Here is a 226,675-nt window from a genome sequence, read left to right on the forward strand (position 1 = left end):
AGACACCCAGGAGGGCCGGTCTTTTGAGAGAGAGCTGCTAAATAAAACTTTTTTTGGAAAGCTCGAAGACATACGTGTCGTTATATATTGTCTAATAAAGAACTTTGGGAATAGGACTCGCTAAATATTTTAACCGGCGAGGTAGGTACCAGGGAATAATCACACGGCTTGGTAGATGCGTCTTGGTTCACTCGTCTCTTCTAGTCCCTCAGATTGGTATTCGGTTCATCGTCTCTTCATCATAGATTTGGCCTGAGTAGGGGCGCTAAAATAAAGTTCTTCATAGAACCAGAGGTTCAACCAGGGACTTATTTAGGCTTTTAGAATCAGCCAAGCACGAGTATTATCACACAAACATGAAGACAATCAAAACCCAATTTACTGTTAATTAAGTTATATTTATTACTTACTACATCTTCTTCATTCGGTATGAAACTTTATATTAAAACTAACACGTGAACTAGGAGTAGAACAAACTCCATTATCAAGTAATAATTAGCGAGAATTGTACTCGCTCTAAACTAAGAAGTTGTGTTCAAATCTTGACGCACACGGAGAGTTTATGGAGAGATGTTAACCATCTGAGTGAATGCCACAGACTACAATTCATTCTCAGTTTGCGTCGTACACAAGACATTCGTTCACAAAAGACCATTGTGACGTTTAACGATAGTCTAATCGAAATGATACGAGAGAGTGATCTCACTCGAGGTGAATGACACCATAATTTTGAATAAATAAATAAATTAAAATAGAAGGCACGGGCTATAAAATAATATATCGCCACAACATACGCCCTCCCTAAAAGTTTTGGCGCCTGACAAAAGTAAATTTATTGAACACCAAATTTGTTCTACTTTCCAGTTCATAATTGAATTGCAAATTTCATTTATGTTTATACAATCATTGACTGTCTCTGATACAATTCAGAACGTTTTTATAATTCATTGATTATTAAACAAAATTTTATGAAGGTAAATCCATGCGATATAAATCCTCTTATCCTCGTAAGTGTATCCTCGTTGTATCGTTCGTCATCCTTGTTACGAAATGCAATTCATCAATGCCTTGTCGTATCTGCATCTGTGGAACTCCTGATACCGAATTGACCCGAAAATTTACATGTTAAGGCCTAATTTTCAGGTAATTTCGGTTTCACGGAAAAAGTCAAGACTACATTGTATTTACATTACACAAACATTCCCTTACATACCCTTTCACGTACTTAGGCAAAACTCTTCTCCGGGGTTCCAAAATGATTACATCGAGATGGGAATGTTTCTTTTGAGGATTTTCTCTGACTGATTTCCTTCAATATCGCAATACATTGTAACACGCTGAAGTACATATCGCGAAATACAATAATATACCTTACTTTAATTGAATCAAAAATAAAATGATGGTGGCATCAACATTACAATTCTACATTTCTTAATTTCTTAAATGTATCATTACCTACAAACAATTTGTTCCAATAATGTACAAATCCACAACATACGCGCCAACCAAATATACCTTCGGGTTCATTGTCATTATAATTCAAAATACATTATTTTGTGATAATCCAATTCCACACAATTACAAATAGTACAATTGTGACAAACTTTCAAATTACAATTCAAAATTAATGCAACATATAACTTTCTACATTTATCAAATGCCAAATATATTTGTTTTCATTTTGACGTCCTTTGACTTTTATATTAGTCATTCATAAATTTGTAAATGCACAAAAATCTTTATAAGTATTCTTTGATAATTACAAATCACATAATAATTATTATGCCTCATTTCACATTTGTCAAGACATCCATTTTTTTTTTTACACAGCCTTTTGATCGAGTTGCTTACAACTGATCTAACAATGATACTGATTCCATAGTCTGGCCTTTACAGTTTACCAGTAATTTTGACAGGGTTGGTCTTCAGAGACTCAAGAGCAGCTGCGTTCAAGTTTGTCTCTGGTTCCCAAGTGTTTCTTGATTTTGGAAAATCCCGCCACTTTATGAGATATTCTAGACGCCCATTTCTATAGCGTCCTCTGATAATATGCTCAATTACGTATTCAGGAGTTTTATCCTGAACTGGTGGCAGACCTGGAATGATTGGAACCTTTGTTTTCTCAGATTCTTGTGTGGCCAAAAGAGGAAGAAAAGAGTCCTCAGGACAATCGTCCGGAACAAGTCCTGGAATTGGATCTCTTTGTTCTAAATCTGTTGGTTCAGTATCATTGTTTGGTCGGACATACCTATCATATGCAAATTTCATACGATTGACGTGAATTGGTGTAGTAATCAATTTGTTGTTTTCTAGATTACGTACACGGAAATTGACTGGACCTGTTTGTTCAACAAGCAGGTATGGACCCGACCAGAATTTCTGAAGTTTGCGTGAAAGTCCTTGCTGCAATGCAGGAATATATACCCATACTGAGTCTCCAACTTGATAAGGAACTTCCGTTGCACTCTCATCAAAACGTTCTTTCATCTTGTTTTGATTTTGCTCTGCGTGACGTTGTGAAATCTTCCTTACAATTTCTAATTGAGAGATTAGATGATGAATGTGCTCTCTAAGATTCTGTTCTGCATAATTGCAGTCTGACGTGAGCGTTACATCTAAAGGAAGTCTCGCTTCTCTACCATACAAAAGAAAGAACGGACTGAATCCAACGGAGTTTTCAGCAGGAGTTGTACGGTACGCAAACTGTATGGCTGTGATATATTGATCCCAATCAGTATGGAATTCATTTACATAGTGTGAAATGGTGTCTAAAATTACAGCATTGTACCGCTCTTGTATCGCGTTGCATTGTGGGTGATAACTTGAGGTATTCAATTTCTGTGTTCGCATGATTCGACACACTTCCAAAACGATCTTGCTTAGAAAATTTGTTCCTCTATCGCTTAATAACGTTTCTGGACAACCGTGGACACATATGACATTATCGAAAAATGCTCTTGCTATTGTTGAAGCATTTGTTACTTTCAAGGGTACCAAAATGGGCCACCTGGTGCAGTGATCCGTAAAGCAAAGAACATAACGGTTGCCAGAGGTTGTAATTGGTAAAGGTCCTAAAATATCAACACTAACGCGTTGGAAAGCACCTGGTACTTTCATGATTTGCATTGGGGCGATAACTTTGTGCCTATGCGTTTTGCGTTGAGAACAGGATATGCAAGATCTAACCCAGTTATCTACATCACGATACATCCCTTTCCAGAAGTACCGCTGACGAATTTTGCTGTAAGTTCTTTGAAATCCAAAATGTGCAGCTAACACGTGATCATGGCAGTTGTTCAGAACTGTATCAACAAAAGTGATTGGAACATACAACTGATAAGTATTCCTTTCTGGCATGTGCCTCTTTGCTGGAGTATGCCAAATGTGATATAATAATCCTTCATGGACATAATATTGATCAGCCTGCAACAACAGATTTCTAGCTTTAAGAGCATCATCTGGCAATTGATCGTGCTCTAGAAAATTCAACATAGAACTAGCAAAAGTATCGGTCAGCAGTGCTTCTTTAAACCCTTGTAAATTGATTTCAGCTGGAAGAGTCGGTACATCTTTGTTTTCCACCTTTTGTCATTCCCAACACGTTTACCATATTGATAACGTATATTTTTGACAACATTCACTTCAGGTTTTGTGTCACTTCTAACATCACTAGCTACATTGTCATCAGGCAGCTCAGACAAGACGTCCTCCGAAATCTTGTCTAAGTCTGAACCTATCCATACATTGTTTAATTCTTCAGAATTTTGTGAATCAGACTTACAATGGTTACAATCGACACAAGTGTTTAGAGATTCATAGTTTAACCTACTAAGTGCATCAGCGTTACCATTATTGCGTCCCCTGACATGTACTACATCAAATGTATATGCTTGAAGTTTAATTGCCCACCTAGCTAAATGACCAATTGTTTGTTTCTTGCTGAAAAGCCATTTCAGTGCACAATGATCTGTGACTACTGTAAATTTTACACCATGTTGTAGATATGGGGCATATTTTTGACTCCTTCAACAACTGCCAAGGCCTCTAATTCTGTGGTCGTGTAATTCTTCTCACCTTTGTGCAAAGCTCTACCACCATAAGATATGACTCGTTCTTTTCCATCTTGATTCTGAGCCAAAATGAATCCTAAGCCTACCCCACTGGCATCGGTTTGTAAAATGAATTCCGTGCCATCAAATCTAGGATAGGCCAAAATTGGTGGTTCTTGCAACTTTTGTTTGAGTGTTTCAAAAGCAGTTTTGCACTTTTCATCCCAAACGAAGTGCACTTCTTTTCGTGTTAAATTGGTGAGGGTTCTGCAATCTTACAAAAATCTTTGATGTATTTTCTGTAGTACCCTACAAAACCCAAAAATGACCTGACCTCAGAGACCTTGGTAGGTGGGGGATACTCCTTTACAATTTTGACTTTGTCAGGATCTGTCGCAACACCATTTTCACTCACTATATGACCTAAGTATTTCACTTCTTTCTGACCAAATGAACATTTCTTTGGCTGTAGTTTCAGACCAGCTTGACGAAAACGGTCAAACACTTGTTTTAGATGACATAAATGCTCAGAAAATGAATTACTGAAAATAATGACGTCATCAAGATAACATAGAACAAACTGCCAGTTAAGACCTCTCAAAACTTCTTGCATAGCGCGTTGAAATGTCGCTGGAGCGTTATGAAGGCCAAATGGCATTCTTTGGAATTCAAATAGACCATCTTGTGTCACAAAAGCAGTGAGCGGTTTTGAACTCTCTTCTAAGCCTATTTGCCAATAACCTGAAGCAAGGTCTAAAGTTGAGAAGTATTTGGGTTTGGCAGCGCCTAAGCTATCTAGTGCGTCGTTAATGTTTGGCAAAGGAAAATTGTCACGTGGACAAATATCATTCAATTTCTTGAAATTTATCGCAAATCTATAAGAACCTGGAGAACCAGCCTTGGGTACCATACATACAGGAAAACACCATGGACTAGTTGACTCTTTAATAATTCCTTGATCTAACATTTCATTGACTTGTTTCTTGATTTCCGCTTGAATATGTGGAGTATATCTATATGGTCGAGATCTAATTGGTGGATGTCCATTTGTTTTTATTTCATGTTTTACACCAGAATAATCTCCATGCGGACCTCCTTCCACTTTAAATATATCAATGTATTCGTTGAACAAATTAGTAATTTCTGACATTTCTGAAGATGACAAATGATCAGTGTTTACAGATACTTTAGAAAGTACTCTTGAAGTCTAGGATCCTCATCCTTACTATCAATTGGCGATGAGTGAATTTCATTGACAAATTCTTCCTTCAAGTTAGGAAATGGAACTATTTTCTCAGATTCAATCAGTGTAAAAGTGCCTAATTTAGTCCTAGGATACAAAATGATCGGTTCATCAGTTGTATTCATTACAACTAAATGAGCACATTGATCAATTACACTTGACACCGTATTGGCAACTAAAATTCCCAGGGCAGTAACACGCCTACCACCTTGACAGAGACCAATGGTTTGTACTGGTAGCCTATTGTTTATCTTTGCACAAACTACAGACTGAGTGTGAGGAGGAATTTCTTGTTTCTCTAGCACTCTAATCTGACTACGCTTTTTGAGCTTCAACTTACTATCACCACAATCAATAATGGCACAATGTTTCTTCAAAAACTTCTTGCCTAAAATGATACAAGAACTAAGATTGCGTGCAATATTCAAAGGCACCGGAAAAAGTACACCATTGACAGATATGACCAAAACAATAAATCCTGTTACCTCTAAATCACTACCATTTGCTACTCGAGCAGATTTAATACGAGGTTTTTGTATCATATGATGAACAGAATGCAGATTTGAATACAACCAATCATGGTTTATCAAATTAATTGAAGCACCTGTGTCAACCAAACATTCAACTGGATTACAATTTATGGAAGCCGAAATGGTATTTGAATCAGACAAATTAATTTCAACAAATAAATCGGAATTGTTCATATCACTCTGTCCATAAGGTGGTAAAGGGCTATGTCCTCCCTGTTTGTCACAATTGGCAAATACATGTTCATTCTTACGACTATACTCACTCCCACCTGCATGTTTTTGAACATGTTTGTTTCTCTTACGATCCCTCGCAGATGGGTACATTAGTTTAAAGGTTTACCGTCAATTCCCTGTTTTGCATAACATTTTCTCCACCCATGGCCTATACGTCCACATCTATAACATGTTATGTTTCGTTTGGTAGACCTATTGATGGGCACATGATCTTGGTTTGAGTTTGCAAAGAAAACCTTTTTACTATCTTTGTCACTTTCTAACTTCCCCAGTCTAGTACTTATATTAGAAAGCATGCTTGCTACAGAATCCAATGTTACATTTACTTCATCCACTGAATTACTAGAGTTTTCTATAGTTTTAGTACTAGAAGCGTCACTTTCAGCGGTTTGCTGCACTGCGATACCTAATCGTGCCGCGTCTAAGGCATTACGGAATGTCTTAGGTTCTTTGGAAAACACAAATACACGCAAAGGAGGCAATAGACCTCTGACAAAATTGACATTTGCTCGGAATCTGTTTTACCAACTTGTCTGCACCAGCGCATAACATCTGACGCGTATACGTCCAAAGTTTCATTGGTGAGTTGTTTACGCGACAGCAATTTTGATTCAATTCCCCAACGCCACGAATCACCCTCAAAATTCTCCTTAAGAAGAGCCTTAATCTTATCAACCGTATCCTTGTCGCTTTCGGGTATTGACTCAAGAAAGACGCTAGCATTGCCCTCAATTTTAATTGTCAGAGCCAATGCTGCTTTTGGCGCAGTATAATCTCGAAGTGCAGCATAATTTGAAAATTTGGTAATAAAAGAATCTAAATCATCTTCAGGATCTCCTGAATATTTGATTTTTAAATCGTACATGTCGTATTTAGTAGCCATGTTTAAATCAAAATCTAATATTTCATCATCAGAACTACTATCAGATGTATTAGAAATTTCTTCAGAGCTATCATTCAACTTTTCTTCTAATTTAATTTCATCATCGCCAGAAGCCATGGATGTTTACAAAATTTAAATCCATCTCAATATTTGTCATCAAAATAAGTTGATAAATTGACTCGCTTTAACAAAGCAAAATTATTTAGAATATTTTCAAAATCAACTTATTACTTTACATCAACAAAGTTTTGCAAATAACCTATATACAAATTTCCACTATCTATTTACATACCATTAATTCACTGACCAAATAATTCATATTAGCAATCATAGGCAACTACAAACATGATGACCATCAATGAACCCGGTTGACTGACAAAGAAAGCCAATTCAATTGAATGAGTAAATGTGCGCGAATTTTAAATACATGCCACGCCACAGTTTATGACGGCTGAATAAACAATCAGACACAATACAAAGCCAAGCTTACAAGGACTGACTAAAGAAAGCAAGCTTCAATTCAATGAATACAATTGTACACTCCATTGATTACACATTAAAGCAAACCCGTCACATACACAGCTGGTATCGATTGGCAGCCAACGCCCATGTCTAGCGCAAAATTACTCAACTCGCCAAATTTTGAAATGAAATAGGCCTACTACGTGCCTAGACTATAGATAAACACACAATATATGTTGATGCCACCAAAAATAAAACTTACCACCATCATATTAACTTACCAAAATAAAATTTGAAACAAAAATGGTAAGGGTAGCCCGTAGCATCACTCAGAAACTCCGCTGACGTCTTCGGCCGGCGATGAACAAGATGTATTAATATATAATATTGGGTAAAAATTGTCTCTTGTAAGTGTGATCTTTAAAATAACATTGATATAAAAATATCAAAACGCCTTGGCTTTCTCCACCATTTCTAATAAAGAACTTTGGGAATAGGACTCGCTAAATATTTTAACCGGCGAGGTAGGTACCAGGGAATAATCACACGGCTTGGTAGATGCGTCTTGGTTCACTCGTCTCTTCTAGTCCCTCAGATTGGTATTCGGTTCATCGTCTCTTCATCATAGATTTGGCCTGAGTCGGGGCGCTAAAATAAAGTTCTTCATAGAACCAGAGGTTCAACCAGGGACTTATTTAGGCTTTTAGAATCAGCCAAGCACGAGTATTATCACACAAACATGAAGACAATCAAAACCCAATTTACTGTTAATTAAGTTATATTTATTACTTACTACATCTTCTTCATTCGGTATGAAACTTTATATTAAAACTAACACGTGAACTAGGAGTAGAACAAACTCCATTATCAAGTAATAATTAGCGAGAATTGTACTCGCTCTAAACTAAGAAGTTGTGTTCAAATCTTGACGCACACGGAGAGTTTATGGAGAGATGTTAACCATCTGAGTGAATGCCACAGACTACAATTCATTCTCAGTTTGCGTCGTACACAAGACATTCGTTCACAAAAGACCATTGTGACGTTTAACGATAGTCTAATCGAAATGATACGAGAGAGTGATCTCACTCGAGGTGAATGACACCATAATTTTGAATAAATAAATTAATTAAAATAGAAGGCACGGGCTATAAAATAATATATCGCCACAACAATTGTATGATGCAACTGTAATTTTTTTCGTCTGTGCCCCCGAAATTTTATTTTGCCCCCCTGACCAAAAAAGCTGGCTACGCCCCTGACCCCTGCGTTGAACATGTGATAGCTCGATTTCTTGAAGACAGAACCTGGTATTCAGGGGTACCAAATTCATTGACCTTGAATTTACAGTGTTACATGATGTTGCTATTTTATAAAGAACAACTTTTGAATTTTGATTAACTTACTTACAGATAGGGCATAATATATTTTGAAAGAAACGTAACGTAACTTGCTAACGGATCCAGGGAAATGAGGGGTTTTTTTTGGTGGGGAAGTAAAAGGTAAACCTATCATAGGCTGCCTTAGAAAATGATTTTCCTGATAGAAGGTATGAAAATACCAAAATGAACTTTCTCGATCATCCCATACCCCATATGAGAAATTGCAAGATTGCATTCTTTCAACTTTTATTTTAATCTATCTTGAGTAGATAGCAAGCTTCTCAAAGTTTGATAAAAGATATGAAAATACTAAAATAAACTTTTCCTGGTCACACATTCCCACCCCCCCTCAAACACCCCCTACCTCACACGCACATTTCCCCTCACTCCAATAGACCATTTCTTCGGTTCTAATTCACGGAAAATGTAGGAAACGGATTATGTTAATATCAGTAGGCTACACTGTAAATTGGCCAGAACACATGGAACGTGTTCATTAATGTAACAGTTTTTTTTAACACATGACATACTGCAGTTACTGTCCGTTTTCCTATACACAATACACAGTGCTCTCACCATTGACGTGTGACCTCAACAAATGATGTATGTTGGGAGAATGGACACTTGCCTAGTTAACATCACTGTGTGAAAAATAACCAGCCAATATTTTATTTATTCTCCAAAACTTCTAGCAAATATATTTCTCTAACATGACCTAAAATTACAGCTAGGTTAGATGTTCAGAAATGGTCGCACTTTTGTAAAATATGAGTGAGGGCAAGGCATAGCTAGCCAACTCCCCGTGTTAATTGAATGGAGATTTGACCGAAAATATTGGTATCGGACCGCTCACTTCTGAAGGATGCCACAAAAAACGGTAAAAGCTACATTTAAATTATTCTAAATAGGTTCTAGAAAATAAAGTTTTGTAACATGTCCTAAATTTTTAGCTAATTTAGATGTTTGGAGAGGTCGTACTTTTGTGTTTTAGGAAGGATATGTAAACGACAGATAACACCAAAAATATGCAAAAATTATTTCCAAACTGTGTTAAGTCAACAATCATTATGTTGCTCATTTTGAAGAATGCTGGTTAACAAAAAGCAGTCTTTGTGTCATTTCGTGAACAATGGTACACATACCATTGTTTCCTTTCGTTTCCTTTATAATCGGTTACCCAACTGAAGCTGTAATACCAGCTTTATTGCGATGTCGCACATTGAAAACAGACACTTGTACACAACCAGAGAAGATCTGATTTAATCAGTTGAGCTGCTTCAATGAGTGTTATCTTGGTTTAATAGCTTTTAATGGGGTTTAAGTCCTGCAAAGGTCGAAATGAATTCTACTGTAGACATGACTGCATCATGACACGTGTTCAACTTATTGAGAGAACACTAGTGTGAACACCTGAGACGTGTTCATAAGATACAGTTGAACACATGACACATGTGTAATAAGTGTAATAATTTCAGAACATCAGTGTTCAAACTATATACAAGAACACCAGTGTTCAAATGAAACAAAGGAAGACATAAGGAAATAAAGAACACGTGTCAAGTGTTCAAAAGGTGTTACATATGTGTTCTTAGTTTTGAAAATGTTGTCTTATTTATTTAAATCAAATATTAATGTAACATTGTTTCCTTTTTTGTGATAGTGCTAGGTATAGGAGACACTATTTAAGGCAAATTTTTAACACACCGGTGTTCTTGTAGTTTGAACACTGATGTTCTGAAATATTTTAGAACACTTATTACACATGTGTCATGTTCAACTGTATCTTATGAACATGTCTCGGGTGTTCACACTAGTGTTCTCTAAACAAGTTGAACACGTGTCATGTGTTAAAAAACCGTTACATTAATGAACGCGTTCCATGTGTTCTGGCTAATTTACAGTGTATGTGTTGCTGGTACGTTTGATTTCCTGATCATTGTATATGCAGTTAAATATCCCTATTTTTGATCAATTTTGCTCTTCCTAAACATTGAAATGCTGCCACATTTTACGTATAATTTTTGGGTTTTTGCCTCAAAACTGGGGGCAAGAAAAATATTTGGGGAAAATGCCCCCTTGCCCCCTGTAGCGCCGACACTGCATCTATGAAGTTTCTCCATAAATTTTCTAATCGGTGCGATTGTGTATACCTTTGAAAAGCGTATCATAAAACAGGTTTCCTTCGGACAATTCTGTTTTACTTCGAACACAGGCCTATTATATTAAATGAGATACTAGTATTCAGAATATCTTAATAGTATTTTTGTCTTGATCAAAATTAATAGTTTGCAATGAATGCAATATTTCAAGGAGACTGAATCAAGGGGTTTCCCCTTCTTCAGACAATGCTGTTTTACTTGGAATCATATCAAATGAGATGCTATTACTATATATATATATCTTAATAAGGTACCTGACAATGTACATCTGACAAAAAGCACATCAAATTGCAATTCGTCCTATATCATAAACTGAACTTAAGTCCAGCACTTTAAGGGTATACGATGTATTGTTGTCGAATCAGCCAAAAAAAAAGTAGGCCTAGTTCATAACATCTTGCGAATGGTAGTGAGCTTTGGCAAAAATTGCATTGCTCAATTCATAGCGAGCGTGTAGAAGAATTCAAAATAACACAGTGGTTCTTGAGTTAGGGCCTATGTTGTAAAGAGGGCTGAATCAACAACACTTTTGTAAAACGTACATAATTCATTAACAACAATAAATTAAGCAAGTTTTCAAAGTATATGATTTGTAGAATGAACTTTTGCAAAATACCAAAGTGTTATTTTTCATTAATATATTGATTCAGAGAATGAAAATCGATATTTTTTTTGGCTGCTGCGACCAACAATACCTGGTACGGTATACCCTTAACCCTTTTGAATGATACGTTTTAGATCGATAAACTTGATACAAGTGAAGGGTACACTTCCAGGAATATTTCTAGGAGAATTAAGCTAGGGGGTACTACACCCCTGGTCAATTTTGTGTCTATTTTTGCATTTTTCTCAAAAATTTATAGCGCATTGGTGACAAGTAAGATATGTATATTATAGGGCAAGGACTACAACTACTGCACTGAAAATTCAGCAACTCAAGGCAAGTAGTTATTGATTTATTGATCAAATATTGGTTTTCCTCATTTTTGAGTGTAACTCCACAACTGTTGTCTGTGCTGAAATAAAATTACCAGTGCAGTAATTGTAGTCCTTGGCCCTATAATATACATATCTTACTTGTCACCAATGCGCTATAATTTTTGAGAAAAATGCAAAAAATAGGCAAAAAAATTGGGCAGGGGTGTAGTACCCCCTTAAGAAAGTGTCTTTGAAGACATATTGCTATCACTCATCTGTCAATTTAATTTGAATATTTGCATAACTAATTAATTCGCAAAACCTATTTAACTATGCAAATTATATGTCTTAATTAATATAATTGGTAAACTAAGTAGGCCTACGTCCTAAAAGAAAAATAGGAATACTTAAATTACCTTTCAACAAATTATTGGCAAACAAATAATAAATTTTCTGTCTAATTAACTCATTAACAGTTGATAACTTGAAAATTAAAATAATTATCAGTACATGTAGAATTCCAACATAAAAAAAAATTAAATTATCGACATTGGAAGTGTGCAATGCATTGTGGGACAGTTTTTGCAGTTTTGGGACACTTTGTCCTTTGACGTATTGGGAAAATTCAGAAATATTGGGTTTTTGTATGTATACAATATATAATCTAAAATGTTTTACAATAATTGAAACAAAAATAAAAAATATTGTTATTTTATAAATTAATTATTTAAGTATTTTTAATGATAACATTATGACAATAAGAAGTAAATTAAAAATAAGTAAATTAAAAATAATTACGTCAATTTCCCCGATATGTCAGAGGTCAAAGTGTCCCAAAACTGCTCTCAAAAGCCGGAAGTTAGAATGGCGATTGGGCTTATTACCTGGCAATAATGAATGGGAAAGAGTGATTTTGGGAGGTTTGTGGTATGCATTTACATAGCTGTTTAAAAATATGTCAACAATCAATCAGAACACAATTACTTAGAACACAAAAAGATTAGAGCATAAAGTTTGAATTTTATACACTATTAATTATGAAATTTAAGTCTTGAAATACTTATTTTACCTATTTTTCGGTAAGTAAAATAAAACTTGGGATAGGCCCTATACCTTCCTGTTGCGTCTTTGTTCAGGACAAAATCTGCCAATGTCATAATTCATGCCAAATGTTGTGTTTTCGAGCACCTCAAGGTGGGTTTATTTGGTCATTGGTTGAAATTTCAAAGGCTGAAAATTGTCTATAGATAATTTGCTTATTTTCTCGTGTTTTTTCACGGAATCTGCGGCCCATATATCTCTCTTTTCGATATCACGCAACGTATACCGGTGCTGCGTGCAAAACCACATACTTTTGCAAAATATGATATTTTGCATATGCAAAATTACATACTTTCCAAAAGTATGTAGTTTTGCATTATGCAAAACTACATACTTCGGCAAAATATGTAGTTTTGCATATGCAAAATATCATACTTTACGGTCACTATGAAAAAATACAAGTTTTGCTGGGAAACCCCGTGCAGTTCGTGTTTGTGAATAAGGGCGCATGTCACAATGATTGGTAACTTATATTTTAAAAGGCAAAATATAGCGGACTGTGTATGTAACAAATGAATTAGCAATATCTGTATCTGTCTCCACAATCCTAAAGTATTAGGCTACATATAATATAAATTATTCTTTGAAAGTAGAGAATATTAGAACAGTGACCATATGGATCCATTCTGCCCCTAAAGCGAACAACACATAGGGCCTACGGCCTTGACCTGCGGTTGTCTAAATTCTGAGGGATTTGCATGCTGGTCATGTATAGAAGATAACTTAACAGAGTAGCTCAGAGTGACCTTCAGCTTCTCCGTGTTTGGTCAGACCAGGAAAGTTGAAAAAGAAGGAGGGAGAACGGAATTATATCCTTGAGATAATCCCGTAGGTAATCCTGTCGCACCTATTCATAGTCCTTTATTCTCAAGTAGTTACACATCTACTTGAAAGTAGCCTTTGATGTGATGTGTGTTGCCGACTACAGTTGATTAATTTTCACTCCAGAATTGAAACCATATCTAATGTTTCTATAGAGAATCCCTTGAAAGTATGACACGTGTGTGTTAAGTATGTGATGTTGCTCTGAAGGGATGCCACGTGGATACTATAAGAAAGAAATGTAGTTTTGTAAAGATTCCAAAAAAATCCGCCCATTTTGGAACATATATTAATTATTTAGGAGAGTGTTTTAGGATTTTGTTAGAAAAGGGATGATTTTTGATCATCTATATTTTATTGTTTTATGTATTTTCCTGTCATTTCCTGCAAACCTAATAAAGATATTTTGATAATTGAAAATAGGCTGTATCATAAATCGTAGAGGTTGAAAGCGTAACCAAGCGTGCAAAATTTTTATTTGCCATGGAACTTCGGTCATATTTTATTTGAAATAAACTGGATGTTAGGATCTGCATGCATGGTATGCATAGTATTGATGGTATACAGACACTGACCTTTCCCTAAAACTAGTAAGCAGCAACTTGTGTATCACACCCGTTACGTCATGGGTTCGAACCCTTTTGTTGTATTTTATTGTTAAACCTAAATAGCGTGATTGCTTTTGAATGAGCGGCAACACACATATTTTGTTTGAGGATAGCTGGATCTATCTCCTTTCTTTACATCTTCTCTGGTCAGACCTACCGTATAGGCGTAGGCTACATGGGGTGTATCCTGCATAAATTAGTGTTCTTGTTCAAACCTGAGACTATACCTCAGGTTCAAACACATGTTTCACACTTAAGTGTAGCCTACGCTGCATGAATGTATGTTTCTGTTTTCAGGGATGATTATAATGTCTAATAAATGATGAGAGACATTAATTTGGTGGTATGCACCCTTACAACACACATCGCGCGGTGTTTCTTTATGCAAAATAAAAGTTATGCAAAACATCATACTTTGTTCTTCTTTGTTAGTATGTAGATATGAATGCTATACCGGTTAACCATGTTAACCGAGAATTAATCACTTCATTGGGTTTACTGTGACAGTGGAGTAAGGGGTGTTACAGACTTCAAGTTCAAGTATTCGACTATTCGATTTAACATAATCTTCTAAATCTATTCCAGTGGCGGTGGAAGCGTTGAATTTAGGGACGGGGCGAGCATTGTGAAATTGTGGGCTAGTGTGCGCGAAGTTCGCAATATTGTGCAATTTTACCCTATTTGGGCTTTAACCACGGTGTTTTTGGTACTAAAAAGGCAAATGCATTGGACAATTATTGCTTCTTCTGTTATGATTTTTAGGGGCGTTCAAATGACCTAAAAAGTTCAGGTCTTTTGGCAAATGTATATCTTTAATACGAAAGGTCAAAAATGTTCATATGATTGCATGTAGTCTTTTCCTCCTATCTATATCAGATATACACACATGTTAAGGGGGTACTACACCCCTGGCCAATTTTTTGCCTATTTTTGCATTCTTCTCAAAAATTATAGCGCATTGGTGGTAAGTAAGATATGTATATTATTGGGGCAATGACTACAACTACTGCACTGAAAATTCAGCAACTCAAGGCAAGTAGTTATTGATTTATTGAACAAATATTGGTTTTCCCTCGTTTTTGACTGTAACTCCACAACTGTTGTTTGTGCTGAAATAAAATTTCCAGTGCAGTAGTTGCAGTCCTTGCCCCTATAATATACACATCTTACTTGTCACCAATGCGCTATAATTTTTGAGGAAAATGCAACAATAGGCACAAAATTTGACAGGGGTGTAGTACCCCCTTAAGTATACAGGGTGTCCCAGAAAAAATTACCGAGTGAATAAAATTGAACGTAAGTCGAGAAGTAGATATCAGAATCATAAAATTTAAAATGTAGCGCATAGCCTATTTTATTGTGCATCACGTCCGAAAATTGTATATGATTCGGTTGACTGGTTGCGATGAAATTTACGATTACATAATGCGTGCATCAATGTAGTTCATTCCAAGTTTGATCACAGGCGCTTTTTTCATACTCGCTCACCGTTTCCTAAAGGTTGTGTATCTCATTAAATTAATCCACATTATCTATTTTATAATCCGACGGTGTTATGTTATTCATGCTTTCACTGAAGATGAATAACAGTTTGCCCGAGAAAACTTTCTGCAATTTCTGAGATTTCTGCAATTGGAAGCCTTCCAACTTTAATACTTTAGGTTGTGCAATATATTTTAACTTTCTAAAGAATATTTGAGCAAGTGCTTACAGTTTACGTGAGATTTTTGATACCATGCAAGATTAATGTTGAAGTTTAAAAAAAATTAAACTTTGCATTACAATTTCTACGACATATTCCGAAAACTTAAATGTGTGTGAGAAATCTTTTTAAGCCAGCTGGAATTCTTTTAAGCAATAATTCTTTATGCAACATTTTTATCAACATTAAACGAAAAAATATATTTACAATTACCGAGTATCATCTTACATGCAAGCCTTCATTTTCAATATCGTACAGGTTTTCAAATTTGAACAAAAACTAATTAAATGCTTTACAAGAAACAGATTGTTTAAAAAGAACGAAAATGATTTCACAGAACAAAACATGAAGCCCGTTGACAGTTAACCACTATAGTCTGCACTGTGTTGAATGATCTTTCTTTCAAACTTGGAATGAAGTGAATTGACGTATGCGTTATGTAATCGCTCATTTCTTCGCGATCAGTCAATCGATTCCAATACAATTGCCGTATAGGATGCAGAATAAGATGGACTACACGCTGATGTTTAGATTTTTGGATTCTGATGTCTATTTCGCGACTTACGTCCAAGTTTATTCGCCCGGTAATTTTTTCTGGGACACCCTGACATGTACATTATCATTAGATTTATAAAGTTTACTTCGAGGACTGTTTTAAAATGCCAAAACTGTATATTAATTTGCCATAAGATTTATATTAGGCTATATCACGAATTAAAAAAAAAATCAAAATGATTTTATATCTGAAGGACATTCTACCGGACATGTATACCTGATTTGCTCAAAGGTGGGTGACCGAGCCCTTAAGTGGGACAACATAATGAACTATTGCCTCTTTAGAAAGAAAGAAGGAAAGGATAGAAAGAAGGATAGAAAGAAAGAAAGAAAGAAAGAAAGAAAGAAAGAAAGAAAGAAAGAAAGAAAGAAAGAAAGAAAGAGAAAGAAAGAAAGAAAGAAAGAAAGAAAGAAAGAAAGAAAGAAAGAAAGAAAGAAAGAAAGGAAGGAAGGAAGGAAGGAAGGAAGGAAGGAAGGAAGAAAGAAAGAAAGAAAGAAAGAAAGAAAGAAAGAAAGAAAGAAAGAAAGAAAGAAAGAAAGAAAGGGAAGAAGGGAAGAAAGGAAGAAAGGATGAAAGGAAAGGATGAAAGGAAAGGATGAAAGGAAAGAGATGAAAGGAAAGAGATGAAAGGAAAGAGATGAAAGGAAAGAGATGAAAGGAAAGAGATGAAAGGAAAGAGATGAAAGGAAAGAGATGAAAGGAAAGAGATGAAAGGAAAGAGATGAAAGGAAAGAGATGAAAGGAAAGAGATGAAAGGAAAGAGATGAAAGGAAAGAGATGAAAGGAAAGAGATGAAAGGAAAGAGATGAAAGGAAAGAGATGAAAGGAAAGAGATGAAAGGAAAGAGATGAAAGGAAAGAGATGAAAGGAAAGAGATGAAAGGAAAGAGATGAAAGGAAAGAGATGAAAGGAAAGAGATGAAAAGAAAGAGATGAAAAGAAAAGAAAATGAAAAGAAAAGAGTGAATTTATGAATGAATTAATTATAGGCCCTACTTTGATTGAATCAATGAATTGACGCAATGAATTAAATCAATCAATTTAATCAATCAATTTAATCAATCAATTAATTAAATGAATTAATCAATTTATTTAATATTAAATTACCCCCCCCCAAGATGATAAGATCCACGGCTGCGCCAGCGATTTGCAGAATAGGCCTTATTATATATGTCATATGCATACCGTTTATCTTTATTATTGTAAATTTAATAAAGTTAATTGGGCAATCAGCATTAAAATAAACAATCTTAATTTGCAGCATTTTTGTAAGTGTAAAATACTATGGTAGGAACAAACGATTTGTATATTAATTTAGATATTAATACATGATATTTTTAAATACGATTTGGTTTGTCAAAATAATTAAAAAGTGAATTTGGTAAAAATACCAATGTTGTATTATATTATTTGAAGCATATTTTTTCCATTGATATTTTCACTTCGGAGGGTAAATCAATGCTATTAATGAGTAAAAATCCAGGTCTTTTCCCATTTTATTCAATTGCTTTTTCATCAAAACTAGTCTCGGCTTCCACATGTGTTCAGCATTTGGGACTTTCCCCAATATCCATTTTCCGGCTCGCTCGATGTATTTGCTTAAAATATAAGCTCTACACCAACATCACTAAACGTTGTTTATCTCTACGCGTATCAGTACGTAATATAACCAGATGCACTGATCGAGCATTCTGTGTAAGCGATTCCCGTTAAAGATGACGTCATTTAGAGCACCGGGGATTCCCCTATTTAGCAACAGTCGCGTACCCAGTTTGTCCGCTGACCGCAAAATACACATTATAATTCGTACGTGCACAAACGTCACGGTGACAAAGAGCGTTCTTGCTATGAGGCTAATGACATAAATCAATAGCATTGTGTAGGGTTGGGGATTCCCCTACTGTGCTATTACACGTCGCAATATTGTATAGCATGGAAAAGTCCCTTTTACATGAATACGCTCGAGAGTGAATGTCCTTTGCATTATTCAGCAAAATATTTCTGTTTTAGGGAGAAAGTAGGGTAATTTTCTCTTCAATTAATGCTTGTGATTTTACTAAACAAACTGCGCCGTTTCGGTAGCATATCAAAGTTCATCGGGAAAGCCGCATAATACCATATTGGGGAAAGACGGGGACATTTTATGACACGATCTTCCCGTTTTTTTTACGTCATTTCTTATGAATGGATGGTGGAGCTAGTTTTGTTACAGGTCATTCTGTGCGTATCAATGGTAGTGAATGCAATATTTATCATTCCAGTCTAGTATGTAGTCTACGAATCATTGTCGATATCAAAGGTAAGTACACGATATTATAGTAAGCTTATATAGAGTGTAATCATGGTATAAATGTGCAGTATATTTAAATGCTATTATTCAGTATTATGATTGAGAAATGCACATGCACGATGGACACGATCTATTTGGGAAGTAAATACATTATTTTTCCTGTGTAGGCCTACTCCATGCATTATGATCCTAGTACTGTAATAGCATCACTCTTAAATAAAGGGGTCTTCGGCTTCATGTTCTCCCGGGGGTGGGGTTGGGTTAAGGGGGTACTTAATTGGATTATTTTTCGACGGGGGTGTGCGGCTCGAGCTACCGAACCCGGATTTGAGCTTGAAAATAGTAAATTAAAGCAACATGTTTTTCACACATAGGCCTATAGCACGGAAAATTTAAGGGAGACTCATTATGGATTTTTTCTTCAAAACATAGACCCATGTATTAAGGCCCTTATTTATAGTTCTATATAGGAACCTTTTTGGGTGCTTGTATATAAAGAACCCTAACTGTTTCCTGAGGGTGCTCATTGCGAAAAAAAAGGTTGTAAGTTCATCTTTTCTCTAAGAGTGTAAATTTGAATTCCACCTCCTCTTATTGTAATCGGATACATACAGTTTTGTAAAAAAAAAGTGATACAATAAAAAATAGATTGTTGGAAACATTTCTGTAAAACAATATTTTCGATAATATTTCATCATAAACGATGTATTTTCAACTGATTTTCTCACCAGTGCATGTGTAAATTGGCAAAATATATAGATACATGTCCACTGTAAAAACAATTTCGAATTTCTATAAATGTTTAGGTCTTCTTGGGAAAAAAATGTGAACCTTCAATACGAAAGGTCAACATTTTTAAATGATCGCCGGTTTTTCCAGCTACGCACTTTAAGTATACATATCATTAGATTAATGAAGTTTACTTCGAGGACTGTTAAATATAAAAAATATCAAATTTTAATAATTTGCCATAAAATATGTAGGCCCTATTATATCGCGAATTTAAAAAAAAAATCAAAATTATTTGATCATGTTGATATCATCAGGACATTCCTCGTATTGAGAATGCAATTCGACATTTCTGATGTGCTCTCATGTCCCAGAAAATAATACTGTGCAAACGTTGCTATCCGAGCCCTTAATGAAGTGTTTAAATATTCAAAAGAGTTTATATATTTTTAATTAGCACGTATTTTTATACGTGCTTTTGCAGTGTATGTATGCCAACCAAATGAAACACATTTGAAATAATCTCTTTCACACTGATTTGGGAAAATTATTATCTTCAAAGTGAAAACTATCAGTTCTTAACAAGAATGGACTGTTCCATTTAATAAGATCCATGCTACCCCTGTGGAAAAGTTTGGACATATCTTTCACAGAGGGCGTATTTTTTTTCAAATGGAATGAACACATTAGGCGGGTATTGAACTGAAGGCCTATAGATAATAACATCACTGCTCTTCTCCATCTGACTCATTAGCTCAGTTGGTAGAGCATCGGTCCGGTGATCCGAAGGTCCCAGGTTCAAATCCTGGATGGTCAGTGACATTTTTTTCACTGGCTGTCATATATGTGGAGACTTGTGTTAAAAACCTTTCTCACATTAGGCAGCTCTATTTGAATTTTATACACCACATGAGAAAGATGGAAGATTCAGGTTGAATCTTTCTCGATTTTCAATATTATATAGAGTTGATTAATGTGCTATTTCCAATATTGGTGGCTCTGAAAAGAGCCGTTCACTGAAAACTGCCCCTTGTCAACAGAGAACAAGCAAACCCTGCCTATCTGCTAATGTAAAAGGTTTGGTGGCTCTGAAAAGAGCCGTTCACTGAAGACTGCCCCTTGTCAACAGAGAACATGCAAACCCTGCCTATCTGCTAATGTAAAAGGTTTGGTGGCTCTGAAAAGAGCCGTTCACTGAAGACTGCCCCTTGTCAACAGAGAACAAGCAAACCCTGCCTGTCTTCTAATGTAAAAGGTTTGGTGGCTCTGAAAAGAGCCGTTCACTGAAGACTGCCCCTTGCCAACAGAACAAACAGACCTCGCCTATCTGCTGACAAATGCAGAGAGTTTGCAACAAAGTATGTTGCCATGTACCGTACCTCTTTGTGTGATTATTAAATAAATAGGCTTCCCCTTGCCTATGACTACGAGGTCGGCCATCATCGACTGACGTCAGATGATCATTGACTCTTTGACAATTTTCCATTTGAAATTCATACTCCCCCTGTGGAAGATATTTCCAAACCGTCCGCATGGGGTGTGTGGGATTTAAATGGATCAGCCCAATGAATGGACAGAGGCAACGGATCCGGAAATAATGTGTATAAAACAGAAAATGAAAGTTTTGAATGCAATGGGACATTGTGTTTGTCCCATGCACGTTTTTATCAGTACCGGTGTGATTAAAAAATATTGGCCTATATAGCCGCGCCCAACGCACTGAAGGGTCTATTGTTCTATTGTTTCCGATTTGAGCGCTGACATATTGGAAAATGTTGCCAATCAATATTCATGAAGTCGTGCGATCAACACCTACAGCTGTTCAATTGGGCGACTTTATTGTCAGGTGCTTTTATTCATACATTGGGCGTATTGAGCTGCATCGGTTGATCCGCAATTATATTTAATATAGTATTATAGGCCTACAAGTATGATTTGCTTTGCTTTATTGATTGATTCAGAAATAGTATGGCTATATGCTTCAGCAAATATATCACATTTGAGGTCCAGGGTAGACTCCTATATACACGATGCTCATGTAAAATACCATGGTAGGCCTATACATAACAAAACACGATGTGGACCGCGGCTAATGTTTTTAAAAAATACTACAGTAGGAGTGATGTCATAATTACTTCAAATCCTTATAATTATGTAGATCTATTGGCAAACAATGTAGACAACTTACTTGTGTAGATTCTTATATCCGCCATACAGAGCGCACACTTTGCCTATGCTGCTGAACTGTCCGTAGCGAAATGGTAGAGCAAAGCGTGTTCACCGAGTATAATCAAATGAGCGCCCAAACCAATTTGGGCGCTGCAATAGGTTTTTATTCTAGGTGAACCTCTGTTTTGTGTGCATGCGACAACTCACGCACACCCTTGGGATGGACTAGTACAAAAGGTACCTCTCGTACGCATAGGCGCTTTTACGTGACTTTCGTTTCATCACTTATTGACAGTAGCTTGCCTATTATAGCGTTAATACGCTGGTCAGGTCAGTTACCGATTTAATGGCGGAAGCCCTTTATCTCGAACAAAAGGTACCTCTCGATGAATAGCGTGTCGGGAACTCCAATTGGCACAAAGGAACAATAAGCGTTACGTAATCTATTTCTTCTCCTTCCTATATAAACTCCTTGGCCGCGCCCGTTAACATGGTTAAAGGTGAGTGACCAGGTTGTGGTCCGCATGTAACACATTGTGTTTTCTACCACACATTGAAGCCCATCATGCACCCAAACAAATTTTTAAAAACATTCTTATTCCAAGTTCATGCACTGAAGACTGCCCCAAAATTACTCCATTTAGCGATTTGGATTCTAGAAGCAAAATAATAAATTAGGTGGTGTATGACGTGCATTCCCTAAATTCAGTAAATTTTCATCGTCAACCGTGTAATTGAATGGGATTATTTTGAAATTTTAAAACGCTTGAAATGTCACAAACAAATAGGCCTATGTTGATAAATAATATAAATACAAGCTAAAACCGTTGGGGTTCGATAATGAACCCCACAAAACTAAAAAGTATATGGAAAATGCCATACGGCCGGGCGGTTTCACGGGTTGCCGGCTCGATCATGTCATCCGCCGCCTGTAATAAATTACATGATCAGTAGGCCTAGTGCCTCATAAAACATCAGTATTAATCTACCATAGGCGTAGATCCCGGGGTGATGGAGGATAAATCCCACCCAATACTTTGCCAGGGGAATGGTCCATACAATCACCCCCCCAATGTTGACCCCTGTTTGTGGGTTTCTAACCAAATTAACCTCATATTTGGCCATTTTAGCCCCCAAAGCCCAAATTTGTTCACGCTACGCGCGAATTTATTCCACTTTTGCACAATATTTTATCAGTTTAGCTTCAAAATGGCAAAAAGGTGACGGATTCACTATATTTCAAGAAATTTCTTCCAACCCCATCCCCCCAATGTCAAAAAGAAATCTACGCCACTGTAATCTACCATGCTTGTGTTCATGTACAGACCTATATTGTCTAAACAAAACATATTCCATGCATAAAGCTACTACTGTCATGGGGTTATGAGAAAATATGAGCGTTCACCTGATACCAAAATCTACATTTTGATGGGGGTAAAGTTGGGGATGAGGCTGTCAATCGGGTCAAGCACCTTTAAAGATGGATTGGAAAAAGTCTTCATAAAATGTGCATCACTATCAAATAGTAAAATGATCCTTATTGATACTACAGTACAAAGGAATATGCCAGTATATAAAAGCACAGTTTTTGTAAATCATGTTGCAAAGGTGAATAACATAATGGCGGTCTTTGTTTTCGTATAAAATGAAAATGCTTTGCCAGAATAGTAATTCCTTATATCTATAACTTTGAAGTGATAAAAACGGGTTCAATTATTTAGATACTTTTAGACTGTAGTCTAAATGTTCCATGGTCGTTTAGGTGCATGTGATTCGCAAAACGCATGCGCAAACGGGTTGAGCATGAGCATGATGAGAGGGGGAGTGGCTTTTCTGTTTAAAAAAAAAGAGGGCCGCAACTTGGATATATAGTCCCCGGGTATAGTCCATCACCTCTCAAGCTAATTTTGAATAACAATATTTTAAGGAAATCACATCTGAATTAATAGTCATGTGCTAATGGCTAAGTTGTGGCCGGGAGCTGTGGAGGCGTAGCCAGCCTGGACCGGGAATTGTTATTCAACATTTGAACGCGGATGCTCAACAAACATTTATCATAATACTTCTTGAACAACACCAGGAACAACGCTAAATCTATACTTAGAGTGGGTATGTTTGTTCGTGCAGAAGTTGGATGAACAGTTGTTATGAAATCATTCGTTTGATGTCTGAATGCGGAGAAGAAAAAACTTTGAAATACCTTTTACCGATAGGGTTCTGATTTGTCTGCCAAATGGAATAACTTTCACTTTTATGGATCTAGTCGTTGGTAGTGGGAGTGGTGTCACAGTGGACAGTGGTGATGCGACTTTAATTAATTTATGTACGCAATATGCCTTTGAAATTGTACATATAGCAGCAGCAGAATGCCTATAAAAGTTGATGAAATGCAGCATGTAAGATATGCAACTTAATATCTAAAAGTTCTTTTACGAGGGATTGTATAAAGTATAATGTGAGCTAAGTGGGAACGGAGTGGATGATATGAGTACTACTATGTTGCCTTAAAACTTCAGCATCAGTGGAACAGCTGAATGACTAGTGCACTTCAGTTCAAGTTCACAATCGCAAGGTAGCTGTATCAAAATGATTGTATTGATGGAATTATCATCATGTGGTATTTGATGTACATTGAATACCTGCCTCTTCTCAAAACATTAAAATGAGTTAGACTACGTGCAGAATTTATAGTGGCGCATACGGGTTCCGACTCACGTTCGGAAGGTTGGGGGTTCGAGCCCCAGCGGTTGCATATGGTGTCGTACTTATACAGAAGGCACTTATCATATATATCTGTTGTCTCTACCCACTTGCAAATGTATTGGTATAGTGCTGAGAAGGTAAAACAGACTCATTGATCGGATGGAGCGATGAACCCCACAACATAGACCTACATGTTAATACAGTGGAGGGGGGGTGGGGGTTATTAATGGAAAATAGTTGCACACGAAAGCCTGTGAGCAGCATTGCTTCTGCACGACTTGACCTATACCTCAAAGGCTCATGGCTTTAAGACTTGTTTTATTGCATTCAGTGTCAAGAAAAGTGGATCTAATGCTGAATTTGGATCCAGAAAACTGCCGGCAGTCTCGTTTTATGTACTATACAAGTCAACATGGTCAAGGAGTAAAGCTGTATTGTAAAAATTGTGTTTTATTCCGTTGGCATGATAAGGAGCTAAAGTAAATTGGTGCATAATAGATGTAAGACGAGATTGCCGAAACTGATAGGTACTATCATTTTGTCAGAGCTTGTATAGGCCTATGAATGACTATAGTGGTTGGTGTACTTGGTACCGGTATACGTTAACAGACGATAACACAACTTTTGTTTCTTTCTATTTGTTTTTCAGTTTATTCTTCCTCCCTTTGAGTTTGAGACACCGCCACGACGTGCTCCTTTCAGCGAATTGTACCACTCTCCACGTACATCTACAACTCCAACTACAGATTTTGTCACCAGATCGCTATACAATCAACGCTTTGTATCGCCGACACCATTGGCTGAATATTCGCCGCATCAAGTGGCCACACGTCCCTTATTTAGTATCGTCCATAACATTCCTCCCTTTCTCAGAAATCGCCGTCCCCAAATGCCAAGAGCACCGCATATAGATCTGCGTGGTTCAAATAGACTGAGCCCTGCGAACCCCACAAGCATGGCGGTCGAAACCCAACGTGCTTCGGTGACGTCGCCGATGAGACCCACGTGGGACCCACAAGATGATGTGAAAATGGAAGAAACAAAAGGCATGTCATTTTCAAAACGGACTGGAGCTTTCAAGCCACCTTTTAAACATCGTCGTTCACCACCGCCCCAGCATCCCAAAACTGTATCTGTTACCGTTATTAAACCTAGCACTTCAACTTATACAAAGGCAACCGAATCGGTGGCAAAATCAGAGAGGTCATCGAGTACGACCAGTCATTGCCAAGCCGTCTCGGAGAGAGTTACCAAGTCCAGTGAAGGTACGTTGTCTCTGTTGCTCCTGCTTTATCATGCTCCAGCCTCTTGATTTCAAATTCTTCATCTTCTTTACCTTCTTCTCCATCTTCTTTGCTTCTTCCTCGCGTCTGCTTTCTCATCTCGTTTTCTGTATCTTCTTCACTCTCTTCATTTGCATGCCGCCTTTATCATATCATGCTTATTATTCTTCCTCTTTCTTCGACGTATTTCTGTCTTTTCCCTACTTGTGTCTTTTTTGCATCTTCATCTTCTTCCCCCGGGGGGGGCACTCACATGTTAAGGTGGTACGGGTATGCCGCACACCCCTACCAAAATTTAAGTTGAGTGCCCCCCCGGGCTTCTTCCTCCTCTTTTGTCATCTTCGTTTAGGTTATTCAGTATTATAGTACAAGCATGTCAACTTTCTGTTTCTGCAGTCGAGTTATCACTACATGCTAAGCTCTTTTGACTAGTTTTAGGCCTATGTCCAGACAACCCTGGATTTAGCATAGGGCCAGATGGACATGGGGCCCGGGCGGGCCCATGCAGGACTCGATATATCCAGAGAGCCTAGTACACCTTAAATTCTGAGGGTCAAATTTTCCGAGTATTCACGACCAGTCAAATTAGCACTAACTCGGAAATCCGAGTTATGCTTGGGAGTCATTATACTCGGAAATTTGACATCGCAGAAATGAGCGTAACAAGTGATAGTATAGGCTATTGGGTCATTAGGTTTCTCGTGACATGGTGTATGGTTTTGCTATGGTCAATGTGTCAGAGAAATAAAAGTCCGACCGACCATTACTTAAAATCAGTGACGTGCCTGACGGGGAGTAGACTGGCCCCCAGTCTCGGTTCGGTTCCATCTCTGGATAATGTAAAAATAAATAATTACGTAATGCCCTATGAAAAAAAATGCCAACTCCCCCCCCCCCTTATTTTCTTCAATGCCAAAAACCCATTCCTCTTCATCCACAAATCGACGCCACTAATTACACCCACCACAGTCAACCATGCAGCAATATAGAAATATACTCGTATTATAAGTGAACGCGAAAGTCCATTGAGCGCTGATTCCGAGACTGGTCCAATCTGTTAGAGATCTCACTTCCAAATATTCGTTCAACGAAGCACGGTGATTCCGATGTCAATTACGAAAGCCCCGCCCCAGTTTCAATTCAAATATGGTAGCACAAAGCTATGCCGCGGGATGTGACGCAAGATCGGATGGGACACTTGTCAACAACTGAGAGGTATTGAGCTCAAGTGGCACGCGTCTGATAGACCCATGGTACGCGCAATAATAAAAGGCAACCACTCGACTCGGACTTTAGGCCTATTGTCCATATTGCGTACATTATCGCGTGCGGTTTGCAAATGTTTGCACATTATTTAGCTAGGGAAGCCTTTTCAAATATCCCCGCGCTGCCAAGCTGCGTTGATTGGTCGGATACAATATCGTTGTTTAGTCGCTTACACAAACGTTAATGTAGTGAAAACATGGACGTGGTATATAGAAAGATTGCGTGACTCCAAATCCGTAAAAGTGAACTTCCAGCAGTTTGTGGGAGCTGGAAGTCAAATTGCCTACAGACTGGGAGGGTCCGTGTATTGGGTTGATTTTTAATGCTATGTAATCTACATTACCAGTCGTTCTCCACGGACCCGAGGGAGGGTTTAGACGGGGAGGGGGGTAACAAGGGGCGAATCCCCTGAGAACCCCAAGTAAAAAAGAAATAGAAATATCCATTGCCCTTTGTATTCATGCGGTAAACACCTTAATTTGGGTATAAAATAGGCCTAGTATAAAAATGTACATTTTCGTGCGCTTGCACTTCAAATATGAACATTTTTGGCACATAATATAGGCCCTATCCCAGTAGAATTAGGCCGAACTAATCACTTGGCAGTTTTGTTCTTTTACCCTCCCCCCTCACAAAAAGTCCAGGCACGCCACTGCTTCAAGGTTCCGTCTTCACGTTGAATCTTGTGTAATGGGGTTTCCTGCGTTACCTGAAGGGGGTTTTAATCTCCATCTATATAGCATACGCAACTTAGGCGCCTATTTGGTTGAGCTCCCCTTTCATATGGTTACATACCACTAATTAGGCCTGGGTGATACATGAAAAGACTGCATTAAAATCGCTGAAATTGATCAAGTATATAGCCAAAAAAGTACTTTTTAGGGTTTGATGCTTCAAAATGGTATATTTTCTCTCATTATATGACATTTTTGTTGTAATAGTACCAAAATTCATACGCACGGCTTCAGTTTTCGCCAGCTGCCCATAGGGCTGGTACCTAATTCTGAGATGGGATTTGTGTACACTAAAGATTAGCTAAGATTATAGCCTTCTTCTATTGGTATGAATTTTTTTTTTACTTCTTGTGGTGGAAATGTTTTTGAAATCTGCTAATTCGATTTGCAAGGAAAAGAAGGTATGTTTTGCCGTTTCAACGAACGAAAACGATTGAGTATTGCCAAAGTTATGTTTGAATTAATTATGACTTAAAAAGTTATCATAGGTTAGGCCTACACATATAAACATAAACTTGTTCAGCAATCAGCATATCAAAAATATGACATGGTCAACAATTAGGGGAATGATCACTGGAACAAGGTCATATCAGTGGACTACTGAGCATAGCATGATGTTTGGTTGCCTGTGAGTGCATAATTGATGTTGATAACAGATCTAATAATGTTGTAGAATCAAAATCTTCATTATATGGACCACATTGAAGTCAAAGTAATTATCTATCCTATCCTGTATCGTTTTATGGATAACATTGACTCAAAATGTTATTGATGATATTATTGCTATCTTTAACATTAGTTTTGTCTTTTCAATGGGAAAAATCCGATGGAAAATAAAGTTTTTAGGGGTTAGCTATAATATTGAACAATATATCCCATATTTTGGCATGCACTTATAGAAAATAAATAAATTATTGTCTTACTTTATAAATTATAAATACTGTAAAATGACACATAACTAAAGTGAGGCCACTTTCTATTTTTTTTTTTTTTTTTATAAAATTACATTCAACAAAATGATTGAAGACTGAGAAAACAAACAATGCAGACTATATTTACAGAATGGAGTAGGTAAGATGCCATGTCCATAGCTTTGCAGGAGTTTCGGACTAACAATCAACACATTCAAAAAATACAGTTTAAAAGTGAAGATTGTAGTGAATGATCAGTCCTTTTATCATGTGCTTGCCACTATCTACTTTATAGTAAACTATACACTGCGAAATAATATAAAATCATTTTAAAATAAAATGTGCATGTAAGTTGAGTTTACATAGCGAATTAACTAACAACTGCAGTGTATTTTCTTGATTTTAATAATAAGCATGGGTAAAAAGCAGTAAAGACAAAAATACAGAACAATTTGGAGTAATGAATTAAGAGTTGACAGGAGTTATAGGAGTTAATGCTTTTTGCTGTTTCAGTGTGCATGTTCTCAGCATTGATGGTTTGGTGAACTGTCATGTAACATGGATGTAAGCGTGATCCTAAAAAATGCCTTTCATGGTGACCCAAACTATTTACAAGACCTCTTCTGCATTGAGGCTGGCCTTCCCTTTTAAAGGGAATTTTTATTAGTAAATTTTCGCCCTACCATATTGTAACTTTCAGCTTCGAGGGCGCACTGCCATTTTAAGATGTTTACGGTTCAGTGCGTTAAAACAAGAAAAGTATCAGGTCAACATATGTTGAGTTTTTGATCATTTGGCATCTAAATCATATAGTTTCACCTGATGGCATTTAACTGTGAGAGTTCTGAATATGAGAAAATTCACCCGAAATTAGCCATTTTCCCATTGAAACCCGTATAATACATAATTAGTGGTATTTAACCATATTGCCTAGTATTGAGCAAACCCTATGCGGTTTCAGGTATATACAAAATCCCGTACAAAATATCATATGGCCGTGCAAATATGACATTAATCAGATTGCAGTTACATTCGTTTCCCGACAAAACCCCTCATCAAAGATAGGGAAACTACCGGCTGATTGTCAACAAAAGATTCAATGATAAATAACCAGCAGACAATGATAATGCAGTTTTATCTTTGTTTGTTTTCAACACCACATACACGGGGATTTCCCGGTCACTGTACATGTTATATGGTGACCTTCTTCGTTGAACATACTTGTCATTCTATAAGGAACACGGGTATTGTTTAGTAAGGAAGTTGTCATTAGAAGTTCGTTCATCCGTATAGAGAAAATAAATGGTTCCTTTTTTTTCGGTCACCAGCAACACCCACACCAATAATATAGTTCATGTGCAAGGAAGTTGTATATGAGTGAATACATTACGAAATTTCATGGTGTTATGTAATTTATGAGTAAACTTACATGTATACAGGTTTATGTGCTCATTTAATATATTTCCTTCCAGGAATATCATGGCAGCAAAACAAAACATAATTTCTTGATTATAGTTTTCACAGCTTTCTCAGTCCTCAAATCCGCAGTGACAATTAACAAAACCAAAACCAGGGAATTGGATATTTTGTCCATCCCCTTTTGTCCTCTCTGTGTAGGATGCTGGCTATCGTGGTATTTTAGATTTATTAGGCGATTTTGAACAAATCGAAATCATTTAGCGTAGCATGAAAATTACAAAAATAAACTTCCAAGAGGACTCGCACTAACGACCTCCGCATTCGTTGATTTAATGCGAAATCCTTGGACGTCCACGACTGCATCTTGCAATTTTGGTTGTTTTTTTGGATTACATAAGGTAACACCTTGGACGGGTAAGGTTACATCTTGGATGTGACGTGTAAGCTTAGACGTCTAAGATCATCAGTACATCTTGGACGTGTAAGGTTAGGCGTAAGGTACTACATGTATAGGCGTATCATCTTAAGCGTCTTTAGAAGGTATCCGCTATCCATAGCTATCGGCCATCCATATTACTCCCCCATTTACGCCGCGGTAGTCGAGGTGTTACCACTGAGCACTGAGCTATATATGTGACCGTCTACGGCAAGCCACTGGGGTCATAACGTGCAGGTAGCTGCGCGCAGCTTATTTAATGGCTTGCCATAACCGTCGCGGGATCTACTGGCAGTTCACACATTTACAGAGGGGATTGCCCTGATTATGGTGATTCAATTCAATAGACTTGCAGGAACTGAATAATGAATTATCTACACCGAAATTATATTGGTTCCTTGCGGAAACACGCACAACGCAATGAAAGATAACATTCTGCCAATGATTCCTGGTCAGGAGCCCGGGGTCAGGAAGAACTTGCCGTGCATGGATTATAATTAAAGTGTCTTTTTTTTTTTTTGTTGTTGTTAATGTTGGTCATGTTGGTCTTAAATCCTGTAATTATGGAAACTTTTGGGCCTCATAACTGCTAAATTGTTGGTCTTGAGTGTATTTATTTATTTATTTATTTATTTATTTATTTATTTATTTATTTATTTATTTATTTATTTATTTATTTATTTATTATTTATTATTTATTTATTTGTTTATTGAATTTAGACCACCAAATTTACACCCAAAAGGGATTAAAAAGTGATCAATTTGGCAAAAAACAAATCATGAAAAAGCCCGATTTTCGCCTAAATTTCAAATATTTTTGGTGAAATTGATCAAAATTCTCTTCTCTTTGATGCAGGTTTCACGTCCCCATACCCGTCATCATCAACGCTCCCCGTAGATCCGACATACAGTTTACATGTCGCTGTAGAATGCCACCGAGCTACACAACAAGATGTTGATGGAGATACGTAAGTATTGATTGATTGATTGATTGATTGATTGATCGATCGATTAGTTGATTGATTTCATGAGTGATTGGTTGATCGATTTACATATTGATTGATGCATTGGAAAAACTGATGAATGGATGAATGAATGAATGAATGAATCATTGACTAAAATTGATTGATTAAATTGGGACTCTGCTGAAGCTGAATAGGCCACATGCACAAACCTAACCCGAACAGCTTCGAACCCGTGTGTATTTCCCCGTTTTTTTCCAAACTTTATAGCATTTTTAGCATATAGGCCTACCCATCATACTTTTTTTCAGCTGTTTTATTAATAATAAAAAAACATGCTCATAAAGTGACCCATTATAGAATAAGCCTATATCGTAAAATATTGTGTATGTCCCTTTAAAATAGATGAAGCTATGAGCAAGCATCATAAAACTTGAGGTGACACACATATAATATACTAGGGAAATTCCCGGAAAAGTCCCTCCTTATGATCTACATGTGATAAAGTGCACAGTGAGTAACAATATATAGAGCAGATGGTTGTCTACGATGTGAAAAGATATGTGATTTGTCTGTCTGCCTTGACACATAGGCCTAGTTGATCCTTCACTATATGGACCAGAATGGCCTCATCCCAATGGCATCGTTCAATAACCTCAATTAAACAATCATAGTGCAAATTTGACCTCAAGTTGCAGAGTATGAGTTTTTGTACCCACATTTTCAAAGGTCATTCAATGAATGTACAGTCTAGATGTATTGGGGTTAAAGAACTGTGCCCCTGATAGATGAGCATGTTGGGGATCCTAGTGAATTATTATTATTTAAAACCTGATATTTTCGTTTGTTAGTACGTTTGCTATCTGTTTTAGGAAAACCTTGTGAACGATTTTTTTCCTATTTACATTATTTTCAACAATTTCAAGTCTAGGCTAGGAGTAGGCCTAACCACAAGCGCACCGACATGAAAAAAATAAAAAACTTACTTGGGGGAGGGGGCTACTAATATAGCATAAAAATAACGTATGACAATCAGATAAAATTATTCAGTCCAGACAAACTCTACATGACCTTTGTCATATTAAATTTGACTTTTCCGCTGGAATGCTCACACAAGCTTAGATCCTGCTCGCTATACCCCAGAATAAAAATTATGTCCATATGCTTCATTTAGCACCGACAAAAAATATTGTATTTTGTTATTCTTTTTTACCAATGAACTTCCTGATTTTGTTTTTTACTTCCCTTATTTGTAATCATGGTGTTGCTATTTTAACTCTTTTTTTTACATTCTGCGCGTACTAATAACAAAAGGTGTCCACTGGTATCTTGGAGGCATTGTCTTTTTTAAAGACATTTCTTGTTTACATTCTGCGCGTGGTAACACGTGACAGTCTGCTGTCAACTAGCCCGGGGAATTCCCCTTAGGCCGTCTAGTGCGGATCGTCCGAGTGTCAGAGTGGCGGTACAAGTAAATAACACGATGTCCCGGGAAATCCCCTTCCATCTCTGATGTTTAAGGGGGCGCAACACTAAATAAGCGTCCCATAGGATAACGTGTGATTTTGGCCTACTTCGAGCGCCATTCCTGGCGTCCCTGCAATACTTGACAAAATAAATTTGGTATCAAATTAAAGCTCTGTTTCTGTAGATTCCAAAACTTTTGTCGGCATATATCGATGACCGTTGACTTTTTTCGCTATTTCGCGGTGCAAAAATATGGCCTAAAAATATACTAAATTCACCACTCACATTTCAAAATCGGAAGTTGTCTTCATCCGCCACAGAGAATTGCTTTTGAAATAAAATGTCCGGTTTTTTCTGCATGTTATCATTGAAGACACTTGTCGAATTTATATGAGCTGATATTGAGTGATTTAAAGTGAACATGTCGGTAGATATGGTCGCTACAATGTCATACTCACTATGGACTATCTTAGCCGAATTTCGTTCTTACATAAAATGCGTAGTGATTTAGTGTTGCGCCCCTTATAAGGATTTAAAAGTTTTCAAAATCCACATTTGTCACTTATTAATTAAATTAGAGAAAATTTGTAGCTCAACACCGAAAATTTCATGTCCCTGCGACATTTCGTTCAAGAGAAATGTTGTTTTAAAGATCAGTGCCGAAACGCGGAAAATCGCATATTTCGACTTTTCCTCCAATATGCGAGAGTTTGCACAAAACTCACTCAAACTAGTGACAGACAACAATTTAAGCACGTCTTTGAACCAAGTTTAATTTCTTTTCTAGATTATCTGTCTTGCCATTTTGTTTTGGAAAGCACTTGTTAATGAGTGTGAAGTACAAACACCCCCCCTGTTTCAGTAGTAACAATTATGGTCTTTTTGCATAGGCCTACTGAATATGCAGCAAAACGGCTTCATGCAGATTAACAATGCCTATCAACTTTAAAACCCATTTTTGAGCCTTTTTGAAGATTTTTGGATACAATTTCTAGACTTTGCAGGCGCCTGCTCGGCCAATAAAGCATTTTCCCCAATAATAATTCATCAGGGTGACTTTTCGTAATCCTTGTTTATCATCATGATTGAAATAGAACACATTTCATGACACGCATTTCTTATTTTACGCGAAGAATGTAAAAAGAACGCGTTCATAGCGACGGCCGTTACAAGGGGCGCAACACTAAATAAGCGTCCCATAGGATAACGTGTGATTTTGGCCTACTTCGAGCGCCATTCCTGGCGTCCCTGCAATACTTGACAAAATAAATTTGGTATCAAATTAAAGCTCTGTTTCTGTAGATTCCAAAACTTTTGTCGGCATATATCGATGACCGTTGACTTTTTCGCTATTTCGCGGTGCAAAAATATGGCCTAAAAATATACTAAATTCACCACTCACATTTCAAAATCGGAAGTTGTCTTCATCCGCCACAGAGAATTGCTTTTGAAATAAAATGTCCGGTTTTTTTGCATGTTATCATTGAAGACACTTGTCGAATTTATATGAGCTGATATTGAGTGATTTAAAGTGAACATGTCGGTAGATATGGTCGCTACAATGTCATACTCACTATGGACTATATTAGCCGAATTTCGTTCTTACATAAAATGCGTAGTGATTTAGTGTTGCGCCCCTTATAAGGATTTAAAAGTTTTCAAAATCCACATTTGTCACTTATTAATTAAATTAGAAAATTTGTAGCTCAACACCGAAAATTTCATGTCCCTGCGACATTTCGTTCAAGAGAAATGTTGTTTTAAAGATCAGTGCCGAAACGCGGAAAATCGCATATTTCGACTTTTCCTCCAATATGCGAGAGTTTGCACAAAACTCACTCAAACTAGTGACAGACAACAATTTAGGCTCGTCTTTGAACCAAGTGTAATTTCTTTTCTAGATTATCTGTCTTGCCATTTTGTTTTGGAAAGCACTTGTTAATGAGTGTGAAGTACAAACACCCCCCCCCCCCTGTTTCAGTAGTAACAATTATGGTCTTTTTGCATCTAGGCCTACTGAATATGCAGCAAAACGGCTTCATGCAGATTAACAATGCCTATCAACTTTAAAACCCATTTTGAGCCTTTTTGAAGATTTTTGGATACAATTTCTAGACTTTGCAGGCGCCTGCTCGGCCAATAAAGCATTTTCCCCAATAATAATTCATCAGGGTGACTTTTCGTAATCCTTGTTTATCATCATGATTGAAATAGAACACATTTCATGACGCGCATTTCTTATTTTACGCGAAGAATGTAAAAAGAACGCGTTCATAGCGACGGCCGTTACAAGGATTTAAAAGTTTTCAAAATCCACATTTGTCACTTATTAATTAAATTAGAGAAAATTTGTAGCTCAACACCGAAAATTTCATGTCCCTGCGACATTTCGTTCAAGAGAAATGTTGTTTTAAAGATCAGTGCCGAAACGCGGAAAATCGCATATTTCGACTTTTCCTCCAATATGCGAGAGTTTGCACAAAACTCACTCAAACTAGTGACAGACAACAATTTAAGCACGTCTTTGAACCAAGTTTAATTTCTTTTCTAGATTATCTGTCTTGCCATTTTGTTTTGGAAAGCACTTGTTAATGAGTGTGAAGTACAAACACCCCCCTGTTTCAGTAGTAACAATTATGGTCTTTTTGCATAGGCCTACTGAATATGCAGCAAAACGGCTTCATGCAGATTAACAATGCCTATCAACTTTAAAACCCATTTTTGAGCCTTTTTTTTTTTTTTTTTATACAATTTCTAGACTTTGCAGGCGCCTGCTCGGCCAATAAAGCATTTTCCCCAATAATAATTCATCAGGGTGACTTTTCGTAATCCTTGTTTATCATCATGATTGAAATAGAACACATTTCATGACACGCATTTCTTATTTTACGCGAAGAATGTAAAAAGAACGCGTTCATAGCGACGGCCGTTACAAGGGGGCGCAACACTAAATAAGCGTCCCATAGGATAACGTGTGATTTTGGCCTACTTCGAGCGCCATTCCTGGCGTCCCTGCAATACTTGACAAAATAAATTTGGTATCAAATTAAAGCTCTGTTTCTGTAGATTCCAAAACTTTTGTCGGCATATATCGATGACCGTTGACTTTTTCGCTATTTCGCGGTGCAAAAAATATGGCCTAAAAATATACTAAATTCACCACTCACATTTCAAAATCGGAAGTTGTCTTCATCCGCCACAGAGAATTGCTTTTGAAATAAAATGTCCGGTTTTTTCTGCATGTTATCATTGAAGACACTTGTCGAATTTATATGAGCTGATATTGAGTGATTTAAAGTGAACATGTCGGTAGATATGGTCGCTACAATGTCATACTCACTATGGACTATATTAGCCGAATTTCGTTCTTACATAAAATGCGTAGTGATTTAGTGTTGCGCCCCTTAAGCTATTTGATAACAAACGCGCTATACCTGGGAACAGCTGACATGTTTACAAAACAACGTACTCTTATCTTAACACCATAACCATAAAAAAATCATAAATTTTGTCCATAAAACTCTACATGCAGACTGACTGATGCAGAATGAATTTTACATGCTTCCTGAGAGTTAAAGGGGCATTTCGTGATCCACAGCCTTATCCCCCCACAAAACCCAAAAAAAAAGTTGAGATTTTTACACCACTGGATACCTCTGGCTACATAATGTTTATGTACCAAATATTTCTTGCAGATTAATTCGTTTAGAAAAAATATAGCCAAATTTGAATTTCGTTCTGGTGCACCAGAACGAAATTACAACACATTGTCTATGGAGCAGTGTAATACACATAATCATGCATAACTCGCAAACGCAAAATCGGAATCAACTGAAATTTTGGAAATAAGCTTTTTTCGTGGATATCTACTGAAAAATGTCATAAAAAGAGGATGCTAGGATCACGAAATCCTCCTTTAAATGAAGTAATGAACCAAAATGCCATTTACAAAATTTTAAAAAATTCTAAAAAGTTTAACTTGTCGCGCAAAAACTTAAAAAGATACTAGTCTATGCATGCATTCCCCTTTTGTACGTGAGGATTTAGGTCAATGTGTGTTCGTGTTTGGTGGCTGGCCAACAATGGTGGGTGGGGTGGGGTGGGTGTGTTTGCTCCTTGGAGTGTGTGGGGGATGTATTTGCGGGTCGCTAATATAATTATATAGGCCTAATATTTACGTATTGGACCTATTCGTGGCATTCCAAGATATGGAAAAACTGCGTTGCTGTGGTTTGTTCATTTTGTGGGCCATGGGGCTGAAAGAGGAAGAATGGTTGACCAGGCCAACTCTATATCCAGGGAGGTAGCCAACACGGTCAACACCTGTTTTACTCTACTCTACATAGGTCTACTCTACATGCAGACAGTCTGATGCAAAATGTAATTTTACATGCTTTCCGAGTTAAACGAAGTAATGAACCAATATGCAATTTTCAAAATTTTAAAAAATTCTAAAACGTTTAATGTCGCGCAAAAACTTAAAAAGATACTAGGCCTATATGCATGCATTCCCTTTTGTACGTGAGGGTTTACGTATGAGTGTTCGTGTTTGGTGGCTGGCCACCAATGGTGTGTGGGGGTGTGTTTGCTCCTTCGAGTGTGTGGGATGTATTTGCGGGTCGCTAATAATTATATAATATTTACGTATTGGGTCTATTCGTGGCATTCCAAGATATGGAAAAACTACGTTGCTGTGATTTGTTCATTTTGTGGGTCATGGGGCTGAAAGAGGAAGAATGGTTGACCAGGCCAACTCTATATCCAGGGAGGTAGCCATCATCTGTTTTTGTGCAATAACTATATTACCAGCAACTAAATGGTTTTTTTTTTAAATTTGTTTCCGTTAAGGGCTCATCCATCAGCATTTGTTTAATTGTTTGTTAGTTTATTTAACAAATTAAAATATTTATAGGGCCTATAATGTAAATGAACACTTAACTTTTAAGATAGCTTATGGTAATTCAATAATGTCTTCCTTACAGGCCGCTACATATCGCCATATCACAAGCAGACGAGATTGAACTCGGTCTTATTCATCATCTAATCTGCCTGGTGTCAATGTCAGGAAGATCCGTGGATATATATAACTACGTACAGCAAGTGAGTAGGCCTACATTCATATATAGGGCCCACATTACCAGCATTCCAAGTAGGGCCTACTTGGAGGCCGGTCGAGTGCAGATCCGTCGGAACACGCTTTTCAATACGGAATAAATGCTAACATCATCGTGACATCATCCAAGCAGCAAAGTTCATTTCCCATTGAAAAGTGTTATCCGACGGATCTGCAGTCGACTATTCTGCTTGTCAATGTAAATTTTGAAACATAAACTTCATCCATGGCGTTGTCTTTTTAAAAGACATTTCTTGTTTTCTTCCGTTATCAGGATAGTCCTACTTCTGTATTAAGGGAAAAATGCTAAATTTTAAAACAAAACAAAATATGCTATAAAACAATAGCGTATTTCATGGAAATCCGATCAAACAGAGCCAAATTCTTGGGACTTTTTATGTTGAAGCAGATGGCTAACATACAGAGCATATATTTAAGCTTAGACTTAGATTATGGGCTAACGGACTCATCCCATCAATTTGTTCAAACCTTTTTTTTTTTTCCAGACTCCGCTTCATATTGCCGTGATTACAGACAATGCCGATATTACCCGTATGCTCCTAGAGGCTGGTGCTAATCCAAATGAGACAGATAGAAATGGGTTGACTGCTGTTCACCACGCATGCGTCAATAATAGTATCGTCTGCTTGAAAACCATTCTGGGCAGGTCAAAGTTCACAGTGGATTTGAATGCCAGGAATTACAATGGTGCGTATGTTATTTAGCATTTCTCTATATTGAAAATAAGTAAATTAAGTAATTATCTTATTATTGTTAGCCTACTATTAAGAGTGTAAAGTGCAGATTATAACAAATATTTAATATATTAAATATTTAATGAAATGATCTCTTATAGAACATGATCGTTGATAGGTCAACTGGATTACGCTTTCTTTGTTATGAACCACTGATTGAAATTATCACAACACAAAGCCTATGGCATATTAAAATTTGGAACAGGTTTATGAGCCCAGGCTTGGAGCAGTAATGAGTAACCAATGGTTACTAACGTGCACTACGACAGCGAATTGTCCATAAAGCCCCCCCATACATGTTTTGTATATTTTACAAGAAAGCAGACGCCTATTGATAGATCATGCAGGAATGTAGGCCTATTTTTGACCAGCATTCCGCCTGTTTAGAATCAAGAATAAGCCCCCATGTTCTATTCGGATTAGTAAAGAACATTAGATATGGGATATGATATATTCTAGAGGATAGAATAGCCAGCATCCCCATCCATTATTATACCAACAATGTTGCATGTAACATCAGTATACAGCTGCAGGGAAGAAGCTCCTTTTTAACAATACGTCAAATAGAAACACAACCAGGTTTATAATCATGATAATCGGGTTTATAATCATGATAATCGAGTTTATCAAATGACAGATCAACGTTATTGCTGGTATTTTTTGTGAGACATGTCAAATATTTACAAAAGGCTATTTGTAATATTGTTTTCAGGGTTTGCACCATTGCATGCAACTGTCATGGATAACAACATGGAGATGACCAACTCATTACTTGCATCGGGAGCCAGCGTTGAAGTACAGGTAATAATAATTGTATAGAATTCTTATCAAACCATATCTTAAACATATTTAAAGAGGAAGCCCTGCCAGAGCGGTTCTTCTGGGTGAACCAAACCTGCCTGGTTATCAGATAAATCGGTGACAAAGTTATCTCTGAATTTGACAGGTGCTATATGTTTTAATGTTATTTCATCAACTAGCACCTGTCAAATTCAGAGAAACCCTTGTCACTGATTAATATGATAACAAGGCAGTTTTGTTTACCCCAGAAGAACTGCTCTTGCAGGGCTTCCACTTTAAAGAAATGCAGTTATTGTGAAAGTGCTATGTGCCTGCATAAGCTATCTCAACCTACCCTTTTATGTGCACATTTACTTCAGTATATAATATTCAGTGATCCTAAGCAAGGAACTGACCGTGGTATGGTGTAAACAGCATGACAAGGAAAGTTTCCAACAATCACCATTCCCTACCTTTTATATCTAGGATAGACTTAAATTTCTTAAAAGTAGGCCCTTTATACTTTAATGTTGGTTTCATTATGTCATGCCACTGAGGGCAGTGCTAGTGACGCATGGGCATTGCAGGCAAACGGAGACAATCAAGGCTTGTGATTGGCCAATACGTCATGCCGCAGCGGCAAGCGAGATGAAAGTATGACTGACAGGGACATAACGGTAACGTAGAACTATAACCGTAGCGGATGCAGGTGTCCCTCAAAACACACCTTCTTTGCCGGCACATCCCTTTTTAAAGGAATTTTTATTTGGCAACTGATGCCCATGACTGTGCCATCCGTATAGATCATAGTTTCCATGTGCTCGAAAAAGGACCCACGATGCGCGTGTTTTGACCTGTTTTCTAACCAAAGCATGTTGAGACTTTTCTCTCATTTCTAAAACGCGCCTTTAACAATCAATCTCTTCCACAGGATGCTAAAAATGGTTGGTCACCACTCTTCCACGCAGTCATCAATCAGAATCAACCCATGATAACGAGACTAATCGAAGCTGGAGCTGAAGTGAATGCACAATCATATTCTGGGAACACTGCCTTGCACGTGGCGACAGGAAGAGGCTACACAGATGTAGTGAGGCTGCTGATGCGATATGGGGCTGACATGAGCGTGAAGAACACTCATCGCGAATCACCTGGGATGATGTCCAATGATAACATGGTAAGAATTGAAATAATTATACCGTAAAACCTCGTCTACAAGCATATAGAGTGTTTTTGATGACAGCTTAATTAATCCAGACGCTCTTCATAAACCAAATCATAATATTATGGAGTTTGAGTAAATAAATTACCGAAACAAGCGTATACAAATAAGTATTATTATGTGACCAATTTATTGCATTGGCATTAATACTGCTGTTCCGTGTTAATTTAGCTTTCATCAAAAACACTCTATATATGTTTCTAGACGAGGTTTTACGGATTGCATTATGCTATGAAATCCACATTTTTGATCAATAACAAACTGGCATATTATTTTGTGAAACTTTATTGCTTTTTAAAGTTATCCAGTTAGTAGTATTATGTCCTTTTGGAGTATGGTGTAGCAATGAAGGATACTGTAGAATTTCATCTACAAACATACCTCTAAATGTGTGTTTTATTCACGAAAGAAACGAATGACAGACACCCACCACAAAAACATTAATTTGAAGTTTGAGAAACTATATTACAGATACAGACGGCTGTACAAACATGTATTATTTTGAGATCAATATATTGTAGACCTAATGTTTTTGTGGATGCCTGTCTTTCGTCTCTTTCGTCAAATCACTAATTTAATAGAGGCATATACATGCATGCTACTATTCTCAGTATACATTATGCTTGTAGACGGAATTCTACGGTATGTCATCGTTTGCCTCAATATTATATATTAAACCACATGTTATGAACCCGCGCTTATGAGATCTGCCCACTTGGGACCTGCAAATTAGGCCTGTACGTTGACTCCATTGAGTCAATAGTTATTCGTTAGCTGCTTTTCAGCTTACATTTAATCTAGCTGTAAATGTATCAAGAATATTATTATTATTACAATACGCTACATACTCCTTATGCAAATCGGTATTTTTCACCAAAGTTTTATATGAAAAAGGGGTTATAACTAATTAAATCATACTTATTACTATGGCCAAAACACATGTTACCAAGTGACAACATTTGATGCCAAATTGCCCCAGGTGTAGGTCACTTACTGGAAAGCTGGACTGAACAATGTCCATGATGATAATCTTACTCAATTGAATACTATATTGAAATGAAGCATGTTTATGTTTAAATCACCTATGTACACACTCTGATCAAAACTATTTCTTTATTTTCAGATCGCAAATATTCTCCATGGAAGTAGACCAGTACCTATACCAACAATGCAATATCATAATGCCCCACATATACGTGTACCAGTAAGGACCCGACGTGAGATCACAACACCGCATCCGCTATCTGAGTTAATGCATCAACGCCGACCATCATCTCGCAAATCTGGAAGCCAATTACCATTGTCGTTGGTCACGCACAGACGTGAGTCCCCACCAAGACCAAACGGACATTCTCGCTCATCTATCGGCCCAGGTCCTCTAGCGTATCCCCCTGGACATACCTATGATTTACCTTCACCAAAGAAATTAAAGATTGATGAGAGCAGGACAAGTGAAACGAAAGCTAGCAAGTCTCATCCTCGTAAAAGGGTTAAAACTGAAGAAGCTGTATCGAGTTGTCGTGTGTCGGTTATAGTAAATCCTAAGGAAGACAAGACAAGAACTGCGTCAGGCAGGGGAAAAACCTCACCAAAGAATGCCACGAGTTTCTCAGATGTTAAAACAAAGAGTTGTTTGTGAAGGAGACATGCACAACTTTATCTTGAAGCCACTGCCAGAGTTCGAACGTTCCTCAGGACCAGGAAAAGGGAACAAGACATCGGATGGGGACAAGAAGTTAAAATCTGAACAAATGCCTGTTTTGAAGCCTTCATCAACAGCAGCAACTGCAGCGGAGAAGGATCAAGGATCCTCAGCAAAACAAATGCCAACTTTAGAACTCTCATCATCATCATCATCATCAGAAGCATCGCCCGAGAGATCAGGGGCAGCAGTTGCACTACCACAGGATAGTAGAGAAGATGTTTCCTATGGAGACCCTCCGAGTCCTGTTCTTGAAATGTCAGACATTGAGGATGAAGACGAGCCTATGGATGAGGCAATTTCGTCTCCGAAAAGAGCGCACAAAACTGTTTATGATGATGTTAGCAGTGTTGAAGATGATAATGCTGACGATAAACAGCCGATGAAGAGATTACGTAAGGACAGTGACGATACAGACGGCACAACTAATGATAAGGAGGTAGACAGCTAACTGTAAATAAAATAAAAATTATTGTGCATAAGACATGTCAATACTGTTATGGCTATGGGCTGAAATCCATACACCCACCTGTGGAAGACGTGTCTTTAATCTTCCACACAGGGAGTGTCAGTTTCAAATGGGGTTACCTGAATGAATGGGTGACTCCGTTTGAAATTGACACTGTCTCTCTGTTTGAGATATTAAGGACATGTCTTCCATTGGGGGTATAGGAGTTTCAATTGGAATGAGCCAATATAATAGAGGACCATAGGATAGACCATAGTTAAAAAGCTGTGGCTTCTTTGGTTGAGTGATCAAATATTTTGTCGATAATTTCAAAAAAATTACTTACTGTATTCTGTAAAGTTTTTGTATAAAGTAACGTATAGGGAAGATGTAGTGACTGACAAAGGTTTCGTAGTCAGTTCCGGTCAGTGTAATGCCAGGCTTTTTCAAATATCTTCCATGTAGATCATGGGAGCACATTGCCAAAACATAATAATGATCATGAGAAATATAGTAGAAATCAAAGGTAGACATGTTAGAGTATAGGTTAAACTATATATAGAGAAGTAGAATGAGTAAAATGTGATCATGTAAAACAAGTGAAAAAGCTAGTTTATTTATTAGTCTTTTGTTTCTAATATCGCATTTAATACAATTATACTTAGCAGATATATAATATTGTCAATATCCACGAGGGGCGGATGAATTAAAGATGTCACAAATGACAATCCAAACTTTCTGCATCAGAAAACTTTAAACATTTTTGAAGTGAAGTAGACTAGTTAGTACACGTCAACAAAAGGGAGTTATAAGGAAATGCTGGCAAAGACTTTACAAAGAAATTGGACAATTTCTCGTTAAAATCCATATTATGCGCCCCCCCTATGGAATACATAACCTTAATCTCCCACGGGGGGGGTAGATATCAAATGGTGCAAACCACGCAGGTAACCCCATTTGAAATTCACACTCCTTTTGTGGATTAAGGTCGTGTCTAAATGATGTCCTCCATAGGATGTGTATGGATATCAACTGGATTAGCCCAATAACCGCTCTTAATCTATACATGGTGTCCCTGAAAGAACTATATCGTCGGGAACTGATTTTTGTGTGTGGTATTTTAACGCATAAACCAAACATAACTATATAACCGGTTGATTGAGGAATATATCAGCTATCGCATAGTACCTTTTGAATTTTGATAATTGACCTGTCCGAAATAGAAGAATTTTACGAAACTGCCTCATCATATGGAAAGGTTTCTATAATTTATACAAAAACGATTCTCTTATAAACCATCATGCGCACAGTTTCCACCTCGATACACCTGAGCACACGTTTTCCTTACACTACATGGTTGAGTGCATAGCAATGTGAGAGCTGTGGAGCTTCTAGCTGAAAAATGGGCCTCAAACGAAAGCTAAATCACTTTTAGTCACCAGGTCAACAGATAACGCAATTCAATGTTATAGCAATTTAAGACGAATGTGGTAAATCTGTTGAAAACTACCGGTACCTATCCAAACACATTTTTTGACCAAAATGTAGGTTTTAAAGGTCAAAACCCCAAGTGTTACTTACAATATTTGCCAATTTTTATGTCATTAAATGAAAAAACACACTTATTATTGTGCATACACTAGAGTCACTAGAATGAGGAATGTCCAATTCTCTTTAAATTGCAAATCTTGTGCAAAAAGTTACCATTTTCGCCTGTTTTGTCATACGGTTGTAAATTCAATGAACTATGACTTTGCTAAAAGAGCGCTTACAAATTGATTCAGTCCGTTCCACCATGTCCACGGAGTCCAAATATCTATCAATGAAAAGCGCATCATGCGTAGTGATTAGCACTCCGAATACAGGTCATCGATTGATCATGATTGATATTAATCCGTGGAAAGGTTTGAAAACGAGGGAGTTTTCGGGTGGTCATTGGTCAATTGTTAATGCAAAAAGTATATGAAAGCTGATTTATTCCTCAACCACACCAGTTATTTATTTAGTTATATGTTTATTTGCGTTAATTAAAATACCCAAACAATTAGTACATTTCCGACGATACAGTTCTTTGAGGGACACCCTGCAGGGGCGATGATATGTCGACTTTCCAGTTCTGACATCTCTAGGAGAGTTTGTACTAAATGTCGACTTACCAGTTCTGACATCTCTAGGAGAGTTTGTACTAAATGTCGTCTTACCAGTTCTGACATCTCTAGGAGAGTCTGTACTAAATGTCGACTTACCAGTTCTGACATCTATAGGAGAGTCTGTACTAAATGTCGACTTACCAGTTCTGACATCTCTAGGAGAGTTTGTACTAAATGTCGACTTGCCAGTTCTGACATCTCTAAGAGAGTCTGTACTAAATGTCGACTTACCAGTTCTGACATCTCTAGGAGAGTTTGTACTAAATGTCGACTTGCCAGTTCTGACATCTCTAAGAGAGTCTGTACTAAATGTCGACTTACCAGTTCTGACATCTCGAGGAGAGTCTGTACTAAATGTCGACTTACCAGTTCTGACATCTCTAGGAGAGTTTGTACTAAATGTCGACTTATGCGGAGCTTTCTAAGTGCCATCACTTGTTGTCATGTCAAGATAATTTAGGCGAGTTTGCATTAAACAAGTTAAACTCTGTGTCAACCTATAGCCTACCTATATTAAAACCGAAATATCAGTCCTTGCATGTTTCATGTTGATAACATATAGGCCTATAAAGTAGGCCTATTTTATAATAATACTGTATATAGATTTCATAGCATTCACTAATAGGCCTACTATACTGAATTGTGTAGTCCTAGATTATATTGAACTGTGAGTTACTAAAAATGTGAGTTCGTTGTGTGTCTGTTCCAGTCTCCACAGCAGCCAGTTTGGTTCCGCTCCCTCCACACAAACAGTCTGCCAATGATAACGAACTGGTTCTTTTTGATTGCTAACGGTTTTCTGACGACGTCATTCAGCTTGACTTCAAACAAGGCTTTCAATTGGTCGATCGGCTAGACGGCTACTTCATATTCATGAGCAAAGTTGACCCGGATCTTTTTTTGCATCGCTCGCCTGTGCGCTCGCCAGCTGACTGGGGTCAATCAAGTTCCCGTATGTACGGCTCTATGTGTACATATATGTAGCCAATCAGAAACGGCGTTATAAGTGGCCATTGGCAGACTGTTTGTGTGGAGGGAGCGTAACCAAACTGGCTGCGGAGGAGACTATGTTTGTTCACGTATAGGCCTAACGTGGGGGTGGGGTCGACTTTAAAAGTGACGGGGACCGTGCAGACACCAGTTCGAGTCTTTCGGTTAGAGATTTGGCACGAACGTCAGAAAGTCTAAGCTACCAGTAGGCCTATGTAGCTGGGAGGAAAAGCCGACGATCAATTGAAGATTTTGACCTTTCATATTGAACATGTTGAAGATATGGATTTTTCCCAAAAAGACCCAATTTGTTTTTGGTGTTCTGGGAAAAAAATTCATATCTTCAATACGGTACGAAAGGTCAAAATTTTCAATTGATCGTCGGCTTTTCATCCCACCTACATTAGATTTATAAAGTTTACTTATTTGGGTTTACCTAATTAATTATTAATGACCCGGACGTTGTTTACATCACTAGACGTCATAGAGCTTGTTACTCGTCCGATTCGAAACACGAAAAGCATTTTTGCACTTTTCTTTCCATTAATGTTATATCATGAAATACGGTACCATATAGCGGAGGTGTTAGTTTTTTATATAAGGAAAATATTCAGTTCGATGACCCCATGTTGATAATGGCTAGATATGCATTAGTTCTGGAAAGGGTCCGGCGGCGGGTCCGCCATTTTTTCCTTCAGATTTTGAGGTAATTTAGTAGACTTGCTTACCAGTCGTTTTCGTTATCCTAACTACAGATTGCATAATTGGAAAGTGAACTTCGACGTACGTGATGCGAAAAAGTCTTGCCGTACCTTTTCGCCAGCCCATAGGGCTGGTATCTAATTCTTAGATGGGATTTGTGTACACTAAAGATTAGCTATAAGATTATAGCCTTCTTCTATTGGTATGAATTTTTTTTTACTTCTTGTGGTGGAAATGTTTTTGATGTCTGCTAATTCGATTTGCAAGGAAAAGAAAGTATGTTTTGCCGTTTCAACGAACGAAAACGATTGAGTATTGCCAAAGTTATGTTTGAATTAATTATGACTTAAAAGTTATCATAGGTTAGGCCTACACATATAAACATAAACTTGTTCAGCAATCAGCATATCAAAAAAAAATGACATGGTCAACAATTAGTAATTAGCGGGGAATGGTCACTGGAACAAGGTCATATCAGTGGACTACTGAGCATAGCATGATGTTCGGTTGCCTGTGAGTGCATAATTGATATGTTGATAACAGATCTAATAATGTTGTAGAATCAAAATCTTCATTATATGGACCACATTGAAGTCAAAGTAATTATCTATCCTATCCTGTATCGTTTTATGGATAAAAATGACTCAAAATGTTATTGATGATATTATTGCTATCTTTAACATCAGTTTTGTCTTTTCAACGGAAAAATCCGATCAAAAATAAAGTTTTTAGGGGCTAGCTATAATATTGAACAATATATCCCATATTTTGACATGCACTTATAGAAAATAAATAAATTATTGTCTTACTTTATAAATTATAAATACTGTAAAATGACACATAACTAAAGTGAGGCCACTTTCTATCTTTTTTATTTGATTCATAAAATTAAAGGTCTGTCACACTACGACGGACTGGATCAACGTACATCACCGAATACAAAAATATTTTATCCGGTGGAAAAATCACCAGTCCGGCAGAAGATTCAGTGGGATTTTGGGTCCGATTGCCGTTCGTCGCTCTATGCGTTGTGGCCGCTAATAATCCTGCAGGCGTCTTATATCCGATCGTTCAACGTCCGACAAATGACCGGAGTTGGGGGTCCGATTCCCGTTCGTTTCTCTATGCGTTGTGGCCGCTAATAATCCTGCAGGCGTCTTATTTTCGATCGTTCAACGTCCGACAAATGACCGGATTTGGGGGTCAACGTCCGACCAATGTCCGGATTTGGGGTCCGATTCCCGTTCGTCTCTCTATGCGTTGTGGCCGCTAATAATCCTGCAGGCGTTTTATATTAAATCGTTCAACGTCCGACAAATGACCGGCGAATCCGTCGCATGTGGCACCAACAGGGACGTCCACCCTATCAGAAAAGTGGGGGAGGAGAGTGTGTTTGAGAGGGTTTTTGACCCCTTAGAGGCAGTGACATAGCAAGCACTTTTTCAGAGGGTGAACAAAGTGGGGAAAGACAACTTTTAAGGGGGTAAATTTTGACGAAAATGGTCAAATATTGGCTAATAAGTACAAAAGGGCTACAAATCTGATATATCAGGGCAACCAGCGTCCGGGGGCAATAGAGGTGAGAAATCTTTGGACAATGAAGGCCCAATTGAAGCCATTTGTCATTTTTGGATCAATTTTAGCACTATTATTGGGTAGTATTTTAGTTTGAAACAGCCGCAAATTGGTGAAACGAAAGCCTAATTGAAGCCATTAAAAAGTTTTCACCATTATTGTATAATATAAACAATTGTTTTAAAAATAACACGTGGATGTCCATAGCAGAAGCAAAAAGGAAGACTTGTCCATTTTTGAAAATGAAGGTCCAATTGAAGCCATTTGCATAGGGACTGTAGGGCCTATTTACATTATTAGGCCTAGGCCTATTGTGTATAAATTTAGTTTTAAAAATGGAAAATTTGGAAAATTGTTTTTAGTGCATCATTTTTACACTATTATTGCCTTAAACAAAAAAACAAAGAAGGCCCGATTTGAATTTGCAAAATTTAAAATGTTACACTGATCCACTGACAATTAGATATATAAGACTTCAGACTCGTAATTTCAGGTAAAGCATGCATGGATTGATATGTTAAAGTCAGGAATAGACCTATAAGTCCGTCTTAAATACTGACTTTGGTGACAAAATATCACGGGCCCTGCATATGGACTGGCCGGCAGTAATTTTCACAGGCTTTTGGGCCAAGGAACCACATTTAAGCACTGTCTATAATAATCACAGGCCTATAGGCCTACTTAGGCTTACTAGTACTACTATCATGGGCCTACTCAATAACGTATACAATTTAACCTTTTCCATGTTTTCTCTTCTTTTTTTTTCTTGTCAATCACTAAAACTGGTAGGAATTTGATATTGCGTCCTCTACCCTTCAGAAAGTGCCTCAACCGCCATATACTACTTACATGCATAGGCCTATATTACGTGCAATTTAACTTTTTCTCTTCTCTTCTCTCTTCAATTTTTCTCACTTTCTTTTCTTTTTTTCTCTCCTTTCCCCCTTTTTTCTACTTGTCAGTCACTAAAGTACTGGGGGAAATATGATATTGCGTCACACACACTTCAGAAAGTCCCCTCCCCCCATGATCGATGCACATGTTCGCCATAGGCCTACATCCGGCACAAGCGCCTGCGAAACCTTGCAAACACCCGCGGTATATAAACGAAAGAATAACGAACAAACCCAGGGTATATATACAGAACAGTACGAACACACATCGGACAACTTCCGAACATGTGTATTCGGCACACTCCGTTTCAAGTTTTGTGCATGCACAAAACTTGAAACGTATTGTCGACGGACTAAACAAACATCACCTAACACGAAACGCATTTGGCGGATAATAACAGGACATATGAAGAACATAAAACGAACATTGACGAACACTAACGGATTTGCTAAAATACCATCCGTTTCTTATACGGAATACCGATCCGGTGTAGTGTGACACTAAGACGGTCTAGGTCAACGTACATCACCGAATGCAAAAATATGCTATCCGGTGGTGAAGGCCTCACAGGAAACGTATTTGCAACGAACACGGGCCGAGTGCAACGAACAAAGAACGAACATGAACGAAAGGAGAGCGAACAAACTCCGGCAATATGCAGCACCATACGAACACACATCGGATAAATACCGAACATGTGTATTCGGTACACTCCGTTTCAAGTTTTGTGCATGCACAAACTTGCCGACGGACTTAACGAACAACACCTAACACGAAACGCATTTGGCGGATGATAGCAGGACATAAAAAGAACATAAACCGATCATTGACGAACAACAACGGATTTACTAAAATGCCATCCGTTTCTTGTACGGAAGACCTATTCGGTGTAGTGTGACAGACCTATTACATTCAACAAAATGATTGAAGACTGAGAAAACACACAATGCAGACTATTACAGAATGGAGTAGGTAAGATTGTCCATAGCTTTGCAGGAGTTCCGGACTAACAATCAACACATTCAAAAAATACAGTTTAAAAGTGAAGATTGTAGTGAATGATCAGTCCTTTATCATGTGCTTGCCACTATCTACTTTATAGTAAACTATACATTGCGAAATAATATAAAATCATTTTAAAATAAAATGTGCATGTAAGTTGAGTTTACATAGCGAATTAACTAACAACTGCAGTGTATTTCTTGATTTTAATAATAAGCATGGGTAAAAAGCAGTAAAGACAAAAATACAGAACAATTTGGAGTAATGAATTAAGAGTTGACAGGAGTTATAGGAGTTAATGTTTTTTGCTGTTTCAGTGTGCATGTTCTCACCATTGATGGTTTGGTGGACTGTCATGTAACATGGATGTAAGCGTGATCCTAAGAAATGCCTTTCACTGTGACCCAAACTATTTACAAGACCTCTTCTGCATTGAGGCTGGCCTTCCCTTTTAAAGGGAATTTTTATTTGATTCATGTACAGTATACATGTTTCAGCCGAGACGGTTACGTTTGCGGCCACGCAGCGGTATACAGATAAGCTCATCTAGGTTACTAAAGTAAAACATCTTTGGAAGGACATCAGTGGCGTAGATTTCTTTTTTGACATTGGGGGATGGAGTTGGAAAAATTCTTCAAGTAGGCCTATAGTTAATCCAGCACCTTTTGGCGACAGAATAAGTTTATGGTACAATTGCGCGCGAAACTTTTTTACTATTTTGAAGCTTAACTGATGAAATATGGTGTAAAAGTAGAATAAATGCGCGCGAAGCGAGCGAAAATTTGCACTTTTGGGGCTAAAATGGGCAAATATGGGGTTAATTTGGTCAGAAACCTATTATCAGGCGTCAATATGGGGAGGAACGATGATTGTATGGAGCCTCCCCCCTGGCAAAATATTGGGGATAAATCCCCACATCACCCGGGATCTACGCCTATGAAGGACATTCTTCGTATTCAGAATGCAATTGGATATGGCTGATGTGCTCTCATGTCCCACAATAAATACTGTCCAAACGTTCATACCCCACCCCTTAACACTGTAAGTATAATAGATCATGCATGGACGACTTTCTAGCTTCTGTCATCTCACGAGGGCACTCTACAAGTTCTACATTAACTAGTAACAAACGCACGGCGCATGCGCGAGCCGGGAAATTCAGTTTTGGTTTTGAAACGTAAACAAAGCCGAATATCAAAACGACTCCATGCAGAAAATCACTTCTTTTTATCAAAATAAGCAAAATTACAACAATTACTTCAGGGAATATAAACACCAAAGTCATATCTAGCACATATGTCAAAAAGAAGCTGAAAATTTATCAGGTAAGCGAGAAAGAGTCGAAATTTCCTCACATTTTCGGTCACAAATTTTTTCGAAAAAATTCATATTTTTTTAACCCAAACAATGGCTATAAAAAATTCCCGTACACCACCAATTTCATGAGTTTGGTCCTCAAAAATTAACTGAGTAATCCTCATAGTGTTTTCAAGTCAATTCCCCGGGAGACGGAAAAACGGACATATAGAAAAAAAGATATTTAATTTTATTTAATTTTATCCACAAATTGACACCTGAGTTAGGGCGTTGCAAACGTGCCATATATGTGTAGGGACCGAAGCTACAGCAAGCTTGAACTTCCCGGTTCGCGCATGCGCCGTGCGTTTGTTACTAGTTAAGTTCTACACACTCTATATGTTTCACTGTTAGGGTGTCGGATGCGATATCGTCATATTTTTACGTCGCCATTTGATTTAACACGTAAATCGTCACAAAATTAATATAATTATGTTATTCTAAGACCGTTGTAGTTCTTACGAACTCCATGTAAATATGATGGTTTCAATTTTTTAGATTGCTCAAATTAGGCCGGAAAAAACAAGTTTGTTTCATGTAGCGCGCGCATTTCGTTTTTGACGGCTTATTGCGCGCATTTGAATTTTTGTTCACTTACAAAGAAATAAAAAAGAAAAAAAACCGGAAAAATCGCAAAAAATAATATAAAACACTACTGGAGTAAACATTTACACATTACACAACAAACGAGCATAGTGAAAAACTGCTGCAGGTTGAAAGGGGGTCATACATATTCTTGCATATATATGAAGAAACCCACTGTAAATCCCGCCCATTCCAATTTGCAGCGAAAAGGGTATTTTTTTCCATTTCAAGACATGGATTAAAAAAAACCCCGTATAATTCGCATTACTTTTTGGACCTGCTACAGGGAACAAACATGTTTTTTTTGCCTTTAATATCATAACTTCTCAATCTTCGCTATAGTCACGTGATATAGCCTACAAATCATAGTCGCCTGTTGTAGACAGGGGGTTTCCGATTTCATAGTAGCCTATACGGGACGTGTAGGCCATACCCAGTATGTGTGCTTTCGGCAATGGAACGATCAGGCCCGTACGCAGGGGGTGCGGGTGCCCCCAAATGTGCAAAAGTATACAAAAAGGAAAAAAAAGGTCCAAATTTTTGAGGAAAAGTCTACTTTTTACAAAATCGCCCCCCCTTGGATAAAAAGGTCCACTTTTTCAAAATCAGCACCCCCCCAAATAATCCTGCGTACGGGCCTGGGAACGATGATGCCCTTCAAGTTTGCTAATCTCTTTCAAGTAGTTGTTAAAAAATCAAGACTCAGAAGCTAGAAGGGCCTCATTTGGAAGAAAAATAGACAGGCTAGCGGCCTACTCAAAACTCAATGGTTTGGGCACAGCCCCGCACAGTGACATCGCCCCGATATCTTCATGGTAGAAATCGCCATGGTAGGTTGAATCCACAGCCACCCATGGCCATTTTATTCGGACCTTATGAGATGCATAATTAGCGAAGTGACCTGACTATAAGGTGCGCTTCAGACTCCATATTGTACGTACAATATTGTATGTACAATATTTTTCGTGACGTCAAAAAGTATTGCACGTCCAATAAATATACGTGCCACGACGAGTTGAATCAGATTAAATAACGCGCTATATAATATAAAACCCTGACGGTTCATTGTTTGCTAAATCCAAGCGAGGTCACCCGAAAATCTATGCAAGAGAAATTTCTACTGCTGCTGATGAAAAATCCTGGAGTGCGTTTTGAGGTTTTTCTGCACTTTACCAGTAGGCCTAATAAATTCATTAAAAAATAAAAATAAAATAAACATTTAGATGGAATGTTTTTACTCACTGCTCATCTGATCCACTTTCCCAGGAAACTAAATACCGATATACTTAGTTTTATCCCTGACTTTCCAGACATAATTATGAGTAAACATCAAATTTAATGTTTACAAAACAATCAAATATATACACATTCGTTTGCATTTTGTACATTAATATTAATATTAATAATGTACGAACATTAAAAAAGGGGGCCTAAGAGTATGTTTATTTTAATCATATACTAATTCCGCTATGCCCAAACATATTTTATATATGAAATCGTGTAAAAACAGACCACTTGTAAATTGGAACCCCAAATTCCAATCAAAAATAAAAACAACTTTGTTGTCAAATACACTAGGCCTATACATTGTATTACAGGAATTTAATAGATGGTGCATTTTAATAAATAAATAGATTAATAGGTCTGTCACACTACGACGGACTGGATCAACGTACATCACCGAATACAAAAATATTTTATTCGGTGGAAAAATCACCAGTCCGGCAGAAGATTCGGTGGGATTTTGGGTCCGATTCCCGTTCGTCTCTCTATGCGTTGTGGCCGCTAATAATCCTGCAGGCGTCTTATATCCGATCGTTCAACGTCCGACAAATGACCGGATTTGGGGGTCCGATTCCCGTTCGTTTCTCTATGCGTTGTGGCCGCTAATAATCCTGTAGGCGTCTTATATTCGATCGTTCAACGTCCGACAAATGACCGGATTTGGGGTCAACGTCCGACAAATGTCCGGATTTGGGGTCCGATTCCCGTTCGTCTCTCTATGCGTTGTGGCCGCTAATAATCCTGCAGGCGTTTTATATTCAATCGTTCAACGTCCGACAAATGACCGGCGAATCCGTGGCATGTGGCACCAACAGGGACGTCCACCCTATCAGAAAAGTGGGGAGGAGAGGGTGTTTGAGAGGGTTTTTGACCCCTTAGAGGCAGTGACGTAGCAAGCACTTTTTCAGAGGGTGAACAAAGTGGGGAAAGACAACTTGTAAGGGGGAAAAGGGCTACAAATCTGATATATCAGGGCAAACAGCGTCCGGGGCAATAGAGGTGAGAAACCATCATTGAAGTCATTTGTCATTTTTTGGATCAATTTCAGCATTATTATTGGGTACTATTTTAGTTTGAATTCGTGAAACGAAAGCCTAATTGAAGTCATTGAAAAGTTGTCACCATTATTGTATAATATAAACAATTGTTTTAAAAATAACACGTGGATGTCCATAGCAGAAGTAAAAGGAAGACTTGTCCATTTTTCAAAATGAAGGTCCAATTGAAGACATTTGCATGGGGACTGTAGGGCCTATTTACATTATTAGGCCTGGGCCTATTGTGTAAAAATGTAGTTTTAAAAATGGAAAATTTGGAAAATTGTTTTTGGTGCATCATTTTTACACTATTATCAGTAATACATCTAAGTCCGTCTTAAATACTGATTTTGGTGACAAAATGTCACGGGCCCTACATATCGACGGGCTGGCAGTAATTTTCACAGGCTTTTGGGCCAAGGAACGACATTTAAGCACTGCCTATAATAATCACATGCCTATACTTAGACTTACTATATATTATCCTGGGCCTACTCAATAACATACAATTTAACCTTTTCCATGTTTTCTCTTCTTTTTTCTTTCTTGTCAATCACTAAAACTGGCAGGAATTTGATATTGCGTCCTCTACCCTTCAGAAAGTGCCCCTCCCTCAATACTACTTACATGCATAGGCCTACTAAATTACGTGCAATTTAACTTTTTCTCTTCTCTTCTCTCTTCAATTTTTCTCACTTTCTTTTTTTTTTTTTCTCTCCTTTCCCCTTTTTTCTACTTGTCAGTCACTAAAGTACTGGGGGTAATATGATATTGCGTCACACACCCTTCAGAAAATCCCCCCCAATGATTGATCCACATGTTCGCCATAGGCCTACATCCGGCACAAGCGCCTGCGAAACCTTGCAAACACCTGCGGTATATAAACGAAAGAATAACGAACAAGCCCAGGGTATATATACAGAACTGTACGAACACACATCGGACAACTTCCGAACATGTGTATTCGGCACACTCCGTTTCAAGTTTTGTGCATGCACAAAACTTGAAACGTATTCTCGACGGACTAAACAAACATCACCTAACACGAAACGCATTTGGCGGATAATAGCAGGACATATGAAGAACATAAAACGAACATTGACGAACACTAACGGATTTGCTAAAATGCCATCCGTTTCTTATACGGAAGACCGATCCGGTGTAGTGTGACACTAACACGGTCTGGGTCAACGTACATCACCGAATGCAAAAATATGCTATCCGGTGGTGAAGGCCTCACAGGAACGTATTTGCAACGAACACGGGCCGAGTGCAACGAATAAAGAACGAACATGAACGAAAGGAGAGCGAACAAACTCCGGCAATATGCAGCACCATACGAACACACATCGGATAAATACCGAACATGTGTATTCGGTACACTCCGTTTCAAGTTTTGTGCATGCCGACGGACTTAACGAACATCACCTAACACGAAACGCATTTGGCGGATGATAGCAGGACATAAAAAGAACATAAAACGATCATTGACGAACAACAACGGATTTACTAAAATACCATCCGTTTCTTGTACGGAAGACCTATTCGGTGTAGTGTGACAGAAGCATAACACGGATAACGGACGAGAAATATTTGGCAATACCGGATTTACCACAGAGCCAGTGGATAAAGAAATTAATTAAAATTAAAACAAATTAAATGAGAAAATGAAAGCAAGGACATTTGGTGAAGTATTGTTTTAGAATGCGAAGGAGTCCTAAATGTTACCCAGGCCCAGGACACTGATTAATGTAAATTCGACCCATAGTTATTTTGTCTACTTTTGCCAGCATTCAACCTGTTCAATGTAATTTATGCCTATTTTCAATAAAATTCCGAAATCTGACGTACGGTAGGCCTATCAACGTTGTATCGTGCACAAATTATGATTCGAGACTATTACATTTGACACGGTTGTATGGATTTCAAAAGATCGGTCCTATAATAGATATCGAATAGAGAATTACAGCAGGAGGCTTTGAGGATGCCGTAATCCTCTTGATAATCAACCAATCAGAGAGACATATTTCAGAAATATGTTCGTATAGTTGAAACTCTTTCAATATTTTAAGTAATCGCGTTTCACATTTAGCAGCACTTTGGCTTGCAATAAAGCCACGAAGGGACGGTAATGCTAATATACGATTTCAGTCAAATATTGATGCAAATATACGATTTCGGTCAACTATTTGGCTATTCTTTGCCCAAAATTATGAAATGTTTATTAGTAACAACTCTTAGGAGGGGTTTCGAGTAATTTTAACGAAATAATGAGGTAAAAAAAGAAAGCCCACTTACAATTTTGGACGCTTAACTGTGGTGTTTTGGACGCCTCTGACGAAAAAAAAAGTTTTCCATGCTGATTTGTTTTTGTAACGAGTATATCATTTCAAAAAGAAAGAAATAAAGGCGGATATTACTTTTAAAATCTCAACGCATTACTATTAATAGGCCTATAATTAATGAAAAAGTATAGAAGGCGTTGCATCCGGGTCTACAGGCCTATAAATAATACTTAAGAAACTGACTAAATCAATATATGACTAAATATAAATTAATCTCTAAATCAATTAATCAATCAGTAATCAATAAATAAATAAATAAATAAATAAACAAATAGAATAGGCCTAAATAAATGAACCTATAAATAAATAAATAAGAACTGAATGTGCCATTTATATTATTATTACAATTTTAATATTTTTTTATATTAATATCAGTATTAATATTATTAACTTTAAAGGTGCCCATTGATTATATAATAATTCAAGTACAGTTGAATACAAGAAGACATAAAAGATGTTCATCATTCCGTGCACGAACACTGAAATAAATTTACCACTCTTAGAAATTTGGCAACTCCGTATCAATTAAGCAACCAATGATTGTGGCAAAATATATATTTTGCCGGTACATACTTTTTATTGTACGTGCAATACTTTCTGACGTCACGAAAAATATTGTACATACAATATTGTACGTACAATACGGAGTCTGAAGCGCACTTAAGGCTACTGACAATAGACGGGGTAATTGATTTCTCGCTGTGTGAGTAAGCTTGTATACGACATTGCGGTCAATGGTTATACTGTCTCCACTTGAGTGAGTGCCGCTATATAGCCTGCTGCGCGCTGTAGTCCATACAGGACCAACGCAATATAAAATTAGAGTTTTGGTCAAATTTTGAGTTCAAAGCGCACGGCCAATTTTCAAAGCGCATGCTAACGACTATCATATCTGTTTAACACGGATTTTCAAGTGTCTGGACCACATCTGGTTTCTTGAGAAAAAATCATTTACGGGAGATATTCATCATTTTCTAACCCAGTATCCGAAGATTTTCGTCTGATATCAAAATCGTGCATAGCAATTCACGTGTATCGATCCCGTGTATTCATTTTAATGTCTCTGCTGCACCAAATAATTATTAGCCAGGCGATGTCGGTGTGCCCCGTACATTTGATTTTACCCAGCTAGCCCCCGGTTCAAAACGTCGTAATTGGAGTAATGCACATAGGTTACGATCCCCGGGTTACGATCCCGGGGTTAGGCCTATGATAAACAGGCACAGCGCACGAAAAAAGTCGAGTCTCGTATTCTATAGCATTAAAACACGGAGTTTACCTAAAATGAAAGATAAAAAGACTATATTTAGATACACGAAAGTCTGCGTTTTTGCTCTTTTGTGTGTCGGTGTTTTCAAATTATGTGGGATTTTACATGGTACTCGGTACATCTCATCGACAACAACCAGCAAGCGCAACATGAACCTGGTTCCCCTTCCCAACCTGCCTATAAACCAAAAACGGTAAGACTAAAATGTGTTATTTGTATGTTGTTGTTTTTCTCGAAAACGTATTTCCTTACAGGTAACATAATTATTAGATATAAACACAGTTCGGTTTAATGGTGATTCGGTAAAACATCGAGAGAAATAATTAGACTAGAAATTGTAAATATGTGTGCATGTGCATCGACTAAAAATTGTATGTGTGGGCATCTGTATGTATAGGCCTACCCAAGTTTCAAATGTGACTCATGAATGTAAGCATATGGTGCTGCTCAGAGATCGCTGACCTCCCATGCATGAATCAGTATATCCTCCATAGGATACATGTATTGTGTGTGTAAACATTTTTTAGGAGGAATGATATTTTGATATTAAAACTGATAAAAAGAGTAATTATGCTGACTGTGTTGGTCTTAGTTTATATATGGGTCTTTCTTAGGTCTTAGTTTTCAGGTCTTATATATAGTTTTTAGGTCTTAGTTTTCAGGTCTTAGGTCTTAGTTTTATAAGTCTTAGGTCTTAGTTTTATAAGTCTTAGATCTTTAGTTTTCAGGTCTTAGTTTTCAGTTTTCAGTCTTAGTTTTTAGGTCTTAGTTTTCAGGTCTTAGGTCTTAGTTTAAAAAGTTGATGTAAGTCGTTGCGTCAACTTTTTAGTAATGCTCAACTTATGAATTCAAGTTCAGGGAACTTAGAAAAATAAACAAGGTTCAAAGAACCAATTAGTTGAGTTATTGTAACTCAACATGTAAGTTGATGTAACTCGTTCATATTTTTTACTGGTACTTATTGTTTTGAGTTATTCCAATTTGGTACTTTGTTACTTAATTCACATAATTGGATCATTTTCTGCACAATTAGCAGTATTCAAATATTTATTTTTGTAATCAGTGCAAAATTTTGTATACTATAGCACACCTCCAGAAAATTATGCCAACCTAGGCTAGTTTCATTTTCTGAGTTGTAACAACTCAATAAAGTGCAAATGAGTGCGACCAACATAATGATATCGAGTCAGCGTTACTCAAAATTGTACGCGTTGGCATTACTCGGAAAGTTGACGCAACGACTTACATTAACTTACTGAGTAATGCCAACGAACAATTTCTATGAATGTAGGGCTATATTTGCCAACTTTGTCAGTTGCTGATTTGTTTAAGAAATGAAATGGCTCAACAATTTTACAGTCAAATCCTGAACTTTTTATATGACTAGTTCACCCGTTGCTGTGAGAGTTTACTGATAGCCATGCTATATGACCCCTTTTGACTTTTTGACATGTTCTCGTCATTCTTTTTACTACTTTTAAGCCCAATTGGGCATACTGACCCCATTTGATTTTCGCCCTCGAGTGACCTCGGTTTTGTTTTGTTCATGCTCCCGTGATATTAAAATGTAGCCCCTGGCTGACCTTTGACCTCGGATGACCTCGATTATATTTTTACATGTTCCCCACATATCGAAGATTCCACCCACCAAGTTTGAGCCTGATCGGACAAAAATGGAAATTTGACCCCTCCGTAATGACCTTTGACCTCGGCTGACCTCTATTTTATTTAGGGCATAGGCCTATATTTCCCTCATAACTAAGATCCCTCCCACCAAGTTTGAGCCCGATCGGACAAAATTTGAGATTTGAACTCTCCGTGATGATCTTTGACCTTGGTTGACCGCGATTTTATTTCGGGCATATATTCCCTCCTATCAAGGATTCCACCCACCAAGTTTGGGCCCGATCGGACAAAGTTTGAAATTTTGACCTTTGACCTTGACCTCCGATGACCTCGAAAACCATGCGGTCAACATGCTTTTTCCGATACCTATCCATATCCGAAATATCAGATCGATGCGTCTTAGCGCGGTGAAACGCATAGCCGGACAGACAGACATACAGACACAATGACCTTTGACCTCGGCTGACCGCGTTTTTTTTGAGGGCATACATTCCCCTCCTATCAAGGATTCCACCCACCAAGTTTGGGCCCGATCGGACAAAGTTTGAAATTTTGACCTTTGACCTTGACCTCCGATGACCTCGAAAACCATGCGGTCAACATGCTTTTTCCGATACCTATCCATATCCGAAATATCGGATCGATGCGTCTTAGCGCGGCGAAACGCATAGCCGGACAGACAGACACACAGACACACACACTTCGCTGGTTATTTTAGTATAGTAGATAGGTAGGCCAGGAATGTCAATTTCATAAATCTGTTCACCCCAAAATTTTGGGAGGTTCAAGGGTCTTGCAATAGTCATTGGAAGAGCTATTTCTGGAAATTTGATAGGTTTTCCCATTGAAAATTGGTTTCAGCCAACTGAAATAAAACAAAATTGGCTCTGTTATGCCAGGAAAAAAAAAAAAAACAATTAGATAGATTTGCAAACCAGAAAGCATTTAGTGTGAGAATCCGTTCACCCCAAGCCCATATCTTTTTTCGATTTAATAGGAGAGCAAGTTGAAGTGAAAACTGGGCTCAACTTTGAGTCCGAACTGCGAGTTATACCGTGCGTGCAAACTTTTACTTGAGCAAATGACAGAAAGTTTTTCATATGATTTGGTAATGCTACCAAGCCCTTGGCTTAGTTGTGACCCCGGTAGGCCATTGGTGGGAAATGCCTATGTTGATTAATCAAACTTGGTTTGTTTGACAACAAAATTAAAAATTAAATAGTCTTCTTGAGATTGTCGAAACAATAATTTGTTGGAAAATTATGACATGAAATTATTAAATGTTTTGGTTCTCGTCCAGAGAATTGTCATGAATTGATGAAGGAGGGCCCCCTCTCTATATGTAAAATTAGCATTTAATTGTTTAGTAGTTTCCTAGTTTCCAGTCTTTTCCAAGAGTGTTCGAGGAAAGGAGGAGGCCTTTTCCTTTTTTATGCGACAGAGGATAAACCCCTAGATTACCACAAAAAGCCTAGAAGTCTAGAAAGTTGACCTCAACGCGGTGGGTGCTTCCTGTGCTTTTGAATGGGACAGCAGTAACCTTGGCCAATTTTTAGACCAAAATTTTGGATTTTTCAGATTTTTTTCTTAGTTTGTGATAGCATAACAAGACTATCCGTTGATAGATTTTTATTTCCGTCGGTAAATATTTTCCCTGCTGTATAATAAATTAGCTAGGTAAGTTTTGAGTAACCTTGGTGAATATTATCAAAAAAGTGCCTATTCTTTTGTGTGTGTACGGTCCATCACCTGTCACTTGGTAGTCTTGTAACATATGTCTAATGGCGCTGGGCGCTGCCCATAGCCACTCGGTGAATTGTTTAATTCGAATTAATTAATTCGATATTATAGACTGCTTAAATTCGCTCGATCCGGATATCAAATTCATCACAGAGGGTGAAGATAACAGGACTCTGGCCTTCTTGGACACTCTAACAGTCATAAAACCGGACGGCTCACTCAATATCAAGATCTATCGCAAACCCACACATACAGACCAGTACTTGAACTTTTCTTCCAATCACCCTTTACAACACAAACTGGGAGTGATACACACGCTTTTTCATCGCGCAGAGTCAGTTATCAGATTCAGTCTACCGATCCGGTAGACTGGGATGAAGAGAAGTCGCACATCACTGAAGCCCTGTCTAAGTGTGGTTACCCCAAGTGGGCATTTGACAGGCTCAACAAACCTATAAGACCGCCAAAGGACAGTACGAACACCAACAAAGGACAAGTCGTTATCCCTTTATGTCAAAGGCATCTCCGATGCCTTAAAACGTATTTACAGCTCATACGGCATAAGAGTGTGTTTTAAAGCCAAGCGGACAAAACGGACAAAAAGGACGTCACGCGGGGTCCCGTATAATTCTTGCCAGGGTCAGACCACCCGGGGCCCCTGCTCGGTGAGCATAGGCGCCCTAGCTCCACCTCGTACGAGGTATCTCAGCACATAGGCTACACACGATAGAATCCCCAGGACATCACGTGGACCTATAGAGAAAGTGCAAATCCTCGACAGAGAACCACGGTACTTCGAAAGAGGAGTCAAAGAGGCCATTCACATCCGGGCCAATCAACCTTCTTTGAATAAGGCTAAAAAAAAAAAAATTGTTTGTTTGTCCTCGACCGCCCGCACCTATTTTTACGCCCGCGCCTACAACTTTTTTTTTTCTATTTTTTTTTTTTTTTTTAACATTTTCCCCAAAACTGTAAGTTAAAAACATCGATTTTGTTGGATTTTCTACCTTTCTACGACTTTTACGTCTTGATTTAGGCATTTTACGCAGACCATATCATACGTGTGGCCGCATGTCCAAACTCACTATACAAATCTATATTTCGTTGTGAACTTTGTACTCGGCGATCGTACTATTAAAAGAACTGAATTTATATCGTATAGCTAGCGTTGTTTGTGGACAAAAACGCAGGGTGAAAATGTGTAAATATACCGATTTTTCTCACAAGTTACAAAAAATGTACTAAATACATTGTATTAAAATATTTTTCATACATTTGAAATACATATTTGAATGATATATGTAATAGTTTTTGATTTTTAAATATTTTCACGTGGTGATTTATATTGTCTGCATAACAACGTTCAAGTGATGCAGTCCAAACATGGCGACCTACGCAGTTTGCGTATGTGTTTTGCGCGAAAGGAAAGTGATTGTAGATCGCCTTGTAAGTGCCCCTATATCCCTAAATTTACGGGAATTATTTAATAATGTAATGTCAGATGTTCCGGCTACTGCTGATGATCAATTTACCGGCCTGGAGATAGCGGTGGGGGAGAAAAGAAATGGACCGTGGAGTACTGTTTCTCCTACTGAAACAGTGGCTACCATTGCCGATTTGCAGTTCAAAATTTGTATGCTCTTAAAAAAAAAAAAAAAAAAAATCCGCCCGCCCGCACCAATTTTCAAATGGTTGTGGAGGACAAACAAACAATTTTTTTTTTTAGCCTAAGGTACAACTTAGCAAGAGTCTACGATCCAGTTCTGAGGTCACAGGTCAAGAGTCGTCAAATCGATCAACGAACTGGATCAGTCTGCTGAAGAAGGTTGTAGTATTAACAACCGAAAATTTCAGGTGAGCAACTTTATGTGTTGTGAACAAAAGTTCAATTCTTCATTTATAAAATAATGAAATATTTTGCAATTCTCTACTTTGGACGCGGGCGGGAAACAGGAACTATAAGAATCAATTGTAAAGGGCCTTATAGGCCCTACATGTATGTAAAGTTTTCCCACAGTATTCCAAAGTCTAAAAAAATGAAAAATCTATTAAAAGAAATCTGACAAATCCCAGAAATTGAGGAGGGAGGGGACGAGAACCAAAACATTCATTTTATACGCCCTTATCGGCTTATAAATGCTATATTGGATGTCTCTTGGTAATGCCGTAGGGAAAAATGGGGCTATTTTTGTCATAAAAATGTATTATTGTAACTTTTGATGTAGGATCATGGGGTATCAGCTCACGAGCAGATTCGCCAGGTCGGAGCAACTTTAAATTTGACCTGACCTTTGACCTCAGATGACCTTTGTGGTTTTATACTTCCGGAGTGTCGGGGATCATTATCCCCGAGTTACAACCCGATTGGAGCAACTTTACAAATTGCATTATGGGTAAACAACCACTTCACATTGCATTGTGGGTAGGCTTCAAAAATAATTTGCAGCAATGAATTCTGGGTAGACTTTATGGTACATGTATGTGTTACTTGAACTATTCTCTAGTGACTGCTGGAGGTATGTGTTACTTGAACTACCGGTACTGATCTTGGTTTGCTTGGTTTATTTGTGACAGACAAAGTTTGCCTGCTTATTGTATAGACGAATCCAAATCCACGCATTCCTACACCTGACTAGTATGGTTGGCTAAGCAGGTCATAACGTGTACTAATACGTGTATTCGAAATTTCGAATACGCGTAATGGAATAAACCAATCAGCGTTTAGATTCGAGAACGTGGGTTACAATTTCGACCTCGTGAGACTGCTCGCATGTGATATCAACGCAATTGGCACTTGTCCTCGTGCACTAATAACAAACTTCACTTAATAATCAAAAGGCTTATAGGCCTAATAAAGAATAAACTATAAGAAGCGGCAGAAGCATATGAATGAAGATTATTTTGAAACGGACCCGATTTAGTACTTACAAAGTATGATGTTTTGCATAACTTTTATTTTGCATAAAGAAACACCGCGCGATGTGTGTTGTAAGGGTGCATAACTACCAAATTACTGTCCCTCATCATTTATTAGACATTAGGATAATCATCCCTGAAAACAGAAACATACAGTCATGCAGCGTACACTTAAGTGTGAAACATGTGTTTGAACCTGAGGTATAGGCCTATACTAGTTTCAGGTTTGAACATACATGAACACTATGCAGGATACACCCCATGCAGCCTACGCCTATACGGTAGGTCTGACCAAACACGGAGAAGTTGAAGGTCACTCTGTATATTTATCTTAAGTTCTACCTGACCAGCATGCAAATCCCTCAGAATTTAGACAACCGCAGGTCAAGGCTGTGTATGTGTTGTTCGGCATCGGCCGCTTTAGGGGCAGGATCCTGGGGCAGGATACGGTCACTGTTCTAATATTCTCTACTTTCAAAGAATAATTCATATTATAATTTATATGTATAGCTTCAGCCTAATACTTTAGGATTCAGTGTGGAGACAGATATATACAGATATTGCTAATTCATTTGTTACATACACTATCCGCTGTTTAAAATGTATGTAGGCCTATTCCAGGACGGAATAAATGTATTCCACATAGAATAAAGTTGGTACTAAGAGTGGAGTGTATCCTATCTATTTTTTGCTACATCAGAAAATATTTTAACACGGAATAAATGCATTTTAATTCCCCCAAGAGAATTTTTGAAAAAGCATTTTGTATAAAGGAAGCCGATAGGCCTACATTTAACCCTTCTCCCCTAAAAAGGTATGAAAATACCAAAAACGACTTTATTCTCTGATCTTTTGGCATGTTCTGTTCATTCCCGTCTTTTTTCTTACAAAAAACGGCGTAATGTAGCACGGTGAGGATTAAAATTATCTCCGAATTTTTATCTGCAGTGAACGAGGTTGTTTACGTACCTCGATTTAAATACACGGGCTTTAAAATTTCCCTACCACGTTCTCGAAACTCAACGCTGATTGGTCTGTTCCATTGCGCGTATTCGAAATTTCGAATACACGTATTAATGAACGTTATGACCTGTTTAGCCAACCATAGACTCGCAGCCTTTAGTTGGGTACCCGTCGGCTACAATGCACCCAAAATGTGAAATGATTCGGCCTTGGCGGAAATTTTAAACTGCATTCCATCACCCGTTTTACAAGTTCCGCGAAAACACAGGTAGACAAAAGAATGATTAAAGTTTACAACACAATAGGCCCTACAGTTCCTTCGGCAAAACACACAGCTTCTACATGGTCTATTCGCTGTTGAAGTAGCATAATAATCGGATTAACTACACGCGGTATCAAACGCTACAAATGGATGTACTTGCGAACAAAAGGACTATGTATGAATAGATGCAACGGGATTACCTGCGGAATTATCTCTATTGTATTATTCTATTAACCCTCCTCGTCCTTGCATCTTCTCTAGGTGTTAGGCGGTTTTTATTTGCACAATTGGGCACTCAAAACACCAGGTTGGTGCTAGCGGCTACCCAAAGATGGCCGACCAAATCCTGACCATGACTTGGCTCGTTGGATTCGTCTATACGCTGGCGAAGTTACGTAATTAATCGGATTAATTACCATAGCAATAGGTGAAAACAATTTTGAACATATCGCGCTGCACTACAAGCAGGTTACACTCATCACCTGTGTATGTCTGCAATCATAGATTGGATACAATACTGGTCGTTGCAACGATGGTAATGTTAGGTGCAGGTGATCAGCATGATATGGTTCAATGCAGAGGTACCGCGTGAACGTATCAGTGCTGCGCGGTATATTCAAAAGTTGTTTTCACCTATTGCTATGGTAGTTAATCCGATTATTACGTAACTTCGCCAGCGTATAGATTTCATTTACTCAAACCATAGTCTCCTCCGCAGCCAATTTGGTTACGCTTCCTCAGCGGAACCAAACTGGCTGCTTTGGAGACTACTCAAACCACTGCTGTCTGAGGTGTGGAATATTACAAAGGTCCTTAAATAAATGCCTAGCTTCTTGGCAAATATTGACTCCAGAAGAGAATGAATGCTCTGTATACTCTTGGTAAATGTTTGCATTTAAAATATGTTATTGTTATGCAATGTAAAAACCTTTTTTTTTTTTGTGATTAGGGCGAATTTACCCCACCATATGGGCGAACCTGCCCTAATATGGGGCAAGTTCGCCACTTTGCAAAACTTTTTTTGTTTGCTATATCCTGTTGCTATTGTAAGGCCTATAGTTCTGGGATTGTGGTCGTATATAGCTAAGACATAGGGCTTTCACATGGGCTAATCAGATCATCCCTAACCTTAAAATTGACATCGCTAGGCTGGTCAGAAAAATATAGGGCGAACACCCCCTGCTCTCCCCTACAAAATATATCCGATTCCGTATAGTGCAAATAATATTATATCACTCATAGATAAATTCTAGACAGTTCATTGGTTGATTACCATTTGCCATTTTTACCATCACCCACTCCGTGTGATAGTCTTTATTATATCACTCATACATAAATTCTAGACAGTTCATTGGTTGATTACCATTTATCATTTTTACTATCACCCTCTCCGTGTGATGGTCTTTACCATCATGTGCTCTGCCGTAGTGCGCCTGCGCCAAGCCGTGCGCTGACTCTTGGACTCGCCGATTTAATTATGGGGTGGACCCCAAAATTTGAAGTATATCACGGCAAAACATGGTGTTATGTTGATGAAAAAATGTATTTCCTACCTTAAATAGTATTTTAGTAATAGAATTTATGCATGAGTGATATAAAACAAATATTAACTGTCTTAAATTCGTGTAATGGTCGAAATATAATCACTCGGTGAAAGATGTATTGTTCCATTCCACTCGCCGTTCCGGCTCGTGGAATGGAAGAATCCATCTTTCACCTCGTGATTATATTTCGACCATCACACTCATAGACAGTTAATATTTGCAGTTAGCAGCCTGCACAACCGATTCTTTTGTTTGGCAAGGCTCACTCAGTCATTTAATGAGGCAATACAAACGATCGAATTTGGTGTTGAAATGAGCTAAATTTTTAGTTACACCTTTTCGATGTAAAATTAATTTTCTCGGCCAAATGAAAAGCAATCATTTTCATTTTTTCAGTAAATGTCAGGAAAAATTGTAGTGCTTGATACTGTATTTTTTTTTCAAATTCTAGTGTTAAACTTAGGCGTGAAATTTAGTCATTTAGTGTAAGATTTTCGATTTTGATAGGCTTAAACTCTGTCCGCGAGCCTTTTTTGGATCAACCTTTTAGCTTTTCAAAGTAAGATAGTTCGCTAATGAAGGATTTTTCCCAACTTTCTAACGCACATCACCGTGAGCGATATATCATAGTTTTGTCAGAATTTGCGTTTTCATTTCACTATTTTAACTGCCGGCTGACCATTTTTCAAAATCAACGAGTGAAATCTAAGGCTAATACTAGCATTGTGGATCGATATCCCTGGGTTTAATAGGAATACCGGCATGGCTACAGTGTTGCTAGAACTTCAATATAGCAAAGAAATTCCCAGGCCTATAGCGCTCCTACTGATCATGTTTAACCAGAACACTCAATTGGGGATTTGGGCTACCAAATCGCTGGTCGGGCAATTTGCTTTCAATGGAAAATTGACCTGGATAAACAACAAAGGAAATATCGACTATTTCTGTTGGTTGCTCTCGAGATAAAAGTACTGAGTTAGACATTTTCTGAGTATGAAGGGAAAAGGGTAAAATAAAAACGGAAATTCTAACAAAACTATAATATATAGACCCACACGATGTGCTTTACAGAGGTGGGAAATATCTTTCTTTAGCAAACTATATTAGTTTGAGACGCTAAAAATGAATTCCGTAAAAAGCTCGCGTGCGAACTGAAGGCCTATAAAAATCAAAAATATCACACTAAAAGACACAATTTGATGCTTAATTTTAACACCAGGATTTGTAAAAAAATGTATATCAAGCACCAAGTTTTTAACTGACATTACTGAAGAAAAAAAAATATTGCTTTATATTTGACCGAGAAAATTAATTTCATAACAAAAAGGTGTATCTCTGAATTGTGCTGATTTTAACATGTATCGATCGACTTTCAGCGCGACTAAGCATTTCTAAAGAATCGGTTGTGCAGGCTGCTAACTGTTTGTATACTCTACAACATGTTCGTAATTGCAGAAATAAATAGTAATAATTATGTCCTTCATTAATTATATTCTCGTTCATTAATTAGTTAAACGAGTATCATGTGACCAGAAATAGTTTAACTATTTTGCAAAGCAGTCAAAATGCCGATTGGTGAGGTAATGGGGTACTATTGGAAGTACTATTACCCCTTGGAATAGTACTACTATTTCCCTCTCACATTGTCATCATCCCTATATCTTCGTGTCAAAAATTGCCGCGATAGTACGATGAATCCTCTCGTTTTTCAACAGCTACGCATGGCGATTTTGTTCGAGATAGGCCGAGCGACTCAGGCTAAGCATACATGAGATTCCACAGAACCTGATTTGTTGTCCGGTAAATCCAAGGTTTTATTTTTAATACACTATCTGGAAATTAAATACACTAATTAGCGGGGACCGGTATTTTACTGCATTTATAAGTAACGATTTTGAAATCAAAAGTTAAAATTGTGATATATTCAACTGTTTGAAAAACGAATTATATAAAGGAACCCGTGTAAGATCCAGGTGCTGTATCTATAATACAATGTACATTATCGACTTTCTTTATCTGCGTCAATAATAGAATATCGATTTCAATCGAATTGAATACATGTCTCCATTTTGAGTTTGTACTACAACAGTGAGCGATCAAGCGATCGATTTCTAGCCAATCAGATAGGCCTCCTTTTTCGCCCGTCGCTCACCAACGGAGTATTAAGTTTATTTATAACACTAGGTGTCGACACTGTGCCTCTGAGACGCAGATTATCGGATACTGCCGGACTTCTCTAAAGGTTGCTGTTTATGCAACCCATCCGTATACCAATTTGTCAAAAAAGCACCCAAATTACCTAATTGGGCGCTTTTACCCAAAGAGGGAGAACACCCCCTCCCAGCATGCACTATACTCACCCCCATGTCTCATAATTGCCCATGATATTTTAATACGGTATATCATGAACTTCTGCCATCTAAAGAGGGCTCTCTACACACTATTTGTTACACTGTTGGGGGTCTGATGCGATATTTTTACGTCGCTATTTTTGATTTAACACACGCGTATATTACTTATTAGGCCTAATCATGATCACAAAGCAAAATTACTATTATGTAGTTCTTACAAACTCCATGTAAATATGTTGGTTTTCAGTTATTATATGATAGGCCTAGATTAAGATAACTTATCGATCTACACTATATATCGTGTGATATAAAAAAAAATCATAGTCGCCTGTTGAAGACAGGGGGTATCCCTTATGGTTATATACGGGATATACCTAGATGCCCGTTCTTGGTACATGGTGAAAAATTTTGAGTATTTCCTAGTTTGTCATTGGTGGTATTTACCAATAAATGCCAATATTTCGCACCCGGTTAGTTGTACCAAACATTTAAATTTACTAGCATTCATAGTACTTGCAATTATGAAACATGATCTGCATCCATGGCGTTGTCTTTTTTAAAGACATTTCTTGTTTCAAATTCAGTGGGCACAGCCCCGTACATATATTATTTAGAATCCGACCCCGGTATAGCATAATTGGCATAAATGCATAATAAACAGACACAGCGCATACAACACGTCTTGTATTTTTTATAGTAGTCTACCTAAAATGAAAAATAAAATGACTACCCCATTAACGAAAGTCTGCGTTTTTGCTCTTTTGTGTGTCGGTGTTTTCGAATTATGTGGGATTTTACATGTTACTCAGTACATCTTATCGACAGCAACAAGGATGCGCAACATGAACCTGCTTAGACACCGACAACGGTAAGGCTAACATAGCTAAACGTACACCAGTTTAATTCATCATTCCCTAAATTAATCTCTCTGACCTGACCATGGAAAACTCATCATTCCTGTTCTGATTCAACAGCTCAGATATCCATGAGAAAACTGCAGGGCAGTCACTGGAGATGAGATGTGTTTCGTCATAGATTTTAAATGGTTTCATGCATGGAAATGTGTGAAAAAAAAAAAGAAGGAATGCAGCGCAGTCTAGGCTAAACGTGGCTTTTATATTTGTATGTTTTTTTCTCGAAAAGTATTTCCTCACAGGGGGTTTATCCCTCAGAATCTCGCACCCAGGCGCCCACTCAAGTATGATAGTGTACACATGCGTGAACATTATTTTTTTAACACCCCCTAAACGAGTTTTACCCTGCCACTACCAGTACCACAAAAAGTCTTGAAAAATCTATTTAAAAAATCTGACAAATCCCAGAAATCCCTTAGGGGGCTGGCATTTTCTTCGGAAGGGGGGGTCCCAAAAATACAGGGGGGGGTCATAGAATTTTCAGACCAAAAATAGGGGGTTATAATTTTTTAACACCCAAAATAGGGGGGTATAGAATTATTAAGGGCTGGTGACTCAAAATTTTCGCGCGCTGCGCGCGCATTCTTTAACCTCGTAACCATTACAATATATGCACAATTTTTACACGCTCCGCGCGCCTTCTTTACACTTACACTTAAATTTTAACGTGCTCCACACACTTTCTGCACTTTAAGTTTTGACGCGCTTCGCGCCTTAGTTCCAGCAATGAATAATTTTTCATTAGTCGGAAGGGGGGGGTCATAAAATTTTCGACCCGCGATAGGGGGGGTCGTAAAAAATTGACTCCAGTCACCGACATATTTGTGACCCCCCTTCAGAAGAAAATGCCAGCCCCCTTAGGCTTTATATATTGTAATGCTATTGGGTGTCTCCTGACAATGCCACAGGGACAAATGGAGCTATTTTTTTCTTAAAAATGTATTATTTTAACTTTGGATGTATCGGATCTTGGGGTATCAGCTCAGATTCACCACAAATACAATTCCCATAGCCTATACATTATGATGTAGGCCTATTTTGTGGTTTGGTGGCTGTTCTTCAGTATCGTTTGCACCGTTTTTCATTCCATACTCCGTTTCTATTTTGGCTATTGTGAATAGCGTTTGTTTCGTTCATAATTTATTATAATTATATTGTTGTGTATCTTGCATTAGGGACCGTTCACAAACACTTGTAAGGGGGGGCCTGATGCAAAAAAAAAATTATCGCGAACATTTTTCGGGGCCCCCCTTTACAGACCTCGAAAATTTCAGGGCCCCCCTTTTGACATGAAAATTATGGGTCAACCCCATAGAAAAGCATATAAACTCAATTTTTCCAGGAAAATTTGTGGTCATTTTTCAGGCCCCCCCTTAGGAGGGTCAAAAATTTCAGGCCCCCCTTTTGCATCAGGCCCCCCCTTACAAGTGTTTGTGAACGGTCCCTTATGTTGTATAGTAACCTATTCAATTCGGCCGCTTCACAGCGACGGTAAATTGTACAGTTATATATCGATAAAAATATATTATAACTAGAGCCACATCCTGGTGATAGTCTACTGATAGACCATAAATTAAGTTGGGGGAGGTGGACCCTTGACCTTTGACACAACTCCTGCTAAATGTTCCAAACTGTTCCTTGGTGATGAGCTTTGTTGATCAGAGCAACTTAAAATTAGACTTTGACTTGACCTTTGACCTGGGATGAACTTTACGGGTTTATACTCTCCGGGAGTCAGGGATTATTTTCCGCAAGTTACAGCCCAATTGGAACAACTTCAAATTTGACCTGATCTTTGACATCGGATGACCTTTGCGGTTTTAGACTCCCCGAGTGTTGAGGATGATCATTTTCCCCGAGTTACAGCCCAATTGGAGTAGCTTCAAATTTGACCTGACCTTTGACCTCGGATGACCTTTGCAGTTTGGTAGGGATTATTTTACCCGAGTTAAAGCCCGATCAGAGGAACTTTAAATTTGACCTGACCTTTGACCTTAGATGACCTTTGCGGTTTTATACTCCCGGAGTGTCTATCCCCGAGTTACAACCCGATTGGAGCAACTTTACAAATTGCATTATGGGTAAACAACCACTTCACATTGCATTATGGGTAGGCTTACACAACCACTTCCATACCCTTACCAACAGACAGAAATGACAAATAAACAACCACTTCACATTGCATTATGGGTAGGCTTACACAACCACTTCCATACCCTTACCAACAGACAGAAATGACAAATAAACAACCACTTCACATTGCATTATGGGTAGGCTTACACAACCACTTCCATACCCTTACCAACAGACAGAAATGACAAATCTGTACCATTTGCAGACCATTCGAATAAAGTTTGAAATTCAAATATAATGTGCAGCAATGAATTCTGGGTAGACATTACGGTGCATGCATGTGTTACTTGAACTCTTTCTCTAGTGACTGCCAGAGGTATGTTTCCTCTACTACTGCAGTTGAACACATGTGTTAGTAGTTTGACTCTCCTGACCTTATAACCCACTTAGCCATATTTCTGCCAAGAGATATCCACAGACCCACAGACAGACCGAGAGCTCTGTGTTAGTGGTTTGATGTGCACAAGAATCTACCACTTTTAAGCCCAGTTGGGCATACTGACCCCATATGACCTTTGCCCTCGAGTGATATTAACTGGTCAAGTGTAAGAGCTGATATTCCGAGCAGTGATTAATGATGTAAATCAAACAACAATCTGGGCATGCATAGGTGGGACCGGGAGGTGGGATGACTCATACAAAATGCTGGAAATGTATGAAATCCTTTCTGTAAAAAGCTGGGAATGTTTAAAGTAATGAGAAAAAAGATGGACATTTTAAATTTAAGTCCCAAGTATTTTGGTACTCTTTTCATGCTTTCATTTAAAGATTAACACCCTTTACCATGTTGACCAGGTCATGTATAATAATACGCTTTAAGACGAAGGCATAATGTTTCAGACATTGAAATAAGTAAGCATTTTAGTTGCATGGGGTTTTTTTTTTTTCAGGTTCAACAACAATGCCCGATTATTTAATGTAGAAACCGAGCGAGGCCACTTTCGACATTTTCACGTATATCAATTGATCTCAAATCACATCTACAAATCACATTTAATCCCAGGTATGCTCTTGATAAAATATGAGACGTGCCATCAGACTTGTGTGGAAACAGCACGTCTTTGAACTTCCACTTTAGAACTTTAAGGGAAGCAATATTTTCGGCAAGAGTGTCTAAATTGAAAAATCAGTTATTAACAATGGCAATAATTATCTCCAAACTGAAACCAAAGAAAATGTATTAACTGGTCAAGTGTAAGAGCTGATATTCCGAGCAGTGATTAATGATGTAAATCAAACAACAATCTGGCCATGCATAGGTGGGACCGAGAGGTGGGATGACTCATATAAAATGCTGGAAATGTATGAAACCTTTTATAACCTTTTGGGAATGTCGAAAACGTTTTGTGTTTGCTGGACCCTGACATACAAACCTTTTTTTGTAAATCGTGTGTTTGATGGGCCTTTACTTATCCATGTGTAACTTTCACGAGACTACAATGAATCCTTTCTGTAAAAAGCTGGGAATGTTTAAAATAATGAGAAAAAAGATGGACATTTTAAATTTAAGTCCCAAGTATTTTGGTACTCTTTTCATGCTTTCATTAAAAGATTAACACCCTTTACCATGTTGACCATATTATAATAATACGCGCTTTAAGGGCTGGGGTATGAACGTTTGGACAGTATTTATTTTGGGGCATCAGAGCACATCAGACATATCGAATTGCACTCTGAATACGAAGAATGTCATTCTGATATCAAATAATTTTGATTTTTGAAATTCGCAATTTAATACATTTATGGCAAATCATTAAAAATTGATATTTTTAATATTTAACAGTACTTGAAGTAAACTTTATAAATCTGATGATTTATACTTAAAGTGTATGTAGGTGGGATGAAAAGCCGACGATCAATTGAAAATTTTGACCTTTCGTATTGAAGATATGGATTTTTTCCCCAAAACACCAAAAAAAATTAGGTCTATTTGGGAAAAAATCCATATCTTCAATATGAAAGGTCAAAATTTTCAATTGACACTTTTCCTTCCTGCTACATACACTTTAAGAATATATCATTAGATTTATATAATTTACTTCGAGGACTGTTATATATCAAAAATTTGAAAATATCAAATTTTTATAATTTGTCATAAAATTTGTATTATATTGTGATTTTCAAAAAATGAAAATTATTTGATATCAGAAAGACATGCTTCGTATTCATAATGCAATTCGATAGGTCTGAGGTGCTCTCATGTCCCACAAAAAATACTGTCGAAACCCAATAAACGCTCATTTTAGATCCCTTAAGACGAAGGCATAAAAATGCATAAATGTTTCAGACATTGAAATAAGTAAGCATTTTAGTTGCATGGTTTTTTTTATTTACTCAGGTTCAACAACAATGCTCGATTATTTAATGTAGAAACCGAGCGAGGCCACTCTCGACATTTTCACGTATATCAATTCGTACCGTGTAAAATTAACTTTTCTGTGCACTCACACATCTCAAATCACATTTAATCCCAGGTATGCTCTTGGTAAAATATGAGACGTGCCATCAGACTTGTGTGGAAACAGCACGTCTTTGAACTTTAACTTTAGAACTTTAAGGGAAGCAATATTTTCGGCAAGAGTGTTTAAGTTGAAAAATCAGTTATTAACAATGGCAATAATTATCTCCAAACTGAAACTTATTAAAGAAAATATATGAACTGGTCAAGTGTAAAGGTCCGTTCATACTACTCATACTGCAGTTACTGTCCGTTTTCCTATACACAATACACAGTGCTCTCACCATTGACGCGTGACCTCCACAAAATAATGATGTATGTTGGGAGAATGGACACTTGCCTAGTTAACATCACTGTGTGAAAAATAACCAGCCAATATTTTATTTATTCTCCAAAACTTCTAGCAAATATATTTCTCTAACATGACCTAAAATTACAGCTAGGTTAGATGTTCAGAAATGGTCGCACTTTTGTAAAATATGAGTGAGGGCAAGGCATAGCTAGCCAACTCCCCGTGTTAATTGAATGGAGATTTGACCGAAAATATTGGTATCGGACCGCTCACTTCTGAAGGATGCCACAAAAAACGGTAAAAGCTACATTTAAATTATTCTAAATAGGTTCTAGAAAATAAAGTTTTGTAACATGTCCTAAATTTTTAGCTAATTTAGATGTTTGGAGAGGGTCGCACTTTTGTGTTTTAGGAAGGATATGTAAACGACAGATAACACCAAAAATATGAAGAAATTATTTCCAAGTCAACAATCATTATGTTGCTCATTTTGAAGAATGCTGGTTAACAAAAAGCAGGTCTTTGTCTCATTTCGTGAACAATGATACACATACCATTGTTTCCTTTCGTTTCCTTTATAATCGGTTACCCAACTGAAGCTATAATACCAGCATTATTGCGATGTCGCACATTGAAAACAGACACTCGTGCACAACCAGAGAAGATCTGATTTAATCAGTTGAGCTGCTTCAATGAGTGTTATCTTGGTTTAATAGCTTTTAATGGGGTTTAAGTCCTGCAAAGGTCGAGATGAATTCTACTGTAGACATGACTGCATCATGTACCGCATTTGCGATGCGTTGCTTTGCGATGCGGTGCGTTGCCGCACTGCATCGTACTGCAAGTACTGCATTGCGATATCGCAACAAAGTTAAATATATTTTAACTGGGAATTGCGACGAGTTGCGTCGAGTTGCGGCAAAAGTAATCGATATATCGGCATCGCAAAGCAACGCATCGCAAATGCGGTGGTAGTATGAACGAACCTTAAGAGCTGGTATTCCGTGCAGTGGTGTAAATCAAACAACAGCCTGGGGATGAGCTAACAAACAGAGGGTGTAGAATGGGCAAGTGGACTACGGGGTAGTCTAAATTCAAGATGGAATCCAAATGAAATGCACTAGAAAAACATAATACACCAATATATCACTGATATGCCTAAATAATTTATTTTGGTTCCTTTTGGTTTGTTAATATAACAATTAACGTTTTAACCCGAGTTTTTGGCATACACTGTGGTTGGAGGTACAAAACTACCATAATAATACTCATTTTAACAAAACAATAACTGCATTTTAAGTGCAGATCCAAGTTTGATGGCTTGGGAATCGCCCATATATTGTAAGTAGAGCTGCCAAAATTGGACAAAAGTGTTCTTACTAGGTTATCTTAGTAATACAATCTTCTTATAGATCACAATGCCTAATGTGAGCCAAAATTAACCCTAACCCTAGTCGCTTTCAGGCCATTTTTGTCCGATGGTCATATCTCCTAAAGTAAGTGTCATAGGAAGTTTATTTTTGTGGCTGTCTATATATTTCTGACACCAATACATTGATTAACACTATTATTCTGCTTTTTGGAGTTGACATAATTAGCATAATATTCCCTCTGTCTACCAAATGACCGACAAAATGGATCATTATGGATTTTCATTATAATAGACAAACGAGGAAATGAGGACCCACTCTGAAAGATGCATGTATATTCTGTAGGTCTCACAGGTATTTAGCTTTCATCTTCTTGTCTGGGGTACATGAAGATCGCGTAACATGAAGATCGCGTGTTATGCAGCTTTTGGATTGTGTCTCAATTGTTTCTGTTCAAGTTATCATTATTGCTTTGTTTGTATTATGCTTCTGTTCCCTTGTTCGTGGTGTCTGCCGTTGGTTTGTTGTCACTTGGGGAGTTTCAGAAATACTTTGGTGGGGGGGGGGGGGCGGGGAAAAAGGGAGGGAGGCCAAAAAGTGTTGGACCTTAAAAAGGGGGGACCAAAAAGTTTTAGGTGGTAGGAAAGGGGGGGCCAAAAAAGTTTTCTGCTTTAAAACCCAAAATTTTCGCGCGCTTCGCGCGCATTGACACCCTCCATATCACTTTTAACATGGACAAGTTTGGGTTTTCAGTGGTTATGTTTGAACAAATGATGGTACTTCAGTAGCGTGTCCAGGGGGGGCTTTGGGTGCTTAAGCCCCCGCACTTTGTTAAAAATCATGTAAAATCAGCCGTTTTTTGGCGATTTTAGCCATTAATCCCCCTGCATAAATCTGAAAAAGGGGCTGAGCCCCCGCAGGAAAAGATCCTGGACACGCCGGTGTACTTAGTGAACACATGATATATGTATTAATTAATATAACATTAAAGATGATCAGCAACATGCAACATCTGGGTTGGTCTAAGAAATACTGGCACTTTTTATCATAGAAATTTATATCTCTTCAAAGTAGGCTGCAAACATGATTATGTACCAATCTGATCAAAATACAACTAAATCAAGAAAATATTGCAAATAAATTGGATTTCTTTGCACGTAAACTGCACAGTTTAGTTTAATATTTCTCGTTGCAAAATTATTTTATACACATAGGCCCATGAATACCATAGGGCAGAGTGGGCACAGGCCCAGGTGCCACAGTCTTCGGGGGCCAAAACTGATACCTGTGTACATTTGCATGACCAAATTATCTCATACCGGTATTTGACCATTTTAGCTTTTTGCAAGAATTAGTTCCAATTTTAACAATATTTTACCATTCAAGCTTCAATATGGCCAAATTTTTTGCGCGGTTCGTGCGCATTTGTATCATAATAGCCACGGATCCAAATTATGCTGATGTGCCTATGAACCTAGCTCCAATTAAATCATCTATTTCATTTATCCCTGTATTAAAAATCAGATAAACACCCTGATTTGGGACGAATCTAAATTAAATTCCTTGTGCTTGTACTTCATGCGCAATTGTCCCACCGGGAATGTTTCAAACATTTGAGTCCCTCAATGACATGTGACCCAGATACCACACCACTGGAAACAACACGTGTGTTTGTTATACGATAATGGGGGGGGGGGGGGGGGGGGGCAAAAAAGTTTTGTCTGTCAAAAGAGGGGGTCAAAAAAGTTTAGCGGTCCATCGAGGGGGGGTCAAAAAAGTTTTTGCGCAAAAAATCTGAGGAAGACCAGCCCCCCTACCAAAGTATTAATGAACACTCCCTTGTTTCTACTCAGAAACAATTTTATGGCTTGTTGCGGGCACCCGTGCGGGGGACCAGTTAAGGTTTGGTGCATTGTATTTGATTAATGTTTTTACGTTTTGCTTTTTTCTGATGCATGCATCGCCCACTGGTTTTTGTTTTTGCTCGTAAGTTAAATTGTTATGGATATAATTGGTGTAAGCGCGAAAATGTTGAATGTCAGATCAAAGTCATCCGAGGTGAATTAAGTAATGTCAATCACAAATTACAGGTCATTTGAGGTGGACTAAGTTTATATTTGGATTGTCAGAACACCTTCCCCAATCAAACACATTTCTCTTGCATTTGATCATCTTCTACTCTTCCCTAGACAAATCATTATACCAAATCTACACACCATGGAATTCACCATATCACGTCCAAGTTCACATTGGGCGCCACATTCCTTTTTTAAAGGAATTTTTATTTCTGATGCATGCATCGCCCACTGGTTTTTGTTTTTGCTCGTCCTCGGATGGGTTTTTGCATGGGTCAGGAAAACGTGAACGTTTCCTCGCATAATCTTTTTCCAGTAGTGTATTTTAATTGTTAATATTACAATAATATATATGCTTGCCTTATATGTATGTTTTTGAATGCAAATGTATAGTTTAAGAAATATTATTCTATGGTATAACTTTTTAAGCAATGTTCTGATGTTATTACTAGTACTGCCTTGGTTATGTGTAGCATGTTGTATAATTTATTGTAGTTTATTACTTTTGTATTATATTGTTTTGAATTTATTTGTAATTTGAATTTTGCTGTTGTTTTAAAAACCTCTGTTTTTATAGCGCCTTGAGGCCGCTTTTGCATGCATTAGTGCGCTTTCAATAAATGTCTTTTATTATTTTTTTATTATTTACAACTTTACCACTTGAACTACCTCTCGGACCATACACATTCCGCAGTTTATCCTATAGGCCTATATCCTACTAATAATAATCATCTTGTTCTACTATTACCAACTTCCTGAATTATCTATATATTTATCTCCTTGAAGTATAAAACGTAGAGCTCGAGCAATCATGACAGAATAGCTTACTGCAAATGTCGGTGCCAGAAAAAAATCACTAAATACCTGTAAGAATCCAATTACTGCTTGATTGACACAACGCAGTGCGGACATTTTGCCATTTGCAGTATTGCTACTCTGTCATGATTGCTTGAGCTCGGTAATAGTAGAACAAGATAGGATATACTGCTGTGGGCCTATGTTTTGTATGGTCCAAGAGGATGTACAAGTGGTAAAGTTGTACCCCAGACCAGAAGATGAAAGCTAAACATCTGTGAGACCAACAGAATATACCTGCCTCTTTCAGAGTGGCTCCTTATTTCCTTATGTGTCTATTATAATGATCTATTTAAGGGCATCAATATTTTCGGCATAAATGCCGGGCAAAAATGTCTCAATTGGAAAATCAGTTATTAACAATGGCAATAATTATTTCCAAACTGAAACAAAAGAAACTAGTGGCAAATGGTGGTCATAGACCACAAACCTAGCTGGGCATGTTGGTGTTGTGGAGGTATCTGACCTCTGCAAAATGTCCCAAAAATGTTCCCCTGGTCATGAGGTTTGTTGTCACCGAGTTTGAGTTCCGTACTCCTTACAGATGTCCAGAAAATTCAATTTTAAGATTTGACCCCAGATGACCTTTGACCTGACCCCTGCAATATGTTCCAAAAATGTTCCACTGGTCATCAAATCTGTTGTCACCGAGTTTGAGCCTCGTACCCCTTACAGATGTCCAGAAAATACATTTCAAAGATTTGACCTCTGCATGACATTTGACCTGACCCCTGCAAATATTCCCCTGGTTATGAGATTTATTGTCACTGAGTTTGAGCACCATACACCTTACAGATATCCAGAAAATAAAATTATAAGATTTGACCTCTGCATGACCTTTGACCTGACCCCTGCAAAGTGTTCCAACATATTCCCCTGATCATTAAGTTTGTTGTCACCAAGTTTGAGCCCCATACCAAATCTTAGAATTGCGTGACAACAAACTTGATGACCAGGGGAAAATGTTTGGAACATTTTGCAGGGGTCAGGTCAAAGGTCATCTGGGGTCAAATCTTAGAATAGCATTTTCAGGACATCTGTAAGGAGTACGGACTCAAACTCGGTGACAACAAACTCATGACAGGGAAATATTTTGGGAACATTTTGCAGGGGTCAGATACCTCAACAACACCAACAAGCCCCAGCTAGGTTTGTGGTCTATGACCACCATTTGCCACTAGTTATTGTTATACAATTGTTCCCATTTTTCATTCCAACTCAGTGAATTCCTCAACTATTACAATCTCACGTAACCGAATTGATTTTACTTTGATTCCACCAAATCAAAAACAACCTTCAGTACGTGTTTGAAATCGGTAACCGAAAAATCAATAATCAACAGTGGAAACTTACATTGCATCATTAACGACGCTCGTAAAAAACACTTTCAAGGTCGAAACAAGAAAGCAATGTGAGCATGGATGTCAATTGCAATTATTATACTATTATGTTTTTAAATTTTCAATATTTCTACATCTAACAACAAAAAAGGTAACACTGTTCCAATTTCAATTTTAGTGACTTAAGGGCTGGGGTATGAGCGACCTTGAAGTTCCGGTATCTGGAGAGGGGAAGCAATGAGTTACCCCAAATCACAGCGGCAGGTAGTGACTGGGCCGCCGAGTGCTAATATATATTTATTTTGGAAGGTTCGTGTTTGTTTTAAATTTTGGGGCGTTTTTCCAAAATTTGATATTTTTTGTCATATTTCAAAAAAGCGACATGCCAAAGACAACTCTTTGGGCACATAGTTTGTTATTGTTATTGCAGTTCTTTTCCACATACCTACGTTAACATTCGATTGGGTGATTTACTAATATTATATATTTTATGACTGCAATTTGGCATTTTCAATGCGTTTTACACGTATCATGAAATTAACGCAAATATCTAGTCACGCTGCTTTTAAATTTTTACCTGATCGTCGGCTTTTGCAGGCAACAGAATGCAGATTGGCTCACGATAGATGTCGTATTCCTCTATGTGGTTCACTCATTGATAAAATGAGTTTGCATTCCTTGTAACAAGACACACATTGCCGTCTGGAAACCGGGTCTGGTACTGATTTTGGGACAGCCAATAGACTTCAGCGCCGTATCAAATCTCATAAAAACCACACGACTGACGACTGTGTTTATGTTTCCCGCACGAAAGCTTGTGTCTACATCTATTACTATACTTCTTTGGAAACGTTGACCTTTGACCATTCTTTGTATAACGCCCTGATATGACCTTGATATGTTCGCTTGATTGGGTACGTTATAGCATCCATTTCATTGAGGTGTTAGGACTTGGTCAGTATATAATACTTGCAGGGATACAATAGTTTAACATGGTGTGTGAGCATGGTGAAAGACTCATTATTGATTAGGCGCGGACATATTAAAGGCACAGGTCCTTTGCGTGTATAGCAGAAAATTATAATAGAATGTGCGAATAGAATGTTTGGAATTTTGCAACTAAAATACTAACTGCATTCTGCATTATGTATTTATTTATTTATTTAGGCCTATGCCTATTTATTTATTTACTGACTTATTTATTTATTTTATTTATTTGGTATATTAGTTAGTAGGCCTAGTTAGTAATATTCCATGATAGGCCTACGTCGGTTTATTATTGATTGTTGATAACTTGACAACTTGATTGATTGCTCGATTGATAGTCATTTCACATTATATTCCTAGTTTATAGGCCAATTTGAATAACATCGTACATTAGATAAATAGACCTATCAGTATTGATTTATTCTATTCAGCAATATCAAGGATTACTATCAAACTTCTCATAGCTGATTGTCAGTTGGCTCAGTGGTAACGCAGTAGGTTTTACAACACCGAGTTCCCGGGTTCGATTCCCACCTCTGCCTATTTTTTGCAAGGCTGAGAAAAAAATGAAATTTCTGGACTGCAAACTTATTTGGCGCGCGATCTGAGCTGGTCCTTTTCTGGTGGCTGTGTCTGTTACAGGCACACTCCCTCTGCATCCAAACCAGGTTCACGCTCATTACACCTCCCTTAAGTCCAGAGACCTCAGAGAATTGATTGATGCCTTAACCCAAGACAAGGAGATATGCAATTTGAGAAATACTTCCCAAGACACCTTCAAAGAGGCATTATAATGGAGTGCTCATCTGTATAAAGGTGAAATAAGGCTCCGAAGGTGACTGTGCTGGTGCTCTACCCACAGACCCTAGAAAAGAATTACTTCTCATGTACATGCCTAGTATTGGATGGTGGTTCTTGTGAAAAGGTGCTTTAAATGCTCTGCCAGCTAGCCACAGGCTTCAACAATAACTTGTTTGTACTAATTTTAATGCATTTTTCAAACTGATTCCAAATATGTCTGCCATTTTTGAATTTTGAAACTTGTCGTCTGCAGTCGACTCCCGAGTTAAAGGCCAATACAGCCAGGGGGGAATGGGGAAAATGACTCTTGCCCCCCCCTTTGCCCCCAGTAAAACCCAAAATAACGAAAATTTCCACTTTTTGCTGCAATTTTGTGCAAAATTTGTTGATTTTGCCCCACCTGAAATTCACTTTGCCCCCTCAATGCACCCCGAAAAAAAGTGTAAATTGCTATCATCAGTATCTACTGCTAGAATGCCGAATTTGACAACCTTTTCGTGCGATTAAGAACAAAATGGGAGTAATAAAAGTACAGACATACTTGTGTTAATTTTTGTCTTTATCAGATCGCTTTCCCATTTCCATTTGTCTACTTCCGTAGTACATCTATGTTCGAAAAATGCAAAAAAATCTGAAATTTGATGGTCTAAAGCCAATGTAAATTGTCCCATATATTCTGTGAGTCTTTGAGCACAGATTGAGAGCATCAAATTTGAAAGGAAACAAATAAAAGTCAGTAATTTTTTTGTGGGGGAGGGATTGTACGGTAATAAACAGAATATTGGAGAGTATGTATTCATGTTGTTATCAGGCATCTGATTGCAAGGGGGATCGTAATAAACTGAATAGCAGAGTAGGCCTAGCATGAGCATTAATGTTGTTTCCAGGCATCTGGACACATTACAGGGAGGGATAATAATAAACTGAATAGCAGAGTATTGAGCATTAATGTTCTTACAAGGTATCCAGACACATTACAGGGGAGGGATAGTAATAAACTGAATAGCAGAGTATTGAGCATTAATGTTCTTACAAGGTATCTGGACACATTATCATGATTTATATAGGGGAAGGATAGTAATAAACTGAATAGCAGAGTATAGCATAAGCATTGCTCTTGTTTCATACATATCCAGACACATTACTGGGGAGGGATAGTAATAAACTGAACAGCAGAGTATACAATGAACATTAATGTTGCCGAGGCATCCGGTCACATTACTTGCGCATCATCTCTTTGTACTCCTAAGATGAATATAAATAAATCACCAATATTTTGTGTGCATGTTTTTATAGTTTATGGAGATACAGTAATGTCTCAACATGTAACCTACACTATGCTTGACAAATTGGCCTACATCTATTCATCCATAATAATCTCATACCTCAAGTCACAGTTTCAGTATCCATATTTAGTATAAAGCGTGACATTTGACATAAAGTATTAAAGAGATGAGATTTTGGTATCCAAAGATGAAAGGTCATACCTGGAGTGTTGAAATCTGTATTAGTGTCATAGAACTGTGACTGTGGAGTTGAGCATATTCTACATTCATATACCTGTCTATAATCTGACATTATGAATCCATTCAATCAAGAAACATATCTCTTACCATCCAACCCGGCCCACTTTTCCGTTTTTTTTTCACCTTTTTTCTTCCTTTTAGTTTTAACAAACCGTGGTCCATCAAATCGACATGACATTTGGGTTGGACGACTGTTCATATGGTAACGTTTTTTTGTTATGGAGCTTTCAGCGGTCCGTGCCGAGTCGTGCGATCATGCCAGGGAGATGTTTACCAATGCTTGACCCAATTGCAACACAAATAAAAGGCTGCTATTTCTCATATATTTGCCTAGTTTCTTGCGAGACTTACATAGCTCTCACCCAGTTATAATGCTCTGTGTGCATGCTAGCCATAAGCTTAGTATCCAAGATACGAGATGTTTTCTCAAAATATCAAGAGATAATTAAGAACCACCGAACCAATACTAGGCTTGTTTGTACTCATTTTAATGCATTTTTCGTGCTGATTCCAAATATGGTCATGAAAATTTACAATTCTGAAATTTTTTAATTTTTTAATTTTTTTTAAATTTGTCGTCTGCAATCGACATCCGTGTGGAGAGGGCTAAACGTAATCAATTTGATGAGTTTGATGGCGTTTTTTTGTAATGTGGAACACAGTGCTATGGTCGATAATATGTTATCAAATTCAAGGTTGAGGACATGATGGCGTTTTTATCCTCTTCCCGATCTTTGGCAGTCCCCATCCATCTTTATGCACCCCCATGTTTATTTGCTAGGGTTGTCTATTGATTTCAAGCTTCGAGGGTATGCATGCCTGATTCTGGAACACACAGTTAGTAGCTGATCATTTTCTCCTTTCCTTGCACTTTTTTGTAACCATATGAACTTACAGCACTTCAAAACAGATCTGTTGGTTGATGGTTGAATTTCTCGGTTACGATAAGGAGGATTATTGGTTACCATGGTTACGAGAGGACTAAAACTGATGTGATGCGTAATATTGGGCAAAAAGTATGTCCTAGTTAAATGTGACAGAATTGTTGTTGGAGCTATTATATTATAGTGTATGGCAACAAATGTTAAGGTTAAATTTTAATGATATTAATTTTACACACTTTTATTATGCAAATTTATATATGGTCATTGTGTATTTACTTTGCAAGCTCTTTATTGGGCTTACATACTGATCATTCACTGCATTGGTTTTACATGTTTGGGTGATATTTAAAGCAATTCTCAAAGCAAAATTGTGATGCTTTATGTGCAACTCATATAAACCCATTCAGTGATCCCAGCAAATTTAAATTGTGTATAAATTGCCTAAAAGTGTGGGATAAGTCATTAAAACTGTCTTTAGGTATTTAAATAAAAACTTTGGTAAAAAAAAAGAGAAAAATAGCAGTATTGATTAAGTTGAAGCTGCATTCAAATAGATGAAGCTAAGAGAAATGATCAATTTATTAAAGTAAAATGTCTTATTTGTCTTTAATATGCTTTCAGCTTAAACAGGAAGCCCGCTTGGCCAGTTCACCCCAGAAGAACTGACTACTGTTACTTAATTGTAGGCCAATGTTAGCACATCTATGACATTAACATTTAAAGATGCCAAAATCTGAATTTTGATGAGTTTTATGATCCTCGGATGACCAAATCACGGAATAGGCCTTTACAGCTGAACATACTTTTAGTAACCAACTGAATGCCATTGCCAAGTATTCCTACCAAGTCTATCATTTGTCAACATAATGACAGATAGATAACCTTGTACACTTCAATTGCTTCATTGATCAAAATAAAAAGAAATATCATTTAATGCCAACAATTGAAAAATCCACCAAATGGGGTTTAGACACAATCACGTTTTAAAAATAAATTACTAAGTAATTCCTAGCTGTGTTATCGACCTTGAAGTTGCATAAAGTAGAACATACAACAGACAATAGCGGTTTTTGACAAAAGACTATTTTCGTTGAAGGGGGGAGGAGTATTCTGGCCTTGGTCTAATGGATAGGGAATTATGGTATAGGGAACAGCAGGTGAACTACAGGTTAATTTAATGTCTTCCCAGCATGCAATGCAACATTAGTGCACAATTTTTACATTCAAATGTACAGGATGAAAATGGTCATTTGGAGGTGACACTTTTCTCATCTGAATTGATATTATGTATTTGAATATAGTGACACCAAAAATTTTTATAAATTGTGTCATTTTCAAAACTTTCATATAAAAATGAGTTGAAACCAAAAAGTTTCGAGCATGATGTGTATGCATGCAAAATATGTTGCTGTGTACATGTACAACCTTGACCCATAACACAGCACGAGATGACCTCATATATATTGTAAGCTATTTCAAACCAGGACCAGGAGTTAAACGGCTCGTTGGTATCTGCCCAATGAGGTAGAAAGGATAGAGTGCCCTGCTCGCCGAATCTGTGAAGCCGGTTTGGGTCCCAGTTTGGGTGCTGTATAGATACACAAAGTTGAACAAATCATGTATTAAAAGGCATTAAATTTCCCAGTATACCAATGTTTTTATCAAAAAATTGCTGAATTATAAAGGCAAACACGCCTGAATCTGGTATTTCATCAGTGTTGCCACGCTAAACAACTCTACCACTTTACGAAATTTCGCCTTCAGTCGACGTTCCTGTAGCGCCCGCATGGCAACGGGCGAATGAACTAGATTTAGGAGCGTGCTTGCCTTTATTATTCAGCAATTTTTTGATAAAAAAATGGTACACAGTAAAGTTGAATATGCTAAAACAAGTAATTTATTTAATTTTATTAATCCATACATGCTAGAGTAAATTCAGTTCCCATTTTAGTTGTATTTGATGCTGATTTTGTTAGGTCCCTTCATTTCATATTTGGCTTATTCAGTGTGTGATTGTCAATGAAATGGCCTATGTTTTTCTACGTCATTGTATCTGCCATAGTTTGCAATGCATGATGGGATATTACCAGTCAACCTCTGCAGGTGACCTATTTACTATTTTGGGAAGTCTTTTGAACATTACACTGGTCTCACCTGTCACATAAATGTAGGTACTTTTTTCGTAGCCATTCTGATTTCACACACTTAATTGTCTGAGTTAAAGTGGCATAGCCAAGGGTACAGACTTTGGGGCCGGAATTTGTACTTTATGCACCAAACCCTCTATCTTTTTATCCAAATATCCCACAGAGTCGTGCGATATGTCAAACTTTTCCTCTGGTCATAAAGAACGAAAAAGTCAGCGGTCACATCTCTGTAGGATCATTGGATAATGAGATATAGTCACTTTTTGTACTTTGTGTACTTAACCCTCTATCTTTTTAACCAAATATCCCACAGAGTTGTGCGATATGTCAAACTTTTCCTCTGGTCATAAGGAACAAAAAAGTCAGTGGTCACATCTCTGTAGGATCATTGGTTAATGAGATATAGTCACTTTTTTGTACTTTATGCACCAAACCCTCTATCTTTTTAACCAAATATCCCACAGAGTCGTGCGATATGTCAAACTTTTCCTCTGGTCATAAAGAACAAAAAAGTTAGTGGTCACATCTCTGTAGGATCATTGGTAAATGAGATATAGTCACTTTTTTGTACTTTGTGTACTTAACAATCTATCTTTTTAACCAAATATCCCACAGAGTCGTGCGATATGTCAAACTTTTCCTCTGGTCATAAAGAACAAAAAGTCAGTGCTCACATCTCTGTAGGATCATTGGTTAATGAGATATAGCACTTTGTGCATTTAACCCTCTATCTTGTTAACCAAATATACCACAGAGTCGTGCGATATCTGATATGTCAAACTTTACCTCTAATACGTGAAGACGGCCTGATTGGCGCGAGGTTCATATCGGTGCGTATGCACCAAATATGTATCTTGTAAACCTTAATAAGTTTTGCCTTGCCTTGCTTCGTAATCCTGTTTGGGCTGGACAAAAATTTTTTTCCACTTTTCCCCAGTTTCCCTAGGTATTTCGTCTTTAAGCTTACTGATATACAGGGATTGAATACGAGTGTCACGGCCCTGGTTAGTGTGCATTCAAATCAGAGATCCCTGTTCAAGGCCATCTTACTTAGCCGTCGGAAATGATTGCAAATTACCCCGGGCAAATTACACATTTGTAATCATTTTGACCACAAAATATGATGTGAAAACACAGGTAAGCAATGAGAACAAGTCCTCAAACATTTGAAATTTGTAGCTTACTACAACCTGATGATGTACTCATCCCAGGCAAACCTTAGTTAACACATTTGCTAGTCAGCCAAATTCGCCGACAAAATGCAAATCAAGGGGGTGACACTAAATTCACGGTTGTTGTGTGACCCTTAAGGGTATCCGTAGGGAGAACACTTTGTTTTACGGCCAGGTCTGGCCAGGTGCATGTTTGTTCGCAGTCTACAGGTGTAACTAGGTTGTTGTATATTCTATAATTTTCCTGGTGTGTTAACTGTGATTACATCTAGACACCAGTTTATTTTTTATTTGAACGGGACCCTAATTTAATGAGAAAAACGCCGAAAAAGAGAGGCCCGGCAAAAGCCGATTTGCAGACAATTTTGTAGCTACAGACAGCTCGTATTCCATATAACAACTACGGAAACCAATCAGTGCCAGAAGTGTTGATTTATATTTCATCCACTTAGGTTTGGCTTAAGGGATCCAAAATGAGCGTTTATTGCGTTTCGACAGTATTTTTGTGGGACATGAGAGCACCTCAGACCTATCAATTGCATTCTGAATACGAAGCATGTCTTTCTGATATCAAATAATTTTCATTTTTGAAAATCACAATATAATACAAATTTTATGACAAATTATAAAAATTTGATATTTTCAAATTTTGATATATAACAGTCCTCGAAGTAAATTATATAAATCTAATGACATATTCTTAAAGTGTATGTAGCAGGGAGGAAAAGCCGACGGTCAATTGAAAATTTTGACCTTTCATATTGAAGATATGGATTTTTTTCCCAAAAAGACCTAATTTTTTTGGTGTTTTGGGGAAAAATCCATATCTTCAATACGAAAGGTCAAAATTTTCAATTGATCGTCGGCTTTTCATCCCACCTACATACACTTTAAGTATAAATCATCAGATATATAAAGTTTACTTCAAGTACTGTTAAATATCAAAAATATCAATTTTAATGATTTGCCATAAAATGTGTATTAAATTGCGAATTTCAAAAATCTAAATTATTTGATATCAGAATGACATTCTTCGTATTCAGAATGCAATTCATATGTCTGATGTGCTCTAATGTCCCACAATAAATACTGTCCAAACGTTCATACCCCAGCCCTTAACCCACTAAAAGGTAAAACTTTAAGGCTGATCATTTTAATTATAAATGTAGTGTGTGTGTAAAAGTATATTTCTCAAAATGGAGGAGAGCGCCTATGACTATTGTCCGTTCTGTCTACATGGTCTATGATAATTATTTTCTTACCGAAATATATTCACTTAACACAGACCACGGTTGTCAAACAAATGAGGGCAAACCGCGGGTCAAATCATTGAAAAGTCGCCCAATATTTTTTTTTTTTTTCTTTGGTTTCTATGAGATAAAAAAACTACCAGAAGTCGCGTAAGCCAATGTTGAAAAGTCATGCAATATTTTTCTTAACCATCAATTGGTGTCTATAGGACAGGGAATTGTCGCGAGGAAAATCTTCAAAACTCATCCTATTGACCTAGGCCTATTACATCGCGGGTTTGGCAACCCTGCAATATATACAGTTATATAACATCGCACCGCATTGTGAGGTGAACGAACTGAATGTTGACATTGTATTCAGGATTTAAAACAAGAACTGTCTTTAACCAGACAATGCGGTTGGTATAAAACATAGCGTGTGATATCATGATATCAACTTCAAAATCTAAAAACAAAAGTAAAGAAATAATTTAGGGCGAAATAAATAAACAGCGTACAGCAGGTGCTATCTTGTCAATAATGATAAGAGGAACATGAAAAATACCAGCAGAGAGCATGCACCCCAGTAAAGAGTTAAATAAAGCAAGGAAAAATCATAATGTGCAGAAGGCCTACTTTTCGGATGATATTCACAGAAACAAAAATAAAGAACTAAAGATCTAAAAACAAAAGTAAAGAAAATGAGGGCGAAATAAATAAACAGCGTACAGCATGTGATGACTTGTCAATAACGATAAGAGGAGCATGTACCTCAATAAAGAGTTTAAATAAAACAAGGAAAATCATAATGTGTAGAGGCCTACTATTCGGATGATATTCACTGAAACAGAAAAAAAGAAATAAGTTTAAAGAATTATATATTTTAAGATTAGATAATGAACAATCATACATAAAAATGTGACAGGTGTCTGATGATATTTATACACTTCGAGCAAAAAATAAAGAACTACTTAACACGCGACATAAATAAATAGCCATATTTTATGAAAATATGAATGTTGACATTGCGGACCAGGATTTGAAACAAGAACTGTTTTCAAAAAGAAAACGCGGTTGGTATAAAAACATAGCGTGTGCTATCATGATATAAACTTCAAAATCTAAAAACACAAGTAAAGAAATAATTTAGGGCGAAATAAATAAACAGCGTACAGCAGGTGCTATCTTGTCAATAATGATAAGAGGAACATGAACAAAGCCAGCAGAGAGCATGCACCCCAGTAAAGAGTTAAATAAAGCAAGGCAAAATCATAATGTGCAGGAGGCCTACTTAAAAATAAAGAACTACGTTAGTACGTTTAAAAAATTATATAATTTGAAATTAAATAATGCAAAATCATACATAAAAATGTGACATGTGTCTGATGATAATTATACACTTCGACCAAAAATTAAAAAAATACTTAACACGCGACATAAATAAACAGCCATCTATCAAGAATGACAAGAGGAACATGAAAAAAACCACCTAATATATGAGAGCATGCACCCCAATAAAGAATTGCTTTAAAATAAAACAATGAAAAATCATGACATGTGAAATGTATGTTGATACACTTATAAATAATACTCAAGGGTGAAATAAAAACACCTTATCTACCGATATTTCCACAGTTAAACATACTCAGTGATCACTTGTACTAAAACAAAAATAAAGAAATACTTCACAAATGATAAGAGGAACACATAAAAAATAAATAAGCGAGCATGTCCCAAAACAAATTAGTAAAAGATAAAATAATGATAAAACGTACAAGAAGGGCAAAATATTTGTCGCAAAAACTTATTAAATGCTCATTTGCTCTAAGATATTTAACGTTTGCAATTTACTCCTAGTTTATCATTTATTTATTATTTATCTAGGCTTATATATCTTTTATTTATTTATCTATTAATTTATCTATTTATCAATTTATTTCAATATCATTATTATTAAGTGCCTATTTGTAATGATATTTAAATCTATCAACATTATGCTTACGTCATCCAGGAGTTATTATCCCACTTGAAATCGCCATATAAACACAAATTAATAAAGAAATACCCAATGGGTGAAATAAAAAGCATGATCTATCTTTTCAAGAATGAAAAGAGGATATAAAAATATAACAGAGCATGTCCTATAAACATGATAAAGAATTATTTAAAATCGTACAAATGTGAAACATGTAATATGACATATACTTAAGGGATCTGGAATGAGCGTTTTGACAGTATTTTTGTGGGAAATGAGAGCACATCAGACATATCGAATTGCATTCTGAATACGAAGAATGTCTTTCTCATATCAAATAATTTTCTTTCTTTTTTTTTAATTCACGATATAATGCAAATTTTATGACAAATTATTAAAATTTGATATTTTTCAAATTTTTGATATATAACTGTGTAAACAGTCCTCGAAGTAAATTTTATAAATCTAATGACATATTCTTAAAGTGTATGTAGCTGGGAGGAAAAGCCGCCGATCAATTGAAAATGTTGACCTTTCATATTGAAGATATGGATTTTATTTCCCAAAAGACCTATTTTTTTTTTGGGGGAAATCCATATCTTCAATACGAAAGGTCAAAATTTTCAATAGATCGTCGGCCTTTCCTCCCAGCTACATATACTTAAAGAATGTATCATTAAATTTATAAAATTTACTTCGAGGACTGTTATATATCAAAAATATCAATTTTTAATGATTTGTCATAAAATGTGTATTACATTGCGAATTTCAAAAAATCAAAATTATTTGATATCAGGACATTCTTAGTATTCAGAATGCAATTCGATATGTCTGATATGCTCTAATGTCCCACAATAAATACTGTCCAAACGTTCATACCCCAGCCCTTAACATAAAACAAAATAAAACGGTCATGATAATATGACATTAAGGGCGAACACCACTAATGAAGCGTCTTGGTTGAAATGCACGTGAAAATTAATGTCTTTCTTTGCTCAATTTGAGGCCTTTTGGCTCTCACAGTTGCCTGATGTACCCCGTTACATTTTATTAAGAAACAAGGTAGTATAGTTTCTCTCCATTGATTTTGCAATAGCGTCTCCAGGAGGGGGCTCAGAGGGCTTTCAGATTTATGCGGTGGGGGGCTTAATGGCTAAAATCGCCAAAAACCGCCTGATTTTACATATCCCTCTAGCGTTGGTTGTCAGTAGATTGCAGTCACTCCTCATCAAGTGTTGACAAAGACAACAGTGGTTGTTGAAACGTACACAGTAAGTGCATTTTCTTGGATCAGATACTACGAACTCTGGTTTACTAGTTTACTCTACCGATCCTGATGAATTTGTTCAATCAATAACGATATCTGGGGGACCAATCACAAGCCAGATTCATTTAAAGATGCATTACATCATGACCAATTTTAGTTAGGCCAGAAATTGGCCTAACTCTCCATAGAATCCCGTGTTAAAAAGTTATCCGCAATCCAAAGTCAGTAGTCCACTTGGGAAGCTAACAAACAGAGGGCGTACGGTGACTGAAAAGATTAGATGTGAAAATCTATCAATTGTGCACAAATAATAATCAGAGTTTTAAGCTTAAATGCAATACCCAGAAGCACAATTGGCAAGTGGAGTACGGAGAAGTCTAGCTACACCCTGGAAGGGGAAAAACAGTATTTGAAACGAGGAAATGTGCAATATGACTTAATGTAATACATTAGAAAAGGCTTAAAAGGCAACTATTAGGCCCTGATTCATATTTAATCATCATTTAGGCCTGTAAATTAGATTGTCTGTGTAAATTTAGCAGGATCCGACTTTTAAGACGACTTTCAAAATGTGTTACATTTCAGAAACACCAAGCTGTTTGTGAGGTGGCGTTAGCTGTATGGGTTATAGGTTGAACTTTTTACAATATTTCTGGAAAAAAAATCCTGAAATCCATATATTAATTTTTACAATGGATGTCGTCATCTGACCTTCTGCTTGCAGAAAGGGAAGTTTTGAAGAACTGAGTTGTTTTCCCGGCCCCTGTCTGTACAGAAAGTCAGTGGGGGTTATTTACTGGTGTGCACCCTAAAAGGCCCTTGTCATAACCAATGGTGGCGGCATGATTTTTCCCGTGCATGAGGGTTTAGGGAAAATTAAATTATATGTCTAAACTTGAGGTTGCATGTGTAAAACATGGTCTTTTTAACGCATGTTTGGGGTATTGAAATGATATTTTTTGGCTTGCACAATCATGGTAAAGATCCATGTCATACATACGAGATTATAGGACATACAATACTTGGTAGGCCTAATGATAATGCGTAAACTTTGTACCTGTTAGGGAACTGAAATCAGACTGAAAACACAAACGTCATTCGAGGCTCTGTCTCACCAGTTGCATTTACAAGGCCCTTGTTATAACCAGTGGTGGCGGATGATTTTTTTTTGGGGGGGAGGGTCACACAAGGTTCTGAACAGAAACGTCACATACGGACCAACCCACACTACCGAGAACCGCGAATGCCGAGAACCGCGAAAGCCGAGAACCGCTCTAGTTCTATTAGCAACGCAAAATCTATGAAAAATTCAGCTGGTTTATTAGCTAGAAAGTGAGGCCAGTTATCGATCCGTTATAGCTCGTTATGAATAATTCATGTTCGACCCCTTGGATCATGTTAATTGAGTTTCGCAAATAACAACGTTGTTAGTTTTGCGAACTTTGCCAGTTCAATGAGAGTATCGCGCGCCCCCCATACATCTGGGCACAAACCAGGCGAAAACGATCCAGTTTAATGAAATGGCGGACGGGTATTCCCATCAGGCACCAGTGATATGTTTTTTCAAAGAAAGTCTACTAATTTGATATGAAATGACATTTTGCAATTTGCAAAGTCAAAATTAGGACTTGCTGGCAATAATATGAAGGAAATATGTGACAGAGGCAATGTGGGAAATACAAGTATTTAAGTAAGAGGTACAGGGCTCAAACTCGGTGACAACTCATGACCAGGAGTGAATTATGGAACATCTTGCAGGGGTCTGGTCAAAGGTCATCTGGGTCAAATCTTAGAATTGCATTTTCTGGACATCTGTGAGGAGTACAGGACTCAAAACTCGGTGACAACAAACCTCATGACAGGGGAACATTTTTGGAACATTTTGCAGGGGTCAGATACCTCCACAACACCAACATGCCCCAGCTAGGTTTGTGGTCTATGACCACCATTTGCCTCTAGTGTTACTTTAAATTCAACAAAATTCCAATTTTTTAGGCAAAAAGACTTCTAGAGATACCATCCTGCATGTCCATGTTCGATTTATGGTAATACAATTAACCAATTTTTAAATATCAATTTGTTTAGATTCACGGAAGCCATATTTTGTGCATTTTCGACAGTAACGAGTTAACGCCAATTTTGGTACAAATTTGTCAGTTTTGCCGAAGTTATTTATCCGGTTAACTAACGAATACCAAGGTTCATAGGCGAGCTAATAGCGCTATGTTATTTAATTACTTTTACTTACGATTATCATCATGATTCCGTTTGAGAACAAATATAATTCCTTATGGGTCTCCAACTTTGTCTTCAAGCTTCTTCACACGACAAGCCATGTGTTGCCAGGCAAGTCAAAAGCAAATTGGGACAAATCGGCACTAAATATGGCCCGTAACTACATCAATATATCACCCAAATGTCCATGTTATTTAGGGTACAACGTTAATGTAAATAAATTGTAATATACAATTTTAAAACAATGTTTAAAATGTTCTAACGTGCGTATGCGCGATTATTTCTCCGTTTGAGTTTTAATGTATATACCTGTAATGTATTGACAATCAATTCATAAGAAGCCCAAAGTTAATACCAACACTGCAGCGCTGGAAACACGGTCAATTCTGTGAAAGGATTTGTCATGAAGTCGTTCTGCTTGATTTATCAGGTCTATTAATGTGACAAAGGAACAGGTCTCTAGTTTGATTCCACAACCATTCAAACCGAGCTCATGTTTTATTGTATCATCGTGTATTAAAATCAGGAAGGCTATGTCCCGGGCTATGTCGTAAATGGACCGGAACAATATAACAATTATACTGTCACCTGTGTTGAAGGACGGTTCTAAGATACAGGGTGTTCCAGAATGATATACCGTGTTTGAAAACATTAATCAACATTGTATTTAATTTGAGTACGGTACGTGAAATACAATGGCATAAATGTCACCTACTTACTGTGTTACTTTCATTGCAAAAACTTCATTCGTTTTGGCGTGATATTGATATTCTTAAAACTGGATGTTTTGCACGTGTACAAATTGCATGTGTGTAACTTACAGCGCAAAGGCTTCATAAGCACAAGACATTGCTGCTTTATCACTATCGCATAGGCCTACTTTGCAATTATGTGTAGACATCATACAGTTGTCATAGGAGATACACCAAATTTGGCACAGATGTAGAGCTTGAAACACTGAATAATTCTTGATATTGGATTAAGTGACCTTTTCATGTGTTTTCAATATTACGAGGGCTCAGAGCAAGAACTAGCTATGTCCACAATTACATGTTACTCATTTCGGCAACAAATGGATGGTTAATTCTGCACTCCATAATAAATGCAAGTGACACCCTGTAGCTTAAGATGACAGCGAGACAGGTTTCAAGATCGATTTCACGACCAGCCATCCCGGGGGGGGGGCACTTCCATGACAGATATGCATCATGTGCCTCGGATAGACCCCTTTTTCAAACCGGCTTGTACCCAATGACCCCCTTTTTGTGTGTTATGGTCCTACCTATTACCTAATGACCCCCTTTAAAAAAATTCATGTACTCAATGACCCCCTTTTTCTATTTCCTGCTATACCCAATGACCCCTTTTAATTCCCAAATTTAGGTGGTATTTGTGTTCTCCTCCAGAAATAATGAGATTTTTCACATTTCCAAGGTGGCCAAGTTGTTTTTACGCAGTTTGGCACTTATTTATGTGTACTTAATGATACTCTTTTGGCAATCCTGTACTCAATGACTCCCATTTTACTTTTGTTACCCCAATGACCATCCTTTTTCAAAGTTTCATACCGAATGACCCCATTTTTATTCAGGTTGTGTACTGAATGACCCCATATTTTTGTAATTGTACATTTGACCTGAATGCCCCTACTTTTAACATGGCCGAGGCACATCCCTGCCATTTCAGATAGGGAGTGCCTCCCCCGGGCCAGCCATACCTATTACCTGTTTTATTGTTACCTTATGGAGGCCAGACTTTTATTTGAATGATAATGGCTCTGTCACGCCGTATTGAATACCCTCTGTACGGAATGTTACATCACAATTCAGTATAATTATTCAAGGTTGGTACGCGTGTCTGTCATCGACTTGACAACAGGCATACCCGGTACAAACATTTTGTAAATCGTGGAAAGTCGTATTTATGCAAAATGATCGAAAAATGATACTTTTAGGTGTTATTCTGTTAGTTTCTGTTTGGCAAATCATAAATGCGTACGTGTTTTGGTCAAAATGGCAATAATCTTACTTTTACCCCTACCAACCTGATATAGCTTTACACAACCCTTTACACAAAAGTATTCCAAAACTACAACATCATTATAGATGACCGGCCGGGGTGACCACCAGACTTGAATAAGCTAAACATAATTATGTTTCATCCTGGTGATAGTCTACTGATAGACCGTAAATTAAGTTGGGGGAGGTAGACCCTTGACCTTTGACACGATTCCTGCTAAATGTTCCAAACTGTTCCCTGGTGATGAGCTTTGTTGATCAGAGCAACTTAAAATTAGACTTTGACTTGACCTTTGACCTGGGATGACCTTTGCGGGTTTATACTCTCCGGGAGTCAGGGATTATTTTCCGCAAGTTACAGCCCAATTGGAACAACTTCAAATTTGACCTGATCTTTGACATCGGATGACCTTTGCGGTTTTAGACTCCCCGAGTGTTGAGGATGATCATTTTCCCCGAGTTACAGCCCAATTTGAGTAGCTTCAAATTTGACCTGACCTTTGACCTCGGATGACCTTTGCAGTTTGGTAGGGATTATTTTACCCGAGTTAAAGCCCGATCAGAGGAACTTTAAATTTGACCTGACCTTTGACCTTAGATGACCTTTGCGGTTTTATACTCCCGGAGTGTCTATCCCTGAGTTACAACCCGATTGGAGCAACTTTACAAATTGCATTATGGGTAAACAACCACTTCACATTGCATTATGGGTAGGCTTACACAACCACTTCCATAGTCAAAGTCAAGTCAAATGACAATTCTGTACCCATTTGCAGACCATTCGGACAGTTTGAAATTCAAAAATAATGTGCAGCAATGAATTCTGGGTAGACATTACGGTGCATGCATGTGTTACTTGAACTCTTTCTCTAGTGACTGCCAGAGGTATCATGTTTCCACTACTACTGCAGTTGAACATAGAAGTAAGTCCTGCATAAATAGTTTTCACTCTCCTGACCTTATAACCCACTTAGCCATAATAGAAGTAAGTCCTGCATAAATAGTTTTCACTCTCCTGACCTTATAACCCACTTAGCCATATTTCTGCCAACTCACTCCCCTAGAGTAAAGACAGAGATATGCACAGACCCACAGACAGACCGAGAGCTCTGTGTTAGTGGTTTGATGTGCACAAGAATCTCTGGATTATATGCCTATCATATACATAATCTATGGAATCGTGCTTGAATGAAACATAGAGCATAATTTATCGAAGATAATGATATATTAAAACTTATGTTTTATACTGTTATTTAATGTCTTCAGTTCTGAGAATAATTAAGAATATTAAAAATCACTATTATAATGTAGCTCCATGCTTTGAACCAAGTTTAAAGGTCCATTCAATGATTTGCTCATCCCAACGATCGAAAAAAATCATCAAAATTCAGATTTTGGTACTATTGTCATTTAACATAGGCTGCTAGTGGTTCAGCCGAAAGCTGTGTATTTAAGACAAAATACTTAGTAAGGCATTAACATGAATCTGTCATTTATATAGGCCCTACTGACAGTATAAATTAGCTACACGTATTTGAATGGACCTTTGTCAATAGGCCTATTGCTGCTTTCCTCATTTTTGCCATTTGTTTTTCATTTCAAGAATACCTAATGACAATTTTAATGACTTATTATTCTTCACTTTTAGACAATTTATAAACAATTTTCGCTGGGATCACTGAACGGGCATTTAACGATCCAGATCTGGGCGAGTTATTGATGATTTCATAGGGAATGAGTATATGATGAGTGTGATATTTAATAATACGATTTATGTATGCCTAGTTTGCCTACCATTATGCACAGTGCCGTCATGCTTTATAATGAATCCCCAGGGATGAACAATTATTGAACATCACAGTTACAGTCAGCAACCTGGACAACCGATTCTTTTGTTATGCAAGGCTCACTCAGTCATTTAATGAGGCAATACAAACGATCGAATTTGGTGTCGACTTGTCAAGATAATTATGTTGCCATCTAATGGCACTTAAAACGCGCCGTAGAAATGAGCTAAATTTTGAGTTACACCTTTTCAATGTAAAATTAATTTTCTCGGCCAAATGAAAAGCAATCATTTTCATTTTTTCAGTAAATGTCAGGAAAAACTGTAGTGCTTGATACTGTTTTTTTTTCCAAATCCTAGTGTTAAACTTAGGCGTGAAATTCAGTCATTTAGTGTAAGATTTTCGATTATGATAGGCTTAAACTCTGCCCTTTTTTTTATCAACCTTTTAGCTTTTCAAAGTAACATAGTTCGCTAATGAAGGATTTTTCCCAACTTTCTAACGCACATCACCGTGAGCGATATATCATAGTTTTGTCAGAATTTCCGTTTTGATTTCACCATTTTTTATTGCCGGCTGAAAATTTTTCAAAATCAACGCGTGAAATCTAAGGCTATACTAGCATTGTGGATCGATATCCCTAAGTTTAATATGGAGACCGACATGGCTACAGTGTTACCAGAACTTCAATATAGCAAAGAAATTCCCAGGCCTATAGCGCTCCTACTGATCATGTTAAGCACGATGAGGATCTTTCATCACGTGAGTGATTAATTATTTGATTTCATCATCACCGTGATCATCGGACCAATGTGTTGAAATTTGCCTCTCCTTTGCCAAACAATCTTACATGCAATTGGGCAATATTTTAAACAAACTTTAATTTACAAAACAAAAGTATTACGCTGTATGATCAAGCAAACTGTTTGGAACACACTTCCAAATAACCTTCGTAACGCCCCCAGAAAACCAATCTTTGTAAATTGATTGTTTTTATGTTTGTTTGTAAATTTCGTGCTTTACGCGCTTTGAGTTCCTCATCGGAAGAGATTGTGCCTTATAAGAACCATTCATATCATTGTTAAAGGGATCTAAAATGAGCGTTTATTGCGTTTCGACAGTATTTTTGTGGGACATGAGAGCACCTCAGACCTATCGAAAAATCCTGGCTACGCCACTGCCAATACTAGTAAAGAGTTCACTCAGCGCAGAGTGTTCCTGATTTTTTTTGTCGGGAGAAGGGCAAAAAAAAAAATGGCCAGTGAGCATTAGTTTGGCGCAATCCCAGCAAACACAAAACGTTTTCGACATCATTCGCAAAAGGGTATAAAATGTTGTCAGAAAACGTTTAAATGTCGGGTTATATAAAGGGTATAAAAACGTTTTAATAACATTCCAAAAACATTTTTGAAAAACGGTACAAAACATTGTAAACAGAATGTTATTTTTGGGTTGAAAAAATATTTTGCAAAAAATGTTTGCCCAAAATATTTGCAATACCGTTTTAAATACGTTTTTATGACCTTTATATAACCCGACATTTAAATGTTATTAAAACGCTTTTGAAGAAAACATTTTAAGAACATTTCTGTGTTTGCTGGGGAAAATATTTTAACATATGTTATTTAAGTGTTGACAAAATATTTGCCAAAAAATGTTTGCAAAAATAGTTTACAATAACATTTTTGAAAACATTTTAGAAATATTGTTGTAGTGTGTTTTCATACAAAACGTTTTAAAACGTTTTCATGACCTTTATATAACCCGACATTTTAATGTTATTAAAACGTTTTTACCTAAACCAAAAGCCAAAATATAACTTATTTAAAACGTTTTAAAAACGTTTTGTGTTTGCTGGGATGTTATGAGATATGTGCGGGTAGTACGGGAATATTCATTTCATTTCGTACTATTTGAAGTAAAAGTTGATGTATACTTGGTAAATTTCGCGCGAAGCGCGCGAAAATTTGCAATTTCACACTAATCGGGGTTTATAAGATTTGTGAGAGTTTAAACGGTAGGTACTAAAGAACAAGGAATATTTCCTTTTCTGTTTTTGCTTGATAGTCAAGCAAGCAAAATCCCAGATTAAGGTCCAGAATTAGTTTTAATATCATACCGGTAATAAATCTGACCTTAGGGAATAGGAAGCTAATAAGTTAGTACATGTACGCGTCAATTTTGACATTAGGTTGGGATGGGGTTGAAAAAATTCTAAAATCCAGGACATTTTGGCGAGAAAACAAGTTAATGGTACAAATTCGCGCTAAGCGCGCGAAAAATTTTGCCATTTTGAAACTAAACTGTCAAAACATGGTGCAAAAGGGGGATTTATCCCCCCATACGCCCCACCGGCTCTACGCCTATGCACCTTAGTCTGTTTTAGCCCAAAATTATTGAGAAACGAATGGTCCTTTGTATTGACATTTGGGCCCCCGGGAACACTTGATCTTGGATATAGGCCCTACAGGGCCATTTGCGCGGGCAAAATTTTACCGTATTTTGGCCCAAAACATGGTGTTTAGGTCTAAAACGGAAGATGCATATGGCAATTGGGGGGGGATGGGCCTGGGCCCATCTGGGTCCTGTAGCCCATAATATTTGACATTATGGGGCTCATGTACCCATAAAAGGTACTGTCCAAGTACTGGGTGTACCAACTCAGAACCATGAACTGTTATATTTGCTTTAAATTACTTTTTTTTAAAACATTTAGGCCCTGGGGCAGAGGTCCACAAATGTGATGCGATCAAGCAAAATCAGTCGGAACTCGGAAATATTGATTTTGAGATATAGCCAAACAAAGGCAGTATTTCCCTTTGTTTCCTTTTGTTTTGGAAATTCTTCAATTGCTCATATCTTTGGAACTGGTTGTTCAATTTCAATGGAGTTTTCTGCAAAATGCAGCTTTTCAAATGCTAATCACTATCCTATAAGAAACTGAAAATTTAATATTTCCGAGTTCCGACTGATTTTGCTTGATCGCATCACAAATGTTAAACTTAAAACAAAGGGCCAAGTGGGCCAATAATAGTTTACCTTTGGAGCTCATGTACCCATGAATAGTTATTGAGAAACGAATGGTCCTTTGTATTGACATTTGGGCCCCCGGGAACTCTTGATCTTGGATATCTGCTGGGCCAAAATTGGCAAAATTAATATCTAAGAGGAAAGACCTTTAAGCCTATATCACGGTCCACATACGGGGTCATTTGTAGCTTTAGAGTCAGCTAGCTTTGATGATACCCTTATATCTAACATTGGGGGCCCTGGGCCCATACTAGATGACCTACTTGTATTTTGAGAATGTATGCTCTAGGTACCAATTCGTAGTCCTGATTCTATAGAAATTGTATTCCCAAATTTTGAATTTGGCCCCTGGGGCCCTTGACCTTTGACCTATTGCTGGGTCCAAAACGGACAAAATGAAACTTTTCAAGAATCATAAATAGTTCAAGTTTATTTTAAGTTCAAGTTTATTTCATCATCATCATCAGTCGGCTGCGGAGCAGGCGACTACAAGCTTTCTCCAACTAATGCGATCTTGGGCAAGCGAAACAGTTTTGTTTGGCTGCAGCATCCCTTCAGTATCTCCCAGGAGGTGCTGGACATACTGTAAGTACAGTGTGCGCGGCCGTCCCGGTTTCCTCTTCCCATGTGGTGGAATATAAAGCGCATATTCTTTCACAGGCTCGCCATCTTCAAGACGCAGTATATGGCTGAGAAATTTGAGTTGATGAATCTTGACTCTGGCAACCAGTGGAGTGGTGTTGGTCAGGTTGTAGATGGTTTCGTTTGGAATCCGATCCACACGCTTGATGTTTAACATGACTCTGTAGCAAGATGTTGCAAATGCATTGATCTTGTTTTCCATGTCCTTGGTAATTACCCATGACTCGCACCCGTACAGAAAGACAGTAACACGTTGTCTGAAACAGCTTGATTTTTGTTTCGATTGGCAGGGACGGGCTTCTCCAAAGGCGTTCCAGTTTCCAGAAAGCTGCCCAGGCTGCTTTTCTTCTTTTAGGTCTCCAACACTAGAGCCCATCTTGGAACCCAAATACCTGAAGTCTGTGACATGGTTGATGGTACTACCATAGACTTGCTGGTTGGGCGTTACAGTTTGCAGTCATATATTCTGTCTTAGGTACGCTGATTACAAGGCCTAGATCTGCTGCTGCAGTTGCAGTCCTAGTAAGCTGTGACTGGGCCCGGTCTATGGAAGATTCCAGCAGGGCAATATCGTCAGCAAAATCCAGGTCATTCAGCATCTTGGCAGGATACCTGCTTGACCGACGTGGATAGGTAACAATTCCAGCGTCAATTCCAGAAGTTGATTTCATCAGAAGGTGGTCTACCAGGATAATAAACAGGAATTGTGCCAACACATCACCCTGAAGCACTCCAGTTGTTACTTGGAAAGGCTCCGAGATACTGCCATCTACCATAACGGCACTATTGGAGTCTTTGTAGAGCACCTGGATGGCATTGACGACAACCTTTGGTATTCCATAATGCCGCAGCACTGAAAACATGACGGACCTGTTGATGGAGTCGAAGGCTTTTTTGAAGTCCACAAAAGTGACTGTTAAGGGAAGTTGGTACTCCTTGAAGCCTTCCATGATCCTCCTCAAAATGTGTATTTGCTGAGCACAGCTGCGACCTGATCTAAAGCCAGCCTGGTTGCTTCTCAGTAAAGGATCAATGTGGGGTCGGATCCTGTTCAGAAGGATCTTGTTGTACACTTTTGCGGCAATGGACATAAGCGAAATACCACGGTAGTTTGTCATGAGAGAGAGGTCACCTTTCTTTGGTAGAGGAATGATTACATTCGTAACCCAATGACGTGGTGGTGTCAGCGTTGAGAATACTTCCATACAGAATTCGAGAATCATATCAATCATGCTATCCCCTCCTCCCTGAAGTGCTTCTGCAGTTATAGCACAGTCCAATCCTGCTGCCTTGTTGGTCTTCATGTCTGCTATTGCTTTGACTACTTCTTCACGAGTTGGGGGCTCAGTGATAATAGGAAGATCTTCAACAGCTGGTGCAGGAAGTTCTGAAGCTGCTGTGCCACTGTCGTTGTTAAGGAGTGAGCTAAAATATTCCTTCCATTCCTCAAGCAGTTCATGGTCACTGGTTGGAGCTGATCCATCTCTCTTTTGACTTTCACCCCTTTTCTTGAGTTCTTCCCAGAAAGCGAGTGTATAATTTTCCAGGTGGTGGTATAATTCCCCATCTCGTCGGCCAGCTTCAGGTCTTCCATCTGCTTATTGAGGGTAGCAAGCTCATCAGATTTATAGGAGTTGTTAAGGCTGGTGTTCAAGTTCCTCCATCTTTCTCTAGATTGACGAGACTTTGAAATGGAGTACCGCTTTTGGCCTCATCCCTTTCAAGTTTAAGTCTGATGGTTGCATCTGATACCCAACTTGGTAGTCCGCATGACTCTTGCTTTCCAATAACTTTCTCGGCAACTTCATGGACCGCTGTTTCGAAGGTCTCATACCTGTCAGAGATGGGTGTGGTGTCATCCATGCTCAAGACCTGGAATCTGTTTGATAGCTCCAGCTGAAATTCCTCCTTTGTATCAGGATCTTGCAACTTCTTCCAGTTGAATTTTGGTCTCTTGCAAGGTTTTCCTTTGCTTGTTCGCAGACTGGCAGCTAGACGGATGCTCACAATACGATGATCGGAGTCCACTTCTACTGAGTTGTATGCTCGACAGTTGCGGAGAGAATTTACCCACTTGCTGTTTATTAGTATGTGATCTAGCTGTGCATGGGTTGATCCAGCTGGGTGGGTCCAAGTCCAGAGACGGTTCCTGGGTTGCGGGAATCTCCTCTGGGCCGGTCTGAGATTGTACTCCTGGCAGGTGTTGACCAGACGCTCAACATTGTCATTTGTTGAATCATGGTAGCAATGTGGACCAATGACCCAAGGATGGGAAAGATGACTGTCTGTTCCTATTCTGGCATTAAAATCGCCGAGGATGAGATGGATGTTGTGTCTTTTCATACCATCCAGGTGGTCAGATAGAGATGAATAGAATTCCTCCTTGTCAGAAGATGTTGCGCACTCATTGGGTGCATATACAACAGTGATGCTGAGCTGAGGGTTGCCATGGAATGTTACAAATAGTATCCTCTCGGAAACAGCTTCAACACTCTTAAGACATCTGTGAATGTGCTTGGACATGACCAGACCAACTCCTCCGTGCCTTTGTTTGGTAGCAGAACTGAATGATAAAACCCAGTTCCTATCATCTGACCAAAGTTCATCGGTTGGGCTTGCTTGGTGTAATGAGACGATGTTCTTGAATTCCGGCAATGTCAATTCCTGCATCAGCACAGCCCATGAATAGCTGATGCATTTTCCCTTGTTGATTTACAGTACGGACATTAGAAAGTAGATATTACAAGAGGTTTGAAGGTAGACAGGCGACAATAATCAGGGCCAACAGTTCGTGATGGTGTGCCGAGTTCCCGCTGGTCCGTCATGAAGTCAACAGTAGACTGCCGCTCATCTACCCTCGGTATTTTCGAAGATTTGCTTGTAGTTTTCGTAATCATGAATTTTGCTGGGAATTATTTTGGTCCAGTCCCAGCAGCTTTACGGGTGATCATCCCTGTTTCAGCTTATTTCTGGACACACAGCAGCCGAGATCTACCAATATGTAGTAGTTCGCCCCTGATCTAGAACATGTTGGCCAGTGTTGGAAGGTTGACCAATGATGACATGTTCAACACCAGCCTAATGACCGTTGAGAAGTAAATCTTCCTCTTCCGCTCTTTGGCCCATGATGAAGATTTAGAGCCATTGGGATAGGCTACTCCAATATGGGCAAATTTGAGACTCTGAGCTGCCCAGTAATCAGAGTCCCCCTCTTGGCCTCGTTGATGTAGTCCAAAGGAGAGCGAAGCAATACGTTTGGCATCAACTTGGATGCAGGAGCTGCCGGAAGGTGTTGAAGTTCATTCACCAGACCGCCTTAGGGGCTCCACTCCGGATTTGTGTAAGGTTTACTCCCTAGCCTTTGCCTCTCCCGAGGCGCTCACAAGGCAGTGAGGTTCATCCACATTTCTACACAAAACTCTATGATTGGGACAGGAAGAAAGAAAAGATGAAGAGGAAGAGGTAAGAATAGACACAACACAAGCTGGCACCACACTAGCTTTTACCCGACAAAAGGAAATGGACGATGATGTATGTGGACAACCTTTTAGTCCACAGTCCGGATTTAATTGACGGCATCGCCCATTTCCTGATGCCCGTGTGGGGTTACGCTGTCACCTTCACACTGGGGATCTGTGTCCTGTACCGCCAGTGTGAAATGATTTATGTACCCATCAGTACTGGAATTCAGCGCCTTTACCCTAGTATGTGGAATAAGAAGTCCCATCCTCTACGAAACTTAGGACGGAAGCTCCAATCCAAAAACAACACCAGACAATAAAACAAGCTACCAAGCCAACTAATTTGGCTCACCTTTCCTAACCAGCTGTGTTGCGAAAGGAAGTTTCAAGGTAGAGAAGGTAGACAGATAGAAGGATGAAAAGTAGAAAAGGATGAAATATAGAGTAGTGTAGGTAGGAGCATCCAAAAGGGACAAAATATAGTACCCATTTGGAGAAAAACCAGCATAGATGGAAAGAATTGGCAAAAGTGCCAAAATGCTGGTAAAAGGTAATTTTCAGCTCCTCGACACTGGGATAAGGTGTCTTCCTTTTCTTTTATTTCACCATCATATCATTATTATATACAGTAACAAAAGGTCGAGAAAAACGATGGTAGGACAATCACAAGAGCAAAGCTCGAAAGACGTGATTGCCCTCAGTGACAAAAACAAAAAGACGCCTACAGACAACAGACAAGGACGGGGTAAAACACGGCAGACTGACAGGACTAGTGCAGACAGACAAAGACGTTGGCAATGGCAATGACATATAAAAAGGCAATTGAGAAATGTATAAGTGTCTTAACTATACAATTTAATGATAAATGGCATTTGTGAATACAATAAATTTATGAGTATAAAGAAATCAAGTAATCTTTATAACTGCGTTTAAAAGAATTAGGAGACAAGGCAATTTTGATATCATCGGGGATGGCATTCCAGAGCAATGGACCTTGCCTTCTAATGGTATTTCTAGCCAAATCATATTTGAATATTGCAGGACGAAACAAACTCGATGAACGAGTGGAATAATTGTGGATGGCCATATTTTTAACAAAATAATCACTGGCATGTTGTTAATACTGAAATTATACATAAATAAAGCTTTGATAAGTTTATGAATATCAAAAATATTCAAGGTATTTAGCTGAGAAAATAAAGGTGATGTGTGGGCCAGCCACGTAGAGTTGGTACATAACCTGATAATTCTCTTTTGTTTAAGAAAAATAGAGTTCAAATTACAATTGTTAGGATCTGCCCAAGTTATATTACAGTAGTTTAAATGAGGTAGAACTAATGTATTGTACAAGGTAAATAACGTATTACCCGAAAGAATATGCTTGAGCCGAAATAGGATTCCACTATACCTTGAAACAATATTGGTAACATAAGAATTATGATCATACCATGTCAGAGATTCATCAAGAATAACACCCAAAAATTTAGTACGAGTTACTTTAAGGGAAGGGGTATGAACGTTTGGACAGTATTTATTGTGGGACATTAGAGCACATCAGACATATCGAATTGCATTCTGAATACGAAGAATGTCCTTCTGATATCAAATAATTTTGATTTTTTGAAATTCGCAATGTAATACACATTTTATGGCAAATCATTAAAATTGATATTTTTGATATTTAACAGTACTTGAAATAAACTTTATAAATCTGATGATTTATACTTAAAGTGTATGTAGGTGGGATGAAAAGCCGACGATCAGTTGAAAATTTTGACCTTTCGTATTGAAGATATGGATTTTTTTCCAAAACACCAAAAAAAATAGGTCTTTTGGGGGAAAATCCATATCTTCAATATAAAAGGTCAAAATTTTCAATTGATCGTCGGCTTTTTCCTCCCAGCTACATACACTTTAAGAATATATCATTACATTTATAAAATTTATTTCGAGGACTGTTATATATCAAAAATTTGAAAAATATCAAATTTTAATAATTTGTCATAAAATTTGTATTATATCGTGAATTTCAAAAAATGAAAATTATTTGATATCAGAAAGACATGCTTCGTATTCAGAATGCAATTCGATACGTCTGAGGTGCTCTCATGTCCCACAAAAAATACTGTCGAAACGCCATAAACGCTCATTCTAGATCCCTTAATAAGTTCATTGCCATCAATAAATATATGTGTATTGTGATATGTGCGATTGCTATGACGGTTTTTAAACATAATATAATTCGTTTTTTGAACATTAAGGGACAACTTGTTAGCTTTGAACCAGACAGAAATATTAATTAATTCATTATTAACAGAACAGATAAGTTCATCAAGGTTCGGATTGGACATAATAGCATTTGTATCATCTGCATAAATAAAAAAAGACAAATCTTTCGAAGAATATACAATATCATTGAGGAAAATAATAAAAAGAAGGCGACCCAATACAGAACCTTGGGGAACACCGCAATGAACAGTACTTAAATGAGATTTACAATTATTGAACACAACATATTGTTTTCTGTTTGTAAGGTAACTCATGAACCACTCCAAGGCCTTTCCACGTACTCCATAATGGCGAAGTTTCTCAATGAGAATATCATGATTAATCGTATCGAAAGCCTTGGAGAGGTCCAGGAATATACCCAATGTATGGTGACCTTTATCAAGGTTAGAAACTATCATATTGTATGCCTCTAAGACAGCCATGTAGGATGAATAATTTGTTCTAAAACCAAATTGACTTTGATGAAGTAATGAATGATATGTTAGAAAATTATAAAGTCTCTTATGAATAATACGCTCAAATATCTTTGAAAACACAGGCAGGATTGAAATTGGGCGATAATTGTTACATAAATTGGAGTCGCCCGCTTTAAAAATAGGAACCACTTTAGCGAGCTTAAGCTCATCTGGAAAAATTCCAGTAGAAATGGACAAATTAAATATGTGAACCAACGGAGAAGCAATCAGGTGTTTAACAGATTTAACAATATCAGGTCTAATTTCATCATAGCCAGGACTAGCACCAGATCTAAGAGAAGCACAGATTTTGATAACTTCATTTGTATCCGTAGGTGTGAGAAATAGTGAATTCTGTGGAGAAGGAATTTTATTCAAAAATTGATCAAAAGGAACATGTGTAGAAGGAATATTTTTCGCCAGCGCATAGGGCGCTGGTACCTAATTCTGAGATGGGGTTTGTGTACACTAAAGATTAGCTAAGATTATAGCCTTCTTCTATTGGTATGAATTATTTTTTTTACTTCTCGTGGTGGAAATGTTTTTGAAGTCTGCTAATTCGATTTGCAAGGAAAAGAATGTATGTTTTGCCGTTTCAACGAACGAAAACGATTGAGTATTGCCAAAGTTATGTTTGAATTAATTATGACTTAAAAAGTTATCATAGGTTAGGCCTACACATATAAACATAAACTTGTTCAGCATATCAAAAAATGACATGGTCAAAGCGGGGAATGATCACGAGGTCATATCAGTGGACTACTGATAGCATGATGTTTGGTTGCCTGTGAGTGCATAATTGATATGTTGATAACAGATCTAATAATGTTGTGGAATCAAAATCTTCATTATATGGACCACATTGAAGTCAAAGTAATTATCTATCCTATCCTGTATCGTTTTATGGATAAAATTGACTCAAAATGTTATTGATGATAGTATTGCTATCTTTAACATCAGTTTTGTCTTTTCAACGGGAAAAATCCGATTGAAAATAAAGTTTTTAGGGGCTAGCTATAATATTGAACAATATATCCCATATTTTGACATGCACTTATAGAAAATAAATAAATTATTGTCTTACTTTATAAATGATAAATACTGTAAAATGACACATAACTAAAGTGAGGCCAATTTCTATCTTTTTTTTTTTTTTTTTAAAATTACATTCAACAAAATGATTGAAGACTGAGAAAACACACAATGCAGACTACAGAATGGAGTAGGTAAGATGCCATGTCCATAGCTTTGCAGGAGTTTCGGACTAACAATCAACACATTCAAAAATACAGTTTAAAAGTGAAGATTGTAGTGAATGATCAGTCCTTTATCATGTGCTTGCCACTATCTACTTTATAGTAAACTATACATTGCGAAATAATATAAAATTATTTTAAAATAAAATGTGCATGTAAGTTGAGTTAACATAGCGAATTAACTAACAACTGCAGTGTATTTCTTGATTTTTATAATAAGCATGGGTAAAAAGCAGTAAAGACAAAAATACAGAACAATTTGGAGTAATGAATTAAAGAGTTGACAGGAGTTATAGGAGTTAATGTGTTTTGCTGTTTCAGTGTGCATGTTCTCACCATTGATGGTTTGGTGAACTGTCATGTAACATGGATGTAAGCGTGATCCTAAAAATGCCTTTCACGGTGACCCAAACTATTTACAAGACCTCTTCTGCATTGACGCTGGCCTTCCCTTTTAAAGGGAATTTTTATAGCTAACTTAGGACCAATGTTGGTGAAGAAATCATTAAAACCATTGGCAATCATGCTAGGATCAGTTGTTGGAATGTTATTTATATTAAAACAATCTGGAAAAGGTTGCTTACGCTTCCTTCCTAAAAGATCATTTAAAATTTTCCAGGTTTGTTTGAGATTGTGCTTGTGTTCACTGAGTAGATTACAATAATACATTTTCTTAGAATTACGAATTAGACTGGTAAGAGTATTTCTATAATTTACTAGTAAACGCTTATTAGCATCTGTTGGAGAAGATTTGAATTTACGATACAGCTTGTCCTTACGTCTGATGGATGTTATTAGCAGTTGTGATCCATGGTTTATGAGGAATACGATTGTAACTTTGCTTCACTTGTTTATCCCTAATGGGAAAACAACGATTATAGACAGACAGACAGTTTATCAATAAATTCTGTTTATATTATCTATTTTTCCTTTTATATGATTTATGTTTTCCCTGGTGGTTTTGCCGGGGCTCTCTATGGCTTTCATGTTTTGTGGCCTTACTGTTTTAATTTTTCATACCCCTTTTGTTTAGTGTAATTTTTGTGTATTTTCGTGTTGACGTTGGTTTGTATGGCAAATTGTAATAAATGTTTCAAGAATATTGTTCATGAAAATGTTAAGATAACTTTTAAATACATGTACTGTAATTGTTTCTATCATAAAAGATGTGTTTATGGTAATACTCGTGTTAATAACTGGATGTGTTTTAGTTGTACCGGTAATTTATTTCCATTCAATCACATTCTTGATGATAATGAATTTAAATGTAATCTTTTTTATTTTAATAACTCCATTGAATATAATAAGCTGCTAAGTTTGAAACTGAATCCTTTCTTATATAATGATATCGTTGATAATGCTATGCCAAAGAATCTGTATAGATCCCCTTCGGACACGAAGGAAGATGGCTCGATCAAAAAAATATTTTTTATGCTTATTATAACTATTTTGGATAGTAATTTGTGAAAAACTAAAAAAAAATAATTACCACATCAATTATGCAAATTAGGGCATGTGTACAATTGTACACATTGTGACTAAGTGACGACGTTTACAATGATTTTTTGGATACAATTGTACACATTATGACTAAGTAATGGCAGTAAAACTTGGTAACATATGTGAAGCAACAAACTTGAACCCTTTGTTTCTTTTTTCTGTTGCCTTCATACGTCCGTATCTGTAGGCTCTTAACTCTCATTAATTTGGTATAAAATGCTAGTAAACAGTTCTTGTCTTTGGAGAGACCGAAAAAGACATCACACTTAATAAACTTGATTTCTGAGACTAATTTTGTTACTCCACTCTACACGATCCATTTTCGGGCCCATCAACGACCAGTTACTCTTAACTATCTCTGTAATAATAGGCCTACATAGTGGTTTTTCCAAAAAATGCATCCAGAGCAAATTATAAACTGAATGGAAGTATTGACAAAAGAGTTAAAAATAACTTATAATGATGTACAAAGTATACTAAATAACTCCTATATATTGATAAGATTAGTCACACTGTGTACAACTGAACACAATAAATTAGTCTTATATTTACAAGGTGAGACACGCTGTGTACAATTGTACACACCATTTAAAAAAAAAATTCTACACCACATATGTTTGAAGCATTTGATCAAAAATAGTGTTCCATGTTTTCTACAGGTCTTACACTAACCCCCTGACTAGAATTTAGCTTGTCCACAATGATATTTCATATAAAACTAGAGCGGTTCTCGGCTTTCGCGGTTCTCGGCATTCGCGGTTCTCGGTAGTGTGGGTTGGTCCGTATGTGACGTTTCTGTTCAGAACCTTGTGTGACCCTTCCCCCCCAGAAAAAAATCATCCGCCACCACTGGTTATAACAAGGGCCTTGTAAATGCAACTGGTGAGACAGAGCCTCGAATGACGTTTGTGTTTTCAGTCTGATTTCAGTTCCCTAACAGGTACAAAGTTTACGCATTATCATTAGGCCTACCAAGTATTGTATGTCCTATAATCTCGTATGTATGACATGGATCTTTACCATGATTGTGCAAGCCAAAAAAATATCATTTCAATACCCCAAACATGCGTTAAAAAAGACCATGTTTTACACATGCAACCTCAAGTTTAGACATATAATTTAATTTTCCCTAAACCCTCATGCACGGGAAAATCATGCCGCCACCATTGGTTATGACAAGGGCCTTTTAGGGTGCACACCAGTAAATAACCCCACTGACTTTCTGTACAGACAGGGGCCGGGAAAACAACTCAGTTCTTCAAAACTTCCCTTTCTGCAAGCAGAAGGTCAGATGACGACATCCATTGTAAAAATTAATATATGGATTTCAGGATTTTTTTCCAGAAATATTGTAAAAAGTTCAACCTATAACCCATACAGCTAACGCCACCTCACAAACAGCTTGGTGTTTCTGAAATGTAACACATTTTGAAAGTCGTCTTAAAAAGTCGGATCCTGCTAAATTTACACAGACAATCTAATTTACAGGCCTAAATGATGATTAAATATGAATCAGGGCCTAATAGTTGCCTTTTAAGCCTTTTCTAATGTATTACATTAAGTCATATTGCACATTTCCTCGTTTCAAATACTGTTTTTCCCCTTCCAGGGTGTAGCTAGACTTCTCCGTACTCCACTTGCCAATTGTGCTTCTGGGTATTGCATTTAAGCTTAAAACTCTGATTATTATTTGTGCACAATTGATAGATTTTCACATCTAATCTTTTCAGTCACCGTACGCCCTCTGTTTGTTAGCTTCCCAAGTGGACTACTGACTTTGGATTGCGGATAACTTTTTAACACGGGATTCTATGGAGAGTTAGGCCAATTTCTGGCCTAACTAAAATTGGTCATGATGTAATGCATCTTTAAATGAATCTGGCTTGTGATTGGTCCCCAGATATCGTTATTGATTGAACAAATTCATCAGGATCGGTAGAGTAAACTAGTAAACCAGAGTTCGTAGTATCTGATCCAAGAAAATGCACTTACTGTGTACGTTTCAACAACCACTGTTGTCTTTGTCAACACTTGATGAGGAGTGACTGCAATCTACTGACAACCAACGCTAGAGGGATATGTAAAATCAGGCGGTTTTTGGCGATTTTAGCCATTAAGCCCCCCCCCACCGCATAAATCTGAAAGCCCCTCTGAGCCCCCCTCCTGGAGACGCTATTGCAAAATCAATGGAGAGAAACTATACTACCTTGTTTCTTAATAAAATGTAACGGGGTACATCAGGCAACTGTGAGAGCCAAAAAGGCCTCAAATTGAGCAAAGAAAGACATTAATTTTCACGTGCATTTCAACCAAGACGCTTCATTAGTGGTGTTCGCCCTTAATGTCATATTATCATGACCGTTTTATTTTGTTTTATGTTAAGGGCTGGGGTATGAACGTTTGGACAGTATTTATTGTGGGACATTAGAGCATATCAGACATATCGAATTGCATTCTGAATACTAAGAATGTCCTGATATCAAATAATTTTGATTTTTTGAAATTCGCAATGTAATACACATTTTATGACAAATCATTAAAAATTGATATTTTGATATATAACAGTCCTCGAAGTAAATTTTATAAATTTAATGATACATTCTTTAAGTATATGTAGCTGGGAGGAAAGGCCGACGATCTATTGAAAATTTTGACCTTTCGTATTGAAGATATGGATTTCCCCCAAAAAAAAAATAGGTCTTTTGGGAAATAAAATCCATATCTTCAATATGAAAGGTCAAAATTTTCAATTGATCGGCGGCTTTTCCTCCCAGCTACATACACTTTAAGAATATGTCATTAGATTTATAAAATTTACTTCGAGGACTGTTTACACAGTTATATATCAAAAATGTTGAAAAATATCAAATTTTAATAATTTGTCATAAAATTTGCATTATATCGTGAATTTAAAAAAAAGAAAGAAAATTATTTGATATGAGAAAGACATTCTTCGTATTCAGAATGCAATTCGATATGTCTGATGTGCTCTCATTTCCCACAAAAAATACTGTCAAAACGCTCATTCCAGATCCCTTAAGTATATGTCATATTACATGTTTCACATTTGTACGATTTTAAATAATTCTTTATCATGTTTATAGGACATGCTCTGTTATATTTTTATATCCTCTTTTCATTCTTGAAAAGATAGATCATGCTTTTATTTCACCCATTGGGTATTTCTTTATTAATTTGTGTTTATATGGCGATTTCAAGTGGGATAATAACTCCTGGATGACGTAAGCATAATGTTGATAGATTTAAATATCATTATAAATAGGCACTTAATAATAATGATATTGAAATAAATTGATAAATAGATAAATTAATAGATAAATAAATAAAAGATATATAAGCCTAGATAAATAATAAATAAATGATAAACTAGGAGTAAATTGCAAACGTTAAATATCTTAGAGCAAATGAGCATTTAATAAGTTTTTGCGACAAATATTTTGCCCCTTCTTGTACGTTTTATCATTATTTTATCTTTTACTAATTTGTTTTGGGACATGCTCGCTTATTTATTTTTTATGTGTTCCTCTTATCATTTGTGAAGTATTTCTTTATTTTTGTTTTAGTACAAGTGATCACTGAGTATGTTTAACTGTGGAAATATCGGTAGATAAGGTGTTTTTATTTCACCCTTGAGTATTATTTATAAGTGTATCAACATACATTTCACATGTCATGATTTTTCATTGTTTTATTTTAAAGCAATTCTTTATTGGGGTGCATGCTCTCATATATTAGGTGGTTTTTTTCATGTTCCTCTTGTCATTCTTGATAGATGGCTGTTTATTTATGTCGCGTGTTAAGTATTTTTTTTAATTTTTGGTCGAAGTGTATAATTATCATCAGACACATGTCACATTTTTATGTATGATTTTGCATTATTTAATTTCAAATTATATATTTTTTAAACGTACTAACGTAGTTCTTTATTTTTAAGTAGGCCTCCTGCACATTATGATTTTGCCTTGCTTTATTTAACTCTTTACTGGGGTGCATGCTCTCTGCTGGCTTTGTTCATGTTCCTCTTATCATTATTGACAAGATAGCACCTGCTGTACGCTGTTTATTTATTTCGCCCTAAATTATTTCTTTACTTGTGTTTTTAGATTTTGAAGTTTATATCATGATAGCACACGCTATGTTTTTATACCAACCGCGTTTTCTTTTTGAAAACAGTTCTTGTTTCAAATCCTGGTCCGCAATGTCAACATTCATATTTTCATAAAATATGGCTATTTATTTATGTCGCGTGTTAAGTAGTTCTTTATTTTTTGCTCGAAGTGTATAAATATCATCAGACACCTGTCACATTTTTATGTATGATTGTTCATTATCTAATCTTAAAATATATAATTCTTTAAACTTATTTCTTTTTTTCTGTTTCAGTGAATATCATCCGAATAGTAGGCCTCTACACATTATGATTTTCCTTGTTTTATTTAAACTCTTTATTGAGGTACATGCTCCTCTTATCGTTATTGACAAGTCATCACATGCTGTACGCTGTTTATTTATTTCGCCCTCATTTTCTTTACTTTTGTTTTTAGATCTTTAGTTCTTTATTTTTGTTTCTGTGAATATCATCCGAAAAGTAGGCCTTCTGCACATTATGATTTTTCCTTGCTTTATTTAACTCTTTACTGGGGTGCATGCTCTCTGCTGGTATTTTTCATGTTCCTCTTATCATTATTGACAAGATAGCACCTGCTGTACGCTGTTTATTTATTTCGCCCTAAATTATTTCTTTACTTTTGTTTTTAGATTTTGAAGTTGATATCATGATATCACACGCTATGTTTTATACCAACCGCATTGTCTGGTTAAAGACAGTTCTTGTTTTAAATCCTGAATACAATGTCAACATTCAGTTCGTTCACCTCACAATGCGGTGCGATGTTATATAACTGTATATATTGCAGGGTTGCCAAACCCGCGATGTAATAGGCCTAGGTCAATAGGATGAGTTTTGAAGATTTTCCTCGCGACAATTCCCTGTCCTATAGACACCAATTGATGGTTAAGAAAAATATTGCATGACTTTTCAACATTGGCTTACGCGACTTCTGGTAGTTTTTTATCTCATAGAAACCAACGGTTGATAAAAAAAATATTGGGCGACTTTTCAATGATTTGACCCGCGGTTTGCCCTCATTTGTTTGACAACCGTGGTCTGTGTTAAGTGAATATATTTCGGTAAGAAAATAATTATCATAGACCATGTAGACAGAACGGACAATAGTCATAGGCGCTCTCCTCCATTTTGAGAAATATACTTTTACACACACACTACATTTATAATTAAAATGATCAGCTAAAGTTTTACCTTTTAGTGGGTTAAGGGCTGGGGTATGAACGTTTGGACAGTATTTATTTTGGGACATTAGAGCACATCAGACATATCGAATTGCATTCTGAATACGAAGAATGTCATTCTGATATCAAATAATTTAGATTTTTTGAAATTCGCAATTTAATACACATTTTATGGCAAATCATTAAAAATTGATATTTTTGATATTTAACAGTACTTGAAGTAAACTTTATATATCTGATGATTTATACTTAAAATGTATGTAGGTGGGATGAAAAGCCGACGATCAATTGAAAATTTTGACCTTTCGTATTGAAGATATGGATTTTTCCCCAAAACACCAAAAAAAATTAGGTCTTTTTGGGAAAAAATCCATATCTTCAATATGAAAGGTCAAAATTTTCAATTGACTGTCGGCTTTTCCTCCTGCTACATACACTTTAAGAATATGTCATTAGATTTATATAATTTACTTCGAGGACTGTTATATATCAAAAATTTGAAAAATATCAAATTTTATAATTTGTCATAAAATTTGTATTATATTGTGATTTTCAAAAATGAAAATTATTTGATATCAGAAAGACATGCTTCGTATTCAGAATGCAATTCGATAGGTCTGAGGTGCTCTCATGTCCCACAAAAAATACTGTCGAAACGCAATAAACGCTCATTTTGGATCCCTTAAGCCAAACCTAAGTGGATGAAATATAAATCAACACTTCTGGCACTGATTGGTTTCCGTAGTTGTTATATGGAATACGAGCTGTCTGTAGCTACAAAATTGTCTGCAAATCGGCTTTTGCCGGGCCTCTCTTTTCGGCGTTTTTCTCATTAAATTAGGGTCCCGTTCAAATAAAAAATAAACTGGTGTCTAGATGTAATCACAGTTAACACACCAGGAAAATTATAGAATATACAACAACCTAGTTACACCTGTAGACTGCGAACAAACATGCACCTGGCCAGACCTGGCCGTAAAACAAAGTGTTCTCCCTACGGATACCCTTAAGGGTCACACAATTAAAAAGGGAAAGTACATGTCTTGTGGCAACGTGCGGTAGTGGGTGATGCCCTCTTAGATTATGAAAAGTGACATTCAGTTAGACGAGGGCAATCTGCACTGGAGGATAGCATATGAATGCACAATTGTGCACATGGTGTTTATTTGCAGTAATAAGCTTCCCCTGGTATACAGGGAGCAATAGAAGTCCATGTGTACAATTGTACACAGTATGTACGAAGGGGTTAAACCCAACTGTGTTAACTCTTGTAACTATTACTTTGATAATTCACTGGGTATTGATGTTTCGTTTAGTGACATTTTTTCAATTTTACATTTAAATTCTCGTAGTTTTAACAAAAACCGTGACTACATAGAAATTTTCTTATCCAATTTGAAACACACTTTTCTGTAATTGCAATGTCAGAAACCTGGTTTAAGGAGGATCAATCTAATTTAATCGATATTCCCAATTATAATTTAATTAGTGTACCACGGAAAAACAGGAAAAGTGGTGGTGCTTCTTTGTATATTCACAATTCGCTTTCTTTTAAATTAAGAAAGGATCTTGATTTAAATCGATTCCAATTTGTTAATTCAGGTGATTTGTAAAAGAATGCATATTACGTTGAGTAAATGAACGACCATGAGTGGATCCAACAAAATTATATTTCAATGAAATAGAATCAGTAAATTGAAAAATAGGATAATGATCCGTGATGTCAGACACACATATACCAGACTTTCCAGATTTTCTTATCAAAGACATTAGTGAAGATATTATCAAGAATTGTGGCAGAATATGACGTAATCCTGGTGGGGCGATCTATAAGCGGAAACATATTATGATCAAAGAAACTTGTGAGGAAATTCTGAATTCTTGAATCAGTCTCGTGCTGTAAAAGGTCTAAGTTAAAATCACCCGAAATATAACAATGTTTGTTTTCATTTACAATAACATCAAGACAACGGCTTAAATCAGAGTTAAATAAATCAACATCAGTTCTATGAGCACGATAAACATTACCAATAATGATATTCTTACATTTTGAATTCAAAATTTCAATGAAGATAGACTCGGAGTGATCAATGATAATTCACTGGGTATTGATGTTTCGTTTAGTGACATTTTTTCAATTTTACATTTAAATTCTCGTAGTTTTAACAAAACCGTGACTACATAGAAATTTTCTTATCCAATTTGAAACACACTTTTCTGTAATTGCAATGTCAGAAACCTGGTTTAAGGAGGATCAATCTAATTTAATCGATATTCCCAATTATAATTTAATTAGTGTACCACGGAAAAACAGGAAAAGTGGTGGTGCTTCTTTGTATATTCACAATTCGCTTTCTTTTAAATTAAGAAAGGATCTTGATTTAAATCGATTCCAATTTGTTAATTCAGGTGATTTGTAAAAGAATGCATATTACGTTGAGTAAATGAACGACCATGAGTGGATCCAACAAAATTATATTTCAATGAAATAGAATCAGTAAATTGAAAAATAGGATAATGATCCGTGATGTCAGACACACATATACCAGACTTTCCAGATTTTCTTATCAAAGACATTAGTGAAGATATTATCAAGAATTGTGGCAGAATGTGACGTAATCCTGGTGGGGCGATCTATAAGCGGAAACATATTATGATCAAAGAAACTTGTGAGGAAATTCTGAATTCTTGAATCAGTCTCGTGCTGTAAAAGGTCTAAGTTAAAATCACCCGAAATATAACAATGTTTGTTTTCATTTACAATAACATCAAGACAACGGCTTAAATCAGAGTTAAATAAATCAACATCAGTTCTATGAGCACGATAAACATTACCAATAATGATATTCTTACATTTTGAATTCAAAATTTCAATGAAGATAGACTCGGAGTGATCAATGACATTAACAGGAGAGTCGTGCTGAACTAAATCAAGATCCTTTTTTAATTTAAAAGAAAGCGAATTGTGAATATACAAAGAAGCACCACCGCTTTTCCTGTTTTTCCGTGGTACACTAATTAAATTATAATTGGGAATATCGATTAAATTAGATTGATCCTCCTTCAACCAGGTTTCTGACATTGCAATTACAGAAAAAGTGTGTTTCAAATAGGATAAGAAAATTTCTATGTAGTCACGGTTTTTGTTAAAACTACGAGAATTTAAATGTAAAATTGAAAAACTGTCACTAAACGAAGCATCAATACCCAATGCAGTGAATTATCAAAGTAATAGTTACAAGAGTTAACACAGTTGGGTTTAAACAGATTCTTTGGCATAGCATTATCAACGATATCATTATATAAGAAAGGATTCAGTTTCAAACTTAGCAGCTTATTATATTCAATGGAGTTATTAAAATAAAAAAGATTAAATTTAAATTCATTATCATCAAGAATGTGATTGAATGGAAATAAATTACCGGTACAACTAAAACACATCCAGTTATTAACACGAGTATTACCATAAACACATCTTTTATGATAGAAACAATTACAGTATTTACAAGTTATCTTAACATTTTCATGAACAATATTCTTGAAACATTTATTACAATTTGCCATACAAAGCAACGTCAACACGAAAATACACAAAAATTACACTAAACAAAAGGGGTATGAAAAATTAAAACAGTAAGGCCACAAAACATGAAAGCCATAGAGAGCCCCGGAAAAACCACCAGGGAAAACATAAATCATATAAAAGGAAAAATAGATCCAGGGTGTATCAAAATGATTGATACCGACGACTTCTCATTTTTGCAGATTTGTTTAACTAAGTTTTGTACCAGTTTGGGGTTAATTACCTAGCTGGGGGGTTTACACCCCCCCAGCTAGGTATTGTAATCGGTCGGGTTCTTCCGCTGGCAACAAACCACTGTAATCTTCTCGTTTTCTTCCGCTGGCAACAAAGTTAGTACGAGGAACCCATACCGTCGTAGCTCTGCACAATAGGTAGATAGATAGGGCAGCACCAATACGAAAATGTCATACCGATAAATGATGTGTCTGTTTTGCCCGTTAGTTAGTACGAGGAACCCATACCATAGTAGCTCTGCACAATAGGTAGATAGATAGGGCAGCACCAATACGAAAATGTCATACCGATAAATGATGTGTCTGTTTCCTGTGAGTGAGGCTGAAGGTATGGATACACAGAGTTTGTTTATGTATTGAAACTGTGACAGAATATGAGAAGCAGTAAAGGCATATTTATATAGGGGCTTTGTAATAGGAATGTGATGTTTGATATGAACCAGGTGTGTTAAAGGCTCTACTTCACAGTAATTGTAGTGGAAATTTCTGGATTTAACATTGTGTTTACTATTTGAAGCCCGTGATTGGAAGTATTGCTTGCTTTGTATGTTTGGAAACAGTTGATTAAAGTGGCAGGTTTAAAATGTTCTTGTAGTGTTTTCTTGTCTCTTTCTTTGTAATGAAGGTGTTTTTGGGCTGATTAGTAATTGCAATGTTAGTACTAGTATAATTATATGAAACTATTGTTTTATACGTACATGTATATCTTAGAGTAGGCTATGTAGCTTATTTTGTTTGATTGAAAACATGTGACATTTAGTTTAATATTTGGTTCTCAGTTCCTGATTTGTGTGGTTTAAAAACATTAAGGGGTGGTGCAATAATTATGTGTACCCCGGGGTGAATTATAGGGGGGGCAAAGATTTTTTGGCAGGCCAAAGGGGGGGCAAACATTTTTGGCAGGTCGAAAGGGGGGGTCAAGCGATTTTTGGCAGGTCGAAAGGGGGGCAAGCAATTTTTGGCATAGATATTTTGGGCACCGTTTCTATATTACGCCCTAAAAAGGCGTAGGAAAACGTTACGAACACGTTCAAATATGCAAAATTTCCTGCTCGCTGCGCTCGCATTATATGTTAAGACAATTTAAGGTTTTAAATTCGGGTTCCCCAAAATCTTGCATGTGTAAGGGGGGGCAAAGATTTTTGGTACATCAAAAGGGGGGGAAAGGTTTTTGGCACATCGAAAGGGGGGCAAAGGTTTTTGGCACGGCCAAAGGGGGGGCAAGCGATTTTGGCAGACCATTTTGAGAATTCACCCCCAGGGTACACATAATTATTGCACCACCCCTAACAATATAGACTAGTGTTCGTGTATTTTACAATTTTATTAAACATGGTTATAACACAAAAATGGCTATGAAATGGACTAGGGTTAAACGGGGGGGCTTCCATGAAGGTGGGATATGAATTAATTTGTTTGGCCTATTTTGTTTGTTTGTTTAATATGAGGTTTGTGGAAATAGTATGAAAGCCTTTAAAACTGTAGTGATTGGAATAGCTACTTGGTAATTCGGTGCAGGAGAGCTAAGTCGGTGCAGGAGCACAGTGGTATCAGTTACATTTGATGTAGTATATACTATATATGTCTGTTTGAAAAGTGCAGGAGTACTTCCCTGGTGATACATTTAGGTAATTCGGTGCCGGAGCACTGTGGTATCACGTTACATTTGATATCTATATGTCACATATAATTAGGTAGGGGCTGCCGGCTGGTTTATAGTGTTTGTTAGTTGGAGTAATTGGTGCTTGATTTTTTGCAAACATGACCTGAATATGCGGGTTGTAAGAGCAATTTAAAATATCACTTTAATAATAGTTAGTGACATGTGCAGTGGTATTGACGTGTGCAAAGTAGTGGTGTTGCTATTTTCATTGTAGGGAACTTTAAGGTGTAGTTTCATTTTTTATAAGGTGAAATAAAATAAAAAACATGTTTATGTCCTGGCCCGGGTGTCCTGGTTTTTGAAAAAAAAGAGGAAGAGGTGACTTTTTATTTTTTATTTTTTACCTTAAAATTGGTGTGAATATACATAATTAGAGCTGTTTTAGCGTAGACAATAATGGCTGGAAAAAGGAGGAGGCCTCTTTTTTGTTTGTTGTTCTGAGAGGTATGGCCACTCTATTCTAAGTATCAGAAAAGCTTCCGAAAGTGTTTGTTGTATATAATAGGAAGGCTATAGAAAACATCTGTACTTTTTTAATATATACATATTGTTTGGAAAGTTATAACTGAATGAAAATAAAAATAAAATGAAATTGAAGAAATCTCAAGAAAGGAAGCGGAGGGACGTGTAACATTTTTATTTTTTATTTGGCCTAATGTATAGGAGGAGAACTTTACCTCCTTTTTATAAATGAAGTAGCCCTAGTATGAATCGAGGTGAAATTGGATAGCACCTGCATGGTGAACACCAGGTTGTGAAGATTTTCTTTTCAGAAGGTTATCGCCACGGCGTCACTACCAAGGACTTAGTAGACATCTGTGTGAGGACATATGAATTTGGATACTTGTATAGACTTTGACTTAGAATTTGTTGGAGTTTGTCATTTTGTTGTGGATTTCTTGTTTTATATATCAGTTTTAAGATTTTAAAGTGGATTGCGTTTGAAGGTAAGTAATACACTTGTATACATTGTACAATACATGGTATGTATTGTATAGCAGTCACCTGTCTCTCGTGATCACTGTCTTTTGTAATATTGGCATATGTGGCACAATATCCAAATGATATCGGACGAACTCTCTCCGATGAGCAGGGTTTAGAATTACTTAAAAATAAGTGAAGTTCCTTATTAAGGGATCTGGAATGAGCCGAAGGGTACGAGGAAATAATATCAATTTTCTGGAAGAATAGACACCCCTGTTTGAAATGCTTTGTCTTCTTCACAGTTGTTGTTCAAAACAGACTAGATGGAAAATATAATTCCTTTGGAAGTTAAACCCTCTGAAGAAGAATTTTTTTTTTAACTTGAACACTTAGAAAGTACAATCACTGATGCAGAATTTGAAAGGCAATATGAAGCATATTATGACTTGCCAACAGATAATGAGTTGCAGAGACAATTTGAAGAATTTGAAAGTCTAGCAACTGAAGAAGACGTTCAGGCAGATGTTGAAACTCAAACTAATGAAAGGGGCTTTCTAACTGAGGAAGAGTTGGATAGATTGGACAGAGCATATGAAGAACATTATTTGCCATATGTCTTTGATGGATATTACCCAGAACCAGTTTTTGATGATGGACCTTCTGTGCAACACCCTAGGGATATAGAGGAATAAGTAAGTTAGTGTTATTGTTTCTTTACTCTTGTTTGTTTATTTATTGATTGTTTGTTTATTTAGGATAGTCTCTTGAACACGGGTCGCCGCGCTGCGCATGTGCGCCTTTATGCTGTACAAGAAAATGTACGAAATTTAATATGGTAGGATAATAATCGGAGGGGTTTGCTATTGGGAATTTGGGCTATCGTATCGGTCGAGAGATATGAGACAAATGTTTTATTTTTTTTGCCTTTATAATTTTGCCGTACATGTATACACCTTATATCCCGTGGTCGCCCCTACCCCGGGGGCTGAAGAAAATTTTGCCGGCCCTTCTTTAACCGCCCGAAAAGGTTGACCCATTTTGGTTTGAAAAAGAAGAGCAAAAAAAAAAAAGAAAAAAAAGGATTTGAAGTGGTAGTGCCCTTGAAGTAATGTATACATACTGCAGTTACTGTCCGTCTTCCTATATAAACAATACACAGTGCTCTCACCATTGACGCGTGACCCCTACAAATGATGTACGTTGAAGAATGGGCACTTGCCTAGTTAACATCACTGTGTGAAAAATAACCAGCCAATATTTAACTTATTTTGTAAACTTCTAGCAAATATATTTCTCTAACATGACCTAACATTGCAGGTAGATTACATGTTTAGAAATAGTCGCACTTTTGTAAAATATGAATGAGGGCAAGGCATAGCTAGCCAACTCCCCGTGTTAATTGAATAGAGATTTGACCGAAAATATTGGTATCGAACCGCTCACTTCTGCACTGAAGGATGGCACCAAAAAAAGGTACAATTCTCTGGCAATATATAGTATGGCGATAAATAAGTGACAGTGAACATGAAATATTAGCGCCCATAAACCGAAGTTAGTAGAGGCCGTCACGGGACTGATTATTGATTATTGAAGTGTGTTATTAATAGATACACACGATGTAGGGAAAGGAAAAACCGGGCCACTTTTGGAGACCTCATAATCAATCATCATTATCATCATCATCATCATCATCATCATTATCGACATCATCATCATTATCAGTTTCTACATTTTTCTAAGCAACATAGGGCCTACCGTGTTAATAAGATATTTTTCTTGAAAGGCATGTAACTATATGTCTATAATTATTGTTTTGTACCTCGACGGTTTTAGAGTAAGATAATTTTGTTTTGACACCACATAATAAATTTAGAATTGTTTATGAAGATTTCATGATTATGGGCGCATGACACCAAATCACTGCGTGAAAGGTGTAATGGTGATGAGTTCAGTTAAAAGTATATGGCTACTGGAGACAATGTGGTGTCCTTAGGGACCATGTTTTCGTGAGGTTGGCATTTAATGAAAGATGCTAACCTATTAATGACTGAAATAGATATGAAATTATAGTACAAATCGATTTCACAAGAAAAGTAGGCCCTGTCCGAATTACTGCTAACGGAACACGTTTTAATGCTAGTTTTGGCGTTGAAATAGCGACGTCGCTTTTAACATTGTTTAACTTAAAAACTGAATCTGTAACTGAGTTCCCCGAAATTGAAGGTATACAGGATGACGTTAAAAAGTGAAAAAAATTTGTCACGCCTGGTAAAAACGCCGCTTAAAAAGTTGATTACTACGTGCTTTTCAATGGAGAAGTTATTTGCGGTTAACGCCCTTATGGGCGTAAACCACCAAATAACTTCTCCATTGAAAAGCACGTAGAAATCAACTTTTTTAAGCGGCGTTTTCTACCAGGCGTGACAATTTTTTTCACTTTTTAACGTCATCCCTGTATTAATTAAGGACTGAAATTTCATTTTAGCTTCACTTTTTGGGAACTTTACAGATTCAGTTTTTATTAAAAATGTTGAAAAGCGACGCCGCTATTTCAACGCCAAAACTAGCACTAAAACTTGTTCCGTTAGCAGTAATTCGGACAGGGCCTACTTTTCTTGTGAAATCGATTTCTATAATTTCACATCTATTTTAGTCATTAATAGGTTAGCATCTTTCATTTAAATCAGAACATGCCAACCTCACGAAGAACATGGTCCCTAAGGACACCACATTGTCTCCAGTAGCCATATACTTTTAACCGGATCTCATCACCATTGCACCTTTCGCGCAGTGATTTGGTGTCATGCGCCCTTGAACCGCACAAGAGGTTTGAATTTTTTTAAATTTTCTCTATTTTTGGAAACAATAAACCATTCTTAGAAAAAGTGTCACTTCTTTAATTCATACATTACACCAATCTCCTATAAGGGTTCTCTAAACAATTTTTGATACATTGAACAAACCCGCCATTTTGGGTACTTTTGAGCAATTATAGATATAAACAGTGTTTAAAGCAGGTTTGATCGATCTTTAAATACAATAATGACGTCATAATAGTTAAACTTTAACAACATTGAGTCAAATAACTTAAGTTGCACATTATATAAGCAAAATGCACAAAGGTTTCTGAACCAACCCCCCCCCCATGACAAGCAGCATCTCATTGCACGAGTATATGCCTAGGTCGGAAACGTTAGGGGTAGGGGTATAAAGACACGACACCTCCCCACCGTTGAGTGCTTATTTTCTCCCAATGTCTGATAATATTACAATATCTTTAATCAAAGAAACTCATCACAAACTTGGCTAATGAATTTCCTCCAGAGAATTGAAAACAGAAGCATTGCAAATAATATCGCCATATACCGACCAAATTTCGTTAAAATTGAGAGGAAAAAAGACACGTCCCCTTAAAACGCTATTGATAAGGCAGTTGGAGGTACTTGGATACCTTTGATGGGATAAATGTTTCCAAGAGTATCTTATAAACACATTTCATGTTATACATTTTTCAATTATTATACCATTTTCTTAAACAAAATTTTTAAAAGTTGAATGGTTATTCGATTTTAAGCTCAAAATGGTATATCTGAACAAACATGGCCGCCATTGCCAGCTTTGGTACCAAACCCTGTTTCCAGCGAATTTTCCAGAAATTTATACTCTAAAATCTTGTTTGAAAGCTTCATGATTATATAATAGAATATTCTTATTTCAAAATAAATCTGTTTCAGGGGAAATCTTTCTTTAATAACTTTAAATTCCAAATTTTATAGCTCATTCCACCATTTTTATAACATGCTTTCAACCGCACAAGAGGTTTGAATTTTTTTAAATTTTCTCTATTTTTGGAAACAATAAACCATTCTTAGAAAAAGTGTCACTTCTTTAATTCATACATTACACCAATCTCCTATAAGGGTTCTCTAAACAATTTTGATACATTGAAAAACCCGCCATTTTGGGTACTTTTGAGCAATTATAGATATAAACAGAGTTTAAAGCAGGTTTGATCGATCTTTAAATACAATAATGACGTCATAATAGTTAAACTTTAACAACATTGAGTCAAATAACTTAAGTTGCACATTATATAAGCAAAATGCACAAAGGTTTCTGAACCACCCCCAATGACAAGCATCATCTCATTGCACGAGTATATGCCTAGGTCGGAAACGTTAGGGGTAGGGGTATAAAGACACGACACCTCCCCACCGTTGAGTGCTTATTTTCTCCCAATGTCTGATAATATTACAATATCTTTAATCAAAGAAACTCATCACAAACTTGGCTAATGAATTTCCTCCAGAGAATTGAAAACAGAAGCATTGCAAATAATATCGCCATATACCGACCAAATTTCGTTAAAATTGAGAGGAAAAAAGACACGTCCCCTTAAAACGCTATTGATAAGGCAGTTGGAGGTATTTGGATACCTTTGATGGGATAAATGTTTCCAAGAGTATCTTATAAACACATTTCATGTTATACATTTTTCAATTATTATACCATTTTCTTAAACAAAAATTTTAAAAGTTGAATGGTTATTCGATTTTAAGCTCAAAATGGTATATCTGAACAAACATGGCCGCCATTGCCAGCTTTGGTACCAAACCCTGTTTCCAGCGAATTTTCCAGAAATTTATACTCTAAAATCTTGTTTGAAAGCTTCATGATTATATAATAGAATATTCTCATTTCAAAATAAATCAGTTTCAGGGGAAATCTTTCTTTAATAACTTTAAATTCCAAATTTTATAGCTCATTCCACCATTTTTATAACATGCTTTCAAGGACATAAACCACCAAATAACTTCTCCATTGAAAAGCACGTAGAAATCAAATTTTTTTAGCGGCGTTCTCTACCAGGCGTGACAATTTTTTTCACTTTTTAAAGTCATCCCTGTATTAATTAAGGACTGAAATTTCATTTTAGCTTCAATTTTGGGGAACTTTACAGATTCAGTTTTTTATTAAAAAATGTTGAAAAGCGACGCCGCTATTTCAACGCCAAAACTAGTATTAAAACTTGTTCCGTTAGCAGTAATTCGGACAGGCCTACTTTTCTTGTGAAATCGATTTGTATAATTTCATATCTATTTTAGTCATTAATAGGTTAGCATCTTTCATTTAAATCAGAACATGCCAACCTCACGAAGAACATGGTCCCTAAGGACACCACATTGTTTCCAGTAGCCTCATACTTTTAACCGGAACTCATCACCATTACACCTTTCGCGCAGTGATTTGGTGTCATGCGCCCATAATCATGAAATCTTCACAAACGATTCTAAATCTGTAGACATATGGAGAAACAACGGTCCAAATTAACCTAGTGACGTATAATTCAAAGAAGATTTGCATTTTTGTACCGCTCATAACAAAACAAAGAGTAGTCTACATACTTACAACATACGCACCAAAAACAAATGCTGCACCCATACCAACCAAATACCACAACCTCAAACACCTCAACAAACCCCAGCTAGGTTTATGGTCTATGACCATCATTTGCCTCTAGTTGCTTTAATATTTGAGAGTAAAGTAGTTTTATCTTTTCTAACAATTTTAGATCATTAAGATAGCACATTTCGTTCAGAAGTTACAGGATTCTAAAGGAAAGTAGGTGTATTTACACGCTGGATTAGTAGCGCACCATTTTCAAAGCTCTTTTTACTACAAAGACATTTTTAGTGAGAATGATATGTTGAAAATCTTGGAAATGTTTTATTTTTTCCTTGCCTATTTCTTCATTCATAATGTATATAAATGAACTAATCAATATTTATTGGTTGAGAGTAATGCTATTTAGGACGGTAATTTAAACTGTTATAAGATGCATTGAGATTACTAAGTGGATGGTGTGGCAGAATGGTTATAGACTGTACACAGTGTCTGTTAGGTTAGACCTGGTAAGAGTTATTGGAATGGCTCCACAGTATTCCACACTTCAGCATGGTTTCATTGAAAGCATGTAGGCATATATGGTTCAAGCAGTCATTGGCGTACGCAGGGGGGGGGGGTGTTACGGGTGTGAAACACCCCCCTTGGATCTGTCCAAAAAAATAAAATGGGGAAAAGGAAAGGAAAAGAAAGAGAGAGAGAGGGAGGGAGAGAGGGGGGGGGAGAGGGTGAGAGGGAGGGAGAGAGGGAGGGGGATGACAGGTGGGAGATGAGCAAGGCATAGGGGACATATTATCACAATAATATCATACATGTAGGCCAATGGATGCCTTACAACCCCCACACAAATTATCTCAGTGTGTTCATTGTTGATACATGTTAACACCTCCACACCCCCTCCCAGTCATCACATCCTGGCAACGTACGTACGTAAAGCTCTTAATTGTTAATTGACATGGATGTTTACACCAACACCCACCTCCCCACATCATCACACCCCACACCCCTACCCCAGCAACGTACTTAAAAGTATTATGTCAATCCTATCATCGATGCATCACGCTTACAAAACTGCATCTCTTACACCGCATTGCGCCATGTTATCAGCTGAAAACCGTTGGCAATTTTTTTTGTCAAAACATAGTGCAAGTAGGCCTACATATCGCAAGCTTATGTACTTCAGATGATTTTAGCTGATTTTCTTTGTAATCTAAATCTAATCGCTTTTCAAAAAAATATGTGAAAATAAAGCATATTTAGACAGTACTTTGCATTGAAATGGTGTAAAATTATGCACCAAATGGCTTCAAGTTCAATTGGACCTTCATTTTGCAAAATTTCTGAGGACAAACTTGTTCACGAAAGGCTTCATAGACCATCATTTCAGAAGTTTTAGGCTTTTTGAAACTAAAATTTTACACACTATAAATAGTGCCAAAATGGACCACCAAATCGCTTCAATTAGGTCTTCATTTTGCAAAAGTTTCTTACTTCTGAAGGGGGAACATCCCCGACACCCCCTACCATACCATATCGGATAAACAAGTGGCCATTTTTAAAAGTTGATTATTTTTTATCATCACACCCCCCTTGAAAAATTCCTGTGTACGCTACTGCAAGCAGTGTTGTTTAGTGTAACGTAAACTATGATTACAACGATCTTCGTTTAAATGGCAATAGCTTCCAGATGCATCAATCTATTATCTTCAGATTATTAGATCAATAAGTTAACTTATGCCCCTTTCTATTTATAGTACAAAAACTATATTAATTAGCAATATTATATTTTTGATATATTTTTGAAAATGTCACATATCCCGGTACCAATCATTTTGATACACCCTGTATATATATGCCCGTGCATGCAAGAGGACATTCTATTTATGCCAGTAGGCATGATTTATTGTGTGCTCCAGTTGTATTCGTTCATGATTGAGCATTGTTGAGTGAGCGGGTGATTCCTTTTCTCCTATTCACCATTGCTCCTTCTCCTGCTCGCTCTTCGCTCAGTTGTGAAAACGATATGTTCATGTCGTAATCTATTTCTTATTTTAGACTTCTAATCTCATTAATTTCTTTTTCCCATTTGATCTCTGATGCGTTGGATTGAACTTCAATTGAATTGTTTAATTTATTTAACTCATCCATTTATCATTTAGTTATTGGTTAATTAGTTGATTATTAATTAATTAATTAATTGATTGATTAATTAATTGATTAATTGATTACTTTATTTATTCATTTATCCAAATAATTTGATTTGTTATTTATTAATTTTCTGTTTATATTATCTATTTTTCCTTTTATATGATTTATGTTTTCCCTGGTGGTTATGCCGCGGCTCTCTATGGCTTTCATGTTTTGTGGCCTTACTGTTTTAATTTTTCATACCCCTTTTGTTTAGTGTAATTGTTGTGTATTTTCGTGTTGACGTTGGCTTGTATGGCAAATTGTAATAAATGTTTCAAGAATATTGTTCATGAAAATGTTAAGATAACTTGTAAATACTGTAATTGTTTCTATCATAAAAGATGTGTTTATGGTAATACTCGTGTTAATAACTGGATGTGTTTTAGTTGTACCGGTAATTTATTTCCATTCAATCACATTCTTGATGATAATGAATTTAAATGTAATCTTTTTTATTTTAATAACTCCATTGAATATAATAAGCTGCTAAGTTTGAAACTGAATCCTTTCTTATATAATGATATCGTTGATAATGCTATGCCAAAGAATCTGTTTAAACCCAACTGTGTTAACTCTTGTAAACTATTACTGTTGTTTATTGTTATATTTCGGGTGATTTTAACTTAGACCTTTTACAGCACGAGACTGATTCAAGAATTCAGAATTTCCTCACAATTAAGTTTACTTTGATTATAACATGTTTCCGCTTATAGATCGCCCCACCAGGATTACGTCACATTCTGCCACACTTCTTGATAATATCTTCACTAATGTCTTTGATAAGAAAATTTTAATTTTATGTGTGTCTGACATCACGGATCATTATCCTATTTTTCAATTTACTGATTCTATTTCATTGAAATATAATTTTGTTGGATCCACTCATGGTCGTTCATTTACTCAACGTAATATGCATTCTTTTACAAATCACCTGAATTAACAAATTGGAATCATGTTCTTAATGAGGAATCTGTTAGCCAAGCGTATAAGTTATTTTGAATAAATTCACCACACAAAATTGGGGTGAAATATTTGCAAAAGCTCCATTCTGATTGGTGATTAAAATGAAGATATCATGTAATTGACCAATCAGAGGCAATGTTAGATCGGCAGGTAGTGCTCATGGGGTTAAAACATCCGATAAATGAAAGAGTAACCCAGGTAATTGAGTAGAGCAAAGCACAACTATCAATATGCCTTTTGTTTGAAGCAAATCGGACATACGGTTTTCAAAATATGTCTATATATATTTATATTTTATTTGTATCTCATTGTTTTTATCAATAATCAATCAAGTTAATGAGCTAAAATGGCTGGAGAAGCTCATTAACATATAATTTTTGCTAACCCGACATTTTAACGTTTTTACCTAAACCAAAACCCAAAATATAACTTATTTAAAACGTTTTAATAACATTATGTTAAAATTATATTTGCACCCAGCAAACACAGAAATGTTCTTAAAAATGTTTTTTACAACACGTTTTAATAACATTTAAATGTCGGGTTGTATAAAGGTCGTGAAAACATTTTAAAAACGTTATTGTAAATATTTTGGGCAAACATTGTTTGCAAAATATTTTTTTAACTTCAAAATAACATTCTGATTAGAATGATTTGTACCAAGTTTTCAAAAATGTTTTTGGAATGTTATTAAAACGTTTTTATACCCTTTATATAACCCGACATTTAAATGTTTTCTGTAAAACATCTGTGTTTGGTGTGCAGTAAATTACCAACAAATGTTATTTATTTATTGTTATGAAAATGTTTTATACCATTAATATACCCTTTATATAACCCGACATTTAAACGTTTTCTGACAACCTTTTATAACCTTTTGCGAATGATGTCGAAAACGTTTTGTGTTTACTGGGTATCTTGTATTGAAATAATGGCAGCCAGGACTATTTATTTGCCTTTTTTCTAAGCATGTTTACTATTGGATTGAGCCATCACATGATTATAATAGGCTTTACTGATTGGTGGGTAAGGTCAATGCTATTGTTTACTTTGTGATAAGGCTGAGCATATTACTGCATATATGAAAAATGTACTGCATATTATTGATACAGGCGATTTACTCAATTACTTCCAACCATGAAATTTAGTGCCTGTTATTTACCCAGTAATGTTTGCTTATCTTAATTGGAACCCTAATAGTTATTGGGCCAAAGTTATTATCTGCATGGTATAATTAAATTTCAATAGGCCTATAGTGATAATGATTTGAAAGTTTGTATCTGCTGGAGAGTTATATAAGCCAGGGTCAGGATGTAGGTACCATTATGCCTCAAATCACTAATTCATTATAAGATCAGTACAGAGTAGGTTAGGTATGAAAATAGAAAGTTAGAACAAATTACTATACACCTGATCCGTGAACTGTGTCTTTTTGAAAGACTCTTCTTGTTGGAACCTGTAGTCATTTTGTATTAATTCACGTGCAAATCTATTCGATAATAGAGCTACTTCTTCTCTATTTTGTAATAGTTTCCTAGTTTTTTTCCGATTTCTAGTGACCAATTTTCCACTCGCCATACAAACTAAACATCGCTCGCTGCGAATCACCAAAAATTAAATTAATTTACATTCAAGTTTCAGCATCTTTACGATGTATTCGATTGTAGGACTGTTGTCGACAAGGCTGTTATCGACAATATTGTCGACAAAACAACTTTCTAGATCTCAATTATTTACCATGAAATAACTGCATCAGTTATTTGCAGATTATCGTTCCATTACAACTTGAACACTTACAAGAAACGCGCTCACTTTGCCATTATTTACCGGATGAGGATCCGAGTGCCGTGTATAGACGAATCCAACGAGCCAAGTCATGGTCAGGATTTGGTCGGCCATCTTTGGGTCCCCGCAACACCAAAAAGCCGCTTAAAAATCGATGTTAGATTCTTTTGTGTTGTAAACTGTCATCATTCTTTTGTCAACATGTAACACGGGTGATAGAATGCAGTTTAAAATACCCTCCAAGGCCGCATCATTTCACATTTTAGGTGAGATTGAGTTGACGGGGACCCAACTTTGGCAGCCATTGATGTATAGGAATGCGTGAAATTGGATTCGTCTATAGATATACTTTCGTCGCTGTTTTGGCATACTGTCGTATGACTATTTTTGGGCAAATTGAGATGGATTTTATGTAAAACCCATAAAATGTCATTCTGACATTTTGACAAACAGTCATATCATGATACGTTGCCATAGGCCATCGTGTAACTGCAGTTGCCTATTATTTTGACATACTGTCGTATCACATGACGTATCATTATTAATACATAGGTTGTCAAATTGTGCATTATTTTGGCGTACTGTCGTATGAGTTTGCAGATTAATTACTTCTAATTAGCGAATGAAAGTTTGTATTATGTTGAGAACAAAGACAGATATATTATTGATTATATTCTTTGATAATAATAAACATATTTTACTTTGGGGCTCTCCAATGGGTCTTCAAAAATTGGAAAAACTTAAAATGTGATTTTCTCAAAACTGCATTTTCGTCATACGACAGTTTGTCAAAACAGCGACGCTTTCTATTTTGGATGCGAATCCTGGGAGTTAACATTGACGCGCATTGATGTGGGTCCCGCTCTCGTTACTACCTACTATCAAACACAAGCTAAATGGACTTGGCATTCTCAAAACTGCATTTAAAAGGGGTAAACGAGCAGGTAGAAAAATCCAACGCCCTATACAAGTTGTGGTTGGAAATAGACCATCAGAAGTTTCACCCCGCCCAACACGCCCACCAGCAGTGCTTGCGCAAGTTTCATCAGCATCAAATCTGCCACCCACAAAAACTGAATCAAACACAACCAGCTTCCTCCTTCCAGGACTGTTTCTTACAAATGCCCGCTCATTAATGAATAAGTTTGATGAGCTGGAGATTTTGCTCAAACAAACAGATATCAACCCCATTGATATAGCAGTTGTCACTGAAACTTGGCAACCAGATAGAGTTGACAATGACTTTCTTGCAGTAGATGGTTTCAATCTGTTTACCACGACCAGAATTGAAAAACGCGGAGGTTGTGTTGCAGTTTACTCCAATGAAAACATTCCAGTGGAGACCTTACCTGACATCAATGTGCCCGACGAATTGGAATGCATTTGGCTTCGCGCCCGCCCCAACCGCCTACCTCGAGCTGTGTCTGCAATAGTTATCTGTGCTGTTTATATACCACCCGAGTCACCGTATCAAGACTTGCTGATTGAACATATTTTGACAACTCTAGATACTCTAAAGTCTCAGCACCCTGAATTGGGTATAGTCATTTTAGGTGATTTTAATAGGCTCAATATTAACCCGCTGTGCAGAGCCCATTCATTAAAACAAGTTGTTGATAAACCAACACGTAACAATGCTATCTTGGATTTGATCATTACAAACCTTCAGAAGTACTATGGTACTCCTATTGTGAGCTCTCCAATCGGTAAAAGTGACCACAACACTGTCTACTGGTCACCAGTAGGGTATAGTAAGAACGGTAAATCTCACAAAAGAACAGTTAGGCCATTACGTAAACAAAGTGTGCATGAGTTTGGAAGATGGATAACCAAACATTATTGGACTGAGGTTCTGAACGCGACATCTCCTGCTGATAAAGCGAATGCATTTTATGCTACTGTTCAGGAAGCAATTGATCTTCACTTCCCCTCTAAGGTTATCAAACTACATTCTGAGGATAAACCTTGGATCACCCTGAGATTAAGAACCTAATCAGGAAACGTCAGGTAGCTTTTGCAGAGAAGAAAATGTTTCTTTGGCGCTTTCTCCGCAATAAGGTTAGTCGTGCCATTGATCAAGCGAAGAAATTTTACTACAAAGATCGCATTCAGAACCTCAAGTCAAGTGATCCATCAGGCTGGCATAAGGGAATCCAACTAATAACCAACAAATGCCAGAAAAGGCCAATTATTTCAGTCCCTGGTGTCCAGCAAAATGATGAAAAAGCAATTGCAAGGGCTATAAATGATAATTTTGCCTCAGTCCCACAAAGTAGACCTCCAATCAACCCACAGGCGCTGCCTGCCTTCCTACCTGCAAGATTGCCACCTCAGATCCAGGTATGGGATATGTATAATGCTCTGAAAAAACTGAATGTTAAAAAAGCAGCAGGACCTGACGGTCTCCCTGGGAGGTTGATTAGAGAGTTTGCCTGTGAGTTTAGCATCCCAGTAACAGATAATATTCAACTCATCTTTAAAAGATGGAATGGTCCCCGAAGTTTGGAAAGATGCCACAATTGCCCCAATTCCAAAGGAAACCCCTGCTACAATCTCAAAACTAAGGCCAATCTCATTGACTTCCTTTTGGCAAAAGTATGTGAGGGGTTTGTTGCAAATTGGGTGCTTGATGATATTTCTAGTGCAATTGACCGCAACCAATATGGTAGTATCAAAGGGTCGTCTACTTCTCATTGTCTAATTGAAATTCTTGATGTTTTCTTCAAAGGTACAGACAAAGGAGGAACTGTAGGAACCCTAGTTGTGACGGACTTCTCCAAGGCATTTGATTGCATCGACCATACTTAAGCTATTCAGAGACTCTACGAGCTTGGTGTCAGAAGCGAGTTACTGCCGTGGATTATAAACTTCCTCACAGCTCGTCGTCAACGGGTGCAGTACCACTCTGCCCTGTCAGAATGGGAAACTCTCTCATGTGGTGTCCCACAGGGCACTAAGCTGGGCCCCATCACATTTCTTGGTGTGATCAACAATGCTTCTGAGGAGTCTCTGACTAAAAGCTTTAAGTATGTCGATGATCTCACCCTTGAGAGGTCCGTCCTGCTAAACAAGTCAGCCAGATTGGACCCGATGTTCAGGACTTGGATGCTTGGGCAAAAGACCATCATCTCAAGCTCAATCCGAGTAAGTGCAAGGTGATGCAGGTTTGTTTCATGAGGGAACCACCTGTCCCTCCTAGTCTTCACATTGCTGGGATTGAGCTTGAGGTGGTGTCTGAGACTAAGCTCCCCGGACTGACTGTCCAGTCCAATCTTGGCTGGCAGTCTCAGGTTAACAATATGGTATCAAAAAGCAGTCGAAGGTTGTACATGCTCTCACGTCTCAAACGCTTTGGTGTTCCAACTGGTGACCTAGTCTCTGTTTATATTGGTTATGTTCGCCCAACATGTGAGTATGCAGCCCCCGTCTGGCATGGTAGTATTACCAACGACCAGGCACATCAATTAGAGCGCATCCAAAAGAGGGCTTGCCGCATTATCCTTGGTGCTAATTACTCATCCTACACAGATTCCCTTGACCAGTTGGAACTCCAACCCTTGAATGATAGAAGACTACATCTCTGTACACAGTTTGCTCAAAAATGTGTCGAATCTGATAGGTACTCAGAATGGTTTCCACACAATATGAGGACCCACAATATGACCCTTAGACAGTGCAATAAGTATCAGGTCCCCAGAACCAAAACAAAAAGATATGGGAACAGCTCAATACCCTATCTCACTCATCTACTTAATTAGTGCATCTCATTATGTTCATATTCAGCTGGTGTGTTTTAATGATTTTATGACAGCATTTTTATCTTGATGTATTCAATTTGTTCCTTATAATTTGGCTGGTCCAGTTTAAATATGTGCAATATTTTGTTATGTTATTTATTAATTACTGCTTTATAAAATTTAATTCTTTTGAGCATCTGTGGTGTGTGGGGTGTGTGTATATGGAGGGCTGATAGTTTGGGTGTGGGTGTATGTAAAGTGTGTGTGGAGATATAGGGGTGTGTGCTCCTAAACGTAATACCTTATGGAGTCAGTTATGCGCTCTGCGTATGACTTATGGAGATAATTTCTCTTGTGGAGACACAAAATTGTGCTCCATAGGTGAAAATGTTATATTTGGCATGTGTGAGCTAATTTGAGTTAACTTGACAGTTTTTAATATTCAAGAAAATGTCTCCATAAATATCAATCTATGGATATTACACCATGTGTAATGTGTGTATAATGTGTGTTACAAACCTAAACATACTTTGCCTGGTGGGGGCGCCAAATTATGCAAATATCTACTTTACCTCTTAACCAATCATATTGGTTGTTTGATGTATGGCAGAGGGTCTCCACAAGGGAGACTAAGTGTGTGCATCATCATAACTTTTAACCAATCAGATCGTGTGTATGCTGTGTAAAGGGTCTCCACAAGGCACAACTTGTGGCACAAGTCTCCATGTGCAGCATCTTCACAGAATTTCCAGTCCCAACTCGAGGGGATTCCCACGGTAAGTTTAATGTTTCCATTAGTTTATCTGTATAGTTAGCACAAGGCATGCCTATTAAATAAATGTTTATAATGTTCTTATAAGTGACATGTATTGTTTTGTTGTAACAAAACAATTTTGGGTTATAAATAATATCATTTCATTGTGCAATGAATTTCGCATTGAACTTGAGTATGGTTCTTACAATGGTGACCACTGGGCACTACTGTATGATGAACTAGAAATTGCTTTTGTGCAATTTAATATAATACGCCGAAGATGGCCTTGCAACATATTCTACAACTAGGTAGGTTACTAGAAATTCATTTTGGTTGAGATTGGATACCAAAGTGGCCTAGGCCTGCTTGAAAAAAAGTAAGCTTATTTTTCGCATGTGCATTTGTGAATACTGCAAAGACCCAAAGCCATGGTAGGCCATGTGGCCTCCATTGTAGAGGTTGGGAAGTACCGTATTGTTCCTAATTAGCACCCAGTCTCTATTAACTTTTTTTCCTGACCAAAATGTTGGAAAATGCCAAACTGCAATGTCGTGTAACTGTAAGTAAGCTTACCTATCGGCAAATTTCCAGAAAATGACCTGGCGACCCGAAAATAAACATACAAGGAATGTCTATCCGGAAAACAAACTAGCAATAGTTCCAGCGATAGTTCATCATTTCGTGGTCATTTTTAAGCTTTACAACTTAGCAATTCTGTCAAGTTATTTGTTGAAAATATGACTCCATTAAATGCTCTTTTTCGAAAAATGCAATGCCCTTGGGTGCTTATTAAGAACACTACGGATTGTGCCGATTACTCACGGCGCGTCACATCACAGCACGTCACGTCATAGCGCCTCACGTCACGTTCACTATAGGCCTATCACGTCGCATCACATGAGTTTATTTTTGACTGCCCATAATTTTATTGCCACTTATTACAATCATTATTTACGAACAATTATAAAAACTTACTTTCGGCGGTGAAAACATCATACACCATACTTAATCCCCGGGACTTCATCGTGACATGAAACGTACCTGCTAGAAACTGCCGATACGTTATGTATGGAGAATGCTACCATTGAAATACACGTAAGAATTGCGATTTTCACAAGTCCGACGTTTTTGATAAGTATACTTTTTTTCAGCTACGAGTATGTGAACAGCGCCACTAGGTTTGAAATGTTACTATAGAGACTGTTACGTAGGATTGAAAATGCACTTGAACGCCCAATTTGTGTATTTCAATGGTGCACCTCTTTATACATGTATGTAGGCCTGTACATGCCACATAGTAGGCCCCTATTATATCTCAAACAAGCTTTTCTTTGCCTTGTTTAGGAATTATTGCCTGTCCAAAGCCTGAATGGTGTCTAGCTGAGATATATGGTACCGGGATATGGTATGGGTCGCCACAACAGAGAAAAGAGAAAAGCATATCTGAAGAAAAGAAGAGCTCGAATCAGACAAGCAAAACTTAATGTGAATAATAACCAAAACAAAAGTCAAATTCAAGTTGATAAACATGGAAGCCAAGTTGTTGAAGATGATGTAACTTTGACTTCTAGTGGAAACCACACCCCTTCATTTTTAACATCATCAGCAGCATCACTCGATTCACTCCCATCTTCATCATCAAGCAACCATTCAAATAGCACTAGACCAGTAACACGTGGGCAATTGTGTGTAAATGCTGCAAAATCAGTAGCGAATAGTCTATCCTCAACAGATGCTGCAATTCTAAGAGGGGAAATCCCCAAGAAAGTATTAAATGATGTGCTCGTTCGAAAATGGGATGAATATAAATTACTATACAGACAACTGGATCTGATTAAACAGAGACTGAATGTGATTGAATACGGAGATGCGAAAGGACAAATGCTCAACAAATTGAGAGTTGACATAAAACGGTAACCCTAAGGTGGGTAATATTCAAATCATCAAATGAGAGGCTATTTTACCAAATCTGAAAAGTACATGTAAGATGGGATCTTGTTGGCACACATTCTTATAAATATAAAATAATGACAATTATTTGGCTTTTGTGCATAATTTTTGCACCAGTTATTGGTAGCCCAGGTAACATGACCAGATGATGTCTTTGGATCAGCAGTGTTGCCATTGAGTGTCCTTGGTACTAGCGGTAATGTCTTTGGACAACAGGAGTAGTGTAGCATCAGTGTCCCTAGAAACAACATAGCAGAAATATCATTGTTATCTCTGTTACTCACTTTATATAGAGATCCCATTTTCAAAATTATTCAAATCACTTGAAAATGACTTGAAATTAGTTTTTGTTTTGTTTGTGTATTTTACCTTTTTTTTAGTGTGGACTATATATCATGTAGGAGCAAGCTAATATTCGGAGCTACATAGTATCCTTGGTTCTTTTGATGGACCCCCAGCAGCCAGTTGGATTGGTTCTTTGCAGTGATCTCCTTGAGGCCCAAATACTAACTAACATCTGTGATACACTTAATATACAGTACTGGATTAGCATTTATGAGGACATTTATTTCTTGTTCTTTTTTAAAGAAAGATTCTTTGCCTTTATCCGATACTTTATCTTCTGCCGAAACTTTAACTGTTCGCCAGTACCCCAACAATAAATGCTATTTATAGTAAAGGTAAGAATTTACAGAGTGAGGAAGTTTGGGAGAATATCTGTCATGTGTACAAAATTTTATCAGTGCACAAACCCTGAAACAAGACATTCCTGATAACAAAGAAGTATTTTTCATGTCCTAAACCTGATACAAGTACAGGATACCACCTTCAGGTATACTTGGATGTCACTCTTGATGACTCAGCCCAAACATTTTTAAAGAAACATGTAAGCAACTTAGTTACAACTACAAGAACAGTTGCAAGTCTGTAACTTGGCAAAATTAGAAGAATACTTGCATTTGGATGAACAAATACCAGTTTTGAATAGACTAGAGGTTTTTTTCGACAGAAAAGAAATTCAAGGATTTTTTTAATGAATGAAGGTGTCTACTGTCTATACATACAGCCACAAGAATAAAGCCTTATAGTGGCTGTGCAAGTCCTTGACTGAAGATGTTAAGAAATATTTCAAATTGTCTCTTATGCTGAAGAAAATCTTAGAACGGAATGTAAGTTTACAAGTGAGTGATGTACTTTGTGCAAATCTTACTTAACTACATTTTATGAGTGCCTCTTTAGCAACTTCAAGAATGTTAGTGTACTGGTACATCATCATGATTGCTTAAATATCAATACTTAATTACAAACATATACCCTAACTATATAGGGGGGCATGTCCTGTCAGTCTATCAATTATCAAATTTTGAAACAAATATTTGAACAGGGGTCGAACAAAGCGAACAATATTTTGGTTCTAAACAGTTAAACCATTATGTTCAATACCTTTTTGCAATCCCGCAAATCAGGTAGAAATAAAAAAAAATCTGTTTTAATATCGCTGACTGATCCTATATTCAGAGAAGAAATATCACAGTCTATTCATAATTTTAGTTCTTAGCAGTAGGCTATTCTGGTGCTGATCAATTATTATATGATTCTTACATTTATCTACATGTAAGTTATAAACAAATAAATTGGGTAATCAAGAAGATGTAGAAAACCACCTCTCCATGTGTGATGTTGAAGAAAATCTTCTAACTAATTGTACATTAAGAGTGAGTGGTACGTGTACTTCGTATTGATCTTACTTTTGTACAGTTCATAGTGAGTGCCACTTCAGCAGCTGCTATTGGAGAGTGTTATTCAGGTGAAGGTCTGCGCATTCTATACTGATGTAGGGTTGTAAAAATAATTTTTGATACATTCATACTAGATTATGCATTATATTGAGAATATGATATGTTTACAATGTTTTTAATTGTTAGATTTTTTAAAATTACATACATGCTGAGAATAGGCCGAATGTAGTTACAAGAGTGAAAACAGTGATATTTTTGCATTGCAATTATCATGAGAACAAACAGGATTAAGATACTTTCCGGGTTGCACACCCCAGGGTTCGGGATTGCAAAAAGGTATTGAACATAATGGTTTAACTGTTTAGAACCAAAATATTGTTCCCTTTGTCCGACCCCTGTTCAAATATTTGTTTCAAAATTTGATAATTGATAGACTGACAGGACATGCCCCCCTATATAGTTAGGGTATATGTTTGTAATTAAGTATTGATATTTAAGCAATCATGATGATGTACCAATTTATTTAGTGTCACCTTCGCGATACCATAGGTAAGGCAGACCGGATTGTACAAGGGAGAATTGATAAAACGATCGTCTAAAAAAAACCATGATAGGCCTATAGTTCCCTGGAGGGAAATGTAATTTGCTTGAGGCCATCCGCAGCATTGTTATGCAGTAATAGTAAACACTGAAAATTTTAAGTGAATTCTTTATCATATATCACATATATCTTATTTATAAAACTGATATGGCCGCCTGAGACTACAGTTTTCTAGTTGTTGCTACAAAGTACAAAAAAGTTGACGAAGACCGTACATTTCAAACAGGAACAAGTGGCAACCTTCAAATATTCTCAGAACATAGCCCATATCCAGTTATATCTAGCGCGCAAATCAGGTAGAAATAAAAAAAATCTGTTTTAATATCGCTGACTGATCCTATATTCAGAGAAGAAATATCACAGTCTATTCATAATTTTAGTTCTTAGCAGTAGGCTATTCTGGTGCTGATCAATTATTATATGATTCTTACATTTATCTACATGTAAGTTATAAACAAATAAATTGGGTAATCAAGAAGATGTAGAAAACCACCTCTCCATGTGTGATGTTGAAGAAAATCTTCTAACTAATTGTACATTAAGAGTGAGTGGTACGTGTACTTCGTATTGATCTTACTTTTGTACAGTTCATAGTGAGTGCCACTTCAGCAGCTGCTATTGGAGAGTGTTATTCAGGTGAAGGTCTGCGCATTCTATACTGATGTAGGGTTGTAAAAATAATTTTTGATACATTCATACTAGATTATGCATTATATTGAGAATATGATATGTTTGCAATGTTTTTAATTGTTAGATTTTTTAAAATTACATACATGCTGAGAATAGGCCGAATGTAGTTACAAGAGTGAAAACAGTGATATTTTTGCATTGCAATTATCATGAGAACAAACAGGATTAAGATACTTTCCGGGTTCCACACCCCAGGGTTCCACACGCTAGATATGGATATGGGCTATGTTCTGAGAATATTTGAAGGTTGCCACTTGTTTCTGTTTGAAATACGGTCTTCATCAACTTTTTTGTACTTTGTAGCAACAACTAGAAAACTGTAGTCTCAGGCGGCCATATCAGTTTTATAAATAAGATATAAGTGATATATGATAAAGAATTCACTTAAAATTTTCAGTGTTTACTATTACTGCATAACAATGCTGGCCTCAAGCAAATAACATTTCCCTCCAGGGAACTATAGGCCTATCATGGTTTTTTTTAGACGATCGTTTTATCAATTCTCCCTTGTACAATCCGGTCTGCCTTACCTATGGTATCGCGAAGGTGACACTAAATAAATTGTTTCCGAAGTTTAAATGCATTCTTTCTTGTAAATAAAGAGTCAAACAAACAAACATATAATGACAATTCAACGTGAACGTTGAAAAAATTTAATGTGACGCGCCGTGAGTAATCGGCATAAGCCGAACAATATACTGTAGTCTATAGATTCAGGAAAAAAGCTATAAAAAGTTTGAACTCCCTATGCCTATACAAAGCAATTATTAAAAATGAATTACATGTCTTGTTGGTCCATGTGAGGGCTGGGAAGATCATGCCCATTGGACAGGGCAGATATCACAGCAACGACCTAAACTTCGTCCACTCAGAAGTACGGAGTAAATTGACCTCGGAAACTAGAGGTATGAGAATAATATTATTATTTCAGAACAAATTTGTGTGTAAACGCTTCTTTGGCATGCCAACTGCTGCGCAATTTGCACTAGCCGAGCGCACCACGCTCTTTATGCGCCAAGTCTTTTAACATGCAGTGCGTGTGATGCAAAGCATCGACCCCTGATGCCACAGATTTACTCTGTACCTTTGAGTGGACGAAGTATACACTCCTATAGTCCATATGCCTTCCTCGAGGCAGTACGTAGCTTTATAGCGGATGAACAACTGACTTACGTGTGTGTACTTGTGGCATGTTTGTACGCGTGCTTGTGCTCTCCAGCATGTTCCAGTTACGCACACATTTTAAGGTGGACTCAGGAAATTTCGCACAAACTTTACTGCCTCGAGGAAGGCAGATAGACTGTAGTATACATGGCCTTTGACTAGACCCTCAGAGTTTGCAGTGTGGGCCAGGCCCAGGGCCGTTAGAATTTTGAGGACTGAAAGGTGCTTGGATTGGCTAAATGTCATGGTGACAAGGCCTGGGTCCTAATGGACAGCAATACAGTCTGTATGAGAAATGCCATGGCCAGGGGGATCGTGTATTAGGGAGTGGCCAGTTACTGGAAACATTTATTTGGCATAATCAATAGGTGTCTATCCAATGATGCACATCACTCAATTTTAGTGGCCCATGATGTTTTCCCAACTACGTCTGCGGACACTAAATTACACAGAAAAATTTAGAATAGGGGGATTCTACTCTATGTCCCTGAGTCAGTTCAGACCCTGGGAATCAGTGACAGTGCATGGCATGATGGCCATATCTCAAAATATCTTTCTTTCTTTCTTCCATTCATATCCAGTACTATGTCTGCAAAATGAAATTAATCAAATGCTGGTATTAATATTTAGACCAACACTCCATGACATGCCTGACTTGTCACTGGCAGTGACTATCACTTTTTAAAAATAATTCCAAATCCAGTACTCGTATCATCAATTCACAACTTAAGTTAAATATGGAAACGCAAACAATAAATTAGGCAATTTTAATCTTTATGAAATAAAATGCTACCATATGTGACTTAATTTGTTCTGTTTTCTGTCAGATGCCAAATATTACCGTGACAATTGAAGATATTGAAGAGCTTTGCAACGGAATCTTTCTACTAGTGCGCATGTACGAAACAGGGGATCTTAACGAAGAGGAAGTTAATGATATTTTGTGGAATATGCTGACAGAGTTGTTGCTGGATTGAATTGGTATGTAGGCCTAGACCAGGGGTTCTCAACAGGCGGCCCGCGGGCCACATCCGGCCCGCCAAGCACTGTCAAGTGGCCCTTGACCAACCTCACAAAACAAAGAAAAACAAAAGGGAAAGGGGGGTATTTGGCCCTTGAGAAGCTGTCTTTCAAGTGGTTGCGGCCCTCGGTGGCCTGCGATCAAAAACAGTTGAGAACCCCTGGCCTAGACCCTATTCATGTTGTTTGAATATTTAAAAAATGGTTGCAAATGCAAAGAGATCTCACCAGTCATATAGACAAATTTGTTGAAGGACATTTAGGGGTCATCTAGGGTCATTCAGGGGTCATCCAGGGTCAAATTTGTAAACATGGTCCTGTAGGCATAGGGGGGGGCAGCTGCCCCGGGCACCAGGGGGGGGGGGCAAGGGGGGGCAGCTGCCCCGGGCGCCGCTTCTAGGTCGCGCCAAATTGGACTAACGGAAAAATATTGGACCTACCATTTGCCATTAAATGGCGAATGGGCAGATATAAAGGGGCGGGAATGGAATGATGATGAAAAAAGGCAATAGAAAATGATGGAAATAACAAATGAATGGGTTAATTTGTATAATTTGAAATTGAATTTGTGATTTGTTTTTGTTTTTGAGCCCTAGTGATCCTTTTTTTTTATTTGCTTGTCAGTTTTTCAAACCCTCGAAAAAATTTTGGGGTCTACCTTTTGTCGATCGTAATTTGGGGGCGCCAATTTGAATTCTTGCCCTGGGCGCCACCAACCCTCATTACGCCCCTAGGCATCGCGGTGGACACTGTTCGTCAAAACCTCGCCGGCAGAGAACTGAGAATAAAATCCTTGTCAACTTAGTAAGTACCAGCTAAAAACTGGTAAGCCTAATATGATTTGTAAGAAAATGCAGTTTTTCACATTAAAACCGAAACTGAAAAAAATATTTTATTACCATGTATTTCTGCCCGATTCATACTCCCTATAATTAGCAGATTCGAGTCACGCAATAGACCCTATTCGGCCATATTGGAACTTATTGTGTGACAATTACAGAAAAGTCATGTCGGAAATCGATTCAAACTAAATTTAACATGATGATAAATTATGATGACACAGAAGCATAAATTGATACCATCCTGTAAGTTTAAATGACATTGGTTTTAAAATGTATACTTAATTAAAAACCGAATCTATTTATACCACAAATACCCGGCTGTTTGACGTACTGGTACCATTATATTCAAAATGAATTTTAGTCTCGCCTTTCATTGAGGGCTTAGCAACCGGTACACTGCATAGGAGGGCCTACTCCAAGCAAAATTGTTGCTATCACAAGGTGGAGTTGTCATGTCATTATAAGGGGGCTATCATTTTCTCCGGAAGGGGAAGGAGGTCCCAAAAATACCATGGGGTCACAGGATTTTTGACTCAAAAATGGGGGTTATAAATTTTGACATAAAATATAGGAGGGGTTATAAAATTATGAAGGGACTTGTGACCCTACACACGCATTAAAAAGTTACAGGCAAGCAAAAATATGTTTGCTCTTTAAATTGAGCCATTTGACAATTATTACATTGATACATTGATGAATTTTCTTTAAAAATAATGTTTTTGGCTAATTTTGTGAATTTTTTCATGAACAAAAAAGTTTGATTTTTACTGTAGGCCCTACATGTACAGTAGACCCGGGAAGGAAGTACAGGTTGGTTAAATAACTGGTGCATATTAACATACATGCATTATGTTGTAAAAGTTAAATATGATGTGCTGATTTTCTTAAAATGAATTAACGTTGCTATTGAATTACCCATACCGTAAACGTTCGCCTAATGGCGCTTTTGGATTCTTAGAAATGTGAGAGCGCCATCCTGGTAAAATCTCAACAGCATTAAGGATACGTGTATGTTAAATTGAGCAACAATGCCTCAGAAAAAAATATTGTGACATGACCCAATACCTTAGGTCACTAGGTTAGTTGCTAGAGCAGCAAATGTTTTGGGGGTTTCTTCAGGTATTCTTTCTCAAAGTGCCATTGGACTTTATTTGTAAATCGATTCATACGTTATACCTAACTCATTTTGTTAAATCTTTTTATAACATTGTAATTTCTTCATATTTTTTTAATATTCTTCAGTTCAAAATTACACCCTTCTATTGTATGACCCGTTAGCTCAGTCGGTAGTAGAGGGTGCGCCTTGAATGGTGAATGGTACTTGTTCGAATTTTGATTTCTTCCCCCACTTTTATGTGAAGAAGGGTCAAGAAATGTTTTTGGATTTTGTCCCCATTTTACGAACGAATATTGTGATTTTTTTTATTTAATTTTAATTTTCTTATTTTTTTTTAGATAAATAGGCACTGCGAACAAACGGCAAAAAAAACCGCTGACATAATTTGCTCCACCTGCTACCTATCAATGCGTGATATATTCCACTACATTTAACAATTAAATGACCTTTGAAAAATAGAACGGCCTCAATGTTTCAAATTGTGTAACTACATTACTTTATTCATTTATGCATTATAAATGATCAGCTATTTTTTTCTTTTCTTAAAAGGATCGAACCCAAGTAGATCAGACCATTGATCTTATAACTATCAGACCACGAAGTAGTTACGTAACTCCGTGATGGTATCGGAACCAAGCACTGTTTGTATGGCGATCATTACGATCACGCTATTTTGGTATGCCTTTTTGTGTACTGATTGTTTCGATCGTGGTTCATTACTTATGCGCGTGATCCCGTTGACATAGTAACATTACGTAACTTCGATACCGGGCTTCAATACTGAATAGTTGTTGAGTGCACATAATATGGAAAGCCATTGAGGTATTGTGTGCCTTCCAAAGTGCCTTATAACATGTTCTCATTGTGTTGTGGAATCCTAGCCAGTATTCAATGATATAGCTATAGAGCCCTTACGTTTATCGATTGGCTCCAAACAAAGGATTTGAACCGGCTTCCCCGTAATCATGGCGCAGTGCAGTCCATTCAATCAAATGTTGTCATCAACCTATTTGATCGTAGTGCATTTTGTTATGTGTGTGAGACGAACTGTCGCGGTAGATGCAATCATGCTTTTGTTGAATGCATTTGAGTAGTCCGCCATATTTACGGGATGATACGTCATATGCACAGCCTCTATTCAGATGGTCGTTGTATGATTTTGTTCGTTCATTCATTCAAATTTTATTTATATCATTTGAAGACTGATGAGCCTATTATGATACATCCTCCGTGGAACAGTTTCAAACAAATATAGCTAGGGATTATTGGGGCAGAGGTTATCTTTTGAATCCTCTTAGAGGGCTATCATTTTTTTTTCGGAAGGGGGGGTCCCAAATTTTCAAAAAGTCTGCGTCAATAAAATTGCGCACCCCCTATTTCGGCAACAAAAATGTTATGATCCCAAACCCCAAAATTGTATTGAAATTAGTCTTTTTGAATAAAATAACACACTTTCTATGGTCATCGTGTGACTCCCTACATTTTGGTCATAAAACATTTATGACCCCCTCCTATTATTCTTTCCAAGACTTTATGACCCCCGTATATTTGGGACCCCCCCTTTCGAATAAAATGATATACCTCTTATGACCACTGATGCATAGGCAAGGACACTCGCGCGAATTGAAAGACTTGTCGCACGCGACAGTTCGTCTCACACACATAACAAATGCCGATACAATCAAATAGGTTCATTTACAACATTTGATTGAATGGATTGAGTTACTCTAAAATGAAACGATAAAAACAAAGAATCATGAAAAAAGACACACACAAGATAAAATAATAAAATTATATAAAAAATGTTAAAGATAAAATCAAGAAAATAGAGAATAAAATTTCCTCAAATCAGAAAAAAAAAACATTGACAGACATCATAATCTGTCAGAAATTTACTGCATGAGATTCGAACCATCAATCTTCAAGTTCTCTTTATCCTCGCACTATAGTCTAATGCTCTGCTCACTGGGCCACAACGTATCAGGTGAATGATTACCGCATTATCATGAACAAGTTTGTTCGATCTTGTTCATAATTGTATGTGTCGATAGTTTTCACCCTAGCTTTAACTACACGTACCCTTAATGATCAGTGATAATAATCGGCTTTTGCAGGGATGGCGCTCTCTCATTTCCATGAACCCCATAGCGCCATTAGGCGAACGTTTACGGTATATGTTTCAACTCAATACGTGGATTAAGGGTTTCCCAACCGGAAATCAGGTTGTACCGAAATTCTATCCCACATTGCAATAGGATAGACAGTACGACTGGCAGTTAACCAGGGTTGAATCGATCACAGATCCTTGAGTGCACTTCAACAATAGTTTGTTGAATTTCGCTTTGTATTGTTATGTAAATATGCCCATTTCATTTGTGGGAAAAGATTTCGGCACAGATTGATTTCCACTCATAAACCCCAAATCTGCATATTGGTATTGATGGGTAGATTTATGAATTAAGTTTTTCCATTTTCTTCCAGATGCAAGCTACAACATGCCTAAAAAACGAGAAAATAAAAAGGTAAGTCAGTTGCCCCACTTAAAAACCTCTGACATTAATTATGCATATGGGTATATATAAATTAATATGTCAAGAGTGGGTGTGATGGGAAAGTATTTTGGAGAAAAATGTGTGCACATTCCTCCCGACTTACCTCTACATATACCCTGGGCCACATACTGATTTTTCTTTAAATCAAATTTTTAAGATACATAATTATCACTTTTTCCTGATAGATCTCCACAAAATCTATCCCTTCCACTGATCAGTATTGCAAATTTACTACCCTCATTTTCCCATTTTTGACACTATATAACACAAAGATACACTTATCCTGACTATCAATGAACAACCATACCTTTTTCATGTTTTTTCATGTGTGTGTGGATGGTGTACAAGCCATAATGAGAGTGACCTGCTGGTGCCTTCAGGTACCCCTATATTTTCAATTTCTCATCCATATAAATGGGTGTATTTCTTTTCTCCTACAGCTACCAAGAAGATCAAAAAGGTTAAAATCAGACAAGGTATGTATATATTTGAGATATTCAATTTTTGTGAACATGGCAGCTCATACCATAATATGGTTTCCACAAAGTGTAGCTTTAGCCATCCACATCTAGGTTCTTGACCAGTATTCAAAATGTTGGTTGTCGGTTGCCAGGGATAATCAGAACATGCTCCAACAAAATATCTACAGGCACAAATGAGCATTATACAATGTTATGTCACTGTATAACTATATATTTGAGTGCTCTGATCACAGACCCTTTAAGGGCTATGCTAAAATCTAGTGTTGGGCAAACACTTTTCTGGAGTCGACTAGTCGGAAGCTTGACAGCGGCTACTTCAACCAAGTCTGCGACTTCAAAAGATCATAAATTTCAGAGGTTGGAATGTTATTAAAATAATTAATAGCACACAAATGAATGTAGCTTCATATGTTGCATTTCATATTGTTTTCTTTCTTTTTGCTTACTTTTTTTCACACTAAACATACTCCATGGTATATTGTATGTACATATTAAGACTCAATTACCATTATTTATAACAAATTTGAATTAAATGTTTGGCCGAATCACTGAAATTAAAGTGTTTTACAGTAATATCTCTCCCACATACTATGTTCATGGTGCTTAGGGCTATTTACATAAGATTGCCACAACAGTGCACTGCAGGGGAATTTCCCTTGTATCCTCATGTCTATAAATAGGACCAAAATACCTCAGTGAGTGAGTGAGAGACAGAGTAAGGAACAAACACTCTGATAGGCTGGCCATGGTGGCCCAGCAAAAATATATAACTTTGCCTGGAATTTGCCAATAATTATTCCTGGACTCTCATCCCCATTTTCATAAATGAAAGAACCCAAACCTATAGGTGAACAAGACATTAAGATAAAACTCATGAAAGAGGCTGCCATTTTGCGATTTCAACCACTGCAAGTCTCCGCGGAAGAAAACTCTTCTGCCTTTAATGAGAAGTACTTGCATTTCATTCTTTCATCTGCATGAAAGAATTTCAACGCTTCTTGCTTCTTGGTTGAACCATGGTTATTGCCATGTACCATTCTTTTGCCCCTGTTTTGCAAATTAAACCTTATCCTTTTCTCATTTGAAATAGGCATCAGAGGAGGATGGCATTCAGCAGTTGATTAACAGCATTGATCATGATCGAGATGGTTTAAAAGCTGTGATTATTAATGAAGAAAAAGGTGGGTATTATTGGCAACCATAAAGTTGGTCAAAATTCAAATACACAATTATTACTTTGTACGTAATGAATTCAAAGTACTTCTACCCTCAGGTATTAGTACCACTGAGAGGTGGTTTATTACATGTGATTCTGGAACACAAGATGGTGACCGAGTACTGCCCATTCCAGAAATATACATCACTAGTATGTCGCAATCATAGTTCTTTATTTTTTTCAATTATTGATTTTTAGTGTTGTTGAAAAGTGAGTTGAAACCTGTATTTCTAGTGTGATTTTGTACTGTTTGGCAATCTTGTGCAAAGACGTGGAATACATGTAGACTAATTTCTATATTTTTGAATTTCATAGCAAATTTTTCAAATGCAGCTATCCTGAAAATTTGTTATTGTCACATGCCAGCTGCTGGCAAGCACTACAATAAGTACTTGCTTTGCATAGGCCGTGGCTGTCCATGGGGAGGGATGGTGCTTTACCATTCGACCTGGCAGTCTTGGCAGATTTTTTGTTTAGTGCATGTGTATTGAATTAGATGACTCGGGTAACTGGCATTTAATGCTGGCATTCTTTGGGGTGATCCTTATTATTAAACCCTACGTGCCGAGAATCGTTACTGGCTTTAAGGTTTTTCCCATGTCAGGTGATTCGTCTCAATTTCGCACTCGTATTCAACGCGTACTTTGCGTCCTACTTAGTTTTGCGCGATACACATCATTAACGAGTTTGTGCGTACTTCAAAAATGTGCTTCCGCAGTAGGCTACGCCAAAAATAAGGACTTTTTGATAGTTTTTAACAAATTCTGTTAAATAATTTGTTTTGCGCGAATATATCAAGCTCATTCTGTTTCATAACATATTTAAAATTTTAAAAAATCTGCCCAATAGATTTTTTTCTACAATGCAAAAGGTTGCCTATTTTACGAAAATTTGAAAATTTGCCATTGACGCCTACAGTGAATTTTGGACATGTACACCAGTTTTAAAACGGCCGTAGCTAAAAACTGAGCACGGGTACCACTTATTTTTTTTGCATATTTATTATTGGCACATACCAGTGAACAAATTATGTTAATTTAAAAAAATTCTACCGATACAGTCTCTGCCATGGGAAAAACCTTAAACTTTTTTTGGTGCCACTTGTTTTTGGCCCATCAGGTTTGAAACAGTTGCGTCAACAGATGTATGTGAATATCATACTAATGGGTGTACATAGTTATTGTAAAGAAATTTCAGACTGACAACTATATGTCATCTACAGCCCCTCATGATAATAAAGTAACTAGTTCTGTGTGTAATTTTGCTTTGTTGATATTCTTTTGGTAGGAAGAGGAGTGATAACTACCATTCCTTTTAAGAAAGATGAGCTGCTCCTCACATACAGAGGAGAGCTCATTGAGGGAAAGAAAGAGGTGAGGAAACGGGAACAAGACTACCGGAAACAGAAGAAATCATTTATGTACTACTTTACACACAATGGCAAACTTACATGGTGAGTATTTCAATATTTTCAATATTTTTGTTAATTTTAAAATAACTTGCAACATGTTTGTGATTATCTTGAAATGTAAATTCTTAAAGGAACCTCCATGATTCCAGTACCCCTTTTTCTATTGCAGGCTATGTCTGTAGATGAACATGGAAGAAAGTTTGTGTGCAACATAACTGCCTGCTCTGGCTTAGTATCCTCAGCCAGAGCAGGCAGGATTAGCTGACCACATCTTTTACTTGTTCTCATTCTTTCAATCAACTCCATTAAGCTAGGGTTAGTTGGGATTCCAGCTGCAAGATACAATGTAGTTTTAGAGGGCCTGATCCCGTCTGCTCACCACCACAGACTGGTATGGTCATCCGGGGTTTAAATACACAGATCCCCATTTGACGGTGATGGTGTATCCCCATATAGGCAAAGTGTCTTGATTTGTCATAAATAAATAATAAATAAATAAATTTTGAATTTATATAGCGCCTTTTCCCAGAAGGTATCAAAGCGATGTAATTTCACTGCCACTGGTTCATGCTGACATAGTATCGGTGCTTGATCTATTGTGGTTGCCTGGCCTGTGCCTGATATGCATAAGGCATAATAATGTCAAGTGCTTTCTTTTGCAAGTTGTATTTAGCATTTAGACTCCATAAAGCCATGTTATCAATCAAAGAATTTTCAGTTACAAGTTCTATCATGTCAGGTGCGTTGTGTTTAGCATCTTGTAAAAGTGTGACTATATAAAGCCACCTTATCAATCAATGAATTTTCAGTTACAAGGCGTATTAATAGCATCTTCAAGAAAAGATGTGACTCCATATGGCTGTCCTCTAATATCAAGTGCTTTCTTTTGCAAGTTGTATTTAGCATTTAGAAAAAAGAGTGACTCCATATAAAGCCATCTTATCAAAGAATTTTCAGTTACAAGTTGTGTTTATAGCATCTTAAGAGCGACTCCATAAGGCTGGTCTATCATGTCAGGTGCGTTGTGTTTAGCATCTTGTAAAAGTGTGACTCCATAAAGCCACCTTATCAATCAAAGAATGTTCAGTTAAAAGTTGTGTTTATAGCATCTTAAAGAAAAGATGTGACTCCATTAGAGTTTTCAGTTACAAGTTAAGTGTATAGTATCTTAAAGAAATGAGGCCACAAGGTGAAGACTGTTCTCTTTAGATTGATGGCCAGTTTATCAAATCATGTGGAATGCAGAATGGATCAAAGGAAATAGTGTTTGTTGCTCAGTGTTGATTGTTATCTTTTTATTTAGCCATCTGAAAGGTCCACCCATGGCGATTGATTAAGTTGCCTAAACTCTAGATAATATGCCCAAAAAGTTGTGTGGTAGAATATACCTAAGACAAGGTTCGAGGTTTGACCCAATATGCTCAGGAGACTCTATTTTACATTTGCATATAATTGTTTTATGGCAAGACTATCCGGGCTTTGATGTGTCGGCCCGCTCGGCCGTCAAATTAGTGTTTAGTTTTTTTCCGTGCACGGTTTAGTTGGTATCAAGAAGATCAGATGGAAGATGGTCGTGATGATATTGGCACATAAATATGGCACTTTGGAAAGTGTACAGGTCATTGACTTTCAATGTATTTAGTGATCTGAATAAGGGGTCGGTATGTGCTAATCAGACTGAATTTGTGCATGTGCAGATGATCGTTTTCTGTATTTTAAACAAAGTGATTGAATGTGGGCGTTAGGTGCAGGGTAGCAACTGTAGTTATTTTTAAATATCAATATTAGTTTTTTTGATGTTTAGCGAAAGTTTATTTAGTTTAAACCAATCTGAGATGATAAGGAGCTCTTTATTTGAAGGTAAATTGTTGTCTTTACTGGAACAAATAATATTGGTATCATCAGCAAACATTTAAAAAAATTAAGATTTGGTATGTAATCTTGCTTCACTTCCTCCAAAACCAATATGCTAGCCATGTAATTTTCGATGCTGACATAGTCTTGACCTTGACATGTCAAATTTGTATCAAACTGCCATATGTGACCTGCTACGACAGTATGAGCGTAAAGTCGCAAGTCAGTAGTTTCAGAGACACCCATACTGTTGTGTTGATGTCCTTTGTTTAAAAACACCTGTATATTCAGTGGTATGCCTTTTGTGAATGGGGAGAGAATACGATGTACTCTGCATTCAATTATGTCCCCATTCACCAAGGACATACCACTACCAATACATGTGTTTTCAAACAAAGGACATCATCACAACAGTATGGGTGTCTCGAAACTACTGACTTGCGACTTTACGCTCATATCGCCAGAGCAAGTCACATATAACACAATTTGAACATACTTTTGATACATATTTGACATACAAATTTCTGTAAGGGTTGTATTTAGCATCTTGGAAAAAATGAAACGCCATAAAGCCACCTTTATCAATCAAAGAATTTTAAGTTACAAGGTGTATTTAAATCATCTTGAAGAAAAGATGTGACTCCATAAGGCTGTCCTGTAATGTCAAGTGCTTTCTTTTGCAAGTTGTGTTTAGCATTTAGAAAAAAGTGTGACTCCATAAAGCCGTCTTATCAATCAATGAATTTTCAGATACAAGTTGTGTCTATAGCATATTAAAGAAAAGATGTGACTCCATAAGGCTGTCCTAATAAAAAAAAATTATAATAATCATAATAATAATAAATTAGATTTGGTACCTGATCTTCCATGCGGAAGGCACCCAGAAGATTGGGTGGTATGACATTAGAACAAGCTCTATATGAAGCCAATTCCAACAGTCCTGTGGAGAACACTATGTCATGGGTTAAATTTGATACAAATTTGACATGTCAAGACTATGTCAACAAACTTGAAGTCAGCATCCAAAATGACATGGCTAGCATGTTGGTTTTGGAGGAAGTGAAGCAAGATTACATACCACCCAACTTTAATAGGTACCATGCGGAAGGCACCCACAATATTGGGTGGTGTGTAATCTTCGCTGGTTTTTTTCAAATTTTTATTCAAATTTTATTTATACACGGAAAGGCCCAGATCAGCCCTTGAGCTGGTCTTCCCTGGGGCCGTGTTTTACAACAAAATATAAACAACGATATAACATCAAAAAATAAAAGCATATATACAATGTGAAATTAAAAAAACATATATACAAATAAATAATGCAAAATAACTAGGTAAAATTTAAATCATAATCACTGAATAACAGTCTTTTGAAGGAAGCAAGACTTTATATCTGCACGATCAGGGGATATTCTCACACCTGTGTCGTTGACAAAGTCACTCTTATTGATAGTTACCTGATATGAAAGGCACCCACAAGATTGGGTGGTATACTCTTGCTTCTTCACTTCCTCCCAAACCAATATGCTAGCCATGTCATTTTGGATGCTGACTTCAAGTTTGTTGACATAGTCTTGACATGTCAAATTTGTCCAATTGCCATTTAACACAATCTGAACATACTTTTGATACATATTTGACATACAAATTTCTGCAAGGGTTGTGTTTAGCATCTTAATTTTCAGTTACAAGTTGTGTTGTAGTGCAAAAGATGTGACTCCATAAAGCTGTCCTATCATGACAAGTGCTTTCTTGAACAATTAGTTGAAGTTGTGTTATAGCATCTTTGAAAAAGTGTAACTCCATAAACCACCGTATTAAGACAAAAGAGTTTTCAGTTACAAATTTAGTTTATAGCATAGATCTTCAAAAAAGATGAGCTTTGTTGGGTATGATTTTCTTGCAAACCTCCGCACATGTCTCGTAGACAAAGTCACTCTCATTGATTTGTACCTGATCTTCCATGCGGACGTTACCCACAAGATTGGGTGGTATGTAATCTTACTTTACTTTCACCTGAACCGATATGCTAGCCATGTCATTTTGGATGCTGACTTCAAGAAAGCCAAAAGAAAATTTGTGTCTGCATAAAATGTGAGCTTTGTTGGGTATGATTTTCTTGCAAATCTCCGGAGATCCACATCGCTGGTTTTTTTCAAATTTTATTCAAATTTTATTTATACACGGAAAGGCCCAGATCAGCCCTTGAGCTGGTCTTCCCTGGGGCCGTGTTTTACAACAAAATATAAACAACGATATAACATCAAAAAATAAAAACATATACAATGTGAAATTAAAAAAACATATATACAAATAAATAATGCAAAATAACTAGGTAAAATTTAAATCATAATCACTGAATAACAGTCTTTTGAAGGAAGCAAGACTTTATATCTGCACGATCAGGGGATATTCTCACACCTGTGTCGTTGACAAAGTCACTCTTATTGATAGTTACCTGATATGAAAGGCACCCACAAGATTGGGTGGTATACTCTTGCTTCTTCACTTCCTCCCACAGCACTAACTGTGGTGGTGGTCAGCCTGCAGACAACACTGAATGTGTTGAAGTTCAACCTAAGGACAAAACTGAATGTGGTGGTGGTCAGCCTGTGGGCATCCCTAAATGTGGTGATGGTCAGCCTGTGGAAAACACCAGTGGTGGTCAGCCTGCAGACAACACTGATTGTGTTGAAGTTCAACCTAAGGACAAAACTGAATGCAGTGGTGGTCAGCCTGTGGATAACACTGAGTGCAGTGGTGGTCAGCCTGTGGATAACACTGAATGCAGTGGTGGTCAGCCTGTGGACAACACTGAATATGGTGGTGGTCAGCCTGTTGACAACACTGAAAAAGGTAGTGGTCAACCTGTAATCAGCACTAACTGTGGTGGTGGTCAGCCTGCAGACAACACTGAATGTGTTGAAGTTCAACCTAAGGACAAAACTGAATGTGGTGGTGGTCAGCCTGTGGGCATCCCTAAATGTGGTGATGGTCAGCCTGTGGAAAACACCAGTGGTGGTCAGCCTGCAGACAACACTGATTGTGTTGAAGTTCAACCTAAGGACAAAACTGAATGCAGTGGTGGTCAGCCTGTGGATAACACTGAGTGCAGTGGTGGTCAGCCTGTGGATAACACTGAATGCAGTGGTGGTCAGCCTGTGGACAACACTGAATATGGTGGTGGTCAGCCTGTTGACAACACTGAAAAAGGTAGTGGTCAACCTGTAATCAGCACTAACTGTGGTGGTGGTCAGCCTGCAGACAACACTGAATGTGTTGAAGTTCATTCTGAGGACAAAACTGACTGTGGTGGTCAGCCTTTGGGCAACACGAAATGTGGTGTTCAGCCTCGTAGACAAAGTCACTCTCATTGATTTGTACCTGATCTTCCATGCGGACGTTACCCACAAGATTGGGTGGTATGTAATCTTACTTTACTTTCACCTGAACCGATATGCTAGCCATGTCATTTTGGATGCTGACTTCAAGAAAGCCAAAAGAAAATTTGTGTCTGCATAAAATGTGAGCTTTGTTGGGTATGATTTTCTTGCAAATCTCCGGAGATCCACATCGCTGGTTTTTTTCAAATTTTTATTCAAATTTTATTTATACACGGAAAGGCCCAGATCAGCCCTTGAGCTGGTCTTCCCTGGGGCCGTGTTTTACAACAAAATATAAACAACGATATAACATCAAAAAATAAAAGCATATACAATGTGAAATTAAAAAAACATATATACAAATAAATAATGCAAAATAACTAGGTAAAATTTAAATCATAATCACTGAATAACAGTCTTTTGAAGGAAGCAAGACTTTATATCTGCACGATCAGGGATATTCTCACACCTGTGTCGTTGACAAAGTCACTCTTATTGATAGTTACCTGATATGAAAGGCACCCACAAGATTGGGTGGTATACTCTTGCTTCTTCACTTCCTCCCACAGCACTAACTGTGGTGGTGGTCAGCCTGCAGACAACACTGAATGTGTTGAAGGTCAACCGAAGGACAAAACTGAATGTGGTGGTGGTCAGCCTGTGGGCATCCCTAAATGTGGTGATGGTCAGCCTGTGGAAAACACCAGTGGTGGTCAGCCTGCAGACAACACTGATTGTGTTGAAGTTCAACCTAAGGACAAAACTGAATGCAGTGGTGGTCAGCCTGTGGATAACACTGAGTGCAGTGGTGGTCAGCCTGTGGATAACACTGAATGCAGTGGTGGTCAGCCTGTGGACAACACTGAATATGGTGGTGGTCAGCCTGTTGACAACACTGACAAAGGTGGTGGTGGTCAGCCTGCAGACAACACTGAATGTGTTGAAGTTCAACCTAAGGACAAAACTGAATGTGGTGGTGGTCAGCCTGTGGGCATCCCTAAATGTGGTGATGGTCAGCCTGTGGAAAACACCAGTGGTGGTCAGCCTGCAGACAACACTGATTGTGTTGAAGTTCAACCTAAGGACAAAACTGAATGCAGTGGTGGTCAGCCTGTGGATAACACTGAGTGCAGTGGTGGTCAGCCTGTGGATAACACTGAATGCAGTGGTGGTCAGCCTGTGGACAACACTGAATATGGTGGTGGTCAGCCTGTTGACAACACTGAAAAAGGTAGTGGTCAACCTGTAATCAGCACTAACTGTGGTGGTGGTCAGCCTGCAGACAACACTGAATGTGTTGAAGTTCATTCTGAGGACAAAACTGACTGTGGTGGTCAGCCTTTGGGCAACACGAAATGTGGTGTTCAGCCTCGTAGACAAAGTCACTCTCATTGATTTGTACCTGATCTTCCATGCGGACGTTACCCACAAGATTGGGTGGTATGTAATCTTACTTTACTTTCACCTGAACCGATATGCTAGCCATGTCATTTTGGATGCTGACTTCAAGAAAGCCAAAAGAAAATTTGTGTCTGCATAAAATGTGAGCTTTGTTGGGTATGATTTTCTTGCAAATCTCCGGAGATCCACATCGCTGGTTTTTTTCAAATTTTTATTCAAATTTTATTTATACACGGAAAGGCCCAGATCAGCCCTTGAGCTGGTCTTCCCTGGGGCCGTGTTTTACAACAAAATATAAACAACGATATAACATCAAAAAAATAAAAACATATACAATGTGAAATTAAAAAAACATATATACAAATAAATAATGCAAAATAACTAGGTAAAATTTAAATCATAATCACTGAATAACAGTCTTTTGAAGGAAGCAAGACTTTATATCTGCACGATCAGGGATATTCTCACACCTGTGTCGTTGACAAAGTCACTCTTATTGATAGTTACCTGATATGAAAGGCACCCACAAGATTGGGTGGTATACTCTTGCTTCTTCACTTCCTCCCACAGCACTAACTGTGGTGGTGGTCAGCCTGCAGACAACACTGAATGTGTTGAAGTTCAACCTAAGGACAAAACTGAATGTGGTGGTGGTCAGCCTGTGGGCATCCCTAAATGTGGTGATGGTCAGCCTGTGGAAAACACCAGTGGTGGTCAGCCTGCAGACAACACTGATTGTGTTGAAGTTCAACCTAAGGACAAAACTGAATGCAGTGGTGGTCAGCCTGTGGATAACACTGAGTGCAGTGGTGGTCAGCCTGTGGATAACACTGAATGCAGTGGTGGTCAGCCTGTGGAAAACACTGAATATGGTGGTGGTCAGCCTGTTGACAACACTGAAAAAGGTAGTGGTCAACCTGTAATCAGCACTAACTGTGGTGGTGGTCAGCCTGCAGACAACACTGAATGTGTTGAAGTTCAACCTAAGGACAAAACTGAATGTGGTGGTGGTCAGCCTGTGGGCATCCCTAAATGTGGTGATGGTCAGCCTGTGGAAAACACCAGTGGTGGTCAGCCTGCAGACAACACTGATTGTGTTGAAGTTCAACCTAAGGACAAAACTGAATGCAGTGGTGGTCAGCCTGTGGATAACACTGAGTGCAGTGGTGGTCAGCCTGTGGATAACACTGAATGCAGTGGTGGTCAGCCTGTGGACAACACTGAATATGGTGGTGGTCAGCCTGTTGACAACACTGAAAAGGTAGTGGTCAACCTGTAATCAGCACTAACTGTGGTGGTGGTCAGCCTGCAGACAACACTGAATGTGTTGAAGTTCAACCTAAGGACAAAACTGAATGTGGTGGTGGTCAGCCTGTGGGCATCCCTAAATGTGGTGATGGTCAGCCTGTGGAAAACACCAGTGGTGGTCAGCCTGCAGACAACACTGATTGTGTTGAAGTTCAACCTAAGGACAAAACTGAATGCAGTGGTGGTCAGCCTGTGGATAACACTGAGTGCAGTGGTGGTCAGCCTGTGGATAACACTGAATGCAGTGGTGGTCAGCCTGTGGACAACACTGAATATGGTGGTGGTCAGCCTGTTGACAACACTGAAAAAGGTAGTGGTCAACCTGTAATCAGCACTAACTGTGGTGGTGGTCAGCCTGCAGACAACACTGAATGTGTTGAAGTTCATTCTGAGGACAAAACTGACTGTGGTGGTCAGCCTTTGGGCAACACGAAATGTGGTGTTCAGCCTCGTAGACAAAGTCACTCTCATTGATTTGTACCTGATCTTCCATGCGGACGTTACCCACAAGATTGGGTGGTATGTAATCTTACTTTACTTTCACCTGAACCGATATGCTAGCCATGTCATTTTGGATGCTGACTTCAAGAAAGCCAAAAGAAAATTTGTGTCTGCATAAAATGTGAGCTTTGTTGGGTATGATTTTCTTGCAAATCTCCGGAGATCCACATCGCTGGTTTTTTTCAAATTTTTATTCAAATTTTATTTATACACGGAAAGGCCCAGATCAGCCCTTGAGCTGGTCTTCCCTGGGGCCGTGTTTTACAACAAAATATAAACAACGATATAACATCAAAAAATAAAAACATATACAATGTGAAATTAAAAAAACATATATACAAATAAATAATGCAAAATAACTAGGTAAAATTTAAATCATAATCACTGAATAACAGTCTTTTGAAGGAAGCAAGACTTTATATCTGCACGATGAGGGATATTCTCACACCTGTGTCGTTGACAAAGTCACTCTTATTGATAGTTACCTGATATGAAAGGCACCCACAAGATTGGGTGGTATACTCTTGCTTCTTCACTTCCTCCCAAACCAATATGCTAGCCATGTCATTTTGGATGCTGACTTCAAGTTTGTTGACATAGTCTTGACATGTCAAATTTGTCCAATTGCCATTTAACACAATCTGAACATACTTTTGATACATATTTGACATACAAATTTCTGCAAGGGTTGTGTTTAGCATCTTAATTTTCAGTTACAAGTTGTGTTGTAGTGCAAAAGATGTGACTCCATAAAGCTGTCCTATCATGACAAGTGCTTTCTTGAACAATTAGTTGAAGTTGTGTTTAGCATCTTTGAAAAAGTGTAACTCCATAAACCACCGTATTAATAAGACAAAAGAGTTTTCAGTTACAAATTTAGTTCTTCAAAAAAGATGAGCTTTGTTGGGTATGATTTTCTTGCAAACCTCCGCACATGTCTCGTAGACAAAGTCACTCTCATTGATTTGTACCTGATCTTCCATGCGGACGTCACCCACAAGATTGGGTGGTATGTAATCTTACTTTACTTTCACCTGAACCGATATGCTAGCCATGTCATTTTGGATGCTGACTTCAAGAAAGCCAAAAGAAAATTTGTGTCTGCATAAAATGTGAGCTTTGTTGGGTATGATTTTCTTGCAAATCTCCGGAGATCCACATCGCTGGTCTGCACGATCAGGGGATATTCTCACACCTGTGTCGTTGACAAAGTCACTCTTATTGATAGTTACCTGATATGAAAGGCACCCACAAGATTGGGTGGTATACTCTTGCTTCACTTCCTCCCAAACCAATATGCTAGCCATGTCATTTTGGATGCTGACTTCAAGTTTGTTGACATAGTCTTGACATGTCAAATTTGTCCAATTGCCATTTAACACAATCTGAACATACTTTTGATACATATTTGACATACAAATTTCTGCAAGGGTTGTGTTTAGCATCTTGGAAAAAGTGTGACTCCATAATGCCACCTTTATCAATCAAAGAATTTTTAAGTTACAAGTTGCGTTTATATCATCTTGAAGAAAAGATGTGCCTCCATAAGGCTGTCCTAATAATAAATAATAATAAATTGGAAGGCACCCAGAAGATTGGGTGCATGGTATGACATTAGAACAAGCACTATATGAAGCCAGTTCCAACAGTCCTGGGGAACACTATGTCATGGTTTAAATTTATGAATCATTAGAGTCATAAAAAAATGTAAAAATATCAGAATAATAGATGTTAATATACTGTGTGAGATATAGGACAAAATAATTAAAGTATGAGAAGAAGTCAAACTTTCGACAAGATAACTCATTGCACTTGTATTGCATTTTCTCTTTCTACAGTATTGATGCAACCCCTGAAGATGGACGTCTAGGGCGTCTTGTTAATGATGACCACAGAAAGCCAAATTGTAAAATGAGAAAGTGTAATTTAAAAAACGAACCATATTTATGCTTATTTGCATTAAAAGATATAGCTGAAGGTGAGGAATTAACATACGACTATGGTGATCCCTCAGTGCCATGGAGAAAGATGACGACAGTTGGTAGTTGTGATCAGCTTGTGAAAAATACTGCATGTGGTGCCGGTCAGCCAATGGACAACAGTAAATGTGGTGGTCAGCTTATTAACAGCACTAGGTGTGGTAGTGGTCAGCCTGTGGGTAACACTAAATGTGGAAGTCAGCCAGTGGATGACAGTGAATGTGGTGGTAGTCAACCTGACGATGACACTGAATGTGTAAGTGGTCAGCCTGTGAGCAACACTGACTTTGGTGGTGGTCAGCCTGTGGACAAGACTGAATATGCTAAATGGTTTAGTGGTCAGCCTGCAAGCATCACTAAATGTGCTGGTCAGCCTCAGGACACTAAATGTAGTAGTGGTCAGCATTTTGACAACACTGCATGTGGCAGTCTAGCTGTGGAAAACACTGAATCTGGTGATGGTCAACCTGTGGAAAACACTAACTGTGGTAGTGGTGGTCAGCCTGCAGACAACACTGAATGTGGTGGTGGTCAACCTGTGGGCAACCCTAAATGTGGTGATGGTCAGCCTGTGGAAAACACTAGTGGTGGTCAGCCTGCAGATAACACTGAGTGTGTTGAAGTTCAACCTAAGGACAAAACTGAATGCAGTGGTGGTCAGCCTGTGGATAACACTGAGTGCAGTGGTGGTCAGCCTGTGGATAACACTGAATGCAGTGGTGGTCAGCCTGTGGACAACACTGAATGTGTTGAAGTTCAACCTAAGGACAAAACTGAATGTGGTGGTGGTCAGCCTGTGGGCATCCCTAAATGTGGTGATGGTCAGCCTGTGGAAAACACCAGTGGTGGTCAGCCTGCAGACAACACTGATTGTGTTGAAGTTCAACCTAAGGACAAAACTGAATGCAGTGGTGGTCAGCCTGTGGATAACACTGAGTGCAGTGGTGGTCAGCCTGTGGATAACACTGAATGCAGTGGTGGTCAGCCTGTGGACAACACTGAATATGGTGGTCAGCCTGTTGACAACACTGAAAAGGTAGTGGTCAACCTGTAATCAGCACTAACTGTGGTGGTGGTCAGCCTGCACACAACACTGATTGTGTTGAAGTTCTACCTAAGGTCAAAACTGAATGTGGTGGTGGTCAGCCTGTGGGCATCCCTAAATGTGGTGATGGTCAGCCTGTGGAAACACCAGTGGTGGTCAGCCTGCAGACAACACTGATTGTGTTGAAGTTCAACCTAAGGACAAAACTGAATGCAGTGGTGGTCAGCCTGTGGATAACACTGAGTGCAGTGGTGGTCAGCCTGTGGATAACACTGAATGCAGTGGTGGTCAGCCTGTGGACAACACTGAATATGGTGGTGGTCAGCCTGTTGACAACACTGAAAAGGTAGTGGTCAACCTGTAATCAGCACTAACTGTGGTGGTGGTCAGCCTGCAGACAACACTGAATGTGTTGAAGTTCATTCTGAGGACAAAACTGACTGTGGTGGTCAGCCTTTGGGCAACACGAAATGTGGTGTTCAGCCTGTAAACAACACTAAATGTGGTGGTGGTCAGCCTGTGGATAACACTGAATGTTGTGATGGTCAGCCTGTGCATGAAACTAACTGGCAGTATTTTGACAACACTGCATGTGGAGGTCAGTCTGTGGACAACACTGAATATGGTGGTGGTGAGCCTATGGACAACACTGAAGGTAGTGGTGTTCAGCCTGAAGTCAACATTGAATATGCTGGTAGTCAGTCTGAGGACAACACTGAATGTAGTGTGGGTCAACATGCGAACAACACTGAATGTGGTGCTCAGCCTACAGACAACACTGAATGCAGTGGAGGTCAGCCTATAGAGATGATTAACAATTTTCATAGTGATGATCAAACACTAGAAGAAATAGATCGACTTCTGAAATCAAACAGCATAGTCAGCTTTGATATTAATGGTACATTAGACAATTGTGACAATCAACACTTTCTTCTAAATTTGTCAGCAGGTGATGTCATTGTTCCAGAAACAGATGAAGACAGTGATACCTCAGATGTATATCCACTTCAAGTTGGATTAAGGCGGAAGAATGGTAGATTCACTCAAGAATTGGCTTCAGATCCCGATTTGGATTATGTACCAGGTCATAGTGATGTAGACAGTGATACATCAGACCAACCATGCAGTGAAATTAGAACAGATGGCAAACAAAACAGTACAACTGAACATACGTGTGAAGAAGATCATCTGCAAGCAAATGATAAGCAACATGTATCAGCAAACAGTTCTGGAAATGAGGAAACCACTGAAAACAGAGGCATGGGTCAACAGTCAAACAACCAACTTGTTGGTGAATCTTCATCTCACATCCATTATTACCAAAAACAAAACTTAAAGATGATGGTACTTTGATGCGAGATTACAGTAAAGGAAATGCATGTTTGTTCTGTGAGAAAGTAGTGACTGTGTTGATTGGTCGACATTTGATAAACAGCCATTCTGATGAACCTGAAGTAGCAAGAATTATTGCAATCAGGCCTGACACCAAAGAAAACATAGATGAACGGAAACAGATGTTCGACATGTTGCGACATCGTGGAAACTTCTATCATAATGAGCGAGTTAAGCAGACCAATGATGGAGAGTTAATACTTGTTCGTCGTCCTCCTGCTGGAAGTGACCTTATACCAGAAGATTATGGGCCATGTCCCCAATGCCTGGGCTACGTAGTGAAGGACAGCATGCTTAAGCATGCAAACTATCGCTGCATAGCAAGAAGCAAATGTGTTGAGAACACACAAGAGTCAACATCAAAGAAGAACATAAAGTGGGAAAGTGAGATGTTAGTCAGCAAGTTCCATGGGGCAAGTGATCTACTCAAGCAAGTTGTTCTTTCAACTATGAAACGAGACAAAGTGTATGACATTGCCAAGAATGACCCTTTGATCCTGGAACTGGGGTCACAAGTACTAAAAATCAACCTGACAGAAAGCATATTGCTTCCGAAAAGATGAGACGTACTGCAAGAATTGTACAGAGGTGTAGATTGATTGAGCCAGAAGGGGGTGTAACAATGAATGATCTAATAAAACCTAGCAAGTTTGACTTGATCATTCAAGCAGTGGAAGAAGAAGCAGGGCAGATTGATGATGAGGAAGAAGTTTGTGATGTGCAAGTTCTGGAACGGCCATCATTTGCAATTAAAGCAGGCTATGATCTGGAACGGCTTGCAAAAATAAAGAAGTGTCAAGCAATTAGAAGTTATGGGATTAAGGCTGGAAGTGACATCTTAGAAAAAGAAGCTATCAAGTTCCTGGACTTATACACTAATGAATGGGGAGACAAAGTATCATCTTCAGCTGCAAATACACTCAACCTTCGCAGAAGTGGAAAAGTGATCCATCTGCCATCAACCAGTGATCTGAAAGCTGTATCGACCTACCTGGTAAAGGAGATCAAGACATGTGTGAGTTGCAAGCCAACTTCTTATTCAGAGTTCTCCAGATTGCAGAAACTGACACTAGTTCGACTAGTCCTCTTCAACAAGAGACGGCCAAGGGAGGTATCCAAGGTTAAAATGAAGGTATTTGAGCAAACATCCAAACCAGACAGAGCAGAAGTGACTGAGCTTATGGACCAGATGTCATCAATAGAGAAGAAACTTGCAGAGACGTATGACTTAGTCAAAATTATTGGGAAGAGAGGAAGGCAAGTGCCACTTATAATACCACCAGAGTGCAAGAAGTCATTACAACTACTACTTCAGGATAGACACCCTGATATTCCACAAAGCAATAAGTATGTCTTTGCCAGGAAGACGCGATCTACCTACATGGAAGCAGGTGCTGTACTTAAACAAATACTTGCTGAACCAGGTCTGAAAGGCCTTGAAGCACCCGAAGACATCAGAGCTACAAAGGTCAGAAAGTACACGGCAACAGTAGCCCAAATCCTTAGTCTGCAATCACATCACCTTGAGTGGGTAGCAGGGCACTTAGGGCACAACGTAGATATACATAAAGATTTCTACAGGGTCCAAGAGAATACCATTGAACTTTGCAAGGTGTCAAAGTTGCTCATCGCAATTGATTCTGGGCAGATGGGTGAATGGGCCGGAAAGACCTTGGATGATATTGAAGTGGAAGGTAAGTGTAATAGTTATTTGCTGACATCACACTGTAAAAAGTGTTAGTTGTGGAAAATCATATGCATGTCACACAGCATCCATAAGCAGTTCATAGCAATATGTTGGTCTTTGACAGTTACAATAAATCAAGAATAATAAGAAATAAAAAATAAGTTATACAAATTAAATGAAGTAGATTACTATTCTAGCTGTGGCATATTCTATAACTTGCCTCTCACTAAGTACTTAACTAACCAACATAAGGTGATATTTATTAGAGGTCTTGTTTAATTTGTACACCTGACCAATATCGGTATTACAAATTCTGGAAAGTCTGTTCGTATATTCAGAGAGACACTACGCAATGATGTCAAATTATGACAAATCACAATCTTGTACATGAACCTAAGTGATTTGATATTACAAATGAGCCAACAATGCAGTTTTGATCAGCATAACATTAAAATTATGAACAACAATGTAATTCATAGTGGAAACATGTATTATTTACTTTATACACTGTCATGAAATGACCTTATGAAATGAATATTTGTCAATTAGATATATAAATTCAGCACCATTTGAATAGCATGACCTAATGGTCAATATGCTAGAATTATACTGTTTGGATTTGACATAATAAAAATTGAATGTATACATTATGTAAACTTTCAATTAGGGGTTCATTCATTTATTTTCATGCATAAACGCTTGTTTTTGGCTCAAGGGGCCCGAGGGCCAAAAACTATGTTTATGCATGAAAATATATGCATGAACCCCGTTCATACATTCGCAAACATACTTTTACTTTCCTCCATGACTAAGAAATCAATCATTTTTAGATAAAAAACCTAACATTTTCCATCTGTAATTGAGAGAAAATGTTTACTTGCTCAGTTCATCGTGTTTGGACGCGTAAGAACCTTGTGTATCTCACTCGCACTTTGCGTTGCAGTGGGCGCGCACCATGTGCGTATCGTCAGACTCGCGAACGTCTACCAGTGGTTCCAGGCGCGACTTGTTTATGACCAGCTGGGCATTAATCGCTTGTTTATATAGCAAGAATGTATGAACTATTGGATTTAACTTTTTTCTTTTAAATTGCCATACATAAAAATTTTTTTGTTCGAATGCAGACATTGATTTGGACTTCAGTGGTGAAAGTGAGGATGAAGATGAAGATGATGAGAACATTGAAAAGGAACTACCCAAAGGTATGACTGTCAATAACACATGTTGCAAGTTGTTTGTTTTATGAGCAAGTATGTTTGTATAGTCCAGAATTTACTTGTGGGTCTCTACCAGGCCTTTGGCTGCCTTATCAGTCAACAGAAATTTACATTACACTAACATTTGTGTGTTGAAGAAAAAGAGGTGATTCCATAAGGTTGCCTTATCAGTCGAAGAATACTTTACAGATATAGTGTTTAGTATCTCCGATAAAAATAAAAGTGTGAGTCCATAAGACTGAATATCAGCCTAAGTACTTTGATTATTCAAGGTGTGTTGGAGAGAAAGAGTGACTCCATAAGGTGGCCTTATCAGTCAAAAGAGATAAACTTTTCAGATATAAAGGGATAAGCATCTTGGCTGTGACTCCATAAGGCTGCCTAATTATCATTAGTCAACAGAAATATACTTAAAGCAATATTATAACATTTTCAAACAAAATAGATTAGCATTTCTTTGCCATAAAATGTTAGCTTTTACTGTCAGATATATCCCTTTTATTTTTGAGCCGAACAACTACGGCAAAGCAAAGAAAATTGGAATTTACTACCAGCGCACATGTCGCCAATATGTACCACTCCTTCGGTCATGTTGTGGTACGACCCTTTGTTGTGTATATCACCGTCCCGCACGCCGTGACGTACTGTGTGTTATGAACATCGTGTATGCGTTCGACTAATAATTCCATCGTAATAATAAAGCGCTGAATCAGCCATTTATTCAAAATCATGGATTTTGACAAAACTACAGCACTTAGAATCTTGATTTTTGCAGGGTATATTGGTTTAATAAAGTACAATTTAATCGTGTAAAAAAGGAATTTTAAAAATTCAGTGAGGGCGTCTTCCTCAGCAAATGTTATAATATGGCTTTAACTGATGAAAAGTGTTTAGCATCTTAGAGAATCATTATGACTTATAAAGTATCAGCCAAAGACTTACACTTACAACTTATGTTTAGCATCTATGAGGAAACAGTGACTCCATATCCACTGGGGTGGCCCAAGTTCACAGTGAAATAAGATATGTTTTCATTTTCTGATTGATTTAAGTTTCATTTTACATAATATTAAATAATGGCTTAATCGGCCATGATTTAGATTACCCCATTTCTAGGACAACATATGCAGACATGCTCAGCTAAATTATATAACATTTATTTTGTTTACAAAATAATTTGTATACAAATATATTTGAATCAACAGCCAAGGATAATGACAAATTGCCAAACAGCAAAAAGGATCATCAAGCATGCCATCCAGGAAAGAGCAAAGGTAAGTTTGGACAATGTTGTTAAAGGTAGGTGACCTGATCCACAGTCTCATCCCCCCACTTTTACCCATCAAGATTGAGATTTTAATATCAGAAGAAAGCCCATATTTTTCTCATTACCCCTGTAAAATTTTAGGGCCAAGAGATGTTATGTTTAGATGCTATGAGCAAAAATGTAGTGATTTATCCCAAAATTTGGTATACCAAATAAATATTTGTGTAGTGACGTATGGGCGAATTTATAGTGGTTGTTTGCTTCTAACATGAGAACTACAGGAACAATTCAACTCAAATTTTGGATTTATATTGTTGTTATGACATGGCTTCACTGAAATAGAGAACTTTATGTGCACAAATTGGGTCAGTCACCTTTAATGTGATAATATTAATTGGTTTTGGTGGAGGTAGGAGGTAGAAGGTTTGATGATTTAGTTTGTGCTGCCTCTGCATAAGTTCTGTTGGGTATGTTTTCACTCTTTGAAGAACTTGAGGGCAACTTAACTTGAGGTTTATTGGTTGCATGGCTGAAGCTGACGGTACTGATGTTGTGCATTTATGCACACAATTTTCCTCTTTTCTCTAATTTGTACAGCTAAAACTGCAGGTTCAAAAGGTGGTGGAAAAGTCAAGCAAAGAAAAAACTTGAACAAAGGTAAGTTACAAAATGATAACAATAATATGCACAGCAAGATTCACCATCAGTTTGGCTCCTTACTATTCTAGTGAGCTTCTTTTGTCCTACTGTCCTGGCAGAGAAGGATTGAGATCTTCTGATAAGACTTCTCCTTTGTGAGCCTAGGGCCCTTAAAGCAGCTGGCTCAAAATCTTTTTCTGTCGCTGGCCCTAGGGAATGGAATAAACTCCCTAAAATTATCAGGGAGTGTCCCACAATGCCAGTTTTCAGAAAGAAACTCAAAACTCACCTTTTCAATTAGCTTCTTTCTGGTTTCTTTTTGTGCTCTTCTGTTTTCCTCTTCCGTGTTCAGCGCTTTGATAATTTTTAAAGGCGCTATATAAAAACTGTATGTAGGTGTGTATATACATGTATGTATGTTCTGATTGTTATCCATTTTAAGCCAAAAGCTCTCCCCCATTTTTAAAAGATCAGTTAAATTACTTAATTTTCAAACGTCTGTATTTCATATTCATTCTTGCAGTGTACAAACATTTCCTCTTTCTCTAATTTGTACAGCTAAAGCTGCAGGTTCAAAAGGTGGAAAAGTCTCAATGACAAAAAACTTGAACAAAGGTAAGTTACAAAATGATCACAATATGCACATATAGTTTATATATATGAGCAAAAAATATGTTGCAATTATAATATTCAGAATGTTTTTGGCAACAAATCTGATATTTTTCTATACTTCCTTCTATACTTTCCTATACATATGTTTACAAGATAGTCGGATGCCGGTAAACTTTGCATCAAGTCCATCTTGCGCCTACACGACTGCCTAATTGCTGTGTGTGTTTTATTAATGCTACACTTTTACTGCATCTCCTTATGCTGTGTATGGTTGTGCAAGGAGAACATGAAAGTTCATTGCCTGGCCCTTTATTGTGAATAATTAAAGAGCTCTCGTGACTCGTTTCGTTTTAACAAATCATAGAGTGCAATCCTGAATAATGGACTGTCAGGATTATAAAATTCAGTGTATTTGGAAAGAGGAGCCCCATAAATATGGAGGAGTGGTTACAACACCCATGAATTCATTATAAATTATGTGGTAATTTATAATAATTTCATGGGGGTGGTAACCACCCCTCCTTATTAAGACGTACTACAGGAAAAGGCTCAGGAACACAAGAGTTAAGCTTCAAGATTATATTAGAAATGACAAGTTTTATGTTATTACTTTCATCATTGTTTTTAGGACAAAAATGCCAGTGGACAACTGATGAAAATGCTGCAATATGGAGAGAGTTCAAGCAGCACATAGTGAAGATGGAGGTACCAGGCAAAGTGGAATGTGAAGCTGCAATCGCAAGTTCCAAGCCAATTCTAGATGGCAGATCATGGAAAACCATTAAGTTTAAGGTTCACAACATAATCCAGGGTGTTAAAAAGAAGGGAGCTAAAAATGTGTGATGAGCTCTTTCATTCTCCTTTAAAAGTTACCCCAGAGAGCTTCAAAAATACAATGAACTTCAATGGACTCTATATTCAATATTGTACACATACAGCTTCTATTGGTGTGCTGGTCACTTAGCACAAGGCTCATTTCTGGAATAGCTCTAGAAATTTATTCCATGAAATGATGAACTGTATTTTCTTAAAGTAAGTGTTTGTTTTCATGATTATGAAATAATTAATCTATTTAGATGTTTGAGGTAGAAAATTTTGTTGAAATTACAGTTAAGACTACCTTTGTGACTCGTTGTTTACTCTTTGTCTTAAAAATCTGAATGAAATGCTTGTATTATAGTGACTTATTTTATTATCACAGATTTAAACATTTCTTACTCTTAGTAGACTACTAAAACAATGTTTTTTAGCTGACCAAAATGAGGCTTCTCCTCCAATCCAACTAGCTTTAAAAAACAGAACAAAAACAGTACTTCTCTTTCTATCAGATGTCATTTTGTGATCAGTTGACCCTGTCACTATACTCTTGCTTCAAGTTCATATTTGCAGTAGAGGTACGGTTATCTTTCCATTGTCTTTATTTTCCAATAAGAATAACCAAAGAACTTGAATGGTTCTACAACATTCTAATATGATTCACCTTTTTTCGTTAATTGACAGCGTCTCTGTCATATTTTCTCCTAGCATATACAACTTGCAATGCCAAGCAGGCATTGCAATATCCAAATTCATTCAGGGGCAGTGGAAGACAAAATAAAATGCACATTTCATTTCATTGCCCTCTCACACCCCCACTAAATAAACAGCACTAAGTTATCTTTCAGATTTTTAACCAGGGAGTAATATTTGTACTTACTATTGATGTCCATTTTTGAAATGGATCATTTTGCTGTTGTCCATTTGTAAAATGGATCATTTTGCTGAATTTTGTTCTTTGAGGATGAGACTTCACATGTCTGTCTGTCTGGCCGGCGGGCCTTCAGTCAGTCTAGAGCAATACCTCGGGAACCGCAAGTCACAAGTATGCAAATTAAGATACAACATATGCATAAATTATGCAAAAACATTTTCAAATGGATAGTGGAGCTTGTGGACAAATTATCTAAACACCGGTTTAAAGTATCAAAGTGTAACTTTGTAAGAAGTATTATATAAACCTGTAGATCACCCGATTAAATTTTGGGTAAAGTCAGCCAACATTTAGAGTGTAATTTGCATAATTTATGCATGCATGTTTTTGAAAAATGGGTAAAAAGTGATCAATGTGTTTCTTGGGCTGTATATAGCTATTCGTCTGATTCTGCATAGCCTTTGAAAAGGGTATTATGTGGGAGTGAGGATATATTTCTGTGTTGAGGGGAGGGAGCTTATCTTTCTTTTCTTTAAGGTCATCTGAGGTCATTCAAGGCCAATTTGCTAAAGGTTGTAGAATTTCCATGAAACTTGTCCGTTAAACTTTACTAAATGATGACTTTTCTAGGTCATCAAGGGTTATCTGATGGCTCAAGAAGACGGTTGTGAAAGCAGGCAAGAAGTTGATTTAACTTGAATAACATTTGTACTAATTGTAGTTGTCCACTTTTGTAATGGATCATTTTGGTGAATTGTGTTGTTCAACTTTGTGGTTTCTACAGTTTAAGGGGAACTTCAAAAAATTTGCATGTTTGCCAACACCTTTTTGAATATTTAAGTAGGTCAAGCGGTTCTTGCATTATTGATCAAAACAATATTTTGACTGTTTCGATCCATAACTTACAAACCGCTTGAACGACGTAAAAACAAAAAAACAATTTTGAGTTACTTGGACAATTTACATTATTTTGCAGAAAAGTGTTGACAATTTTGAGATAGAGCGCAAAACATGCTAATTTTTGGTAGGGGTGCAATCCCCCCTTAAAGCAAAATTGATTTAGCTTGATTACATTTAAGGCGTAAAACTTGTACTTACTATAGTTGTCCATTTTTGGATAATTTGCTGAATTGTGTTTTTCAACTTTTTAAAGGTTTTCGACAGTTTAAAGCAAAGTTGATTCAATTAGATTAGACACATACTAATATCTACATGATAACTGTTTTGATCTAGGAAGCCTTTAATTTAAGCCTTACTTAATTATGGTGATTAAATAGTTTTTGACTAGAAATAGTTTTTAAAACATCAAACTTCCAAAACTTCAGCATGCAAAAACATATATTCAGGAAAACAACAATTTTATGGGTGGCGGGAACATACAAAGTCAAATATAGGCACCCAAAACAAACACAGATTCTTATGAGAAATAACATTAATGTTCTATGAATAATGTATGTTATTTGAACTTGAGGGGTACATGTGCTTGCATAAACCCAGCTGGTGAGTTAACCTCATGATCCTACCTGTCATTATCTGAAACCTTTATATAGTGCTAAAAAACATTCATGTTTTATTTTATGTAAAATTAAAAACAGGGAAAATATGACACAACATCCAATGGGGGATGTTGCTCTCAATATAGTGGAGACCAGCAGGTCTCATTTTTTACAAAGTTTTGTCTTTTCGAAACGTCGGGTTTTTAACTCTGTTTATATATTTTGTGTTACTCCCCCATTGGATGTTGTGTCATATTTTCCCTGTTTTAATTTTATCCATTGCTAGTGTGACACTGTTGTATCCTTTTGGATCCATCCTTTGGTTCCCTGCTGGTCAGTTGGAACAGATTTTCCCTGTTTTTATATATTATTTTATGTAGCTATCAGCTATCTTCAAACATACAAATGTACCAGGTGCACTATGAGAAAAGCAAGAGGTTTAGTGAAAATCATAACAGCAGTGCATTTTTCAGTACTCTAAAATACATAATATAGTTGAATAACGATATTTTAATTCAAACACATTTGAAGATGTAGGTTAATCATCCTGAGCAACTTGACACCTTGTTTTTTTAAATTGTTCAAAAATTATAAAAATGGTAAAATAGGAACTTCATACACAAATTCCCCAGTGTAAATACATGTATACTAAAGGTGTGACAGTTGTTTACAGGAGAATTAAACTTTGGGAAAGCTAACAGATGCTAAGGTTTTCAAGAAAAGCATTATTTAAATTTTATTCTGAGTTACTGCCTGGAGGAAGGGAAGCACACTATAGTAACTAATGTACCAATTTGCTCCATCAAATTATAATATGCTTTGTTAAAAAATGTGCGGAGTAGGTCAATTGTTACTCTTGATTTAAAGCTTATACTTGGTGCCCAAGGAACAAGGAGTCATGTTGTAGGCAAACTATGAGTTTAAGTAAAAACAGAAAGCAATTAATTTATGTAGGAGACTAGAATATGTAGAACTCACAGTAAATGTATTATTAAAGAAAAATTGAAGAATCATGTTATATGCAAGTACCTTTTTGAGTACCTGCTATGTGTAGGTACCAAAAACAGAAAGCAATTAATTAATGTAGGAGACTAGAAGATGTAGACAATAGAGTTTTAGAGGATGATGAAATAATGTTGTGTTCATGGGGAATTTCATTTCAAGGTTTGGCACATTGGAATACACAATACTTTTTGAATACACAAATGTATGAATAATTGGAGCAAATTGGTACAAGTTACTATTGTGTGCTTCCCTTCCTCCAGGCAGTAACTCAGAATAAAATTTAAATAATGCTTTTCTTGAAAATTATTTTCCCTGCAGGAATCTTAGTTATGCCATTTTGATTCTTTGCATAATTTCCTTACATAAAAATGTGTACTTTTTAGTGTATTTGCAATCATTACTAAATAGAGATTAACAGGGAAAAATACTGCCTCTAGAAATGGAAGTAGACTATAGAGAATGTGTAGGGGTTGCTACAGTGCTTTAACCAGAGCACATGAGCTTCCCATCTTTTTTCCATAAACAGTTCTAACAACAGTCACTACATTGGGGAATTTGCACGAGTAATTGGTCTGACACTGTTTGCTCTTGTTTGCCCATGTTTTAGGGAAAATGTAATTGCCTAATGCAAAATTGTGCTTTTGTTATGTAGTTTAGAAAATTGTCTTCTGAAAAATTTAATTGTTTTCATTATTGGAAAACAAATTTTAAAATGGCACTAATTTGAAGAAAGGGCTACTTATTTTTTTTACATTTTTTAGACACCATGGAAAAGACAAATAAAATCCTTCAGCACATATCTCACTTTAATAAATACATGTATTTAGCTATCAATTGACTTTTTTTACCTTACCAATTTTGCAAAAAATAAAAATTTATCATGTATGGTTTCTCTTTGGTGCCAATCCTGGTGTTGATTCTTTTTTGCACCATTTTGGAGCAATCAATCAATAACAAAATGGTGAGCAAAATTTAAGTAGGAATGTTTACTACAGTAAAAACCTCATAACAAAATCTGATATAAGGAAATTCCTGTTATAAAGAAGTATTTTTCTTCATTGTTATATATCCTTTATAACACACTAAACACCTCAACAAAGTAACTCCACAGTCACTGCAGGGGTTACAATTTTTAATCCGATCGTCGCATGATGACATAATTTATATAGACTGTTAGGGAATATTCTTAGGCCCATTTTGATACCAGATTTGCCACAGAAGACTGTAAATTAGCAACAATTGACAGCAGATTAGGAAAAATGATGCAATTTAAAAAGCTGCAACTTTATAGACCTGCACCCTATAAAGCTGCAACTTTATAGGGTGGACATTGGCAATTGTGGCCAAACACATGTGTAGTAACTGGCCCATGTCCACCGTTGTACCATCTGATGACCATACCCGCACAAAGCGTGGGTCAATCAATTTCAATGTTAAATGTGTGGATGAAAAGATGTGAAATAGGACTATTGAATTCTAACAAGGTTATTATAGGGTCAATGCAGGTACAGCTTTGTTGAAAGCTTGCATGTTCAAAGCAGTACGCAATTGACTTTTCAAACCAGTGGATTTTTTTTTTTGCTGCATAAAACCTGTATGCGTTTACAATTAAAAACCAAATGAATGTGTTGGTGATTCCATTTTCACAAATGCTGTCTCAAATGATGAGCAAAACGCTAATGTAAAATCTCACACACAAACTTCCTATTGGAATTGATTGACCTGGGCTTTGAGCGGCTACTGTGCAAAAATCAACAAAGGCCAATTACTGCATTATGTGATCAGCCATGCTCAGCAGTTTCCACTGCGTGATCTACTGAAGTTATAGCTTTTTAAATTGCATCATTTTTCATAAACCGCTGCCAATCATTGATAACTTACCGTCTTTGGTAGCAAAATGTGCCTAAGAATATTTTCCCCGAAGTTCTATATAAATTATGTCATCATACGATGATTGTAATCAAAGTTGTGACCCCTCCTATGACTGTGGAGTTACTTTTTTTCGGTGTTTATTTTAAGAACCCTGATATAATGAAATTTGGATATGAAGAACTAATTTCTCTGTCCCTTGCAACTTTGTTATTACAAGTTTCATCTGTACTAATATTTATTTACACTGTTGCCAAATTTATAGCCATTTTAATCTGGCCTTTGAATGATGGTAGGTGAAGATAAGAATAAACGCAAAAAACATGGCTTCTTAGCAGTATAGCCATTTTGCTTTTTATCTGTGAAATTATAATAACTTGATGACCTCCCTGAATCGTTTGGAAGCTCTTTTTCCTGAGGTAACATCAGATGCATGCGCTTAACAGTTGTAAATGCTAAAATAAAGAATGCGAAATCGAGGATTGGTTAATAAGAATTCACACCAAAGAGAACCCATTACATAGAGACCCATTTGTCTGCCCTTAAGGGTGATAATTAACAGGAAAAAACTAAGATGTATGGAAGTCAATTTGTCCTTGCAGTTCAGTAGTACCATGGAAAAAAGAGATCTTATCTCTTTTTTCCATGGTAGTACGGGGTATCACTTATTGCATTGTTTGTTTTCCTCCAACAGTAACGGAGAAACACAACTTACAGCTGACCAGAAGAAGCACTAAAGTGTTTACATTCACAGCTATTTTCCAAATCCTTTCCCTGTCTAAGGCACCAAGGAAGCATCTATAAACAATGTATATTTGTCAGCTGGTCACCTACGATGGCCAGGGTCGAACCATAGTTATTGAATAACATACTTTAATAGTACTAGTACTTGTAGTAGTACCTCCAAATATGCTTTCATCACAACTCCGCCATAATCTGAAACTATACATTGTGAATACCAAAGGTGTTTCCACTTACCAGGTGACCAACAATGGAATTCCGTAATTGGGAGTTTGCCGAGTCTACCCTCACAATTCCAAATACATTTTCTGTGAATATGATTATGGTTGTCCGGGAATAGTTGTATGTGCTATTAAATGCTATTTATGCATGTTAAACTTTTGCAAGTTCAATTATCTCGACAACAACCATGAAAGAGTTTTGTACAACATGCACAATGGCTGGCATACAGAACTATACATCATTTGCTATATACAGGCTGTTCCCCGAAAACTGATGCCCTGTTTCGGGCTTGCTATGAGACAAGTTAAGGCATATAATTTATTACAATATTTTACAGAGAAGATTCCAGCTTTTAGCTGAACTTTATTTGGTTGAAAACTGTCATTGCAATCAAACGTTATGATATAAAGGAAATAAATTTCAACATTTCATTTGGGAAAAAAATCGTAAACCAGTCCTGCATGCATTTCAATGGTAAAAGTGGCCCAAACAAGATTTTGACGTTCATATCTAATTTGTTCCAAACATCTATTTAACTTTAATGCCTAACAAGTGTAAAATTTGAGTGTTAGTTTTGTTGGGGACAGTCTGTATAGACCCTATTGACTACGCCGCCATGTTGGTGGAAAATTAAGTTTGCGTGGCAGACGCAGCAACTGTCAATAGGGTCTATAGTACAATTTCCATTTAAAATATAAAAAGTGATGGAGGGATTTACAAGAATACAATGTAGTTTGGTTACTCATCTTTGCCATGTAAAGATTTTTGATACTCTGTTTTTGCTTCAACATTAAATGTTAAATAAAAAGTTTTGAATTTTGCATAAGTTATGTCACAATTTGTATTTATTATTTTGAATTGAGACCTGGGATAAAAATTTAGAAAGTGTCCTTTCTAATGCAACAGAAAACTATAGTATATGGTCAGTTACAACTTTATTTCAAATATCATTTCTCAACCGCTTTTATTCTGAAATTATCATTTCTGGGACATGCAAGTCTCAGATGGAATAGGTTTTTTGGTTAGGGGGAGAGACAACCATTTAGAATAGAAATAGTCAAAGGAGTAGGCCCTAACCCTTCAGAATTAAAAACCTCTGAATTTCTAAAGACTAGCATATTGGAGAAATGTCCGATTTAAATCAAAACCTTCCATTAGAGAAATTAACAAAACAGTTTGAAGAAATTACACACTGTAATATCAAACTGTCTCCACCCTATCAGGTTGATATTCTTTTACTGGTATTGGCCTGTGAAGCAGAACTATTTCCTGTTATTCATCAGATTGCTGGATGGGACAGGTTTCCGGAATGAACTGGTAATTTGTTATTTGGCATTTTAATCACAACAAAACACAGGAACAACCCAGTTCTGTAAACAAAGTGAAGGCATTTTAATACTTGTGTAAGGATAGTTCACACTTTCAAAAGCCTTGTGGAACATTTTTTCCTTGTGGAGCATTCATGTTTTGTATCAACATTATCTGCATAAGGTTATCCACATAGAAACTCAAAACATTTAGATAATTTCACAATATGCAAATCAGTTACTGGTTCTGGAATGGCTATTTAAATTTAAGAGGTGTTATAAACAGCCTTATGGAGTACTAGCCACTTGGTTTAAATAACCTTTCCAGAACCAATAACTAATTTGCATTTTGTGAAATTATCTAGCCAATCTCAAATTTGGTACCGCCAAATATACCATTGTTAATCAGATATTCAACCTGTATACCTTGTGGGATGTTCAATTTCTTACACAAAGTGTGTAAACTTGTATACAATATTATATATAACAGAGAAAAGGATCTATGTAATACATAACAATCGTTTAAAGACACTAGCGACAATTTGAAAAATCAAAAATCATCAAAAATTCTGATTTTTGCATTTTTGTTGCATTTTTGTAATGGTTGTATGTGTGCTAACTTACCCTGCAAGTGATATGTCTGAAAACTTAGGTACACTGTCAATTTGTATCATCAGGGGTTATTATTGTCCATCGAGTATAATAGTAATTAATTGCACACAAATGACTGGAGCTTTGAATGTTACAATACATGCTGTGTTCAATCTTTTTGGTTATTTTTTTCACACAAAACATATTCAGTGGCAATTGTACATACATATGCCTCAATTAACATTATTTATAACAAATTTTAATGTTTTTAGATGTTTGGTGGAATTGCTAATAGAGCCTTTAAATTGTTAAAATGAGATTACCAGGGATAAAAGGGTTAATCATGTACATTAAACCCAACTGACTTGCTCCAAACATTAATGTAATTGATAAGTCTCCACAAGGTATTATTATAACATTAAGGCCTTACAAGTGAGGTAAGTAAACTGTGATTGGCTAAATAATTTCACAATATGCAAATTAGTTACTTGCTCCATAAGGAATTGTTAAACCTAAGACTCCATAAGGCTGATTCATAAGGGTGGATTGGACGCATGAAATGTCTCCACAACAATAGGCTCCATTAGGTATTGAGTTCGCGTATGTGTGAGCTGTATGAGTGTGAGTGTGAGATTTTGCCTCAACAAGTGCAATTAATTTCTTTGAGTAATTTTTGGTGTTTTTATGTATATTTTATATGTGTTTTTTTATGTCTTTTAATGTAAACAATGCAAATGTAATATTTCATGTAATTTGGCCTACGGGCCACGAATTTGAAATAAATTTAATCTGAATCTGAATCTGAATCTGATAGACTGTTTTGAAAATTAATTTTAACTGTGTATTTTTTTCTTCTAGATTGTGGCCGGAGTTCAATAGAACAACATTACGGTAAGAACATTTAATAGATTAATTGGGTTTGTTCATCAAAAACATTTTATATTTTTATGGGCACTGATAAAAGCAGGTCAACAGTTGTACTTTGCAAAATAAATTATGAAGAGAAAGCATAATTATGAAATGTTGAAGACGAGCAGACTTATGAAACTTTGAAAGCCGATCCTACTCCAAATAAAATGATAAACGCAAGTACGCAACTTACTTATACTTACGCTGAGATTCGGGGCCCATGGACAAGGAGCAGTGCAGGGGCTCTTTTAACACTCGAAAATGACATCTTAATTCAAAAGTTTTAAAAAAAGTCTATAAAATTAAATTAAATTTTTAAAAAAAGCCGCATTACGCATTCATGTTTGAAACTGCCATGGGCTTTGAAACATAACAATTGTTTTCTTTAGCCTTATTGTCATTATTATTGTTTCTTTAATTGATACTTCTGTCTGTGTTATTGTCTTTCTAAACAGGCCTTACATATTCAAGCTTCTTCCACTAAGTAGGACGCTTCATGCATTCTACAAACAAGGCGAAAAAGACAACTATCGTGGGTCACCAAAATATAATGACATGTTGCTGTACCCTGATCCTTCATCCGGGATACGTCAATTCAACACATGCGCTGTTGTCGGAAATGGCGGGATTCTCAAGAACAGTCACTGTGGAAACGAAATTGATGGAATGGACTTTGTTCTTCGATTTAATATGGCTACACTAAAGGGATACACAGATGATGTTGGATTAAAAACTACCATAATGAGCATGAACAAGGAAGGACTAGGTTGGGTGATTGGCAATTTGACAAATGGAACTGATTTACGTAGTAAAACTAGTGTCCAAGAAAGGTTGTATTCTTTACCCAAAAATACAATTCTTTGGCATTGTAAACGTACAAAGTTAAGTCAGACCTATTTACGGGCAATGTATGATATATTGAATGGAACTAATCATCAACATAACGAACTACGTTTAGCATTTGCAGCTTCCGACATAGTCAAGCCGGTAAAAAAGTGAGCATGCAAATATAAATTAGATCAAATAATTTTTGTTCTATTGTTGTAGAGTAGCGTTTTATTTTGTTGTTTCTTTTTAGCATGTTTAGTATTACTATTATGCAGGGAGGCCACATTAAACTGTGCTGGTAGCCTGGTTGTGTTCGTGGTAGGGGTGGTGCTCGTGTTGGAGGGGATATGGTGGTGGTGGTGATGGAGGTGGTGTTGATGGTGTGGTGCCGATGGTGGTGGTGGAGATGGTGGTGGTTGTGCTGGTGGTGGTGGTGGTGGTGGTGGTGGTGATGGAGGTAGCTGTGCTGGTGATGGTGATGGTGGTGGTGGTGGAGGTGGTTGTGCTGGTGGAGGTGGTGATGGAGATGTTTATGGGGGTGCTGGTGGAGATGGTGGTGGTTGTGCTGGTGGCATAGGGCCTGCACTTTGGCTCGTTTTTTGCAGGTTTACATGGTCCAATAATCACAAGATGACTGACATGTGGTAACAAAGGAAGCAGTCACTGCAATTTGATTATGTCCCATATGATTGGCCATTCTAGACACCCCTGTGAATATACTATAGCGGCCTTTTCAAAATATAATACCTGTTTGCTTGACTGCATTGACAATACCCGGGAACAATACACACAGTATATGCATTGGACAAACTTTTTACAACAAGCATGATTAAAGTGACGATGTGACCTCCAGATTTATACATTTGATTGAATGGATTGTAGGCTACTGCGCCGTGATTACGGTGAAGGACACCGGTTCAAATCCTTTGTTTGGAGCCAATCGATAAAAGCATGCAGGGCCTCTATACGCCTATACCCAAAGAGGTTTTAAATAGAAATAGAGTCGCAATAGATTATATAATCTTTTGTTCGTTTGATGCCGATTAGAAGTTGCGACAGGCTATTCATAAAAGTGGTACCATTGTTTCGAATAAAGGGTTCCGCCATTAAATTGGTCACTGATCCGGCATCATATTAACGCTCTACACAACAGGCGAGTATCAATAAGTGACCACACTACAGTCATGTGTAAGGGCAGTCATGTGTAAAGTGGTACCATTGTACTCATGTATTCCAAATGTGTGCTTGTGTGGGTCTGAAGACTATAAAGAGGCTTTAGCTGTCGATGCAATCATCTTTACCACCCACCTGACGATAGGTGTTTCATTTAAATAAATTGAATGCTCTTGGTGATCGATTACACATTAGAATGTATGAAGGCTGCCATTTCCAGTCCATATACATTATCTATATTACACCGTATAATGGTAATCGCTATACGTATACATGTAAGTATAAGTATAGGCCTATAAAGGTTGTTTTTAAGAAATTTCCATTTAATTTTATTTTAAGAAGGAGATTGGTATAGAAATAGTGGCGTATCCAAAGAGGGGAGGGGTTGGGGAGGGACAGATTCACCTCTGTGAGAAGTCTTGGGAGGGGGGAGGAGGAAGAGGAGAGAAGAGGATATGGAGAATGAGAAAAGGCTGGAGGAAGGGATAATAAAAACAAGTAGATAAATAGAAATATAAGGAATGGGATGGGAGTGAGAGGGGGAGGGTGACAGTGGCCAATGAGAGCGAGGGAGTGATAAAATGTAGGCCTAGGAAAGAATAAGTACGGAAAAGAAAGGAATGATGAATACATTTAATAATAATTATTAGGCCTATATAATAACTAAACACATAACAGCACTGGGCAGCCATTCGACGATGTCAATGCCTTTATTCGTTACGTAATTAAAACGCCCAGTCAGATGTATTTCACACCTACCAAACACAACTCACCCAATTTCGCAAACTGGACGTTGAATGTACACTCTCATGAATATTGATTGGCAACATTTTCCAATATGTCAGCGCTCTAATCGGAAACAATAGAACAATAGACCCTGCAGCGCGTTGCCTATACCCATGTACAGTTTATCCCTTACATAACCTATGTCTTGAATACGCTGGCAAAGTTATGTAATAATCGGATTGATACTATATCAGACTATATAGCAGTAGGTAAAAACAAGTTTTGAGTAATCCGCGCTACAAAGTCCCATTCAGTGATCCCAGAGAAAGTGAAAAAAAAAAATCAAATTGTTACGTTTATAAATTTTTAATGAAAAACAAATGGCAAAAAAACAAAACAGGAAAACGACAGTATTGACGAAGTTGAAGCCCGATTCAAATATATGTAGGCCTAGCTAATTTATATACTGTCAGTACCGGTATATAAATTACAGACTCACGTAAATGCATTATTTTTTGTCTTAGACACACGGCTTTCGGCTGAACCACTATACTAGCAAGCCATGTTAGCACATCTATGACAATGACGAAAGGTACAAAATCAGCCATAGGCCTTTTATGACCTTTGACATTCTTTTGTGGCTAGTGACATGGTCTTTCAATTCACGCCGAGTGTCCTTGACAGGTTTGACTATGCTTCAGTAGTCATGAAAGAATTCAAAAGATAACCTCTGCCCCAATAATCCCAAGCAATTGTCTGAAACTGCTCCTCGGATCATAAGAACTCAGTCCTCAAATGATAGTCATAATAATGTCCAAAATATAAAAATTACTGACTATCATTGAAGACTGAGTTCCGCAGTCTAGTATCCAAAATCTGAATTTGGATGATTTTTACGATCGTCGGGATGAAAAAAAAAATCAAAAAAATCACTGAATGGGCCTTTAGTTCCCCCACTCCTTTCCCTGGCAATATAAATCAAAGAAAAATAAAGAAAAAAAATAAATAAAACAAGAAAAGAAAAAAAAAGACAAAGAAAATTAACCAAATTAAGGGATCGGGAATGAGCGTTTTGAGCGTTTCGATAGTATTTTTGTGGGACATGAGAGCACATCAGACATATCGAATTGCATTCTGAATACGAAGAATGTCTTTCTGATATCAAATAAATTTCATTGTTTGAAATTCACGATATAATACAAATTTTATGACAAATTATTAAAATTTGATATTTTTCACATTTTTGATATATAACAGTCCTCGAAGTAAATATCATAAATCTAATGATATATTCTTAAACAGTCCCTGGCATACCATACATGTATAGGCCTATAGTAAATTAGTCTGCTTTATCTGTTTTGTGCTGTTTAAGCAAATTTAAACATAATTTCCATACAATGTAAGCTTTTACTGTCAGATATGTCCCCTTTTAATTTTGAGCAGAACAAGTGAGGTAAAGCACAGAAAATTGGAATTTACTACTACTAGCGCCAATAAATGTTATACGATTGTAAAGCGGTACGATCCTCTGGGTGTGTGTGTGTGGGGAGGGGGTGCGTGTGTGTGTCCTGCACGCGTATTTTTTTCTGCAACTATAACGGGACGCAATACGATACCGGTATGTTATAAGAATCAAACTTACAAGAAAGATGGCTCTTGTCAAATCCTACAATTCGGTCACAGAAAATATGCATATTTGCATTAAATTTTTAATTAATTGACATAATTGATTAATTAATAAATGTATTATTTAATGATTTACCATAATTCCAAACATGTCAAACAATATGTCAAATTAAAGCTAATGAAATGCTTTATAAATTGGTCAGAGCACATTTTGCAGAATGCATTTAGTATTTTAGTTACATGATTCCAAACATTCAATTCCAATTTTTTACTATACACGCATAGGAGCTGTACTTTTAGAATCCGCGCCTAATCAATAATAATAGTCTTTCACTCCATTGTCAAAGTACTGTGCTCCCTGTAGCATTATGTGAGTGTGATGGTTTTGTAGCAGATGACAGTGCTCATTCAAGCCTGTCAAGGTCAGTTAGTAGCCACTTGCTGAATGGATGGCCATTATCAGCTATCAAAGAGATGCCTTGTGCAGCTGCCAATCACAGTAGAGGTTTGATAACATTTTGTTAAAACCCAAATGTGATATAAGGACAAAGCTGTGCATGTTGGTACTTAATTGTTTGGATTCTTATGTTGAAATTCCCTTGTATTAGTATTTTTATGTGTAGTGTATATTGTTCATAAATTATATAGCTTTTAAATTTTGGGCATTTTTGCTCTGTTGCACTGTACCATTAAGGAATTTGAGCAAATCAATTACCGACACAAGCAGGTATACAGTGTATTATTTTATTTTTTATTTCGTATCTCAGGAGCACAGCTCACTTGGTAAGGCATCAGAATTTGGTACACGAGCGCTTCGAACTTTAAATCGCAAGGTGGTGAGTTCGAGCCTCATCACGGTCACATTAATTTTATAAACCAAATATTGTTCGAACTTTTCATATTTGTTTTTCTTTTATTGTTTCTTTTCTTTGTCTTTTTTTTTCTTGTTTTATTTATTTTTTTTCTTTATTTTTCTTTGATTCATATTGCCAGGGTAAGGAGAGGTGGGAACTAACGGCCCATTCAGATCAGTCATTTTTACATCCGGACGATCGTAATCATCAAAATTCAGATTTTGATCTAGACTGCGGAACTCAGTCTTCAATGATATACTCAGTAATAATCTTTTGGTCATTATATGACTATCATCATTTGACGACTGAGTTCTTATGATACATCATCCGAAGAGCAGTTTCAGACAATTGCTTGGGATTGTTGGGGCAGAGGTTATCTTTTGAATTCTTTCATGACCACTGAAGCAGAGTCAAACCTGTCAAGGACACTCGGCGTGAATTGAACTGACCATGTCACAAAAGAATGTCAAAGGTCATAAAACATCAATTTGGTGTCTTCTGCTAGTGGTTCAGCCGAAAGCCGCGTAGGCCTATTTAAGACAAAAAGAATGCATTTATGTGAATCTGTAATTTATATATAAATTAGCTACATGTAGGCCTATTTGAATGGGGCTTCAACTTCGTCGATACTGCCGTTTTCTTGGGTTTTTTGCCAATTTTTTTCATTAAATTTTTGTATAAAAGTAACAATTTGATTTTTTTTTTCACTTTCGCTGGGATCACTGAATGGGGCTTTGCAACGCGATATATTCAAAACTTGTATTCACCTACTGTTATAGCATTAATCCGATTATTACACAATTTCGCCAGCGTATTCAAGACATCCAATGCAAATAATCACCTAGATTATGACGTAGCATACCGTAAATATGGCGGAGTACTCAAATTCATTCAACAAAAGCATGATTACAAGCTATTGCAATCTACCGCGACAGCTCGTCTCACACACATAACAAATGCACTATACGATCAAATAGGTTGACGACAACGTTTGATTGAATGCACCGCATTGCGCCATGATTACGATGAAGGACACCGGTTCAAATCCTTTGTATGGAGCCAATCAATAATTTCACGCACATCCTCTATTATTGCCCAATTATTGCCAAATGATTGCACACTGTAAAAGAGCTATTGTTGTAATGTTTGATGAATACAGATAAAGCAGACAGATTTACTACATGTGGTACATGGGAATGTGTGTGAGTCGAGTATTACCTAATTATAATAGGGGCGTATCCAAAAATGAATTCACGCCCCTTTCAAATGTCGAGCCAAAGTGCAGGCCCTATGCGTTGGTGCTGGTGGAGGTGGTGGTGGTGGTGATGGTGATGGAGGTGGTGGTGATGGTGATGGAGGTGGCTGTCCTGGTGGTGGTGGTGCGGCATGGAGGTGGTGCTGATGGAGATGGTGCTGGTGGTTCATTGACATTAAAATATCTCTTTTACCCGCGAACTCGGGGAGGTGACCCTATAGCAGCGATGGCATACTATGGTATGTATATGGGGTGTGCGCTGGCTGCTGTAAATGGCCTGGCTGCTTTGCGCAATCCCTGTTTGCTTTTGAGAGAAATAACTGACATTAAAGGGAGTCTTCGGCAAACATAACATTATGCTTTATATGTTAGAAAAATAATTATTAAGCGCGAATCACGTGGTTTTATTTAATAAAACAAACTAATATTGACCATAAAAACGAATAAAAATAGTCGGCTCTCAACACGCGATATTCAAAATTCAAAATTACTTCGAGGACTGTTAAATATCAAAAATGTCAATTTTTTTATCATTTCCCATAAAATGTGTATTATATATCACGAATTTCAAAAAATCAAAATTATTTGATGTCAGAAGCGGGGTCAGAAGAACACTCTTCGTATCCAGAATGCAATTTGAATTCTGATGTGCTCTCATGTCCTATAAAAATGCTGTCCAAACGCTTATACTCCACCCTAAAGCTTCCATTGGATAATAAAACAATTTATATTTCTGTAATATCCGTTGGCTGAATTCCGAATGGACGTAATACCGAGCAAAACTCTGTATGCATTATTATCCATAGCCCCGAATCCTGACCAAACCCCGTACTCAAACCCATTTTTTTAAAACAAATAATGTCCCTTTTGAATAATACCCGTTTTCTTATTTCGCCATGATCCCATAACGGACTGCCCCCTATCCGGAGGACTTCCATATATTGGTACGCGTCATGTGCCTGTTGAGACCCCCTTGGCAAATCTGCCCCCCAATGACCCCTCTTTTTTCATCAGCTGACACCCAATGACCTTTTTTTCAAATCTGCCACCCAATGACCCCCTTTTTCATCTGCTTTACACCAAATTTGCACATTTTTGATCGCTTCGCGCGCATTTTGAACAAATTTTACATTTTTGTAGTAATTTAGCTGCAAAATTGCTAATTATTTTGGAAATTTCTGCCCAGAAAGTTACTTTTCACTGTCAATGACGACCAATTTTTTAGCGTTTCACCACTGAATGACCCCATTTTCTTGGAAGCCCCACTGAATGACCCCCTTTTTCGACACAAATCGCCACCGATAGACCCCTTCACTGCAAAAATTGTGTCTAGCATGTAGACATGTCTTCAGAAGACATGTCTTAATTTAGCGTCTTTGTGCAAGTCACATATCATAACCACATATCTTGTGGTTATTCATGACTTATGCATATGAGTCATGTCTAGTTTAGAGACATAGGGAATTGCGATAAGACACGACTCGAAGCATTGGTGACTTGTTAGAAGTCACTTATTCAATAATTTGTCTTTAATTAGGACATGAAGTAAGACATGACCCATTCTGATCCTATAATTAAGACATGACTTAAGGCTAGCTACATACTTTGTTGATGTCTTGTAGCTAGTCATGTCTTGGATAAGGACATAGCTCAAAGTCCTGTCCTTCCACAAGCCATGTCTCCATGCAAGACATGACTTGCATAAGGACATGGCTAAAAAGTGGCTTCAAAGTCGCGTCTTAAAATAGTGTCCTCAGGTAAGGCACAATTTTTGCAGTGTAGTTTTGTACTCCGGTACGTCACTTATATTCGAGTGCCCCCTCCGGCCCCTATCATCTCCCTGTCCCTCTCTCCCTATGTTTAACGCTCTCTTTTGCTATTTGATTCTCATTATTTCAGTGTCTGGAGGGATATTCCCCAGCCAACAAGTGGACTAATTGGCTTCACATTTGCTGCCGCTCTTTGCAACAAAATCACCGTCTACGGATTCTATCCATTTTACCGGGATGAGAACAATAACCCTGTGTCTAATCATTACTATGAAACTACAAAATTCAACTTCACGTCAGATACAAATCACACATATCATCACGAATATTTCTTATTAAAACACTTGAACAGAACTGGTGCAATAAGGTTGGTAACATCCCATTGTAGCTATGGTGAGAAATTACAATAACCAGGGATATAACGCTTATGTAATTAAATTGGAAAGAGTCATAAAAGTGAATCATTGGGCTATTCCATTAGAACTCCACACTACCGCTGTGGAAGATTTAGCTAAAGTCTTCCACAGAGGGAGTAGAAGTTTTAAATAGAATAGACAATTGGGTAACTTTCATTGAAATACACACTCCAGTTGTGGAAGATATAGGTAAAGCCATTTTACAGGGGGTGGGGTATGGGTTTCAAAATGATTAACTCTGATCAATTACATTTGAAAAAGACACCCCCCCTGCGGAAGATATTTCCAAAATCTTCCACAGGGGTAGTGTGGATTTCAACTGGAATAGCCCATTTTAAACAGGTTGGTATAAATTGGTTGGTATCTACTCACTATTCCATTCACAACCCAGTCTTCGCTCTTACGCCTATTCTCGGTCACACGCCTATTCTCGGTCAGTTAGTGTATTGAACAAACGCGGACGATCGTTGCTTTAATTTCAGCCGTGTCTTCCGAACGAATCATTTAGCCGTACCGGTGCTGCAGGTTTTGTGACTTTTTTCGCTCAGGTACACCTGAGTGAATATATACATTCAGTTTAGACCTTGAAATAAAATTTGACCCTTGAACCTAAGTAGCTCTAAGTCGAGCTTCTTTTGCAAATGCTCTTGCTTTGTAATCACTAAAAATATTTTGTAGAATAATGCATGGTATCTCAGTAATAGAAATGCACTAAATGCAGACTACTGCCAGCTCCTAAAATAACCTCACTCCTCATGACATAGTTCATAAATATATGCAGCAGTGAGATTTCTAGTTTGAGATGGGGATAGGATATTAGCCTCATTCCACATGAAATTATTTATAAGACTGTGTTCTGTAGCCCATAGTGGAGGGTTTTGTTACCTGGGAATGATAATCAGTTTCAATATTATGAGTGTTGACAGATTGATAGTGTAGTGGTCTGGAAGTTGAAATTGAAGTTTAATAACAAGTTACAAACTGTCCATGAACAGATTTTGTTTTATGGACAAAGTCAGCTAGCTAGGTCAGCCTGCATGGTCAATTTAATATACCAAGTTACCAAATGTCCATGAACTTCTTAAATTTGCAATTAGAGATAAGTAAGGTGTTCTGATTGTTCTGGATTTGCCAGAAGTTCACAGTGCATGTGGTCATCTCATCCACACTATATACAGTAGTCATCTCATTCACACTCTACACAACAGCCTGCCACAGCACCATCTTCAAGAATCAAGACCAACAGAAATTGGAATATTCCGCAGATACAAATTTATATCCAGCAGCATCTTCAACGCCAACAGATTGAAATATCCCACAAACACAAATGTATCAAGTTTAAACCATTTTGGGTAAAATGGCATCTGAAATAGAACAGAGCACATTGGAGCTATAAGGGCTTAAATTATTTTTTTTTGGAAAAAATTATGCATTGGTGATAAAGATGTGTAATATTTAAATTGTATTATTTAGATCGTTAACATGTACAACTTAAACTTTACTTTTTATTTTCATGGGTAACATTCAAGTGCATAGGCCTACATCACTAAATGTGACATAATATGTTAAAGGAGTATTTCACAATCCTATAGCATCCACTTTTTATGACATTTGTCAGTAGATATCCAGGAGCAAAAGCTTAAATCTCACAACTTCAGTTGATCAGATTGTTTGTTTGCAAGAATAAAATAAGCATGTACGCTTATCAATCAACATCAAAATTGATGAGTACTGGTATCATTTTGATACAGCCTCTAGATGTGTATTTATATGCCCCATATGCCACTTGCTGTGTTGTAATTTGGCGAACAAGTTTGACGATATGCTTGCTAAACGAATTAATCGGCAAGAATTATTTTATGCAGAAACAGTTCTGCCAGAGTTTTCCAGTGGTATAAAAATGATAAAAATCTGAAAATGTCTGTACAAAGTGTGGATCACGGAATGCCCCTTTCAAATTGTGTTGAATTGATGTCCAAATTAGTGCACATCATTGAAATTACATACATGTTTGTAAATTACTTTAGTATAACTTTGGGTTTACTTTTCATTACCATTTGTATATATTACATGTTGAAGTGTTTAAAAAAATCCAATATGGGGTGGGCCTACATATATACACAAAATAGACCTACGTACACCATCGAAACCTGTTTCTTACTTCATGTATGTTGTGTTATACTCTGATCAGCTCATAATAGGCGGGACTCATAACATTGTGGATTGATATACATGTAGAATGGCATACACACACAGCTGGGCGCAGCACCTACGCGAACTGCGCTTTGCATATTGCGTGAATGACACATGCTTTTGTGAATTTACGCGCGGCGTAATTTGAAACTTTATTGACTTGCGCAGTAACAAAAAACGAATAATTCCCGCCTATTAAGAGCTGATCATAGTATAAATATATAGAATAACATTAAAGCTATACACTTTTTTATAACAAGAAGTTTATTAGTAGGCCTACATGAATTACCAACGACCTACATTGTACAACCATGTTTTCCAATCATGCCTGAGCACTCCCTTTTAAAGGGGTTTTTATTAATATCACGGCAGCACAGTTCACCTCAAATGATAGATTTTGAGATGGTATGGTGACCTGAAATATCGGCATTTAAAAAAAAATAATGACGTCATTTAAGAGGTGATATTGTAATATAATCAGTGATGCGAAATTGTACATGCATTTTAAAGCTGTAATTTTAACAAGTTGATCCATCTGCATCGTAAATAACACCATAGCAAATGATCGGTGTTGTGTTTATGTAAATTCCCATAGAAACAGGGGTGTCCGAGAATAGGTATACGAATTCCGTTGGTATTCCTATTCTCGGTCAGTGTTCCTAGTATGAGCTATGTTGACATCGTTGTTGCCATGTGTCCTACAAATGATCATGCATGAGCACATGAGAAGTGTTGCATTTTGCTCTGCAGGCTTAAATTAGGCCTATAGCCATTTGTCGAATACAAATGAGCGAGGAGAAATTATTTGTGACCGCCCGCCCTCCCTCCCTCCCTCCTCTACCCCTTACCCCATCCCCTACCCTGTCGTATTTTCGAGCTTTTTCGGTCGGAAAAATTGGGTCAACAATGTCACATTTCTGTCGGCAAAAATGGTTCCTGCCCTGGACCGAGAAAGGCGCTATAACTGACTTGCGCAGATAACATACACTATCTCCTCGGGCCTACACGTGCTATTAGCGCAATTTTGTCATTACTTTATATATATGTTAGCACAAATAGCACCGCTATTTTCATGGGTGTGCTATTTGTGCAATTGACAGTGTTATTTTTTGAGGACTTAGAAAAACCCCATTAGGGACATTAAAAATGGCTTTAAATGTTAATATTAGCGCAGTTATCATGGTTATGCTATTTTTGAGTTCTCCTATTTGGAGGGGTGTTATTAGCGCTGTTGTGCTATTCTTATGGTTAGACCTTATAGCGTGCTATTAGCGCTATGATGCTATTCTTAAAATGGTTAGGCCTTATAGCGTGCTATTAGTGCTATTGTGCTCTGGAAATTGTTTTGGCCTTAGGGGGCATATAGCGCGTTATTAACGCAATAATGCTATTTTTGAATTCTTGTACATTTGGAAGGGTGCTATTAGCGCTATTGTGCTATTCTTAAAATGACCTAGACCTTATAGCGTGCTATTAGCGCTATTGTGCTATTCTTCAAGGGGGCACAACACTAAATCCTTTCGCATTTGGTGTAACCTTGTATAGTTCCGGTTAAAACTAGCGCCTGAGCAAAATGTATTAGCCTCTTGTGGGTACTAAATTCAAGTGAATCGTGCTTGTTTTTATGGGAACAACAGACTAGGCCCTCAACATTAAAAATCTGTTCAAAAATGTTTCAAATCGATTGTGAATTAGTGACAAGCTGTCGGAATAATATCAAGGCCGGAACTGGTAAGGAGGCGAAATTGTCGGCTGAAATTCGTGAGGGCGCTGTTCAGGTGCCCGTAGCGCAAAAATTTTGACTTTCATCGCTTGGATGCTAAATTGGTCAATTTGGCGCCCCCTAAGGTATGTTGCCGTCCGTAGTTACGCCACTGATCGATCTGCAGTGGTATTGATACCAAAATGAATTCATTTTCATCAGTAAAACGTGAGTTTTGGTGATTTGTATGTCCCCTACCCTTAATATTGTTATTATTTTATGTTGCTACACATGGAAATTAACCCTTTTTCACATTTTATGTCTATCTACCTGACAACTAATGGTTTAATTGCTTTTAAAATAATTACTAGAAAGTTAGAACAACCAATTAGCTACATATTGATACCAAAATGAATTCATTTTCATCAGCAAAACTTGAGTTTTTCGTGATTTGTATGTCCCCTACCCCTTAATATTGTCATATTTTACGCTGTTAGATATGGAATATTAACATATTTCTCATATTTTATGTTTAACTACCTGACAACTAATGGTTTAAATGCTTTTAAAATAATGCTAGAAAATGAGAACAATCAAATAGCTACATATTGATACCAAATTGAATTCATTTTCATCCGCAAAACTTGAGTTTTGGTGATTTGAATGTCCCCTATCCCTTAATATTGTCATACCGGTATTTTACGCTGTTAGACATGGAATATTAACATTTTCGTATATTTTATGTCTATCTACCTGACAACTAATGGTTTAATTGCTTTTAAAATAATACTAGAAAATTAGAACTAACAATTAGCTACATATTGTTACCAAAATGAATTCATTTTCATCAGTAAGACCTGTGTTTTGGTGATTTGTATGTCCCCTTACCCCTTAATATTGTCATATTTTACGCTTCTACACTTGAAAATGGATATTTTTTACATTTTTAAGTCTATACAGCTAACAACTAATGGTCATTTTGCTTTAAAAGATTACAAGAACCAAATAGCTATGTATTGATGCCAAAATGAATAAATTATAATGAATAAACATCGAGTTATGTTGAATTGTACGTCCCCTACCCCTTAATATTGTCATATTTTACACTGTTACACATTGGAAAATTAACATTTTTTCACACTTTATGTAGACCTGATGGTTTTTCTGTTAAAAATAATACTGGAAAGTTAAAACAATCAATTAGCTACATGTTGATACCAAGATGAATTCATTATTATGAGTAAAGGTTGAGTTATGGTATTTTTATTTCCCCTAACCCTTAATAATACCATATTTGACATGGTTATACATGAAAAATTAACATTTTCTCACATTTTATGTCTATCTACCTGACAAATAATGTTTGTTTTGTTTTAAAATAATACTAAAACATTTGAACTATCAATTAGCTACATATTAAATCCAAAATGAATTCATTATCATGAGTTGAAGTTGAGTTATGATGGTTTATATTTCCCCTACCCCTTAATATTGTTACACACGCTGCTACATGTGGAAAAGTAACTATTTTTTACATTTTCAGTCTATTTTCCTGACAAGCAGTGGTTGATCTCACCCCGCACATATAAATATTCAAAATATTACATGAATGGTAACTTACCAAACAAATTTGGTTAATGGAACTTATATAGTTCAGCTGAGTGACATATTAAGACACGTAAAACACCCCAACCCTGAACCCTATACACACCCACCCCCACACCCACATACACACCCCACCTACCCCAAACCTACACAACACAAACCAACATGCACGCAAACATGCACTTATATAAATATTTGAACCAGGACATCAATGTTTGCCTAGATATGCTTGATATTAAAAACAAAATTAAAAAATGGAGCTTAATTAATTTTGAAAATAGAAATTGGCACAATAGTAAAATTTGAAGCCAGTGCCAAAAAACACCCACCCTACGCATTGTTGTGAAAAATCTGATTTTCCACTAGTGTATGGACTGGCCACTTCCAATCATGATCTAATGAAACCTAGGTTTGCTTTCAAATAATACTAGAAAGTTAGAACAATCAATTAGCTACATATTCATACCAAAATAAATTCATTATTATAAGTAAAAGTTGAGTTATGGGAATTTATATCTCCCCTACCCCTTAATTTTGCCCTATTTTTTGTGATTTTATGTGATTATACGTCCATATATAAAATGACCTGTAAAACAAGTGTTACCACAATTTGAGACCACTACCTACCTAGCAGTGATCTAGAGGGTCCATACTAACTACATATGGTGTCAAACCTTGCATGTAGTGGGGGTGAACGAACTCCTTATTTAGGGCCCTGTGTGATCTTGCTCCTGGACTAGTCGGGCGTGCCACCGCATTCCGCTGTGCGCTCCCACAAAATAGGACCACCTCGGACCCCGATCGGATGGTACGAAAATTTTTGCCAATAAACCGTTTAGAAAGGATCGCTCCTTGTCAATATATCTGAGAATACTGCACACGTATTTTATTCTGGGTTTAAGTTATCAAAACCGCATCATACCGATCAACCAGGCTTCCAAAAGAGAATGACCGAGAATAGGTATAGAAAAACTATACGGTGACCGAGAATAGGTGTTTAGTGACCGAGAATAGGCGTTGTCGTCGACTTTGACCTTTTGACCTTGTACTTCCAATACAAGTTCAATGGAAGATGTCATGCAGGGTATGTTCGGGGTGTTGTGTGGAATGCACGTTCCCATATAGCTAACTTTTATAATCATTTACGCAAGAAATAGAGCGGGTTGTTTCTTAAGTGACCGAGAATAGGCGTATTTACCCTATACCACAATCGTAGCAATTGGTTAAAACAATTTTTGAATATATCGCCCTGCACTACAAGCAGGTTGCACACATCACCTGTTAGTGTCTGCAATCATAGATTGAATACAATACTGCTCTTTTCAAAGAAACTAATCTTTACAGGTGCGAGTGATCAGCGTGATATGAATATTCTATAGAATTACGACCCAGGTCTGCCCTGTTCTTTAACATCTATATGGTTCAATGCAGAGGTGCCGCGTGAATGTACTAGTACAGTGTGATATATTTAAAAAAATGTTTTAACATATTGCTAGTACTATGGTAGTTAATCCTGTTACATCGTCACTTATACAGCGAATTGTGAATATACCACGATTTAGTATATTGCCCTCTATTGAATGCGGTTAAATGCTATATTACATTAAGGTTACATTCACTTTGCTTTCATGCTGTTACGTGAATGTTAAGGGTATAGGGTTAGGGTTATGGTGGTAGAGGCCGGACGTCTATGCATAATTGCACATAGTAATGACTTGCAACAAGTAACCTTAATGTAATAGCATGAAAGCAAGGTGAACGTAACCTTAATAGGCTATGTTCCCTTAAATTTCCCTCAATAACCTTAATATGGATTAACTACCATAGCAATAGATGAATACAATTGAGTATATGAATACAAAACCCACCCAAGTCCCTACTGTCCCTACTGGCCAAATTGAGTTATGCATGGGAAATTGTTGCTATACATAGACCAGTCATATGTATGAAAGAACAACTCAAATTCATCCTCTGTGTCTATTGAGCATGTGAAAAATAGCATGTATGAAAGAACTACCCAAGTCCATGATTCGAGTCTTGTAACACATTGATTGAAATCCAGTATGTATAGAAGTCCACTTGTAACACATTCATTGCTGGATAGTGACTTTTGAAAAAAAAAAGGTTTTAATCAAGGAAAGTGTGTGGTTTATATTACATGGCAGAATGCTTATCAACATTATACATACCTATGTGCTTTATTTTGTATTATCTTACCAGTGTTAATCTCATTCCAACATTGTTGTCTTTGCATATGATTCAAAAAACCACCCAAGTCCAGCATCTAAAATGAACCCCACGAAGTCCCTGAAATACTAATCGTCATACCTAATACAGTTTAACCCACTCATTTGCACGTAAAACTTACCATATTGACCAGGTATATCTAACTGAAGGAATTAAAATGATACACAGGTTTTTTTTTTTCAAAATACTTCCCATGGACTTGGGTGGTTTTGTATTCATGTATTCAATTTTTGAATAGATCGCCATACACTACAAGCAGGTTGTACTCATCACCTGTGTATGTCTACAATCATGATATGAATCAAGAAATTAAGATATAGAGCATAAAACAAAAAAGCAAATATGTAGGTTAACAGTATTTATGAAATTAAATTTGTAATTTGTAAGATTTTCTATTTTTTTAAATTTATAAATCGCCTTGCCAGATTTGTCTTGTTTAGTTATGTATATGCTTACATGTATATATTGTTCATTGGTCAATATTATATATATTTTCAGTTATTGTATTTAAACTAATGTTATATTATTTTGATTATGTAGCCTATGTTCCTTATGACAAAACTTGCCATGAAATGGTGGAAACACACCATAATTGTTATTATTAATATTATATAAATACATTTTACTGCTTGAACTTTTCAATTGTATTTATGGCTGAATTCGATTGCATCACATTTTGTCAGCAACAAACAGACACATATGTGGTGTGATCAAGCAAAATCAGTCTTAAGTCGGACATAATCAATTTTCAGTTTGTTATAGGATTGTAAACAGCATTTGCCAAATTACATTTTGCAGAAAACCCTATTGAATTTGGATAACCAGTTCAAAAGATATGAGCAGTTAAAGAGTTTCCAAAACAATAGGGAACAAAAGGGTATTTCCTTTGTTTGGTTATAATTATCTCGAAATCAATATTTCCGACTACCGACTGGTTTTCCTTGATCACATCACATATCAGCCTAGACTGTCCCGTTTTACAGGGTTTCACATATGTAGTCAATGGGACTATAAACTAGCTATAACTACCCAGCAAACACAAAACGTTTTCGACATCATTCGCAAAAGGTTATAAAAGGTTGTCAGAAAACGTTTAAATGTCGGGTTATATAAAGGGTACATTAATGGTATAAAATGTTTTCACAACATTCAATAACATTTATTGGTAATTTACTGCACAGCAAACACAAATGTTTTATAGAAACAATGTTTCTCTTGTCTATGGAAATGAAACAATTGAAAGAGTTGAAAGGTATAAATATTTAGGTGTTACCTTTGATTCACACCTATCATGGAATGAACATGTTGATTATTTATCTTCTAACATATCTAAACGCATTGGAGTCATTCGTAGAGTAAAGCATTACCTTCCATGGAAAACTGTCAAAATGCTTTCGCAAGCCCTCGTCTTTCCTCATTTTGACTACTGCAGTTCTGTTTGGTCCAATTTCAGTGCCTGTCACAATAATGAGCTCCAGATTTTGCACAATAGGCTGGCCCGTGTTTTGCTCTCTGCAGACATCAGAACTTCAGTGGACAGTATGATGAAAGACATGGACTTGGTTAAACTTGGCTGTAGATGGGAGCATCAATTACTTATTTTAACTTTTAAATGTCTCACACACATTGCTCCTGAGTATCTTTCTTCAAATTTTTATTTTCACCCATTCTACTCATTCCAAATGCACAAGGGGTCAAGCGCAAAACAGTTTGGTTGTTCCAATATGGAAAACCTCTTCTGGAAAGAAAACATTCCTTTACAGATCTTCAGTTGCTTGGAACAAGCTTCCTCCCAATCTTCGTGTCAATTTTAATTCAATGAGTTTGGGTGAATTTAAAAATGCAATTGGTCTGTAAGTTTTGTATAATAATCTGAGCTATATATTGTTTTGTATCATGTTTAATTCCTTCATTTTGTAATATATATATTTCTTATATTCTTATTATCATGTTTATGTATATATAATTATATATAAAATCAGGTCTTCCAGTGAGACCAGTACATTTGTATTGATGGAATGTCCTGAATAAATAACGAATAAATAAATAAAAAATCAAGATATAGATCATAAAACAAAAAAGCAAATATGTAGGTTAACAGTATTTATGAAAATAAATTTGTAATTTGTAAGATTTTCTATTTTTTTAAATTTATTAATCGCCTTGCCAGATTTGTCTTGTTTTAACATAACTTAAAAGTTATGTATATGCTTACATGTATATATTGTTCAATAGTAAATATTTGTACAATTTTTCAGTTATTGTTTTTTAAACTAATGTATTTTGATTATGTAGCCTATGTTTCTTGTGACAAAACTTGCCATGAAATGGTGGAAACACACCATAATTGTTATTATTAATATTATATAAATACATTTTACTGCTTGAACTTTTCAATTGTACTTATGGTTGAATTCGATTGCATCACATTTTGTCAGCAACAAACAGACACATATGTGGTGTGATCAAGCAAAATCAGTCTTAAGTCGGACATAACCAATTTTCAGTTTCTTATAGGATTGTAAACAGCATTTGCCAAATTACATTTTGCAGAAAACCCTATTGAATTTGGATAACCAGTTCAAAAATATGAGCAGTTAAAGAGTTTCCAAAACAATAGGGAACAAAAGGGTATTTCCTTTGTTAGGTTATATCTCGAAATCAATATTTCCGACTACCGACTGGTTTTCCTTGATCACATCACATATCAGCCTAGACTGTCCCGTTTTACAGGGTTTCACATATCTAGTCAATGGGACTATAACTACCTAGCAAACACAAAACGTTTTCGACATCATTCGCAAAAGGTTATAAAAGGTTGTCAGAAAACGTTTAAATGTCGGGTTATATAAAGGGTACATTAATGGTGTAAAATGTTTTCACAACATTAAATAACATTTATTGGTAATTTACTGCACAGCAAACACAAATGTTTTATAGAAAACATTTAAATGTCGGGTTATATAAAGGGTATAAAAACGTTTTAATAACATTCCAAAACATTTTAGAAAACTTGGTACAAATCATTCTAAACAGAATGTTATTTTGGGGTTGAAAAATATTATGCAAAAAATGTTTCCCCAAAATATTTACAATAACGTTTATAAAATGTTTTCACGACCTTTATATAGCCCGACATTTAAATGTTATTAAAACGTTTTGTAAAAAACATTTTAAGAACATTTCTGTGTTTGATGGGTGCAAATATTTTAACATAGTGTTATTTAAGTGTTGACAAAATATTTGGCCAAAAATGTTTGCAAAAATGGTTTACAATGACATTTCGAAAACATTTTAAAAATTATTGTTGTAGTGTGTTTTCATACAAAACGTTTTAAACGATTTCATGACCTTTATATAACCCGACATTTTAATGTTATTAAAACGTTTTTACCTAAACCAAAACCCAAAATATAACTGATTTAAAACGTTTTAAAAACGTTTTTCTGTTTGCTGGGTATACACACTAGAAGTTACATGCAAATCAGAAGCTGGAAGTAATATTATGTAATACGAACATGACGAAAAGGCCCGAAGTTTAGGTTTTACTACTATTTCAAATCCCCACGTGTACACACCCCACCCTCGCTCACCCCCGCCCACACACAAAACCCACACCTAATTGTTCAATGGGTTGTATAAAACGAGATTCTGTGGGTGTGGCCTTTCAAAGGTCAAAGTTTGTACAGAGATCGTGTTGATAACATTTTTCTTAAATTTGGAGCACTTTTTATATGATTTAATCTCGTGGTCCCGAATGTTTTGACCTTTTAACTTAAAACTCAAGACGAAAATTCGTTAATTAGTCAAACTACCATATTCAGAGATGGCACTCATCAGTTTCACTCAAAAAACCTGAAAATGGTGGTGAGAAAATATCGTCATTTCTACGGAGAATTGTGAATATACAGTACCAAAATTTAGTATATTGCCCACTTGCTTTCATGCTGTTACATACAGGGTATACATGGTATAGGGTTAAAGGTTATGGTAGAAGCCGATGACGTCTATTGCACATAGTAACGACTTGCAACAACTAACCTTAATGTAACAGCATGAAAGCAAGGTGAACGTAACCTTAATAGGCTATGTTCCCTTAAATTTCCCTCATAAATAACCTTAATATTATTTATTTAGAATAGATCGTCATGCACTACAAGCAGGTTGCATGCATCACCTGTGTATGACTGTAATCATGATGTGAATCAAGAAATAAAGATATAGATCATAAAACAAAAAAGCAAATATGTATGTTAAAGCCATATTATAACATTTTCATACAAAATAGTATCACCTTGTCGCACCCCTCGTTGGATAGATATCTTATCACTGTCCTTGTGGAGGCGGATTGTTGAAGTGCCCTTGCTGTAGATAGTATCTATTATCTGGATGTATCCAGGATGGATGGCTTTAAGTACTGTTAAATATCAAAAATATCAATTTTTAATGATTTGCCATAAAATGTGTATTACATTGCAAATTTCAAAAAATCCAAATTATTTGATATCAGAAGGACATTCTTCGTATTCAGAATGCAATTCGATATGTCTGATGTGCTCTAATGTCCCACAATAAATACTTTCCAAACGTTCATACCCCATCCCTTAACAGTAAAGTATAATTTAAAAGACTATGCGCACATGACTTTACTGCTTTTCCCGGCTGCTTTTAAAGCTTTCTTCATTCCATTGTCATTCCATAAAATTCATTCATAAATTAGTCAGCTCCGCCCACCTCATACCAGTATTTCAATTTTACAGGTCCACTCGTATGGACGTAAGCTATATTAGTCGTCAATCACAGGACGGCTATAAACTAGCGTACACGAGACTAATTTTTATAACCAAATTGGGGGCGGTATATCGATATAGAAGAAGATAGAAGAAGAAATATGATTGGTGGAATACTTGTTCTATTAACCAAATTGACCAATAGAGAAGCAAGTCTCATCGAATCTGACCTTGCATGATAAATGGAAAATGGCGTGCTGTTCAGGGGTAGCGCTAGGTTGCTTTTTGGGGTCCCAGACATGCCATTGTGAAAAATGATTCTTAATTCAAGTACATGTGTAAAACCGTCAGAAAACTGTGAAATGAGAAGACAATTCAGTACTATTGAATTTGAACAACCAGTTCAAAGGTATGAGCAGTTAAAGAGTTTCCAAAACAATAGGAAACAAAAGGGTATTTCCTTTGTTTGGTTATATCTCGAAATCAGTATTTCCGTCTACCGATCGACTGGTTTACCTTAATCACATCACATATCGGTTTGGGACTGAATTGACGATACGTGGCCGAATTGGTTTGTGACCCAATTTACAATAGAATTGACGAGATTCTGCGCACGCGCACGGCTATGCTCCCGATACTTGTATTCAAATAGACAGTCTAGTGGTCAGCTGTGGTCCGTTTCGTTACTGCAAATAGTATTGATATCGATATTGATATTTTTACAGGTCATGTGATCATTCAATATGATTCGAATTGTCACATGATCGTCAAACCTGTATTAGAAGGTGTCCATCATGTAGTTATTGTTAACTACTGTATACACACAACACAGAGGCACTCACAATAGGTAATTGACATCTGCTGGTAGCGCTGTGTTGTAGGTATAGGACGGCAACTAGTTAGCATCATATATCAAAAAGTGTAAAACCTATGATTTTAGTACTTGCTTTATAGTGAGATTACTTAAAGCCTTAATGTACGATCTTTTTAAATTTTTAGATTTTTCTTTTTTCTTCTAAAATGATAATATGCAATCATTATGAAAGTTCCCAATACATTTGGACGCGAAAAACATTGGGAATTTGCAAAGAAACAACATCATAAACTTCACCTCTATCACTCGAAACATCTCGCACTATTTGGATTAGGACAGCGAGTGCGGCCTCAGAGTTAGTCTCCTACGCGACCAGTTTGGTTACGCTCCCTCCACATGTGGAGGGAGCGTAACCAAGCTATAGTTTTGTAGGAGACTACGGTTTGCGATCGTGGCCGACATAAAGTCATAATCTAAAAATTATGACTTTATGTCGGACCAACAGAAAATCGTCCCGTTTTACTACAAATAGGACGAATTTGACAGTTTGCTCATAGATTTAAGTTAGAACATGTGTAAGTATTACAAATATGCCAAAAAATCGGTTTTGAAAAAAATAAAGGTAAATTCTGAAAAAAGATCGTACATTATGACTTTAATCTTCTTTTTTAATGTGTCTGCATGCTGCATTTTAAACCCGATACATGTTTCGGAAACGGGGGACCATACATTTGTGTAAGAAAGGAAAACCCAAAATCTTGTCCAAAGTCCCGTGCAAATTCAATGCTAATTTTACCTCACCGAACCGGCCTGGGTTTGCCGCAGTTGGAAGACGGGTGTGGCGAAACTGTTTGAGGTACGAATTTAGTACTTTCTGTCAATCAAGCTTGATCTATACTCTTTATGGCAACCTTTAATTCATTAGCATAGTCATTATAATAACGGGGGACCGCCTTAGTAAAATGACAGGAGATCGCATGAATCTCAAGTCTGAGAGAGCCCAAACCAGTGTGAAGCCAACCTGTAATGATGGTACAGGGCGTTAGTCTGACACGCCTCTAGTCCGACACGCCGCTAGTCCGACACGCCGCTAGTCCGGTGCACCCCGTAATGATAACCACGGCCGTCAAGTGGCCCATTCTAGGCCCTAATTGGCTATGACTGTGGTAGATGGAACTAGTTTAGCACTGGGTTATTGTTGGCACTTGACAAAACCCGGTAAGTGTTGTAAAGGTCATGGAAAATTTACTGTAGACATAACTGCACTATGCAGTTCTCCAGGAACTGACACAAAAATCATCTAGTCGCTCAGCTGTTGTCATGGTTGTAGACAGGGGGTATCGCTTTTTATGGTTATACGGGATGTACTCAATGTGTTTTCTGCAAATATGGTACGACGATTCCGTTCTTTGTACAGCAGTTGATTAAAAAATCGTGACTTGGCGCAGCTACGGGCCTCATTTGGACGAAAAATGGACATTGCTAGGCTACTCAGTTTTCTACAAACTCAGTGGGCACTGCCCCATATATTATTTAGAACCCGACCCTCGATCGGGTCGTTATTGGCATAAATGCATAATAAACAGACACAGCGTATGAAATACGTCCCGTATTTCTATAGTATTTGATAAATACAGAGTTTACATAAAATGAGAAATAAGAAGAGTATATTTAGATTCACGAAAGTCTGCGTTTTTGCTATTTTGTGTGTTGGTGTTTTCGAATTATGTGGGATTTTACATGGTACTCAGTATATCACATCGACAACAACAAGGATGCGCAACCTGCTTAGAACCCGAAAACGGTAAGGCTAACATGGCTAATGTTTTTTTGTTTTTTGTTTTTTTGTTTTTGTTTTTGTTGTTTTTTGGTTTGTTTTGTTGTTGTAGTTGTTTTGTTATTTGTATGACTTTTTTCTCGAATGGTATTTCCTTCCAGGTTACTTAAGATATATTAACACAGTTCGGTTTAATGGTGATTCAGCTGGAAAACATCGGGACAAATTCCCGGACATATTTGACCAAAAATGTGCCCCTGTTTTAGATCGCAATTGTCTTAAAATAAAAGATTGTGACACATTTTGGCATCATTTTAGTATCGCCGGGGTCAGTGGAATGATTTGGAAATGTTACTCTCAAGCCCTTGGCTCGGTAACACCGGTAGGCCGTTGGTGGGATGGGAAATGTCTAGAAATGTTGATCAATCAAACTTTGGGGACAAATTGAGCTATTTTTGTCATAAAAATGTATTATTGTAACTTTGGATGTCGGATCATGGGGTATCAGCTCACGAGCAGATTCCCCACAAGCACAATTCCCTATATAGCCTACATGATAACTATGTAGGCCTAGTAGGAGGCCGGTCGAGTGCAGATCCGTCAGTACACGCTTTTCAATACGGAATAAATGCTAACATCATCGTGACATCATCCAACCAGCAAAGTTTATTTCCCATTGAAAAAGCGTTATACGACGGATCTGCAGTTGACCGGAAGAATTCTGTGGATTGGTGGCTGCTCTTCAGTATCTTTTGCACCTGTTTGTCATTCCGCCATATTTCCGTTTCTCGTTTATATTTTGGCCATTATGAAAAGCGTTTGTTTCTTTCATAATTTATTATAATTATATTGTTGTGTATCTTGCACAAGTTGTATAGGAGTGTTCGGCCGCTTCACAGCGACGGTATAAATTGTATTTAAATTATATTTCAATAAATAAAAATAAATAAATAAAAATATATTATAATGTACACAAGAATTATTGTGTACATTATATATTTTTATTGATATGTATAATTTAATTAAACCTATTATATATCATACATTATTTTTGTAGTTACAGTGCACAAAATACATTTTTGAACTGGAGCGAAAAAAATCAGAAATGGATTAAGTCCATCGCTTTAACCACTGCTTACAAATTGATATGGTATAAATGAATAATATGAATATTAACTGCACATATATAACGATTCATGATGCAGTCATGTCTACAGTAGAATTCAATTCGACCTTTGCAGGACTTAAACCCCATTAAAAGCTATTAAACCAAGATAACACTCATTGAAAGCAGCTCAACTGATTAAATCATATCTTCTCTGGTTAAATACACACATCATATGTTTCTGCTTTTATACGTACAATGGAGCAATGGCTGGGATTATAGTTTCAGTTGGGTGAACGATTATAAAGCGAGCGCTAGAGAACAATTCTGTGTGGGCTTTTGTTTACGAAATGAGACAAAACTCTGCTTATTGTTAACCAGCGTTCTTGAAAATGAGAAACATGGAGGTTTGCAGACTTAACACGGTTTGGAAATAATTTCTTCATATTTTTTGGTGTTATCTGTCGTTTAGATATCATTCCTAAACACCAAAGTACGAATATTTCCAAACATCTAAATTAGCTAAAAATTTAGGACATGTTACAAAACTATATAGTCTAGAATTTTAGAAGAGTACTTTTAATATTGGTCGGTTATTTTTCACACAGCGACGTTAACTAGGCAATGTACTATTACCTATAACATTAACTAAAACACCAAAGTACGAATATTTCCAAACATCTAAATTAGCTAAAAATTTAGGACATGTTACAAAACTATATTTTCTAGAACTTTAGAAGAGTACTTTTAATATTGGCCGGTTATTTTTCACACAGCGACGTTAACTAGGCATATCCCCATTCTTTTAACGTAGGCTATTTGTAGAGGTCACGCGTCAATGGGAAAGAGCACTGTGTATTATGTATAGGAAAACGGACAGTAACTGCAGTATGTCGTGATACCCAATTGTGGTACAGTTGATGTCGTTTAGGAGTCAGAGAATTTTATTTCAATTTTATATACGCCAAAATATTTTTGTATTTAGTGAAAATGAAGACTGGAAAGATCGTAAAAAATCTATGTAAAAATTACATAGAACCCCGCCAAAGATTACCTATTTCAGTTTATGGTAAGCTACGATTGTCTCGAGACAACAACGCAAAGGAAGCACAACAACGCAAAGAATCGACTCCGCATTGCCCCCACGATCATGAGGACCATTTAATACACATAAGCTTATTTATAACAATTTCACAATCTCATAGAAATTAAGACTATTATTGAGATAATTACAGATTTCATATCAATTATACAAAATTATATACATTGAGATAATTAATTGCAGCAAGCATTTTAAATTATTTATTATCTTCATATAAATCAATAAATACAAGAATTATTGGAAAAATGTGTACAAGCCAACCATACAGGCTGGAGAAACAAAAGTTGACTTCTGAATCACATTAAAATTTCATCTTAAGCAAATACATCTTAAACAGATACATCTTTTGTCAAACAGAGGATTGGATTGGAAAACAGCATTTTTAACCTCAATTAAAATAATTAGAAATCTCCAAAAGAATAAAGAATGCCAACACTAGCAAACGAACATTTTGTATTCAGCAAGAGCCGGCATCAATGCTTAAACCATTTAATATACAGATATTATTAAATCCACCAGTATTTACAACCAAGTAAAATAAGATACTCCAAACAAGCAACAAAGCATTTATAACCCTGGTATAAAAACGCAGTAGAAAGTGGAGACAATCTACTGACGAGATTCTTCAGGTTTTGAAGAAACTCCACCACCCTCTATAAAAACGCAGTAGAAAGTGGAGACAATCTACTGACGAGATTCTTCAGGTTTTGAAGAAACTCCACCACCCTCTATAAAAACGCAGTAAAAAGTGGAGACAATCTACTTACGAGATTCTTCAGGTTTTGAAGAAACTTCATACAAAGCTTTCAATAGCCCAATAAACCCATTCAATACCATAAAACGCAGTAAAAAGTGGAGACAATCTACTGACGAGATTCTTCAGGTTTTGAAGAAACTCCATGCAAAGCTTTCAATAGCCCAATAAAACCAACCAAATACCATAAAACGCAGTAGAAAGTGGAGACAATCTACTGACAAGATTCTTCAGGTTTTGAAGAAACTCCATACAAAGCAATCAATAGCCCAATAAAACCAACCAATACCATAAAACGCAGTAGAAAGTGGAGACAATCTACTGACGAGATTCTTCAGGTTTTGAAGAAACGCCATACAAAGCATTCATTCCTCTTCTATAAAACGCAGTAGAAAGTTTTTTTAAGCATAAAGCAGCATAATTGGACATACCATTTTATTAGAGTATCTTTGACCATATTTAGTTAACCGATTCACCCTTCCAGCTTTTGGGAGGGTGGGTGGGATTTTTTGGTTCATCAAGATCGAAGGAACAATTGCAAGTGCTTCACTAGGAGAACTATGGACATAACAAAGGAATGAAATAATAAGAGGTGAGACCTGAATGGCTGAACACCACTAAAGTGACAGCTGACTGGACAGAAAAACTGGGTTTGTTGCTATAACAACATAACAACAACCCCTAAATTAAAACTGAATTGACCAGGAGACCAAAAACTTTAAGTGTACTTGAGAATGCTCAAGTGGGAATGAGAGGATAAGCCTCTACACCTAGATGCACATGACAGCCTAATGTCCCCTGCTGCTGAGACAATCTAGTTTTTAAAAGATTTGCAACTTTAAAAAACGGAAATATTTTATTTTCTGAAATAAACTTAGGGGTACTATGTGGGAAATGGAAATAAATGAAAAAAAAAACCAACATCTATACAAAAAAAAGCTAGCGGTTAGCTGCGGCGTGGGTTCGAGGCCCACCTCTGTCAAACTGAAATTTCCTTTTTTTTTTCAATTTAATATTAAGGAAATGGGGCTGGGCGAATTTATGCATGGAGTGGTGTAAATATAGTCCCGCAGAGTATCTGTATAGTCTTTAATTTCAGAACATGGTAAATGGTAACCACGATTTTGAAAACAAAGACTTTTGCCAAAGGGTTTTTCTTGCGAAACCCCCAATTTTGTGTTTTCGTTCAATATGTAATGCAATGTGTTACTGTACTCACGGGAATCGGGATCCGCACCAATGCGCATGACGCGTTTCAATGTTATATCCTCTTGTACGCGAGCACATGGCATCGCGCCATGAGTGCCTTTCACGCACACGCACTGTAATGCACTTACAAGAAACGCGCTCACTACGTGATCATTCCCCGGATGCGAAACCGAGTGTAGACATTTTCTATTATTGATGCGAATCACGAGAGATTGTATTGGGCTAACCCTAACGCTTACCCTAACCCTAACGCTAACCCTAACGCTAACGCTTACCCTTACCCTAACCCTAACGCTAACCCTAACTTTCTAGTATTATGGATGAGAATCCCGAGAGATCGCAGTGGGCTAACCCTAACGCTAACCCTAACCCTGACCCTAAATCTAACCCTAACCCTAACCCTAAAAATTCGGACTGACGGTGGTTTCGACTGACGGTGATTCGAACATACGGGGAGACTCCGATCGCATTGATGCGGGTCCCGCTCTCGTTATGCTTTGTAAATTAATTCTTTTTAATTCTGTTTTTTTTTCTATAGGTTGTGGGAGTTCGATAGAACAACATTACGGTAAGAACATTTAATAGATTAATTAGGTTTGTTCATCAAAAAACATTTTAGATTTTTATGGGCACTGATATAAGCAGGTCAACAGTTGTACTTATCAAAGATAACTATGACGAGAAAGTATACGCAACTAGATTTTGCGGTTCTCGGATTGGGCGGTTCTCGTGATAGGCATATCTCTAGTTACCCATCACCCGTTACCCCTGACCTTTTAAACTACTACGATGTCTCTCAATGATCAAGACCAAACGTCACTGTTGACAAAACTTTGAGTCAACTTTGTTTCGTAGCTGTGACGCTTACTTCGGTCCCGGGACTTCGGTATTCATAATCTGAAACCCATCGTTTGCCTCTTCCAAGCCCTGTCCTGTCCTGCTACCACATTGGAGGACCCAGAAAATACCCCGAAATTGGTATCTGGATGTAGACCATTTATGCACACGCGTTATTCCAATGCACATTTCGCTTCACCGGGCCGCCCTGGCTTGGTCGTATTTGGGAGAGGGGTGTCACGAAACCGTAATAGGTACAAATTTAGTACTTTCTCTCAATCAAGTATGGTTTATTCTCTACATGTCAATATTTAAATCATTAGCATAGTCCTTATAATAACGGGGGACCGCCTTGATGAGTAAATGACAGCAAACCATTGAAAAATAGCACAAAACTCGGTCAGTGGAGCTCCGCCCGTACATATCAATAGCGTCATTATCGATTGGATTAGTCGACCGTAGCGGAAAATTCGATCGCTCATTGGATTAATATTATCACGTGGTAATAAATTTGCATTGGACAATCGATTACTATAATGGTTTAGTACTGCATATCTCGGTTTAATCTTCACTAAGCGGGTTTATGGCTGGAAAGGTCACGGTGAATTTGCCGTGGACATAACTGCACTATAGTCCTATGCATGTGTTCCGTATTGAAATAGGTCTATGTGTTGAAAATAGGTCTATTGCTTCGATGAGATGCAACTGTTAGTCACACTTTAATGCTTTCCGATGCACGCACTGCGCCCGTCGGTACTCTAAGCAGTCAAGTTAGCTCAATCGTTAAGGCGTTCGACTATGGTGCGAGAGGTTGCGGGTTCGAACCCTGGCGGTGCCTAGTATGCTCTCGTTTAAAATTGAGTTAGCTTGAAATTCCCCTGGACAAGGAACTTATTGCTAATTGTCTCGTTGTAACCCGTATGAAAATAAAATAAAAATCTTTAAAAAAAAAAAACCTCATTCCACATTCGTTTTTGAAACTGCCATATGCTTTGAGACATAACAATTTGTTTGTTTGTTAACTGTGAATTTTGTTCATTTTGAACAATTCCAAGTAAAAACGAAGTTGGTTTACTCACGTTTTTAGTGACGTTTCACCACTACACTAGTGGCTTCTTCAGACTGGCAACTCATCACATCTGACTGCTTGCTTTTATAGGCAACAGGAAGCACCGTAGAGGGCGTGATGAGTTGGTCAAAGATGTTGTTGAGTGAGTATGCCCCCTCGTCCTTGTTTAGAGTGTCTTGTCCTTTTCGGTGGATCCAGATGGCTTCTTTCAGCCACCTGGTGGTCTTGTCGGCTTCACGATCAATCACTTTTGAGTCCTCCCAATTGATGGAGTGATTTGTAGAGGCCACATGATCAGTGATGGCGGATTTGTGAATGTCTGTGACAGATGATTGGCATTTTGCTCGAGTAAATGGTTTTGATTCAAATTTCTCCACCTCTTTCTGGTGCTCTTTGAGTCGGATACCAAAGGGGCGACCAGTTTGAAGAAGCCACTAGTGTAGTGGTGAAACGTCACTAAAAACGTGAGTAAACCAACTTCGTTTTTACTTGGAATTGTTCAAAATGAACAAAATTCACAGTTGATATCAACATTCCTAATGAACTTGTTCAAAAAAAAAAGAATTGTTTGTTTAAATAGCCTTATTGTCATTATTATTTCTTTAATTGATACTTCTGTCTGTGTTATTGTCTTTCTAAACAGTCCTCGCATATTGAAGCTTCTTCCAGTAAGTAGGTCACTCCATGCATTCCAGAAACAAGGCGAAAAGGACAACTATTTTAAGTCCCCGAAATATAATGACATGTTGCTGCACCCTGATCCTTCATCCGGGATGCGTCAATTCAACACATGCGCTGTTGTCGGAAATGGCGGGATTCTTAAGAACAGCCAGTGTGGAAACGAAATTGATGGAATGGACTTCGTTCTTCGATTTAATATGGCTGCACTAAAAGGATACACAGATGATGTTGGATTCAAAACTACCATAATGAGTATGAACAAGGAAGGACTAGGTTGGGTGATTGGCAATTTGACAAATGCAACTGATTTACGTACTAAAACTAGTGTCCAAGAGAGGTTGTATTCTTTACCCAAAAATACAATCCTTTGGCATTGTAAACGTACAAAGTTAAGTCAGACCTACCTACAGGCAATGCATGATATATTGAACAGAACTAAGCATCAACACAACAGAATACGTTTAGCATTTGCAGCTTCCGACATAGTCAGGCCGGTAATAAAGTGAGCATGCAAATATAAATTATAGCAAATGAGTTTTGTTCAATTTTTTGTAGATTGATCAATGTGTGGCCTTCGCTCCTTTGTATACTTCGTTTAGTAATATACATGGTGTGGTGGTTGTTTTGGAGGTGGTGGTGCGCGTTGGAGGAGGAGGAGGTGGTGGTGGTCCCGGGTGGTGGTGGTGGTGGTGGTGGTGGTGGTGGTGGTGGTGGTGGTGGTGGGAACCCTATTATAATCATTTACTTCCTGACCATCTGATTTCCCCAACCTTTACCCCACCAAAGTATTTATGAACACTCCCTTAAATCGTGTCCAGACTATGCCATTAGAATCTCCAGATATTGTGTTGGTGATGTTATGTTGTTAACATGCTTGAAATTCTATTGCATAACAAAAACAATTTATATTTCTATAATATCCATTGGCTCCTAGCCGTTATTCCGAAGGGGCGTTATACCGAATGGAACAAAACTCTGTAAACATTATTATCCATTGCCCCGGACCCAAATCCTAACCATACCCCGTATTCAACCCCAATGTTTTTAGAATAATATCCCATCGGAATATTGTCCGTTTTCTTATTTCGCCATGCCCCTTCGGAATAACGGACTGCCCCCTATCCACTTCCCTGTCCCTCTCTCCCTATGTTTAACGCTCTTGCTATTTGATTCTCATTATTTCAGTGTCTGGAAAGATATTCCCCAGCCAACAAGCGGACTAATTGGCTTCACATTTGCTGCCGCTCTTTGCAACAAAATCACCGTCTACGGATTCTATCCATTTTACCGGGATGAGAACAATAACCCTGTATTTAATCATTACTATGAAACTACAAAATTCAACTTCACGTCAGATACAAATCACACATATCATCACGAATATTTCTTATTAAGACACTTGAACAGAACTGGTGCAATAAGGTTGGTAACATCCCATTGTAGCTATGGTGAGAAATTACAATAACCAGGGATTTTATGCGTATGTACTTCAATTGGAAAGAGTCATAAAAGTGAATCACTGTGCTATTCCATTAAAAATCCACACTACCCCTGTGGAAGATTTAGCTAAAGTCTTCCACAGAGGGAGTAGAAGTTTTGAATAGAATAGACAATTGGGTAACTTTCATTTGAAATACACACTCCAGTTGTGGAAGATATAGGTAAAGCCATTTTACAAGGGGGAATGGGTTTCAAAATGATTAACTCTGACCAATTACATTTGAAAAACATACTCCCCTTGCGGAAGATATTTCCAAAATCTTCCACAGGGGTAGTGTGGATTTCAACTGGAATAACCCATTTTAACCAGGTTGGCATAAACAGGTTGGTATCTAACCATGCATCATTCACCATTCCATTCACAACCCATGCAGTCTCCGGTCTTACTTTGTGAATATACCACAATCGCGGCAATAGGTTAAAACAATTTTTGAATTACCCTGCACTTTAAGCGATTGCATCACATTTTGTCTCTCAAGCAAAATCAGCCTGAAGTCGGACATATTCAATTTTCAGTTTCTTATCATGCGTAGGATTGCAAATTGCATTGGATATTGAATACTGCTGAATTTCGTTAAGCAGGGGTAAGACTGTTATGATTGATACCATAGAAGACAAGAATAATTATTTTAAGTGCTTTTACAGAGTACCTTTCATTTCATTCTTTTAAACAGATGTATTATTGCACTGACAATATAAAAAAAATACATTTATACTAAGCAATCCAAAATTATTAACATCCACAAAACGAAACCATGAAAACACACTAAGCGTCTGTCTTCCCTCGATGGCACCATTAGCCAAAGCTGCACAGCGCCATCGGTTTATTTGGTGTTAGTCTATGCATTAATTTTATATAATAAACAAAGGATAATGGGCCTATACGCACAAGATTTCATCCCGTGCAATAATAATAAGATCAAAACCAAGTTAGTTGTTTTTTTTATTTCTAAGTTGGGCATACTTTTAAGTAAAACAGTTGCGAAGTAAATCTAGCAAGACCGAAATTAGAAGCTTTTTGAAAAGTCAAGCCAAATAAGGGGATCGCCGTAGCGGGCGCCCAAAAAAACCTGAAACTGGTGAGAAAAACCTGAAAAAGCACGTGAATACTTGATATTGGAAAGATCACGTATTACAATGATCATAATCTGATTAATGATAATCGGTACTTGATCTGGTATTAACTCGATGGGGTTTGGCGTATTGAATGTTTTATACATACAAGGGGCTGTGCGATAATTGTGAGGCCCGGGAGCGTAAAATTTCCAAACTGCTCGGTAAATATCGCTTCCCCCCCCCTCTAGGCCTGCCAAAAAACATCGCTTGCCCCATCTCGGCCTGCCAAAAGTTTGCTTCCCTCCCCCTTCGGCTCACCAAAAATACCCCCCCCCGTTTATCCTCCAGGGCTCATAATTATTGCACAACCCCTAATGAACACATAAAAGATCCCACTTGTTTTAGTGGTCATAACCAACGCACTGCAGGGTTTATTGTTCTTTTTTGTCTGATTAGAGCGCTGACATATTGGAAAATGTTACTAATCAATATAATTTATATGAGAGTATACATTTATCGAGTTTTTGAAATTGGGCGACTTGTGTTTGGCAGGTGTGAAATGCATCTGACTGTGTGTTTTAATTACGTAACGCATAATGTTTAGGGCATCATTGAATAGCTGCCTAGTGCTGTTATGTGTTTAGTTTCTATAATAATAATTATTTTCTTTACTTTTACTTTCTCTGTAGGCCCTACTTATTCTTTCTTATGCCTACACTTTAGGGGCCTATCACTCCCTCGCTATCCTTCTCAGGCTCTCTCCCCTAAGTTCTCCCCCTGGCTCAGTATTCTTTTGTCTTCCTCCCTTAAACCCATAGTCGATATTTGGTCTTTTTTATTATTTATTTTTCACATTATTTTGTGTGATCTCGGCATTATTTTGTCTGATCTTGGCAATACTACAGTCAAGTATTAATCACTGCTTCACGTAAATTGTTACTTTAAATTAGGGACCGTTCACAAACACTTAGGGGGGCCTGATGCAAAACAATTTCATCGCAAATTTTTTTCGGCCCCCCCCCTTTACAGACCTCAAAAATTTCAGGGCCCTTCGACATGAAAATTATGGGTCAACCCCATAGAAAAGCATATAATGGGATGGTTTTCAAATTATTTGAAAGGTCGTGAGCAAACAACTCTAATTGATGGTGTGCAATCTGATCCGCAACCAGTAACAGTCGGTGTGCCTCAAGGCTCAATATTGGGGCCCCTTCTTTTTATTTTATTCATAAATGATCTTCCCAACGCAATCAACAAAAGTAAGGTTGTCTTATATGCTGACGACACAGCAGTTTTGTTTAGTTCAAACAATAAGTCTGAAATTGAGCATGGTTTAAACCAGGATCTAGACCATATTTCTAAATGGATGAACACCAACAAATTAACACTTAATGCCTCTAAAACAAAGGTTATGACTTTTGGAATACACCAAAGAACTAGAAAAATGGGTGACTTGGAAATAAAAATCAATAATGAAATTCTTGAGAATGTGAATGAGTTTAAATATCTTGGTATGTGGTTTGACCCCCAGACAAACAACTTAAATGGGATAAGCATATTGTAAAAATGGCTGGCAAAATATCACATAAACTTGGTGTTTTAAAAAGGTTAAGTTGGTATATTGATCAATACACTCGTAATATTTTATGTAATGCTATCATCTTGCCTCACATCGACTACTGTTGTAAAATTTGGTCAACTGCCGCCAGTAAATATATTAATCAGATTCAAGTTTTACAGAACAGAGCAGCCAGACTGACTCTTGGGTTTAAAGTTAGGGATTTATTTACATGTGAAGGATTTGTACAAACAACTCAGCTCAATTGGATGAAGGTAAATCAGCAGGCTGATTATTTTAGAATTATTCTTATGTATAAATGTATTAATAATGTGGCTCCTGAGTACCTGAGGGACAACATTCACTCACAAATAAACATTCACTCATACAACACTAGATTTGTTGCAAATAAAAATGTTTTCCATTCTTCTGTTCATACTGAAACTGGTAAACGTTCCTTCAGGTACTCTGGAACAACAGCATGGAATAACCTCCCTGACAATTTAAAACAAATAAGCAATATTATTAACTTTAAAAAGTCGCTCAAGGAGCACATTTTACAAACCTAACTAGTCTATCCTGTTTATAGTCTCATGTGATTTAATGGTATTACTCTGTATATATTATGTAGTTTGTAATTTTATAATATTTATTTGTTTTATATCTTGTATTTACAATTGGAGCAATGACTTTCTAAGTGTATTTTACATTTATTTCCTTGTAAATCATTTGTTTATGTTTTATTGTATCGAGGGCCCCTGTGGAAAGCAGTGCTTGCACTGATCAGGGTTTACCCTCGTTAAGGTGGCTGTGTACTCTCAGACATGCATGTAGTAAAAGTGCAATAACTTTGTAATTATTCGCGCAAGACATATAAAAGTATACATTTTTATGAAGGCAAGACATCAATAAATCTTAATATAAATACAGATTTGGGGTAAAAACAACAATTCTGAAGAAAATCACAAAAAAGTGAGTTTTTGGCAATATTTGTTAGGTACATCATAACAAAAAAACACTCTTTCCAAAATATTTTATTTTGTTTTTAGCTCAATCATGAGGCTCCATTCCAAAAACGGTTTTTTCACCGTCTGCTTTCCGAAATCACCTACCCGCTATAGCGCTCCCAATTAAAGTAGGCCTATAGCATTGATTTCCCCACGAGAGAGGGCTCCCTTTATCACTCTCTGTCTTGTGGAGAGCACCCGGGGGGGGGGGCACTCCCACTTTGGAGGTGACGCGTATGTAGGGCTGTTAAGACCCCCTTTTTCAACGTCGCTCTCACCCAAAGACCCCATATTTTTTACGAACACATGTTCTGTCACCCGAAGACCCTTATTTTTCCATTTGATCTGTCACCCAAAGACCCTTACTTTTCAATTTGAACAGCAACTTTCATTTATCACTGATTTTGTTACCTATTTTTGAAAAAACTAAGAAATTTGAAGCCTTTTTGAACTAAAAATTCGACTTTCGAGGTTTTTTGACGCTGTTTTTTTGTCATGTTCTCACCCAATGACCCCATATTTTGTACATTTTGCTCTCACCGAATGCCAAAAATCATGCTCTCACCCAATGACCCCATATTTTTTTACATTTTGCTCTCACCGAATGCCCCTTAGTGCGAAAGTGCCAGCCCTACACCTATATCCATTTCATATTGAAGTGCCCCCGGGGAGAGCAGCCTCTTGTCACACTTTCACAGCTTTTCACGATATCCGACGGGTACCCGAACAAGCGCTACGAAGCGTGCCTCTACACCCGAATGCTTGCTAGCCTTGCATTGCGTTGCGTTCCGTTGGAGTTACTTAGGCTACTATTATTTCCTCTTAATAAAAAGAAACGAAACAAGTTAGATTTAAAATTCTAAATTTTAAAATAACACCCCGGGCATTTCCCTAACATAATATGAAATTTAAAAACAAAGGAAATTTAGTTCGACAGAGGTGGGGCTCGAACCCGCGCTGCGCCGCTATCATGTATATGTATACAGTATCGAAATATTACCGCTCGGCCACATGACTTGTTGGTGCCATCTTGAAGTTGAAAATTTGAACATATAATCGCAACTTCATTACTTCACCATATACCACGTGACGAGCAAAGTCAAAAAACATACCATATTTTGGAATTTCATCTGCTTATAAAAACATTAATGTCAATAATGTGTATATATTTTAATAGAGCTACCATAATAAATATTGTTGAATTCTCAAGCGCATACAGACAATACGAGGGCCTATATGATACATACACAATGAGTACACTACATAAATCGATTTTGATTTCGTATACGTGCTGTTTGCTCAGGACATCGCGTCGGTCAGCCTACCATTTTTCTTGTAAGACGGTCTGATTTTCTGCAATTTATAGGAAAAGTCCACATAGGTCCCAAAAGTTTCTTTCAGATATTCCTAGTATTTCTAGACCAATGTCCCCTATTTGGTTTAATTGCAATATCAAACAGTTCTCGTACACAATACCAAAAAATGTGAACTTATTCGGAGAACTTATACTTTGATTTTATTCAGAAATCAAGCCAGTAAAAGCTATCTTCCAAAGTTGTGTAATATTCCACCCTTCAATTCCCTGCTCTGTGACAAGACTCCTGCACCAGGACTGTAAGGACATAAGGGAGCGTTCATAAACACTTGTTAGGGGGCCTGATGCGAAAATTTTATTGCGAAAATTTTTCGCCCCCCCTTTTTCAGGTCTCAAAATTTCAGCCCCCCTTTTTTGACATGAAAATCATGATTATGGGTTAACCCCATAGAAAAGCATATAAACTTAATTTTCCTAGGAAAATTTGTGGTCAAATTTTTCAGGAGGGTCGCAACTTTTAAGGGCCCCGTTTTACATCAGCCCCCCCCTCCCTAACAAGTGGGGTTTTTTTTATCTTTCGACACCCCTAGCAAGTGTTTGTGAACGGTTCCTAACTCTTATTAATTCGCAGTGGATGATGAAAAACGGATGTCAACACACATGGTCAACATTGAACATTGTATACTGCAAACCCAAGGAAACAAACAGTTGTTTTCCATTAAAATTGTTCTAATGTAAAGGCATATTCTAAACATAAATTGTCACATTTGATCTTCAGTTTGTGCTTCATCATCAGTGTGATCAGGACCAGGGTTGAAACTTAGTGCTCTTTGAATTGGAAATTGTATGAAGAAATGATTTCAAATTTCAATCTATCAACATCAACAGAATCAAATAAGATTTTCTTTGAACTTTTACTAGAAAAGAAGGTGAAGAGTGAAATCTAAAAATCTGTGATTATGGACAAGACTACCACATCAAAATGCAACATAAGAGCTACCTTATTAATGTTATAAAAGGTCATAAAATCAGGATAAAACAATAAATCCTGGGCCTTTCAAGAGGACCCAATGTTGCATAATTGAAGTAGCAGGCTTGTCAATAACACCAAAAATGGGTACCAATCACTGATCGCTGTAAACTGCAACTTTTAAATTCGGGTATTTTTCTGTAAAAGCACTGTATGTACAGTGTTGTTAAAGCCATATTATAGCATTTGCTGAGGAGGACGCCCTCACTGATTTTTTAAAATCATGAATTTTTTACACGATTATATTGTACCCGGGGGGGGGGGGGCACTCAACTTTGGAAGTGACGGTATGTGCCTGTCAATAGGCCCCCTCTTTTGAAGTCGACTATACCCGATGACCCCCTTTTTAAAAAGTCATACCCGATGACGTCCCTTTTTTTAGTTGTGGCTACCCAATGACCCCCTTTTTGGTTGCGGCTACTGAATGACCCCCTTTTTTTCTAGATTTTCTAGAAGAGCATCATCAAAATGCAACAAAATAATGCCGAAACTTTCAAATTTTGCTCCATTTTTTCAAAATTATGCCAAAACTTTCAAAATTTTGCTCCATTTTTCAGAATTTTCTACCCGATGACCTTTTTTTTGAAATCTTATACTCAATGACCCCCTTTTTTTCAAAATATTATACCCAATGACCCCTTTTTTATTTTGTTTGTGCCCAATGACCCCCTTTGTTACCGATAGGCCCTACTTCGCGACACCGGTAGGCACATACCCGTCACTTCTAAAGTTGAGTGTATTGTACTCTATTAAACCAATATACCCTGAAAAGATCAAGACTCTATGTGCTGTAGTTTTGTCAAAATCCGAGATTTTGAATAAAACGCCGGAATCAACGTTTTATTATTACGATGGAATTATTAGTCGAACGCATACACGATGTTCATAACACACAGTACGTACACGGCGTGCGCGACGGTGATCTACACAACAAAGGGCCGTACCATAACATGACCGAAGGAGTGGTACATATTGGCGCCATATGCGCGCGCTGGTAGTAAATTCCACTTTTCTTTGCTCTGCCGTAGTTGTTCGGCTCAAAAATAAAAGGGGATATATCTGACAGTAAAAACTAACATTTTATGGCAAAGAAATGCTAATCTACCGGTATTTTGTATGAAAATGTTATAATATGGCTTTAATATTGAACGACATTTGACGAATGGGGTATCAAATTAATCAAAATGCGTGTAAATAAATCATGCTTCTCTCTATGTTGAAATATTGTGAAAACAATTATTAGTTCTGAATCTATAGGCGTATTTATAACAGCTGAGTTACTTTTTGTGCAGACTTTAGGTTAACATGGTTAATGAACACGATACTTGTTGGGAGAGAAATTTGACAAAAATATTGCATGCGCGCTGATGTTGATGCATCTAATGCACGCGCCACGACGGGAGGAGTGCATAATGTATCAACATCAGTGCAAGTGCATTATTTTGTCTAATTAATTTCTCAAGCAACAAGTATGATTAATACGTGTTTATTTCATACACGAGAAGAAAAAAACACGAGTTTTGCTGTATAACAAAATTATCACTAATAAAAATTCCCTTTAAAAGGGAAGGCCAGCCTCAATGCAGAAGAGGTCTTGTAAATAGTTTGGGTCACCGTGAAAGGCATTTTTTATTTTTTTTTTTAAATCCATGTTACATGACAGTTCACAAAATCATCAATGGTGAGAACATGCACACTGAAACAGCAAAAAACATTAACTCTATAACTCCTGTCAACTCTTTAATTCATTACTCCAAATTGTTCTGTATTTTTGTCTTTACTGCTTTTTACCCATGCTTATTATTAAAATCAAAAAATACACTGCAGTTGTTAGTTAATTCGCTATGTAAACTCAACTTACATGCACATTTTATTTTAAAATGATTTTATATTATTTCGCAATGTATAGTTTACTATAAAGTAGATAGTGGCAAGCACATGATAAAGGACTGATCATTCACTACAATCTTCACTTTTAAACTAAAACTGTATTTTTTGAATGTGTTGATTGTTAGTCCGAAACTCCTGCAAAGCTATGGACATGGCATCTTACCTACTCCATTCTGTAATAGTCTGCACTATGTGTTTTCTCAGTCTTCAATCATTTTGTTGAATGTAACTTTATGAATCAAATAAAAAAGATAGAAAGTGGCCTCACTTTAGTTATGTGTCATTTTACAGTATTTATAATTTATAAAGTAAGACAATAATTTATTTATTTTCTATAAGTGCATGTCAAAATATGGGATATATTGTTCAATATTATAGCTAGCCCCGAAAAACTTCATTTTCCATCGGATTTTTCCCGTTGAAAAGACAAAACTGATGTTAAAGATAGCAATAATATCATCAATAACATTTTGAGTCAATTTTATCCATAAAACGATACAGGATAGGATAGATAATTACTTTGACTTCAATGTGGTCCATATAATGAAGATTTTGATTCTACAACATTATTAGATCTGTTATCAACATATCAATTATGCACTCACAGGCAACCAAACATCATGCTATGCTCAGTAGTCCACTGATATGACCTTGTTCCAGTGATCATTCCCCACTAATTACTAATTGTTGACCATGTCATTTTTTTGATATGCTGATTGCTGAACAAGTTTATGTTTATATGTGTAGGCCTAACCTATGATAACTTTTTTAAGTCATAATTAATTCAAACATAACTTTGGCATTACTCAATCGTTTTCTTTCGTTGAAACGGCAAAACATACTTTCTTTTCCTTGCAAATCGAATTAGCAGACATCAAAAACATTTCCACCACAAGAAGTAAAAAAAATAATTCATACCAATAGAAGAAGGCTATAATCTTAGCTAATCTTTAGTGTACACAAATCCCATCTCAGAATTAGGTACCAGCCCTATGGGCTGGCGAAAATGTTGGAAAATAGGAGTAGGACCAAAATATAAATGCATCAACCCACCCGAAAATGAATCAATCCTATGTGACGTGAACGCATGCGAAAGCACTGCGTGTGGTACTCGTAGTGCACATTATACACAATCAATGCAACCCACGTACTTTTGATATTATGAGGAGTGTATACAAAGTTTTGGAGGAGTGTATATAAAGTTTAATCACTTTGGCAACAAAAATTTTGATAAAGATTCATGCAGTTATAAATTCAGTAAAGTGTATGTTTGTTGCAAGGGTGATGAGCTGAACCTAGGAACCCCAGACCATACTTACCATGCTTGATTCTCTACATTGATGTTGATTGATGGTAAAATATTGTTGGGGAGGGCTAAATGGGGAAAATGAAAGCTGTGATTGCTAGGAATATGAACTTTTAAGTGCCATTTGGCATTTTTATAGGAAAAAAACATAATTTTCTTTATTTTTATATCATTGTAAAAAAAAAAAAAACACGTTTGATGTTTTTTTGGGTCGGTCGTGTCTGGGCAAACAAACACTTTTTTTTGGCCTAAGAGAAACGATTGATGCGTTTGCTAATGATTGAAAGTGGGAAATAGTAAGGTCCTATAGGGTAATGAAAAACGATTTATGGAGTAAAGTGGATCATATGAGGTATATAAAAATATAAAGTAATTGACAAAGTCATTTCTTTTAAGTAAGGGTGCCCTGAAAAGGCCAGGGCCGATGAATAAATACTGCTGGCAAGTGGCAAGCAAGACTGAAAATACGAACTCGGTCGCAGTTCCCAAGTTGAACGTGCCGTGCCGGTCTGTGCAGAGTAGATGAAAATGTCTGCTTTGTCATGTTTGTACTAGGAAAAGGAAAAGGAGCTCCGCTCTACGCCGTTGAAATGGATCAGAGATGCGTTCTTGGATTCAGACAGTGGCAGGCGACGCCACGGGGAATGCCCCCGTCAGAACTCTTGCTCCTATGTTGCCTCCCGCCAGAAAAAAAAAAAAAAATTACGAAAAATTCCACTTTTGCGGTAATTTTGAGCACAATTTGTTGATTTTGCCCCTATGTAGCTTGGGTGAAAGGCCGACGATCAATTGAAAATACTGATATTTTAACCTTTCGTATTGAAGATATAGGCCTACATTGACACAATTTTCAGTTGATCGTTGGCTTTTCATCCCAGCTACATACACTTTAAGTATTATATTATTAGATTTATAAAGTTTACTTTTAGGACTGTTAAATATCAAAAATTTTTAAAAAAAATCAAATTTTAATAATTGTTCGTAAAATGTGTATTATATCGCCAATTTCAAAAAATCAAAATATTCCTATATCTGACAAATGCAATGAAGGTTAATGTTAAAAATTAATTTTAAAAATAAATAACGCAAATCAGTATCATGCAGTTTAGAGTCCTAATTATGTGTGTGTAAGATACAAGATAATTATTATTTTTCATAATTACAATAAATCACTCAAGTATAAATTCAAAAAACAATAAGCAATATCAAACAAACGAATCATGGAGGAAATGACTATAAGGCCAGAGGAAGTCACCGCCTTTAACAAAAAATGTTACCATCAAAAGTAAAAGAAATACACTAGTATAAGGGATGTTTTGAGTGACCACTCCCTAAATAAACTAAATATTTTACCATCAATTTTATTATGATTCATACATCTACTCGTACTCCCAAATCGTGTATAATATGAAGCTCATCATATACGACATTCCTTTTTTAGTTAAGAGACAAAAATGAAATTTGACTCAATTAACCATGCCGTTTTACATGTTTTAGAGCGCTAATTACGAAATGTGTGTAAGTTATCATAAGGGTGTTTTCAGTGACCACTCCCAAAATCAACCAATTTCGTTATCAACAATTTGATTACGATTGAACAGAAGATCATCTACTCCCAAAAAGTGTGCAATATCAACCTCATGCGACATTCCGTTTTTGATTTATGAGACGAAAACCAAACTTAAGGGGGTACTACACCCTTGCACAATTTTGTGCCTATTTTTGCATTTTTCTCAAAAATTATAGCGCATTGATGACAAGTAAGATATGTATATTATAGGGGCAATGACTACAACTACTGCACTAAAAAATTTATTTCAGCACGGACAGCAGTTGTGGAGTTACAGTCAAAAATGAGGGAAAACCACTATTTGATCAATAAATCAATAACTACTTGCATTGAGTTGCTGAATTTTCAGTGCAGTATAGTTGTAGTCCTTGCCCCTATAATATACATATTTTATTTGTCACCAATGCGCTATAATTTTTGAGAAAAATGCAAAAATAGGCACAAAATTGGCCAGGGGTGTAGTACCCCCTTAATGAAATATTTTGCTAATGTTGCAATGTTGGGAAATGCCAATGTTTTCAATAGTTTTCCAAAGTGTTCCTACATTGGGAAGAGTGGAAGTATAAATCATAGATGCCATGTTTGTTCATAAACAAAATACACGTCAATTCCATGATCAAATGTTGCAAATTCTGCACAGAATTACGACAATGGTGTACCAAGAGTTCGAAGTACTTTTTTCCAAGAAACGATAAAATAACAATTCTGTACAATACTAAATCGCCCTTGTATTAGTATAGTATAGGTCGGACACCTGTTCAGCGATTCCTCCCATTCTAGTGATCTCTCCCGTTTACTCTGCTAGTGGGTATCCCGTTAGTCTAATTAAACTTCAAAGTTCTTCATATATCGAAAACCTGATGAGCAATGCGGGTTTTTCTGGTTTTTTCATCATCCTTTCTTCAATTTCTAGCTATTTCTCAAGCTTGCCAGAAAAATATGATTGTTGAGAATGTATACTGCCACAAACATGACAAAAATATAAAATAGGAATTGACCTACAGTTTCTTGTCTTGTCTTTTTTCATTTTTTTTTTTGAAAACAGAAAATATGAATCGATTGGGATGTTTTTCAATGATATAAAAAAGAGTGGAAAATGCCCCTAATGTAGAATTTTATTCACCATCGTGATCTTCGAGTCAAACTTTTTAATTAAAGGAGAATTTCGTGATCCTAGAATCCTCTTTTATAACATTTTTCGATAGATATAAAAAAAAAAGGTTTCTCCCAAAATGTCGATTGATTCCGATTTTGCGTTTGCGAGTTATGATTCTGTGTATTACACTGCTCCACAGGCCCCTGTCTAGTTGTAATTTAGTTCTGGTATACCAGAACGAAATTCAAATTTAACGATATTTTTGCTTAACAAATTAATCTGCAAGAAATTTTTGGTACATGAACATTATGTATATAGCCAGAGCTTTCCAGTGGCATAAAAATCTCAACTTTTTTGGAGAGAAGTGTGGGGATGAGGCTGTGGATCACGAAATGCCCTTTTAAGATGGAATTGAATATTAGATAATTCTTAATATAATCATGATAATGATCCCGATATAATCATGTTTAGAATATTATTGCTCAATTTTCACATTTAAGGCATGTAATTGGATTCGATTCACTTTTCATTATGTCTTGTTTTATTTCTAAGTGAAAATCAGTCAGATGTGAAAATAGACCTTTTATAAAAAAATATATGAGAATATTGATTTCATAGCGAAGAATTTTAGCAAAAATACTATGAAATAATTTCATTTCAATCAGTAAAATAAAATAAAATACTTTATAATAATTATGTTATGTCGCGGGTTCAAAATATGATTTCCTGACATCAGTCTCGGTTCGGTCCGGTCTCTGAATAATGGAACGATATATAATTAATTTATAGCCTACTCCTCATTCCAGAAAAATACAGCACTGATTTTTTGGGATTAAAAATATAATGTTCTACCAAATGAAACATAGCTGAATCCTAATCATTCATTTAGTTCTGGAGATAAAAGAAAAGGTTCACTATTATACTAATTTCTTGGGAAAAAGAGCCAAAAATATGCATTTTCGGAATGTTTTCTGGCAATCGAGTCACAAAAATCACAGACTTAGAACAAGTCTAAGCATTCAAAATCATGAGTATATGCCGAAATTTTGCTCTAGTTTTCTCTTCTTTTTTTTTTTTCTTTTTTTTTGTTACTTTAATTAAATGGTTGGTTATAAGAATGAAATATGTCTTTTCCAAAAATTAGAATGCATTAACTAAAATTAGTCTTAGTACAAGTCTTTGGGCTTGATTGTTACATCATACGAAAAACATCCTAAAAACGCATGTTTTTGGCCCGTATTTCCAAAAAAATGGCCAAACATTAATCTTTTGACTTTCATTGCTAGTTAGGACTAACTAAATGATTAGGATTTAGCTATGTTTCATTTGGCAAAACAGGATAATATTTTTTTAATCCCAAAAAATTAGTGCTGTATTTTTCTGGAATAGGGTGTAGTAAGATATGCCAAAGTCCTTTACCTTCAGTTGATTTGTAATGTTATATAATGGGCTAAATAGATGCACACCCCCTATAGAGGAGTTCGGATATCCGGACTTTTTGTCCAGTCGTGACTGTTGGAAATCCAGACTTTTAAAGTGCCCAAAGGCAAAAAAATCCGACAGAACAATAGTTCAAAATCAGAAATCCTCAATTTGAGAGTTCATTTTTAACATTTCCGTGATTTTTCCTTCATTTGATTGGATTTCCAAGCTTTTTCCAGTAACATTGGCAACTGGAATTCC

General features: G+C 37.0%; 3 protein-coding genes and 1 long non-coding RNA gene across 7 annotated transcripts; all 4 read left to right on the forward strand.

The window, feature by feature from the left end:
• Positions 1–18,558: 18,558 nt before the first annotated feature.
• On the forward strand, positions 18,559–42,672 carry LOC140170210 (uncharacterized). 2 transcript variants are annotated; one of them, XM_072193546.1, is made up of 8 exons: positions 18,559–18,947; positions 25,189–25,804; positions 31,445–31,556; positions 38,000–38,117; positions 38,637–38,838; positions 39,598–39,686; positions 40,597–40,842; positions 42,011–42,672. In XM_072193546.1, exons 2-8 carry the CDS (start codon positions 25,429–25,431, stop codon positions 42,524–42,526), a joined length of 1,659 nt encoding a protein of 552 aa, XP_072049647.1. In that variant the 5' UTR covers positions 18,559–18,947; positions 25,189–25,428; the 3' UTR covers positions 42,527–42,672. The 2 variants fall into 2 exon arrangements, with proteins under 2 accessions (XP_072049647.1, XP_072049646.1); XM_072193545.1 differs by lacking the exon at positions 18,559–18,947 and adding an exon at positions 24,103–24,232.
• Positions 42,673–58,072: 15,400 nt separating this feature from the next.
• Positions 58,073–190,295, forward strand: LOC140169060 (alpha-2,8-sialyltransferase 8B-like). 3 transcript variants are annotated; one of them, XM_072192340.1, is made up of 4 exons: positions 58,073–58,420; positions 181,142–181,174; positions 181,648–182,187; positions 189,554–190,295. In XM_072192340.1, the coding sequence occupies exons 1-4, from the start codon at positions 58,167–58,169 to the stop codon at positions 189,831–189,833; spliced, it is 1,107 nt and encodes a 368-aa protein (XP_072048441.1). In that variant the 5' UTR covers positions 58,073–58,166; the 3' UTR covers positions 189,834–190,295. The 3 variants fall into 3 exon arrangements, with proteins under 3 accessions (XP_072048441.1, XP_072048443.1, XP_072048442.1); XM_072192342.1 differs by having other exon boundaries at positions 58,074–58,420; positions 181,648–182,179; XM_072192341.1 differs by lacking the exon at positions 58,073–58,420 and adding an exon at positions 70,302–70,497.
• LOC140169059 (uncharacterized) lies at positions 120,882–124,152 on the forward strand. The gene is made up of 3 exons (XR_011861334.1): positions 120,882–121,258; positions 123,298–123,484; positions 123,918–124,152. It is a non-coding gene; the product is annotated as an uncharacterized lncRNA (long non-coding RNA).
• On the forward strand, positions 151,545–174,742 carry LOC140170494 (uncharacterized). The gene is made up of 12 exons (XM_072193852.1): positions 151,545–151,631; positions 152,954–153,119; positions 163,363–164,539; positions 164,748–164,894; positions 164,939–165,839; positions 165,887–166,331; positions 166,478–167,634; positions 168,752–168,829; positions 170,050–170,118; positions 170,709–170,768; positions 171,309–171,365; positions 171,991–174,742. Exons 2-12 carry the CDS (start codon positions 153,085–153,087, stop codon positions 172,203–172,205), a joined length of 4,341 nt encoding a protein of 1,446 aa, XP_072049953.1. The 5' UTR covers positions 151,545–151,631; positions 152,954–153,084; the 3' UTR covers positions 172,206–174,742.
• Positions 190,296–226,675: the final 36,380 nt, after the last annotated feature.

This window comes from Amphiura filiformis, chromosome 14 (genome assembly GCF_039555335.1).
Source record: "Amphiura filiformis chromosome 14, Afil_fr2py, whole genome shotgun sequence".
Taxonomy (NCBI): domain Eukaryota; kingdom Metazoa; phylum Echinodermata; class Ophiuroidea; order Amphilepidida; family Amphiuridae; genus Amphiura; species Amphiura filiformis.

Coding starts and splice junctions, on each gene's coding strand:
- LOC140170210 (XM_072193545.1), top strand. CDS start 24,203: ATGCCTATAAAAGTTGATGAAATGCAGCAT. Junction 38,839..39,597: donor GAATGCCAGGAATTACAATG/GTGCGTATGTTA, acceptor TATTGTTTTCAG/GGTTTGCACCATTGCATGCA. Junction 40,843..42,010: donor TGATGTCCAATGATAACATG/GTAAGAATTGAA, acceptor CTTTATTTTCAG/ATCGCAAATATTCTCCATGG.
- LOC140170494 (XM_072193852.1), top strand. CDS start 153,085: ATGTACTACTTTACACACAATGGCAAACTTACATG. Junction 165,840..165,886: donor GTCAAACAACCAACTTGTTG/GTGAATCTTCAT, acceptor CAAAACTTAAAG/ATGATGGTACTTTGATGCGA. Junction 171,366..171,990: donor GACAAAAAACTTGAACAAAG/GTAAGTTACAAA, acceptor CATTGTTTTTAG/GACAAAAATGCCAGTGGACA.
- LOC140169060 (XM_072192340.1), top strand. CDS start 58,167: ATGATAAACAGGCACAGCGCACGAAAAAAGTCGAGTCTCGTATTCTAT. Junction 58,421..181,141: donor CTGCCTATAAACCAAAAACG/GTAAGACTAAAA, acceptor TTTTTCTTCTAG/ATTGTGGCCGGAGTTCAATA. Junction 181,175..181,647: donor TTCAATAGAACAACATTACG/GTAAGAACATTT, acceptor CTTTCTAAACAG/GCCTTACATATTCAAGCTTC.